The 288,358-nt window shown below is 37.9% G+C and overlaps 10 protein-coding genes, 2 long non-coding RNA genes and 1 pseudogene across 20 annotated transcripts; 8 read left to right on the top strand and 5 right to left on the bottom strand.

Moving 5' to 3' along the window:
• Positions 1-16,290: 16,290 nt before the first annotated feature.
• SPAG11B (sperm associated antigen 11B) lies at positions 16,291-42,687 on the bottom strand. Its single transcript, XM_077151712.1, has 3 exons — positions 42,630-42,687; positions 41,802-41,975; positions 16,291-16,481 (listed from the first exon to the last, which is right to left on the bottom strand). Exons 1-3 carry the CDS (start codon positions 42,685-42,687, stop codon positions 16,291-16,293), a joined length of 423 nt encoding a protein of 140 aa, XP_077007827.1.
• A 4,900-nt stretch (positions 42,688-47,587) lies between these two features.
• LOC143676014 (beta-defensin 104A-like) lies at positions 47,588-52,412 on the bottom strand. Of its 2 annotated transcripts, none has more exons than XM_077151860.1 (2): positions 52,355-52,412; positions 47,588-48,019 (listed from the first exon to the last, which is right to left on the bottom strand). In XM_077151860.1, the coding sequence occupies exons 1-2, from the start codon at positions 52,410-52,412 to the stop codon at positions 47,856-47,858; spliced, it is 222 nt and encodes a 73-aa protein (XP_077007975.1). In that variant the 3' UTR covers positions 47,588-47,855. The 2 variants fall into 2 exon arrangements, 1 of the variants encoding a protein (XP_077007975.1); XR_013171756.1 differs by lacking the exon at positions 52,355-52,412 and adding an exon at positions 51,890-51,961 and having other exon boundaries at positions 47,918-48,019.
• A 12,048-nt stretch (positions 52,413-64,460) lies between these two features.
• On the bottom strand, positions 64,461-66,986 carry LOC143675534 (beta-defensin 106A-like). Its single transcript, XM_077151711.1, has 2 exons — positions 66,938-66,986; positions 64,461-64,615 (listed from the first exon to the last, which is right to left on the bottom strand). Exons 1-2 carry the CDS (start codon positions 66,984-66,986, stop codon positions 64,461-64,463), a joined length of 204 nt encoding a protein of 67 aa, XP_077007826.1.
• A 3,499-nt stretch (positions 66,987-70,485) lies between these two features.
• On the top strand, positions 70,486-74,836 carry LOC143675533 (beta-defensin 105-like). Its single transcript, XM_077151710.1, has 3 exons — positions 70,486-70,555; positions 70,915-70,956; positions 74,709-74,836. The coding sequence occupies exons 1-3, from the start codon at positions 70,486-70,488 to the stop codon at positions 74,834-74,836; spliced, it is 240 nt and encodes a 79-aa protein (XP_077007825.1).
• A 16,869-nt stretch (positions 74,837-91,705) lies between these two features.
• LOC143675531 (beta-defensin 107A-like) lies at positions 91,706-97,115 on the top strand. Its single transcript, XM_077151709.1, has 2 exons — positions 91,706-91,775; positions 96,973-97,115. Exons 1-2 carry the CDS (start codon positions 91,706-91,708, stop codon positions 97,113-97,115), a joined length of 213 nt encoding a protein of 70 aa, XP_077007824.1.
• A 6,719-nt stretch (positions 97,116-103,834) lies between these two features.
• Positions 103,835-110,019, top strand: DEFB108B (defensin beta 108B). Its single transcript, XM_077151708.1, has 2 exons — positions 103,835-103,922; positions 109,862-110,019. The coding sequence occupies exons 1-2, from the start codon at positions 103,835-103,837 to the stop codon at positions 110,017-110,019; spliced, it is 246 nt and encodes an 81-aa protein (XP_077007823.1).
• An 11,098-nt stretch (positions 110,020-121,117) lies between these two features.
• LOC143677231 (beta-defensin 109-like) lies at positions 121,118-126,110 on the top strand. Its single transcript, XM_077152980.1, has 2 exons — positions 121,118-121,172; positions 125,905-126,110. Exons 1-2 carry the CDS (start codon positions 121,118-121,120, stop codon positions 126,108-126,110), a joined length of 261 nt encoding a protein of 86 aa, XP_077009095.1.
• Positions 125,604-195,201, bottom strand: LOC143677233 (uncharacterized). Of its 8 annotated transcripts, none has more exons than XR_013172458.1 (5): positions 195,091-195,201; positions 153,026-153,075; positions 151,501-152,080; positions 149,077-149,195; positions 125,604-126,096 (listed from the first exon to the last, which is right to left on the bottom strand). It is a non-coding gene; the product is annotated as an uncharacterized LOC143677233 (long non-coding RNA). The 8 variants fall into 8 exon arrangements; XR_013172460.1 differs by having other exon boundaries at positions 149,077-149,145; XR_013172459.1 differs by having other exon boundaries at positions 151,610-152,080.
• LOC143676708 (etoposide-induced protein 2.4 homolog pseudogene) lies at positions 129,746-130,600 on the top strand (annotated as a pseudogene).
• On the top strand, positions 142,789-149,850 carry DEFB130B (defensin beta 130B). Its single transcript, XM_077152982.1, has 2 exons — positions 142,789-142,846; positions 149,669-149,850. The coding sequence occupies exons 1-2, from the start codon at positions 142,789-142,791 to the stop codon at positions 149,848-149,850; spliced, it is 240 nt and encodes a 79-aa protein (XP_077009097.1).
• A 41-nt stretch (positions 195,202-195,242) lies between the features above and the next one.
• LOC143677234 (uncharacterized) lies at positions 195,243-283,720 on the top strand. Its single transcript, XR_013172466.1, has 4 exons — positions 195,243-195,431; positions 278,180-278,291; positions 280,340-280,412; positions 283,583-283,720. It is a non-coding gene; the product is annotated as an uncharacterized LOC143677234 (long non-coding RNA).
• DEFB134 (defensin beta 134) lies at positions 235,454-237,532 on the top strand. Its single transcript, XM_077151859.1, has 2 exons — positions 235,454-235,511; positions 237,354-237,532. Exons 1-2 carry the CDS (start codon positions 235,454-235,456, stop codon positions 237,494-237,496), a joined length of 201 nt encoding a protein of 66 aa, XP_077007974.1. The 3' UTR covers positions 237,497-237,532.
• On the bottom strand, positions 247,960-249,901 carry DEFB135 (defensin beta 135). Its single transcript, XM_077151858.1, has 2 exons — positions 249,844-249,901; positions 247,960-248,189 (listed from the first exon to the last, which is right to left on the bottom strand). Exons 1-2 carry the CDS (start codon positions 249,899-249,901, stop codon positions 248,020-248,022), a joined length of 228 nt encoding a protein of 75 aa, XP_077007973.1. The 3' UTR covers positions 247,960-248,019.
• Positions 283,721-288,358: the final 4,638 nt, after the last annotated feature.

Here is a 288,358-nt window from a genome sequence, read left to right as displayed (position 1 = left end):
GAAGGGACACATTGGAGGAAAAATAACTTCAGAGGCAAAATCATGGAGGCTGAGGTCTGAAGTCAAGAAGCCTCAGGCCAGGAGAGTGGACCCACCCAAGCCCATGGAGAGGGTGAGTTTGCCCCAAAGGCAGAGGATGGGCCTTCCGCCTCACTGTAGTGGAAGAGCTGTGCAGCCTCAGGCCTTGGAGAAGGTACAGCACACTCCTTGGGAGACTGGGGAGAGCCTGGCTGCCACCTCATGGAGGGGTTGAGCATGTGCCAGAAATGGCAGAGAGCCTAGGGGTGGCCCCGATGCCTGGAGAGAGTGGAGCTGAGAGAAAGGTGGTCTCCTCGATGTTCCCCGAGGTTGACTTGGAAAGAGGCGGGCCACTGCATAGGCCCTTGGAACAGGGTGGGACTGCCACTTTCTAAAGCTAAAGGATGAATGACTATCAGACTTTGAAATCCAATGGTGTTTGCCCTGCAGGTTTTATATTTGTGTTTCTTCCAATTTCTCCCTATGGAAATGAAAACTGTCCCTTCTTTGCATATTGGCACCAGACTTGTTTTGAGATTCATAGGTCCACAGCCAGAAGAGAATATATTTTGTGATGTGAATAGTTGCCAGGTTGACAAGGGGTGGACATGTGGTAGTTAGATTCAGTGGTCAACTTGGCCAGGTGAACGTGCCTAGTTCTGTTGCTGTGGACATGAACCACTGGTATGTGAACCTCATCTGTTGCTCATTACATCTGCAGTTGGCTTAAGAGGCGTGCCTGCTTTAATGAATGATGTTTGACTTAACTGGCTGGTGCTTAAATGAGAGAGTTCAACATAGCAAAGCCCAAGCAGCTCAGCATACCTCATCTCAGCATTCACAGCTCAGCCCAGGCCTTTGGAGATGCAGAAAGAAATCACCCCGGGGAAAGTTGTTGGAACCCCGAGGCCTGGAGAGAAGGCCAGCAGAGATCATCCTGTGCCTTTCCACATAAGAAAGAACCTCAGTGGAAAGTTAGCTGCCTTTCTTCTGAAGAGCTAACAAAATAAATCCCCTTTTATTAAAAGCCAATCCATCTCTGGTGTGTTGCATTCTGGCAGCTAGCAAACTAGAACAGGGCAAAACCATAAATTGCACACAACTGTTTTCTTTTTCTTCATTTCAGACTGTTCCGAGCTCTCTCCAACGTTTTCTCTCTAGTATCACCCTACTATCCTTAGCCCCATCTCTTACCCCTGTTTCTATTGCTCAAATTCAGTTCTCCTCTCTTGTCTTGCCCCAGTGTCTCTTTGCCTCTCTTTATCTCTGTTCCTGTATCCTTGTGTCTGTCATTATCTGTCTCTTCCTCTGCTCTCTGTTTCTGTCACTGTGCATGTGTGTGTGTACATATGCATCTTTTCTACCTACTGGTATCTTTGTGTCTGCCCTTGATGAGAATGCAATGGACTCTGGGTCTCTTCACATCAGAAGTCCCTTCTTGACAAGCTGCAGTGGTTCCAGATCTTAAGACCCTCATCAACTGAGCCAAGGGAATTTCCTGACAGGGAATCCTTCCTCTCTCTGGTCATGCAGGTGCCCCCCCAGGTTACTTGGGAGAGGATGAGTGGGACAAAGCTCTGCTTTTGTCAACAAATCTGGCCACAGGCTCCAGAGTGGCATATCAGTCAAAGGTTCATAGGAAATAAGGCTATCAAAATATGAATCATCCCCCATTTTCCATGGAGAGAAGGGAGTTCATATCTCATCTGAACTAACTATTCTCAAATAACCATGGGGCAGATGTAGGGCAGGTGAGAGTGTCTTCTTCCCATATGGGGAATTAAAAATAACTAGGAAATGATGAATTGGTCAAAGCAATGTTTAGGGAAGTTTATCCAAGTTTTTAAATAGTTGCTTTCTGGTCCATTATTTACAGCTACAGAATCTCAAGATTTAAAGGAATCTTCAAGGTCATATAATACAATATTAACATCGAATCCAGCTTCTTCTTAAACACTCCCAAAGGGATCTCATTCCACTTTCAGCTGTGTATTAGTAAGGGTTCTTGCTCTAGTTTTCTAGCTGCCGGAATGCAATATGCTTAGTGAGTTGCTAGCTTACAGTTCTAAGGCCAAGAAAATGTCCCAGTTAAAACAAATCTATAGAGATGTCCAATCAAAGGTATCCAGGAAAGGATATCTTGGTTCAAGAAGGCTGATGAAGTTCAGGGTTTCTCTCTCAAGTGAGACGGCACATGGCGAACACAGTCAGGGTTTCTCTCTCAGCTGGAAGGGCACGTGGCAAACACATTATTATCTGTTAGCTTCCTCTCCTTGTTTCCTATTTCATGAAGCTACCTGGGAGGCATTTTCTTTCTTCATCTCCAAAGGTCCCTGGCTGGTGGGCTCTCTGCTTCTTGTGGCTATGTCGTTCTGCTCTCTCAGAATCTCTCACATTCTCCAAAATGTTTCCTCTTTCATAGGATTCCAGTAAACTAATCAAGACCCACCCAAATAGGTGGAGACACACCTCTACCTAATCCAGTTTAACAACCACCCTTGATTAAAGCACATCTCCTGGGGGATGATCTAATTACAGTTTCAAACATACAATACTGAATAGGGATTAGAAGAAACAGCTGCCTTTACAAAATGGGATTAAGATTGAAACATGGCTTTTCTAGGGCACATGCATCATTTCAAACTGGCACAGCTTTTCAAAGAAATAAAACAAAATGAAATTATTCCAGGAATTGGCACATGTGACTGTGGGAATTGGCAAGACCAAGTTCCATTGGGCTGGCCACAACTTGGAAACCACAATGAAAGTGAAGTTGAATTCCAAGGCGAAGCTGCTAGCTGGCTAAAATATGAAGAGAAATTCTTTTTCACATCTGAAATTCTCAGTTGTGGCTTTTAAGACCTCCAGCTGATTGAATAAGAAGACCCTTTCATTGCTGAAGGCAATCTTCTTTGTTTGTTGTAGATGCAATCAGCCATAGATGCAATTAACTGACCATAGATACAAATCCATCTATGAAATACCCTTACAGTAAAAATCAGGGTAGAGTTTGCTTGACCAAACAACTGGACACCATCACCTAGCCAAGTTTATGCATGAAGTTAACCATCACAACCTGCAATGATTATTACTTTGCTTTGCTTCATATTGAACCAAAATTTGCATCCTTAAATCTTCTCATTGTTCCTCTCTTCATTCCTGGTGCTCAAAAAAATCCAGCTTAACTTCTATATCATGTGACAGTGCTTAAAATATTTGAAAACAATTATCAAGATGCCACACGTCTTTTTTCTTTCCTTCTTTTTTTTTCTTCCTTCCTTCCTTCCTTCCTTCCTTCCTTCCTTCCTTCCTTCCTTCCTTCCTTCCTCCCTCCCTCCCTCCCTCCCTCCCTCCCTTCCTTCCTTCCTTCCTTCCTCTTTCAACTTTGGACACAATTTTCAATTGTGGTTAGAGTGACAATGGCACAGAACCAGATTGCTCTGCCTATGGTGATATTGGGGAGGAGTGCTATCTTGGGGTCTCCTCCTTCTCTTTAGGAATATTCACTTTCAGCAGAGTATTTATTTTGAATACTGGTAAAAACCCTTTTTGTTTTCCTGAGATCTTCTGGGGAAGAATAGAAGCAAAAGCCAGTAATCAAGGCTTATGAGATATCTTAGGAAGATGGGAATGAACATTTGAGCAAACCCACCTGGGTTCATTTTCATTCCTGAAATACTTATACTTAAATAATGTTCTACCTATTTGTAGAGAATTAATTATCTAAAAGAGACTGTAAGGAGATATATTGGGCTGTCATTCCTGAGCTGGGTATTCTGTGACATGTTTCTATCAACTTGACTTAGGCCCCTGCTGTCCCTCTTCTAGCCTTCACAGAAACCATCAAATGTAGGATATACCTCTTTTAATGCCCTGATAAAAATGCCATTTAAACTATGAATAATGCCTTTTTAAATTTAATTTTATTTTTATTATAAAGTTGTGAGTTTATGTAACAATCATGCATAAAATACAGGATTCCCATATACCCACTTAACACCAGCACTTTGCATTGGTGTGGAACATTTGTTATAATTTATGATAGCACATTTTTTATATGTACAATATAAAATTAATGTACAATTTTATAATTGTACTATTAGTTAAAGTCCATAGTTTAACTTAGGGTTCTGATTTGTGTAGTGTAGTTCCATGGATTTTTTTTTATTATTCTGTTAGCATATATAAAATCTAACATTTCCCCAGAATAATGCCTTTTTATCACCTGGAGTTTTTGTTTTATATTTAATGAATGAGCCTCTGATGATTTATTAGACACAACTATTTATTACATTTAATGCTTTTGCAGAAGTGAAAACAAGAAATAAATTAAATAAAGCTTCCACATCAAGAGTATCGTTGTTGCAACATTTCTTAAAAGAAGGTTTCAGGGCGGGCCACGGTGGCTCAGCAGGCGAGAATGCTCGCCTGCCATGCCAGAGGACCTGGGTTCGATTCCCGGTGCCTGCCCATGTAAAAAAAAAAAAGAATGTTTCACTTGGATATCTTTCAAGGTCATTGACACCCATTATGCAAATTTTGATGTTGATGGTTTCTTAGTCTTCAAAGAAGGTGTAAACAGAATGTCTTCTACCAAAAGCTCCTTCCCCAAGTGGTCCTTATGCGGTTGGTTGAACGAAACATTGAAAAGCTGCTGTTTCCCAGACATGCCACCTGGAATAACAACCAGTCTGTAAGGCTAATCATCCCAGGAGATGACCACCATCATAACTGCTGTCCAACAGGGGAAGGATTTGCACGAGAGTGTGGTGGTACAGAGGGAAGTCCTGCAGGCTGCTGGGTGAGAACCAGTGTCAGGAGACTCCAGAGCCAATGGAGGCAGCACTTCCATGGTCTCTATTCTCTTCACAATGTTTGCCCCCTTTTATTTTGGCACCTGTTTTTCCAATCAGTGGAAAGAATATCACTTTTTTTTCCTTATAGTAGATATTGTATTTTCTGAAAAGGCAAACAAAGCTGCAAAGGCACGTTATATGGCATTTTATGTTCTTCAGTTGATTTCCAATATTGAAATAGAACATCTATTTATGGAAAATCCTGGGAACAGAAATTCTCTTTGCAGAGTAGAAAAATTAAGAAAATAAATGGCTATTTTACAGTGCTGAGGAGTTGAAATTCAAGAAAACCTGATTCATGTCTTTCTCTTCCTTGTTACCCTTGACTTCTTCCATGTTCTCTTCTAGAAATAGGTTTATGCCCAAAGCAAATTATTTTTATTTTTATTTGTAAACAGTGATAAACCTGATTCTCATCTTTGACAAGAATGTGTGCACATCATCACATGCCCAGAAAAAATATTAAATTTCTTATAATTAATGTAATCATTCTTCTAATTCTAAAGTTCAGATTTTGGAGTATATTGACCTCAAAACTGGGCACTTTCTTTTATGTCAAGCAATGGGTATCTCACACTGTTCTGTACAATAGCAAGACAAGAATTCATTTCAGTTTTTCTCCCAAAGATATTGGCTACCTTCTCATCTATATTTTTAGAGCTATAAAATCACAGGAGAGAAAATTATATCTCCCACTCTCCATCCTCTCAAGCTTTACCCATCTCTCACACAGGCATGGCCAAAGGGGTGCTTGTTGGCGTTTCTCCATCCTTTGTGTATGGCTTGTTATAAATGGAAAAATTCTTTTTTCTAATGTGAGATCTACTTTTGTTTCTTTATCGACTATTTAGTCAAATCAATACAAGAATGACTGTTTATTTTCCTGTCCCATGTTTCATCTGTTCTTCCTTGAAAGTCTCAAGCTCCTCTGCCTACCCTCCTCCTCTTCTCCAGGAAAACAAAATTATTTAACTGGATCCTAACCAAAAGAATCCAGCTTTGGCAACTCCTGGAATACAAAGAGAGGATGACAGTGTTCCTTAATAATCCCAGCAGGCATTAAGGGGGAGCGTGAAAGAAGGGGGGGGCAACATTGTTGAATCAAAAAGTTTCCAACTCTCAGAGAAGCGAGTCCTCTTAGTTATTAAAAAAAAAAATTCTTCCTTTAAAATGGATTATGTAAATGCACAGTTCTTATAACTTCATAACCTCTTTTAACCTCATGTCTGTCCTGAGATGAACAGATATGTGAGTTAAAAGGGTCAGTGGCTAAAATGTAAGCTTGCCTGTACTCACCTTTGTGAGCATGCATGAAGGAAGTCTGATGGGCTGTAGCCTCACCCATTATGGCCAAGGCTGCCTTGGAGCAGCTAAGTCCCTCCCTGCTTGATGGTCTCTGGCACTTGGGTATCACCAGACAGGCTCTGATTGTTCTGTTACTGCCATTTCTTGCTGCTTCAGCCTTAGAGTCTCACACTTGACTACATGAGTGAAAAGAAATGGTGGTCAATACAGTGAAATCCCTTACTGAGGATAGGAGTGGAGTTCCGCAAGAGTAGGCGCCAGGAAGAGCAACAGGGTAAATTGAAAGAGGAGGCAACCTGGGAGCAAGAGACTAAGGCTGGAGCTAGTAAGGAAAGACCATCTTCATAAAGGACTTGATCAAAGGGAATTTCCTTTTCGAATCTGGAGAAAGCACAAATTTGCCAGGCTTTAAATGTTTGCTTTTCTGTGATAAAATGTGGAGAAACATCAATAAAGTATTCTTTATATACCTGGTGTAGGAGCATTAGGAAGGCTGAAGGGACTCTCTGGTGGAGGTCAAGTTCAGCTTGATCTACTCCAACTCCTCTCTGGGTGCTTCTGGAAAGGGAACATTGCCTCTTTAATGAAGATGATGTGCTGGTTTGAAAGGATGTAGGGACCCTAGAAAAGCCATGTTTTAATCAAAATCCCACTTCATAAAGGCAGAATAATCCCTATTCGATACTGTACATTTAAATCTGTAATTAGATCATCTCCCTGGAGATGTAACCCAATCAAGAGTGGTTGTTAAGCTGGATTAGGGGAGATGTGTCTCTACCCATTTGGGTGGGTCTTGATTAGTTTCTGAAGTCCTATAAAAGAGGAAACATTTTGGAGAATGAAAGAGATTCAGAGAGAGTAGAATGACATAGCCAAGAGAAGCAGAGAGTCTATCAGCCAGCGACCTTTGAAAATGAAGAAGGAAAACACCTCCTGGGGAGCTTCATGAAGGGAAACCAAGAGAGAAGGCTAGCAGATGATGCTGTGTTCACCCCATGCCTTTCCAGATGAGAAAGAAATCCTGACCCTGTTCCCCATGTGCCTTCTCACTTGAGAGAGAAACTCTGAATATCATCGACCTTCTTGAACCAAGGTATCTTTCCTGGATGCCTTAGATTGGACATTTCTATAGACTCGTTTTAATTTGGACATTTTCTCGGCCTTAGAACTGTAAACTAGCAACTTATTAAATTCCCCTTTTTAAAAGCCATTCTGTTCCTGGTATGTTGCGTTCTGGCAGCTAGCAAACTAGAACAGAAGATAATAGCAGAAGGCCATGGGCCACAGAAAAGCTGCAGTGCTGGGGAAGACATGCAGGCTGAAAAGCAGCACACAGTTCAGGAAGGACCCTCAACCCTGTCCTTGAAATAGTGGTTCTCAACTCTGGATGCACGACAGTTTCACCTAGCTATATTGACAAAAATATCTAAAGCCCCACCCCACATAAGTAAATCAGAATTTCCCCAGGTGGGCCTTGGAAAATTACATAATATATGATTTTCAAAAGGTGATTCTGATGCCAGAAGGAACTGAGAAAGGCAGACTTAGAGGGAGATGACTTGTGAAGGGTGAGGGGCTCTGATCTGGCTTACAGACATAAGCCCTGCATGGTAGCTGGTCATTTAGACTGTCTGTGCACTTCAGAGAACCATCCCACATTGACAGGGTGACAGCAGTGAAGTGAAATGTGAGGCTGTTTTAGATCCTTTGGTTATGCTCACTTGTGACATGCACCACACCTAGCGTCAAACATTACACCTGAACATTCAGTTATGTGAGTCATCATGACTCTTGGCAATCAGCTGATCAGGCGGATGTGAATTCCAGGAAACTCTAGGCTGGCTTATTCCATGGTTTCTGTCTGCTGGGAAAGAACCAGGCCCCTGCTCAATGCATCCGTCTCATCCCTAGTACCTGGAGTTGCCCCACCACCTTTTCTCCCAGTCACACTGACATGTGCAGTCCTGTGCTCATTGGAGTAAGGACATTTGTGAGTCTTGTGAAAGGAATGGGATAGTGAGATAATCCCTCATCAGAGGAAGAAGGATGGAAAAGCACAGTGATGGCAGAAAGACTTACTTCCAAGATATCTTCAGCGCTAACAATTTCCACAGCTTCCAGGTTCTAACCCACATCCTGGGCCACCCTTTCGAGAGTCTAAATGTTTTGTCATTAGCCACTTCCCTTTTACATTTGCTTCTTTTCTACCCAGCTGTACAGCTGATGTCCCATTCATACGTGCCCCCAACTCTGTTCCAAGATCTGAAGCAACTGTGACTCAGGCAGGGAGGATATAATCTCTTTGGCCCTTCCCACATTCTGGCAGGGCCTGGTCTCAACCAACCTTCTAGATGCCAGCCACAGGGCTCATTCTTAACTTCTTCTGTCTTCCTCCTTCCCTCCCTTCCTCTCTCCCTCCTCCCTTAGTATTTTCCTCCTTCCCTCCTTCCCTCCTTTTCTTCCTCTTTCCACAACTATAAAGTACACATAGTGCTATATGTTCAAGAAGAATGGGGTACAAGAAGAATGGGGTACATGGTCCCTGGGTTATCAAGGAGTCTGGTGCAGATTACAGACAAGGAGACAGGGAAGTGCAGGGCAAGGTGAGGGCAGCTCCTGGTGTGTGCACATGTGTTCAGGAGCAGTACCAAGGGCACACATGAGGATTCAGCATCAGCTTCCCAGAAAAAGTAAAGCCTTAGCTAAGATGTAAAAGGACAAATGAAATGAATCTAAAGGTGAACAGTGTTCTAGGCATAAGGAACAGAATGTGCAAAATCCTGGAAATAAAATAATATAGTGAGTTGAGGAATTTAAAATAGTTCTGGTTGGTTGGAACGTTAAAGAGAAAAGAGTTGAGGCTGGGGAGTTTGTCAGGGGCTTTGTACATCTTAGAGGTCATTTAAGGGCTTTTGTTCTGATCATGAGAGCAATGAGCAGCCTCTGAAGAATTTTAAATAGTCAATGACTGTTAGAGTGGGTACCTGGTTCCCAGTGTGCATAGGATGCAGCAGTAGGAAATAACAAGTGAGAAAGACTGTGCACTCAGGTGAGCATAGGTAGGACTATACCGAGGAAAGCCAAGCCTCATTTGGCCAGGACCCAGAGACGATTCATCTTGTTATATTAAGTTAATATTTCCTTCATTTACCTTTCTGCACCCTGCAGACACATTCAGTGGCCAGGTCTACCTGGGCCCCTGCCAGGCCTGCTTTAGCAGATGTTTCTCAGGCTTGACCTTTCCCCTTCCCTCCCATCTATTAGCACTGGGGAGACTTATGCCTAAGGACTTCCAGGGTATGAAGAAGGCAACAATCCAACGCCTCAATACCTGGTTTAAGCTCTTGACAAGAGTTTGTGCATCTCCAATGCCTCCAAGGTTTTAAAGCAGAGAAATGCAACCAGCAGGATCAAATCTCCCCTTGGATGCTCAGATGGTAGAGGGTGAAGCCTGTTCATGCTCATATGAAACCAGAGGGGCAGGGGCTTTTAAATATATAATTTCTTCACCAGATGCTCATATCACCCACAGATCTAGCAGAAGTAAATCTTCCCTTAATGCAGAGCCATCTCAAAAGATTCCTGTCTGCTTTCTTTCTTCCAGGATAGGACAGGAGTCCATTGTATCTTTTTTAGTTTTGGGGTAAGCACTTAGATACTTATTTCCCAGGGGGCTGTAGTTGCGTAATGCCTGCCACTCCCTTCCTGTCTTGCCTAGAGCTAGGAATAAATGGGACTTGGCAGAAATCCCAAACTCCTTGCACATACTCCTCACAAAGGGTAATGGACATTAAACTGTGATAATGATTCTGGGTTCCACTAGCAAGCAGTCGGAGAGTTTTGCCTACATCCTCTTTGGAAGTGAGGTGCTGTGGCTTCTTGACATTTGATAACTGGGCAGGAAAGAAAAGGCTGACTCCAGCCCCTTCTGCCACTTCATTAGCTGTGTGGTCTTGGGCAGGTTGCTTAAATTGGGTAAAGTTTCTGTTTTCTGTTCTCTAAAATGTGAATAATGATGAGCACCCACTAGGTTGTTGAGCAGATCAAGTTGAGTAATATGAAAAGTAAGTCATCTTTCATAACCTTGTACTAAAAAACTGTTATGGGCACAATGATTCCCACAATCATTCTTTATTAAGAAAGAAAGAACTAGAAGTGACATTGTGAATGAATAATGCTTTAATATTTTATAGGATAGGGGAATGTGGTATAGGGGAAAGTGGGCTGAACTGGGAAATATTCTCAGCCCACCATTAACTTGTCACATGAACGCAGGCAAACCTCTTAATCCTTAAGATGGACATTAAAAAAGTCCTTGTTGACTCCCTGGAAGATCTGAACAGAACTTCCTCATTTAGACACTGTGTGGCTTCGGGTAAGAGCCTTCTCATCGCTGGGGTTTGGGTTTCGATTTGTATTATGGGCATAATGCTCCACCAATTAATGGTGATAAATACATGTAATATGCTTAACACAAAGGGTGGAAGAGTAAGCATTCATTGAGCATTAGGTAGCTGGTAGAGGTGGTATCACTAGTTATACCTTGGGAGCTTGCCCAGGCCCCTGAGAGTTCAGCACCAGGCAGACGGGGCTGGAACCTTGCATCTCCCCAGGTCCAGTGTGGATGCTCTTTGTACTATCCCAGAGACCTCCTTCAAGGTCACCATGGTGACCACCACCCCTCGTTGGCGTGTCTATGGGACACTTTTCTGTGTAAATGCTCAGATTTAGCCAGGAAGAGTACATGTTTCACTGCAGATGAAACATGTGACTAAATCTTCAGTGGAGTCGCCTGTGGCATGATCTATCATACACCTGAGCAACCAGGAAGGAGATGGAACCCCCAGATTCATCTGATAATCAGCCATCCGGAGGCCTAAATGAGGGTTTTAAAAACACTGTTCATGATCCTGTAAGTCTGGTGAGAGATTAATTCTCCCTAGTGTGAAGTAAGTAGCCATGTCCCATGGGTGGATTTCTTAATTTTCAGGGTTGATGGTTTTCTTGGAGGCTGAATCAATAACCATGTCAAACTAGACTTTCTCAAAGAAGATGAGGTTACTTTTGTTTTATGGAGGAAGATTCTGAAGGCAATTCCAAAAAATGAATCTTTATATTTTGAGCTATTGCAATGTCATTGTTAAAGCATATAGCCCATGACCTCCAGGGAGGTCAATTTCATTTCAAAGGATTTTTTTGGTTAACTTTTTGTTTGTTCGTTTGTTTGTTTAGAAACCCATGTCTTCATTTTACTATTACAATGCCCCAAATGATATTGTCATTTTGTATGGCAAATACTCACGGAGGGAGTGGTATGCTGCATGCTTATGTTCTGTCTGGAGCCACAGGGTTTGGCCTAGAAGAGTTGTCTATGAGATTTGCAGGGTCCACCTCTCCCAGCACAGTATTGTTATGGGGGTACTTGGTGGTAAAAATCACCTTCAGATGTAGGTGACAGGACAAGCATTTGTTTACTGTGCCTCACCTTTTTGTGCAGCTTATCTGTGTTGGAGGATTTCAAAGCTTGGGGGAGACAGGTATGATTGCTTTGGTCTGAAGAATCCAGATTACCTCTAAAAGATCATAGGCCCTTATGTGAGTTATGATTTATCTATGGATGATGTAAAAATTCATTTAGACTATGGGGAAGAACTTATCTAAGGGTATACATGTAGCATCTATTTATTGTGATCACTAAATTACTCCATCCTTAAGGTATTCAAATGAGATATGTATTATTTCTACATTGCAAAACACTCTCAGATCACTTTCGCTACTTATTTGAATCAAGAAGATTCAAACATTAGATCTTAAAATCAATCACCCGTATATTCACAATACTGTCCACAAAGAATTTCGTATGCAATTTGTCATTGGAAATCAACAAAAACAAAATTTATGACCAAGTTACACCTGAGGAGCCTGAGGCACAATGAAACCAATTAGGGACATAGGTTTAAGATTATAACTCAGGTGTTTTGATTCCTAGTTCAGAGCTCTTCCCATGACATCAGGCTGCCTATCAGAGAGGATGGTTTTGTTAAATACCCTCTAGTTTAAGATCCCATGACTAAGCCACAAGAGAGCATAGCATTTCATGCTGTCAGAGGTAAATGCTTCTTGGGGGATTCTGGATCCAGATGGGCTCTACATAGCTTCTCCAACCTTTGTCCTTTCAGTTCTGCTGGGAGTAAGCAGTCAAAACACTTGAAAATGAACGAACGAGCTGTTTGCTCAGTTGTGAGTCAGCATAGTAGAGGAAAAGAGATAAGGACCTCATCTCTGTTTCTGGCTGGATTTCAGAAGAGAAACCCTCAAGAGGAGGAGAGGAAGGGATGAGAGAGAAAAGATGGGAGTGAGGGCTGCTGTGCAATAGTCATAGAAGGATGCCCCGGGGTGTCCTGGTGCTCCTCACATTCACTCGGCCTTGGAGCTAAAAGGGAAGCAACAGTGCATGGAGAAGGCCTATGTTTGAGGCTTGGATAAATTTATTCCTTTCTATTTCATATTTATTATTCTTTACTGGTCACTAAAAATATACATGTGTACAAGACTCAACCTTGTCCTCGAGGCGTTAGGAGAAACAGCATGAAATAAACAATGGCAGTAAAGTAATAAATCTTATCGTAGTGATACACCAAAGGGTCTGAGGGGATGCAGAGATAGAGCAATTAATTCTGCTATGCTGTGGAGAGGGCCCAGGAAGGTTTAAGAGTGGAAATGGCATCTGAACTGTTTTGAGTTTACAGAGGAAGTGGCTCGCTCAACAGTCTACTGTGTAATCTCAGGAGAGGAAATTGAGTCTCTGAGAGGTATAGTGAGGACAATTATACTTATCGTGGAAAAAGGATCTATGAGAAGGGTATAAAGATTTGCAAAATAAAAAAATACTGGGACATCCATTAGATCTGGGCCACTTTGTCTCCCTCTGGCTGGCTGAGGCTCCAGACCACAGGCAGGAACACTCCAGCCCCCTCCTTGGGTCAGCGGGGGCTCATTCTCTGAGTACGTGACCCACCAAGAGAAGAGGCTTGTCTAAGTCCTGTGGCTCCAGGACTCACCTCTTCCTGGGTGCCTTGAGCATGTGCCTCAAAGCAAGGGCACGGCAGGTAAATCTCCACATTGAAAACAAATCTGGGGTCCAAGGACAGGATGGAATGAAGGCAATCACTGCTCTCTCTTTATTGAAATCTTTTCTGAGTCTGTGTGCATTTCTGGGTTGAGGCAGACAATAGAATTAGGGACTTACCAAAGTCATTCACCAATTAAATCTAGAACTAGGGTTAAACCCATGAATCCCACCCGAGCCCACTGGTCCTTTGCTGCCTGGAGCTGCCCCTTGGTGACCGAGTGTGCTCAGCACTGTGCCACTAGGAGAGTGACAGCTCCAGAGTGACCGGCAGCATCAGGAAGCAGGCCAGCTTTGCTTTCTTTATTCAGCACTTTTGTCTGAGCTCTGCTGCTGGCCCTGGGCCCTATTCCAGATAAGAAGAGATGCTCAGTGATGTTTTAATAATATCCTGATTGATAACAGTCCGATTTGAATTCAGTTCATCTTGGCAAACCCATAATGAATGGTTTGTCTGAGCAGGACAGATAGAAATAAGACATTCTAATGCCAAGAAATTCAGTCTAGAAATGTTGATGACTCAGGCTCCTCTTTTGGAGCTGCTCTGATCCCCAGCTGCTACTTTCCTTAGCCGATTGGACCAGCTTCAAAATACATCGTCAAAAATCTACACCGCGGTCCAAAATCAAGTTTCGGGACATCGGAGGTGGTAGTACTCCCTCTGGTGGTGAATGGTTAGTATCAACATGCTGCTTGCCTTGCCAACATGGAGACTGGCTTTGAAAAGTAAGTCAGTATTTTTCACATCATCTTAGAACCACACTAGGGCTTTTTAGATCCATATAGATGGTATGGTTCAATCAGGCCATTTTATAGATAAGTAAATGGATGCTATGGAGCTGAGTAACTTCTCCACTATCCCAAAGTGACAGAGTAAGAACCTGACCCCAGATGCTTGGAGTTCATTCAGGTCTCTGTGCTGATCCAGTGTGATTTATACCCCCACCCACCCCTTACCCCATGCTCGGGAAATCTTTATAGATTGCAGGATCAGACTGATCACCAAAGACATCCTGGAGAACGTTCCCCCCTGCCCCCACTTTCCCCAGTCTTCCTTACCTTCATTCATTACTACCCCAATAAACCTCATCGCACACTCATGAAGCTTTTGTGTGTCAGTCACTGAGGAGTTGGCTCCTTTCTACCATGTTTGACTAGGGTATGCAAACATTCCTTTAGGAGAAATCTCACATTTTCCACAGTGTAGGCCAGGACAGGCCCCGCCCCTCCCGGCTTCTACCTTAGAAAAACATTATCAGTAGGGTTTAGGGTACTGTGCTAGCCTGGAGGGGAAATCTACTGTGGGTTTCCCAACAGTCTCTCACTTGAATCTACCATTGGAGGAAGGAAACAGGATGTATTTTCTCTCCTCGCTTCACCTGATGGAAACTCCACATAGGATTACAGGGCTGATTCTAGAACCCCAGACAAGTAAACTGAAATGGGGTCTCAGAGAAACAAATCGACTCCCTCATTTTATTTTTGAGAACCAGAAGAAGGGACTCGCTGTCCAGCAGCACATGCCTAGTGGAAGAGCAGGAAGCAGACTCTGGCTCCCCAGTGTTCTCTGCACTGGCTCACGTCTTCATATTATTTTATATCTCTGGTGAGCAAATTAACTGGACATAGAGTAATGTTACTCCTAACAGATTTGTTCTGTCTATTCTGAGCCATGGAGATTTCTTGTGTTTCACTTAGGAACAAAGGCTAATTCTGGTGTGAATATCCTCCTAAAACAGGCCACACATACCAGGCATGGAATAGCTACTCAACCCCCCAACAGAACAAGAGAGGGCTCTGTAGAGACAGCTGTGTTCAAGAGAGGCTACTAGGCCATGCAATTCCTGTGGTCTGTCTTATCATATTTAGGGGATAAAAAACAGAAATAAGTTTAGAAGACACTGGGAGAGGCCAAAGACATTATGCAACTTGATCTAGGAATAAATACAGGAGCCCCAAAAGGTATATTTTCTAGGTGACTCTTAAAGTAAGTTCATCTTATTTCTGAGCAAACTGGATTCAGGCAGTGGACACAAAGATTGAAACCAAGTCATCTTACCAAGCTCTCTACTAGTCTGGGAAAAGGCTGGCCCTTGGTCTCTTAGACACCTGCATGTTTGATTTTGCTATTTTTTACATTTCTTACCTGTGATGAATTTTCACTACTCTTGAGATGACTGGCTCAAAGGGTAACAAATCATGAGTAGGATTCAAAGAAAGCAAAAGGGCAAAGCATTGTAAATGTTCAGGGATTTTCAAGAACAGAAGCCTTACTGTGCTTTCAATTGCCCACAAATATTCTCTTGAGAAACAACATAGAAGAATGAGCACTTGATTAATTAGACACACCAAGAATCTCATTTATGAATTATCGATCTGGAGCAATTTGTTTAACCTTCTGATTTTCCTTTTCCTTTCATCCCTAAGATGTGCTTACATCTGACTATGCACTCCATAAGATTGTTATGCAAATCAACTGAGATAAGCCCAGAGAAAATCTTTGAGAACAATAAAATCCTGTGTAAAAGTGACATCATTATTACCCGAGGAGGGGGAAGAAGACACAGCAATGGCAAGAGGACAAGTCTTGTTCCTAACAGGGTGAACAGTAGGAGAAAGCTGCACTTGGGTTTGATGAGAAGAAAGATGTCATAAGGTAGAAAAGATACCAGTATTTGGCTGCATTTTTGTCCTTCTGAATGTAAGTTTGGAACTTCGTTTCTAGCCTACCACCTTCTGGGGGTAGATAAAGGGTACTCCTTAGAATAGGGAAAAGAGGTGGAATATTATAAAATTCTGAGACTCTTCTAAAAATACAACAGAAGAAAGCAAAGGAGGCAAGCTTTTAGGAAAATTTGTTCATTAGAACCTCATCTTTGGTTCTGAATTTATTCAACAAATATTTATTAAACACCTACCATAAGCCACACATTCTTCTAAACCCTTGGCCTTGAAGATCCCTGCCTTCCAGAAAATTCCATTTTAAGTCCCAATCAATCTGCCATTTGTCTCTGGTTTCTCTTTTTTTACTTCCACAGTGTTTGGTATGCAGCACCTATTCCAAGGATCAGAGCAGATGTCACCCTTTTTCTCACCAGAATAGCAGAAAAAGAGTCTGCAGTTCCCGTGTTGTATAAGGCAGATGACGTTTCTAATTCCAGGAGGAATATCCCCTACAGATACAATAAGATACAGTTGACAGTTAATTCAAATGGTAGAGATAAAAGGATGACCAACAGCCCACCGCCCAGTTCCAAATGTTTACCATTTCTTCACTCTGACATTTACCAGCTAAGGTTCTTTGAAAAGTGCTACCTTATATAGAGCTTCAGCTCTTTAGCTTTAAAACAGGAACTTTAATACACACTTCAAAGTGTTGTTGGGTGCCTCATATGGTATATTGAATGAGACATCGCCTGGTCCATAGTAGGTCCTCAGTAACTACTAGCTATTCTACAGCATTCTCAAGCTTCCCGGTGATAGATATGATTTTATGCAATTGGGAGGAAGCAAAAGAAGTTTTGAAGAATAGTTCCGATTCTCAGCTTTAGCCCAGTGTTTAGTTTCATACCCTACATGAAAAGAAGAAAATAAAACCTTCCTCCTCACTGTGACATGTGGCTTGCAAATCAAGCACAACCACCCAAAGTTGTGATTAGGAAAGCCTTTTCTCTTTGGGAAGGAGGGGATATGGCAAGGTGCTTATATAAGAGCTGAAAATGCATGCAAAAATCATGACTAAAAAGAAAAAACATAGTGCACATATTCCAAATGAGGCTTGCTCTTTGGTCCTCTCATTTCAGTCCTGTCATGGCTTAGAAGGGAGAGCAAATTGAAGAGCTGGGTTTCATCCTTAACCGAAATAAACTAAAGGAACTTCCAGTCTAGGAGTGTGGAGACCTGGGTTCTAGTCTTATTTCTGCAGATAATTAATTATCCTTCTCTTTGGACAATTCATTTAATCTGTCAAGCCTTGGTTTTCTCATCTGTAAGACAGGATATCTGTGAAAAAGGGGGCAGGATAATAATAATAATATAAAATTATTATTATTATTTTAATCCATATTTAACTTTTTAAAAAGCCCCCATGGGGAGATCAAGATGACCTCAGAGCCAAGCCTCAGGGTGATCACCTACAACCACTACCAACGTATAGATTTACTCCATAAACATACCCCAGTCCACACACACACACAGACACCCCCCCACACACACACACTGACACACTCATACATGGAATTCCTGCTTGACTCTTCCAGTTCTCTCCCTTTGGATCTCTGCTGGTTGGGAACTGTCTTCTAACCTACCCGGGAGGCATTTACCTGAATTAGTTGGGACCAAACAAAAGAGAACAGCGGAAAGAAAGAGGACCTTCATGTTTTAAGGTTCCCTAGGATTCCCCAATCCTCCTGTGCAGGAAAACAAATCCAAGGAATGATTGAAGGGAAGTGGAGTAGAAGAAGTACAAAAAAAGAACATTTATAGGTTTTTGAGAACACTGAGCAGGAAGAGCATATTTCTCTGCTCTACTGAGTAAGGCAGTGGGCAGAAGGCACTGGGTGCTGTGTCCTGTAGCCTAAAAATAGACAGGCTTCCTGGCATCCAGAGAAGCAGGGCTTGACTGAAACATAGGCCTGTATGCACCAAGATGTGTGTACCAGAAGTAGCATTATTCGCTACAGTCATCAACAGAAAACAACCCACGTAGTGTATATCAGGCCATGGTAATAAATGATGTATTTCCACACAGCAATGAAAATGGAAAACAGTAAACCCAAACTACAGATGCTTACCACAACATGGATGATTCTTACAAACATAATGCTGAATGAAAAAAGAAAAAGATGATACAACATGTCAAAAAAGATGATATAACCTTTTGTAAAAAGGTAAAAAATTAAGCAAAAAAAAAATCTGTTTATTATGAGTTGGGATTTTGTCTACTTTGGGCAAAGAGGTTAAACTTCCTTTTTGTTATCTTCCTTCTGTGGTGCCAGTTAGTGTACTAAGCACTGGAGGTAAAGAAAGAAAAGACAGAGTCCCTTCCTTGAGGAGCTGGTGGTCCAGAGGTGGCCAGAGGCAGCAAGTGTGACCACAGTGTGGTCAGCCTGTGCTGGGAAGGGCTCTGCACTGGTCACCAGTGGCACAGAGCAGAGAAAAGGGATGTGCCTGACGGTGAGAGACATGAGTCAAGTCTTTAGAAGGAGCGTGTTATTAGAGCAGAGACCAGAGGCCCACTCTTTTGTGTAGGTGTGTATAATGAGTAATGCTAAAATAACTGGTTGATGCAACTAAACGATTTGCTTCTATTTATTTTTAATTACAGGATCACTTAGTTTTCGTTTTTTAATTCACTTATTAAAAGGTGAAAAACAATTCTTTCTGTCATCCTGTACCCTGGCCTTTATGACAGCCCTTAGTCATTTTTTAGGTAGATCCTGTTACAAACTTTCTATGCAAAGATAAACATGCATGAATGTATAGCCCTCTTTTTAAATAAATAATGCACTATACACATTATTCTGAACTTCTCTCTTTTTTTTACTTGATGTATCTTGGAAATCTTTTTAAGGAGCTTCATGGGGAGTGCTCTCATTTTTTATAATGGCTGTATGATATCTTTTGTACAGTTGTCTCCCGCTTTATCTAAGCCATCTGCAGCAAATACATTTACCATGAGTCTTAGCTAGAAAAGGGATATTGACATACGAATATCAGGTATAACCGCCTCAAACTTTTGGAGGTCAGCAAGGGCACTGCGAGCCACTTGGGCAGCGGAGGCTGAGCTCCAAAGGAGGTGAGCCCAGGGGTTCAGTTTGGAATTTCCAGATCCGAAAAGATTAAGCAAAGGCAGTGGGCTCTTGCAAAGGAAACACTGATTCCAAGGCCTCTATGTGTCTTGTAAAAATACCAATGAAAACAGGACTTTGGTGGCAACTTCATGGGCACTACAAACTGCTTTTCTCTCTCTGCCAAAATTGGTAACCATGAACTAAGAAATAAAAAAATAGATGTGAGGACATGCATACATACGTGAGGAGCAAACTCAGGAAATAACAAATGTATTAATATGTGAAGTTGTTTTTCTGTGGAGCTTTTGTTTGGACACGCTTCTCTGAAATTTTCCATTTTAAAAAAGGTATAAGCAGTTTCATTTGGCCCTTGGGAGAACTGACCTTCACACCATCATCAAACCCTAAATTTAAGAACTGCAATGAATAATTATAATTCTGATTATACTTCCCTAGATAGTCAAGGTGTAGCTAAAGATACAAAAATGGCTAAGATAAACCCTAGAGAGTACATATTCACTAAATATAACAATAGATGAGACAATAAAAGGCATATTTTTGTACTGCATGTTTATTCATTTTTTTCTTTTTGTATTGTACCTTATTTAGAAAGGATTTAAAGTTATGGTAGGTTTTTCTACCAGCACAGCCTCCTCTCAAAGAATTGTGAGATTATAGATTGGATATTCTTTTCTAATGCAGTTAAGAAACTATGCTGAAAAACCAGCTCATTAGAGCTTCAGTTCATCTGAGGGAGAGAGGAATTACTAGTACCAGGATTTATCAACCATCTTTTCCCCCAGACTTAAATCTATTTTTAAGTCACAGACATGGAACAATCACCAATAAAAGAGTTTCATAAATAGTTCTGGAGAATGAGTTGTAGCATTTCAAAGAAAGACTAGAAATAAGGTCCATTTTATATTCTCATTAATATATGTTAATAGATTTCTGTAATTGCAGGGTTGGAAGGAAGGATTTCAGTTTGTCTCAATACCCAAGATAATTATTTTGATGTGCATTACACTCATGAACAGAAAACAGTGTAAGGAGAGGAGTTGAAAGATGCCCTTGAGTTTGCAAAACATTTAATAGCAGAAACAAATTTTAAATAGTAAAAGAAATCTTGATGCATCTCAAGATTTATCAAAATCTGGACAAAAAGACACACAACCCAATTTTTAAAATGGGCAAAGGATATATATATATATATATATATATATATATATATATATATATATATATATGTGGCCAACAAGCACATGAAAATATGCCTCATTACTCACGGAAATGCAAATCAAGCCCACAGTGAATGGCCACTTTGCATCTATAAGGATGACCTTAATAAAAGTTAAAATGAAAATAAATGTTTGTGAGGATGTGGAGAAACTAGAACCTCATACATTGTTAGTGGCAGTGTAAAACAATGAAGCTGCTATGGAAAACAGTTTGACAGTATCACTAAACTATATATTTAAATTTTTAAAGTAGCAAGTTTTATGTTATGTGTATTTTACCATAATATAAAAAGAAAACTTTGAGGGTATTTGGAACCATACAATATTGATAAAGGAACCATTGGTGGCTGCTTTGTTAAAATCCCCCTTCATTTCAGAGGAAGTGGCTCACCTGAGGACATATGGATGGCTAATTTTAGTTCTAGCAACCAGAGTTCTTAACATGCCTCAGGTGTTCTTTCTTTTACCAATGTAATGAGTAGTGACGATAAATATACACTCAACTTTTCCTAGCCACCATCGTATAAAAAAGAATATACTCTGATTTTATTTGTGAACTCTAAAAGAAAGGCTCTACCTCTGTATCTTTATCTGGCAATGCATGATTCTTCCTGGATTCCTTGGCTCCCTGATACAATTGTTTTAAAATCAATAAAGAGAAAGGAACTGGATTCAGCCACAATATATTCAAACAAAATGAAAAACATTTCACCAATTTTATAGAATTGAGAATCTGTCACCACCAGTGTTATAGTCTCTAAAATCTTAATAAACTTTCACAGGTCTTGAGGGCTGACTCTTCATCTCCCCTAGAATGTCAACTCCTCCACTATAAAATGAAGCACTGTGATTTTAAGTCCCATGGTGTCTGAAAGTTATGCAATTCTTTGATTCTGTCTCTAAAACTCAACAACAATAACAAAAATAAATAATAATGAAAAGTGATCTATAAAACAGTAGGCAAAAAATCCCATTAATAAAACACCATCATAACAAAATCATATAGTGGACCCAGGGATGGGGTATATTTTAACAATATTTCTGCAGTTCTTATTTAGCCAAATGGGAAATAGGAGGCAACAGAACTTAGAAGTTCTGCTGATGAGCAAATAAAAAGTCTTCATATTTTATTTTATTGTTTTCATACATTTCTTATAATTAAAAACTAACTTTCAGAAGTTTGTCCCTCCTTCAGCAATTCCATAATCTAAGCAGAATAGTTATCATAATAGCAGTTTTAATAGCTAAGGAAACAGAAACACAGGGAAATACGAGACTACAAGAATTGTACAACTCTATGTCATTGTATGGGGTCCTCTGATTCCTGGTGCAATCCCCACCACCACCACACCACCACACACACACACACACACACCTTTTGGTCCTAATTTAAAATCTACGTGGTAGTTAGTCATTGCCATACCTTCATCACCTTATCCTGTTGTCCAACTCACAGAACCTCAGTACTGGCATTCAAGCATCCACAAATCCCTTAGCAAGGCAAGTCATTAGTTGGCTGATATCAGTATTCTATGATTTATCAAGGAAGTGACCCATATTCACTGTAATATATTATATAAGAGACAACCCTTTCCATCACCTCATTTTTTAACAATCTTGATCCAATTCCCTTTCTACTATTTTAGAGCACAGTAGGGAGAATTTCATTCATTAAAGAACTGAGCATTGATTTGAAATCAGAGAAAACTGGGACAAAATTCCATGTCATAAACTTTCTTTCTATGAGTTTTTGTACAATTTACTTTGCCTGGATTTATGTGCCTGGATCATAGGAATAAAAATAGTTACTTCAAAGGGTTGTTTGGAAATTACAAATCAGGTAAATAAAATTCCAAGCACCATGATTGCAATAAGGTGTGTTTATTAAATGATAAGCATCTACTGGAGACGGCTCTGTGAACCAGATCCCAACCCCAGTCTCCTGAAAGATGCTGTCAATCTTCTGTTAGACACATGTGCACTGGGGTTCTCAGGGTGCCAGAACTGGGTGGTATTTGGTGACAATGCAGAGAGGACATCTCTGGCCACTTTCCATTACTGTCTTCTGGAAGAATCCTAGAGTTGGTCTGCTGCTGCCCAAATGTTTTATATAGTTTTCATTTCTAATTTCAGTCTAACCAATTCCACTAAATGAATGACTGGATATGGTTGTAATTGGGCTGGGAACTGTTCACATCTACCTGCCATCCAGGTGATTCAGAGAAGAGGTTCCACTACTCCTAAATAAATTGTGTATAAGGCTAGTCATTCTTTCTCACTCATTTATCTCACTACAATGTAAGCTCATGGGCAGAGGTTTTTTATTTTTGCTTATGTTTTTAATATTTAATACCTAGACCAGTGCCTGGTATTTAGTAGGTGTTCAAGATATATCTGTTGAGTGAGGTCCCCTGTGACCATGTGGCATACTGTAGGTGCCCAATATTTATCTCTTGAGTTGATTCAAACTCAAGTCAACAAAGGATCAATGAAAAAGAGCATTAAAAATTAAAAGTAAAGAAATATTTGGAAGACTCAGCAAAAGGGCTGTCCTGTGAAAAAGATCCACTGAAAGAATCAGAAGACAAATTTATCTCATGCATTTAAGAAGATATAATATCTATTAATTAGAATGAAGTATTTATTAAAAACAATTACATTAAACAAGAAGCTAAGATGAAAAAGAAATCGGAAAAATAAAAAAAAAGATTGTGATGGCAAGGAAGAGTTGATAGTTGGAAAATGAATAAATGTGGTGAGGATCAAACTTGAGTTGGCATTCAAGACTGAGGAGGAAAAAGACACACACACATGAAAGCTATTAGAGAATGTGAGATGTGAAAGTCATAGGAAGGCAATTCAACCTAAAGACTTATAAATAGAAAAAAAATTTTAAATAGCAAAATGATTCTTAAAAATAAAACCTTTTAAAAATCAAAAAATGACCATAATAAGCCAGTTAATGGGAATTTCTAATTTCTAGGTAAAATCAACAAAATGAGAGCTGAAGTTAGACATGCTTTCATAAAACTTTTGAAATATAAACAAAATGAAAAAAAGAAACAAAAATCCAGCGTCTCATCAAAGAGGAAAACCAGACTTGCCTCTTCCCCTATACTAAATCCTAGATGAGACATGACATCTTGAAGAATATGAGAGGAAAATTGCGTTTCAAGAACTCAGTTCCATGTTGTTTACCTTTCATAGGTGAATGAGAAAATCATTCTCAAATATTCAAGGCAACAAGAAATATTTCTTCTAAGTGCCATTCTTGAAAATATTATAAATTTTACTTTCTTTCCTATTCTTCTTTTTGAGAAAAGGAATGCCAAATGTTAATTTCCTTCTCTAAACTTAGCCATGTTCAAGACCATTTCCAAGTTTCTTTCTTCATTACGAAGAGTACACATCATTCCAAGGACAGAAAGTATAATTATGCCCTTGAACTCTGAACCCCTATGGCTTTGATATTCTGTTGGTTCCTCGAGTCACATTATCAGTCAAAGCATATAGTGGTTGGCTAAATTCATCCTTCCCTCCTCAAAGTCTATCTCATACTTAATTTCTTCAGTCCAAATGGGCTTTTCACTTTTATTGAAGCTTTATTTTACCTCACCAGGTGTCTACTTCACTATGCATAATGTTTCCTGTCCTAGAGATAGAAACAGAATTTTCAGCTTTTGCTATCCCAATGGAATTATCTCACATTGTCCTAAAGACCATAAGACAGTATCTTGATTGCCTAGAATATGGATACTTTCTCTATTCACCAGATGCTTGCATCAAGTGCTTGGTTCCCAGCCATTTAATTACATCAACACAGCTCTTGGTTTAGACTAAGTGAAATAAATTGGGTGACCACCTTGACTCTTTGCTGGGGGCAGTTGTTCTTATGCTTTAGCTAATATCCTTACACAATATCCCCTTCCAATGATCTTCCCACTGACTTCTTCCCATCCCAGAATCCACATGAGTGCTTTCTCTTCTATTTCTTTTCTGTTTTTCTTCCTGTTTTTTTTTTATCAAGAGATATAAAATGACTAAACAACGTAATCAGCCTTCTTTCTTTCCAGCCCTAGAAACTCCTTAGGGGCTTTCTTTCCAATATCCTATGTCATCTCTTTAGTTACTTCTTACAGGCCTCCAAATTAGAGAGGGAGAAGATTGGGACAATTACTTATCATTTTCTCATGGTTCTACACCAAATTCTTGTCCTGTTCTTTCTCTTCCAGGATCAATGTGATATGGGCACAGGGGAGCCTGCCAAGCTCCCACATTCATCAGTTTCTTTTATATACTGGGCTATCCATACAACTTACTGAAATGGGTCCTGCAGACCTCTATTTAACTAACTACCATCTTCACCAGTTGTGGTCATGCTACCTGCTTCCCAGAATGCATTACTCATTCATATGAGTAATGAGAAATATGTCAATTTCTCTTCATTTGGATGCACCAATTTTTGTTTCTGTTCTTAAGGGAGATTACTAGGTTAATAAGGTAATTTCTTAAGATCCAAGAGACACAGCTAGGCCAAGTTAGAGTGGACCAGGCTTCCAGAGCTGTAGGGGCAATCACATGTGTGGACAGGAGCAAAAGATTGGGGATGGCCATTTGAAAGTCACAGGAAGTACAACATGATGCGTTTGAGTGAGCCTGCCTACACATCCCCCTCCCCGAATCAGCAGACCCTGGGCATTGAGAAGGAAATAGGGAGTCTCAAGGCATGAGTCAGAGGGATCAAAGCCCATCTAATCCTTCTAGGAGTGCAGTAAGAGGGAAGGACACGGTGTATGCACCGTGGGAGTGGAAAGCAGAATGGAAGGCAGTCAGGTGTATTAAGACTGGCTCTGTAATGACCTAAGCAAGATGCTGGCTTAAGATTCTCTTTCCACCAGTAGTACAACTGGTGTCCATAAAGCCTCCTCATTGCTTAGGGTCCTGCACTAAAAAGTCTTGCACTTTTCTGTGAAAAGAACAGAGTAAGAATAACTAATAGAGTTGCTGGTGCAGAACTGACCTGGAGAGGTTATTGTATTCACTCCATTGTTTCCTAGAAGAACTGCAAAAAAGACCACAGGATGGTAGAAAAAAAGCTTTTACCTGTTTATTATGAATCCCAAAGTAAGCACAAAAATATTGCTGGGTAAAATGCTTTAATGGTTTTAATGGTTTTAAACCATTAAAAGCCTGGAAGCCTGGTCCACTCTAACTTGGCCTAGCTGTGTCTCTTGGATCTTAAGAAATTACCTTATTGGCCTAGTAATCTCCCTTAATGCCCAGGAAATTCTATCTTATGTTAAATTTGTAACTCTCCTGCTGCAACTTAAGCCTACTATAGAATTTGTCTCTGAGAAAATTATCTTTGTTTATATATACATGTATATTTATCCTTAGGTCTATCAATTTTGTCTTTTAAGATGTATATTTAAAATTTGAAAGTAATACAATGACCTGACAATATTTTAAAAGAGAAAATCATTAAAAATCACCAATAATTTTAAATAGGAACGTAAGAACATTTATTGCTTTTGGACGTTTTCCCCACAATTATTTATACATAGAATATATGAAAATTTGTATTCTTTAATTTTAGAACAGAAAATTATCTCTTTATTGTGTCTGAAGTATAAATTATATGCCTTTAAGTGGATGTACCATAGTTTAAGATTTTGTTCTATTTGAGGCTGTTAAATTTGTTTCAAAAAGTTTCTCAAAATGTCTTTGTTATTTCCTTAGGTTATTTTCCAAGAAGCAGGATAACAGAGTCAAGGAGTAGGAGTGTTTTATGCCATATATTCATATTAACTTTTATCAAAGGTTATATAAATTGACAATGCTGCTGGTTTTGTATGTAAACACTGGTTTCATCATACCTTCACTATCACGAATATCAACATCATTTATGTGCGTGTGTGTACATGTGTGTGCATGTGCATATGTGAATTAAGTACGCAACACATTTATTCAGAAATAAGTTTGAAAAGCAGCATTCTCTAAAGGGTTCTGTTCACTTAGTTCCACTCTTTCTGAGCCTTGCAATCCTGATTGAAACCCATTTGCCTATAGGTAAAAACTTCTGAAAGGGTACTTGACTTGTGAGAGTTAAACAAAGACTAGAGGACAATGAACTCAAAGTTTTATAAAATGAATTATAAACAGTCTACTACTAGTTAACTCAAGTTTAAAAATAAGCACTTCTTGTGAGTTTTTCATTGCAAAGCCATGCTATCAGATCCTGCTGTTTTCTCAGTATGAATCTTTTTAAGATATATATCAAAATTAACTTGAGTGAAGATAGTCTACACAAAATTATAAAATAAACAACAGACGGGTTCTGTCTAAGGGACACAGTCATTACTACCCACCCCTCACTGGTTGACCCAGTTCTGCAAGAAGACTTCCCAGTTGGCCTGCTTAGGAAAGTAGGGATTAGCAGTCAGTATAAAACGAGCAGAAACTTAAGGGAATCAACATCTTCAAAAAGTGGGAGAGACTTAACTGAACTGGAATAAATCCATTTCAATACAGAAAGTGGAAAGAATTATTTTTTATAGTTAATGCGCATTGTTCTTAATGATATTTGATAGAATATCATGTAGTCAATAAAATGAAAACTGGATTCCATGAAAAAGGAACATTTTGAGAATGAAGAAAAACTATTTGGAAAAATAGGCATGTTTAAGATTATATAAAATTCTAATTCTGAAATTGAAAACCCCAAAATAGTGAAAAATAGAAAGGCACTGCTGAAAGAGGAATTGGTGCTCTACAAGAAAACATCTGATGTGGCCTCTCTCTCTAAGTCAACTTAGCAGGTGAACTCACTGCCTTCCTCGCTACATGGGACATGACTCCCAGGGGTGTAAATCTTCCTGACAACGTGGGACAGACCTCCCGGGATGAGTCAGGACTGACTTCATGGGATTGAGAAAATCTTCTTGACCAAAAGGGGGGAAGAGAGAAGTGAGACAAAGTAAAGTTTCAGTGGTTGAGAGATTTCAGAGTTGAGAAGATATCCTGGAGGTTATTTTTATGCATTACATAGATAGCCCCTTTTTAGTTTATGGTGAATTGGAGTGGCTGGAGGGAAATACCTGAAACTGTTCAGCTGTGTTCTAGTAACTTGATTCTTTAAGATGACTGTATAAAGATATAACTTTTACCATGTGATGTGATTGTGAAAACCTTGTGTCTAATGCTCCTTTTATCTAGGGTATAGACAGATGAGGAAAAAAATAAGGATAAAAAATAAAGAAAGAATGGAGGGGATAAAAGGTAAAAAAATTGGGTAGATTGAAATACTGGAGGTCAATGAGACGGAGGGGTTAGAGGCATGGGATGTATAAGTGTTTTTTAAATATCTTTTTCTGGAGTGTTGCAAATGTTCTAAAAATGGTCATGGTGATGAATACATAATTATGTGATGACAGTGTGAGCCTTTGGCTGTATAATATGGTTGGACTGTATGTGTGTGAAGGTTTCTCAATAAAAATATTTTTTAAAAAAAAGAAAACATCAGAGAAGTAGAAAGCAAAAAAGGAAAGAAAGGAAATTTGGGGAGAAAGATAATAGGTAAGGAGGATATTTCCAGAATAATTAGGGTTAAATACCAGGCATTCCAGAAAGATATACAGGAATTGATAGAGGAAAGAATATGTAAGGTTAAATATCCCAAATGTAAAAAGAGCTCATATACATAGAAATAATACACTGGGGGCCCACACCCCGCAGCAGCCGAGCCGCCCGGCCTCCTCCTCCGCTCTCTCTCTCCGCCGGCCCACCGCGCGGCGCCCACGCCCCGCAGCAGCCGAGCCGCCCGGCCTCCTCCTCCGCTCTCTCTCTCCGCCGGCCCGCCGCGCGGCGCCCACGCCCCGCAGCAGCCGAGCCGCCCGGCCTCCTCCTCCCCTCTCTCTTCCCCCTCCTGCTCCGGCTGCTCTCCAACCACCACGGTGCCCTCTTCCCCCGCCTTCACCGTGCTCCTCCGCCACCAGCCTCGACAGCCTTGCTGCCCTCACCTTTCCTCCTCCAGAACAGCTACTGGGGGAGTGGAGATAATACAGAGCAGCTCCCGGAGCCACGACGGAGATCAAAGGGACAGCGTACCCCATCCTGGAACGGCTGACTATCTGGGAGAACCAGCTCCGGTGAGATCACCAAGGGGCACGGACTTTCCTGGGTGGGACGGCAAGTGACCGGAGTCCCTCCCTTCCACCTTCCTGGGCCAGCTGGTAGAATTGGACAGGCGGTCCCCTTAGGCCGCGGCGGCTGGTGCCCCCACCACACGAGGCCCCCCGGAACAACTGAGATAGTTGGGTCGGAAATCCCCAGACTGCGGAGAACAGTGACCGGGGGATCCCTTCCAAACACGTGACTCCCCCGTCGGCTGGGAACAGTGTACTCTCCCGGGCTGCGACAGCTGGCGCCCTCCCGCCACGCTTGGTGCCCCGGGCCGACTGGCTAATTTGGCCGGACGCTCTCCTGTGCTGCGACGGCCGGCAACCCTCCCCGCGTTTGGAACCCCGGGCCGGCTGGCATTCTTCCAAGACGCTTCGGTTGCCGAACCTCCCCTACGGCGAGAGTTTTCCAGAGTTGAGGGACCCACAGCAACTTTCGCTGGTGGAACCCACAGACAGGCGTGTGCCACGAGCGCCACCTACTGGGCAGGATAGGAAGAACAGAACCCAGAGATTGCGCAGAAAAATCTTTCAAGCTGTGGGGTCGAACACCCGGGGAAATCTGACTAAATGCCCAGACGCCAGCAGAAGATAACGGATCACGCTCAGAAAATTGAACATATGGCCCAGTCAAACGAAGAAACCAATAGTTCAAATGAGATACAGGAGCTGAAACAACTAATGCTGAATATACGAACAGAAATGGAAAACCTCTTCAAAAATGAAATCGATAAATTGAGGGAGGACATGAAGAAGACATGGGCTGAACATAAAGAAGAAATAGAAAAACTGAAAAAACAAATCACAGAACTTATGGAAGTGAAAGATAAAGTAGAAAAGATGGAAAAAACAATGGATACCTACAATGACAGATTTAAAGAAACAGAAGATAGAATTAGTGATTTGGAGGATGAAACATCTCAATTCCAAAAAGAAACAGAAACTATCCGGAAAAGAATGGAAAAATTTGAACAAGGTATCAGGGAACTCAAGGACAATGTGAACCGTACAAATATACGTGTAGTGGGTATCCCAGAAGGAGAAGAGAAGGGAAAAGGAGGAGAAAAACTAATGGAAGAAATTATCACTGAAAATTTCCCAACTCTTATGAAAGACCTAAAATTACAGATCCAAGAAGTGCAGCGCACCCCAAAGAGATTAGACACAAATAGGCGTTCCCCATGACACTTACTAGTTAGAATGTCAGAGGTCAAAGAGAAAGAGAGGATCTTGAAGGCAGCGAGAGAAAAACAATCCGTCACATACAAGGGAAACCCAATAAGACTATGTGTAGATTTCTCAGCAGAAACCATGGAAGCTAGAAGACAGTGGGATGATATATTTAAGTTACTAAAAGAGAAAAACTGCCAGCCAAGACTCCTATATCCAGCAAAATTGTCCTTCAAAAATGAGGGAGAAATTAAAACATTCTCAGACAAAAAGTCACTAAGAGAATTTGTGACCAAGAGACCAGCTCTGCAAGAAATACTAAAGGAAGCACTAGAGTCAGATACAAAAAGACAGAAGAGAGAGACATGGAGAAAAGTGTAGAAAGAAGGAAAGTCAGATATGATATATATAATACAAAAGGCAAAATGGTAGAGGAAAATATTATCCAAACAGTAATAACTCTAAATGTCAATGGACTGAATTCCCCAATTAAAAGACATAGACTGGCAGAATGGATTAAAAAACAGGATCCTTCTATATGCTGTCTACAGGAAACACATCTTAGACCCAAAGATAAATATAGGTTGAAAGTGAAAGGTTGGGAAAAGATATTTCATGCAAACAACAACCAGAAAAGAGCAGGAGTGGCTATACTAATATCCAACAAATTAGACTTCAAATGTAAAACAGTTAAAAGAGACAAAGAAGGACACTATATACTATTAAAAGGAACAATTAAGCAAGAAGACATAACAATCATAAATATTTATGCACCGAACCAGAATGCCCCAAAATACGTGAGGAATACACTGCAAACAATGAAGAGGGAAATAGACACATATACCATAATAGTTGGAGACTTCAATTCACCACTCTCATCAATGGACAGAACATCTACACAGAGGATCAATAAAGAAATAGAGAACCTGAATATTACTATAAATGAACTTGACTTAACAGACATTTATAGGACATTACATCCCACAACAGCAGGATACACCTTTTTTTCAAGTGCTCATGGATCATTCTCAAAGATAGACCATATGCTGGGTCACAAAGCAAGTCTTAACAAATTTAAAAATATTGAAATCATACACAACACTTTCTCGGATCATAAAGGAATGAAGTTGGAAATCAATAATAGGCGGAGTGCCAGAAAATTCATAAATACATGGAGGCTCAACAACACACTCTTAAACAACAAGTGGGTCAAAGAAGAAATTGCAAGAGAAATTAGTAAATACCTAGAGGCAAATGAAAATGAAGACACAACATATCAAAACTTATGGGACGCAGCAAAGGCAGTGCTAAGAGGGAAATTTATTGCCCTAAATGCCTTTATCAGAAAAGAAGAAAAGGCAAAAATGCAGGAATTAACGGTCCACTTGGAAGAACTGGAGAAAGAACAGCAAACTAATCCCAAAGCAAGCAAAAGGAAAGAAATAACAAAGATTAGAGCAGAAATAAATGAAATTGAAAACATGAAAACAATAGAGAAAATCAATAAGACCAGAAGTTGGTTCTATGAGAAAATCAACAAGATTGATGGGCCCTTAGCAAGATTGACAAAAAGAAGAAGAGAGAGGATGCAAATAAATAAGATTAGAAATGAAAGAGGAGACATAACTACTGACCTCACAGAAATAAAGGAGGTAATAACAGGATACTATGAACAACTTTACGCTAATAAATACAACAATTTAGAAGAAATGGACAGGTTCCTGGAAAGACATGAACAACCAACTTTGACTCAAGAAGAAATAGACGACCTCAACAAACCAATCACAAGTAAAGAGATTGAATTAGTTATTCAAAAGCTCCCTAAAAAGAAAAGTCCAGGACCAGACGGCTTCACATGTGAATTCTATCAAACATTCCAGAAAGAATTAGTACCTACTCTCCTCAAACTCTTCAACATAATCGAAGTGGAGGGAAAACTACCTAATTCATTCTATGAAGCCAACATCACCCTCATACCAAAAACAGGCAAAGATATTACAAAAAAAGAAAACTACAGACCAATCTCTCTAATGAATACAGATGCAAAAATCCTCAATAAAATTCTAGCAAATCGTATCCAACAACACATTAAAAGAATTATACATCATGACCAAGTAGGATTCATCCCAGGTATGCAAGGATGGTTCAACATAAGAAAATCAATTAATGTAATACACCATATCAACAAATCAAAGCAGAAAAATCACATGATCATCTCAATTGATGCAGAGAAGGCATTTGACAAGATTCAACATCCTTTCCTGCTGAAAACACTTCAAAAGATAGGAATACAAGGGAACTTCCTTAAAATGATAGAGGGAATATATGAAAAACCCACAGCTAATATCATCCTCAATGGGGAAAAATTGAAAACTTTCCCCCTAAGATCAGGAACAAGACAAGGATGTCCACTATCACCACTATTATTCAACATTGTGTTGGAGGTTCTAGCCAGAGCAATTAGACAAGAAAAAGAAATACAAGGCATCAAAATTGGAAAGGAAGAAGTAAAACTATCACTGTTTGCAGACGATATGATACTATATATAGAAAACCCAGAAAAATCCACAACAAAATTACTAGAGCTAATAAATGAGTACAGCAAAGTAGCAGGCTACAAGATCAACATTCAAAAATCTGTAGCTTTTCTATACACTAGTAATGAACAAGCTGAGGCGGAAATCAAGAAACGAATCCCATTTACAATCGCAACTAAAAGAATAAAATACCTAGGAATAAATTTAACCAAAGAGACAAAAAACCTATATAAAGAAAACTACAAAAAACTGTTAAAAGAAATCACAGAAGACCTAAATAGATGGAAGGGCATACCGTGTTCATGGATTGGAAGACTAAATATAGTTAAGATGTCAATCCTACCTAAATTGATTTACAGATTCAATGCAATACCAATCAAAATCCCAACAACTTATTTTTCAGAAATAGAAAAACCAATAAGCAAATTTATCTGGAAGGGCAGGGTGCCCCGAATTGCTAAAAACATCTTGAGGAAAAAAAACGAAGCTGGAGGTCTCACGCTACCTGACTTTAAGGCATATTATGAAGCCACAGTGGTCAAAACAGCATGGTATTGGCATAAAGATAGATATATCGACCAATGGAATCGAATAGAGTGCTCAGATATAGACCCTCTCATCTATGGACATTTGATCTTTGATAAGGCAGTCAAGCCAACTCACCTGGGACAGAGCAGTCTCTTCAATAAATGGTGCCTAGAGAACTGGATATCCATATGCAAAAGAATGAAAAAAGACCCATCTCTCACACCCTATACAAAAGTTAACTCAAAATGGATCAAAGATCTAAACATTAGGTCTAAGACCATAAAACAGATAGAGGAAAATGTTGGGAGATATCTTATGGATCTTACAACTGGAGGTGGTTTTATGGACCTTAAACCTAAAGCAAGAACACTGAAGAAGGAAATAAATAAATGGGAGCTCCTCAAAATTAAACACTTTTGTGCATCAGAGAACTTCATCAAGAAAGTAGAAAGACAGCCTACACAATGGGAGACAATATTTGGAAACGACATATCAGATAAAGGTCTAGTATCCAGAATTTATAAAGAAATTATTCAACTCAACAACAAAAAGACAGCCAACCCAATTACAAAATGGGAAAAAGACTTAAACAGACACCTACCAGAAGAAGAGATACGGATGGCCAAGAGGCACATGAAGAGATGCTCAATGTCCCTGGCCATTAGAGAAATGCAAATCAAAACCACAATGAGATATCATCTCACACCCACCAGAATGGCCATTATCAACAAAACAGAAAATGACAAGTGCTGGAGAGGATGCGGAGAAAGAGGCACACTTATCCACTGTTGGTGGGAATGTCAAAGGGTGCAACCACTGTGGAAGGCAGTTTGGCGGTTCCTCAAAAAGCTGAATATAGAATTGCCATACGACCCAGCAATACCATTGCTAGGTATCTACTCAAAGGACTTAAGGGCAAAGACACAAACGGACATTTGCACACCAATGTTTATAGCAGCGTTATTTACAATTGCAAAGAGATGGAAACAGCCAAAATCTCCATCAACAGAAGAGTGGCTAAACAAACTGTGGTATATACATACGATGGAATATTATGCAGCTTTAAGACAAGATAAACTTATGAACCATGTAATTAAATGGATAGACCTAGAGAATATTATGCTGAGTGAATCCAGCCAAAAACTAAAGGACAAATATAGTATGGTCCCACTGATGTGAACGGACATTCGAGAATAAACTTGAAATATGTCATTGGTAACAGAGTTCAGCAGGAGTTAGAAACAGGGTAAGACAATGGGTAATTGAAGCTGAAGGGATACAGACTGTGCAACCGGACTAGATACAAAAACTCAAAAATGGACAGCACAATAATACCTAATTGTAAAGTAATCATGTTAAAATACTGAATGAAGCTGCATCTGAGCTATAGGGTTTTTTTTGTTTTTGTTTGCTTGTTGGTTTGTTTGTTGTTGTTGTTTTTTACTATTACTACTACTTTTATTTCTTTTCTTTATATTAACATTTTATATCTTTTTCTGTTGTGTTGCTAGTTCCTCTAAACCGATGCAAATGTACTAAGAAACAATGATCATGCATCTATGTGATGATGTTAAGAATTACTGAGTGCATATGTAGAATGGTATGATTTCTAAATGTTGTGTTAATTTCTTTTTTTTTTTCCGTTAATAAAAATAAAAAAAAAATAAAAAAAAATAATAATAATACACTGGGAGCCCAATAAAATTATTAAAGCTTACAGAAGAGAAAAAAAATAAATAAATCAATTAAATAGTATTCAACTATCCAGAAATCAAGGATATGCCTATTAAAGCAGTGAATTAGCATTTTTCACCCATCAGAGTGGAACAGGTTATTTAACTTTTGATAATATTAGGGAACAGCAAGTATGTGGAGAAATGGATACTTTAATTCACTGTTGATGAGAGTAAAACTAGATAGAGTTTCTTTAAAGAGAAATTTTTACCTATTAGGATTTTAAGCACACATGTTTCATAACATAATAATATCAACTCTCTGTATTTAACTAAAAAGCATTCTTATACATTTTCATAAAGATGATTGACAAAAATGCTTCCTGCATTATTGTTTTTATATTTTTAAAATGACAGCAGCCTCCACATCCACACTGGAGTGATAATATACACTGTATTTACTCCATACCATGAAATCTAATATGGGCATTAAAATAAAAAGGTAGAACCATATATTCTTGCATATAAAGATCTCAACGATATAATTTTAAGTGAAAAATGAAACTCATACTTACAAAAAGTCATTTTCCTGGTGACTGCTGTGCAGAATTTCCTTAAATTTTCCCTTTGCTCTTTGTAATATGTGCTATGGAGATGAAACGTGATGAAGTTTGGATAATGGAAGATTAAACTTCAATGAAGCAGAAAAAAACTACCAGTTGATATCTAACTTATTCTATCCCATTTGATGCCACCTCCTCTGTCCTATCTCTCATGGCTTAGAAAGCTCTGGAGAGCTGTTAAGGAAGGAATAGAAGGAAGATCACTCTCTTGAGATGTGGGACAGATAAGAGGTGACATTCACTGTCCTAGGCTCCCTTTCCTTGTTCTTCCATCAAAGAAACTCAATTCCAATAGAAGCGCAGCAGACTGCCCTTCCCAAAGCTCCAGAAGAGGAAGCTCTGTTCCACAGAATTCAGTGTAACTTCCCTTGGCAGAGCCAAGTTTGGCATCCCATCTTGCTCCTACCTCCTGCAGATTTTGCTCTCTTAACTGTGAGAAGTACAGCAGCAATATACTGCTGTTTATTTTTCATGCAAGTGTTCTTGGACATGGAAGCCATCCTGCCATTGACTCCTAGATTAAACTATTCTATAGAACAATAGGAGCCTGCTTGCCTGAAGATTTATTTTTATTGGTTCATTACCTTTGAAAATTAGATGTTGCTAGAGCTCTTCCCTAGCATATATAAAGGTAAATTTTTGTCCATAGGATGGGTGGAGAGAATAAAACCTTCATTGGCACCTTTTACTCCTAATGTGCTTGTGATGTTAGTACAGCCCTCCCAGCAGAGCCTCCCACTGCACCCACAGCCAGGACTCCTTTAAAAATAGGAAGGCAAAGCTTGGTACTGATGATTGGAAGAGGTAGAGTATGTTACTATGATGTTTATTTCTCTCTTGAGGAAAAAACTTCCAGTGGTCAGATTAGCCAAGGTAGGACCCCTTGTGAACACTATGAGATGGAAGTCAGCCAAGCCTATGGAAAGTATGAAAGGCCAGCCTTTTACTAGACTAAAAGCACTTTCATGAAGGCAATAGCTTGGGAAGGAATCATGGTTGAGTAACTTAGAGATAAAAAAGGGCCCAGTGATGGTGTTCCTCAAAATTTTTCTACCCCTTAATAACTCTACCATCTTCATTCCTTTATCCCTTTAGCAACTATTCATTGAGCAAATACCAAATATAAGGCCTATGCTAGGTGCTGCAAATATGGCAGTGAAGGGTATGATGTGGTCCCTGGACCTATGAAAGGTAACGTTTAGTATGGGAGTTGGACATTTAACAATTAATTCTGCCATTACTTACTTTTGCAAGTGCCAGTGAAGGCAAATAACAGGGTCTGAACTAATCTTGGATGTGGGGGCAGATGATCTGGGAACTCTTTCCAGAGGCAGGAACATTTACTTTCGCAGAGAAGGTGAGTAGAACCAAATAAAAGGGGTGATGGCAGTGGAGAACGATTTCAAAACAAAAGATCAGATTGTGCAGAGGAAGACCTAGAGAGGAGAGTCAGGTTTCATGGCTCCTATTTGCATGGAGTTTTAGGGTCTAAGGCGAGTCTCTAATAAAAAAGAAAAGAAAAGAAAAAAGAAAGAAAGAAACATATATTTGAATCATTCTTTTTTCTCTATTCTGCTAATCTGTGTCTTTTCATTGGGCATCTAATCCATTAATATTTACTGTGAATATTGATGTCAGGACTTACTTTAGCCATTTTTTCCTTTGTTTTTTAATATGTCATATCTTTCTTGTCTCTCTTTTCCATTATGGCAACCTCCATTTTTTTAGTGGTTCTTTTGTGATGCAACTGATTGAGTCCTTTCTCATTTCCATTTCTATATATTTTTCTTTGTGATTACCCTGGGGTTTATATTAACATAACCTAAGTCTATAATTTATTAGTTTGAAAAGATACCAACTTAACTTCAATAGCAACTTCTTTTATTCTCTATTCCTCTGTTTCACCCTTTTAAATTTTCTGCGTGTGTTCTTGTTTTTGTGGGGTGGTGAGGCAGGGGATGCATGGTCTGTCAATCAAACCCAGGTCTCCTACATGGAAGGCAAGCGTTCTACCACTGAACCCTTTTAAGCTGTTTTTATAACACATTTCCTCTTTATATTTCATGTGTTCTTTAAAAGGAAATATCATTATTTCTTACTCAATTGTATTTAAACTCTTATAGGAAATAAAGAGTAGAGTTACATACTACAGATACAATACTGTCAAGTATGGCATTTACTCACGTAGTTATCTTTTCTTAGTATGTTTGCTTCTTCGTAGTGTTCCAAGCCTCTCCTATCCTTTTCTTTCAATGTGATGAACTTCGTTTAGCATTCCTTATAGGGCAGGACTTTTGATGATGAACTCTCTCGGTTTTTATATATTCGTGAATGTTAAAACTCACTCTCATTTTGGAGGGACAGTTTTTCTGGCTAAAGAATTTGGGGCTGGCAGTTTTGCTCTTTCAATACCTTAGATAGGTCATAACACTGCCTTCTCACCTCTGTGGTTTCTGATGAGAACTCAGCACTTAGTCTCAATGAGGATCCCTTTTACGTGCTGGATCATGTTTCTCTTACTGCTTTCAGAATTCCATCTCTATTTTTGGCATTTGATTAGTATGTATTTTGGAATAGGTCTGTTAAGGTTTATTCTGTTTGGAGTACATTGTGCTCCTCTGGACATGTGTATTTATGTCTTTCATAAGAGTTGGGAAATTCTCTTCTATTATTCCTCAAATATTACTTCTGTTCCCTTATCTTCTCCTTCTGGGACTTCCATGATGTATATGTGTGTATCATGATTTCCCCCAGGTACTTTAGGCTCTGCTTACTTCTCTGTTATTTTCTCTACTGTTCTTCTGATTGCATGATTTCAATTGTCCTGTCTTCTAGTTTGCTGTTTCTTTTTTTTTTTGGCCTGTCAAAATGTACCACGGTATGACTCTGATCTATTTTTAATCTCCATTATTGTGTTTTCATCCCCATAGTTCCTGCTGTGTTTCTTTTTAAACTTTTTAATTCTTTTGTTCATACATTGTCTTCTTAATATCATTTAGCTCTATATCTATATTTAGAATTATTTCTATCCATATTTTCCTTCAACTCCTTGATTTGATTTAGGAGACTGGTTTGAACTTCTTTTATTAGTTGTTCTGATGTCTGTAGTTTCATCTGAGTTTTTTTATTTTTCCCTTGAATGAGTCATATTTTCCTGTTTCTTAGCATGACTTGGGATGTTTTGCTGATATCTGGGCATTTGATTATTTCGAAGGCTAACTCTGAAAGTCAGGTTCTCCCTCTTGCTTAGGGTTTTACTATTGATTGGCTGTGTGTTAAGGCTCTTCTTCAATGCTTGGTCCAGCTTATATTGCACTCTTAGAGCAGCCTGTGTTTAACTGTTCAGATTTTCTCAGGTCTTCTACACCTGTTTCTTGCCCTGAACATGTGGTGTAACTTTTAAAATTGCTCTATTATGTGCAACTGTTTCTTCTTTATCCTCTGTATTTTCTGTCCCCAAGCCTGTAAACTGTCTCTTTCATACCCCTCTTTTGTAGTCCTCTTCTTCAGTCCATTACATCTGCTTTGGTAATTGAATGGATCTTCTATTGCAATCATCTCTTACCTGATCTTCCTGCCTCAAGTCTCACACAATTCCTGCCCATCCCCCAATTCTCTGGTTAGAATGAAAATTTTAAACCGAAACACATAATTAAGTCATTCCTCTGAAATATCTGATAACCTTCTCTTAATCAGCAGTTCAAGGTCTCTAACATTATATCTACTTTGACGATCTTTCTTTGGCAATTTCACATTATCTTTATATACCAGCCTCATTTTCTATTTCTAATTAACACCTCTCTTTTCTGATTTTGCTTCATTTCTCTCCATTTACTTAACAAACCACTCTTTCCTGTCTCTCTGCCTTTGTGCAAACTGTAGCCTCTACCTGGAAGTCCTTGCCTCTCTTGTTCAACTTAAACTCTTGATCATGCTGCAAAACTCAGCTCAAATTTCCTCAGGAACTCCTTTTTAATTCTCCCATGCAGATCTAATGGCCCACATTTATCTGCTCCACATATTGCCATGGCTATGTCCACATGATAATGTGTGTAATATTTCATTTTATTGTGTTTATTTGTTTAGATGTTTATTTCCCCATATATCTTATTCCTGTTCCCAACTCATTCCATTTCTAAGGCTCAATACAAAATTCAGCATTCAAAAATATTTGTTAAATGAAAGAACAAATTTCTTGAATCCTTCTCTACGAAAATTTATTATTTCTATATCTATCAACATGAGTTGTGTGATTTTGAAGATTTTATACATCTCATCTCAAGCTAAGCTACTTTCTAAAAGATTATGACAATAAAATCATATGTAACTAGATTTAACCCTCTCCTTTCTACAGTGAAATGTTCACCTTGCCTGGCTCAAATGGCAATGCCTCTGCTCCTTCTTGTTCAGCCTCTTTTCCAGAAAACTTGCACCTGAACTGATAGCTTGGCCCAGGAAAATAGGCAGGTAGAAAAGTTTTGACTCCCATGTCAGAAACTTCAATTCCAGTGTGCACAGCAGGCATCTTTCTTTGTAGAACAGTAGCCCAATTGTGTTTCCATAAAATTACAATATTCTTGACAGAAGCCTTCACTTTTCTTGCAGTTGATAACTTTGAAATCTGGTTCAACATCTGTATAAATAAATGTCCACTATTAGCCTCCATAGACTGTCTCAAGAATCAAACCATGTTCATTTTAGCCATTAGGAATATGATAGGGGGTGTCCACAGATAGAAAACAGTTATGTATGGTTCCAGTCAAGTTCTAAACTATAAAATCAACTTCAGATATATAGCTCTGTTCCTCACAAGACAGAGATGTAATTACTCAGATGTATTATCTATTTAGTCCAAAGCCCAACACAATGCAGGATCAATTTCACTTGGCCACCTCTGGCAAATGAAACTAGAGTCATCTAAACACTGCTAAGAATTTTCAGATTTTTTCTAGCTTCCAGTACCAAAGTTGCAAAATAGTCATTGTTAGAAATCTCTTCCTTGTTTGGATGCAAAACTCCCTCTCTATGATTTTCATTCTCTTATTTTGTTAGATCCTCTGGACCTGTTTATCAGCTATATAGCAGCTCTTAAATATTTTAGAAGGATTGTGTCCCTCTAAGTATGCTAGTCTCATAACTAAATATATCACTTTCTTTTCAATCGATTTTCAAGTAGATTCTCATAGTTTTCTGTCTATCCTCATCTCGAAACTCTCCAGTAAGAAAGCAGAGACATACACCTTCCGGTAATAAGAGATGACCAATATTATTTTACCTACACACAGCCCAAACCAGTGTTTGCCCTCCAGCCCCTTTTCAATCTGTATCTTTAGTCAGCAAAACTAATTCTAAAATATGAATGAATTTGGTGCCCTGAATTGAAATGATAATATAGGCTTTAGAAAAGAAGATAGTTCTGAATTCACATAAATTTTCTCCCATTTAGGTGGCATGTGTCTTTGAGAATGTTACTGCTTCTCAAGGAGGTACGATTCTTTCATTAGTCAGGTAAGGATGATAATACTCATCCTCTAAGCTTGTATGAGGTCCAGCAAACTATCTGAACACAGTTGATGCTTATTAAATGTAAAAAATTATTGTAATAATTAAATTGGTGGAGGCACACTCTGTCCTAGGTGTCTCTGGTCTTAAAATCTCCTAACAAGTCAGCCAAGGCAAGCAGAGATGTACTCAGCCTTGTACATCAAGAAGAACTGCACACTCAGTATGGAAATAATAGTTACAAATAGGAAGATAAAAAAAAATTGAAGAGAGGGCATGATGGACCAATTGAGAAACTTAGGAAGAAAAAGAGATCATAGAATATTAGAGAGAAGAGAAAAACTCGTGTTTTTAAAAGGATTGGTCAGAGAAGGCTTCTGGGAAGATGCAAATTAGAAGACAACTAGATTCTTGAAGGATGAATTTTGGAGGCAGAGAAGATGGCTGAAATAGTTCTATGGAAAAGGTACCATATATCTTGGCAGTTGACTTTTCAATTCCATGCAACCAGACAACCAGGGTCATCTACTGTATTGGACAAATTATTTCAAATCTCCTCTGTGTTCTCACTACCAAATGGGAAGAACACTGTCTCTCAGATTTTCTCTTAGACTGGTTGGTGTGTGCCTAGTATTGTGCCTGATTTACCACTTGTTTTGCAAATCTGTAATTCTTTTTTCCTTTCCTTGGGGAACTCCTGTTCATCCAAGACGCCTGCCAACAGAGTCCATCTGCTGCCATTACAACCCCAGGGAGACGTCCTTGAATACCTTTTTAGTACCTGGCACTTAGCAGGTATTTAGGAGATTCCTGTAGAGTGAATGAATTTCAAGGCCAAGGAAGTAAGGGCACAGCCACCAACCATGGAAGGAGAAAAGCATTCTACTTCATGTCATTGCCTCTGGTTACTAAATTTGGGTAAATTCAGAGATTATAAAAGTGGGCTCAGATACTTCTCCCTCTTAACTCCTCAATGGCCCCAAGTTTCAACAGATACTCGGTGATCCATTCCAGGTCACTGGAAGACCCCAAAACCTTCTTCCTGACCCATCCTGACATGTGGGGCAGTCTGAGCCTGTCACACTGTGTCTTCCTGTGCGTCAGTGCATCCCTCGTCTGAACTACTGCTCAGCCTCTCCCTTACTAGCACTGTCACATTCATTTATTAAACATTTACTACACTTTCACAAAGCGTACTTTGTGATGTACACTTTGTGAAATGAACTTTTCACAAGTTTTCCTACATGACTTACCTCGAAAAGGAGGAGTGCGTGGTGGTAAGAATTTGTATTTTGCTGGATATATGCTGCGTTTTACTTGACGGGGAGCCAAGTAAGACTCGTTGGTCCTCTGTCTGGGAGATTCTTCCTTGGATTCTCTGGGAGTCTTAGCGCTTTGGTGGTTAACATACTTGGCTCTGCACAATCCTGCTTAAGAGCAAATACACAACAGAAGATTCTCAGCAGACCCATGAGGATGAAGAAAAGAATACTCATGAATACTCTAAGAAATGAGTGAAAGTTGGAGGATGGGATGGAGTGAGTTGGTACAAGCAGTTTCTGCGTGTGTTTGCACATCTGTGAACACGTGCATGCATGGGCAGAGGTGTGTGACAGTGAAAGGAAGGAAGGAAGATAGGAATGAAGGAAGAAAGAAAGAAGATATGTGAAAAGGGTGGGCAGTGGAACAGTGAGCCTGAGTTTCTCCTTAAAACCAAGCTGAGCATTCCCTAGGTAGGGTGGCACCCATATAGTAGTTGTGGAGACCCCTAAAATTTAAGGTTCTTCCTGAAACAGACTGTCCTTGACTATAAGGAGAAGGTAAATGTTAATAGAGTAAGAAAGTGGAGTCAGTTGAGCTACCCCTTCTCCTGAGGAGCCTTTTCAGGAGGCCGGTGCTGTCAGCATATTCCAAGTGTCAATTACAAACTGGGCTTAGAGACTCCTGCAGAAAAGCCCACCAAGAACATGTGCTCCTAGAGCTTAGTCTGTCACTGCCCAGCAAGGACCCCATCCCCCACCCCAGAAATGACCACTGCAGAGAATCTTGGCACCCAGGTCCAGCTCACATTTCTATTTTACCTGGAAACAACAGGAACACAAGGAGAAGGTTGGCAAATGGAGGGAGGAGGCACTTCATGGTCTGCTGAGGGGACTGCAAGCTGGGAAGTTCCTATGTGGGTGGGCAAGCAGCAAAGTTTCCTTTATAGAGCTGAGCTGGGTGAGTGGGCCTGGAACAGGGGAAGAGCTGCATTCCAGAATGATTTATCAGTCACACAGGAAAAAACAGAGATGCATTATTTTTGCCAGCAGAACAAACACTTGAACTATTTTCTCAGGAAGCATAATAATATGCCTGAATGCCTTGGGTAGGCTGGATGAGTAAGAAAGGAAAGGGAAAGAGAAGAGTAGCGGAAAGGCAAAAGAAACAGAGAAGCAAAATAAATGTTATTATCATAAAATCACCATTTTCCTCAAGTGCTTCTCAATAGCCCCTGCTATTCACTAAAATGGTGACCTAAATAAAACTGTCTTCTTGCTTCTATCCTGTCTCCTGAACATCATTCATTAGTGTAAATAAAAAAGCATGCAGAAGAAAATAAAACATCTCAAGTGTGGCCTAGTTTTTGAAACTGTCATTTCCAAAGTCATTCAAAATTCACTCCTGTTCTTTCTCCTCTGAATCTCTCTCTCTCTGTGTTTCCTTGCCTCCTCCACTGCCTCTTCCTCTCTTTTTAGCTTCTCTTTTTCTATTTTAATTTATGCAAGTCTTCTTCATTTTTCTTTCCCCGTTGTATTTTCCTCTCTCCTTCAGCAGCCAACTGCCGATTCTTTCTAATTCAATTCTGCTAAAAAAAATTAATAATTGAATCTGGGTTTTCTGTTCCGGTAATAACTAGTTAAAAGGCTCTTCTTTCCCTTTCCCTTCATTTTCTTGTTAGTAGGCATGGATTTTTATTTTTTCCATATAGTATCAGGCATAATCCAAGCAGGCCTTAAGTATAATAGAAAGGTTTCAATTCAAGAAATTTATAATCATATAACATCCAGTACGTCATCAGTGACGACAGGAAAGGATCGTGTTTATTCTGTATGTCTCATGCATATATGCATTTTGATCTGGATGGTGAGATTTAGGCTATGTGTGTGCATAAAAATTTTTATACTCTTTCTGGAGGAAGGTGAAAGTAGATGGAAAAAGAGGCAGCAGCAGCAACGACATCGGATACTTGGGCATTCAGGATAACAAAAAGGAGGTACAGAGGGTTTGGGGCTATGGGCAGATGTGCACAGATATGTTCCCAGCAGCCTAATGCAGCACTCACCCAATATAATGCTTAGTATGTCATCAACAAGTACAAGCAACATCTGCTGGGCTCTGCATCTTCAAACATCCATGTCTAAGCGTCTGCTCTCAGCACTCCAAGCATCTCCAAACATCTGCATCTCTGTCGGCTCTAAAGCAACCATGCTTTCTCTAAAATGTCTCCCCGTTTAAAGGACTCCAGTAAACTAATCAAGACCCACCTTGAATGGGTGGTCTCATATCTCCATTTAAGCAAAAGTTCACCCCCACATTTGGGTGTGTCACGTCCCCATGGAGAGAATCTAACCAAAGTTTCCACCTTAAACAATAGGTCTTCCCTACAAGATTGGGTTAGGAAAGAAAACACAGCTTTTCTGGGGTCTACAATTTCAAACCAACACAGATTACTTGGGCCTTATTTACATAAGCGCAGATGCCTCTCTAGGAAAAATAATTTAATATATACAAAAGATAGACATAGATTATAGTCCCCTTTGGAAAAAGAAGTCAGGAAGAATTACACAGTATGAGAGAAAGCTGCTTTTGAGTAGTGGTAAAATAATTGACTTAGCTAAAAATTAGGCAGAGGTCAGGACATTTGCTGCCAAGAACATTATTAGTTTTATTTTTTTTTTCCATACATGGTGTCATGATCAGGTTCATGTGTCAATTTGGCCAGGTGGTGGTGCCTGGTTGTCTGGTCAGGCAAGCGCTGGCCTGTCTGTTGCTATAATGACATTTCACAGAATTAAATCATAACCACGTCAGGGGCATCCACAGCTAAGGTGAGTGTCTTCTGTAATGAGTAATGCTTAATCTAATCACCAGAAGGCTTTTAAGGAGGATTGGAGGAGACAATCACTCATCCTGCTTCAGCCAGCCTCTCCTGAGAGTTCGTTGAGGACTTTCATTGGAGCTGCCAGCTCACAGTCTGCCCTACAGACCTTGGACTCTACATCCCCACAGTTATGTGAAACACTTTTATAAACTTTATATTTACAGTTAACTCCTGCTGATTCTGCTTCTCTAGTGAACCCTAGCTAATACACATGGGATCACAGAATGATTATTGATCTTAAGATCTGAACTTCAGCCTTCATATATGTGTCCAATAGGAGAAAGAAGATTATAGAGTTTCTGATTGTGTAAGTAACATCTCAAGTACAAAAACATTAAACATTTCCTGCCAAATCATTAAGCAATAAAATAGGGTAGTCTACCTTTGTTCTGTTTCTATTAAGCCATGAAAATAAAAGTTAGCGTGGTTTTATAATTCCCTTCAGGGCTGAGTGTAAGAGTTTATTAATATGCTGTGTGATTTATACCTATGGGACTATTCAAGATTCCTTAACTGCTCAAGCAAATGCCATGCAATGGGCTGGTTTAAATAACGGGCTCATGGTTCTGAAGGTGAAATGTCCTAATCAAGCCATCATCAAGGGAATGCTTTCTTCTGGAAGACTGTGGCATTTTGAGGTTGACACAGTGGTCCTTGGTCCTTGGAACCTCTTTCACATGGCAATGTACACAGTGGCCTCTCCCGGCCACACATTTCTTTTCCTGGTTCTGTTGAATTTCAGCTTCTGCCTCCCATGGCTTTTATCTCTCTTCCAAATTTCATTCTGCTTCCAAAGGACTCCAGGGATGGAATTAAGACCCATCCTTATCGAGGTGGGCCGCACCTTGACTCAAGCAACCTCACCAAAAGACCCTACTTACGGTGGGTTCACACCCACAGGACTGGATTAAATTTAAGAACATGGGGTTTTTTTCCTGCAGGGCATATCTCCGAACTACCACAGGCTATTTCAAAGCCCAGACCCCTTTGGAAATGAAAGGAGGAATTAATTACACAGGAAACCAGAACAAGTGAAAACCAGTTGTAAGCTCATTCCAGTTTTACCTGCAACATTTTTTCTCTCTGCTTATCATCACTCTGACCATTACTGCAGAAGGTGTTAATTGAAGTGTATAGAAGTTCCCTGCTTTGCTCAATTGTCTTATCGGGAAATACAACGTGGCCTCTCCCTTAGCAAAACATCTAACTGAAAATAAGAAAGGAGACAAAAAATAGTTTTGCAATGGGGCCAGAAGTTGTCTGTGGGCTTGTGTTTTTATGAGAATGGTCATACTACAGATGGAGAAATCAAGGTACAAATAGATTAAGTAACTTTCCCAAACTTACCCATCGGTTGATAAAGCCGGGATTCCAGGTTTCATGCATTTAGCTACTATGTTATGCCGTGGTACAAACTGAATTTGAGAAGTGGTGTTTTAGGGCTGGTCCTGCCAGTAAAATACAGACTAACTTTAGGAAAGCCACTTAACACTTTTATGCCTCAGTTTCCATACCTAAAAGGTGAGGATGAGGACACTTACCATGCCTACTCCAAAGCTTATTGTGAGAATCAAAAGATATTATATAAGTGAAAGTACTCTATAAAATAAAAGGATGAGAATAATGAAGTCAGACACCAACACAGCTTTAAAAAAAAAAAAAGCTTGAAATAAACATAATATTGTCCTATAGAATATTCTCTATCCTGGATTTGGCGTATCGCACCCTTGGGTGTTGTTTGGCAGGTTCTTCTACTTCCTGTTTGCTATGGTAAGGTCTAGAGGCTCTCCTAGATTCAGGTTTGGTTCTTGGGACAGTGTTTTTTTAGGTGGAACAGAAAGTATACCACACCATCTATAAAAGAGACTTTGCAGACATACAACCAAATGCAGTGTGTGGAATTTTGAGGATACAGATTCTAAAACTGTCCGAAAGGCACTTTTGAAGCAATCAGAGTTATTTGGACAATGATTGGCCAGTAAGTTGTATTAAAGAATAATTATCTATTTTTTTCCAGGTATCATAATGGTACAGTGGTGAAATTTTTTCAAAAGGTTCTTTGTTACTGAGAAATAGTTTCCAAAGTATTCACACATGAACTGAGTACTAAGTATTCTTTAAAATACTTTTGGGGAGGGGGGTGTACAATGGTTGAAGCTGGGTGATGGCTACATGAAGAATCATTAAACAGGTTTTGGTAAAAAGTATGCAACCCAGATAAACAGTTCATACATGGCATTGTGTTCATTTATTAAGAAAGACATTCTATCAGGTTGTCTTTCTTTTTTATTTTTAGGAAATAATGATATTTATCAACTAGATCATTATTTCGATAGGTATTGGCAAATTGATATTATTTTCATTCTTTCACTTTGTCCTCATTTTGAAAAGAGAAGTTTTTCTTCACAAACCATTTGGTTACCGCTAAAATACATTTTGGACAGGAAAGTCAGGCTAAATGTTTTGTTACAATAATAACAAAATGACCCCTTTCTTTACCAGTTTTGAGAATAATGAATTTGGGTGCAGTCCATTCAACATCTGGCTCAGAGCTGCTCTCGTGTGCCATCTGCTGGATATGACATGCTTTAGACACCCACGCAGATCACCTCTTAAGGTTATAATGGCATCCTTTTCATCACATACCTCTTTCGTTTCCTCCCCTGAGGTCTATATTTTGAGATACAGTGCATTCCAAACAAATTGTACTTAATATTGATTTTTTTTGGTTTTTAATGAACAAAATTGACAAAGAAAATTATAACTGCTAAGCAGACTTTCTGATCAGAAAAGAAAACCAATGTTATCAAGATAAATTAACATAATTCAAGGAAAAAATGTTTGAGACATTTAACTTATGCTGATGGCTGGTGTATAGATATATATTTTGTGTGTACATATGTATTTCAGCTTTTAAAGTGTCAAAACTAGAACTTTAACCTGCATTGCTACCCTCCCTTATGACAATGAGAGAAGACAATTCTCAGATGGCTTGGACGCCACCATTCTTACATTGGCTTTGCATGAGTGGATGCTCAGCAATTGCTGTTTAATATATGCGTCAAGGATTGAACTTGGGGATGCGCTAGTTATAAAAGCCTCAGGAAGGGAAGACACAGAGGTTTGGCTGTCAGCTATCGTAGGGACCAGGAGCCTTGCGGTGTTAGGATTTAACAGAAGGATTCAGTACATGGACATTCCATTTTTTCAAACAGCAAGAATATGTGTTGAAACATCTTCCAATTTTATGTTCTGCTTTGTTACATTTCTTCCGGCAGCGAGCAGTTCCATAGCCACATATCTTGTCCTCGCCAAAGAAGCTTCTCACTAGGTAGAAGAATGAGTCAATATAATTAATTGTGCCCTGGGACTTAGAGGCAAGACGCTGGCAGCAGGTTTTTTCAGGTGCATGACTAAAATTGATTGTAGAGAATTCTGGGCATTAGTAGTGGAGGATACACATGACAGTGATTTCCCCACTCTCCCTCACACTCACCCACCTCCCTGCCTGATTGGCTTGACCATCTGATTCTCATTCAGGGTGATTTTTCTTAATATTGTTTACATAAATTGGCCCAGGTCATTCTCCTTCTTAAAATCCCTACAACAGTTTGCTGTTATTTTGCTTTGTTTTGTTCAATTTTACTGTATTAAAATATATATAACATATACATATTTTTAACCATTTTAAGTGTGCAATTTATTGGCATAATAAAACTCACCATATTACTACTATCCATTACCAAAACTTTTCGATCACCCCAGAATGCTCTGCACCCATAAAGCAACAACTCTTCTAGTTACTTTTTAATTTAAGCCACTCAAACCCCTTACCATGTTCCCCAAAGCATGATTTTAATGATAAGGATCTGATCCTAGACCACCATTTTCAAACTCACTTTGTTCCACTGTGGCCCTCACTCTTTCCACTAAAACTACATGGGCCTCCTTTCAGTTCTTTGTACAATAGCTCTTTGCTGTCTCAGTGCCTTCCCTAGCACTGTTCCCTCTGCCGAGAATACTTTTTTTCTCCTCCCATGAATGACCTCTTTGGATCCTCAGTTCTCATCCCAAATGTCACAATGTCAGAGAAATCTCTCCCTGTCCTCCTTATCTGTTTAAGTACCCTAAAACTATTTCCTCTCCAGCAAATTTTTTATTCTTTTATAGTATTTGTCCCAATTTGTAATTGCATATTTAATTTTTAGTTTTTTGGTCTTCTTGATTGAATGGTAATTTTCCTAGGTGTAAAGATCATACTTATGTTGTTCATCTGCATATACTTCCTACCTAACACAGAACAGTGCTTAATAAATACTTGTCCAATAAATGATAGAATAGAATCCTGATCTCTTGGTCCTTGGGTTTAGCTATTCAAAGTCCCCAGGAGTGCTCTCCAAGGCCGAAAGCAGCTTTTTAAACCTACAACTAATTCCCATGCCAAGCTGGTAGCATCTTACAGTTGTACCAGGAGAGCAGAGAAGCAAGACTGATGGTACAGATGAAACCTACAAGCATGAAAATAGGCTTGGCTGTCAAGAAGAAGCTGGCTGAAGAGAAGCCAGCTTGAAATGGCTCTATAGAGGGATGCCTCCTGGCATTGGGCAGAGAATCAGATGTGGGAAAAGTGAAGAGGGGACCAGATGGTCTGATGTAGACAGCCAAGGCTACACATGACCCTATTGCTGAGATCAAGGCTCAAGGGTCCTTATTTCACTTAAACACTCTCCCTCCCTGTTAGGCAGAACGCCTTCCCCCATGATGTGACCAACCCCTAGCAAATATTCCAAGAAGCTTTTCCCCACCCATGATTTCCAGGAAATCCACTGAGCCCACCCCAGCCCCTGTCCTCTTGTCCTTCTGCCGCTGTAATCTTTGAGATAATCTCTCATTATCCCTGCATGACTACGGCAAAGTTTGAATCTTAGACCCCACTAATGAAGAGTTGCCAGCTCCCAATTTGGCCCCCAGCTTCCAAAACTAACCAATGGAGACCTACCAACTTGTCATTCCCAAGCTAAACAAAGAAAATCCACTGCCCCCCTTTTCCTACTTCCTGCAAACCCATCCTATGGAAGCTGTACCCCTTCCCCTGCTCCATGCTATTGCCATCTTAAGCATCACCCAACCTGCACATAGCCTCACAATAAAGCTCCTCTAATCTAATTTTGGACTTCTCCTCCCTCCTGGTCAAGAAATCTATCACTCCCCATCTGCCCATTTTCCGCAAAAGCAAAGTGGCAACATCACTCAAATTGCTCATCCTTGGGCCAGGGTTTTATTTTCTTCCTATGTCCTAAGAAAGAAAAGTCTCCAATTTTCAATGCCCATGTGTTAGAGTTCTCTGGTCAGGACAAAGGTGAAGGCTAAATAGCTGTTTTACAGGATGTGCTTAATCAAATATTGAAGAGGGTAATTGTTGGGATTTTCTCAATAGTGAATAAGGTGAAAAGTCTGTTTTAGCTGCAACCTTCATTCAAAAGCAAGCGCCTGTGATCTAAGTATAAGGCAATGAAGAAGGGAGTAAAGTGAGCTAAAATACTATGCAAAATTAGTATGTGGGAGTGAGCATCAAATAGAAGACTTCTCACATTTTTGGAGTCAACCACTTTACATCCTGCAGTTAGAGGAGAAATAAGAGGTCTGTATGTAAGCTCAGAGAAAATGAAGCTTAAAATTAGAGGAGAAGCAGAATAGACTGGAAATAGAGTATAGACCTTAAAATGTTAGCTTGTCAAATTCAAGCAAGCCTCATAAGCCTGACATCTTGTTTTAGAGATGGGAAATTAAGGTCCTGAGAAGGAAAGTGACTAACCGAAGGTCACACAACAACTCAGTGGCAAAGCTGGAATAAAAATCCAGTTTTTTGTCTTATCGTCTGAGCAAAAAATGCAAAAGGGAGAGTAGAGGCTCGTCATTCACATCCTAAGCAATGAATATTTTTTAGGCCAGATCAAATTATATTGGATCTCTTTCTTACATAATTGCTTGCTGTTCTATATACCTTATGGACATCAATGTGTGGGTACTTAAAGGGGCTGGAAGATTGTGAGTGCCAAAGTTACCAAAAAAGAGGCAGCAGGAGAATGAGGGGTGGGCAATGCTCCAAAGTTCACACACTACCACCTTCCCTTCTACTTTTCTCCCAAATCATCTTCTTCCTAAGACCTTTCTCACAATTAGGCTGTGGGAGTCAATCTGACACAGACCATAGCAACCAGTACAGGCGGTGGTGAACAGCGCTACATGAGCATTCCCCTTCTGGATGAACGCCTGCCTAGACTTTCTATCTCAACAGACTCTGGGTTTGGGGTCATAGGTTGAGGGGAATCTGTTTTTTGCTAAGTAAATTTCTATCCTATTACCAGAGAACCCAGAGGGAGACCTGAAATATGCTGACAGCAGAATTACAGAAAAGCGTCCCCAGGAAATGGCCAAACAAAGAAGAGTTAAGGTAGCCTGCACCCTCTGGCAAAAGGAATTAACCCATTTGAAGCACCGCAAAGACACAGCCTAGAAGGAAGTGATGGGCACGTTTGGCATCCTTTGGAGCTGCAAAAAAACTGCTGGGTATTTTGGTGAGAGAATCGGAAGGACGCTATGATTTAGACGATTAGTTTTAGTCCCAGCCCACCTAGGCTTGTTGAATGGCTCTGAGAAAGTTATCTTCCCTCACCGTTGTTCATTTAATTCAGCTTTTAATTATTATTATTATTTTTTTTTTTTTAAAGAGAGAGGGAGGAAAGGAAGGAAAGAAAGACAGAGAAGGAAGGAAGGATGGAAGGAAGGAAGGGAGGAAGAAAGGGAAACATTTTCTTATTTTATTATATTTTGTTTGTTTGTTTGTTTTTTACATGGGCTGGGGCCGGGAATCGAACCGGGGTCCTCCGGCATGGCAGGCAAGCACTCTTGCCCGCTGAGCCACCGCGGCCCGCCTAATTCAGCTTTTAAAAGGAGGGAGACCAGATGACCTCTTAGACCATTTCTAAATCTAACATTATAAAACTGTAAGCTTCTAGGTTCATGGGCTAACATAGTTCCAAGACACATCTCAATCTAGCTTTGACATTTCCTCAGCAGGAAATAATGGGGTCTAAAGGCACCCATTATTTGGTTAACAATAAATTTCCTTTTTGCTTACTACAATGATCTTATCTTAATCCTCTGCCTTGATATGAAAATGTATTGTAACATCACCCTGTTTCTGTGCAGAACGCTGCTGTTCAGAAGGAGGGAAGAAAGAGCTGTCTGTGGGAAAGGGAGAAGGCACCTCCCATCACACAATCAACAATGAACAATTGGAACTGCCCTATGGTGAAGTCATGCGGTCTGTGTCACCTGGGGAGTCCAAGAGGAACTCCACCATAAGTAGTGAGAAGCTGTCAGTGATACCTAAGATCCCTACCTTTAATTAATTAATTATTTTTGGCTCCTTGACATATTAAGTCTTGCTACTGGGAGGTATGTGAGGACTCCCTTTCACTCCATTTGTATGGGCTCCATTTCACTACATTTTGCTCTTAGCCTCAATGGGGCAAAAATGAGAATGACTGCGATTGAAGAAGGTTGCTGAATCCGGCAAGACGACTTCCCTAATTGTTTTTCTTTACCTCCCATCCTCTACAACTGCATGTTTTTGAAGCTGAGAGTTTCTTTTTTTACCTGAAGAATCTTGGTACAATAGAAGAAAAATGATTAAGAGAAGGAAGAGGGTCTTCATGGTGAAAGGATTGTCGGAGAGAAGCAGTGGCAGATCTGAGAACTTAACACCAGGCAGACAAAGAAGAGCTTTATTTATAGCCCATGTTCAGATTACTGAAGCTTATCAAAGGCCAACATTCACTGGTGCATGCTCTCCAAGAGACAGTGTTAGGCAGGAGGTATTAGGAACCTTAGAAATCTCAGGATGGCTGTGCTCAGAGGAGGGAAGGATGATGATTATAGGGAAGGGGCCTTCTCCTAGGAGGTATTTGTAACCTGGTGAAAATTATTAATTTATCTAGATTTCAGTTTCCCCAGCTGAAAGAAGATTTCTTTCAGTCTTCATAATCCATGATTTGGGTGAAAGGGCATTCAGTTGCTTTAGATAAACTGACATTGAGACAGTCCATATAAATTCTAGTCTGGTGCTTCTGTTGAATATAATAGACAAAGGGGGGTTAAAGTTCATCACTCCAAAGACCCTTATGAAACACACATATAGAAAGAAATTAATATATGGTGCCAAATAGAAGAATTGTGTTGGAGGTCATGAACGCCTGAAGGACTTCAACACATTTCTGGAAAACAAAGCCTGTGGGGTGAGGTTGACAGGTGGAAACATACACCTTAGGATGGGCCATTATTAAACTATAGGTAGTCTGGTCACAGAGCAGCCTACTGGCTTGTGACTGAGAGTGAAAGGGAGGGCAAGAGTGAGAAGAAATGTCAAAAAGGGGGTCAACACTTATTGAAATGCTCTATTTTTAACAACAACACAAAACAATGCTCCATCTCCTTACCTTTTACTCTTCTGGAAAGCATAAGCACTTGGAATTTGCCTACAGGCAAACACCAGGTAATATTTTTTCTCTAAGAAAACTGAATGAAACAGTTTAGAGAAAGTAAAAATGTGGACTGTGGAAGTTGACATCCTTGAATAAACTCTTCTCATTCTGGAACATAGGATATAAAAGCCTGATAGGCAGCCCTCTACCTGCATGCCAAAAGCAACACCTGGTAGTAAATGTCTTACCCAGAGTGCTTCCTCAGGAGAGCCCTGTGATGGAGAAACAGTCTTATTTATATAGTAGCAGAGTAGGCAATCAAGGATCACCAGGTGTCCAAATCTGGGTCCTCCAGGAAACAAATATTAAAATGAATTCAAAGTGAAACTTACTGGGAGAAATGCACATGAAGGATAAAGAGGTGAGGAAGTGGGAGTAGGCAGGGAAAATCTTTAGGCCACGCACAGGTTGGACACTTGCAAATATGTGTCAGAGGGTGGGCAGGGGAACAATGGGTAAGAAGAGACTCAAATCAGAGTATAGAAAATATCAACATTGCCAGTAGAGAAGCCCAGAACAAGTTTGTTCTTCAAAGGAGTCCTGCAGCAGGCAGAACTGGCCCAGCTCTAGGTCTGTGATGTACACTATTTCTTTCAACAAAGAAATGTTTCAGCAAAGGAGGGAACAAACTTAGAACCAGACTAAAAAATGTATGACTGAGAAATGTCAGCAGATAGTTCTCCATGGCTTTTCTACTTGCCTTGAGGTATCTTTTAAAAGATGTTTGCATAGCATACCTTCCTGGAAGCAAGCCTGGGAGAGCATGGGCTCAGCAGCAAAGCTGTGGCAGGTTGCACAAGTGTGGAGGATGTCAGATCACTCTTCTCTCAGCAAGCTGTCTCTTGAAGGAAGATCTAAAGAACCCACCTCCATGAGTTTTACCCCAAGCACAGGATGAAAAAGCAAAACAAAAACAAACAAACTAAAATGAAATAGGAAAATTATCCTAGAGGTAAGTCAGAAAATAACAGAAAAGGATTTTAAACACAAATTTTAGTCAATAAACTCAGAGAGAAGTAAGCTATTATATCATTGAACAAGCACTAGGTGCTCTAGAAAGAATAATTGCAAATTAAGAATGAGCTTTTAAAGAGTAACATTATTCTGCTGATTTTAAAATGTCGAGAAAAGGTCTAGAAATATATTTGAGGAAATCTCCAAAATGTACAGCAAAAAGGCATAGAAAAATATGAGAGAAAAAAGATTTTGGATGTAAGCAATTAATCTAGAAGACTCAATATCTAATTAAGATGAGTTTCAGACACAAAGAGCAGAGATACTGAAATGGGAGAAACTATAAAAGAAGTATAAAAGAAAAAGACCCAGAACTGAAGAAAGACATGAAAGGATCCATAAAGTGCTAGTTAAAGAGTGGAAATGATCCACACCCCAGCACATCATTGAGAAACCATAGTTATTCAAGGACAAAAAACAGCAATAACATCAGGCAAAGAAATAAAAGTAAGAAAGTTACCAGAATTCTCATGAGCAATATTAGATGATAAAAAACAATGCATTAATGACCTCAAAATTTCCAAGAGAAAATAGCTTTGTGCCTAGAATGTTCTGCTTGTCTGAAGCCTCAATAAAGACTGAAAACAAAATAAAGATATTTTTAGATATATAAGTAGTTGCACCATTTCTTTCAACAAGGAAGTACTTCAGCAAATGAGGGGACAAACTTAGAACAAGACAAAAAATATATGATTGATAAGTGTCAGGTGACAGTTCTCCATGGCTTTTCTACCTGTCTTGAGAAATCTTTTCAAAGATGTTTGCGTAGCATACATTCCTGGAAGCTGGAGATAATTTTCCCCTCCAGGTCAGAGTGCAGATATGTTGAAGATAAAAAATGCCCCCATCCCCCAGAAACATTCCAAAATATTAAGGTCTCCCTTCCTTCCTGGAGAAGGTTTGCTTTCCAGAGTAATGAGATAATGTCTTTCTGCTGGGGCAAAGGTTGGGCGCTTTGCTAGAATTATCTTGTATAGGATGGGGTTTTGCTAAGCTTGGTTTTCCTCAGTTGTGAACAGATCCACTTGCTGTGCTCAGCATCCACCTGGACACGTGGGGGACAAGGAGAACATGAGGCTCATGCTGCCTGCTCTGACATGAGGTTTAAGCTGTATAGATCCATTTGGGCTGATTGTTTCCTTACTAACTGAATTTATGGAAGTGTGACAACCCAGTTTAGCTACACTGTTGCTCAGGAACTGCTCGATTTCTTAATAAGAAACTAAAAATTGACAATAAAATAAAGGCACAGATTTCACACAAATCCATTAACATGGACAAGATTTTAAAGTACAGGAAGATTATGGTACCAAAGTGAAATGGACCTAAATTTAAACAATTGGTAGAGTTTAAGAAAGGAGCATCATTATCTTCCCATTTTTGGATAAGATGGTGAATATGCACAGGCTCCTGGCTCATTCCGTAAAACTCAACCCTGGAAAAACTATAGAAGTGAGAAGGAAGTTGATGGATTACAGGACCAAAGTACTTTGAGAAATGCTTGGAAGTACTTTGACAAATGCTTGGAAGTGGAAAGGAATTGTTTCATAATAGGTGGAAACAAATGATAGTCTGAAGAGGAAAAGGCAGGGGTAAAAATGGATTTCTTATAAAGATAAGAATGCTTAAGTTCAAAGCCCTTCACTTGCATGGGCCCCTTTCAAGGCCCTGGGAGTGGGATATATTAACTATTTATTCATGAATTGGTAAAATTTGAAAAAGTAAAATTTACTAACTTCAACCAGATGAGGCCACTGTCTCTTTTCTCTCTGATATTTCCTCCATCACATTTTCCTTGGCATTGAGTTACTTGCAGGTCCAGCTAAGAGAGGAGGCTGAGTTAAGGATATGTTCGTTTGGGTTTAAATGGATACAATTACATGGTTGTCAGTCACTTTTGACTATGCTAAAGTATATCTCAGAGTCCCAGCAAAGCAAGACTGGCTTTCAGGAATACTACTTCTCACCACTATTTCTTCTCACTTAGCATGATGACATGAAGATGCAGAACCAGAAGTTATATTGTATGTGCCCTATGGTAACCCAAACCAGAAATACATGAGTAGTGGAAAAGACACAGTATTGAAATATGTGAAGTCAGAAGCTAATCTGTGTAAATCTCTTCCAGTCATCAGACTTCTGAAGTTGTAAGTGAAGGTTTAGGTTCTTATTAATGCCTAGTCAAAATGGAAGGTTTCTCCTGTGTGAATATACCAGATAGTGCAGCACATCCCAAACATAAATGCATCAACAAATAACATTTTTCATATATTTTCACATGAAATTAGTAGAAATCATTAAATAAATTGCTAAAAGTATTTTCCAGATAATAAAAACAGTAATTCACTAAAAGAAAGAAATTTTAAATAGATGCTATGAACAAACTTTTGGATTGTATCATAATCCAATTACTAAAGATGTGAATCATATTAAGATGTTGGCAAAAGATGCATGCTTTTTCTGATTGAACACAGAATACAGAAATTGACAAAGATAAGACTCATAATATGTCATTGCACCAAAAGCTTTATGAATGTATTGTAATTTCCAGAAGTATTCTAGATATCAGTCACTACACAGAAAAAATTCAGCTCATATTAGAAAAATACTCAAAAATACTTTCTCCAGTTGACAAAAACCCTAAAAAAATGTATACTATATTATGATAACATTTGTGAAGTTGAAACTTCAATAAACAATTAAGAATAAAACGATTCAACCAAGTACACTAGAATGAAAACTGAATAATACATATATTTTCTTTATACAAAATGATGCAAAGTAATTGAGAAAAAAGTATTCAGTTGAATTGCCTGGCTACGACAAAGTAACAGACTAGTCCTCTCATGACAAGCAATAATAAAATTGGTAGAAATGTATGAGGAATTTGTTCAGGCATTTGAGAAAAGACAGCACAAGATACAATCCTTCAAGAGAATGTAAATTCATGAAGTGAACCAACACAAGGATTGTCCTGGTTATATTCCTGGGAGAGATTCACAACTGTGGCAAAGGGAGCTGGAGTCCAAACAGGGTATGGTTGTCCCATTAGCCTGAGAGCAGAAAACAAGTACTAAGACAGCTGAAGTGGAATCTTTGGGGAAGGACAACAGAAAAGAAAGAACTTTGCAAAAGGGAAAGTACAAGAAAATCAACATAAGGGTACTAAGAGTCCCTTGAGTTCTTAGCTAAAAGCTGGGGTGCACATCTGAGACTACCAGATGCTTACCAGTGACTAGCTTCTATGGCTTGACAACCCAACAGAGATACTAGAGGTTAGAGTAATGCTGGAGGAACAGACTGTACAAATGGAAAATAAATAGAGACTCTAGACTTAAATTCAATCATATCAATAGTTATATTAAATGTAAATGCTCTAAACACTCCAGTGAACTGGCAGAGATTGTCAGACCAGATGAAAAAGCAAGACTATCTTTATGTTGAATACAAGAGACATGTATAACATATACAGACACAGGTTGAAAGTGAAAGAATAGATGAGTATTGTTTTGGTTTGTTAAAACTGCCAGTATGGAATATACCAGAAATGGAACAGATTTCATAAAGGGAATTTATTAAGTTGCAAGTTTACAGTTGTAAGACCATAGAAATGTCCAAACTAAGGCATCCAGTGAAAGATACCTTAACTCCAAAGAAAGGCTGATGGGTCCAGAACAACTATGTCACCTGGGAAGGCATGTGGCTGACATCTGCTTGGGTCTTAGGGTTTTCATTTCAAACAGCTTCCCCAGTGAATTTTTTCTTCTGCATCTCCAAATGTCTGGGTTCTGTGTTCCCATTTCTATAAGGAGAAATTGGAAGTAACACAGGGGTCAAAGATCCCAAACAGTTCCTAAAACCAGCAGGGCAAACTCAATTAGATTTCAAAGTCTGAGAGTCAATTATCATCTGGGCTTTAGAAAGCAGCAGTCCCAAACCTACCAAGGGCCTTTACAGTAACCTTGTTCTCTCCCAAGGTGGGATGAGAATTGTAAGACTGGGGCTCATTGGGGTACTACCTTTTTCTTGGCTCCACCCTCTCTAAACATAGAGGCAGCACCTGGGCTCTCTGCCATCTCCAGGGCACATGCTCTTCCATCCAGAACAATGGGATGGCAGCTAGGCTCCCCCCTGAACTCCAGTTTATGCACTCTACTCTCTCTAAAACATAGGTGACACCACTCTTCCAGAACATCAATATGGAAGGTCTGCCCTCTGTCTTTGGGACAAACTTATCCTCTCAAAGTGCACGGGTGAGTCTACTCTCCTAGTCTGAGGTTTTTTGCTTCAGACCTTAATTTCCGTGGTTCTGCCTTTTAAATCATTTTTCCTTCAGTCTGTTTCTTTTCTGTCCTCTTTAGACAAGACTGGCATCCACTTATACATATCCCATAATGCTCTTGTTGGCTTTTTATATAGTATGCAGTGTTCATTACATCAGATGGTAAGGCTTTCTACAAATCCTTTCTGGATAGCTCCATTTCCAATTCTGGCTTTTCCTGAATTTGCTGACTGGTTCCATGTTTGGTTAAATCCTCACATGGAGCACTGTTCACTGGGGTGTCACTTTCTGGAAGCCCAGAATTTTCCAGACCATCAATTTCTGGTTTCTTTATACCCAAGAGTTCATTTCTCAACTTACCTCTTTCCTCTCACATCTTACTATAAGCTACACGGAGCAGCCAGACTGCATTTTCCACATTTAATTTGGAAATTTCCTCAACTAAGTATCTGCTCACACTAGAATGAAGCTGGAAATCAACAACCAACAAAGAACCAGAACTTTCATAAATATGTGGAGATTAAAAAAACATACTTTAAACAACCAGTGGGTTAAAGAAGAAATTGCTAGAGAAATATGTAACTATCTGGAGATGAATGAAAATAAGAATACAATATATCAGAACTTATGGGATGCAGTAAAGACAATGCTGAGGGGAAATTTATTGCCTAAATGCCTATCTTAAAAAAGAAAAAAATTGAAGGACTTCACTGCTCACCTCGAGGAACTAGAGAAAGAGCAACAAACTAACCCCAAAGCAAGTAGAAGAAGAGAAATCACAAAGATTAAAGTGGAAATAAATCAATTGGGAAACCAAAAAAAAAAAACCATTAAAACCAAAAGTTGGTTCTTTGAGATAATCAATAAAATTGATGGACTCTTAGCTAGGCTGAAAAGAAAAAAAGGGAGAATAGAAGGGATTACAAGGCTGGCAGATTTGGCATAGTGGGTTTTGACATAGTACACTGCGAAAGAGGAGTTGAAATATATTGTTTTTCCCTGGTACTGCTGGGAATGAAACTTTAGCAGTTAGTTTGGCAGCACCTTCTGTTACATTACAGGTTCTAGTTTTAAAGCAGGTAGAGCAATTAAGGATTTTGGTTTGACCAGGTTTTAACAGGGGATTTTGAATATCTAACTGTTGTGATGTAATTATTTTCAGTGATATTATGATTAGTTAGTTCAAAAAGTTGGCCTGAGCATGTTCCTAGCCTAAATATCAGGGTACTAATTATAGGGTTAGGTAATAGGAGTATATCCTCAGGATGTTGGGCTACAGAATTAAATAATTTGGTGTTCCAAAATAGAATACTAGTTTGATCAGTTAATATGGTGAAACGGTTTTCAGTGTTAGGCACCCATTTGAGAAAGGTTACATTAAATGTTAGGGTATAATTGCAAAAGGAAGTATTAAGATGCCCTATATCCATGGCTTGGGGACTGGAAGATTTATGGGAGAAGTATATATGGGGTCTGTCCATTAACTGGCATATTTTGTGGTTTGGGTGATGAAGTGAAATGGAAGGTTGCTCCTGTAGCCCCAAGGGGCTGGAAACTCAAACCTCAGTCTGATCTATGAATGGGGTCGACTGGAAGGTGGTCCCATAGCCCCGAAGTGCCAGAAAGCTAAGCTTCAGTCAAACCTTCTTCCCAGGTTTTGGCACCAGATGTTAAGCATGGAGCCATTACGGAATCCATGTATGACAGCAAGCCAAAGCAACACAATTTACTGAGCAGAAAGAGCAACAGAGTGAGAGCCAGTGCAAAGAAAAGAGGTGGTTCTGGCTCTCGTTCTGAGGGCCAGATTTTTTAAAGGCAAAAAGGGTTGGGGGTGATGGGTGGCTGCAGGCATTGCCAGGAGTTGTCAGGTCTGAGCAGATCATGACTTCATGCTCATGGTTATCTGGTCTTGCTTCTGGTCGGTGGGGCATTGGCACAACCACGCTCATCTATCCTGCTTACACATCAGGTCCTGTCAGAGAAGCTTCTGAAGGAGAGAAACTGAAGGGGTCCCCAGGCCACAGAATCCATTTTGTATGTCAAGTTTATTTTCTAAGATCTGACAATAGTAATGTCTCCAATTCTAATCTATTGCCACATGGATCGTTCCCCATTACAATATCAAATAATATAGTTCACTACCCTAACACATCCTCTATGCTGCACTTAGTCAATCCCTAGCCACCACTGATGTTTTTACATCTTCATAATTCCAGATTGTCATATGACTGAAAGGTGCAAAAGCAATTTAATGGAGAAAAGATAGCCTTTTCAGCAAATACTGCTGGAGCATTGAACATCCATGGGCAAAAAAAATGAACCTTGACTTTAGACAAAAATTCACTCAGAATGGTGCACAGATTTAAATGTAAAATAATAAAACTTTCAGAAAATAATAGGAGACGATCTCCAGCATCTAGAGCTAGGCAAAGAGTTCTTAGACTTAACATATTTTTTTAAAAAATGATTCATAAAAAGGTAATTGATAAATTGGACTGCATCAAAATTTTAAAATTTGGCAAAAGATCCAAGAGAATGAAAATTTATTCACACACCACGTATACAACAAGTGATAGATCAAGAATATATAAAGGACTCTCAAAGCTCAATAGTTATAAAACAAACACTCCAATTAGAGAATGGGCAAAAAGGGTTTGGACAGATGAGTTAAAAAGTAAGGCTAAAAAATTAAATAAATAAATAATTAAGTAAAAAATTGGGTAGATTGAAATACTGGTGATCAATGAGAGGGAAGGGTAAGGTGTATGGTATGTATGAGGTTTTTTTCTTTTATTTCTTTTTCTGGAGTGATGCAAATGTTCTAAAAATGATCATGGTGATGAATACACAACTATGTGATGATATTGAGAGCCATTGATTGTACACCATCTATAGACTGTATATGTGTGAAGATTTGTCAATAAAAATATTTTTTAAAAAAAGAAAAGAAAATGGGCAAAAGACATGAAACAGACATTTCATCAAAAGGGATATAAAGATGGCAGATAAACACATGAAAAAATGCCTAACATCATCAGTCTTTAGGAAAGGACAAATTATTATCATAAAATATCACTGCACACCTATTATAATGATTAAAATGAAAAAATAATGACAACACCAAATTCTGACAAGAATATGGAGAAACTAGATCACTCTTACATTGCTGATGGGAATGTAAAATGATGCAACCATTCAGGAAAATTACGGCATTTTCTTAAAAATTTTAAAATGTAGCTCTCATATGACGCAGCAATTGCTGAGCATTTATCTCAGAGTAATGGAAACATATGTTCACACAAAAACTTGTATATCTGAATGTTTATAGCAGATTTATTCATGATAATGTGAAATAAGAAACAATTTAGATGTCCTTCAATGGGTGAATGTTTAAACTGTGATATATCTGTACTGTGAATACTATGCAGCAATGAGAAAGAACAAACTATTGATGCATGCAACAACTGCGATTAATCTCCAAGAATTATCTGAGTGAGAAAGGACAATCTAAAAGGTTACATACTGTATGATTCTATTTATATAATATTCTTAAAATGATAAAATTATAGATATGGACAACAGATTAGTGGTACCAGGACTTAAGGATGGTTTGGCTCTAAAAGGGAGACGTGAGAGATCCTTGTAATGGTGGAAATGTTCTGCATCTTGACAATATCAATATCAATATACTGGTTTCCTAAAGGGAGAGATGTTTATTTGGTGCAAACTTTATATTTTGGGTAGTGCTTTTCCTAATTTAATTTGTATGGTCAGTTTAGTTGAACATCATAAGTACGTGGTATCTTGAATAAGGCATGAGATTTTGTTGATTTGTCAAGGTTAGTGTGCTGCCCCAGTAAATCCCAGAGTGATTTGGACAGTGAATAAAGAAGTATTTGCAAAGTCTCCTTGGGGAAATGGGGAGAAAGGAGGAAATATTCAACTTCCCTATTTGGAGAATTTCTGAAATTCTCACAAGCAGTGGGGACAACCAAATCAATAAGCTGAGCCCTCAATCTTGGAGTTCATCCCTATGAAACTTATTCCTGCAAAGGATAGGCTAAGCCTACTTAAAATTAGGCCTAAGAGTCACCCCCAGAAAACCTCTTTTGTTGCTCAGATGTGGTCTCTCTCTCTAAGCCAACTCAGCAGGTGAATTCACTGCCCTGCCTCCTATGTGGGACATGACTCCCAGAAATGTAAATTTCCCTGGCAATATAGGGCAGAAAGCCTGGGATAAGCCAGGACCCACCCAGCATTAAGAGATTGAGAAAGCCTTCTTGACCAAAAGGGAAGGAGAGAAATGAGAAAAATATAAAGTTGAAAAACGATTTCAAATGGAGTCTACAGGTTATCCTGGATGTTATTCTTATGCATTATATGGATATCCTTTTAAGTTTATGGTGTATTGGAGTGGCTAGAGGGAAATCCCTGAAACTGTTGGGCTGTGTTCCAGCTCCCCTGAGTCTTAAAGATGATTTAAAATTATACAATCTTAAAGACGATTGTATAAAGATATAACAGTTACAATGTGACTGTGTGATTGTGAAAACCTTATGTCTGATGCTACTTATATCCACTGTATGGATAGATGAGTGAAAAACATGGCTAAAAAATAAATGAATAAATAATAGTGGAGACAAAAGGTAAAATAAATTGGTTAGATGGAAACACTAGTGGTCAATGAAAGGAAGGGACAAGGTATATGGTATGTATGAGTTTTTTTCTTTTTTCTCTTTATTTCTTTTTCTGTAGTAATGCAATTGTTCTAAAAAGCAAGCATAGTAATGTATAAACAACTATGTGGTAATATTGTGAGCCATTGATTGTACACCATGTATAGAATGCATGTGTGTGAAGATTTCTCAATTAAAAAATATATGTTGGTTGTGATATTGCACTATAGTTTGCAAATGTTACTATTGGGGAAAACTGGGTAAAAGCCACATGAAATCACTCTGTATTAGGTTTTCCAACTTGCATGTGAACCTACAATTATCTGAAAACAAATAGGATAATTAAAAAGTATTTGTCATTTTAAAAAATGTCATTAATCCTAATAGGACTGAGTGCATCGACCTTAAGTAGAGGGAAGCAAGGGAAGATTTGGTTCCTAGCAGGGAACCAAAACTGAGTCTTAACTATACAGAACGTGACAGGGAGGCCTTCTGAAACTAGGTAATATTAGAGTCAGAAGGTAATTTGGAAGTAACCTATTTCTTAAGGAAATAGTAGAAAGTCAGTGTGAGATCAGTATCCAGATTACTGGAGCTACCAGCAATCACAGAGATATTCACAATCTTTTTGTCCATCAACAAATTTGATTCTGGATTAATGGGTAGAGGACAAATCCATAGGAAATATTTTACAGGCTCCAATTAGAAGACTGGAATCAAGATCATAAATTTAGACAGGTGTGAAACGCACTGGGATCCTTGACACATTAACTTAAAAGCACTTCACTTAACTGAATAATTTCATGGTTTATCTATCTATCCATCCATCCATTTAACATTAATATAACTATTCATCTAGCTACATGTTCATTTTTCTATCACTTACCTCTCCCTCCCTTCCTTCCTTCCTTTTTCTTTTACTCTCTCTCTTTCACCTCGTCAAACTAGGTAGAGCTAAATGCCTGAAAGCAAGGTGGACTAGGTTAATGGATTCATAATCTTTTCTAGTCCCCTTTTTAGAGAAATATCAAGTGGCTTTAGGACAATTTCCTTATCCCAAAATTATAGAAAAAAAAGGCCTAAAGAGAGGGACCATCACAGTAAGCGAGTCCTGCTCACCTTCTAAATGAAGAACTTGTCAATCGATAAAAGAAAGTCATTTATTTTTATTGAAGTATCTGCTTACAGAAAAGGTCAAAGCCCAGAGTAAAGCAAGAATAATCTCGGTTGTTCTTGTTGCTTCAGGAAGTTCAATCATTTTCCTCATTCTTCCCACATGGTTGGAGTGTTTTGCAGCACTTCAGAGTCTTTTGGCAGAGAGCAACAAGTTCTTCATTTTTCTGACAGGAATTCGCACATTTCCCTTTAAGGTTGTAGCATCTCTCATCAAAAAACTCATTCCTGGCTACACAAGGAAAGGAATCACCTGGATTATTTTTCTTCTAAAATGTATCTGTTTACCAGGTACAGTCATATAACTAGTTAATGAAGCTTTCTTTCCAAGCTGTCAGAGCAAAAAGGCAGCAGGAATCTATTTTTCTCCTAGCATTTGGATTAGGCTGGGGGGGGGGGGGGGGGGGGCGTGCTTTGGGAAATGAAGCTATTGTTCTTTTGTTAAAATCTGTTGAGGTGATTTTCAACTTAAGCCTATAAATACCTCCAGGATCAGTAACTTCGTCAAGGCACTTTCAAAACTGCTAGAAGGTGTTTATAGAGCAAGACCTGAGATGGAGGAGACAAACTACGACTGGTATAAAAAAATATATAAATGCACTAAAAAAAGGAAAAAAAATACCATAGTAAATAGAAGTAAAGAAATTGTTTATGAAGACTCAGTCTGCTTTCGCCTGCACATTCCAGCAAAATGAGAGCTGTGCAAGGGGTGTGTTCTAGAGCAGGAAGATAATAATGTCAGGAGTGGCTCTCCAAGACTGCATAGAATTCCAGTTCTGGCCTTTCAGTAGCAGTCATAAGAACTGCCGCCTTCAGTGCAAGATCAACAGCCCATCTGATCAGATTCAACATTTTAGACTTTCCTGATGTGGATAATATATATAATGTGTTATCTTATGAATAAAAAATTGCATTTAATGTCAATATATAAAGGTGGCCTAACTCACATGAATATGTAAAACTTAACAACCAGCATATGGAATTGTGCCAGCATGGACTAATCATATCTGGCACTAACATATAAGTTCATAAGTATAATATCCTGAAATTTCCAAGCTCAATGAACTCTTGCTCTCTGTCCTAGTAATGCTGTAAGGCTGTCCATCTTAAACTGGAAGTACTAGAACTCACTCTGACAAGAGTCCTTTTACCAGATCCAGTAAATACAGATGACTCAGGTAGCCTCTGCAAAAGGAAAGCATATCATTCCTACTAGGCTTCTAATGTCCATAACAGATACCCACCTAAAGATCATTGTAATTATATGTGTGTGTGCACACGTGGTGCATTTAACAGGCAGGTTTCATTTACATATAATAAGTAATTTCATATATTATCTTGCATTGTTTGACTACTTATATAATAAGTATGAATGATGAAAAAGATACCTCTGGTTAGTTTCTACATTTGCATCTAAACCAGTGTAATGAGTATAACATTATACCATGGTTCACAGTAGGTCTTAGGACCCCATAATTTTTGACACTAAGCTTATCACATAGGCTTAAAGATGTGCAAGGTGGTGTGAAAATTCTGAGCATCTCACAAGGGGTAATATAATACTAGCTTCTGGCATATGATGCATTTATTGTGGGTTCTGGGTGGCCTTTTCTTCAGCTCCCTATAACTTGGGGTGAGACTGGTCTCAGACCTTAATTTGGGGCAGGATCCAATTAGAACCACTGAAGTTTCCCAGGAGTGGGAAAAAAATGAAAAGAGTTCTGACATGGGAATGGCATCATAAACTCCTCTCACTGTGGCAAGGTGGAGTTGAGCTCAAATCATGACTTCAGTCCTTCCCTTCTATATGACTTTGAGCAAGTTATTTAGCCTGAGTCCCAGTTTCTGCATCTACAAAATGGGCCTTTCAACTCCTACCTTCACCCCCCAAAACAGATCTAAATGAGAAGTTGGATAAAGTTGCCTTTAAGAGTACTAGCTTCAGAGAATTAAATAAATAGTTTTCATTATGTGAAGTATTTTTCACAGTATCCAGCTTATATATATAGTATATGACTAAGGAATGTCAGTTGAATTTGCACTGTTTTACTTAATGCCATGACTGATCCATAGTAGGTGCCCATTTAATACATAGGTGTTTCTAAGTCCCATTCCTTTTTCCTTGATTTTCTTCATGTCTTTGTCTCTCTTGTCAGTCTTAATCTCCATCATAACTATTTTTAGAAGGTGTACAGACTGCTACCTGCTACCCTTGTTTTCATACCTGCTTTGCTTTTTTTGGGGGGGGGAGGTAAACGTGCATGAGACTGGGAACCAAAAGCCATTCTTCCTGGCATATCTTTATTTCTTCAAACCTGTGACAAGTCATATTCACAAAAGTAGTCCATCCTAGATATTAATGGGAAGAACACAGGATTTATAGAAAAAGCATTAGGGAGAGTTTGTCTCCTGCAGCATACGTCACCCTGCAGGGCCACCAGACCCTGGATGCCTTTGCATCCTAGGGTTGATCACTCCTGGGCACTCGTTCAGACAGAGGCTCTTTCTGGGCCACCACCTCTGAAAACCTTCCATGCAAAGATGCTCATTTTACCTGGGGCCAGAAAGAAGAGAACAGCGAGGAGAAAGAAGAAGGTCCTCATGTCAGGAGGGTCCTGAAAGACCAGCACAGCATCCATGAAAAAGGAGAGCAAGTACATGCCTTTATACTTTTCTTCAGACTAAATGACCACCTTGATCAGTGAAGCTTATCAGAAATGAAATCTCTCCATGCTCTGATGAGCAGAACCCATAAATCTTAGTGGCTTTCACTCCCCTTAGGATTTGTCATTTTTCTGATTCTGGATAAATCCCAAGATGGAAAATAGGGGATGAAGGAGGAGATTGTAACACATATATGACCAAGGATAGATGCATAAGGCAGAAGGAGTAATCTGGAGCCTGGCAGTTTGGATTTCAGTCTGGTCCTTTGAATTAAGGACCTCGTTCCTTAATAGTTTCAATTTATTCATATGTAGCATGAGGGTAATTATAGAATATCATAAAGTACTGATTAAGAGCTGGTACTCTTAATGAGAGTCAGACATAATTTAAATTTCATCTCCAATATTTGAACTGTGTAACTTGGCAAGTTGCTTATTCTAAGCCCATATTTCATTAATTTTAAAAGGTGAATCTTACTATAGCTGCACATTTTGTAACACATATCATCTCATTTAATCCTCAAACATTTCCCTGAATTCATGTGAGCTTACTGGACACTTGACTAAGATTATATATACATATATGTAATATATGTACACACATATATATAATGTATACATACATGTGTACATGCATATATGCATAATGTGTATTTACACATATGCATATTCATAAATGGGCATATATATGGTATTCTAATGTTAGCCTGAATAGGAATCTAAATATTTTTAGAAATCTAAACATGAACAGTGCCTTAAACTTTGTATGTGAGCCCCTCTCCCTTGGAAAAACATGGTCCAAAAGTTACAGGCTCCCACCAATTTGATTAAATCTTTCTTCTAATTCGTAATAAATCAATTAAGAGAGAAGGAGCTGAATTATCCATTTTAATACTTCCCCTTTGTGGGACAGGGAGTGAGATGTCCCTCTTTAAGAAAAGCATGAGATTTTGGAAATGAAGATCTGTCCTAGCCAACCCATTATTATTATTACTACCACTAAAGTTGGAATACCTTAATAGCATGTGTTAAAATAATCACAAGCCCTGGCAAACAACAAATGATTGTTGTGTTATTGAAAATACAGTTTTCATATGTGATTTGCATAAGGTCATCAGTTCTTTATGCATACTGTTATCAACAAATGATTAAATACATAAATAAATGTGAGAGAAGGGACAAATTTTTCTAACAGAAGAATTTCAAATAATATACATAGATACTCTCCCCTCCAGGAGTCAGAACTTAATTCCCCTGACCTTCAGTGGAAGCAACATGCCTCCAAAGAATAGAGTATGAAAGGGAGAAAATAGAAGAGAAACCTGACAAACATTACCATAACCAAGTGACCAAAGCTAAGTCACCAGGGATCAGTCAGACCCATATCACATCCACCCTGACATGACGGATGAAATGAAAAGGACACGCCACCTCTGCGGTATTCTTCCCCCAAACCCAGCAGCCCAGTCTAATGCTGAGTGAACATCAGACAAAACCAAATTCCATGGTTTAGTTAATAATAATGTACTAAAGTTAGTTTCTTAGTTTTGACCAATGTCTCATAGTAATGTCAGGTGTTGTTAACATTAGGAAAACTTGGGTGAGTAACTTAGAAAGTCCAGAATTCGCTGACCTTTCCTTATAAATTTTCTGCGTAAATTTAAAATTATTCCAGAATAAAATTTCATTTAAAAACTCTTAGGGAATATCCCATGCATTCTTACTCTTATAGAAAAACATTTTGGATAAATCACCTGACCTCAGAATCTACTTTCTTCATTGTTCTGTTTTCTTTTTTTGGAGGTGTGGGGTGTGGTGGTGCACAGTCGGGGACTCGAACCTGGGTCTTCCTCATGGAAGGCAAGCATTCTACCACCAAATCATAGTTTTATTTTATGTTTCAAAAACAAGAACAGAATATTTTATCAAAATGCGCAACCAGGTGGGAATAAGTACAACTTATTTGGGGAAGCAGTGATATAAACATTCTTTATAAGATCCAATTTCTTAATGATTAAAAGCATTATTTTTACTTCTAATTATAAAGCATAATTAGGACTTTGCTGTCTTAGGTGATATTGGTTACAGGCACAGAATTTCAGTGCTAACTTGGCAAAATGATTACTATCCCTTTCTCCTTTGACTTCATTTCTTTCTTTCTTTCTTTTTTTTTTTTAGTGAGATAATACTTTCCCTTTTGTATTTGGCCTATTTTACTCAATATGATGCCCTCAAGTTTCAATCATATTGCAGCATGCATCACAACTTCATTCCTTTCTATGGCTGAATACAATTGCATTGTTTGTTTATACCACATTTTGGTTATCCATTCATTTGTTGATGGACAACTTGGGTTGCTTCATCTTTTGGCAACTGTGAATAATGCCACTATGAACATAATTGTGCAGAAATAGCCACTTTTTACACAAAGAGTGTTTCAGACTAATCATATAGAAATGATCAGGCCCTTCCACAGGAAAAAAGGACCCAAAAACTCATATTGATATAAAAATGTCAATTACATTTTACTATAGTAGGTTATGCCTTTAAATTCTGTGACTGAAGCCAACAAGTAGTTATTTTACAATAATTATGAAATGTCAACTTGGTATTTTGATGTTTATTTGCAATAAAAATGTTTATTTTCATGATTATTATTTTAAGTTTGAGTTTTATTATACAATATAACTCTGATGGATAGAACAAGCTTAGATTTTACAAGCCATAAGTGGAAATAAATTCAACATCAGGTATTTGATGCTTCCTGATGCATCCATACATCCTGAACAGGTCTCACAGAAATATATGTAAATGAAAATTTTTCTTTAACATAGTGTATCTGTCTGGGTTCAGAGACAGATGATATGAGTAATTTGAACAGATAAAATTTAGTAAAAAGAATTGTAACTGAGAAGTTAAGATTTAAGGGATGATTTTACTGACTTTCATAGATGATAACAGTAAAAGCAAGGAGAATAATAGTCTGCATTTATTGAGCTCTTGCAGGTACCAGGCCTTCTTCTAAACATTTCCATATGTTTGAAATAATCATCCTAGGTTCCTACAACAACCTTGAGAGGCAAGCAGAATGTGTAGGTTGGTCCTTATTTGATAGATGAAAAAACAAAAGCTCAGAGGTGAGTAACTTGCTCCTAGTCCTTGGATCAATATGACAGGAGCCTGTTTTTCCAACTGCTGGCCTGGTGTTCTTCTCACTCTATCAGTCAGATTCCCCCCAAATATAAGGCATTATAGAGGCCAAGGGTAATTACCATTGACGTCAGTCCTTAATCCAGGGAAATGGAGCATGAAAACGTGCTTGTTTTAGTGATTCACTTCACTGACTAAGAACATGTGCCATTACTTTCGAATATAAATGAGCCCTTGCCCTCTCAAAGAGATCCCAAATCTCTGCTCTAAAGAGTGTCATCTCACTGGAATGGCTCCAGTTATAAAGATGTTTTATTTTATCTTTGCTTTTCTCTTCATTTTGACTCAACTTCCATCAGGTAAATGAAAATGGATGGAAATTTGGTGGAGCAGGTGATAAAGTTTGATGATTCTTTTATACCACCCTACAATTATAAGTAACAGTCAACATCCCCCTGTTTCTCATGGGAAATTCTTGAAACTGTAGAGCATTTTCTAAGAGAAAACTGCATAACCATTCCTTCCACCACCACCACCCCGTCTTGGTCTTACTGGATACCAGTAATCTTGGCCTTGAGAAATATTGTAAAGGCCCTATCTCTGTGGTCTGCTGTTCCTTAAGCAGATAGATATAAAATATGGGATTGGGACTATTACATTATACAGTGTAATTTCCTCCATTGATTTTAATTTCCAGTATGTTTTGTTTTGCGTTTAGTTTGTAAAGCAGGATTTGATTATCCCCAGCCATTACCAGGAGGTAAGTTAAAACTCTTATATATAATTTTCCTTTTCTCTTAGGAACTCTGGGCCTATCATCTATTTATGACTTCTGGGGACAACTGGGGGGGGATAGAGAGCAGTGAAAAAAAAATTTCTTAAAGTCCCAACCAACTAACTCTTTTTCTCTTCCTATTACCCCCAAAATCATATTTGAATTATCCATTTCACAGAGAAATGTCTTCATCACTGGACTGTAATTTTGGCCACAGAGATTTGAACCCAATGGCTATTTTGATTAGGTAGTGATGTTAACTAAACCAAGGTGATGGGTTCAATACTTGCACCAGCCAAATGACACTGTTTGGAGAACATACCGGCTCAACTCTTAGAGTCTCTGCTCCTAAATCTAGTAAAGTGTGTCACAGATATATACCATTGGTCTAGGGAAGATGACACAAAAGAGTAAGGGTGGTTTAGTAAAAACTCATCACCATTTCAGAACAGTTACTCAAAATAAAGAGCCTGCTGGTATTTTGTTGAGTCATGCCAGAAGAAAGCACATTGTAACCAGAACTGAGAGAAATATTCCTGAGTAATTGTGAACAAAATTTAAAATCGTTTAAACTTAGAATTTCAGAGTGAGAAATATTTAGGTTTCTAATAGTCATTAAGTGCCTGTTTTGCACCAGACAACCCTATTAACACCTTTATATGGTATGTCATTTAATCTTCAAAACATCTCCGACTTAGATACCTTAAAATCAGTATTTTTAAGATGACAAAGCTGAGAGGTAGATAAGAAGTTAAACAATTTTTCCAAGGTGATGCCAATAATAAGCAGTTAGCGAGGCTTCCAACTCAGAGTACCAGAGTCACAAGATTCAAATCTGTGATTCTTAATTTGATAAAATGACTCCTAGCAGAAGTGACATATAAAGCATTTAGCAAATTGTTCAGCACAGGCATTGAACAGTCCATACTCTGGTTCGATAAGAACAGATGCGCTCATAAACATTTGCCAGTGCAGTGAGCCCCATCTGAATAGAAGCCCTGAGTGTAAGCATATACGGAAAGATTTTATCAGGCTGAGTGGGTAGGAGACTGTGTTCTAATTGAGCAGCAAATGAGCATCTAGGGATAATCCCTGACATTCTAAATAACAGACCAGATTAGAATTACAACATAGTTCCATATCCTATCTAATTGTAAGGCTGAAAAATGCTGATTCTTCTCTGCTTCAGAAATGAAAGAATCAAAAAGTATATGAAAGAATCGAAAGTATAGATAAGCCCCCCCACCCCACCCCACCCCCATTTCTAGGTTTGTCACTTGGTGCGGTTTAATGCACTGAATGGGCTGAAGAGGAAAAGGAGGTTTATCTACACCGGTTGTGGCAGAGGAAACTTTCCAAATCTGCCTCCCCATTTTTCACTTGACTTTCATACACATTAGAGATAAGGAAACATCATCGTCTTGGGTAATAAGTATCAGGAGTCTGGAGAACTTCATCAGTTCCTTAGTCATGTCCTACCTCTGAGATACCTGGGCATGGTGCCCCAGGCTTGGAGGCTTATACAGATCTCGGTGCAGACTTTACATGCTGCTTCTCAAGGAGACTAAAACTCAAATTCACAACGTGCTTACAGTTTTAAGGTTACATTTTAAATGCTAACACTAGAGTAGCACAGACTGTGACACGAAAGCCCAGCTCTTAATAAATCCAGGTGAAGAGAGATGGTGTGTGTATGGGGTGCGGTAACAAGGTAGACACTAATGTAGAAGATCTTAGATGAAGAAGGAGATGGGTATTTAGGAGAAGAGAATTATAAAATTAGGAACTAGGAGTGACCAAGGAATTGAGAAGCTTGAGTTTTGGCTGTTGAGCTGAGGTGCCTTGCAGCCACAGCAGCATTCAGTAGGGTTCAAAGCAAGAAGGTGGAGAAAGAAGAGATGGGTCCTTCATTTATAAGTGTTATTAGGAAAATTTTGGTGTAATCTGCTGCTGGCAGAAGGGCATCTTCAGTAGAAGTTTAGATTATGTCTTCCCTCATCTCCAATAAAGTTACAATAAAAGTCACCAGGGACTTTATTTCAAAGTTGATGTGAATTCTCACCACAACATGTGATGAATGCATAGCAGTAAGGAGAAGAGGGAAGTGATGTTGGCCTCAGTTTACTGAATGAGAACAAAGATCCGAGGGAAGTGATTGGGCAACAACAGTGGACTTCATAGAAGCAAGGACAGTTAGCAAGAGCTAACACAAAGCAAGAAACAAGATGAGCACAAATGTCTTTGGATGAGTATTTAGAAGTGATATGTGGGCAGCTTCAGGAGCTGTGTCCCCTACACAGCAGTGTGAACTCGAGGAGAATGCAACAGGTCTAGCCCCAAGAAGGGATCAGCTGTAGCAAGGATGTTATTAAGCAGCAGTCTGAGAGTGAGGAGCAGGTGGTACAAGAGGGAACACAGAGCATGAAAATTTGAAATAACCACTGAGAATAGAAAAATAAGGTGTCTAGAAGCACAATGAATGACTGCACCATGATGAGCAACCAGCTAAGACTGAAAATCTCAAAGGAGTGTCATTAATTTGTGATGATCAATGTTCTGACACTAGGAAGATGGTGAGGAATAGGAAACAAAATGAGGCACTACACCGTAAATGTTGTTCCCAGAGAACCAGATCAGGAAATAAATGATTCTTGGATGCAAAGATAACACCTACCTGATCCATGCAAGTTTTCCTGAAAAATTCCTTGTGATTTTGTTTAGAATGTTCTATTGAAGTTAACAACAAAAATGGCTAATTGCATAAATAGTGTTTGTTAAAACAAATAAAGAATGTAGACATATTCCTAGAATTCCCATTTGACAAATGAGAAAATTGAGACACAAAGACATCAATTTATTGAGGATACTTGGCCATTTCTTTGGTCACATAAGAATTGAACCTGACTCTTAATACCACTTCTAGGGAATTTTTTTAAAACTACCAAAATATCCCTCACATTTTTGCCTAACAACCTTGTACAGTAGTATCAGGTATTTTTTTTGTAGTTCCATAATATATATGATATTCTGTCCACATGTGCTTACCTCTGATCCATGCAAGATTATAAACTCAGGGAGAGCAGGGATTGTGTCTGCTCCTTTCTTAAAAATCACCTATGCCCAACTGCATACTGCAAAAAGCAGGAGCTCTTTGAAAAGTCACAGCTGGTTCTTTTTTATTATTTTTAATGTAATTTTTTGAGATATATATCATCCATTCAATGTATACATTCATGGTTCACAGTATTATCACATAGTTATTCATTCATCACCATGATCATTTTTAGAAAATTTATATTACTCCAGTAAAAGAAATAAAAAGAAAATCCCAAACACCCCATACTTCTTAATCCACCCTCTTTTATTGACCTCTATTATTGGACTGTACTCAATTTTAAGACTTACAATCAAGGTAATTTAACTAATACAGTGTAGAATTGTCAGAGATTGATAAATATATCAGTGAAACAGAACAAAACATCCAGAACTAGATTCATACAAACATGAGCAACCAACTTTTTTTTTCAATATAGTTTTACAATCACTATAAAAGACCAGTGCTACTGGATTACAGTTCAACAACTTCAGGTATTTCCTTCTGGCTATACAGCTGGTTCTTGAAAGATACCTTTTATAATCATAAATGCAAACTCTCTTCCCTTCTGGTGGGTTTTGAGCAGTTCCCCATTTCCAGACAGTGCCAAGAAAGCCACATCAGCAGCTCTCTCTTGCTGCAGGTGAGTCGGCGGTGTGTGAGCCATGCAAACTTGGTCGGGGGAAATGCAGGAGGATATGCTTGGAGGATGAGAAGATTGTTGGAAATTGCAAGAGTAACTTTTACTGTTGCCGACGGAGGGTCATATAAAACAAACCAGCAGACTTCTGCCCTTAAATACAGGACTGGATGTTGAAGGAAAATCAAAAGAGGTTATGTGGCTTAACCAAGCCATACAGTGAATGAGATTCAGGGTCATTCTCATTTCTTTCTCTCTTTGCTTTTTGCTTTTGCTTATTTTGTTTGTTTTGCTTTTGCTTATTTTTGTAAGACAATGTTTACATAGCTAGCTGTCCATATTAGCTTCTTTCTACTGAACTACCTGGTATGGCAACCGTTTTCATGTCAGATCCTGACTGTATCCCATTTTTATGTTGGCTCAATTGTCATAATAACCTACCCCAGATCACCTTATATGTGACTGACTGTTCTCCAAAAGAGATCTGAAATGTAATCCTTGTAAAATCTAGAGGGTTTCTCTCCTTCCCACAGGATTTACCTCAAGGAAGTCATTCATGAAGAAAGTAGGGTATCTGGTCTTAGGAGTTAGAGCTGAGTAATCATCTGCTGGCTGATACTTTTCAATCTCAGAGTCCCAGAGTGAGGGAGCAACTGACAGCACATAGAGAATCATGAAACTGGGACACTCCCAGTTTCCAAGTACTGCATTGTTTGACTTCCCAAAATTGAAAAATGCTCTTGACCCAGTTGAAGTTTAAGCAGTTCCTTTAATAGAAGGATTCATGTGCATGTCTCAGATTCATACAGAATGGTGGATCATTATCAGCCAGTGTCAGTGGTTGCATCCTGATATTATCGTACTAATTCTCTTGTGTAACATTGAGTCTTATGCGTAAAACTGCAAGGGGAACCTTCTATGGTTGCTCATTTATTCGCTAATTGTTTCTGTCTCTCTTGCTCTCTCCTCTCTACTGCCCTTGACTCCATTTTAAAGTTTTTCCATCTAATGCCTCCCTTCTTTCCCAAGACACTGAGTCCTTCCTACTGAACAATAAGTCTCAACCCATATGAACTTCTCATTACTTGAAATCTAGCCCTTTCAGGTGTCAACTGGACACCAATGGCTTTCTCAGATCAGTTTCCATTTATTCCATAGGAATTTACAAGCCCTGGTCTCAGTTTCTGCTGGATCTGCTGAAAGAGTGAGCTCTCTTGTTTTTAAATGGTGGGCGGATCTGAGGGAATTGGTGAGGAAGAAGAGACACTGATGCCTAAAGTATCTCTACACTGTTTAATCTACCTGAGGGGTATATAGATCTCCTGTTGAGTATGGCTAACCACACTGCCCACTACCACATTACCCATTCCTCATTCTGGATTCCACTTCAAAGCTCCCTTGCAATTTCTGAAAGGAAATGAACTAATGCCTGTAGAGCAAGAATGATCAATTTGGACTGGATTTCCAAAAGACAAAGGACAAAACACAAACTATTATTAACTCCTACATTCCCAAGTGAGGTACTGGGAACAAGATAAGCAAAAAAAAAAAAAAAAAAAAAGAGAGAGAGAGAAATGTGTTTTGAAACCCTTAGCCTTGCACCTACTTGAAGGTACAAATGGATCAAGATAGATAAGCCAGGGTAAAAGATTTCTTTAGAAATGTGTTGTTCTTCTATAACTGTGAATTCACTCAGCTTCCTAGGGGGAAAGGGTGAGAAAGACATCACTCTCACACCAAGCTTTATGAGGTCGCCTTCAAGAAGGCTACTTGGAGAACTTGATGGGCTTCCCCTAGGATACTCAGGTATAACTCACACCTGAAAAGAATTACAGGCAAAAAGCACTGGCTGGCTGAGTTGCCCATGATCACAGGACAAAGCAAGGAGCATCAATGTTAGTTAGGCATGGCACAGGGTGCAAGTCCCATGGGCTGAAACTACCTTAAAGGGAAAAATTCCTGGGAACATGCCCTGTCAGGAAAAGTATTCAGCAGGAAATCATTTTGGGATATAGCATTGAGGGAAAAAATAACGAAGGAAAATTCATAGGTCAACCAGAAAGAATATTAACCATTCAGGAAACTATATGATGTCCTGTAAGAACCTCAAAAGAATATATATGTATCTCCCACAAAGAAGTTCACCTTGGAATACTGCTGTAGTCATTTTATTTTACTGGTTAACAATGTATCGCAAACATAGGTGTTTAAAACAGCACATATTTATTTTCTACACTTCTGGGCACAGTGTCACTGGGTTTTGTGTTCAGGGTCTCACAAGACTGAAATCACATTTTTGGTTGGGGCTGCTCTCTCATCTGAGACCGATGCCCCCTTCCTGGTGCAGAATTTAGGTATTCACAGTTGGAGGACTGAGGCGCCTGCTTCCTTGCAAACTACCAGCCAGGAGGCATTCTCATCAACTAAAGGTTTCCCGGCATTCTCTGTGGGTGACTCTCCCTAAAATGGCAGTTTGCTCCTTCAAATCCAACAGGAGATTTGAAAACTTCAAAACTCTCTGACTTCTTCTTGTTACCTGATTAGATCAGGCCCAACCAAGATAATCTCCCATTTGATTCAAGCTTGCTGACTAAGGACTTTAATTACATCTGCAAAATCCCTTCACCTTTGCATATAATACAGAGGGAAATCTACCACAAGCACAATTTTGTTCTCATTCAAGGAAAGAGGATTATACAGGGCATGTATACCACAAGGTGGGAATCTTGGGGGACTTAATAGAATTCTGCTAACCACAGCTGCTTAGCCCAGAGAGTAACAGTACCAGCTGAAAAATTGCCATTCAAGAAGATACATCCTGTTCCTTTCCTCTTTTTGGTCACAAATCATGGCTAGTAATGGGATTGAGTTAGGACGGTTCGAAAGGGATGGGCAGGGCAGGAAAAGAGCAAGATCCTAAGTTCTGTTTTCATGCTGAAGGCTTTTTTAGCATGGCACAGGGATGAACTGGAGCAGAAGAGAAACTTTAAATCAAAATTCAGAGCTATAATTTTTGGAACTAGATATTTCAATGCCTTAAATAACACTGTGCTTTGTGTGCTTTTGTTTTTGTTTGTTTGTTTGTTGCCAAAGCCAGTGGAGTACTGTTTAATATCTGAGCATGACAAAAAAATCACTGGGCCTCTTCTAGTTGTTGACGAAAGGCTGAGGAAAACTAGCCCCACAGCAAGTAGTGAATGTTGGAGGGTAAGAAAAAAATCTGTTTTCTCCTTATGCCTTATGGAGTTCTGGTCTTTCAAAACGAAAGTCACATATCTATTGCTTTTTAAATTGTAAACTTTTTTCCCTTGACTACTGAGGTACGGGACAGAGGAGCAGTAAGATGTTTCACTTTATCTGTCATAAGACAAACAATCAAAGCCTCACTTTCACTGGTTCATTCCTTCACAACCTTCTCTGACAGCCTTCATAACTATTTTCTTTTTTCCTCTGGATTCCTTCTTCTATCACCTCTCAACCTGATTTCTCCCTGAACATTGCCCCTTTGGTCAATGTTAACTTAACAAAGCTTTATCCATCATTTCATCAGTTCTTATTAATTGGTTTAGTAAAATGGATGAGAGAAAGAATCAAACAATTCACCATCAATTTTATGTTGAACTCCCCAGAATTCTAATCAATCCCATATTAGTGTGCAGCTTTATTTGTACTTAATAGGGAAATATGGAAGAGGCAGGAGGGGAGAGTGACATGATCTTTTGTATATCTTCTCTAGACGTGCAGACTTCAGGTCATCCTCAGATTTCCCATTATATGCCATACTAATCTCAATAGCATAAAGATACCGGACTTTGGGGCAGGCATAATAGAAGAAATTTTTGTTTGGCAGGACACAATGATAGAGCTAGATTTGATCAAATAGCACTTTAGATTCCTACAGTGGTGCTGAGTGAGGCATAGGAGAGAGGAATTATGGCATATCTACCTGAAGGGGCATATCAGGATGGCCCCTCTCCAGTAATCCATATATACCCATTTTCCTCCATCTGTCAGTGGGGATCACTCCTGCAATAAACTGCTGGGACTAATGCTAGGTTGCCACATCCCTCAGTAGGGTTTAGGAAGAGAAATACTACAAACTCTTAACTAAGAACACAACAGAATGCAAATACTGTATATCATAACTTATATGATGTAGTCAAAGCTGTATTTAAAGAAAGTGTCATAGCCTTCCATGCTATTTTTAAACATGGAAGATTGAAAAATCATGAATGAATTATTCAACTGAAAAATCTAATAATAATTATAAAATAAACTGAAGAAAAATAGGATGTAGAAATTTATAAAGTTAAAAAGAACGAGGAAAATAGGATTGGTAAATATATTCAAAGCACGATCTTTGGAAATACCAATGAAAAAAGTTAAGGACCTGACAAGAGTGCTGAAGGAAAGAAGAGCAAAAATCCTATAGTACAAGTTATAACCCTTTGCCTATTGGAGATTGGCTCTATTTATTGCTCACTCATATTTCACCCTCTTCTTTGCCAGGGTTCCACATTTTAGAATATGAAATTTAAAACCAGATAGTCAAAAGAGATTTGAAGAATCAACTTTGCTATAAAAAGTTTGTATTTGGAGAAAAAGTTGGGGCTTCCTACTTTCTCTAGAAACACTTAGGGCCCTGACTTAACATCTCATCCATTTACCGCATAAAGAAATTAAGTGCAAACACCAGCTGCTACTATAAACAGGCATTTTCATGACTGGGCCATGCATGAGCACAGACTTTCAGCAAATAAAACCATCCATTAAATCCACCTGTGGTAGATTGTATTATTGCTCTATAATTATTTATTCTCTTTTTCCATTTCCATCCCCACGCTGTATGTGAGAGTTAAACTTCCTTACCCCATTAAAGTCGGGCAAAGTCATTTGACTGCTTTTGGGGCAGTGGAATGACAGTGGACAGTATTTATGTTGCATTGAACAGAGGGTTTGTCTTGGCCTATCACAGCAAGTCTGGAATGAGATGCCAAGTGCTGGAGACAAAACCAACCTGCAGCTCAGAGAAGATACTGCAGACCACCAGAAGATCCTTCAGTGAAAAATAAACGTTTGTTGTTTTAAAGTAGAGACATTTTGGAGTTGTTTGTTATGTAACATTTTCATCACACAAGCTTAAACTGTGTTATATACATTGGAAAAACATCAGTTGAGATCCAACCCACCTAACAAACCAGATAAATCATCATTTGCCAATGAAGAAGAACAAGATTGGGAGGGAAAAAGCAAGTGTTTGTTTCCAGTATATCCATTGCTTCTCTGTGTATTAAGAAAAGAATGTATGAGACAGAGAAAATCCCTGAAATTTTGAAGATTATGAAAATATAGATGAAATGGGTTCTATTTAAGAAATATGAAAGTTAAAGAGCTGACTCCAGGATATGAAGAAAAGCAGATTATGTCAATAACTTGTCAGAAAATTTTAAAACACTGTCTACAGACAAAACTCCAATATCATATATTTCTTCTCCCTTTTGGAATATCCAGTGATTAGAAAAGAAATGAACTCTCTAATCTTGCCTAAACCTATGATCACAATCTCTTAATAATAACATAAAAAGTAAACCAGGGAATTCTGGGAAGATGGCCAACTAGAATAGTATGAGATTAGCCCTGCTCCATGGAAAAGTTAGAAAATGGACAGGAGGGCAACTGAGGTGGCAATTTGGGAGTGTGGCTGACCTGGGAGAGCCTTCTGCACCACATTTGGCAGCCCTGGTTGCAGAGGCCAAGGAACTGAGAGGCAGAAGGCTGGAGCCTGTTTCAGAGGCATGGAAGCTACAGAGCCTGCGGGAATGCACAGACGGGAACATGGAACTAGGAAGTAAACCAGGCTGTGTTCCTTGAGCACAAGGAACACACTACCCTCACCACTGCAGCCCTGTGACCAGTGACTCACCCCACACCCCACACACCTGAACCCCATCACGTACTCCCATGCCCCATGCTCCAGGCGCCCCCACCCCACCAGCCCCCAGAGTATGTACCTGCCCCACACCCCCACCCCAGGTGCAGCCCAACCCACCTCTCCTGCACACCTCCCAAGCACTACCTCCCCCTCCCTGTTCCCTGCTGGCTATTGCCAGCACATAAATGTTGCGTGCACTAACCTCCATATCTAGGCTACCCCTGCCCCCACCCCCTGCCCATAGTGTCACACAGCCTCATGCCCCCCCTCCCCCTGCCCTCCCTGACCCGACTGCATCCCTTTACGGCACTCTCAGACCCACACATGCACACAGCCTCCAATCACATCATTCAGCTCTGGGAACCGCACTTTACAGCAGTTCTAGAACCAAGCATGCGCACAGACAGGAGAGGGAGGTCTGGAGGAAGGCACAGACTTAAAGAGCACCACTAAGGTAATTTAAATAATACAGAGAGAGAGAGGGAAAAGAATATACAGATCTGACAAGTAAAATAGAAAAGATAAGATGGTAGAATCGAGAAACGCCTTTTCAGTAATAACTTTGAATGTTAACGGACTAAATTTACCAATTAAAAGATACAGATTTGAATCTTTTTTTGAACAATGAATAAAAAAAGTATTTGTAAAGTCCCCTTGGGTAGGAAAAAGATATAGATTGGCAAAGTGGATTAAGAAACATAATCCAGCTATATGCTGCTTGCAAGAGTCGCATCTTAGACACAAGGATACAAACAGATTGAAAGTGAAAGGAAGGAGAAAGATTTTCCACACAAGTTGTAACCAACAGAGTACAGGGGGAAAACCGCTATTGCATGTTATGAGCTATGTTCAAAAGTAAACCATCGGGCGGGCCATGGTGGCTCAGCAGGCAGAGTGCTCGCCTGCCATGCTGGAGACCCGGGCTCGATTTCCTGCACCTGCCCATGCAATTAAATAAAGAAAGAAAGAAAAAAGAAAAGGAAACCATCAGCACTACCACAGCAACAGCAGAGGTAAATAATGGGGGGAGGGGTAAGAGTTAAGAGGAGGTTTAGATTTTCTGTTTGGCAAGGGTGTGTTTATAGGTTTTCTGTCTCTTGGGAACAATGAAATTATCTAAACTTGAGAATGTTGATGGACTGTGGACTTTGGGCCGTCTACATGATGCCTGATGAATGCAGGTGTCTGAAGGATGCACTGAAGGAGAAGTGATTGGCAAACAATGGTGTATACTTATGAAGGAAGGTTGTGCTGCTACAAAAAGGAACATTGTCCTGAGGCATGCAACAATGTGAATGAACATGTGGGATATTTGGTGACGCAAAATAAGCCAGGAACAAATAAACAACAATCATACGGTCACCTTTAGAAAATGCTTATAAGAAAACAGGGGCATAGATTGCAAGCTTCTAGAGCAGACATATTCGGAGTAGTGATTATTATTTTTGAATTTTGAGAGGCTGTTTTATATATGTAACCTGATATTTAGAAATAAGAACAAAGTTAAACAGGTTGGGGTTAAAGTAATTTAAAGCATAAGGGTAAGGAAGACAGTGTCTGTATTTCAGAACCACACATACTCTTTGAGACCAATGGAAGAAAGTTTTATTTGATCTGGAACTGAAATTTTCTATAGTGCATGATCTAATTAAACCTATCTGTATGGCTCGTTTGAACAACTGAAACACAGGAAGCACAGAATAAGAAAGAGTCCCTTTAATCTTGTATATATTATTGTAATGACTGGAAACATCCTAGAATATATTAAGCAGATAATCAAAAAGTATTGGCAAAGTCCCCTGAGGAAGGGGAGAAAGAATATAGAACTATTAAACCTTACCATCAGGGAATCCTCTGATACTATGTCAGACTTTAGGGATATCCAAATCAATAGGCCATGCCCTCAATCATGAGGCTTACTCTTGTGAAGTTTATGTAGGTAGCGGAGAAACTAAGACTACCTATAAGCATGCCTGAGAGTTACTTCTGGAGGACCTCTGTTGTTGCTCAGATGTGGCCTCACTCTCTCTAAGCCCAACTCTGCAAGCGAAATCATTGCCCTCCAGGACATGACATTCAGGGGTGAAAGTCTCTTGGTGATGTGAGAGATGACTCCCAGGGATGAATCCAGACCTGGCACTGTGGAATCAACAATTACATCATGACCAAAAAGGGGGAAAAGAAGTATAATTAATAAAGTATCAATTGCAGAGTGAGTTCAGATAGAGTTGAGAGGCTACTCTGGAGGTTGCTCTTGTACAAGCTTCAGTTAGACCTTGCTGCTTATCATAACCTGCCAACCCCCAACCAGGACCATTCCAGCCAATCTTAAAGAACACTTAGGGCAATCTATAAGATTACACAAGGGTTCCAGTCACTAGAGTAACTTCCAGAAACCTACAACTTCCAGATGGGTCCCTGGTCCAGATAAGTCCTGAAACCTAGCCCAGCTTCTCCAGAACATTAGATAATTCCATCTCCCTTTCCCATATTAGTGGCAGACACTTCCAATATCAAAAATTTAGAATTGATGTAGCCCAAACACCCCTAAAGAGAAGTATGGGAAGATCAAAGGTGATGGTGGAATTACACATAGAAGACAGGACTTGACAAATGAATATGAATGCTGAATCATTAAATTGCTATCTCTTTTAGTCTCCAGTATTTTAGAGGAGCTAGAAGTAAAAACCTAAAATTGTGAAATTGTAACCCATGTCAAAGTCTGAATAATGTTCTACAACTAATTCTGATGCTGTGCTTTGAAATTTATAGCTTTTTTGTAAATATGTTATTGTTCACAAAAAAAAAGAAGGAAAGAAATCAATTGTGATGATAAAAAAGTATTTAAGCCCTCTAGCCTCCTACATTCCGGAGAAGTTAGAAGGAAGAATATGAGAGGATCATATGGTAGTCCATGACAAACTCTGGGATCTGTCCTGTAACCACTTACTGAAGAGTGCTTCAAAAACTCTTGTTTTTTTATTTCTTTGCTTTGTATATATGTTATACTATACAGTAAAAAAATAAAAATAAACCATACTGACCAATGTAAAGCATGAATAAAATGAAACTGGAAAAAAAGTTAAAATTATTAGAAAGAAAATAGGTATAAATTCTTTCAAGAATCCCTAGTGTCAAAACCAAACAAATTGAACAAAAATATATTTAGGGCGGGCCACGGTGGCTCAGCAGGCAAGAATGCTTGCCTGCCATGCCAGAGGACCCGGGTTCGATTCCCAGTGCCTGCCCATGTTAAAAAATATATATATATTTAAACATGTAATTCAAGAAAAAGTTCCTAAAATAAAATATTTTATTGTTCATGTTAAAGAGGTCAACATGAGATGAGAAATATCGACATGGAAAAGTCAATGTATTGTAATGACCTAGTAAATTTGGGGAACTTTAAAGATAAAGAATTTTTGGAAAGTCAAACAAATATAGCAAGTGACAAATAAGAAAATGTGGAATAATTTCCACAAAATACTCAGATAAGAAAGTGCAAGCCAAGATTTTATATCCAGCTAAGCTGTCCTTTAGGTTTTCAACAGCAAATAGTTTTGGACATGAACAATTTGGGGAAGTACTCTTCCCAAGAGTGCTTCTCAATTAATTTAAGCCAGCCAAGACAGTACTGGGGTTCTATGTCAAAAGGATTAACAATGAGGACTGAATATATTTAAGTGAGGATCAGGTGACCAACCAGATTTTTTTTTCTTGGGCAGGCACCAGGAATCAAACCCAGGTCTTCAGCATGGCCGGTGAGAACTCTACCTGCTGAGCCACCATGGCCCACCTGACCAACCAGATTTTAAATGCTTTTATAAAGTAAGCATTTTTTAAAAAGATTCCCCTAACAACCACAGCAGTAGCAACCCTGTGTGTCAGAGGGTTCCTAAGACCACACTCAAGTTTGATGATTCACTAGAAGACTCACAGGATTCAGCATGTAGTCATACTCACACTTATGATTTATTACAGCAAAAGAATACAAAATAAAATCAGTAAGGGGAAAAGCCACATGGAGCAGAGTCCAGAACAACCAAGGTATAGGCATCCAAGAGTCCACTACCAATGGAGTTATATAGCATGCACTTAATTCCCCTAGCAATGAGTTGTGATAACGCATGGGAAATGCTGCACCCCAGACTCCCAGAAGGAAAGCAGATGTTTAGCATAAACCAAATTGCTTGTGCAAACAGGTTAGGCTCAGTGAGCCATTCGTATCAGTTCTGAGTATAGTGGGCACACTCCTAAAATCCAAGTTCCTGGTGCAAGTCAAGGTCTAACCTTGCAGGCAGGCTTTTGTGAGGATAGCAAACTCCAGTCCAGCCTGTTACGTTAGCTCTTTTCTGCATACCCTGATTTTATTTGATGGGTAGAAATAAGAATCAAAATAATTTAACAGATTGATCCATCAGTAATAGCAGAGATCCAAAGAATATCACTGAAAGCTGAGAAATCAGAAGGCATGAGTATATGAATATTACCAGTATAAAGGTAAACATGAAGAAAGATTAATTCAATATTTAATATCAGGTGATTGAAAACAATTGAAGTAGGGAGAAAGGAAATGTGTTAATTTTATTTTAGCTTTTAGTTGGAATCTAATAGGTATTGTCTAAAGCATAGAAGACTATATTATCATTTGGAGTTATAACTGTAAAGATAACCACAAGAATAAAAACATAAACCATCCAAACAGAAGAGGGTCATACACACAACTTACCTCATAGTGAAAGACTAAAAATACACATCAAAACAGAAAACCTAACACAAAACAATGACAACTCAATCACCCCTATCATACCAAAAATGTAAATGAGCACAATCTTCTTACTGAGAAAAAAGTATATTTCAAATGTTGCATTAAAAAGGAAAATTCAACTGTAAGATTTATACCTAAACAAAATATTTAGACGTAAAACAAAATGAAACATAAAGGTTAAAAAGAAAAGCTAAGAAAAGTACACCAAGAAAATTTAAATAAAAAGTAATGGTCATGAATATCCATGCACTAAATAACACAAATGAAAACTTATGGAAATTTGTATAAAGCAGAAATTACAAAAGATATCAGGAGACATGAATGTATCACACTAGTATTAAAATATACCAATTCATTTCCTGCAGGCCATAACTAACAAAACTGGAAAAAAGTAATACTAAGATATAGAAAACTTAATATTATAATTTAAAAGATAGATTTGAGTGATAGATATTGAACTATGTACCTGCAATATAAAGCATACATTTCTTTCAAATGACAATAGAATGTTTCTGAAAATTGATCATTTATTAGACCCCCAAGAAAGCATCAACAAATTCTAAAAGGTAGAACTAGTAGAGAAAACAATGTCTGATCAAATACAACAAAATCTAATAACAAAACTGGAGGATAAAAGGCCCTAATACAAAAGGCCTTGAGATCTGATATATATACAGACTATTGATTACTGTATATATATCAAAGAAGATATATGGACAAAATATAATTTTAAGAAAAAAACAAATCAAAATTTACATTTTGAAACATATATGTTATATCTAAAATAGGGCCTAAAGAAAACTCTTAGCCTTTATTGTATCAATTTTGAATTTGTAATTTTTAAATTATATCAGTTTCAAAAGAATAAATTTAAAAATAAAAAATTGAGCCTTCACCTAAAAAGCAAGAAATGGAAAAGTCAAGTAAACTGAAGGAAAGTAACTGATAAAAATAAAAGCAGAATTTAATTGAAACTACAAAACAAAAACATATTAAAACTAATAAATTAAACAAAACTAGTTGCTTGAAAATAAAAGTAAACTAATTGTAACAAAAATCAAGTACCAAACAATAAAAATAACTGTGAATAAAAGGTACAATATGAAAAGAAATTAGGTAGAAAGAAGTAAAGCAAATTCGCAGAATCTCAGAAGGCTAATTTGCTCAATTCTATATGAAAATAAATTTGAATGCCTAAAAGAGATAGAATATTTTAAAAAATAAAAAATTATCAAAACTGACTCCAGACATGACAGAAAAATTTATAATACATCATTCCTCCCTTCCCCAAATAAGCAACAATCTCATAATGTTTAATGAAAACAATCTGGCAAATGTTTAAAAACTTAGAGAATGTTCTAGAGAATGAATATGAGGAAAACTTACAGAATTTTACTGCGAATTTTGTAAAATACCAAAACTTGATAGAGACCCCACACATGTACACCAGCACATGTAAACACACACATAACAGACTAATTGGATACGAATACTTTTTGAATTCCTAAATAAAATATTAGCAATAGAATCCAGCTCTGAATTAAGAGAAATGTACATCATGACCAGGAATGCTATAATTCATCATATTAGTAGCCATAAGGAGAAAATAACATAATGATCAAAACAGATGCTGAAAAGGCATTGGTTCAAAATATTGTGACCATTTTAATTTTTTCAAATGTAATTCAATATACATTAATAGATGGATACTTCCTTAACATCACATATACATGCACACACACACACACACACATACACACACACACACACACACACACACTCCCTGGTTCAAAGGTCATAGTCATGCTTTATAGAGATAAGAAGCGTTGTTGGGAAAATGAGGCAAAGAAAACAGTCATAATATTGGTTTATACTGGAAGTACTAATTACTCACTAATTAGTAAGGATTAATTAAACTAAACAAAGGAAAGAAATTCAAAATATAAAATATAAAAAGCATGGAGGAATATGAAAGCTTCTTAAAATTAAGAATCTTTGTTCTTTTCATTATGAATCTTAAGCACCTAATTAGATTATCGATAAATATTTATTGGAGTAAACGAACAAATGTAAAACTATCAATATTGGAAGATGATGATAAGATTATAAACCCAGGAAAAAGAGCAATTCTCAATTTGAAGAATTATTATAAACAATGAGCGAATTCAGGAAGGTGACAAAGTTGCAAAATTAAAATACAGAAATCAGCATCTTATATACAAAAAGCAAGTATTTGGGATATATGAAGAAATAAATTTTTTAAAGCTAGGAATAAATTTAGCAAAGAATGTGGAAGACTTCATACAGACAAACTTCAAATACCACTGAATCTAAAAGATGACTTGAACCAAAGAAAAGATGCTTTGTTTTAATTAGGGTTACCCTAGAGCCCAGCTCCATAAGCCAAGGATTCCCTCTTAGAGATGTGCAGTTTGCAGCTCTGATGCAATCAGACAAGTGGGTATGATAAGGATATCCATTCTCTTCAGATTATTTCATTAACCATCCCGATCCCATTAAAAATAATGAAAGCTTTCCTTTTTAGCCAAACAAATGGGCAACGCATTTCATATAGAACAACATGACTAGCCAAAAAAACTAACAAACTGTGAAACAAATCAATGACGGAAGAACTACCATATATTCAGACACAAAAATTAAAGCCATTTATTATAGTAAGAATGTAAAAGTGGGTAAGACCAACTTCTCCAAACCTGTGGAAACTAGCTGAAACTCTCAGTGGATAGGATGCCTCAAGCATGTAGTCATTTGCTGGAAAAAAAAACAACATTTTATGTGACTTTTTAGACACTGGCAGTTAATTTACTTTGATCCCAGGAAAGCCCCAAATTACAGTAATGAGGATATGGAAAAGCCATATAGAAGAGGGAAAGTTTTCTATTACCTTCTTGTAGTAGTAGAAGGTAAGCATAAATGTGGTAGGGGACAGTCCAAAGGCAGCCTGTGACCTTTCACTGTGTCCCGCAAATAAATACTGTGCTCAGGACAGGGTTAGCCTGGCTTCCAGGATGGAGTGATAAATGTGGGCTGACTCCCTACTGGACAGTGGCTTGAGGTAAAACACCTCTCCTAGCAGGCGGTGGACTGCTGGCCCCTTCCTTCCCCTCTGGCATACGTAGGCACTCACTGGAGATCACCTGACCAAGTTATGTTCCTGGTTGTATATCTGTTCCTGGCAAGGAGGAAGCACCATCATTCCATATGAAATAGGAGGCATGGACAGACCATCTCCCTGTGTCCTGGGGCACCAAGGCCCATTAGAGAAGCTGACCTCCCCTGGTCTCTTTTCTACGTAAGGAAACATTCTCTATACAGTGCCTGTGTGAGTAGCACTTTTGCTGGCGACCCCAACACGTGCAAACTGTGGAGTGGGTCAGCACCCTAGGACAGATTGGTTCCTGGTGGCAGGCATTCTTAAGCTCTTGCTACCCTCCAGGCGTGAGACCTATCCCTCTCATGTGGTCATAGGTATCTCTTTCTGGTTGAGACTTTAGCTCAGCAAGCAGGGTGCCGACACTACACACCGTAGAAATAGACATTCTGCAACACTGAACTAGGGAAAATATTGAGAAGGAACAATATTTTACATTGGCAAAGACCAAAGACACTTAGAGATGCCCTAATCATCCTGGGTTGTTCATAGCAAGCCAAATAGGATGCAATGGGAAATTAAAGAAATCTTATTTGATTTAAGTGATAAAAAGTGAGGCTAAGTCATTTGTACATATCCTGTATAAGACAGCAATAGCACATGGCACCTCACAATGAGTTACAATGAATCAAAATTGCCCTTGCACCCATTTCAGTCATAATCCTACACACAAAGATGTTCAATATTATTGCCAGAGGAATGTAAGGAATGGAAAGACATCCAAGACTGAGTTAAAAACCATGATGTATCTTGAGCGTTCCATCTACCATATGATTTCAGAGGGTTTCATTGTGAGCTGGAGTATACTGTAAAAAGATCAATAAACACCCCACAAGCCCATCTTAGCACACTAGGCTGTATATCTCACTGAAGTGTCTGACATGATCAGTCAACATGACTGAACCACTGAGGTACCCAACAAATAATATCTTATTGGTTACCAAAATGAATAGGCAGTCCGGAGGCTATGGTACACATGGCATCCTGGAACACTAACAAACCTTTTTTTTTTTTATATGACTTAACTGCTATTCTGGGGCATGACAGAATGAGATTGGAGCTGCCCCACATCTGAGCTCCATTCATCCCAATTCCATACTTCAAATGCCATAACCTTTAAAATTCATTTTCCTTCAGGATGATTTGTAAAACCAATTTTACAAATATTCATATTTGTATTTCTGTCCTAATACAAAAGGAATATTCAGTTCCTATGGCTGCTGTAAGAAACTACCATACACTTAAGGCCCTAAAACAACACAAATTGATGGTCTTACAAATCTGGAGGTTAGAAGTGGGAAATGGTTCTCACTAGACTAAAATCTAAGCGTTGACAGGATGGTGTTTTTTCTGGAGGATCTAGAAGTAGAATTGCTAGGTCATGTTTAACTTAACAAAATATTGTTAATCAGCATTTCAGTATGAAGGTATCACTTTATATTCTCACTGTTAGTTATGAGTCCAGTTTCTCCATGCCCTCAACAACATTTTACCCTGTCAGTCTTTTTCAGTTAAACCACTACAATGATAGGAGATAGCACATTGTGATAATGATATCACAATTCGCATTTCCCTGATAACTAGTGATATTGAGCACCTTTTCATGTGCTCAATTGCCATTTCTTTTTTTATTAAGTTTATGTTAAATTTTAGCTGGTTTAAAATCAGTTTGTCCTATTATTTTGGAGTTGTAAGTATCTTTTATGTATTTTGGAAATATACCTGTTGTCATATATATGTCATATATATATATAATAGATACATACATGGCAATGATATGTTTCCAAAATATATCATATCATATGAATTTTATGTAATTTATATGTCAGATATATAACACATATGAAATATTTTCCCCCATTTTTAACTTATTTCATTCCCCTAATGGTGTCTTATAAAGAGAAAAAGTATTTAATTTTAATAAAATCAGATTTATCATTTTTTTAAAATTTTATTATTTGTGACATATATATGACAATAGATATGCATCCAAGAACTCTCTGCCAACATCAAAATCATATGTGTAGTTTAAGGGTTAACCAGAGTTGTGAGCAGAGTTTATACACAGAACCTGGGCTCCTCTTCTCTGGCTTTTTTCCCTTTCCTGTGTTTTCCTCTTCCCTTATAGTGGCTATTGCTACCCTTGGTTCTGACCTCTGTGTCCAAAGCTTAAAAAGATGGTAGAGAAGGTTTGCTTTTCTGTTTGATTTTTCTGGACTGATAGCCTCTCCACACCAATTCCAACCACAGAAAACTCAGTCTGTGTCAGTCTTTTTTTCAAGTTTTGACTTTTCTCCAAAATCTGTCTACCTTTATTTCAACTTTCATATTCTTCAGATATTCCTCCTCTGACCCCAAGGATTTTACTTGTTATGAATGGGTATGTGAGGAGCTCACTTTACTTTACTAGAAATGGAACCAACCCTCTTCTTGATTTTTAAGCTTTCAGATAACTCCCCTATTTAAAACCCTTTAATGGCTTTCTTTTGATTTTAGGACAAAATCCAATTTTTTTTCATAACATATATTTGTGTAGAATGCCTTTAACTAGACAACTGCCAATGAATAAATCAAACAATATATTTTTTTAGGCTCTATCATTCAAATGTACTGTTGTACGAAGTGAATGGAAAGAAATGAATGAGAGGCATGTTGTTTTCCTCTATAGAATTTGCAGCCTAATTGGGAAGACATTTTTTTCATATAGTTCAATTTTTAAAACACAATTGTACCAGGCACCAATTAGTAACTGCTGTGTGAATCTTCTAAGAGAGTAAGTTTCATGTAAAATCTTAGATCAAGAATAAAAGGAATGACGATAATAGATCTTAAGGAAGTGGTGGCCCTTGAGATGGGCTTGAAGGCAGAGTAGGATAAATCTAGGCAGGGTCCAGAACAGAGTCTTCCAGTCTCTGCCTGACTCTCCCATAAATGTTATTTAGGTAAAACTCTGATCTTTAGGCCCACACATTAATCAGTGGAGCACGGAGAATTGTACATCCCTGATGAACATTACAAACCAAAGTTGACTTCCAGCACCTTCAGAGCATACAAAGTGCTGTAATAATTTTCCCTTGATAAAAGAGCTGGATTGTGGCTACCACCCATCCTTCTTCCATTCTCCACAGATGTCTGGAGTCATGAGAGTATTTTTCTTAATTTTCGCTGCCCTCATTCTTCTTGCTCACATTTTTTCAGGTAAGAGAGAAAACCTCATAGATGTAGGGGTGACAATCTGTTTAGTGTCTGTCTTTTGAGAAAAAGAGTTCAGTTTTTAGAAAAATACATGACTTACCCCTGTGTCCTAAAAATGTCCCAGGACAAACCAGTTACTTTGAATCCTACTCTGAGCTCAGACACAAATGGGGTCACTCTGATATAGACCATCTCCGACCAGAAAAGTCTGGTTAATTTCTGGGGTAGCACTGCCAAGGGGTTCTCTTTTCATTTAGATCTCTTTTCTCTATTTTAACTTCTCAACCCACCTTCAATATATGCCAAAGTGATTGCTTTAAAATGAGAAAAGCATGCAGAGGAAAACTCCAGTCACACTTATTAAATGAGAGAAGTACGGCTTTTGTAGGCTGAAGTAACTAAACTTAACATGCTCTCATTACTTGGTCCAAATATTCTATCCTCAGATTACTTAGGACTTTCTTGTGGGCCGTCACATCTTGAAAAAAAATTGTATCATTGAAGCCCCCAACATATTGATTAGTTTGCTTTTAAGTCTTTGAGCCCCTTGATTGGTCTCCGTTTGCTCAGTTCAGCCAAGCCTCCATCCATTGGCAATGTCTATGCCCATACCTCCTTAACTGTCCTTTATTCCTTCAGTTATGAAGTCTTTCTTAATGGGCTCCTGATATGCCATCAAGCAATCTGTCTGTTTCTTCTCCTGGATTTTCACATTTCTTTATTACAGTCTGGCCTCAATAGACCCGACAAACCAGTAAGTGTTGGATGTATGCTTACTATTTACAAGAAATCGTATTGGGCACTAGAATGGAGTTAAGTAAAATGAAGAGGTAAAAATTTAGAGCATGGTCCCTGCCCTCAATTTGCTTGAAATCTATTAATCTGTTATTTCTGTGTGAGTCAAAATTAGTTTGCCTGGAATAGTAAATAAGCATTCAATAAATTTAGAATAAATGAATGAGACAAGCAGGTGTACAAATAATTATAATACAAAACAACTTCTCCTAGGTGCCATAAAAGATACACAAAGTGCAAAGAGAAACAAAGCTTAACTTTAACCCAGGCAGAGCTTCCTAGGAGGTAACATTTCCATGGCATTTTTGAAAAGAGGCCCAGGATTAGAATTGAAGAACAGAGCCAAGGAAAAATTCTATTAAAGCATCATCATTTCTTAAGATAATAATAATAATATAGTTTTTCCCATAGATACTACAAACACGTGTGAATTTTGCTTTTGAGAAAGGAAAATTTCTCACCTACTGAGCTCTGCTGTGTGCAGAACTGTTCTAGGCATAAGAATATAATGGTAAACAAAGCAGACAAAATCCCTGCATTCAAGGAACTTGCAGTCTGGTTGGAGAAGACAGACAACAAACAAAACAAGTAAAATATCATGTCATTTTCCATATGGCAATGACAATGCAAACCAGAGAGGGGAGACAGGGAGTGTTGGAGGTAAGATTTGAAAGATCATCGAGGGCACTCCTGAGAAGGTAATATTTTAAGTATCTAAAAATAGAGTGAAAGAAGATAGAAGATTATTTCTTATATAAAAGTTCAAAATTAGGTAAGCTGACCAGAGTGGGTAGAAGACTCCTCTCTACCAAGTTGTGCTGGGAAGGGCTAAAGGTCAACCCCACCAATACTTAATAAGCATCCATTATAGAGATAAGTGTAGCCTGACCAGGAGCATGTTTATCTTTTGAGGTGATGGCAAAGCTTTCTTTGTAGAAATTAGCAAAGTTATCTCTGCAACTTCTAGGGGTCATGACATCATTAACTTCATAGGTCATCACAAATGAATTACTCAAGCCTTCCACTTTACATATTGGGAAACCAAGGTTCAGAGAAAGGATACTATTTGTCCAAAGTAGCAGAGCAAGGTAGAGTCAAAGAAGGGACCCCCTGCCTCCCCACAATCAGTGAATGTATCTAGAGTCAACTTGAAAATAGTAACATTAAAAACAAAATATGTAACTAAAAGACATTAGATCAACAAATAATACAGTAGTTGTCTGCCAAACACAGTTGGTTTTTATGCAACACTTTTAATTGCTGAGCTTAGGGTATAAGTGCAGGAACAATCAAATTCACTGAACAGGTCTAAGTAAAAGGCTGGCCTTTCTTTAAAATGGGAAACTTGATTTCTTCCATTTGTCTTCAGATCTGTTTGTCTATGGGTTCAGAGAACCCCCTACTTATACTCAGGGAATAGAAGCAAATGGGAGTCTCTAAGTCTCCATTTCAGCTGGGAGATTGCAAGCATTAAGGACTTATGCTTTCATCTGTAGCTCCAACACAACCTCAGAATCCAAAGGCTCTCTAATTAGTATTCCGTCTTCTCTGTGCTTTAGCAGTTGTAGGCCTATGAGTGCTTAACAGAGGCTAAATGCCATGAAGGGGGTGCAAGGGTAGTTCAGTGGTAGAATTATCACCTGCCATGCAGGAGACCCAGGTTCGATTCCCGGCCCATGCACTTCCCAGAACAAACAACCAAACAAGCAAACAAAATTCAACAAATGGTGCCGCAATAACAGGATACTCATATGGAAAAAGAATAAAATGTGACCCTGCCATACAGAATACTATATATATATATATATATATATATATATATATATATATATATATATATATATATATATATATATATATATATATATATATATATATATATGCCATGAAGGCTATGGGAATTTTCATAAAGTACTTACCTGATACCAAGTGAATGACAGAGAGCAGAGGGTGCCAGGAAAGAAATATCTGTATGCACTCTGTTATTTCAGAGTAGTGTAGAAATTTAGATTATTTGCTTGCCATATGATTGAAAATAAAATAAAGGCAGGTATCTTGTATGATATCATCAGATTAAGCAGACTTGCCACCATGGAAAGAATGCAGGTCCTCCAATCTTCTTACAAATCCATGCACTACTATTTCTATGAGTCTCTAGTGATATCTTCCACATATTACATGTCTTCTTCTCTGGCAAATCCTAGCTGATGTTAGCTATCTAAGAAGCTCTTTAAGGGTGAAGCTAGACACAACGAAGCCTTACAAGATAAAGCTAGCAATTTGGGGTGTCCCTCAAATTTTCCTGGAATCTTCATTTTGCTGAAGCCCCCTCCATATTCTGTGGCATATTTTGTCAACTGTGTACCAAATGCTCCCATGTTTTGATGTCTCACTTAGAAAGTCATTTCCTTTCCATCTTCATACAGTGTCTTTCCATAGAGGTTACACAGTGGAACAGCATGAGAGAAAGTATTTTAAATTGTCCTATTCCCTTTTCATCCAATTCCAATTCAAGCAAATTAACTTATAAAAGTAGATGCTTAAGAATTCCCTCTCCCCCAAACTCAGGCAAGATATGTTTGAACCCCAGCAATAAGCACAGTTTGGCCTCAAATAAGGACCATCACTATGGTCCACAAAATTTCAGAATTGGAAGTGAGCTTAATGATCATTGTAAAAGGGGTAATGAGCACATACCATGAAGCCAAGTTATGTGAGTTTGAATCTCCATTTTAATCCTCAAAAGGTGTATGAACTCTGTGTCTCAATTTTCTTTCTATAAATGAGAATACTAATAAGGTTGTTCTGAAGATAAAGAAACCTGTTACATTTTAGTTGGAGAATAGGCTAAATTGTTATAACAAAGAGACTTAAAAATAGAGTGATTAAAAAAAGCCTAGAAGTTTACCTCCTTCTCATGTTAAAGTCCCAAAAGAGGTAAATTGACTAAGGTAGTGAGAAAGCTTTTCTCTTTACTTCCTTCTCATGTTAAAGTCCCAAAAGTGGTAAATTGACTAGGGTAGTGAGAAAGCTTTTCTCCACTTAGTCCTGTTGGGACTAAGACTGATGGTCAACTTTGCCATTCTAAATATGTGGCTATTTTCTCTGGGCCCAAGGATGATCCAACAGAAATGGATGAAAAAGTAGAAAAGAGCATCATTAAAAAGATTACATGGAAGAAATTCACATCATTTCCATTTCTACCTCTTTGGTCCAAACGTATTAATAAGGCCATCCAAGTATGGGAAGCTGGGAAATAAAGACCTTGGCTAAGTGGCCATGTGCGCACCTAAAACTCAGAAGTTCTATTACTAAAAGTCAGAAGGGAAAAAATGCCTATTTGAGGTTAGTTTAGCAATCCCTCTATTTATATGAAGTAGATAAACTATGCTATGTTAGAGTTGCCTATTATTATTGTTGTTGTCATTCATTATTCTTATTCCTATTCATATTATCTTATTCTATGCCCCAATTCAATATTCTTATACTGTATTGATATTCCATACCAACTGATGTCCAGATGCCTGAAGAGTTTCAGGAAATCCATAACTCACAATGTCCTCAGATAGTCTATTTCATCTTTGGACTATTTGAAATCCCTTTCTCCCCTTATTTTGAGCAGAAATCTAAGTCCTCTGCAGACTTTTGTACTAAGAACAAGTCCCATCTTTCTTCACCATGGTAATATTTCAGCTATCTGACAGCAAGCATGCACACTTTTTTCCCCCAAAGTTGCCTCTTTCCAAGAATAAGGATTATTCCTTTTGAGAGAAACTGCCAGATCTTTGAATTATTACTCCTGAGACTATGGATCACTGGTTTGCTTTTGTTTGTTTCTTAACTATTTCTCTTCTGATGTATTTTTACCTTCCTCAGCTTAGTCTCTTTGTTCTGAATGAACACACAGTGCCTTTGCCTCTCTAAATTTGTTGGCCAGAGGTAACTACATTACTCCATTGGCATTCTGTTTTTATGTATCTTAGTAATTATATTGGCACAGGGAAAGCTTTTTCTGTTTTTACCAATTGAATATCTGGGATGGATCAGTCTGGTATATCTGAACATATATGGTAGATCTAGGAAATCTGATATGATGGAGGAAGTTGAAACCAGCAAAAAGTTTGGAAACTTTCCAGTATTCCTCCTATGATTCTTGTCACCCTCTTTCAGGGTAATGACAAACTGGGAGTTGTCTTTCCTTTAATTTGCCTAAACTTGGAATCCCAGCTTCCGAGCAGATCAAAGTGTATTTCATATTGTAATAGGGATCTGATACGAGAACTGATAGTAAGATTCATACCCCGTGTCTCTAGGAGATTTGATAGTGGGGAATACAGAAATTGCCCCCAGATGATGTAGATTTGCCTTCCAGAAACTAATTAGACTAATTGCTTTTTTCACTCAGCAAGGGCCTCATTTCCTAGACAACTGCACTGTCGTGAACTGAAAGGTCGCTGTGAAGCAGAATGCCTTAACTTCGAAGACAAGATTGGGGGCTGTAGAGCTGAACTAACACCATTTTGCTGCAAAAAACGGAAGAATAATTGAAAGCAAAGCAAGAGCTACAAGAATGCAAGTGGTGAAGATGATCTGGTTCTGACCTCAGGAAAGCAGGCCTCTCTGCATTGTCTCTCTTTGACCTCCAGTTTTAGATTCTCTCAAGCTGTGTCAGTCCTGTTTCTGCTGCTGCAAGGGAAATACCTTTTATGTATTGCGAGATTCTTGAAGGCAGGCACTATGTTTTGTTCAACTTTTATTCACACAGGGTTTTTGAGTTGACTAAGGGAGAGAGGTAGCAAATGAGAAAGCAGATCAATGAAGTAAGCATCATAAGATAATGAAAAAATTGGACAACTGGTGGGGAGATCTAAGTTCTACGGTTCCAGCTATGACTTTAATTGGATTTGTAGCCTCATAGAGGCCATGCAGCTTTTCTTCACCAAAGTCTCATTATCTGTAAAATGAGATTAGACTAAATAATGTCTGGAGTCCCTTCTAGAACAAACATTCTATGAACACACCTCAGTGAATCCACTGTCAAGTGTCCTTTCTCTTCTTGATACACAAAAGAATGTCTGTGTACCCTGCTCTAAGGACATCAAGCTCCATAAGAAAACAGATCCATGACAACATCCAGCTGTCTGGACTTCTAACAGCTTCTTCATTTTGGTCACTTTCCATAAAAATGCATGAAATCATTGACTATTAGAGCTTCAAGGTCCTTAGAGATCCCCTAACTTAACTCCCTGATTGACAGATGAAGAGATCTAGGCCCTTGAATGTGAAGTGACTTTACTTCATGTCATGTAGTTGGTCACTGTCATGCTTAAGCCTAGAACTAAGACCCTCTAGTTTTTGTAGGGTTTTTTCTTCATAGCATGTCCACCAAACAGAATGTGGGAGGAGGGCAAACCTCAAAAGCTAACTCTTAAGATGGAACATTTCCTTGTAGCTCAGGTGAATGGTTGGACGAAGGAAGTTGAAAACAGCTACTAAAAATTTGGAAATTCCTGTATGCCTTCTGTGATCCTCGGTACCCCATTTCAGGATGACAAACTGACAGTTGCTTTTGCCCTATTTGCCTAATTTTAAGATGCCAGCTTTCAGGCAGAGAAAAGGATACTTCATTGGCCATTTTCATCTTAAGAGGGGACGTAAAACATGTCTTCATAGAACAGAATAAACAAAATCCCTCAACAACATTTTAGAGAATTTCCCCTCCCCAATTTAGTTCACCACGCTACCTCCTATAACCACAACAAAAAAAATGAACAAAATTTCACAAATAAGGGGCACTTATAAATTTAAAAAATAACAGATAAAATCTTAATAAAGTGTTCTGTTATGCTACTTGTCTTTGTAATACTAAAAGCAATTTTCAAAATACACAAAAGGATAATTTGTAGCTTAAGCTATTTGTAAAAATTATTGCACCTCTATTTGTTATGTTCCTTTTTCTAGGAATTCCTTTTAACTATCCCAGATAAAACCACTGGAATATAGGAATCTCAATCTGCTTATATAGGCTCTTTCCCTGCTCCCTTTCTTTTTTTTAATCCCTTTTCACGTATATTTTCAAAGTTTTGAAATGCAGTATTATTTTCTATCTTCATAGTCTCATACACTTTCAAACCTCAGTGTATAGTAATACATCTCTGCCTCCATCATATCACTGAGATTGCTCTTAATAGGGTTATCAGTGACCTCCTCATAGTTACCTCTAATGATTTTGATTTAGTATTTATCTGTTTAGGGTTTTCATAAACATTTGACAATGTGACCACTTTCCTGACTCTTAAAGGCTTTCCTCCTTTGCCTTCAAGGATAAAAGTCTCTTGGTTCTTTCCCTGCCTCGCTCAACTTGTTCTCAGTCTCCTTTGGTGTCTCTTCCTGATTCTCTACTTGCTGCATGTAATTGTCCAATTGCAATTGTCCATGTTTTGTCCTTCTTCATTCATTCCCATTATTTTCACTCTTATCTATATATTAATGATGCTTTCCCAGTAATTACAATTTCTCCAAATTGGTAGAAGTGTGGCTCCAAGCTCACGCTTCTATACTTCCCGATAATAATGTGGAGGCTGAGGCTCTACAAACCGCATTTCCCAGACTTCCTTGCCAGCTGTTCCTGCTAGTGGCTCTAATGGTAGAAAAAACTAGATTGAAAGGTAGAAAGAAGAATAAAGAAGCTTTGTTCCTCTTTGTAATTCCTGTCAGCACTGCTTCAAAGGAGCAGATGACAATTGTTGAACCCAGCTTCACAGGATTCCCGTCAGGAACCAGCAGCATCAAGGCTGTATCCCCTTGGTATTCAAAGGACAAGCCAAGTTGTGCTTCCTCACCCGCTGAGCTGTGCCACTTGGGCCATCAAAAACCTGCTTGGCTACAACTGCTGCTTCACATCTGAAATCCTGCTGCAGCACTCCCAGCTCCTACGTCTGAGTGCCAACCATTAGGTGCTTCCTCCTCAAGTTGTCAGTGCACACAGAAATTGAAATGCAGAGTCAGAAGTGTGAGCCCCAGATGTGAAATGTCCCATTCTCAGAGATCTAAGCACCAGCTGCATAGATCACACTGCAGAGATTCAAGCACCAACTTCTTGGGACCTTTTTCTGGACTCCTGGGCTCCTAGGGTCTCCTCTTCCCTTTTGTTTTCCTAGGCCAAGTTAATAACGAAGCTATTAGTCTCTGTTCCTTTTAGTCTTCTAAAACCTATGTAATCAATTCCTCTTATTAAATTCCTTCTATTTGAAATATATTTTGTGGTTTCTCTTTTTTTTACTGGACCTTGACTGATAATGAATGCAAAACTATATCTCAGACCTTGAATTTTTGCTAGTGTTAGTCAATTGGTTATTTCTGATTTCTGACAGGCATTTTAAAAGCTACTAGTCTTTTTTTAAAGTTTATTACCTTATTTCCAAATGAGATTGTATTAGTTATATATTGCTGCATAAGATATTACCCTAAAATTTAGGGGGTTAATGTAATAATTATTTTTACATACAGTTTCTGTTGGTCAGGAAACTGTGAACTACTCGGTTGGGTGGTTTTGGCTTGAGGTGTTCATGAAGTTGCAGACAAGCTGTCAGTGACAGCCACCATCATCTAAGGGCTTGATTGAAACTGACAATTTGCTTCTAAGATGCTTCACTAACATGGCCATTGACAGAAGCCCTAAGTTCTTCACTAGCTGTTGGCAGAAGTTCTCAGTTTCTCACCACATGACATGGCCCTCCACATAGAACTACATGCGTATTCTCACTACATGTCAGCTGGCTTCCCCAGAGAAAGGGACCCAAGAGCACAACACAGAAACAGCAATGTCTTTTATAATCTAGCCCTGGAAGTCACCCTCTATTATTTTTATACATCCTAAGTTACAAAAGTCTGCCTGAAACAGTAAGGTTGGAGACTACAGAGATGTTTGAGCACCAGGAGGCTAGGCGTACTGAGAGGCTATCTTGGAGGCTCTTTCCCTGCCTGTCAATTATTCACATCCCTCCATCTGCAAACTGTGCTCATCCCTTCCCAAATTTCATCCTATTTCATCTCCAACCAAAAGTCCATGATCTCATTCCAAGTATGGATGAAGCTCTGCAGGTATGATCCCTTAAGTACAGTTCCTCAAGTACAGTCTCTCTTGTTTCAAAGACCTGTGAAAAAAAGAAGAGACAAGGCAAATATCCCCCACATGCAAGATATAAGAATAGGACAGGCATATAACTTCTAAAAAGCAGTCTTATATAAAAAGGAGACAAATAGGAGGCAAAGCACAGTCATTGATCCATAGTAGTTATGAAATCCAGCAAGGCAAATGATGTATGATTTTTAATTATAATTCAGTCCTATTCATGCCTGGGAATGATTCTCCAGGGTTCTTGGCTTCACCCTCCTGGCTGTAGAATCAGCCTTCCAAGTCATCTTTCCTTTGCCATCAAAGGTAACCTCTGCAGATGCTTTGCTTCTCAGTCCGACTCTCTTTCTTCTGGGAGATCCAAAAGTCTCTTATCATTTAGACCTCTCTCTGACTCTTTCTGTCCAGGCTTTGGTATTTCTTGCAATGTAATTATTTTAAAACTTTATTGGTACCCTGGGAATCTTACTGAGTTCACTCCATTAGATAAAAGTCACATCCACAAACCCTTCCAAATGAGTCCTTCTTTACCTTGGGCATTAGTTGCTATTGCTGAGGAATAAAACCCTTAACTTTTATGGAAACCCTGTTGTTTGTCTGGGAAGTTCTCTATGACACTATCTTAGATCATGCTGTCTTAAAGAACTTTGCAGCCATACATACAATCAGCTTTATCTTTAGACCAGTTTTTCTGGCAGTGCTCTGGATTTGATATTTCCATGGAAGCCAATTCTAATTTGAGCATCATTTGCCACCTGGAGGGGTTGAGAATTTTCAAAATCTGGTTCTTTCTTCTTTAACAGTACTTTCTTTATTTGTTGCCTCTCGCATTTTAGTATAAGAACAAGGAAGTCCGGAGATGCCTTAACCAGTTTGCCTGGAACTCTTCTTAGTTAGAATACCCAGTTCATTAAACAAGGTTTCTATTTTCCAGATTACTATAGGCATCAGTTTTGCTAAATTTCCACTATATAATAATGATCCCCCTCCTCCAGTTGTCAATAACATTCTCTTTACTCTCCTTTAAGCCCTCCCTGAAAGCCTACTCAAAGTCCATAGACATATTACCAGACACTCAAATACTTAAGCTTTCACCAATGTTCTGCTCAGTCCTTCCAGCTTCTATCCATACCTGAGTCCACAGCCATTCTCACATATTAGATTTTTGTTAAGGCAGTAGCCCATTTCCAGGTACCAAAATATTAATTATATGTTGCTTCATGGAAATTGCCCCAAAACTTAGTGGCTTAAAACAATAATTTGTATTTATTATCTCATGCATTTTCTGTGTATCAGGGATCTAAAGATACTTAGATGGATAGTTTGGATTGGACTCGCTTATGATGTTGTGGGAAAGTTGTCAGTTGGGACCACAGTCATCTGAGGGCTTAACTGGTTCTAGAGGCTCCACTTTTGAGAAGGCTCACTCACATGTGTGCTGTCAGGAAGCTTCAGTGCCTCACAATGTGGACATTTCTCTTAGTTCTCCTTGAGTATCTTCACGAAATGTATGATAGCTTCTCCCAGTGGGAGGGATCCAAGAACATAGGACTGAAGCTGTAATGTTTTCTACGACATAGCCTCAGAAACAATACTCTGTCATTTCTGTGACACCCTACAGATTACACAAATCAGCCTAATTCAGTATGGAAGGGGAAGGGACAAGGGCATGGACACCATGAAGTAGGATCATCAAGGGCCTTATCGGAGGCTGGATGCCAAATGAATTTCTTTTAATATTCAGAATCTTAGTAGATATTGGTACCATTTACCAGGACACTCAGGCTAAAAATATCTGGATTACCCCTGTATACCTACTTTCTCACATATTACATGTGTGTTTGTGTTTCTCTGATCATGCCCCTGTAAATTGTATCTCATATGCTTTCCCTTCCTTCTCATTCTAAACTGCTTGGTTCTTCATCAAGTTTAGTCTCTCTTATTATAATAGGCTCTTCCCAATAGGTTGCTCTGCCAATTTTGTTCATCTTCCTGACAATACCTGAGTCTTCTTTATAAAATTGGTATCTAAATTTGCACACATTGAAGAAAAGTTTCACCCTTCCATGCTGTACACATACACACAGGTACACACATGCAGACACATGCACCCTGGTGCTATCACTTGTAAAATTCAAACATGATATCTATACTAATATAACTGAGAGAACTTAGAATATTCAGATATTAGAACTAGGGGGAACCTTAAAGATGATTTAAGTTAATATTTTCAAGTGACTAGTCAAGAACCAAATTCATCATAATTACCCAGAAAACTTGTTAAAATACAGACTTCTAGGCCCCACTGCACACAAACTAAAATTTCCTTGAGTGGAGCTAAGTATCTGTATTTATAAAACAACTTTTTCTCAATTGAGAAATTCATACAATTTTCTCAATTTATACACAGCAATGATTGAGAGTCTCCAATATAGATTCAACAGAAGTGCTATTGAGAGTTAAGGACATTTAGAACTCAAATCTAGATCTCCAGCTTCCATGTTTAAGGGCGTTTCACTGTCTTGCACTGTTCCATGTGATAAAGAGGATTTGAGAGCAAATGACTATATGATTCAATTTTCCCTTCAACTCTGATGATTAAAGCATGGTCCTTGCAAGCAGGAAACCAACACATTAATGGAGGAGGCAAATATATGTTCATCAAACCAGCAATATAATGTGGTAAGGAATCTGCCATGAGCAGAGGGCTGGAAAATACAAATCAGGAGGGAATGGAGAGAGTAATTATTAGTAAGGCTAGTAGAGAGTGGGAAGGATTTGCTCACAGATGTTCAGTCACCAATAAAACCAACTGATTTCTCAACAGAGCCTAATTTTTATACAGTAGAGTTGGTTCTTTGTTTATAAACTTTCATCTGTTGCCAAAATGTTTGTAGCTGATGTTCCCATTTAATAAGGTGTTCTGCTCAAAACTGTGCACCCACATCCTTCAAATGAACTGAATGTCCAACAAAACAAGAACTCTCAGTCTTCCCATGAAGGCCATTCTGAATAAATAAGATACTTCTGTCCAAAAATACTTCTAATGAGGTACAGAAGGGCACTTATTAACCAAACAAAGACATTCTACTAGAGAGCCACAGACAGAAGTTTTCTCTGCCTCTTGGAAATGAAGCCAAGCTTTCTCTTCCCTTCAACCACGGAAATTGTTGTCCTCTTCCTTACCATTGTCTTCTTTATGAGCCAAGTTCTACCAGGTAACAAAATAAACTTTGCTGAAGGCTTAGTAAGAGTAGATAGCCTGAGAACTTGAGGGGATCCAATACTAAGAACAAAATTGCCATTATCTATATCCTGAGAAAAGGTTTCATAGGAAATTAGGACAGGCCATTGGAGGAGAGACCTGTAGCCAACTGACCCATTCATTAGTTCTACACAACTCTCAGTTAGATGAAATGAAACCAGGAGCATTTTAAGTGTCTGAAATTCTCTCTGCTCCATTACTAAAAGCGAGTTTAATTAAACAAGTTTCTTGGCAGTTTCAGATTCTGGGTAATAGGAAATGGGCCCAAAATGCCTTCATTTACTGTCAGCAAAAGTTAGTTTTCTTAAGTCATTGGCATAAGAGCTATGCCAAAGCTATAGTGGACCCAGGAAGAAGTTATTGTAGTCTCCTTAGGAGGATTGCTGTCAGTCTAAGAAACCTCTAATGCATTGTCTTCAATCTAGTTAGTCCTTTGGGTTTGATTCCATCCCTAAAATTTCCATTCCACCCCTGGCACTCCTTCTTGCCTTTCAACTCTTAGTCTTTTAAAGTAGAAATTAAACACAAGGATCAGAGATGACTCTGCAGTGGTGTGGGCTCTCCCGGGTATGTAGATCCAAGGATGAATATGCTACTTATTGCTCAACGCAAAGTGGGATATCTTCTCCTCTTTTACTGAGAACCAAGGACCTCAAAGGTTGGGAGGGAGTAGAAAATAGACAATTCTCTTGTATTTTAAGAAAGCATTGATTTCTCTACTTTATGCTGAGGAAGGCTTCCCTGAAAAAGAAGACATGTCCTAAAATTTCCAACAGGAAGTATATCAGGCCTGCTTATTCTTGGTAAATCCAGACTTTCCACTCTGAATCTGTGTTTGGACAGACTACATACTATTAACACATAGACAGCATTTCAGAGTTGGAGGGCAGATTGTAAGACAATTCCAACACTGTCTCAGGAGAGTTAATCTGGAGGCAGCACAGGGGAGAGATTGAAGTGAAGAAAAATTGGAAGTGGAAAGTCAGTCCAATTTAGTAGATATTGAACAGTCACTGTATTTGGGGTCTTATTTCAGGAAGCAGGCATACAAGGAATAAAAAATATGATGGCCTTTGTCTTCCAAGTGGTCACAGTTGATTGTTATAGTCCAGAAAACAGTCAACAGCGTCCCCCTTACCCCGCCCCAAATAGAATGTGGGCAGGAGGAAACAAAGCCTTCATAAGTCAAAGCCATGAGTGAAATAAATCATGGTGTCAAGAGAGAAAAAAGCCAAAAGCAGCACAAGTGGTGCAGTTCTGAGGCACTAAGCCTTAAGAGACCTGATTGCAGTAGTAGGCTTTGGAAGGAAAATCATGGGATTGGTTCAGTACTGAGAGTGTTGAGCTGAAGAAGGCTTTAATCTGTAAATTCTCCCTACTAATTTTCTCTTTGATGTGTGCTTGCATGTATGTTTCTGTGTTTTCATGAGTGTACATGTATCTCTTTACATGTGTGTGTTTGTGTGTATGTGTTTGCATATGTGTGTATGAAGAGTCTGAACAGGGTAAGAGGTACATAGAGAAGGAAGAAAAGAAGGAGCCTGAACAATTGAACTCTGTCCTCTGACTGCCTGCTATTGGTTATCTTCTACAGACTGAGAAAAAAATATTAACTGGGAAAGACAGTAATTTAAGGAGGATTGCATTTTCAGTCTAGCTTGGTTCATTTCAACAAATATTTATCAAATACAGCATACCTTAATAGCCAAAATATCACACTAGGTACTTTCAATCCTTGCCTCACTGTGCAACCAAAGGCAAGTATGCAGCCTCCTAACTCTATTTCCTTTTGTGTAAAATGTCATTAATAGCAACACCAATGTGTTAAATGATCATTAGGAAGGTCATATGAGATAACACACGTGAAATGCTTAGCAAAGTACCTGGAACTTAATAAGTGCCCAACTATGGCAGTAATTAGATAGGGGAAGACGAAGATGAGGATGATGATGATACTAGCAATGATTATCATCTGAACAGCATTGCAGGCATATAGCTTCCATTCTCAGGGAGTCTTTGAGTTTTCAAACAATTCTATAGAACTCACTCTTACATGTTCTCCATGTATCCCTTCAGTGAGCAAAGTAATTGGTTTTATTTCAAGTTATCAAAAAGGATAAAAGAATGAAAGCTAATATGTGAAAATTGTAAGAAATTATTTCCATACATTTAAAAAAAAAAAAACATTTGGAAAAAAAAAGCAGAGCTATGAAGAAACTGGACCTGACTGCTGAGAAAGGCCATCTATCAGCATCTTAGCCAACACATCCAGAGAAAGAAGTGGTGCATTGGGTGGGTGATTTTAGCCCAAGTGACCTGTAAAATCTCTCTGGCCCTCATACCCTATTTCTGCACTATATATCTATTGTGTTCAAGATAACCGAGAGAACAGTCTTAGGAAACTACAACCACTGAAGAAGCAGGGATTTGCGTTAGACCATCCAGGCAAGCACAAAGAGTATTCAAGGTGAAATGAGTCCTACTAGGTAGAGTGAACTCTATTCATGAAGGGATTTGAACATCTACATACCATTAAGGATTTTTATTTTAGTCATCTGAAAGTACTACTCAGTAAGAAATATTGATGGACCCCTTGTGAGCAAGCAAAAAAAGGAAAAACAGATAATAAATGTTAACTGAATATAAGTGAATGGGTCAATGAATGAACGAATGAATGAGCACAAGAAGGCCCTTCCAGATGGATGGGATGAGAAAGAGATAGATTAGTGAAGCGTACTTCCTTTACGTATACTGAACGCTCATCAATCCATACTTTTTTACATTTTTTTACATACTTTTTCTGTTTATCTGCATAACATACAGTCATCTCAAAGCTCACTTACAATTACCAAGCAGCTTTATAACCACTGAGAGACACAAGTGCTCTCAAAATCTGCTCTATTCCAGCATCCATCCAGCCATATGTGCCTGTGTGTGTGAAGTATGTCCTCTTCCCCAGACACATGGCAGGCTGGTCCAGAGCTCTACTGTTGGGGCTGTGATTACTGACCCCACCCCAGTCTGAAGAGCTGATGCGTAAGAGACCCATTGAACACTTTATGAATTGACTTGAAAATATTTTCCATTATACTAAGGTAAAAATAGGTATTTTTTTTTAACAAATGCCAAAAATAAAAGAACAGTTAGCTTTGATGGGATTAGCAAAGTGGCTAAATAGAGTGCACATACTGTGAAATCATTCAGTGATAAGATTGGAAAGGGTTGATTTAATCCATTTTTTTCTTATTTTATAAAGGAGAAAATCAAGAGCCGGAAAAGTGAAGTACTTCTCCTAAGGTGAAAAACTGAGCTAAATGTCAGAGTCAAGGGTTTGTCTTCACTTCCTGACTTTCACTCTTCATCTCACCTTCAGTTTCTATTGTGCTGCTCCCCTTGTATGACTCTAAAGAGTCCAGTAATGTTAACTCAGGTGCACATAAACCTGGTAACTTCAGCTTAGAAGATAATTGTCCTTATGGCAATACTAAAGATGTATTTGATTAGTACTTACTATGCATCATCCTCACAAAATATATAGGTTTGATAGAAGAAATCAATTGAAAATATTTTTAAATGTATGACCTGCAGCCATATCACTGAGACATGAATGCTTTTGATTAAGTTTTTAAACTTCCAAATTTTAAAAACTAATTCATTTTTTGTTTTTAATGTCATTCAGTTAAAATAAAGGAAAGTAGCATGAGGTTAGAAGAGCAGAGGCAATAGCATTGTTTATAGCCAAAATGGATTGCACCAAGACTAGAGAAGAAAATGCAGGATATTGCTAACAGCAGCTGGATCTGTGTGAAATTGGGGAAAGTCCTCACAAGCTGTCCTTAGACTGCCATTTGCAATAGATGCAAATTTTCTTTCGGAAGCCTGGGAGAGGAAAGGAGGAAACAGAGAGGGCAAGAGGGGCAAATTGAATGGAATTTAAGACACACAAACTTTAGTTCTGTCCCTGATCCCCTTGCTCTGTAGAAGGTGATCTTGGACAAATTACTTCCTCTCTTTGGGTCCCATTTCCTTATCTATAAAATAAAATGATTGGGTAAAATAATCTATGATGTTCAATATAACTCTAACTTAATATTTCTAAAAGCAAAAAGTTAGAAATGGCATATTGTGCTCACATCGGCAGTATAAAAGGCTCACTAGCAAGGAACGAATGAAACAACAAAGTAGGAAAAATGCCCTCACCTTATTCTTGAATTCTTATCAATGAGTAACCATATGTCATGTTTTACAAAGCTCTTTTGTGACTTGAAAATTCAATGCATTATGGGTCAATTGCAACCAAACGGCACACACAATTCCAGGACATGTGCACTAAGGGTGTTAAAAAAATTTCCACACAAACATGTTACAGGATGGAAAACAGATATAATTTAACCAATTGTTCCACAATTATTTACTGAAAACCTATTATATGCTGGGACCTAGACTGGGTTCTGGGAGATATACAGAGAAGGATAAAGCATGAAGACTTCTCTGGAGGAATTTACCACCCAATAGTGAGATCAGAAGCAGTCAGTAGGATACAAAAAACCCCACAAAGGATGCGCTAAGGTACAAGGGTGAGTTATCACATATCGCAAGATATGTCAGTGGTTCATATTCCATAATGTACCAATCTCAGGCAGTCCCTCGATACTGCCAATCAGAGGCAATATGCTAATTTTAGCCCAAGGGGTAAATGGGCCAATCAGCATATATTGCCACTGAACAGTTTACATATAAAAGGAAGAGATGTGAAGTCCAAGGGTCCAAAAACCAAGATTTCCACTGGTCTTACCTAGTGCTCAGCACTCAGATCATTGATTTTTTTTTAGTATAAACATGATGTATATTTGCTCTTAGGTCAATTAACTAATTGCATTATGAACATTGGTGAGTTAAACTCAATTTAATGTTTGGATTTCAGTTCAATTCATAAGCATTCATTGAAAGTATAATAAATATCATTATTGATTTGAAGCTATTCAAATATTGGTCTTGAGATCTTGCGGAATGATTGGAAAAAATGAAATTGCTGACTTTGGCACATATTTTACTGTCAGTAAAGGATTTAAGAAGTTGTCAAGAAAATGGTATACTTTGTTACATATGAAGACTACTCAGAATAAACCAGTTTTTAAACCTAGCAACCTCAATGTGTGTGACCCATCTCCAGAACTGTGATAACTTGGGACAATCATCACACACTATTCAAAGTTTTGAAGAAACATAGTTGATCCGCCCATAAAAAAATTTGCAAGCTTCACTATTGATGTGTGCAATGGTCTCTAGAGGTGCAACCTCGAAGACCTTCAGTGCCAGAGAGATCAGTAACGAGTGGCGTATCAGGATATTAAGAAATACCGGTACAGAATGTTTGTATATTCAATATGTGGGAATATTGTTCCCTTCCCCAGAAAATATCTGTTCTAACAACTTCCTTGAAAGGTGTTTCTTTTAAATTTGTATTTCAGTTCTACTATTAAAGAAATATGTATGAAGACATTTTTCTTTCATAAAAACTTCTTCTACGCTGTGAAAAATCAGCAATACAACACTGATATTAAATACAGGTGCCCCTTGCTATCATCGTTACAGTGTTTCCAGTGAGAAGGCTGGAATAAACTGGATTATGCACGCCCCTCCTAAAGGGGCAGGGCTACTCAGCTTTAGCCTTTTGTTACTAGGTGTGCTCTCAGTATTGCCAGTCTTTTCAAGAATGACAGAAATCCAAATTTGTGTGTGACATCAGATTTTTTAAGTATTGGTTTAAACAACGAACGGCAAACAAACAAAATAAACCACATAAAATTGTCTCCAGATCCCTCTCTCTCCTATGTATTGCAGTAAAGAATCAGAAACTAATAAATGGCAATAACCCTCTTATCTGTGCAGCCAGGGGCATGTTCAAGGAGATTTGTGAGCGTCCAAACGGCTCCTGTCGTCACTTTTGCATTGAAACAGAAATCCACGTGGGGAGATGTTTGGGTGGCCGAGCGTGCTGCCTGCCTGTGATTAGTATACCAAGAATCGAGAGAACGACTCCCAAGTGAAGACTTTCTTTGGGGGTGGGGGTGTTTTAATATTACCACTGTTCTTCTCTTCTCTCTTCTCCTCTTTCCCCTCCCCTCACCTCTCCTTCCCTCCTCTCCCCTCCCCTCCCCTCTCCTCTCCTCCCTGATCTTCTCTTCTCCCCCTCCCTCCCTCTTCTCTTTCTTTTTCCCTGATGAGGATTCTTACAGAGTACCAATTAAAAAACAAACAGCAAACACAAAATCTATTTGTTAAATTCATGTTGCATGTTATCTCTTGATGACTATTTGAATCCCAGTACATCCAATTTTTCTACTGGATCTAGATGAGTTTTGGTTGAAAATGACCTGAGGTGGGAGGAACTTTCACAAAATATCTATTGTTTTTGCCTGACATCACATCCCTTCACTCTTCTTCTGGAGGGACTGTTCCCAATTCCATTAGGACCTTTCAGGGTTGCACCCCAGGACAAAGGGTCAGCACAAAGGAACTCACACAATCAGATTACCCCACGTCAATCACACTTTACCAGAAATCTGAATCCTGGGGTGGGGAACCCATAGACAAAGGACAACCTCGTCCACACCCTTCTCCATCATTGCTCCAGGCCTGTCCCTGTACTCCTGGCTGAGCCTTGGGGTTCCTTAGTCCTCACCTTCCATTGAGCCTAATCATTCAGCTTTTCCTTCCATCTCCTAAACAACAGTACCTGTTTTGTATTGCCGCTATAACAAATTACTCACAACCTTTGTGTCGTAAAACAACACAAATTTATCATCTTGCAGTTCTGTTGGTTAGAAGTCTAACACCAGCCTTACTGGACTAAAACCCAGGTGTTGTCAGGTCTCTCCTGGAGGCTCCTCGGAAGGATCCATTGCGTTGCCTCTTCCAGCTTCTACAGACCACGTGCTTTGGCTCATGGACCCCTTCCTCCATCTTTAAAGCCAGCAATGGCGTGTTGTCTTGTTCACATTGCATCACTCAGTACTCCTCTTCTGCCTCCCTCTTCCATTTTTTTAGGATCCTTGCAATTACATTCTGCAAACCTAGATAATCCAGGATGCTCTCTCTATTCTAAGATCAGACAATGAGCCATCTTAATTCCACATGCAACCTCAATTCTTCTTTGCCATGTAAGGTAACATATTTACAGTTTCCAGGGACTAGAATATGTGGTGGGGGGAGGGGGGCAGAAGGGAGATGGGAAAGGCATTATTCTGCCTATCACTGCCACTGAATATTTTTCCCACACATTAATTTTTGCTCATCTTAGACAGTTTTGGTTGCTTTAAGTAAAGAGACATCATTGCTAACGTTTCATTTTGCATGAAAGCTTGTGAAAGCATCCGCAGGCCATTGGAATTGTGCAGAATCAAGATACTTAGAGATATATTAACTGGATTTTATTCTCCACTTATAATTATTTGGCCAAAAAGGGATGTTAAGTTGTGCTGCATGTGCTAATCAAAATCTCAGAGAGTTCAAAGCTTCAGATTCAAAATCTCAGAAATTTACACATAGCTCAACTAACTTTACTCTGTTGAGGTGCCAAGTTTTCCCAGTACTACTCTTGAAATAACATCACCAACTAAACCCATAATATGTTTCTTGCATTGCAAATTATTTATTCTTAGAGGTAAGTGCCTACCTGGAAGAAAAGGAGTTTAGACAAATATAATAAACCCATCACAATGAATTTCCCTTTATGTTGCAATCATACACCCACTTTCTAACTTCTATAATTAATTTTAAAACAGTTCTGCTATTACAGTAAGTTTTTCCTTTGATTTTTCTATCTTTTCACAATGTTTTTTTTGTTATTGCTTTGCTTTCAACTACAACTCTTTACCTCACTCTACACAAGAATTACTTCTCAAATTACTTATTTTTTGCATCTCTCTGACACTAATTATTAACCTATTCATTAATAGCAGATAATAATATTTTGATTTCTTAACCCATGTTTATTATTTTTCTTCTGCTCCTGCTCATATTTAAATATGAAACACATATTTACTTGAAACACATCAATCATTGTCTAAAGTGACAAGTAGCAGAGCAGAGGCTAAAAGCAATATGAGGGTCCTTCTGGCTTCTATTCTACAAAACCCAAGCTCTTGGGGTAATTTAACATTGCACAGAGGAAATGAAAAGGAGAATGTGATTTGCAAATTTAGACAAAATTTCCTAAGTAATAAGCAATTAAAGCGTACACTTCCCCCTATTCCCACCATCAACCAGAAAGAAACTCCCTCCTGTCTGGCAGTGAGAAGAGTCAGTAGCTCAGGAGTCCCATAGTGTGAGACCAAGACCAGGAATCCTGGAATTAGCACCAAGATATGTGATTGTATGGAATATCTAGGCATAGGGGACCACAGGAAGCCTCACAGAAAATCCTATGTTCAAGAGAAGAATAGCTATCTCTTACAAAATAATTAATATGTTTCAGGAAATGTTCTAAGATATTTACCTAAAACAAGTAATACAAATGTCACAAAACCTGTGAAATTAATACTGAACTATCCACATTAAACAGATAAGGGCACAGAGACACATACAGATCAAGCAACTTTCCGAAAGCAACATGTCTAGTAAGTGACAGATCTGGAATTTAAACTCAGTTAAACTTTCTCTTGGCCTTTACAATATGCAACTAATAGTTCAATTTGTATCAATTTGGATGGAAACAGAAGAGATAACACAGTAATTAAAGAGGGAAATTTTGTGCAAAGAATTATTATATATAATATATGTTACATATAATACACATACATAGGGAGTGAAATAATGAGGCATTAAAGAGAGATAAGTAAAGAGCACTCTTAAAAGTATTGGGTTAGCAGGTAGAGGGAGAAGGCATCGTCCGTAGAGCTACAATAGAACGTTCAAGGAAGAGCACTCATCATCCCCCCGAAAGGCAGGTGTTGTTGGAGAGAACACTGATGTGGCTCCCCAATGACGGAAAAGTTGCTGTGGTGCTGCACAGTGGAAACCCAAGAGCTTGGGTTTTGTAGAATAGAACTTGGTGGAGATCTGTTCCCTGCACAGAAATCTACCCTCTTGGGTACCAGGTTTGTGGGGAGGTATCCCATCCGAGGTAATCCACTACAGAATTGCCTGAGGTGAGTGCTGGGAAAAGCTGCTGGACCCTGGAGGCTGGAGACTGCCATATGCTGCAAGAGACAGGTCAGGCGCTAGAAATACTTCATGTGCTGCAGGATCCTGAAGCTGAACAGGTCTCTGGGATTTCGTGAGCCTAGTGCTGAAGAAGTTACATACGCTGTAGGAGCTGAGCACGGGAGAAGTTGCAAACTCAGCAGTAGCAGGAGAAGCCATACACACAGCAGGACTCTGGTTAGCAAGCACACCAGAACCAAGAAGCAAAATCTTTTTGCCTCCTACAAAGTGTCTCTAAATCCCTCCATTGACAGATTGACATGTGCCAGCTGGCAAAGGCAAAATCTTTAAAAGGCCCATGTCTGTTTTCACATGGCATGCAGAAACGGTGGGTTTGGAGCAGCAAGGCACAATCTACACAAACAAGTACTGTTTTGACTACCTAGTTTCCATACACACTTATCTACGCACATTTGAACTTTCATGTAGGAAAACAAACTATTTCTACTTAGTAGGATACCACCATTTTTCTTACTCTTTCCCCAAAAAGGAGGAGGCACACAGTCCTGAAAAATCATAATGATTGCTATAAAACTGCTGTTAATCAACATATTAATTATTCCTCAAATTTAGTCACAAGCCCCTTAACATTCTGTTACTAAAGACTAAATTTTATAGTTAATTCCCAGTAGCTTGTATACAAAATTAAAAAGGAAGGAGAAGAAAATGATTATCATATAGAAATAAAAACATCTATATCACAAGCAAATGGAAAACTTGCAAAGTTCCATTAGTCCCTGTGCTTGAAATTTAAACTGTAATTGAAACCTCTAAATGAACAGCTTTTCCTAGTACCCTAGTGCCCAGATTTCTGGACAGTTTCAGAGGGCCTATTTCCATTTTTCTATCTGTCGCTTCCTTCTTACACTACCTATTCCATATTTTTCTCACTCTCAGTCAGGACCTCAGCAGGTTGGGGTTCCTTACCTGATTATGTGATTTAGACCTTTATTTCCAAATGGTCATTGCCCTCAATCATCCAGCCTTTTGTCATTTGCACATTCAAATGTGATGTATGTTGCTTCCCAAACCCAAAAAGATCTCTCAAATGCAGTGCCTTATTATCTTGGTATGATGTACAGGAAGTTATTATCTCAGTTTGGAGGGGATAAATGGACAGGCTCAAGACCAGTGAACCCTCAGAAACGTCACAAAGATGGTGGGCTCCTGAATTTTTGTGAGGTCTCTCTCTCTCATCTGCTAGTTTACATGTGTTTTACTAAAGTATCTAAGGTGCTGCTACTTCCTGCTCAACAGAACCAATCAGCAAAAGTTGTCAATGTAGCAAAGCAGTGCAGTGTTTCATGGAATGGCAAAATGACCCAGATTTCTCTAGACTCTTTTATGGAGAAGTGCTGGAGAATTGACATGTCCTGAAGCAACACTGTGAAGGCACAATGTTAATCCTACCAGACAAAAACATACTGCTTCTGGTAGTCTTTACAAATTGTATGGAGAGAAAGGTGTTAGTCAAGTCAATAGCTGCATACCAATTTCCAGAGACTGTATTGATTTGTTCCAGTAAAGGTAATATACCTAGGGCTACCAAGAGCAATGAGTGTCTGCCAAAGATCTCTGTGAGACAAAGCATGCTGACTGCTTCACATATGCCTAGCTGTTTCTTACAGTAGAGGTCTTTGGCAGTTAAGTATTGTCACTCAGCCTCTGATACCCTGAAATCCCATATACCTGGGACAACAGCTACATTGAAGTCACTACCTGCTTAAGTTTACAATAGTACATATTCATTTTCCAAGATAAATCTAACTTCGGCACTGATCCAACCAATGAGTTAAACATTGATGTGATAGATATCTCCACCCCTGCTTATTTTAAGTCTGACAGTAATCTCTGAAATTCCTTCAAGGGTGCACTATTGTGTCCGATTTGGAAAAGAGTAGAAGTTCTAAGGATTTCAATTTAGCCCTTTCTACCATAATGACCCATGGGAATTCTGCCAGGTGCTCGGTATGTCCATTCCAAATATATGTTTAGGAACTGGGAAATAATCACAGTTATTCATGGGCCAACTGGGCCACTGTGGGCCAAATCTGCTAAGACTTCATCTGTCACCTGACTACTAAGCCCCCACTTTGGTTGGTCAAAATGGCATTTTGGGCCCCAGGAATTAACATCAATCATAGCCAGTGTCTAGTAATCTCTTAAGGGCCTGGGTATTTCCTTTTCCCCAGTGCACCATCGTTCTTGTAACCCCCTTAAGGGCAGGCTGGAAGGAAGAGTTATGCTTGAAGCACTTAAGGGCCTCTGCATCTGTGAATAGATTTAGGTCTGGAAACTGGGAAGTGGCCATGACTCTCCACTGTAGAGATTCAGATTGGATTTTTGGCCGCTAGACCGAAAGCTTTCCCTCTGTATGTATGTCAAGTAATATAGTCCAATAGACTGCTCTATTCCATTCCTAGTATCACCAAGAACAATTAGTCACTGTCAAAGATCTCTGTGAGACATGGCATGCTGACTGCCTGTATGCCTTGCTGTTTATTTTTTTACAGTAGCTGTGCCTATTTTGACACATTAAGTGCTGTCACTTGGCAGTTATTTGGCAGTTAAGTGCTTCCACTCGGCCTCTGATACTTTGAAATCCCATCATTTCCACTGAAAGTCAGGAGCCCATCTGAATTGTGACATTCCCAACACTTGAAGCTGGACTGCAAAGAAGAACAACCATACAGCTTTTAAGGAACACAGATGATACTCCACTAATCTATATCTCAACTCATTAGTTAAGGTAGTATCTTCTGGTCCTTCTTATGGAACATAGTTTGGTGGAAGGAGTGTGCAATTTACAATGATAAATCAAGCCCACCATTACTGTCTTCTTATGCCTTTGTATTCTCCTCTCCACATTGTATCACAGCAGCTCTGGCATCTCAACCTCACTGACTGCAGGATACTAATTAGTTCAAGTTTTAGTCAACCAATTAAGTAAGAGGTTAAAGCCACCTTAATACTGCATAAAATAGTACATTAGATCTGAAATTTCTAGTAAGTGACTCCATATAAATGAATTCAGTCTTATCTGATGTTATAGTCTTACCTCCTTGACCTAACATCCTTGTAATCTATTTCCACATGTTCCCACAGCTTTTTTCTAATATATATAAGCACAGTCTTGCAATTCTTTTGGTGTGTAAGTCTTTTAATCCTTGTCATAGAGTGTACTTGTCCCCAGGAGTGTGCTAAGACTTGACCTGGTTTATACATCTGGTGCCAACATGAAATGGTTGTGGTCAGTCTTGAGAAGATTTGGCATGCAGGCAAGGTTTTTACAAGGCTTTTCAAACAATGGAAGGCTAATCTCAGCCAATGAAGGAAAAGCAACTTCTACTGGTAAGAAAGGCTCAGAATACTTGAGTGTTCAAAATTGTTAGTTGTACCTTGTTCAACTTGATATCCCCATTCCAAATTTCAGGATCCCAATCTTTACCGATAACTAGCCTAACTTTCATATAAAAAACTTGTTGAGACTAAATTCAACTGCCTTTGTTGTTCAGCCACCCACACAATTATATTTATGTTTGATTATCAACAACATGAATTTTTTGGCCATAAAAAATACAACTTGAGACAGTAATATATTACTTATAATACCATTATAAGGAATGGTCATTAGCTTATAATTTTTAATATATTTAAATATATTGTGCTGGTTTGAAAGGATGTATGGACCCTAGAAAAGTCATATTTTAATCAAAATCCCATTTCGTAAAGGCAGAATAATCCATATTCAATACTGGATGTTTGAAACTGTAATCAGATCATCTCTCTGGAGATGTGATTTAATCAAGAGTGGTTGTTAACTGAATTAGGTGATGACATGTCTCCACCCATTTGGGCGAGTCATGATAAGTTTCTCAAGTCCTATAAAAGAGGAAACATTTTGGAGAATGAAGGAGATTCTGAGAGAGCAGAGAATGCTGCAGCACCATGAAGCAGAGAGTCCACGAGCCAGCGACCTTCGGAGATGAAGAAGGAAAATGCCTCCCAGGAGCTTCATGAAACCGGAAGCGAGGTGAGAAAGCTACCAGATGATGCCGTGTTTGCCATGTGCCCTTTCAGTTGAGAGAGAAGCCCTGACTGTGTTCACCATGTGCCTTCTCCCTTGAGAGAAACCCTGAACTTTATCGGCCTTCTTGAACCAAGGTATCTTTCTTTGGATACCTTAGATTGGACATTTCTAAAGACTTGTTTTAATTGGGACATTTTCTCGGTCTTAGAACTGTAAACTAGCAACTTATCAAATTTCCTTTTTAAAAGTCATTCTGTTTCTGATATAATGCATTCTGGCAGCTAGCAAACAAGAATAGATTTAATATAATTACTTAAATTATATTACTTATAATGCCAATAGGCATTAGCTTATAATTTTCCCTTTATAAGCAATCATGCACATTTAACCCATCCATTTCATAGTTACAGTCATGAATATGGCCATTAAATGGAAAAAAGCAGCAGCTAGTTAGGCTCTCAAGGCATGTGCTTTAGTTGACAACTGTAGTAGATGGAATTATGTACCATTTCAAAAGACATGTTCTTAATCTTAACCAACATTCCTGTGGATATGAATTTATTTGTAAATAGGACATTTTGAAGGTGGTATTTTTTAGTTAAATTGTGGCCCAAGTGAATCATGGTGGGTCTTAATCTATACTACTTTGGGCCTTATAAACAGAAGAAACCAGAAGTCAGTGGAAACTGGAGGCACAGACACGAGAGGAGAGAGATTGCCATGTGATGGAAGCAGAAATGCAAGCCAAGGAATCCCAAGGATTTTGGCAAGCCAGCATCAAAATGCTACAGACTTTAGAGGAAAAGAATGTCCTTGCCAATGCATTGAATTGGACTTCTAGCCTCTGAAATCATGAGTCAGTAAATGCTTATTATTAAGCCAACCCATTGTTTAGTAATTGTCATTGCAGCCTTACAAACTAAGACAGCAATATTTCAGTCAACTGCAGTTGGTAGTTTGAATGATTGTGATTCTATCATATGTAAACCAATCCGCAGATACCATTTCTACAAGACTGTTTTCTGTAGCTACTACTGCTGTAAATTCTTTAACAGTCTTTATCCAATAAAAAAAAGAAACCACAGAGATGTTTGCACAGGGAAAGTTTCATGTAAAGAATTATTAACTGTAATAAGGAATTTGAGCAGCAAGGGATTGGCTAGTAAGGAGTAAAGCTTACTGTAAAGAATATATTAATAGCAGATATAAGGAGCAGACACCTCCTATAAGGTTGAGATAGAAGGCCCAAGAAAGAACATTGTTGGAGAGGGCATAACCATTGATCACTAAATTCACTAGTTAGCAGAGGAGTCACCAAACTGTTGGTGGGTGAGTGGGTTGGATGGGGCATTACACTTCCAAGCTCACTTTTGTGATCAGCAGGCCTCAAGTTTTCACTGGCTGATGGCTGAAGTCATCAGTCCTTTGCCACAGGAGCTTCCACCTAAGCAACTCACAACATGGCAGCTGGCTTTCTACAGAGCAAGCAAGTAAGAGGGCAAGAGAGGGCAGCCAAGATGGAACACACAATCTTCTTGTAACCTAATCGTGGGAACAACATCCCATCCTCTCTGCAGCATTCTATTCATTAGCAGTACATCAGGAGTCCAGCCCACTCTAAGGAAAGGTGATCACATAGGGGCATGAGCATCAGGAAGTGGGGCTCATTGGGGACTATCATAGAAGCTGCCAACCCTAATATTCAATTGTGCAGAATTATATTCAGATAGTGCAATTCAGGCTAATTATTAAGTGAATATTCTGTAGAAGTAAGAAAAGGCCTATACTGAAAAAATATTCCAAAATCTTTAGCTATGACTGAAACAAGTAATTGATTTTTCTATTTTTCTGTGTTTCCTACATTTTCTGTAATGGAGGTGTGCCAGTTTGAAACAACTATGTAGCCTAGAAAAGACATGTTTTAATCCTTACCCAATCATGTGGGGTAGCCTGTATTTTTTCTTTTTCTTTTTTTTTTTTTTTAATTCATGGTCTGGGACTCAAACCCAGGTCTCCTGCACAGAAGGTGGGCATTCAAGCATTCTACTATTGAACCACCTGTGCACACTTTTTTTCAGCTGTTTCTTTTAATCCTGATCCAATATTGCAGGGTAGCAACTTCTGATTAGATTATTTCACAGGCTTGTGGTATGTCCACTTATGGGTGTGAACTTTTGATTAGATGGAGATGTGACTCCACATATTCAGGGTGGATCTTGAATAGTGTGTTAGTTAGATTCAGTTGTCAACTTGGCCAGGTGAGCATACCTAGTTCTGTTGCTGCGGACACAAACCAATGGCACGTGAATCTCATCTGTTGGTAATTACATCTGCAGTCGGCTAGGAGGCGTGTCTGCTACAATGAGTGACGTTTGACTTAATTGGCTGGTGCTTAAATGAGAGAACGCAGTGTAGCACAGCCTAGCAGCTCGGCATTCCTCATCTCAGCACTCGCAGCTCAGCCCAGGCCTTTGGAGATGCAGAAAGAAGTCACCCCAGGGAAAGTTGTTGGAACCCAGGGGCCTGGAGAGAAGACCAGCAGAGACCATCCTGTGCCTTCCATGTAAGAAAGAACCTCAGTGGAAAGTTAGCTGCCTTTCCTCTGAAGAACCAACAAAATAAATCCCCTTTTATTAAAAGCCAATCCGTCTCTGGTGTGTTGCATTCCGGCAGCTAGCAAACTAGAACAAATAGTTTGCTGGAGTCCTTTCAAGGATGAAACATTTTGGAGAGAGCTCAAAGCTGACAGATGCAGATGCTTGGAGAACAGCTGCTTCAGAGATGACAAAGATACTACAGAGGGAGCAAGAAGGTTATTGGAGCTAATAAGTGAGTAAGCAAAGTAGCAGTGTAAAATGTGCCTAGACATTGGCAGAGAGCCCAGCAGATATCACCATGTGCCATGAGATATCTCTCATGAGATCCTAAGCAATCCAGAACCCAGAGTTGTGTCCCAAAGGAGCTAAGTGAAGGCCCACTGATGCTTATAGAGGAAACCACTGGCATCAGAAGCTGGAAGCAACAGAATTGGGAACAAGCATCAGCAGATGCCAGCCAAATGCTTTCCCAGCTGACAGATGTGTCCCAGATGGCATCAGCCTTTCTTGAGTGTAAGTAACCTCTTATTAATGCCTTAATTTGGGCATTTTCCTGACCTTAGAATTGTAATTGTAATGTAATAAATTCCCTTTATAAAAGCCATTCCATGTCTGGTATTTGAATTCCAGCAGCTTGACAAACTAAAACACCAGGTTTTAATTAAATATAAACATTTCTTTCAAAAATAATAAGATCTTTAAAGCTACCAAATCTAAAAAGAGGCATAAAAATATCCTTTCTCTTTTGAAAAATATTTCATGTTATCTTTTTTTATGAAGCATTTCCTGACATCATCATTATTCCCTCCCAAATCTTAACCTCCAGGAGAAGATAAGCATTATATAATTCTTTGAGTTACTGTGTCATTTACATATGGCAATTGTCGCAAGCACCCATTTAGCGTCCCATCACCCATCACTGATTGTGAACTATTTGGTTTTGGAGATTAGTGTGCTCCTAGTTTCCAGCACATTGCCTGACACACAATAGGTGCACAAAGTATAAACAGTGATTGTTGCATGTGCATACAGACACTAGCAAAAAGAAAAGATAGCGGTGAGGAAGTCCTGAATCTGTGAGACAGGGAAAGCATTAACCTCCTGCCTTCTCATCCACTGAGTTATCACCACATTTGCGTACTTCTGTCTCTGGACAAGTCCTGTGGGAGCCTGAGTTATTTTCTTCTTGTTAGGCTCTACTAACCAAGAGCAAACCACAAGTCCAGAAATGACATAAAAGGCCCTGGACCAAACATGCTCAAAGGCCACAGACTCCAGCAGTTGATGCCTCTTCTCATGACTGGCCCTTCAACCATGAGACTCCATTGGCTTCTTTCCACACTCCTCTTTCTGACTTTCTTACCCACAGGTAAGGTGGTAGCTGATTATAGGGGGTCTGCAGTTTTAAGGGCTAACTGGCAAGTCAGACAACCTCTCAAAATCAGGAACTCAATATCAACAGCTACACTAGCATTACAATGGGACAGAAAAGGAAATGAGACCATGCTAATGGAATTCCTTTGCCATTACCCAAACTGCCTGTTGAGGTAAAATTCTATTTTAGCCTCACTTTGTATCTTGAGATGCCTTAGTTAAGCTTGGCAGTTTATAAGTAGGCAGGTAGAGCTGACAGGATTAAAGAACAGCAGCTTCTGTCATTATAGAAATGAACAGATTCTTATTATCAAGAATTATAAAAAACTATTGCTAAGTGAGCAAGACACAAGAATCCTCATCTAGGCACATGGTTACCAAAAGGACCCAGAGATTAGCACTGAGGAATGATACACAGCTCTCATTGTTGCAGAAGTATGTCCATAGTTGTAAAAGAAGAGTAAACACTTATTTTTTATTCAAATTAGATAGCTTTGGAAATGAAAGGGAGCACTATGATATATGCGTCAGGGGAGCAGACATAAACTGGAACTATCCAGGACAAATTGATAACAAGGCCACCCTGTATAAAGGACATATTGCCAAATGGGTATCAGAAACAAGGATCCAATCCCCAGGGAACGATTAACAAAAAAGTCAAGGGCTGGTCCACATTGTAGGAAGGGTTCTTATGTAAAATATCTGCCACCCAGCATAAGCACTAAAGCATAAATCTAGTCCCATAAAAAGAGGCTTGTAGGAGGAATACACATGCTAGAATACTAATACAGAAGTTCGAGAGGAAAAAAATTATTGGACTGGCAAGTGGAAACAATAACACAAAAGGTGATACCTTAGATCACTAATCATAATTGCTAAGAGGTCCATTAAAGGTTATCAGGTTCAAAATCATCATTTTCAGATTGAATAACTGGGGCTCATAAAAGGAGTTCACAATTCTATATTTAAGTGTAATGTACAACTGGAAAGCATACGGCAAAGTTGCTGGGGCTGCTAATCAATTATGTACAAAAAGAATTTAAATAGTTTGTGGGATGTTTAAGATTTACTGATATCAGCGAGAGCAAACATATTAGGACGATATATATTAGACAAAACAATCTCTATATAGCACCTGGAAATGTCTTCTTTTTGCATTAAACTGGTATTGTTTAGGATACACTGACTAGTAGGCATATTTTACCCTCTCGTCCTTTCTTGTCCAAGGGTCCTAACTCCTGTGCCTTTGCGTCTATGTCCTCACCTTTCACTTTGCCCCCTCATTCTGGACTCCCTGTGGGATATATTGCCATTTTGTAGCTTTCCCCCTAACTTCTCGTTTGCTTGACCCCAAGCAACCATTTAAAAATGTGTGTTTCTCCTGTTGTTTTGATTGACTAATTAAGTAATCAATCGGTCATCTTTCAGGTGAGAATATGTGACATTAGACATGTGGTCTGATATTCAGATGAGAAATTGCATCTGGATCATATCATCAATTGATGATCAATTTTTAAATCTGTAAGTGTAAATGAGAATGCCTAGGGAAAGAAAATTTTTATTCAACATATAAAATGTTCCAGGCTCTGTTCTAAGTATTATGTCTTAAAAAGAGTAGGACACATTACTACTACCCACAAGAGTCTGAAATTTTAATAGGAAGAGACAAACATGTAAAATTATGCTAATACCCAAATAAGTGGAAAGTAACAGCATGGTTGTTTGGCAACATGAGATTAGAGAGATAGATAACTAATTATTTTTTGCGAGCTGGGTCAAAGTATAAACAAATCAAACAACATAAAACGGGTTTATAAAACATGACTTGATTTGATATGATTATAACGGAAAGATGATTTTCAGAGTGAACCTGGGGACAGGAGACAATGGGGAAGTGCACTTCAAACAAATGAGATAGCATGAGCGAAAAGACTAGATGTCAGGACCATAGCATTGCAGGTTCACCGCACAGTGCCATGTAAGTGAAGTGATCATGTCTGCAGCTGGTGATGAGAATCAGAGGCAGTCAATGGAGGATCTTAAAGGCACACAGTAAAGCATGAAGAGAGCTCATCATGTATTGGTTGGGTTCTAATAGTGAAAATGGACAAGCTCATTTGAGTTTATAAGCATCTCCTTGGAAGCAATGACAAAGAATAACAGTAAGGGGTAACTTAAGGGGAATAATCATGTGTGCTACAATTGTTCTGTGGGCAAAGAGAAGGCAACACACCAAAGGAATATTTATAATATTTATAACTATAAATGAGGGAATGTAGTAGGAAAAAAAATGACTGCAGGAAGATTCAGAGAGATTAGAGAAGATTAGAGATTCAGAGAGAGAGATGGCCTGATATTCAGATAAGAAATTGCATCTAAAGTCATATCATAATTTGATAATCAATATTTAAATCTGTAAGGGTAAATAAGAATGCCTAGGGAAAGTAAATGACATAAGAAGAGAAAACAGAATAAAGGAAATAAGGGAAGACAAGGAAACAGAAAGAAGACAGGGGTATAGTTAAGAAGGAAGGAGGATAGGGGAGAGGGGAGGAAGGAAGGGGAAAGAAGTGAGGGAGAAGGGAAGGCAAGGCATGGGAAGGGGAAAGTAGAGAAGAGAAAAGAGAAGCAGTGATAGAATTCTGAAAATACCACATATATTAGATGAATGAAAATTAATTGCTAAGAATATATCAAAGAATTAAAAACATTTGTATTGATTAATATCAAATGCAGTCAGCAGCAGCAAGAATTTCAAGAAATTGCATGCAACCCAAAGATTGAGTAAAATGATAACTAAAATAACATCATCGGTATTATTTCTTTCCCTCTGATTTCAATGGGATTGAGACTACTATTGTACTATGATTGAATTATGTGGGTGGTTGTGTTGAGACACAACGTTAATCTAGTTAAGACAACATTCCTCTCCTCCTATTTTTCAGATAATATGCATCAGGCATCAATGCTGAATTTTTTTTAATTCTTCCCTTTTAAATGCATATTAAGATAACCTGATTCAATGGATATACTGCACATTTAATTCTGTTACAACAAACAAGAATACCAAACCTCTTTAAAAGGAGCAAGTCAGAAAGTTGATGCCAATTTAAACAACCATCAGCAAGTTTTAATCTGAAGATAGTCTTACCATTCCTAGTGAGGAATAATGTCAATAGGCAAATAAAAATAGAAGGTATGTGATGACACTGAAAACAAACTATCTCACTTTGATAGGGTTCAAGCAGTATTATATGGAACTTAAAGTACCTTGTGGATGATAGACGTTTAATCTGAAGTTGAGACCAAACTGAAGCTATTACCTGTTCCTTTCTTAACTCTTGTTTCAAGGGACTTACACTCAACAGTCATTTTATTTTGAGGATTGCATCCCTGTGTCACTATCAATAGAGTTTCTTATTGGATTAACTTTGCTAAAATATAGGTCTTCTGGTGAAAATAATGGTGTGGATGCAATAACAAATTTTCAACCCTCCAATACCCTTTGTTCTATTGGAAATAAAATTAAAAACAATCTTTTACAATGTCCATGAATTTACTTTTCTCTTCTGGCTGAGATACACTTAAGATACTGCTGACCATTGAGATAGGTAATCCGATCTAGGTGTGGAGAGAAAATAACTTTTGCGTCTTTCTGCGATGATTTATACATTGAGGAATTGAAAGATTCAAATATTAAGATACATCAGCAACCCAATTGAAACCTTTCCTTTATCCATTCTCTAAACAGAAAGGGAGAAAGAAAGAGGTGAAAAGGTGAAATACTAAACATTTTAAAAGAGGAATTACCATCTGGATCTTTAAATTAGCTGAAATAAAGCAACTGCAAGATTGGTTGTATGCATCTGCATGCTTATTATGGCCTACAAGCCATACATGATTTTGATCTTATTTACTTATCTCACTACGTTTTCTTATCGAGTTTATTCCTTTTCTCATTTGTTCCATTGACACCAGCTTCTTTCTGTTCTTCAAATAAATTGAGCAAGGGACCTTCTCTTGCTTTTCTATATACCTACAGTGTTTTCACCTGGATATTTGATTGCCTTTCCCAGTCTCATCATTCAGGTCTAAGTTCGAATACAACATCCTCATTAAGTCTTTATCTGTCCATCTTATCAACCCCATCCTCTAGACTGTATCTGGCCCTTTTGTTCTAACCACATAACATTTTATGAAAAGATCTTATTAATTTATTTTTCCATGGTAAGATTTTCTTCACTGAATGTAAGATCTATGAGGATGAGAAAAATGTCGTCCATTTTCACTGTTCTGTTACTAGTACAAAGAACAATTCCCAGTAAATAAAAGGCACTCAATAAATATTTGTTGGCTATACATATAAAGGAATAAATTAATGAAGAAATTCATATATTTAGGACATATATTTTGTCAATCCCCTTGTTGTTTCACTGTAAGTTTACCGAAGTTTCCCCCCCCCCCCTTTTTTGAAGTCTTCATTAATAAGGTCTAGAATTTATAAGAAAAGGAGGAAAGGGTTTAACACATAAGCTGTAGGGTAATGAGGAGAGGGAATCTGGGGATCAGAGTGACAGGGCAGTCGGAAAGTTCCTTTCTCCGGCTTGTTCGCTCAACCCCTTCCCCCAGAAATGCTCATATAAGAACCCTTCTGTTTTCCGCACTTAGAAGTGTTTATGGTTTTACATTTCATTTCTGTTCTCATTATCTCACTGACTCTTCTGCAGTAAGAAGTGGTGTTGCTGCTGCTGAAGGCCACTGCCTCAATCTCTCTGGCACTTGCAGAAGAGACACCTGTAGAACCGTAGAGGAAGAGCTCGGTAGCTGTCGGAGAAGGTGGAAATGCTGTAGAAGATGGTGGATTCTTTTACCAGTTCCAACCCCAGTGGTCATTTCAGATTATCAAGAGCCCCTTAAGCCTAAATTGAAATGAAACAAAGAAAAACATCAAAAGGAAAGTTCTTTTCATCTAGGAACATTAGAAGATATGCATTGAACACTACCAGCTTTGTAACAAAGTTCTATTCTCCCTTGTCAATGACACAATAAATATTAGTTTCAAATATATCCAAATGCTATTTCTTTGTGGCTGATTTGTAGATCCAAACAACACCTTTAGAAGTGAAGAAGTCCATTTATGAAAAAAGAATTTTTTATTCCCACAGAAAGACCAAAAGATTAACAAAGAGATCTTGCAAAGACAAATATATAATTATGCAAAACATTAGTAAACAGACACACAGAAAGGACAAGGAAATGGAAAGGCATAATACAGAGTAAATCCAGAAAATATCAGGAGGAGAGCTGTAGATGAGGAAAGGGGAGAAAATTCGCAGAATTTTCGCAGAAAAAGGGCAGAAGGAAATAATTTGGGATAATACATAAAGATTATAACCAAGTGGCAGATAGTTGGAAAGAGATGAAAATAAGAAATGGAAGAGAGAGGTTGAAGATGAAAGTAGCTCCTCTAATCAAGAGAAATTTGTTAAGTACTTTAAAAGTTAAAATTTCAACTACAATTACATTTTTGATGTTTTACTCCTATAAACAAAGCTTGTGATCCTTTAGAGCTCCTCAGTATTTGACTCCCTTAGTTAAAAAGAATTCACCTTCTGAGAACCTAAAGATTTTACTGTAAAAGTATCCTGACCTCTTCCAAGCACAGGCCATCAATACCCCTTTTCAAACAGGCATTTTGATGTTTAACAATTTTTAAATGCAAGGTCATCTTCCTCCTTAGTGTCACAAGGTCTCATCTTCTCTTCTGAATGGAAAACTTCTGCTCTGCTACAGACATCAAAGCAGTTCTTACAAGGAGTCTTAGTTTTCATTCACATATAAAGGAAAACCTGTCATTTTGACTATTAAGGAAATACAGATAGGTGGGGAGGGCTCCCTTTTTCCCTAAAATGAAATTCTCATGGACTCCTTACTTTTTAATGATCAGAGTATGGACATTTTCCACAGTAATAGTGTATAACCTTGACGACATTAGGGCAAATTTAACCTAAAAATAGTGGAGCATGCCAGACATCAAGGTCTAGGCGTGTGAATGGTGAAAGCTCCCAATGGCTTACTTTCATCTCTTTCTCTTCACCTCCTCTCCACTACCTGGGCATGATATGGATAAACGCCACACCTGAGCTGCTTTCAGTTTAGAAAGACCATGTCTTACTGGATATACATGCTAAACTGAGCCTCTCTAACTTTCTGTCAATCCAGCCTAATATGGCTCATCCACATTTTTTGTCCACCAAAATATTAGGTGTACAATTTTTGCTCCTCTGCTAAATAAACTTTTAATGAATACTCTTGAGTCTAAGGATTGAAAAGAAGGCCTCATTTTTTGTTTCATTCATTTAAAAAGAGTATGTTCACCATTGTCTGTATTTTGAAATTGGCATGCCAGAGATGAACCAAAACTACTTGCTTTATGTTTAATATAACTAAGAGAAAAAATTGAAAAGTGTTATCCTGATTAAATGGAATCATGACGATTGTGGGGGAAAAAAAAGAGGATTATAAGAGAAAGACAAAATCCTTGCAAAAACAAAAGAGAAGTTTCAAAATTTAAATGAGACGATCAAGGAAAACTATGTTAGAATATTTCTCATGTATTTGTAAAAATCTCACCAGAGGCCAGCCCTCTCAATTTAGAATGATTACATCACCCAAAACTTTCTTAGACAGTGTTAGAGAAATGTAATGATGATACAAATCCTGGCACTAGAAATATGAGTGCCAGCAGAAGCTGAAGCAACTTCCATAGGTTTCTCAGAAATCAAAGACCAGTAAAACAATCCTACAATTAGTCATCAAATTTACCTTCTATGAAGATTACAGGAATTCTATTAAATCTGCCTCAACATAAGGGTATGCTGTTGAGGCATTATCACCAAAGATTGTGACAATAAGAGAAATAATAGATTTAGAATTCCAAGAAAATTTCCTTGGCAGTCAAATGCCAATTTACTTTCAGTTCCCCCACTCTCCTCCCCAGCCTTACCACAAGAAAAGTCTTCTTCAGGGAGGTATTCCACTTGACTCAAATGTAAGTTTTCATTTCCTTGAACATATTTTATAACCCAAATATAAAACCTTAAACCTTAAATTTCAATGACATAATCTATACTATCCCCAAATTCTCTGGTAAATTGGGATACAAAACTGTGTTGTTTAATATGATTAAGTAAATACTGCAAGAAAACAAGAACTCAAAGTCTTCCTTTTATCTTAAGGAAATCTAGAACTTAGATCAAGTGAAATACTTTCAAGTTACTGTTGGAGCATTTCCCCTCTAGCATTGGAGAACATATTGCCATCTTGTTATCAAGGATGCACTTCTATAATGAGCTCTCTTTCAAAAATGAGGAAAAGTTTAAAATATTCACAAATAAACAGAAGCTAAGAATATTCATTAATAAGAGACTGGCCCTACAAGAACTAATGAGGGGAGTATAGTGGCTGAAAAGAAAAGACAGGAAAAGGATGTCTGGAGAAGGATACAGAATTGGAAATTATTAATAAGGGTAACCTAAAGGATAAAAAGAGAGAAAAGGATGGGCCATGGTGGCTCAACTGGCAGAGTTCTCGCCTGTCATGCCAGAGGCCTGGGTTCAATTCCCAGTGCTTGCCCATGTGAAAAAAAAAAGAGAGAGAGAGAGATATGACAAATAAAAATCAGATGATGAAATTATTGAATTCAGAACTGCCTTTACAAGTTCTGAATTTTGAATGTTAATGGATTAAGGTCCCCCATCAAAAGGTGTAGATTGACAAAATGGATTAAAATATATGATCCATCTATTTGATGTTTATAAGAAACTCATTGTAGACCCAAAGATACAAATAAATTGAGAGTGAAAGGATGGGAAAAGACATTCTATGCAACTAGTCACCCCCCTCTAAAAAAGCTGGGATAGCTATACTAATATCAGATAAAATAGACTTTAAATGCAAAAAAATTAAAAGACATAAAGAAAGAAAATACATATTAATAAAGGGGAAAATTCATGAAGAAGAAATAACAGTCATAAATATCTATGCTCATAATCAAGGAGCCCCAAAGAACAGAAGGCAGATACTGGCAAAACTGAAGGAAGTAAAAATTACTCTATCACAATAGTTGGAGATTTCAACACACCACTCTCTCCAATAGGTGGAGTATCAATATAAAAGATCATCAAAAAAAAAAAAACAGAGACCCTAAATAACATAATAAATGAACTAGACCTAACAGGCCTATATAGAACATTGAGTCCCAAAACAGCAGGATATACATTCTTCTCAAGTGCTTATGGAACATTCTACAGGATAGACTACATGTTGGGTCACAAAACAGGTCTCGATAAATCTTAAAAAAGTGAAATTGTACAAAGCACTTTCTCTGACCATAATGGAATGAAGCTGGAAATCAATAATCACCAAAGAAACAGAACTTTCATAAATATATGGAGGTTGAACTACACACTCTTCAACAGTGAGTCAAAGAAGAAATTGCAAGAGAAATCAGTAAGTATCTTGAGATAAGTGAAAATGAGAACACAACATATCAAAACTTATGGGATGATGCCCAATGTCGGTGCAGTGGCCCCGGCCCTGGGAGAGACCCAGAGGGAGCTGGTGGCTGGGTGCCTAGCAGAGCCATCAGTGGGCAAGGGGCTAGGCCTGGGCCAGAGCCCAGGCAGCAGAGCTGGTGAACCTTTCACAGTGAGGACTTGGGAGTGTTTCTCTCTTCTCTGTGTAGTTGGTAACTTGGGTGGTGAAGAGATGGCTGACAGTGTTAAAACCTTTCTCTGGGACCTTGGCAGGGGAATCAAAGACTCCCCAATCAACAACCGCGGCATTTGTGCCATATCAAAGGTAGGGATCTGGGAGGAAGTCTCATCCAATTCCTAGTGTGAGTGAAATAATTGCTGACACGCTCCTCAATCTTTTGCTGCAGACTCTTTCCCTCATCTAGGAGATGTTTGTGGGTCTCTTTCCTATCCATTTGGTTGGTCAGCTGGCCAGACTCCTGCATATGTCTCTTCTCTATTTTCTTTACCACTTTGAATATCACTGATGCAATTAAAAAATTGAAATGCACCAGCAGTTGTCAAATATAGAAAGGAACTGGCCTTACTACTTTGGATTTGGCTTGCCCCTAGCTTTTCTTACAGCAATGCACTCCTCATACACTATCATTGATTGCCTCTTCTCTATCTTCTTTTCTTTATTTGTTATCAGTGCCAATGAAACAATGACCCCTGGAAAGCATACATTTTCTAGTTGCACCTCTTCTCCTTAGTGGTTTTCTTAAGCAACAGACACTCCCACAATATGGTCTGTCTGCAGTCTGCCCTGAGTACCTCAGCCTCTGCAGAAAAGTTCTCTTCACCACATCCATCACTTGCCAAACCGAAGGCTAATGCAGGCCACTGAATCTTCTGCCATCTGAAAGGGGTGAGTGGGATAGGGAGAAGACTATGGTAGTTCTTTTCCTTGTTCACCTTCCCCTACTCAGGGGAGGCAAGACCCACTCTGCCAAGGGTCCTCCACATATTCCCTTCCCTCTGAGGAATTTTACATTTTGTCTCTGGTGCATGTAAGGCAAAATCTCCTGACACCAGTATGTGGATTTTTAATACCACCATGAGTCGGAAAGGACCACAATGTTTTCTGCAGCTATTTTCTAGCATTTGACACCCCTGTAGTGTCTAGACTGATTTGAATACTTTGTTTTTCTGTCTTTGCCATTTGCCCCCCTACCTACCCTTTCTGCATTCCACCACCCTTGGATGAATGGATTTTGCAAGTCCAGCTGTTTTAATTTGTGGATTTTTATTTTTTTTCCTGTGACTCACGTACCTCAGATGTGAGGGTAAAGAAATTGTTCCTGGTCACTCCCTTGATACCATCACTGTCTTGTTTCTTGTAACTCAGGTTAGGTTTTGGTCTCTTGCTTCACTGCAAGAAAGCAAACCTGAAGACTTGGGACAGAAAGAAAATTCTGTTGACCAGATCTGCTACATTTGAGAAGTGATTTTCTTTCTTCCTCTTGAAGGGAAAGAAGCTTCTTTCACTGGTACATTTAAAGTTCCCCAAGTGTAGGGGGCTACCAGTGCTGGACAAGTGTCACTGCAATACAGAATGATCAGAGAACCTAAACTTTTAAACTCAGAGAGGTCTGAAATTTTCTGTTAGCAATGCTATGTCTATCTGGTATTTCAAAAGAATATTGGATGCTGCAAATAGGAATTGATAGGGCAAACTTATTAGTCACATTGTACCTGTGAGTGTTTGGCTTTTTCCTGGTGTTTAAAACAGAGGCCAAATAGAATGGGCAGGATATCAAAGAATTGAGCAATTTTTAAATATCACAATTAAACATGAGTTGATTTTAATTCTTCTTGGAATGCTTGGTAAAATTTACCTGTGAAGTCATCCAGTCCTGGATTTTTCTTTGTTCATAGGTTTTTGATGACTAATTCAATCTCTTTACTTGCAATTGGCTTGTTGAGGTCTTCGATTTCTTCTAGAGTCAGTGCAGGTTGTGTGTTTATAGGAAGTTGTCCATTTCATCCAAGTTTGTGACATACAGTTGTTCATAGTAACGTCATATAATCTTTTTTATTACTTTGAGTTCCGTGGTAGTGTCCCCCTCTTGTTTCTAATTTTATTTATTTCCAGCTTCTTTCTTTTTGTTTTTGTCAGTCTAGCTAGGGATTTGTTTACTTTATTTTCTCAGAGAACCAACTTTTGGTATTATTTATTCTATTGTTTTTTTAATTCCCCATTTCATTAATTTCGGCTCTACTGTTTATTTCTTTCCTTCTGCTTGTTTTGGGATTAGTTCGCTGTTCTTTCTCCTGATGGATCATTTGCTTAATCATTTTTGTTAAAATATTTTTGGTCAAGTCACTTGTCAATTTTTAATAACTGTTCGTTTTCATATAATTGAGTTGTAAGAATTCTCAATATGAACTGCATACATGTAATTCACCAGATATGTGATTTGTAAATATGTTCTCTCAATTTGTTACTTGTCCTTAATTTCTCAACAAAGTCTTTAGAAAAGTAGGAGATATTTTCTTACTGGGTACTAAGAAATCTTTTTCCTAACCCAAAGCCAAGGCCATAAAGATTTTATTAAATGTCTTTCTACTAAAATTACATTTTTTAATTAGAGAATTTATAGATTTACAGAAAATTCACGTAGAAACTGCAACATTTCCATGTAATTTGCCCGCCATTATTAATACTTTGCCTTAGTGTAGTACATTTGTAGCAACTAATGAAAGAATATTATAATACTACTAATTATAGTCCAGAGATTACATTGGGATGTATATTTTCCCCTTGTACCTCCCTATTATTAACATCTTGCTTTAGTGTAGTACACTTGCTGTAATTCATGAAAGAACATGAATTGCACTATTAACCACAGTTGTTTACAGTGAAGTTCACTGTGTTGTACAGTCTTATGTTTTATCTTTAATTTTCATTCTACTAGCATCTATAAACCTAAAGTTTTCCCTTCTAACCACATTCACATATATAATTCAGTGCTGTTAGTCATACTCACAACGTTGTGCCACCATCACCACCACCCATTTCCAATCCAAATAAAAATTCTGTACAAATTAAGCATTAACTCCCCATTCCCTACTCCCAACCCAGAGTCTGATAAACTACATTCTAGATTCTAACACTATGAGCTTGCTTACTCTACTTATTTCAAATCAGTGAGATCACACTCTATTTGTCCCATTGTTTCTAGCTTATTTCAATCAACATATCCTCAAGAATCATCCACATTGTCATATGAGTCAGAACTTCATGCCTGTTTTAATAATGAATAATATTCCATTGAATGTATATGCCACTTTTGTTTATCCACTCATTGGTTGACTTGAGTTGTTTCCATCCTTTGGCAATTGTGAATAATGTCACTATGAACATCAGTATGTAAATATCTGTTAGAAGGCAGTGCAATGGTGGCTCAATGGCAGACTTTTCACCTGCCGTACTGGAGACCCGGGTTCGATTCCAGGAGCCTGCCCACGAAAAAAAAAAATCCTTATAATCTTATATCTGTTAGAGTCCCTGATTTCAATTCTTTGTGGTATATACTTAGTTGTGGGATTGCCAGGAGTGCTGGTTTGAAAGGATTTATGTACCCTAGAAAAGCCATATGTTAACCCTAATCAATCTTGTGGGAGAAACCATTTCTTTTAATCCCTAATTAAGTTGGAAATTTGATTAGGTTATCTCCACGGAGATGTGATTCACCCACTTGTGGGTATTAACCTTTCATTAGAGGGAGATGTGACTCCACCCATTCCAGGTGGGCCTTGATTAGTTTACTTGAGTCCTTTAAAAGAAGAAGCATTTTGGAGAAAGCGTGAGAATGATGGGAGAGCAACAGAGCAGAGTCACAAGAATGATGAGTGCCAGAGCCCATACAACCAGAGACCTCTGGAGATGAAGAAGTAATATGCCCCTTGTTCTAGTTTGCTAGCTACTGGAATGCAGTATACCAGAAACAGAATGGCTTTAAAAGGGGGAATTTAATAAGTCGCCAGTTTACAGTTCTAAGGCTGAGAAAATATCCCAATTAAAACAAGTCTATAGAAATGTCCAATCAAAGGCATCAATCCAGGGAAAGATACCTTGATTCAAGAAGGCCAATGAAGTTCAGAGTTTCTTTCTCAAGGGAGAAGGCACATGGAGAACACAGTCAGAGTTTCTCTCTCATCTGGAAGGGCACATGGCAAACACGGCATCATCTGCTAGCTTCTTCTCTTGGCTTCCTGTTTCATGAAGCTTCCCAGGAGACATTTTCCTTCTTCATCTCCAAAGGTCACTGGCTGTGGACTCTGCTTCTCGAGGCTATGTCATTCTGCTCTGCTCTCTCCGAATCTCCTTCATTATCCAAAATGTTTCCTCTTTTATAGGACTCCAGAAACTAATCAAGACCCACCCAAGTGGGTGGAGACATGCCGTCACCTAATCCAGTTTAACAACCACTCTAGACTAAATCACATCATCCATGGAGATGATCTGGTTACAGTTTCAAACATACAGTATTGAATAGGAAATGGGATTTTGATTAAAACATGCCTTTTCTAGGGGACTGTGGTAGTTAGATTCAGTTGTCAACTTGGCCAGGTGAACGTGCCTTGTTCTGTTGCTGTGGACATGAGCCAACGGTGCATGAACCTCATCTGTTGCTGATTACATCTGCAGTCAGCTAGGAAGCATGCCTGCTGCAATGAATGACGTTTGAGTTAATTGACTGATGCTTAAATAAGAGAGCTCAACATAGCACAACCCAAGCAGCTCAGCATACCTCATCTCAGCACTTGCAGCTCAGCCCAGGCCATTGGAGATGCAGAGAGAAATCACCCCAGGTAAAGTTGTTGGAACCCAGAGACCTGGAGAGAAGGTCAGCTGAGACGATCCTGTGCCTTCCCACATAAGCAAGAACCTCAGATGAAAGTTAGCTGCCTTTGCTCTGAAGAACTAATGAAATAAATCCCCTTTCATTAAAAGCCAATCCATCTCTGGTGTGTTGCATTCTGGCATCTATCAAACTAGAACAGGGACTTACATCCTTTCAAACCAGCACAACCCTGGAAGAGCTTCATTAAACAAGAAGCCAGGAGAGAAAGCTAGCACACATCACCATGTTTGCCATGTGACTTTTCAATTGAGAGAGAAACCCTGAAGGTCATTGGCCTTCTTGAACTAAGGTATCTTTCCCTGGATGCCTTAGATAGGACATTTCTATAGACTTGCTTTAATTTGGACATTTTCAGGACTTCATTCCTTTTTATGGCTGAATATATTTCATTGTAGTTATATATCATGTTTTATGTATTCATTCATCAGTTGATGGACACCTCAATTCCTTCCATGTTTTGGCATTGTGAATAATGCCACTATGAACATCAGTGTGAAAATATCTGTTTGAGCCCATGCTTTCAATTCTTCCGGGTATTTAGCTAATAATGGGATGGTTGGGTAATCTGGTATTTCTCTAGCTTTCTGAGGCGCCATTCAACTGTCGTAAACCATGGCTGCACCATTTTACATTCCCACCAGCAATGAATGAGTTACGTATTTCTCCACATCCTCTCCAATGCTTGTTATTTTCTTTTTTTTTAATAACAACCATTCTAATGGACATGAAATGATATCTCATTGTAGTTCTGATTTGCTTTACCCTAGTGGCTAATGATGAACATTTTTTCATGTGCTTCATATATCTTCTTTGGAGAAATATCTGTTCAAGTCTTTAACACATTTCTGAATTGAGTTGTCTGTCTTTTTATTGTTGAATGAGAGGATTTCTTTATATGTTTTGCATATTAAACCCTTATCATATATGTGATTTTCAAATATTTTCCCATATTGAGTAGATTGTCTTTTCACTTTCATGATAAAGTCGTTTGATGCACAAGTATTTTTAATTTTGATGTGGTCCCATTCATCTATTTTTATTTTGTTGCTTGTGCTTTGGGTGCAATGTCTAAGAAAACTTTGCCTAACACAAGATCTGAAAGATGCTTCTCTACATTTTCTTCTAGGATTTTTTAAGTCTTGGTTCTTTTCTTTGGGTATTTGTTCCATTTTGAATTCATTTTGGTATATGGTGTAATAGGGACTCCCTTCATTCTTTTGCATATAGACACCCAGTTCTCTTCTTAGCACCATTTTTTGAAGAGACCATTCTTTCCCAATTGAGTGGAATTGGCAGCCTTGTCAAAAATCAGTTAGCCATAGAGATGAGGGTCTATTTATGAACTCTCAAATAAATTCCATCAGTCTATCCTTGTGCTAGAATAATTTACCCTTATTGCTAGAATAATTTTTTAAAAACATAAGAACCTACAATACAAACAGTAAATAAGATATAAACTTTTTACTATAATTAATAGTATAATTATAATAAAACTGTTTCATTTATTGCATCAGGTAATGTAAGGAATTAATAATAGGGGGAACAATGTCCAGATTTCAACTATAAATTAAGGTGCATGAAAAGAAAGATGAAATTATAGCCAATTCACAGAAAAAAAAGAGAATAGCTTTTCAAAGTCCATTTATTAGGAAGCACAGCCACTGGACTTATTAAGTAGACTTAAAGTCAACTGTGTTAAATCCACTTAAGCTGCTAAAGGAAAACATGAACAGAAGAAGTAAAAATACCAGGAGAAATATGTATTGCCAAAAAGAAAATACCAAGAAAGTGATATAAATTATAGAAAGGAATCAAATAAAAATTCTGAATTTCAAAGTACAATTACTAAAATGAAAAATTCATTAGAAAGTTTCAACAGCAGATTTTTGCAAGCAAAAGAAAAAATAGGCAAACTTGAAGTTAGGTAAATTGAAATTATCCAGTCTGAAGACCAGAGAAAAATAATGAAGGAAAAAGGAGCACAGTCTAAGAGACCTGTGGGACACCATGAAGCATATCAACATACAAATAATGGAAGTCCCAGAAGAAGAAGAGAGAAAGGGACAAAAATTATATTTCAAGAAATAATGGCCAAAACATACCAAAGTTGATGGAAAATATGGGTTAGCATACTCAAAAAGTTCAACAAACTCCAACAAGGATAAACTCAAAGAGATCCATGACCAGACACGTTATCATCAAATTGTTAATGTCCAAAGACAAAGAGAGAATCCTGAAAGCAACAAGTAAGAAACAACTCATTTCATACAAGGGATCCTCAATAAGATTAGTAGCTGATTTGTAAGTAGAAATCCTGAAGGCCAGAAGGTCAGAAGACAGCTGAATAGCATATTTAAAGTGCTGACAGAGAAAAAAATTTTTGACCAAGAACTTTATATCCAGCAAAGAAATCCTTCAAGAATGAAGGAAAAATTAAGATATTCTCAGGTAAACAAAATCTGAGGGAGTTCATTGCTAGTAGACCTGCCCTACAGAAACGCTAAAGGGGGTCCTTCTGGATGAAATGAGAAGACACAAGGCAGTAACTCAAAAGTCATATAAAGAAATAAAGAACACCAATAAAAGTAACCAAAGTAAACACATAGGTCAATGTAAAAGTCAATATTGTATTTTTGGCTTGTAACTCCTTCTTTTTTCTGTAGTATTTAAAATACATATCATAAAACAATAATTATAAATCTTTATTAATGAGTACACATTATATGAAGAAGCAATTTGTAACAATAAAAACATAAGGCCAGAGTATAAGAGCAGAGTTTTGTATGTTATTGAAACCAAATTAGTTTTAATACAAAGTAGATTTTTATAAATTTAGGATTTTAATTGTAATCAACAAGAAAACCACTAAGAAATTTTAAATATACATAAAAAGAATTAGGAGGCAATCAAAATGATGTATTAGAAAAAATGCAATTAAACACAAAAAAGCAATAATGGAGAAACTGAAGATCAAAAAAAACATTTAAGACAGAAACCAAGAAACAAACCAGCAAATTATATGACTATAATTAGTCATTTCAAATGTATGTTAATTAAATTCTCCAATCAAACAGTAGATATTGGCAGAATGGATTAAGAAAAAAAATTTTAAAAAGCATGAGCCAGGTATATGCCATGCCATCTACAACAGATTTACTTTAGGTCCAAAGACACAAAAATGCAAAAAGCTAGGTCATACAAATAATAACCAAAAGAAAGTAGACTTTAAGACCAAAATTGCTGAAGCAGACAAAGAAGTCCATTATATAATGATAAAAGGGCCAATCTATCAAGAATATATAACAACTATAAGTATGTATGCGCCCCAAAATACATGAAGTAAAAACTGACAGACAAAACTGAAAGTACAGGGGGTGGAAGGGTAGGTCAGTGGTAGAATTCTTGCCTGCCATGTGGGAGACCAGGGTTCAATTCCTGGCCCATGCACTTCCCAAAACAAACAAAAATTCAACAAATGGTGATGCAGTAATGGGATATTCACATGGAAAAAGAATGAAATGTGACCCCACCATACAGCATACAAAAAAATAATAATAATAAACCTGAAGGGGCAAAGAGTTCAGCAATAATAGCTGGAAACTCCACATCTCACTCCTCACTCTCACTAATGGACAGAATTATATAAAGATGAGCAATGAAATGGAAGACTTGAACAGCACTATAAACTAAACCTGACATATATAAAACATTCCACTCAACAACAGAATATACATTCTTCTAAAGTGCACATGACACATCCTCCAGAATAAACCACGTTATGCCACAAAAGAAGTCGCAACAAATTTTAGAAGATTGAAATAAAGTATCCTCTACAACCATGATGGAATGAATTTAGAAATAAGTGACAAAAGGAAGTCTAGAAAAATCACAAATACATGGAAATTAAACAATGTATTCTTAACGAATGACTCAAAGAAGATATCACAAAGGCAATTAGAAAATACTTTGAAATTAATTAAAACAAAAACACAGTATACTAAATCTTAAGTGAAACAGTGTGAGGAGTGAATTTTAGAGTTGCAAATACTTTCATTAGAAAAGAAGGTGGAGTTCAAAGCAATACCCTGAACCTTCAACCTTAAGAAACTAGAAAATCATAGCAAGTAAACCCAAAGAAAAAAAAAAGATAACAAACATTAGAATGGAAATATATGAAATAGAGTATATGAAAACAATAGAGAAAATCAACTAAAACTGAAATTTGGCTCTTTGAAAAGATTAACAAGTTGACAAACATATATGTAGACTTAGCAAAAAAAGAAAAGAGAAGGCTCATATTATTAAAATTAGAATTAAAGCAAGAATATTACTACAAAACATACAGTAATAAAAAGGGTTGTAAGACAGTATTATGAACAAATGTATGCCAGCAAATTAGATAACCTAGATGAATTGTAAAAATTCTTAGAAACATGCAAAAATTACCAAAACTGACTCAAGAAGGAATTTTTAAAATCTGAACAGACCTATAGCAAAGAAAAAGAGTCAGTAAATTAAAAAAAAAAAAAAAAAAAAAAAACTTCCACAAAGAAAAACCCAGAACCAAGTGACTTCGCCGTGCATTGTACCAAACATTTGAAGAATTAGCACTAATCCTTCTCAAATTCTTCCAAAAATAGAAGAGGGAGCAGGCCACAGTGGCTCAGCAGGCAGAGTTCTAGCCTGTCATACTGGAGACCTGGGTTCGATTGCTGGTGCCTGCCCATGCAAAAAAAAAAAAAAAAATAGAAGAGGAAGGAACACTTTCTAACTCATTCTTTGAGACCAGGTTTACCCTGATACCAAAGCCAGATAAAGATATAACAAAAAAGAAAACTATAGACCAATACCCCTTATGAAAATAGACACAAAAATCTTCAACAAAATACTATGAAGCAGGAGAGCAGAAGGGAAACAAGAGAAGCCAAAGGAACCTACAGGCGCTGAGATAGCCATTTGAAACCAGAAGCTGGAAGAGGACAGCAGATGCCACCATTTACCTTCCCATGTGACAGAGAACCCTGGATACCAGCTGCCTTTCCTCTGAGAAGGAAAGATGGAGTGAGATGTCTTAGGACTCCACCCCCCACAAAAGCTTTGAACAATTAGCAAGAACTGACAGAAATATCTTTCTCAAAGTTCTAATTAATGTTAATTCTGCAATAACACAGTGAATGACACATTAAGAAAAGACTACTGAAGAGTTAGCTCCTAGTATTCGTGGATATTTCCTCATAACACTAACCTGATGCAAACTGAAGGAACAGAAGCTTCTGTTGTCATTCCAGTGATAACATATTAAATGTCAAAATGCCCAGGTTTCAACAAAAGGTTACAAATATACAAAGAAACAGGAAATGATGGCCCAGCAAAGGAGAAGAATACAGCCTTAGAAACCATCAGTGAAGAGGACCAAACCTGGAGCATACTAGTCAGTCTTTAAAATATTGATCCTAAATAGTTTCACAGAGCTAAAGAAAATGTGGGCTAAAAAAACTAAAGGAAATCAAGAAAATGATAGATGAACACAAAGAAAATCTCAAAAGAGATGTGGAAATTATGAAAAGGAACCAAACACAACTGAAGACCATAGTAACAAAAACTAAAACCTCCATAGAGGGGTTCAACAGCAGACTGGAGCTCTCAGAAGAAAGAATCAGAGATCTTGAAGATAAGGAAATTGAAATCATTCAGTCTGAGGAGCAGAAAGGAGAAAGAATGAGGAAAAGTGAACAGCTTCCTAAGGAACTTTAGGACACCAGCAAGCATACCAGTATTTGCACTTTTGGAGTCTAGGAAAGGAGAGAAAGAATGAGGCAGAGGGAATATTCAAGGAAATAATGGTTGAAAACCCCCCAAACTTAATAAAAGACATGAGCATACACATCCAAGATGCTCAACAAACACTTAACAGGGTAAACCAAAATAGATCATAACTACAGCATGCCATAGTCAAACTTTGGATACCAAAGATAGAGAATTCTGAAAGTTGCAAGATGGGAATAACGTGACGTACACAATAAGCCTCAATAAGATCAGGTACCAATTTCTCATTGGAAACCATGGAGACAAGAATACAGCGTAAGATGTACTTAAATTGTTGAAAGCAAAAAATTGCCAACCAAAAATTATATATCTGGCAAGACCATCTTTCAAAAATGAGAGAATAATTACGAAATACTCAGATGAATGAAAGCTAAAGGATTTCATTACCTCTAGACCTGTCCCACAAGAAATGATAATGAAAGTTCTTCGGTTTGAAAGGAAAGGACAATAGACAATAGATTGAAGCCACGTGAAGGAAAAAAGATCTCTGGTGTGGGTAAGGACATGGATAAATGTTAATGCCAGTATAATTTTATTTTTGGTTTTTATCACCAGTTTTTACTTCCTACAGAATCTGAAAGGCACATATATAAAATTTAATAATAAACCAGTGGGTTTGGACTTACAAAGTATAAACATAATTTGTGACAAGAACTACAAAGTAGAGTGATAGAGAGGTATAGGAACATGGTTTGTATATACCATTGGATTCAAATTTGTATTAGAGCAAATGAGATTATTTTAGATTTAAGAAATTAAATTTAAGCCCCTTATTAAGTATGAAGAAAATATTGGAGAATATGCAAGCTCATAGAGACGGAAAGTACAGGTTGCCAGGGGTGTCTGGCAGGGACAATGGGGAATTAATTCATATGGGTGTTGTGTTACTGATTGGGAGATGGAAAAGTTTTAGTAATGAAAAGTGATGAGAATAAAGCATTATTGTGAATGTAGTGAATCCCATTGAATGAAATGCTGAAGAGTGCCTGAGATGGGAAAGTTAATGCTGTATATATGTTCCCACAACTAAAAAAGAGAATAATGACATAGCAACTGAAAAGATAATGAGAATTAAATGTAACACAAGATCCTGGATGAGACCTAGCAACAGAGAAGAAAAGGCTCAAAGGGACATTATTGGGACATATGAAAAAATTGGAACATAGACTATGAGCTTTTTATCAATGCTAAATTTCTTAACTTTGATCATTGCACTTAAAGTGGCTAAATAAGTGAATATCCTTGTTCTTGGGAAATGTATATGGCAGTATTAAAGTGATCAAGGAGCATAATGTATATAACCTACATTCAAGTGTTCAGAAAATGGATTGATAGATAGATTGATAGATTGATGGGTAGGTAGATAAATTGATTGATTGATAGATTGATACTGCAAATGTGCCAAAATGTTTAAATTGGTGGATCTAGGTATTCTGGGGGAGGGGAATTGTTAGGTTTATGTTGGAGTTCTCTATATGGTGTTTGTATTATTTCTGTAACTGTCCTATAAGTTTGAAAGTACTTCAAAATAAAAATGTTTAAAAAAATACTATGAAACTGAATCCAAGATCACATTGAAAGGATTATATACCATGACCAAGTAGAACTTAACCACAGGTTGGCTCAACATAGAAAAAGTAATCAATATTATACAACTTATTAATATAATAAAGGATAAAATAAAAACATATCATAATCATAGATGACTACTGAGGAAATTGTGGTGCTCTTCACCCTGTCTTGAATTTTTTAGCTCTCTTGATCTCACAACCTTGCTGTAGGACAGTTGTGCAAAGGCTCAGTGACAGAAGAGAAAATGATATTTTGCAATTAAAACTAGTATATCCACCTATCAGATGCAATTAAGAACATTGCACATATGTGACATTCATTTCTATTTTAAGAAATGAAAAATTAAAACATGGCCTTTTGAAAAATTGGACTTAGGCAGTTCTCCTATCTTTACTGTGGCAAAGAGTGGATTCTAGAAGAGTTTGCTTATGTCGAATGACTTCTGATTTAAAAAAAAGGGGGGGGGCTTTCTATCCTCACATGATGTTACTTCTTGCCCCTCTCAAAAAGAGATTGTCTAAAGGTACTAATCTGTAGAGAAATTGAGAGTCCATAGAAAAAAGAAAATAGCCATCTGGTTTCCTATAATTTAGTTAATTTGTAACCAAATTTAGAACTCTAGGGCTTGGAAATATTCCAGCGGAAGCTGTTTTATTTTATTTGTTAAGCTTCACTGACCAAGAGGAACCTCAAGCCCCCACAAATAAATAAAAGACTTTGTGTTCCACTATCCCTGATCATTTACCTCTCCACTGGGTACTCAACCATGAGACTCCATTCCCTTCTTTCTATTCTCCTCCTCTTTGTGACTATAATTCCAAAAGGTAAGATGGTGAATGACTTTAGAAGGTTTCTCAGGTTTCTCAGGAGACCTACTGGGATGCTTATTTATACAGTGACCATGCCTATTCAGACCCTAATGCATAACCTCGGCAAGTCAAAGTCCAATATAACCATCTCCCTTAGAACTGATGAGGCTAAATTGAGCAGCAGGTCAAGGAGCCCTACCATCAGAAAACAGGATCAAGAAATTTATGATTAGAAAATGCAGCTCATTGGCAAGATATAGGTGGAGAAACTTTGACAGTAACTTAAGGCTTAGTACATAAAGCAAGTAGCTAACATTAGGGACTCCACTCTCCAAAAGAAGAGTAAAGATGAAAACCATTGGTTTAGAGTTGGATAGTGAATGGAGCTGATATTGAGCCTCTTAGAAGAGGATATGTGTGAAGGGTAGAAGTTAGGCAAAATAATAAAACAGAGCTCAACAACAACAAAAAAAACAGACCTGCATCAAGTTACGAAAGGCCAATATAAATTTGGGAGCAGGGGAATTCAGGAAAGCATAAACAATGGAATGAAACTTCAATGGCAAAATTTTAAGTAAAGGAAGAGAATGGGGGAAGTGTTTTAAGAATCTGAGTTACTTAGTGCCCATGATTCAGAAGTCTGAATACTAAAATGTAGAAATAAGTAAAAATGGAATGTAGTTATCTCCAGGCTGTTTCATCCAAATTCTGGCAATAGTTGATAAAATGCTTTTCTCCACAGTTAATGGAAGAATGTTCATAATCCTCAAATGGTATCTTTGTTCAATGAATGCAAATTAAGTTAGATAACCAACTCTTCTTTGGCTCATCTCAGATTCTTTTGAATATAATTAAAGCTACTTTCCTATTTAATCTTTGCTAATCCATGGATATCTTGGAATCTACCTGACATATAATTGCCTCCTCCAGAAGGAATTTATGTAACTGTTCTTTGGTTTTGAACTTATTTCAGAAAAAGACACAGCTGTGGTGAGACACAATTAGGGAGCCCCGAAACAAAATTGAATGATTGCAATGACTTAAAATTACAAGGCTCTTTAATGTTCACAACTTTCATTTTACATATAATAGAACTGATGTTCACCTAAAGAATATTATTTTAACAAGTTCACACAGTTACAATGCTGGAACTAGAATTACATGTCTTTATAGATGGGTCAATGCTGTTTCAATCAATCCATACATGTTTATGTGAACATAAAAATGGTAACCTTGATTCCTATTAGAATTTTTGCCTCAAAATCTCTTAAGTAGACATTGAGGAAAATAAGGAGATTTTCAAATTTCCCTTTTGGGAGAGATACAATATCTTTGGAACATCCTACTCCACTTACCTCCAATTGTTTTCCTTCAGCATTTCAGGTAAGCATGTCACATCAGACTAATGGTCTGTCAACATCATTGGTCCATTTAAGCTAACATTTAATCTGCATTCCTTGCAATCAGAATTCTCGGGTAGCTGAGCACTGTTAGTTTTGCATGGTTGATGTGTAAATACTATCTTTGTTCATGTTTGCTCTCCACCACTTAAGCTAAATTGAGCTCAACATATATGATTGTGTCTTCCAATGCCATAACCCGTATTATAAGTCTGGTTTTGAAAAAGCGGTCAAAGAGGGTTGGACCTCCTAGAAGTCAAGGTCTGGCCAAAATGCACCATGAGAGTGGGAAAAGGTATATGCAATGCTTCAATCCTAGTATGGGATGCAAATTGAGGAAAAGGATCACCTGCAGAAAATACGAGAAAGAACTTGTGGGAATATAGAAGCATATGGTATCTAGTACTAAGGTTTAGAAAAATTAACATAGTAATGACAAGACTGTACAGACACAGAAATAATAGTTCACCCAAGAGAAAGGATAGATAGTAAAAAAATGGGCTGAAGCCAAGGGTATCTACAAGGACTATGAGAAACAAAATTGGGTACAATGGACAAGAAATATGCTACAAGGAACTGTTTGTTTATATTTCCAGTCACTTCTTATACTGATTTTTACCCCCATGACATTAAAGGCCTCAAAATATCTTCTTGGAGTTCTCTTACATGTGAATATAAACATACACATACACACACCTGCCTGTAGGCATCCTTACTTCCAAGCTTGCCAAAGGAAGATTCTAGGACTAAGAGTCCTCCCTAAAGGAAAGTAACATCTTTATCCCACTTTCTCTTGAGTAGTTTATTTCTTGCTATTTCTACAAATTATTTACCAATTACTTGAGAGGAAGTTAAAATAACTGATATCCATTAAAATGAAAGCTCAAATTTCCCAACAAAGTGATCACAAAAGATAAAATATACTTGACCGTTTAGCATCCTGAAACTTTTTGCTACTGACTGGACCACATAGTTTTTTACCATCAATAACCAAGACCTTGCTCAGAGTCACTGAAACTCCAGGTCACTATTCACACTATACTCTCTATCCATGGAGCTCACTCTTCTACCCTGCACTGGACAGCCCCTTATCCCTCCATCTTCCTCATGCTTCTGTAGAGTCTTCCTGCCAAGACTCTGAGGTGCTGAATATCATGAGCTAATTTTTACTGTAAACTTCAGTTACCACCAGTTTCTGCCTCTTCCTATCTCCATTACTTTTGTAGAGCCTGTGACCTAAATCTTTTGGATCTTAGATCTTTTTGACACTGGAAAGTAGGGAGGACCATAAACAATTGTAGTGAGATGTAGAGAGAGGCCTGGGCCTTTCTGGAAAAATACTGAAAAGGATGAGCTAGAGAGGAGTGTACGGAGTATAGAAAAGTGTTCCTGATGGAGCCCATGATGTTCGACCCTTCAGAAAGAATGCCTTATGTATGTGTGTGAGTATGTGTGTGTGTGTGAGTGGGAGAAAGAGAGAGAGAGGGTGAGTGTGAATGTTGTTGGGGGGAGGGAGAAGAAAGAATGTGGTTGGTGTCAATGAATACTTAATGGTATTTAATAGTAGCAAATATTTATTGAATGCCATTATTTTACAGAGACTGTTCAATGGGAAACAAAATAAAACATCTAGAAGATAGACTTTAGTCAAATGATTATGCAAATGAATACATAATTATAAATTTTAATAAGTATAATGAAGAGAAGGAACACAGTTATTATGGAGTCATATCCTATTTGTAATGTCAGAAAGACTTCCTTAAGGCACAATTTTTTGTTTGAAAAATGTAAGATAAGTAGTAGTTAATGAATTCCTTGCAAAGACCACTCAGCATTTCTTGCAAAGCCAGCTGCATTGGCCCTAATGCAGAAGAGAACTTAGTGTGTTCAAGGGACTAGAAGAAGGTCACAATGGAAAGAGCATTAATTTGGTCTAGCAACTATGCCAAGTTTTCTTATGGAATTATGCCAAAGTAAAAATTACATAATATCAACGCTTAGGCCTATAGAGGAATACTTTAAGAATAAAGAGGCCAAAATAATCAAAATTTATTCTTTATCATGAGAACTAGAAATTACCGGTATCTAGATCACCCAGAGATTTCCAGTTTAACACAAAAACTAGCATTATCTGTGGGTTCTAGGTAGCCTGCAAGCCCCTATAGTGTCCTTGGCATATCTTTTCTCTTTGTCTTGCTACAGCCTCTATCCTTTCTTCAGTTTCCTTCTCCCTAGTCCCACCATAAACAAGGTTTCAAGTCTACAGCAACTTCCTTCTTTTCTTGCCCTCAGATAATCACTTCTTGAGTTAAACGCTTTTCAGAGACCACCACCAACTACATGAAAATAGAGAAAGGCATAATTAACAATCATGGGGAGTTAAGAAATCAAAACGTAATAACTTTTCAATCTGTTCTTTACTGTGATCTAAATAAAACTAAACCTGATCTTGCTTTTTGAGAATTCTCTGTCATATCTTGTTTTGATTTAAGAATGTGCACTGCCCCAAATCTCTCTGTGCCCCCATTTATACTTGAGCCTAGTCCTCTTCTTGCTAAGTTCCTATTTTCAGACACCAAGGTCCCAAATCTGTTAAGGCAGGATCCTGAAGTATAAGAAAAAAAAAACAACAAAGAAGGAGAAGAAAGTACATCATTGTAGGCACGAAGAACTTTGAATTTTCAGGCAGGAAACTTCACTAGGGTCTTTGAGGTGAAAATAGATGTGGGTCTGGTAGACCAAATGACACCAAACTGAGGTTCTTTAAACTTCAGCAAGCAGATCTAAATTTTCAATTGTTCTCACTGAGGTGTCCCTGTTATTATCCTGAGTACATAGTAAGTTCTCAGTAAGTAATTTTTTGGCATCAAACAGTGAAAAGAGAAAAAAAATGTTCATTGCTTACAAGGTTATTGCTATTATGATGCAGATTGCATGAGCATCTGATTTCATTGATTGCAGTTTATCTGCTCCCCCTGTCTAAGAATTCTTTGCAATGCCTTGGTATTTTGTATCTTCTGCTTTTGAACCAAATTCTATCAGGTTCTGCAGGCTGGAGATTTCTGACCCTCTCTGAAATTCAACACTTAGCAATCTCAACTTGAGGGGACTCATAATAGATTTATGCTCTGCATTGCCTAGAGAAAAGAGAATTATTGTTTCTTGATTTGACAAGTTCCCAGGAGGAGTTGTCTCTAGCCAAACTCTGTCTACCATCAGTACCACAAGATAGACGAGCTCATAATTTAATGAATTCTAATGCTGAGGAAAGTCATATCATTTTAAAAACAAAAATGAGTGTCTTTTCTTTGAGTGTGGTTCCAAGGTTTCCTTACTTCATCAACAGAAACTTATGCTGTAATGTAATATGAAGGGATCACTAACTTGTTTATGTTCCCAATAACAATTATTAAATATGTATCCTTTCTCTCACTGCCATTTGATGCAACCACTGTAACATGTTAATATCACCTGTCTACTGAAATCTATTAGACAACCGTTCTCTTCCATTGCTCTATATGTCCATTCTTAATACCAATAAATCTAAAAATAAATGTTAATATTTTGGCATAAATGCTCCTCTTCATAAACCATTACTATCATCTGCTCGACTTGAACTAGTGCCCTGGGCATGAGGAAATGCTACAGTCATTGTTGAAAGGGAAATTATAACTCTGGCTTCTATTCAGAGGATACTTCTTTAAGTGCCTCATACTTAGCCAGAGCCCAGCACTGCTAAGATGGATAGTTCTGCTCCTTTCTGATTCGAGTTAGAGGTATCTCCTAAGTAAACTGAATGGTACCATCGTAGGCCATACGCTGCATCAGGAAGCTCAATTTTACAGGATCGTGGGTGTGGAGTATCTACTCTGCTGGAGAGAAGCTAGCTGTCTTGGCTTTAACTACAGAGCCATATGCTCCACCTAAGTCTGCATGGGATACCTCTAAGTTCACACAGAGGCCACTTTGATAAATGACTTTGCCTCTCACTATGTCTTGTCTAGTACTAAAAACTTGATTTTAGCTTCATCAGAAATTCTGAAAATCTCACCAGATGTTGCACTGAGTGCATGAATGATATGATTAGGGGAGAGATAAAAGGCTGGCAACAGGATTCTACATGGCTGAGCATGAAGCCAGTGCTTTGTATAGACAAGGCAGCTGAGCCAGTGCCTTTCATAACTGAAATGAGCCTTCAGTTCTCTCCCTAGAAGACAACAACTCTCTTTTCTAGAAATGTCAGGGTATTATCCAGCTCCCCAATTATGCCGTTCTCTGTTGCTGCACAGGAACTCTGAGTTTATGAACTCAAGCCCAACTCCAAAGAGTAATACTGGGCTGCAAGAGATTGGCACTTTTAAGGACAGAAGGCTGTCTGATACAGACTCTAGGAAACTCAGTTCTAAAAAGCTACATTGGCTTATCCGCATAAGCAATATATTCTTCTGCATAGTGGAGAAGCAATAAAAGATTGTGATTTAAATATAAAAAAAAATTTTTTCAGACCCAGAACATTGATTAGTCAAGTTATAGGAATTAGGCAGCAAAAAAGCCAGTCAGGCAGGGTCAGTACATTACAAGATGATAAAGACAATACAGGCAGGTAAATTGGATGGTTCAGGAACTAACTTCTTATATTAATGGGCATAAACTGAAGTGTCTTTCTTACGTGACCATCCACTGTGATCATAGGGGTAGGAATGAAACATGGGTGTGCTAGAAAAGCCGGAGGAAGGATACTGAGACTAGAGGGAGCTACTGCATCAGAGCACAGTTATGTACTTCTCAGCAGCCAAGTGAAATAATAAAACATATGGATACGTTTAAGAAAAAAAAATATCCTACCTTTCTCCGCTGAGAGGAATTCTCTTCACTCCACTACACGTAAGGGGCACTGAACAAGGTAGAAACGTCCTGAAATGGTGAAATTAGGTGAGGACGCATCAGAAGGATTGATAGAATTTCTAAAACAGAAAATGGAGATGAGAATATGTCCCATATAATATGGATCATGTAGGGAGGTGGAAGGATGGATACTTTCTTTGAAACAGTGTTTCTCAGGGAAGACAATACTGGCATTTGTAGCAGTACAATTCATTAAGTGGGACTATCTCATGGATGGCAGAAAAATTAGTAACCCTATAAATACCCAGGACTTCTTCATAGTCATGGTGACAACAAATAGCTACCTACCTCTCCTACTTTCCCAGGTGACAATAATCTCTCTAAATGGTTCTAGAAATCAGCCTGCTCCCTCCAACATGTATATGGTCCCTCATTCTTTGTGAAAAAAAAACAGGCACTTATTTGACCTATGCATCTGATATTTTCGTTACCTATCACCTCTTCTATCTCAAAGCTATTCTTTGGAGGGTTGTTTTTTTATGCAATAATTTGATAGTAGATTAATGATGTCATCAAATCTCTTCCCATGCAGCAAGAACTGGCATCGTCCCAGGGAAAAAACAATGTGTCTTCTTGAAAGGGGTGTGCAAAGACGGAGGATGTACTTCCACAGAGGACACCATTGGTGTGTGTAATTTTGAAAAAAAATGCTGTCGGAAGTGGTGGATATTTGTGCCCTATCCAACACCAGTTCCCAAAGGAAAATCTCCTTAGATAGGAGCAAACTGAAAGCCCCTCAAATTCCAGAACCAGGGATAAATTTTGTGGACTATTGTTTAATGCAGCTATTTGTCTCCCTCAGCTGAAAATAAATGTTGATCTGATTCCACATGTCCTGATCCCTCAGGTATTTCTTCTTGAATCACATGCAAGCCTCTTAAGAACTATGAGAATAAATTGAATAATAGAAGAACACCCACATACCTTACATAGTTTATACAAAATAGTTTAAAAAAAAAAATAAAATTTTTAAATATGCAAAATAATAAGGGTATAAAATATTAGTAGACAGTTTGATTATCTGAAATAGGTACTAGATTATCTGGCTTTGAAAAAACAAGAAAATAAAAAATAATGATAGTTGGAGACAAAATATCAGTTTTATTACTATTAGAGACCTACTGACGGACATGGATTAAGGCCTATTCACCTAGTGTCCTTTCTAATATTGCACCTGCGAATTAGGCACACTACCCACATACTCCTGCAAACACTGAAGTAAGACAGTCCTTCCCTGTACAATGTTCCCTGCCCCTGGAAGAGTTGAATGGAATGCCTACTCACTCCTAGGAAGAAGAAAAGTGGAGGTGAGGATGGAGCCTGCCCAGTCAATTCTTCCCAAATTCACCATCAAATAATTCCACTTTCTGGAGCCAAGAAAATTAAAGGGGCAGGAAAAGGGCAGCAGAGTTGGGACAGAAAGTTAGGCTGCAAAGGCAGAAGGAATCTTCTCAACTGAGGACAAGATGCCTCACAAAAAAAAAAATTTCACAAACATCTTGTTCTCTTAACGGTAAAGCATGTGAGCAATCAAATGGGAGGGTGTGCTGTTCCCCCAAGCAAAGAGAGACCAGAAGTCTATTAAAATAATTCTCTTCCCACCTTCATTGAACCATTTCCTCAATAACCATGGTTCTTTCTAGTATGCTCTCAGAACCACTTATAAACAGCTTAGAATTTGGTCTCAGAATAATACATTAATTAAATCCTCTCCAAAGCCACACTATATTTGTAGTTGAAAATTTACATCTTATTTCTTTTCTCATCCCAAATTACGTGCCACCACATTCTCCAATATAACATGCCAGAAATTCCTCAATAATGACATAATACAAAGATATTTGAATTAAAATACATGCATTTTCTCCTATAATAAAATAAAGATATAAACTCCTCTCCTTATAAAATTTCTAAGCAGAAATTCATTTTCTAAGATTGACTCTCTATCAATTAAAGCTCAGAGACACTAGACTCCAAATGCATTACTACCTGAAATGAAATTATCCTCCCCTTATTAGTTAAAAGTCTAAAATACTTACATTGAATAAAAGCGAAAAAACCATCACCTATCTTTAGTCAAAGTTCCTTCAGGGACTTGAGAAGTTATATTAATTCAAATTCAAGTCTCCTTTTTTATAATTTCAAGACACTTTATTTTTAAACAAATCACACATGGAACTTTTGGCCCATTCTGCCATTACACAAGCTACAAATGCTTGCTCAGCAGCTGAGGGGCACCCTTTAGCAGCATGTTTGAAAATGAAAAAAGACACAGCAGACATCTGAGATCACCTGCTCACAGGTTTCAGGATAAGTAGAGCCACTTCCCACATGGAAGCTGACATCAATGACATCAATATTTACCTCTTTAGCCCATTGCAAAAGAAGCCTGCTGGTTTTGAGTGTGGCTCCCAATGTAACACTGAGGCAACAGACTGCTTTGCAGTCATCTGTGGCAATCGGCAAAACCCACCTAGACTTCAGAGGCTGCCTGGCCACTTTCATCAACTTGACCTCGCTGTCAAATGTCATCAGCTCAACTCCATCACTGGCTGCATACTTAATTTGGGCCACTTACATACAACGATGGTTTGCTTAGATTATGCTCAGGAAGCACCTGAGGCTGCAACCAACTGTATTTCAGTCTGGCTAGCACAGCCAAATCCTGTTCCGAAGGCAGGGAGGGTCTTCACTGTGGCTCCACCGTCATTACATTTGACTGCACAGAAGGGGGTGACATGAGGAAGAGTTTTTAACTATCTTAGATTTCTTAAGAATGTCCCCAAGGTCTGCAGCATAGAAGGCATCTTTATCATCTGAAGAAGACACTTCATTAGTTTTCTGATCCAGAATATCCTTGGCAGTGAAATCTTCATCAAGGAAATGGCAGACAGACTCTTCATTACTGAACTTATTCATGGTTTCTTGCTGTTCCTGTGGAAAACTGTGAGATGGAATGAAAAGAAATTATTTCCAGCTTTTCATGAAAGCAATTCTCCAGGAATTTCAAATCCCGCTAAACCCTAAGACTTATGCCCTTGGTGCAGCGGTAGAAACATTCTGCCAGTGCATGGGCCCAGCGGGCGGGACCCGACGGGATGCCACAGCTGGCACTGCTCCCTCCCATCACCTCCCAGAGACTGCCAGCTACAGGTGGCCCCAGAGCTGCTGGTAGAGGGCCGGCCAGTGATGACAGCTAGAAGGCCCTCATCCCAAGTCTCATTTTTTAAATCTTGTAGCAAAAAGGACAAACAGGTAAGGGAAAGGGGAAACTCAGGAAATCTATCATCGAATTCTGATTTGTTTTTGGCCACAAATAGACCTATGATGTTCCTAATTGTGTTTCATGGTATTGGCGTCAATCAACAAGAAAGTTCAGGTACAAGACAGTAACATACATAGTAGAGTGTGTTTTTTTAACCTTGGCACAATTGACATTTTGGGTAGGACTGTTATTTATCGTGGAGGGCTGTCCTGCATACACTTTAGGATGTTTAGCATCCTCCTTGGAGTCTACCATCTAGGTGCCCCCTCCCCATTTGTAACAACCAAAAATACCTCAAAATATTATCAAAAGTCACCTAAGGGCAAAATCGACCTCCATTGAAAACCACTATAGTAGGAAAAACATCAGTTAAAGATGGAACTAAATAGAAATATTCACCTAAACAGTGACTTTTCCTTATACATTTTGTAAAACTTTATAAAATATCAGGCCAGGAAAGTCTTCTGGTGGTCCAAGGATGAATTATGTCTTTTTATTTGAAAGATATAAATCCAAAGATAACTCCCTTGATTTTTTTTTTCTTTCGGCATGGGCAGTCTCAGGGAATCGAACCCAGGTCTCCAACTCCCTTGATCGTTAAAGCTGTGCTAGATGTTACATTACCTGATGTGATTCTACCCACTCTGGGTTGAGGGCTGCATTTCTCTGTCTCTCTGGAAAAGAACCAGAAATTGAATTTTAGGATCATTTAGGATGAAGTTGAAATGGCTTTTGCTGTCCATATCTGTTGATAATAAGACTGGGTGAATTATATACAATCTCTTGCAGTATTTATCTAAGTCTGCCTGTAAAAATCTATGCCTACTATATAAAATTATATGACTATATGCATGGAACACATTGTTACTAGTTCATAAGAGAAGGTTTGATGATCTCAGAAGGACTTTATTTCATTTTCATCAAAAAGCAAGGGCAGGACTTCCGGAGAAGATGGCAGCTTAGTAAGGTGCACGCGTCTTAGTTCCTCCTCCAGAACAACTACTAAATAACTAGAAACAGTACAGAACAGCTCCTGGAGCCACGACAGAGACCAGACACACAGTGTACCCCAATCTGGACTGGCTGGACCAGCTAAGAGACTCCGCTGCGGTGAGGTTCCCAAGCGGTGCGCGCTTCCCCGGGCCACTGCGGCTGGCAGCCGGCACCCCTCCCTCTCTCCTTCCGGTCCGGCTGAGAGACTCAGAGAGGCGAGTTCCCCAAGACACGGCGGCTGGCAGCCGGTGCCCCTCCCTCACGGGCGGCTTCCCAGGCTGGCTGGGAGCTTCGGATCAGCAGTTGTCCAAGCCGCAGTGGCTGGCAACCGGAGCCCCTCCCACACACGTGGTTTCCCGGGCCGGCTGGGAGCCTCGGAACAGTGGTTCCCCAAGCCGCAGCGGCTGGCGCCCCTCCCCCACAGGTGACTTCCTGAAGGGAAAGGAAAGAGTCTCCAACAGTAGTAGAGACTGAGTCCAACCTAACACCAATAGTGGCACTAATGAACAACTTCTGACTACTAAAAATAGGCCCTCAGCTCAGGCGAAACTAATCAAGGCGGAAGTCGCCTATTGGGCTAACTGAAAAAGAGGAAAGGGGGTGAAACAGAGCCTTCTGTGGCTGTTTCTATGGAGGCTTGGTTTCCTCTGGGCTCAGCGCTGGGATTACACAGGTTGCAACTGCCCCGAACGCAGAAACAGGCTGCTTTCAGGGCTCTCTACCACCTGAACCTTCCCCGTGTGAGGGGTGAAACGCATCTCAGGTGGAATCCCTCTCTCAAGGAATTCAGGTCCCAGGAATTCACAATTTGAAGCCATTAAAACCAACCTACAAACTTTCCTCTGTCTCCACCACACACCCAGCAGTGAGAGTCTTCCAAAGTTAAAGGAGCCACAACATCTTTTGCTGGTGGTACCCGCAGTCAGACAAGCACCACATACTGGGCAGGATAAGAAAAACAGAGCCTGGAGACTTCACAGGAAAGTCTTTCAACCTGCTGGGTCGCACACTCAGGGAAATCTGATTAAATGTCCAGACACCAGCAAAAAATAACAAATCACACCAGGAAAATTGAAGATATGGCCCAGTCAAAGGAATAAACCAATAGCTCAAATGAGATACAGGAGCTGAGACAACTAATTCTGAATATACAAACAGAAATGGAAAACCTCTTCAAAAAACAAATCAATAAATTGAGGGAGTACATGAAGAAGGCAAGGGATGAACAAAAAGAAGAAATGGAAAGTCTGAAAAAACAAATCACAGAACTTATGGGAATGAAAGATACAGTAGAAGAGATGAAAAAAACAATGGAAACCTACAATGGTAGATTTCAAGAGACAGAGGTTAGAGTTAGTGAACTGGAGGATGGACCATCTGAAATCCAAAAAGAAACAGAAACTATAGGGAAAAGAATGGAAATATTTGAGTAGGGGCTCAGGGAATTGAATGATAATATGAAGCGCACAAATGTACATGTTGTGGGTGTCCCAAAAGGAGAAGAGAAGAGAAAAGGAGGAGAAAAACTAATGGAAGAAATTATCACTGAAAATTTCCCAACTTTTATGAAAGACTTAAAATTACAGATCCAAGAAGTGCAGCGCACCCCAAAGAGAATAGATCCAAATAGGCGTTCTCCAAGACACTTACTAGTTAGAATGTCAGAGGTCAAAGAGAAAGAGAGGATCTTGAAAGCAGCAAGAGAAAAACAATCCATCACATACAAGGGAAACCCAATAAGACTATGTGTAGATTTCTCAGCAGAAACCATGGAGGCAAGAAGACAGTGGGATGATATATTTAAATTACTAAAAGAGAAAAACTGCCAACCAAGACTTCTATATTCAGCAAAATTGTACTTCAAAAATGAGGGAGAAATTAAAACATTTTCAGACAAAAAGTCACTGAGAGAATTTGTGACCAAGAGACCAGCTCTGCAAGAAATGCTAAAGGGAGGACTAGAGTCCAATATGAAAAGACAAAAGAGAGAGGTGTGGAGAAGAATGTAGAAAGAAGGAAATTAGATATGATATATATAATACAAAAGGCAAAATGGTAGAGGAAAGTATTACCCAAACAGTAATAGCACTAAATGTTAATGGACTGAATTCCCCAATCAAAAGACATAGACTGGCAGAATGGATTAAAAAACAGGATCCTTCTATATGCTGTCTACAGGAAACACATCTTAGACCCAAAGATAAACATAGGTTGAAAGTGAAAGGTTGGGAAAAGATATTTCATGCAAATAACAATCAGAAAAGAGCAGGAGTAGCTATACTAATATCCAATAAATTAGACTTCAAATGTAAAACAGTTAAAAGAGACAAAGAAGGATACTATCTACTAATAAAAAGAACAATTAAACAAGAAAACATAACAATCATAAATATTTATGCACCAAATCAGAATGCCCAAAAATACGTGAGGAATACACTACAAATACTGAAAAGGGAAATAGACATATCTACCATAATAGTTGGAGACTTCAATTCCCCACTCTCATCAATGGACAGAACATCTAGACAGAGGATCAATAAAGAAACAGGGAATTTGAATATTACAATAAATGAGCTAGACTTAACAGACATTTATAGGACATTACACCCCACAACAGCAGGATACACCTTTTTCTCAAGTGGTCATGGATCATTCTCAAAGATAGACCATATATTGGGTGACAAAGCAAGTCTCAACAAATTTAAAAAGATTGAAATCATACACAACACTTTCTCAGATCATAAAGGAATGAAGTTGGAAATCAATAATAGATAGAGTGCCAGAAAATTCACAAATACGTGGAGGCTTAACAACACACTCTTAAACAACCAGTTGGTCAAGGAAGAAATCACAAGAGAAATTAGTAAATATCTCGAGGTGAATGAAAATGAAACACAACATATCAAAACCTATGGGACGCAGCAAAGGCAGTGCTAAGAGGGAAATTTATTGCCCTAAATGCCTATATCAGAAAAGAAGAAAGGGCAAAAATTCGGGAATTAACTGTCCACTTGGAAGAACTGGAGAAAGAACAGCAAACTAACCCCAAAGCAAGCAAAAGGAAAGAAGTAACAAAGATTAGAGCAGAAATTAATGAAATTGAGAACATGAAAAAAAATAGAGAAAATCAATAAGACCAGAAGTTGGTTCTATGAGAAAATCAACAAGATTGATGGGCCCTTAGCAAGATTAACAAAAAGAAGAAGAGAGAGGACACAAATAAATAAGATCAGAAATGGAAGAGGAGACATAACCACTGACCTCACAGAAATAAAGGAGGTAAAACAATATACTATGAACAACTTTATGCTAATAAATACAACAATATAGATGAAATGGACAAGTTCCTAGAAAGGCATGAACAACAAACTTTGACTCAAGAAGAAATAGATGACCTCAACAAACCAATCACAAGTAAAGAAATTGAATCAGTCATTCAAAAGCTTCCCAAAAAGAAAAGTCCAGGATCAGACGGCTTCACATGTGAATTCTATCAAACATTCCAGAAAGAATTAGTACCAACTCTCCTCAAACTCTTCAAAAAAATCGAAGCAGAAGGAAAGCTACCTAATTCATTCTATGAAGCCAACATCACCCTCATACCAAAACCAGGCAAAGATATTACAAAAAAAGAAAACTACAGACCAATCTCTCCAATGAATATAGATGCAAAAATCCTCAACAAAATTCTAGCAAATCGAATCCAGCAACACATTAAAAGAATTATACATCATGACCAAGTAGGATTCATCCCAGGTATGCCAGGATGGTTCAACATAAGAAAATCAATTAATGTAATACACCATATCAACAAATCAAAGCAGAAAAATCACATGATCATCTCAATTGATGCAGAGAAGGCATTTGACAAGATTCAACATCCTTTCCTGTTGAAAACACTTCAAAAGATAGGAATACAAGGGAACTTCCTTGAAATGATAGAGGGAATATATGAAAAACCCACAGCTAATATCATCCTCAATGGGGAAAAATTGAAAACTTTCCCCCTAAGATCAGGAACAAGACAAGGATGTCCATTATCACCACTGTTATTCAACATTGTGTTGGAGGTTCTAGCCAGAGCAATTAGACAAGAAAAAGAAATACAAGGCATCAAAATTGGAAAGGAAGAAGTAAAACTATCACTGTTTGCAGACGATATGATACTATACGTCGAAAACCCTGAAAAATCCACAGCAAAGCTACTAGAGCTAATAAATGAGTACAGCAAAGTAGCAGGTTACAAGATCAACATTCAAAAATCTGTAGTGTTTCTATACACTAGCAATGAACAAGCTGAGGGGGAAATCAAGAAACGAATTCCATTTACAATTGCAACTAAAAGAATAAAATGCTTAGGAATAAATTTAACTAAAAAGACAAAAGACCTATACAAAGAAACCACAAAAAACTGTTAAAAGAAATCACAGAAGACCTAAATAGATGGAAGGGCATACCGTGTTCATGGATTGGAAGACTAAATATAGTTAAGATGTCAATCCTACCTAAATTGATTTACAGATTCAATGCAATACCAATCAAAATCCCAACAACTTATTTTTCAGAAATAGAAAACCAATAAGCAAATTTATCTGGAAGGGCAGGGTGCCCCGAATTGCTGAAAGTATCTTGAGGAAAAAAAACGAAGCTGGAGGTCTCACGCTGTCGGACTTTAAGGCATATTATGAAGCCACAGTGGTCAAAACAGCATGGTACTGGCATAAAGATAGATATATCAACCAATGGAATCAAATAGAGTGCTCAGATATAGACCCTCTCATCTATGGACATTTGATCTTTGATAAGGCAGTCAAGCCAACTCACCTGGGACAGAACAGTCTCTTCAATAAATGGTGCCTAGAGAACTGGATATCCATATGCAAAAGAATGAAAGAGGACCCATATCTCACACCTTATATAAAAGTTAACTCAAAATGGATCAAAGATCTAAACATTAGGTCTAAGACCATAAAACAGTTAGAGGAAAATGTAGGGAGATATCTTATGAATCTTACAATTGGAGGCGGTTTTATGGACCTTAAACCTAAAGCAAGAGCACTGAAGAAAGAAAGAAAGAAATGGGTGCTCCTCAAAATTAAACACTTTTGTGCATCAAAGAACTTCATCAAGAAAGTAGAAAGACAGCCTACACAATGGGAGACAATATTTGGAAACGACATATCAGATAAAGGTCTAGTATCCAGAATTTATAAAGAGATTGTTCAACTCAACAACAAAAAGACAGCCAACCCAATTACAAAATGGGAAAAAGACTTGAACAGACACCTCTCAGAAGAGGAAATACAAAGGCCAAAAGGCACATGAAGAGATGCTCAATGTCCCTGGCCGTTAGAGAAATGCAAATCAAAACCACAATGAGATATCATCTCACACCCACCAGAATGACCATTATCAACAAAACAAAAAATGACAAGTGCTGGAGAGGATGTGGAGAAAGAGGCACACTTATCCACTGTTGGTGGGAATGTCAAATGGTGCAACCACTGTGGAAGGCAGTTTGGCGGTTCCTCAGAAAGCTGAATATAGAATTGCCATACGACCCAGAAATACCATTGCTAGGTATCTACTCAGAGGACTTAAGGGCAAAGACACAAACGGACATTTGCACACCAATGTTTATAGCAGCATTATTTACAATTGCAAAGAGATGGAAACAGCCAAAATGTCCATCAACAGATGAGTGGCTAAACAAACTGTGGTATATACATACGATGGAGTATTATGCAGCTTTAAGACAGAATAAACTTATGAAGCATGTAATAACATGGATGGACCTAGAGAACATTATGCCGAGTGAGACTAGCCAAAAACTAAAGGACAGATACTGTATGGTCCCACTGATGTGAACTGACATTAGAGAATAAACTTGGAATATGTCATTGGTAACAGAGACCATCAGGAGTTAGAAATAGGGTAAGATAATGGGTAATTGGAGCTGAAGGGATACAGACTGTGCAACAGGACTGGATACAAAAACTCAAAAATGGACAGCCCAATACTACCTAATTGTAATGTAATTATGTTAAAACACTGAATGAAGCTGCATCTGAGCTATAGTTTTTTTTTTGGTTTTTTTAATATATTTTTTGTATTTTTTATTTTTATTTTTTTCTCTATATTATCATTTTATTTATTTTTCTGTTGTCTTGCTATTTCTTCTTCTAAATCGATGCAAATGTACTAAGAAATGACGATCATACATCTACGTGATGATATTAAGAATTACTGATTGCATATGTAGAATGGAATGATTTCTAAATGTTGTGTTAGTTAATTTTTTTTACTTAATAAAAAAAAAGCAAAGGCAATATTAGGTTTCTCATAGTTTCACAACTCCATTTCTTCATTCCACCTTCGATATGACAGAGACAATGGAATTTCTTAGTAAATAGGAATTCATACAAAGATATCTGAAACAATCCCAATAAAATGAGTTGCATTACTATTAGAAAAAGATTGCAATTACCCACATTGGAAATACAAAATAAAATATTTTATAGGTTAGAACCATAGCTCATTGGCAAAGAAAAGCTTCAATCTATCTCAAGACTAAGTAAACAATGACAAAATGCAGCATTCAAAACACACTGTAAGGTGTTCACCTGTTGAGACAGAATAAAAATGACCAGATTTACCTTCCTAACAGGCACAACTAAAATATTGACAAAATAGTTGCTCATCAGGCAACAATAACAGAAATTCCTGAGAAATAATGAGCAAATAAGTTGGGCCCTGTGATTACCCAAACTAACTGCCTGGAGAGTTTGTAAGTTGCAGTGCCAGAAAAGGAGTTTGGTAGTCTGTGATTTGAGGAGAAAGAGCTGGGAGTCTGGGAAGACCAAAATAAATATAATGTATAGGACATGCAAGCAACAATAAGAGAGAAGAACAAAGAGACAACTCTGGAAATTAGCAGAGGGACTCTCTCAAGTATTAAGCCAAGTGCTGATGAGTGCATGCTTGGAAAATAACTTGAGGCTGGGGAAGGAATCATGCAAAAGGATTACAGAGAAAATCTAGAGATCATACAAAGTGAGCAAAATTTCCTGTTCCATGAGCCAGATTATAAAATCTCAAAAATTATGGGGCATCAAGTAAAGTACTCAGAAAGGTTTTACTTCAGTAGAAGGGTAAATATGACCCAGACTAAATACTATGATAGAGCCTAAAAAAATATGAAACCAAGTCCCTAAACTATAGAAGTATTTCTAAGTAAATTAACTGCCTCAAAGAACAAAGCTCAGTAATATTTATAGGGATGCAAAAAGTTAAAGCACCAAAAAAGGTAATCAAAAATCAAAATTTCCAACAAAAAATTACGAAGTATTCATAGAATCAGGAAAATATGACCCTAAATTAGAAAAAAAATCAATAAATTGAAACTGACCAACAATACGTCATAAAATTAGGAGACAAAGGCATTAAAAGAAATTTTTAACTGAATCCCATATATTTCACATGCTAGAGATAAATTGAGCATGGTTGCAAAGACACAAAAAAATGGCAAATTTATAACAATTAAAATAGGAATGCATGAAATGAACAAAACACTAGATAGGAATAATAATAGAGTAAATATTGCAGAGGAAAAGTTTAGTGAGCCTTATTGTACCAATAGAAACTAACCAAAATGAATCAGAGTGAAAACACTGAAGAAAAAATTGCAAAGCATCAGTGAGCTCTGACTATACTTCAACACCCTGGAATATGAGTAATTGATGTCCTTTAAGGATGAGGGGAAGGGAAAAATATTTGAAGAAATAAAAGTCAGAAAGGAAAGTCTAGTGGTAATGAACTGTCTCAGCTTTTGTTTGTCCAAAAATATCTTAATTTCTCCCTCATTTTTTGAAGGACAACTTTGCTAATATATTAATCTCAAGTAACAGTTCTTTCCTTCAGCATTTTTTTTTTTTTGGCTTGGGCAGACACTGGGAATTGAACCCAGGTCTCTGGCATGGCAGGCAAGAACTCTGCCACTGAGTATTTTACCATGGCCTGCCCCCTTCAGTATTTTAAATATGTCCTCACACTGATTTCTGGCCTCCATGGTTTCTATACAGAAATCAGATGTTATTCTTATTAAAGATTATGCTACACATCACTTCTCTTTTGCTGTTTTTAAGAATCTCACTTTGTCCTTGGCATTGGATAATTTAATAATGATGTGTCTTAGTGTAGATCTGTTTGGGTTCATCCTGCTTAACATTCATTGAGCATCCTGGACTTGTACATTCATATTGTCTCAGTTTGCTAAAGATACTGAGATGCAATATACCAGACACAGGCTGGATTTTAACAATGGGAAATTATTAGTCTATAAGCTTCCTTGGGGCCATGAAAACGTCCAAATTAAGGCATCTTCAAGACAATGACTTCTTCCTGAAGAGACAAACTGAAAGTGATCCTGAACTCTGTCAGATGGCAAGACACATAGTGGCATCTGCTGGTCTCTCTTCTCTTCTGGTTTGTTGCTTCCAGTTTCTGGCTTCAGTGGACTCCTCTCAGTTTCTGTGGCTTTTTCTCTCCACTTCTGTGCTTATTTCTCCTGTCTTCTGGGTCTTTTGCTCCGTGTCTTTCTCTGAATTTTGTCCTCTAATAAAGGACTCAAGTAAGAAGATTAAGACCCACTTGAGGTATTGCTTCTACTAAAATAACCTAATCAAAAGATCCCACCCACAAAACGTTTACAACCAAAGGAATGGGTTAACTTTAAGAACATGATTTTCTGAGGTTCATTCAGCTTCAAACTACCACACATATCTTCCACCATATTTGAGAATTTTTCTGCCATAATTCCTTCAGATGATTTTTCTGACCCTTTGTGTCTCTCTCTCCTCCTTCTGGGACTCCTATGATTCATATATTAGTACACTTGGTGGTGTCCTCCAAGTTCTTTAGACTATTTTCATTATTTTTTCTTTCTTCTCCTCAACCTAGATGTGTCAATTGTTTTGCCTTCGAGTTTGCTGATTTTTTCTTCAACTTCTTCTGAACCCCTCTATTGACTATTTCACTTCAGTTATTGTAATTTTATGTTCCAGCATTTCATTTGGTTTTTCATTATCACTTTTATCTCATTATTAAAATTCTCATTTTGCTTATATATTTTCATGATTTCCTTTGGTTCTCTTTCCATGTTTTCCTTTCCTATTTATGAAGGTTGCTCTAAGATCTTTTATGTGTAATTCCAGAGACTGCATTGTATTTCTGGAATATTTTCTTTCAAATTCTTTTTTCCTATGACTGGGCCATAATTTCCTGCCTCCTTGTATATTTTGTAAATTGTTTTCATAAATGGACATTCTAAATATTATAGCATAGTCACCTTCCCCCTTCAGTCTACCAGACTAAGAACAAGAAGGAAAAAGGAAGAAAAGAATGAAAGGAGAGGGAACAGAGAAAAGTAGAAACAGACAAAAACATCTACAGGAGAAGCAGAACAAGGAACAAAGTAATAAAGTGCACTCCCTCTCCAAACATTTTATGGCCAAGTGGAAAGCCAGAAACTGCTGCTTTCTAGGATAAAATTACCTGGCATTTCTTCTCATCATTAATGGGCCAACCAGACCCAAAAATACAAAACTGTCTTTTTCTTTTGAAAAAGGCATTCACTGGCTCTTTGTGTCCCTGGAGATGCCAGTGTAAGTCCAGAAGACAATATTTCAAAGAGAAGTCATGGTTATCATCTTCACTGATACCTTAGAGATCCTCCATATGAAACAACATAATAAATAAAAAGAAGAAATGCAACCAATGAAGAAGTATCCTGGTTCTTTAAGTCCTTGTAGATGCTGGTGTTAGGCCTGAAGTTACTGCTAAAGGGTTGAAATCAATACCAGACTCTATGCTGCCTTCGGGGATCTGCCATGCCAGGAATCCCCCACAGATAAAAGAAATTAAGGCAAAGATGATGCACTGACTTTTTCTCTAAAATAGACCATACGTTATAGGTATAGGGCATAAGATAAATCTAAACAAATCTCAAAATATTGAAATCATAAAAAGTAACCTCTCCGACCATAATAAAATGAAACTAGAAATCAATGACAGAAGAAAACTGGAAATTTACAAATAGGTTGTAATTAGACACCACACTCATAAAAAAAAATAAAAAACAGTGGCTTAAAGAAGAGACTACTGACTTCTGGGGAAGATGTTGGGAAACTCTGGGACTCAATCCTTCCACCCAAACAGCTTTTGAATATGCAGGAACTATCTGAGACAACTATTTTGGGGTTCCAGAGGCAAGAATAACACTGTACAGCATCCAGGGAAGAGCAGGATAAAGAACGATAAAGTACTGTGGAAAACAGTGAGTTACTCTGTGAGGCAGCTGCTAGGGCTCACCTCCACTCCCACAGTGGGTCATCTTGAGTCCATTCAGTGCCTAGCTCTATGGAGTTAGAAAAGAATATAAAAATTCTCTTCTCCAAGAACAGGGGTGGGCGTGGCTGATCACTTACCATGGCTTTTGATTAGCAGAGATGGATCCACTGAGTTTTGTTGCTAAGCTACTGTTTCAACCCACCCCAAACAGAGGTGGTAGTAGTCATTGTTTCAATCCCACACTTCATAGGAGTGAAGGTGGAGGGAAATTAATGATGCCACATTTCCACTGAGCTGCAGGGAACAGTTAGCTGAAGGGCTACATTTGCTGGGCAGAACAGGAAGGCACAGATTTAGGAAGCCATCAAAAGAGGGTTTGGGCATCCTTCCTGACCCCCTCCCCAGGGCAATTTGGAACTGGTCTGTGACCCCCTCAAGGGTCTCTGACCCTGTTTGGCCTGGGAAATACTGACTTAGGAAAGTCCTCTATAGGGAGTCCATTCTCTAAGAATTTGCCCTCCAGGGAAAAATAGCTAGAGATAATGAAAGGAGTATAAAAAACTGTAGAGGCAAGAAAATAAACAATTAAACAAAGTGCAAACTCAAAAACTCTATGACATATCCAGGGCAAGAATTAAATGAAGAAGAGCTGAAAAAATCTGATCAGTTAAACACAGGCTATACTAAAGATCAAATAAGTTGAGTCAGTATCAAAGAAAAGCCTTAACACAAACCAATCAACAATAAAACTCTAGGCAAGAAAGAGAAACTAACCTTCAGAGTTAATTTATGAAGTGATCAGATTATCAAGATAACCTAGATATTAGCAAAAAATTATAAGCCATACTAAGAAACAGGAAGATATGGCCCAGTCAACCAACAATTAAAACTTCAGAGAAGACAAAGAATTCAGAATTAGCAATCAAAGATGTACAAACAACTTTTCTAGACACATACTAATCGGAATGCCAAATGCCAAAGTCAAAGAGAGAATTATGAAAGCAACAAGAGAAAAGTGATTCATCACATACAAGGACACCACAATAAGACAATGTGCCAATTTCTCATCAGAAACCATGGAGAAGAGAAGGCACTGGTGTGATCTGTTTAATGTATTGAAAGAGAGAAATCGCCAACCACAAAATTTAATCCAGAAAAACTGTTCATCAAAGATAAGGGAGATGGCAGTGCAACAGTGACTCAGTGGTAGAATTCTTAACTGCCATGCCGGAAACCAGGTTTCTTTCCTGGAGCCGGCCCATGCCAAAAAAAAAAAGAGTGTTGGAAGCAGCCCAAATGTCCATCAATAGACAAGCGGTTAAAGAAGTTGTGGTATATACATATGATGGAATATTATGCAGCTGTAAGACAGAATAAAGTCGTAAATCATCTGTGTCTTATTGCTGAGTAATATTACAGTGTATGGACTTTTTATTTATCCATTCATTTACTGTCACATCTGGTTGCTTAAATTTTGGCAATTATGAATAAAGCTGTTATAGTCACAGGCAAAAAAGGCAGCAGGAAGAGTTTAAAATATTTACAAACAGAAACTGAGAGAGTTCGTTAACAAGGCACTCACTTATCCTACAAGAAATGTTAATTGGAGTTCTGCAGGCCGAAAGTATAAGACGGGAGAGAGTGGATTGGAGTAGTGTGAAGAAATGAATATTGTCAGTAAGGGTAAAAGGGTTAAGAGAGATAAAAAAAATTATGACATACAAAAGGCAAGGGATAAATTGGCTGAAGTAAATACTGCCTTTACAGTGATAACATTGAATGTTACTGGATTAAAATCCTTTATCAAAAGACACAGATTGGTAGAATGGATAAAAAAGCAAGATCCAACTATATGTTATTTACAAGAGACTCACCTTTGACCCAAAAACATAAACAGTTTGAAAGTGAAAGGTTAGAAAAAGATGCTCCTTTCAAATAGCAACCATAAAGCAGCTGGGGTAGCCATATTAATATCAGACAAAATAGACTTTAAAAGTAAGATTATTATAAGAGATAAAGAAGGAAAATAAATAGTAATAAAAGGGTCAATCCACCCAGAAGAAATAAAATCATAAATATTTAGGCACCTAACCAAGTACCCAAAAATATGTGAGGCAAACACTGACAAAACCGAAGGGGGAAGTAGGCAACTCTACAATAATAGTTTGAGACTTCAATATACCACTCTCATCAATAGCTATAACATCTGGACAGGGGATCAATAAGGAATCAGAGAACTTGAATAATATGATAAATGAACTAACCTAACAGACATATATAGAAAATTCTACCCCAAAACAGCAGGATATACATTCTTTTCAAGTGTGCATGACCATTCTCCAGAATAGACTAAACGCTGGGTCACAAAACAAACCTCAATGAACTTTAAAAGACTGAAATTGTACAAAGCACTCTGACCTTAACAGAATGAAGCTGGAAATCAAAAACAGGCAAGAACTAGAAATTCACAAATATATGGAAGTTAAACAACATACTCTTAAACAAACAGTGAGTCAAAGAAGAAATTGAAAGGGAAATAAATATTTCACGATGAATGAAAATGAGAACACAATATATCAGAACTTATGCTATGCAGCTGAGGCAGTGCTCATAGGAAACTTTCTAGCCCTAAACATAGATTAAAAGAGAAGATTAAGATAATATCAGACTTAACTGCACCCCTGGAAGAACTAGAAAAAGAATAGCAAACTGTTTCCAAAGCAAGAAGAAGAAAAGAATTAGAACACAAGTAAATGAAATTGAGCATATAAAAACAGAGCATTAACAAAATCCACAATTGGTTTTTGAGATCAATAAAATGGGCAAAATCTTAGCTACAAAGCAAAAAAGAGAGAAGATGCAAATAAAAACAGAAATGAGAAGGGGGACTTTACTACTGATCCCAAAGAAATAAAAAGGATCATAAGAGGATACTGTGAGCATTGGACACAATCAAATTAGACAATTTAGATGAAATGCACAACTTCCTAGAAAGACATGAACAATTTACACTGACTAGAAGAAACGAAAAAAACATAACATACAAATTACAAGTAAACAGATTGAATCAGTAATCAAAACCTATCAACAAGGTGGTGCAATGGTGGTTCAGTGGCAGAATTCTTGCCTGCCATACCAGAGATTGGGGTTCAATCCCTGGACCCTGCCTGTGCCAAAAAAAATAAATAAATAAAATAAAACTACCATCAAAGAAGAGCCCAGGACTGGATGGCTTTACAGAAGAATTTTACCAAGCATTTCCATGAAGAATTAATACCATTCCTGCTCAAACTATCCCAAAACACTGAAGAGGAGGAAACACAGCCTAACTCATTCCATAAGGCTAATATCACCCTCATCCAAAGCCAGATAAAGATACCACAAGAAAAAAAATTACAGATCAATTTCTCTAATGAACATAGATGCAAAATCCTCAACAAAATACTAGAAAAGTGAATCTAACAGCACATTGATAGAAACATACACTGTGACCAAGTGGGTTTTATCTCAAGTATGCAAGCATTTTTCAACACAAGAAAAGCAATTAATGTAACACCACACATCAATAAATCTTAGGGGAAAAAAAAAACACGATCAGCTTGATTGATGCAAAAAAAAAAAGAAAGGAATTTAGGAAAATCCAGCACCTTCTTTATTAAAAACACCTCAAAAACCAAAATTGAAAGGAAATTTCCTCTGATAAAGGGCACATATGAAAAACCCATTGGTAACATCATACTCAATGGGGAAATACTCAAAGCTTTTCCTCTAACATCTGGAACAAGGCAGAGATGCCCATTGTCACCACTGTTATTCAACATTGTGCTACAAGTTCTAGCCAGAGCAATTAGGCAAGAATAAGAAACAAAATCCATTCAAATTGGAAAGGAAGAAGTAAAACTGTCACTATTTTCAGGTGGCAGGATCCTATATACAGGAAGTTCTGAAAAATCTACAACAAAGATATTGGAGCTAATAAAGAGTTCAGCAAAGTGACAAGATATAAGATCAACCCACAAAAATCAGTAGTGCTTTATATACTAGTAATGAACAATCCAAGGAGGATATCAAGAAAAAAAATCCGTTTACAATAGTAGCTGAAAGAATAAATATCTAAAAATCAATTTATCCAAGGATGTAAAGGGCTTGTACATAGAAAATGATAAAATATTGTTAAAAGAAATCAAAGAAGACCTAAGTAAATAGAAGGAATTCTGTGTTCCTATATTGAAAGACTTAATATTGTTAAGATGTCAGTTCTACCGAAATTGATTTACAGATTCACCACAATCCCAATCAAAATTCCAACAGCCTACTTTTCAGAAATAGAAAAGCCAATTACCAAGTTTATTTGAAAAGACAAGGAATCCCAAATAGTCAAAAACATCTTGAAAAAGGAGTGCAAAGTTGGATAGTCACACTTCCTGACTTTAAAGCATATTACAAAGCTACAGTGGTCAAAACAGCATGGCACTTGCAGAAGAATAGAATTATTAACCATTGGGATAGAACTGAGCATTCAAAAATAGACCCTCATAACTCTAGCCCATTGATATATGTCAAAGCTGCCAAGTCCACTCAACTGGGACAGAACAGTCTTTTCAATAAATGGTGCTAAGAGAACTGGATATCCATAAGCAAAAGAATGAAAGAGGACCCCTATCTCACACCTGATACAAAAATTAACTCAAAATGGCTCAAAGGCCTAAATATAAGAACCAAGACTATAAAACTCCTAGGAGAAAATGCAGGCAAGCATTTTCAAGATCTTGTGGTAGACAATGGTCGCTTATACTTTTCACCCAAAGCACAAGCAACAAAAGAAAAATAGGTGGGAATTCTTCAAAATTAGTAACTTTTGTACATCAAAGGAACTTATCACAAATGTGAATAAACAACCTTCTCAATGAGAGAAAATATTTGGAAACCACATATCTGATAAGGGTTTAAAATTCAGAATGTATAAAGAAATCCCACCATTCAACAGTAAAAAGACATGCAACCCAATTAAAAATGGGCAAAAAACTTAAATAGACATTTCTCCAAAGAGGAAATACAAATGACTGAAAAGCATATGAAAAGATGTGCAACATCACTAGTGACTAGGGAAATTCAAATCCAATACACAATGAAATGTCATTTCATACTCACTAGAATGACCACTATTTAAAAACCAGAAACTACAAGTGTTGGAGAGAATATGGAGATATAGGAACATTTATTCATTGCTGGTATGAATGTAAAATGGTGGAGCCACTGTGGACAGTTTGTAATTTCCTTGGGTAGCTAATCCAGAAATCTGCTACTAGGTATATACCAAGAAGAACTGAAAGCAAGGACTTACACAGATATTTGCATAGTGATGTTCATAGTGGCATTATTTACAATTGCCAAAAGAAGGAAGCAACCCAAGTATCCATCAACCGATGAATGGATAAACAAAATGTGGTATATTTATAGCTATGTATGCCTATATTAAAAAAAGAAGAAAGAGTTCAAATTAATAACCTAACTTTATATTATGAGGAACTAGAATAACAAGATGAAAATAAATTCAAAGTTAGCAGAAGGAAAAAAGATTAGAGCACAGATAAGTGAAAAAGAGAATAGAAAAACAATGGAGAGAATAAACAAAACAAAAACTTGGTTCTTTAAAAAAAATCAATGAAACTGACAAACTTCATCGATAAATAATTATTAATTCATTCCATGAATCCAGCATTACTCTGACACCAAAGCCTGATAAATACATCATGAAAAGATAAAATTACAGATGAATTTCCCTTGTAGATATAGATACAAAAATTCTTAACCTATAAAGACACATAGCATGCTTGGATTAGCATCATCCATTCAAAAAGAAAATTTCCTATTCTCCTATAATATCCAGTCACTGAGCCAGAAATAGGCTACAAAAATGAATAAAAAATAATTGCAGAATATGAGGGGCCCTTAAATGAATCAAATAGAATTACAAGTATACAGTTAATCACCACAAGATTTTGTAAGGTTGCAAGGTATCTTAGAGGAAGGAACAATTATTGCTGTTTCTGTGGGGGAAGTGAGGATAGGGAAGAGATGGGAAATTTTTGCTCTGGAGTTAACAACCTATGTCATGAGAGAATAAACAATTATGAGACAGACTATGTAATTAATTACATTCCATAAAAATGGAAGTGCATGGGAAAAAATAAATAAGCATAGACTTCAAAGTGATTTGGGGAAGTCACAAATGTGTTGTTTGACTAAAGTATAAGAAAAAAGAAATATTGTAGGTCATAATACAGATCTTGGACCTTTGAATTTCCCATGTAAGCAAAAGAGAAGGTATTAAAGGATTTCAAATAAGAATAACAAAGCTATATTTGAAATTTGGAAGTAATTTTGTACCAGTACGTAAGATGAAGTAGAAAATTATATTCAAGAAACCCCATTAAGGCATTATTGTAAACTAGAAACTTCTGGCTTTAGAGTGGAGAAATAGAGATGACATATGTTTCCTTGTCCTCTCAACAACTGCACAAAATTTTAAACTTCGTCATCTTCAAGACTAGTTGATAACTCTTATCCCAAAGTTGAATGCACAATATGTGCTGTCAAATTCACAGGTCATGTAGGGTATGGGAAGAAGACAAAGAAAAGTGCCTGTAACTGCAGTTCTCACGTAATGCATGGATCTGCAAAATCATCAGGGTCAGATGTGTAGTGGATGGTGGCTCATTTCCTAATCCAAACTGGCTGCAAATTTTAAGAAGCAGTAAAGGTGTGCTGAATGAATGCACAAGGTGCCTCTATTTTGGGGAAGCAGTCTGGTGACAAGGAAGCATTAAGGAGTAAAATCATGCATGATGCATCATTCCCATTACTACTTTTCATTAGCCAATAAGAGAATTTAGTCACACAAATAATCTTAATCATAGGGAGGACTGCTGGTAGCTTAGAACCCGAATCTGTTCACCTCCTGTTTCACCTACTGTTAAAATAATTACTTAAAAAATTAAATTAAATTAAAAAGAAGACACTACCAGGGAAATTAGAAAATACATAGGAACAAATGAAATCAAAGACACAGCATACCAAAACTTACGGGATGCAGTGAGACGGGACTCAGAGGAAAATTTACAGCTATGTATGCCTATATTTAAAAAAGAAGAAAGAGTTCAAATCTTTCTTTGAAAATCTCACCTATTCAAATATCAAATAGGAGCCACACAGAATCTATCCAAAGATACTGTGAAGAAACAGCGGCAGCAGCAGTACCACAGGTATTTTTGAACATGGAAGGACTCAAGGAACACAGCTCCAATGAGCCCTACTTGGAAAAGAGATGCTGGAGAACTAACTTCAGCCGATGTCAAGATGAATATACCACTGTAATAAAGTCATTGATAGTAATATTGAATTGATTTAATTGTAGAGCTAAAGAAATTAGCTCTACAGATGATTACAAATGCAGAAGCCAACATAAATGTAACAAACCATGAAAAAAAACAAACTCCTAACAATTGATGGGAAGGAAGAGAAAGTGAAGGTGGAGATAATGTTAAATGATGCTCTTTTCCTCAGCTTTTATATTTGGAATTCAAAAGAAAACTTTTAAACATGAGAAATCAGTAACATAGCTAAGAAAAAGAAAAGCGATATACTAAACCAAAACTGGGGAGTACAGAGGGAGGACAGAAGGGGTAAGGAAGTAAAGATTATAATTTTGTCATTGTTTATTACAGGGAGCCACTGCAGAAGCAGAAGGTCAAACTATTATTTTAAATTGAAGTGGGAAAATGACAAGATGTACAATATCAACAATAAGATAAAATATTCGGAACAATACTGAATGTATAAGATTTACAGGAGCAAAACTTCTAAAGCTTTTAAGACATAAAACAAAATTTTAAGAAATGCAATGGGATACCATGTTATCCATTGGGAAATACAATTTTTTTAGAATGATTTCTTTTATTGAGGTAAAATTCACATAACATAAAATTCACCATTTTAACCTGTAAAGTACAGTGACTTCCAGCACATTCTCAATGTTGTACAACCATCATTATCTACAGAACATTTTCATCACCCCTAAAAAGGAACCCCATGCCCATCAAGCAGTCAAGCCCACTTCCTCTTTCCCAGGCCCGTGACAGCGACTAATCTGCTTTCATTGACTATGGTTCTGCCTATTCTGGACAATTCATATAAATGGAATTCTACAACACATGGTCTTTTGTAGCTATTTTCCTTCACATAATGTGATGTTTTCAAGGTTCCATGCTGTAGAATGTAACTAGTAAATCATTCCTATTTATGGCTGAATAACATCCCTTTGGATGGATAGGCCATGTTTTATTTATTCATTCATTAGTTAATGGACATCTTGGTTGTTTCCACTCTCTGACTATTGTGAAAAATGCTGCTATAAATATTTTGTATACTTTCCAGTTGTCCTGAGTATATATTTCATATTGGAATTACTTAGTCATAGTATATAATAATCCTTTTAATTGCTGCTGGATTGAATTTCCTAGCATTTTGTGAAAGATTTTTCTAGGCGTACTTGTTGGGGACACTGGACTGTAGTTTTCCTTTCTGATGCTGCTTTTGGTATTAGGGTAATATGGACCTCATAGCAAAAGTTAGAAGCATTCCCATCTCCATCTTTTGGCAGAAGATTAATTTTTAAAAGTCAAATTCCCCTAATATATGCTTTTGAACATTAAGCCAGTAAAAAGGACAAACAGGACTTTTATTAAGTACAAATACTGATTTACTCAGAGTAAAGCTAAAATTGTTAGACAAAATTTTGTGGCCCACCAGGCCCTGTACTCTGTTACCCCTTTCCCATTCTGCCTTACATGCCACACTCTCAGCGTCCTAAGCTTTGTCTCCACCCCCCACCCTGGGACCTTCACATCCTCTGCCTGGGGAAAGCTCATCCCCAGGTATTTGCATGGCCTGTTCCTTCTCGCCTTCAGGTCTCAGCACAGTCTCCCCCTAAATCCATATGTACTTTATTGTAACTTGTAAAATGCTATATAATTTAGTCATCTATTTTTTTATTCCTGTCTCTCCCCTAGACATGGAGCTCTCATGGGGTATAAGGTCTACTCTTACAGGGTTTTAGTTTAAATTATCTGTTGTATCATCATTGCTTGGAAGAGTACTTGAACTGTAGGATAAATTCAATAAATATTTCAGGAATTAATATGTTATTCCTTCTTCCTTAATTTATCAACAGGATTAGCTGGTTGTTTGGCTTATGGTTAATTTATTGACTGTGTGTTTGTTTCTCAGTAATAAAAAATATCTCATAAACATTATTTTTAAACATTTCAGACCCAAACTTCTGGGGCTCAGAGTCATGTCATGGCTGCCAAACAATAGATCCCCAAAAGATATCCACATCAAATCCTTGCAACCTATAAATGTTACCGTATATGGAAAAAGGGATTTGCACATGTGATTAAGTTAAGGATCTCAACATGTAGAGATAATTCCATATTATCCACTTGAGCCTTAAATAACATTACACGTTCCCTTATAAGAGAGAAGCAGAGGGAGATTTGAAACAGAGGAGAAGGTGGTATGAAAACAGAGATCGGAGTGTTATGGTCACAAGCAAGGAAGGCCTGTGATTACCAGAGGCTGGAAAAGGAAAGGAAGGGATTCTACCCTAGAGCCTGCAGAGGGAGTGTGATTTGGGGATTTCTAGCCTCTAGAACTGTGAAGGAATAAATGTGTGTTGTTTTAAGCCACACAGTTTCTGATATTTTGGAACAGCAAGCACAGAAAACTAAGACCATGCCAAACCAGCCTTACTGATGAAACCTCGGGTTGTTCTCACTGGGTCTGGTTCTCCATCTTGGAATTGGGGCCTTTTTTTACAATTGTTAGCTCATCTTTGGTATATTGACCCCCAGACCCAAATACCAGCTCGGTAACTAGGTCCTGTTATGTACTCTCTGTTAGAAAACCCAAATACCGACTGCCTGGATTTCAGAACTCTAGGTTTTCCTGAATTCCCCAAGGCTCAAATTCTGGCAGGGATGGAATCCTCATTCTGTCACCTCCAGCTGGATCCACTGAGGTTATGAGAAGAGCCAAGTCCTCCTGCCTAAGGAAGGAGGCAAGATATTTCTTCTGACATTCTCTCTGCAAATACTAATTCTGTATATTAGCTTATCAACTTTTAGCTGCAATGCTGTGAAGCTGGAGGATAACCCAGAGAGAAAGCGAAGTAGGTGCATATGGCAAGAGACCCTAGCCTTATCACAACCCTAACTGTCTCCTCCCCCACGCCCATCAGACATTCCCCTAGGCTTGTAATGATTAATTTTCCCCTTCAAGTGCACCAACAACATGCCCTTGTTCAAGACCTCATTTGGGTACACTAGGCCAATCCCTTGATCTTGAGGTTTGCTCTTGTGAAGTTTATGTATGTAGCGGAGAAACTTAGCCTACCTATAGGTATACCGAAGAGTTACTTTCAGATGACCTCTTTTGTTGCTCACATGTGGCCTCACTCTCTCTAAAGCCCAACTCTGCAAGTGAAACCACTGACCTCCCCACTATGTGAGATGTGGCATACAGGGGTGAAACTCTCCCTGGTGGCATGGGATGACACCCAGGGATAAGTCTGGCCCTGGCACCATGGGATCAACAATGCCATCCTGATCAAAAGGGGGGAAAGAAGTATAACAAATAAGGTATCAGTGGCTGAGAGAGTTCAAATAGAGTCAAAAGGCTACTCAGGAGGTCACTCTTATGCAAACTTCAATTAGACATTGCTACCCATCAAAGCTTGCCAAAACCATTCCAGCCAATCCTAAAGAACACCTGGGGTGATATATAAGATTCTACAAAGGTTCCATGTATTAGGGTAACTTTCCAGAAACCTACAACCTCCACAGGGGTCCCTGGACTAGATAAGTCCTAAAATGCAGAGGGGCCAGCCTCTCCAGAACATCAACTAGTTCCATCTCCCTATCCCATATTATCAATAGCCTCTTCCAACATGAAAAAGTTAGAATGGCCATAACCTAAATACCCCTATGAATGGGATAAAGATCAAAGGTGACAGTGGAGTTATATAGAGAAGGTAGCATTTAACAAATGAGTATGATTGCTAAACCATTATATTGATATTTCCTCTAGTCTCCAGTATCTTAGAGCAGCTAGAAGTTAACACCTAAAATTGTGGAATTGTAACCCACACTAAACTCTGAAATCTGTTCTACAACTAATTGTTATGATGTGCTTTGAAATGTATTGCTCTTTTGTGTATATGCTATTTTTCACAAAAAAGAAAAAAAAAGTCAATTGTGATAATCAAAAAAAATATTCCTTCTGGCTTCCAGTGTTCTGGAGCAACTAGAAGGAAAAATTTGAGATGATGGAATGGTAGTCCACGACAAACTCGAGCATCTGTTCTGTAACTGATTATTAAAGAGTGCTTGAAAATTATTGTTTTTTCCTTTCTTTGCTTTGTATTTATGTAATATTAGACAATTTAAAAAGTTGAAGAAAAGGAATCATTTTGGAAGGCAAAGGAATAGAATAAAGAGAAGAAAAAGTAAAAAAGAAAAGACTTTATTTGGGTAAATATGCTGAGAGTGGGTGAGAAGGATCCTGTCCCCTTTGCGTTCCTGTGCTGCTCTGGCAGGATTCTAGGTCCTCTCTGCCTTCCCCAGGCTTTTCCTGGGAGCCTTTGATCCACACCTTCAAAGGGTAGGGGAGAGCTTTTTAATCCTTCCATTTCTGTTTCCTCTGAGGCCAGGCCTGTATGGAGAGAGGTTCTCTTCCCATTCAGGAGACCGTATGGGGCATTTCTAGGTCCTCTGGAGATCCGAAAGTGAGAAGGAACTCAACAAGTTCTTCTTGGAGAAGGCCAAACTTTTCTAGAACACAGATTTATTTGTAAAAATTAAACTAAATTAAAAAGGACTATCATTAAAAAAACAACACCGGGTGGGCCACGGTGGCTCTGCAGGCAGAGTTCCTACCTGCCATGCTAGAGACCCGGATTCGATTCCCGGTGCCTGCCCATGCAAAAAAAAAAAAGAACATCAGCAATGTCAGCCATTAGCTAAAGGTAGTATTGGTAGTATGAATGAGAAGTAGGAATTCATACTGTGAGTATGAATGAGAAGTGGAATAAGGGAGATTTTCTCTTGGTCTCAGTCAAAGGTAGGCCATCATGTGTTGCAAACAGGAGGGAAATTCTGGTTTCTTGGAGTTAGAGGATCTATCCTGGAGAAAAGCTTGTGCTAAAAAACAACAAAAGGAAACAAAAATAGAAACAAGGTGACCAAAACCAAATTAGCTTAAATGACAAATTGCTCAGAAGTTAATACCTAGTATTAACTAGTATTATCACATTTTATAACTTTTTGTTTTTAATGTTTCTTTTTTCTTTCTCCTCCTCAGCCGGATTCATTTCAAGTGTCTTATCTTCAAGCTCACTGACTGCTTCTTCTGCCATTCCAATGTGTTCTTGAAACTCTCCTGGGAATTTTTCATTTCAGCTATTGTGGTCTTCAATTTCAGTAACTCTGTTTGGTTCTTCTTAAAACTTTCTATCTCTTTACTTAAACTCTCACGTTGTTCATGTAATTCTTTCTCTGTACTTTCCTTCATCTCCTTATGCATTTTTAAGATCTTCTTTTTTTTTTTAGGTGCATGGTCTGGAAAAGGATCATTTTTTTAAAGGCTTTGTGATGTCAATGGTGTTATCTTCTTCATTGGTGTTTTCTGTATTTTTATTGCCTTCCTTTGGATGGGTTTTCATTCCCAGCATTTTTGTTTGTCTCGTATTCTTTTACTGCAGACTGCACACTTTTAATATTTAAAATGTTAACTCGGGGACATATTCCCTGAGATTTCTTTTTCTAACTGGTGATAAGACAGAGATTTCCTTGAGTTTCAACCCTTCTCTTTCTTGTCCTGGGCTTTAGCTTTTTAGGGATTTGTAGTTTCCCTTGCGACATGAGTTTGGTTGTCCCCTCTGTTTCCCAGGAGAAAGACCTTCCTCTCCTCAGTATCTGAAGTCACAGGCCTTTGTCCCAGACGGTCTGCCTCTATAGTTTTTTACATCCCTTTCATTGTCTCACACTGCTTTTCCCTGGTGGCAAATTCTGGGAGGAGGGTCACCCCAAGAAGGACTTTCACCATTTAGTCTTTTCCAGCCAAAACAGTGTCAGGGAACCCTGAAGGGAGCAAAGACCAGCTCCAGTGTGCCCTGTGGAGGATGTCAGGGAGGTCTCCCAAAATGTCCCCATTGGCTCCTAAAAGCTGAGTTTTTCTGCCTGCCCAGCAAATGCAGCCCTTCAGCTAACCTTTCCCTGCAGGCATGAGGAACCTCTGTCTTTAAATCTTTATCAACTTGGCCCCTGTTCAGGGAGGGTTGAAACAATAGCTACCCTCAGAGCCAGGATCCAGGAATCCAAGTTCACTAATTGAAAGCCGTAATCAGCCATGCACACCTCTACTCTAAGGGAAGAGGATTTTTATGTCCCTTTCTGTCAGTGGCAGGTAGCCAGGGACTGGACCCCCTGGCAACCTACTGCAAGAGTGGTGGATGGGTGCCAGTGGTGGCTGTGCAGTGAGAGCAATTTACAATTCTTTACAGTAATTTATCAGCCTATCTCTCTCCTGCTCTTCCTTGGAAGCTGTACAGTGTTCTTTTGACCTCCAGAGTTTCACAATAGTTGTTTCAGATAGTTCTGAAGTTCCCAATTCCACCATCTTTCCTAGAAGTTACTCACAATATATTCTTTCTCTAATGTATCATTCTTAGTGTAACTCAGACCCCTGGTATTATATTAAAGAGTAGTTGAAGTTATATGAATTATATTGAATACCCTAAGCCTCAAGTCAGTATCTCGAATCCAAGTCTTCCTTCCCATCACTTGTGGTAAAATTATAGTGTATAACAACAAGTAAATGAGTTATTAACATAATACAAACCATCAGCATCAGCCCCAGCCAGTCGCATTTCCTATAGACGGTACGTCACACTGTACATCTCCAGAAACTCCTGCCTTTAGGTGTTAGTTCAGCCCTTCTGCACAGGTGGCAGTGAGCAGGGTGGTACACATTAAAGCACTAACCTACAGTCAGAAGGCTTTGACAGTTGCTTTGAAATGTTAACTAGCACTCCATGCTGCCACGTGTGTGTCAGGAACCATGCTAAGAATTTCATTGCCATTACCTCTTTTCATCTTCAAACAATCCTCTGAAATAAGTACTGTTATCGTTTAACAAGTATTAGCATCATTCCTTTTTTAAGAATTTGGAAACTGAGGCCCAGGGAGGTAAAGTATCTTATCCAGGGTCACAACAAAGGTAGTATTTGACAGAGCTAGAATTGATATAAGGCATTACTGATTCTTTACCACATCATCCACATGCCTCACTTCCTGGAGAACGGGACCCTGGCAGGTCAGCCCCCTGCTCTGTGCCTCCCAGCCCAAGACACTTCTATGGAATAATTCCTGAGGTTCCCCAAAGACGCCGGAGAGAGGGTTTATACATTGCTCAGTCAACTTGCCACAGAGACCCAGACCCAGGTCACAAGACCAGCATGGAACCTAAGGTAACAAGAAGCCAGGGAGGGCTGGGAGTGAGGGAGCATGGAGAGTACCTGCCTGCCAATAGGCTTCCCTTGTCCAGCTTGAGAACAAGGCAGTGATAGCTGGATAGATTGAAAAATACTTGACATAATCTTTTAGCTAAACATGCCTTGTGCAGTCTTCAGTAGCTAAAAAAAAATATTTATGATCACTTCACTCAAGCAGCCTTGAAGTTATTTTAAGTTAAAGAGCCCTTGTTTAAATAGTTTGGTGTTGGTTTAATCTCAAAAAAACTTACTGTCTTTTCCCAGGAACTCTCTCTTGCTCTGCTTGCAGGAAAGAAACATAATATAAACTAAATATCAGCACCTTCCTCCCCTTTTGACAAGATCAAAAGCCAAAATAGTCAACAACAATAAAGGCCTACGAGATAACAGGACATGTTGATGAAGCAGCTTTTCCTCTTCTATTTTTTTTCCCTCTTCTGCTTTCTTCTGGATCCCGGTCACTTCTTTGTCTGTTTTGGGGTTATATGAGCCCAGACCATCTGTTTTGATTTCCCAGTGCTACTGGAACGCAATATAACAGAGATAGAACAACTTTTATAAAGGTCATTTATTAAGTTACAAGTTCACAGGTCTAAGTTCATTAAAATGTCCAACTAAGGCATCCAGGGAAAGATACCTTGATTCAAGAAAGGCTGATGAGTCCAGAGCAGCTCTGTCGTCTGGGAAGACACATTGTTGGTGCTTGCTGATCTTTTGGCTTCTGGTTTCAACAGCTTCCCTGAGGGCTTTTCTTTCTGCACCCCCAAATACCCCTGTCTGTGTCAGCTCTGAAGCAACTGTTCTCCAAACATCTGCAACTGAGTTTCTCCAAACTGAGTCCTTTTAAAGGACTCTAGTAAACTAATCAAAACCCACCTTGAATGGGTGGGCTCACACCTCCATCTAATCAAAAGGCCGCACCCACAATTGAGTGTGTCATTCTCCATGGAAATAATCAAAGTTTCCATCCTAAATAATAAGTCTGGACTCACAAGAATGGATCAAGATTAAGATATGGCTGTTCTGTAGTACATAATAGTTTCTAACTGGCACATTCTACCCTCTAGACCCCAAAAAGACATATTCTTTCCATATGCACAATATATTCAGGTCTGTCACAATATCACAAAAGCCTTAAACCTTTTCTGTAATAATACAAATGCACTGCAAAGTCAGAAACCATACAAAATTTCATCATGGTCTGTTCTAAGGCAAAAAATTCTCCTCTACCTGTGGACCTGTGAAACTCAGAACAAATTATCTGCTGCTGATATACAAAAGAAGGGCAGTCATAGGATACATGTTTCCATTGCCATAGGGAGAAATCAAAAGGAAAACAGGGGTCACTGGACCAAAACAGTTCCAAAAACCTGCAGGACAAACTCCATTGGATTTCAAAAGCAGAGAGCCGTTTGTCATCAGGGCTTTAGAAAGTGGCAGTTCCACACTGTCCAAGGGCCTCTGCAGTGGCCCTGGTTTCTTCAAGCACTGGGGTGAGGATTGTAACGATGGGCCACATCGAGGGGGAAAGAAGGGAACAAACAAGAAGACATTGCGTGTTCCTTGGGGATTGCTGGTAGCCAGTTTTCAGGGAGAAAGCATCACATATTGATGCCTTGATTTGGACATTTTCATGACCTCAGAAATGTAAGCTTGTACGTTAATAAATCTGCATTGTAAAAGACAGCCCATTTCTGGTATATTGCATTTCCACAACTTTAGCAAACTAAAACAGTACACAAAGGACAACCACTCTTTTCCAGATCTTCAAGGTGAATCTTGCACTGTTTTGGGTCTCAATTAACAAAGCTCAGTGACGCCAAAGCTATAGGGAACAGTTATTGAAAGTAAGGGGCCAGAGTGATGTTCAGAGCCATTGCCTCACCAGGGTTTGCAACAGCGGGTGGATCTGTCCCGCAGGCCTGAGGGAAGAAGGGACGTGGAGGGCACAGTACTGGGCTAGAGGGGGACGTGGAGGGCACAGTACTGGGCTAGAGGGAGGGGAGCATGGAAGGGGTCATGGGAATGGAGCAGCCCAGACAGGGGAAGTGCCTGCTAACAGGACATATTTGCCACAGTTATTATTAAAGAAGAAAAAACAAATCGTAATGTACCACATGCTAGTCACTCAGGATCTGAGCTATTCTCTCATTTTTGTTTGTCATTTGTTTCATGTACTATCCCACACACTCAGAGACCATATACATGTGTATATGTGTGCACACATGCACATACTACAACCTACCTTACCAACACACCTCTCCATACACCCTTAAATACACAAAAACAGAAACATGCAAACATCCATATGGGCACACACTCAGACACGGACACAAGCACACTTGAAGCACAGACCCCATTTATGATCAAGCTCCTTTATGAGACCTGGTTTCATATCTGAGCTGAAGTGGGTGAGTTTCACATGCACAGACCATGAAACCAATTCCTGTGGTACACAAAGGGCTCCTGGAGAGCCTCTAATCCAACATTCTCAGTTTACAGATGAAAAAAATAGATGCTGTAAGAGGTCAAGTCATTTGCTAATGATTTCACGACTTGTTTGTAGTTCAGCTGGGTCTGGAATTCCCTACCACACATTCTGACCTGAAACAGCTTGAGCTGAGTTTAATCCTTGCAAAGGAGATGGCCATATTGTGATCCTCTGTCCCACATTCTTTCTGAGAGGCTCAGCCTGGGCTGTAGGGCAAGTGGGAGAATGGCGGTGAAGAGGGTGAGGGTCCTGTGGCTGTGGGGCACCTAGAAGTCAGCATCCTGGGTGGGAGAGCAGGAATCTGAGCACCAAAGGAGAAGGGAAAAGACACCAGCTCTGTGTTTATCCAAGTCTGAGTGGAGTAGGATTGGAGGGTAATAAACTAGGTGGGAAGGGTCTACCCTAAAATATGTTTGATGTGTGTGTATTTCTGAGGGTGAAGGAGGCCTTCTGGGATTTCATGGTTCAAACATTCAATGATTCTCTGATCTAGTGACTGCATTGAAACACCTGCTCTCTGTATTTGACAAAGGCCCATAAACTCACTGTTTCCCATCTGCCTGACCATTAACTTCAATGACAAGGGGCACATCCAAGCATTGTTTGTTTCCTGGAATAGCCTGGAGTGCAAAACTTCTTCTCTAAAACCACATTCTGTTGCTGTCTAAGGTTTCCTTTTACAATACTTCCCTTTCACCATACTATTTAGCACAGTCACACTCATTTTCTTCTTAAGTTCTTAAGTCACAGGCCATGGGAATTCATGCCGTCTGTAATTAGACTTCCATATGGTTGTTGGGTATGCCCTTTCTGTCCTGGCCCTTAGAATAGGAGAGGCAAGATCAGTCTTAATGTGGAGGACAAGAAGAGAGTTTCTTCAAGCTATATCTTAAATGGCAACAGGCTTGAAGTCAAGAACACAATAATCAATGGATGCCTGTACAGTCCAAAAATTAAAAAAAAGAAAAGAAAAAATATTTTATTCTTTATTATTATTTATAAGCACTTCTTAAAACCTAAAAGCATTTTCTACAATGTCACTAGAGATTTCTAGTAAAATTTCTTCCAGAAAGAAGCCAAGGACAAGGATGTCCAGTGGCAGGACTGTGTTTAAGGCTGGACAGTGAACTGAGAGAGAGTGATCTGTTGCCAAATAAATAAATGCGTTCATAGCTTCTTCTGGTTAGTGGATAATGTTAATTTCTACCTGTTAAAACTGAGATTTCGCTATTCTGGGAAGAGGGTGGACTAGGATAGTTCAAGTACACCCTTACTCCAAGGAACAGCTAGAGAAGGGACCGGAGGGTGACTGAGATGGCGATTCCAGGTGTAACCTGGGAGAGTCTTCTGCACCACATAGGGAGGCCCTGGTGGCAAAAGCTGAGGAACTGAGAAGCAGAGAACCAGAGATTGTCCAGCTGGTACAAACAGCCTAACACAGAAGCCCAGAGCCCTCAGGAGTGCACAGATGTGGAGACAGGGACTAGGAAATAAGCCAAGCCACATTCCTTGAACACACTACCCTCACCAGCTCAGCCACATGACCTGTGATCCACCCCACACACCTGAACCCCATTATCCGCCCCCTCTCCCCATGCTCCAAAGCCCCTGCCCTGCTAACCCCCACACGTGTACTCACCCCACACCTCCAATCCAAGTATGTGCATACCTTCCTCAACCCAACCCATCTCTCCTGTGCAAGTGCAGTTTCAACCCACCCCTCCTGAGCCCTACCTCCCCATCCCTGCCCCTACAGGCAGTCACCAGTACATAAACGCTATAGGCACATACCCCCATACCCAGGCTATACCCATCCCTGAGCCCATACAATCATGCAACACCTCCCACCCTCCCCCAGCTCTGTGCACATGTATATCAGTTTGCGGTCTTCCCAGATCTGCACATGCGCACGGCCCCCAGCCACATGCAGGGAAAAGATGGACAAAACAAAGCACACGAATGTAAAAATCACTGGTGTCCCAGAAGGAGAAGAGTAAAGGGCTAGGATGACTAGTTGAGGATAATATGGAGGAAAACTTCCAAACCCTTATAAAGGACATAAATAACCAAGTCAAAGAAACTCAACAAACTCCATGTAGAATAATACATTCCCCAAGACACATGCTAGTCACTCTGTCAAATGTTGAAGAGAAGCAGAAAATCCTGAAAGCAGCAAGAGAAAAACAATCTACTACATATAAGGGTAACCACATAAGACTGAATTCAGACTACTCAACTGGCATTATGTAGGCAAGAAGGCAATGGTATGATATATTTAAGATCCTGAAAGAGAAAGACTTCCAACCAAGAATTCCGAACCCAGCCAAATTGTCCTTCAAAACTGGGGGAGAGATCAAAATTTTCACAGACAAACAAATCCTGAAAGAATTTTTCAACAAGAGACTGGCCCTACAAGAAGTACTAAAGGGAGTTCTTCCAGTTGTAAAAAAAAAAAGACAGGTCTGGAGGAGAGCACAGAATTGAAGAATACCAGTAAGGGTAACTTAAAAGATAAAAAAAGAAAGAGGGAAAGGAATATATAGATCTGACACTAAAATCCAAAAACATAAGATGGTGGATTCAAGAAACGCCTTTTCAGTAATAACTTTGAATGTTTATAGACTATATTTACCAATAAAAAGATATATATTGGAAAAATGGATTAAGAAATATAATCCAGCTATATGCTGCTTACAAGAGACTCATTTTAGACACAAAGATACAAGTAAATTGAAAATGAAAGGATGGAAAAAGATGCTCCATACAAGTTGTAACTAAAAGAAAGCATGAGGGCAGGCCACGGTGGCTCAGCAGGTAAGAGTGCTTGCCTGCCATGCCTGAGGGCCTGGGTTCGATTCCCAGTGCCTGCCCATGTTTAATTAATTAATTAATTAATTAATTAATTAAAGAAAGCAGGAGTAGCTATACTAATATCATAAAATAGACTTTAAACATGAAGTCATCATAACAGACAAAGAAGGAGATATATATTAATAAAAATAACAATTACCCAATAACAAATAACAATCATAAATGTTTATGCTCCAATCAAGGAGCTGCAAAGTACATGAGACAGACATTGGCAAAATTGAAGGGAGTTATAGATGCTTCAACAATAATAGTAGGAGACTTCAATACACCAGTCTCCTCTATAGATAGAACAACCAGGCAGAAGATCAACAAAGAAACAACATTAAACAACTTGATAAATGAATTAGACCTAACAGACATATATAAGCCATTACACCCCAAAACACTAGACTGTACATTCTTCTCCAGTGCTCATGGAACTTACTCCAGGAGAGACCATATGCTGAGGCATAAAACAGGTCCCTAAAAATTTAAAAACAGTGAAATTATTCAAAGCACTTTATCTGATCACATTGAAATGAAGCTGGATCTCAATAACCAGCAAAAAATGAGAACTTTAACAAATATATGGAGATTAAATAACACACTCTTAAACAACCAGTGGGTCAAAAGAAAAAATTACTAGAAAAACCAGTAGCTATCTGGGAATGAATGAAAATGAGAATACAACATATCAGAACTTATGGAATGTGGCAAAGGCTGTGCTGAGAGGGAAATTCATTGCCCTAAATGCCTATATTAAAAAAGAAGAAAGAGAAAATATCAAGCACTTAACTGTTCACATGCAGGAACTTGAAAAAGAATGGCAAACTAACCCCAAAGCATATAGAAGAGAAATAACAAAGATTAAAGCAGAATTAAATGAATGGGAGGACAAAAGAAAATAGTCAGTAAAACCAAAAGTTGGTTTTTTTTGAGATAATCAATAAAATTGATGGGCCACTAGCAAGAACGACAAAGAAAATAAAAGAGAGGATGCAAATAAACAAAATCAGAAATGAGAAGGGATGTGTTATTACTGACCCTGAAGAAATAAAAGAAATCAAAAGAGGATACTAAGAACAACTACATGCCAACAAACTAGACAACTTAGATGAAATGGACAAATTCCTAGAAACACACAAGTCAGCAACATTGACTCAGGAAGAAACAGAATATCTCAACAACCCAATCACAAGTAAAGAGATTCAATCAGTCATCAAAAATCTTCCTACAAAGAAAAGCCCAGGGCCAGATGTTTTCACAGGAGAATTTTATCAAACATTCCAAAAGAGTTAACACCAATCCTGCTCAAACTTTTCCAAAAAATTGAGGGAAAAGGAACACTACCAAACTCATTTTATGAATCTAATATCATTTTTATACCAAAACCGGGTAAATGTGGTATAAGAAAGGAAAACCACAGTTCAATCTTCCTAATGAACATAGATGCAAACATTCCAAAAAAAAAATTAGCAAATTGAATCCAACGATACATTAAAAGAATTATACACCATGACCAAGTGGGGTTTATACCAGGGATGTAAGGATGGTTCAACACAAGAAAATCAGTTAATGTAGTACAGCACATTAACAAATTGAAAGGGAAAAGTCACATGATTATCCCAATCGATGCTGAAAAAGAATTTGACAAAATTCAACATCCTTTTCTAATAAAAATACTTCAAAAGACAGGAATCAAAGGTAACTTCCTCAATATGATAAAGTCCATATATGAAAAGCCAGTAGCCAGCATCATACTCAATGGAGAGAGGCTGTGCTGGTTTGAAAGGATGCATGTCCCCTAGAAAAGCCATGTTTTAATCTAAATCCCATTTCATAAAGGCAGAATAATCTTTATTCAATACTGTATGTGTGAAACTGTAATCAGATCATCTCCCTGGAGATGTGATTTAATCAAGAGTGGTTGTCAAACTGGATTAGGTGACGACATGTCTCTACCCATTTGGGTGGGTCTTGATAAGTTTCGGAAGTCCTGTAAAAGAGGTAACATTTTGGAGAATGAGAGAGATTCAGAGAGAGAAGTGAATGCTGCAGCACCATGAAGCAGAGTCCACAAGCCAGTGACCTTTGGAGATGAAGGAAGAAAACACCTCCTGGGAGCTTCATGAAACTGGAAGCCAGGAGAGAAAGCTAGCAGATGATGCTGCGTTTGCCATGTGCCCTTCCAGCTGAAAGAGAAGCCCTGACTGTGTTTGCATTGTGCCTTCTCACTTGAGAAAGAAACCCTGAACTTCATCGGCCTTCTTGAACCAAGGTATCTTTTCCTGGATGGATGCCTTTGATTGGACATTTCTATAGACTTATTTTAATTGGGACATTTTCTCCGCATTAGAAATGTAAACTTGAAACTTATTAAATTCCCCTTTTTAAAAGACATTCTGTTTCTGGTATATTGCATTCTGGCAACTAGCAAACTAGAACAGAGGCTAGCAATCAGGCAGGACAAAGAAATAAAAGGTATCCAAATTGGAAAGGAAGAAGTAAAACTTTCATTATTTGCAGATAATATGATCCTATACTTGGAAAATCCCGGGAAATCTACAACAAAGTTACTTGAGCTAATAAACAAATTCAGCAAGGTGGCTGGATATAAAATTAATGCAAAAACCAGCATTTCTATACACAAACAATGACCTAACTGAGGAGTCACTTAAGGAAAAAATTCCATTCAAAATAGCAACAGAAAGATCAAGTACTTAGGTCTGAATTAACTGGGGATGTAAAGGACTTGTACACAGAAAACTCCACAACAGTGCTAAAAGAAATCAAAGAAGATCTAAATAGGTGGGAAGACATTCCATGCTCATGGACAGAAAGGTTAAATATAGTTAAGATGTCAATTCTACCCAAATTGATCTACAGATTCAAACCAGTGCCAATCAAAATTCCAACAACCTACTTTGAAAACTTGGAAAAGCCAGTTACCAAGTTCACCTGAATAGCTAAAAGCATCCTAAAAAAGAAGAACGAAGTGGGAGGTTTGACTCCCCTGACTTTTAAACATTTTATAAAGCCACAGTGGTCAAAACAGCATACTGGAACAAAGAAGTATCAACCAATGAAATCGAATTAAGAGCACAGAAATAGACCACCAAATCTATGGTCAACTGATTTTTGACAACATCTCCAAACCCACTGAACTGGGACAAAATCGTCTTTTCAATAAATGGGCATGTAAGAACTGGATGTCAACAGCTAAAAAAAATGAAGCAGGACCCTTACTTTATAATCTATACAAAAATTAACTCAAAATGGATCAAACACCTAAATATAAGAACTAGCACCATAGGTTTCTAGAAAAAAATTTAGGGAAACATTTTCAAGAACTAGTAATAGGAGGTAGCTTCCTAAACTTTACACCAAAGCACAAACAACAAAAGAAAAAATAGATAAATGGGAACTCCTCTGTGCTGGGTTGAAAGGAAGTATGCCCCCTAGAAAAGTCATGTTTTGGTCAAAATCCCATTTCATAAGGGTAGAATGGTCTCTGTTCAATATGTATGTTTGAAACTGTGATCAGATCATTTCCCTGGATGATGTGATTTAGTCAAGAGTGGTTGTTAAACTGGATTAAGGGACGACACGTCTCCACCCATTTGGGTGGGTCTTGATTGGTTTATTGGAGTCCTATAAAAGAGGAAATATTTTGGAGAATGAGAGATTCAGAGAGAGCAGAACGATGTAGCCATGAGATGCAGAGAGTCCACGAGCCAGCAACCTTTGGAGATGAAGAAGGAAAACGCCTTCCGGGGAGCTTCATGAAACCAGAAGCTCCCCGGGAGAAAAACTAGCAGATGACAATGCTATGTTCGCCATGTGCGCTTCCCACTGAGAGAGAAGCCCTGACTGTGTTTGCCACATACTTCTCACTTGAGAGAGAAACTCTGAACTTCATCGACCTTCTTGAATCAAGGTATCTTTCCCTGGATGCCTGTGACTCAACATTTCTATAGACTTGTTGTAATTGGGACATTTTCTCAGCCTTAGAACTGTAAACTTGCAACTCATTAAATTCTCCCTTTTAAAAGCCATTCTGTTTCTGGTATATTGCATTCCAGCAGCTAGCAAACTAGAACATCCTCAAAATCAAATGTTTCTGCACTCAAAAGACTTTGTCCAAAAGGTGAAGAGGGAGCAAACTCAGTGGGAGGAAATATTTGGAAATCATACATCGGACAAAAGTTCGATGTCCTATGTACATAAAGAAATATACAACTCAACAACAAAAGAACAAACAGCCCAATTATAAAATGGACTAAACATCTGAATAGGCATTTTTCTGAAGAGCAAATGCAAATGGCTCAAAAGCACATGAAGAGATGCTCATTTTCATTAGCTATAAGGGAAATACAGACCAAGACTACAATAAGATAACACCTCATACCTATAAGAATGGCTGCTATTAAACAAACAAGAAACTACAAATGTCTGAGAGGATGTGGAGAAATTGGGACAATTATGCACTGCTGATGGGAATGTATAATGGTACAGCTGCTATGGAAGACAGTTTGGCAATTCCTTAGGAAACTAAACAACACTACTTGGTATATACCCAGAAGAGCTGGAGGTAGTGACACAAACAGACATTTGCACACAGATGTTCATAGCAACATCATTCACAATTGCCAAAAGATGGAAACAACCCAAATGCCCATCAACAGGCGAGTGGATTAACAAATGTGGTATATACATATGATGGAATATTATGCAGCACTAAGACAAACGATATCCTGAAACACATGACAAGATGGATGAGCCTTAAGGACATAAAGCTGAGTGAAATAAGCCAGACACAAAAGGATAGATGCTGCATGATTTCATTTTTATGACCATGATAAAGGTAAAATCAGAGTCTTATAATACAGAATATAGGGGACTTGGAGATACATAGAAGCTAGATATGGGTTAATGGTTAGCTAATGAGGTTGAATTCCAATGTAAGGGAATAGATAGAAATGAAAGTGGTTTTGTGGTGGGTCTATAATTAATATTACCGTATTGAAGGTGAACATGATTGGAAGGAGATGTATAGACCTAAGTGTCTCACTGATTAATACTAGAAATATAAATAAGTCCTTGCATGAACTAATTCAAAGGTATGAACCTTGTACAAAGACTGTATAGATTCAGGGTATGGAGGAAAGCTGCTATTGCATGCTATGGGCTATGGTTAGCAGGAAAACATTATCAGTATCACAGCAACAGCAAGGGTAAATAATGGAAGATGGGACCAGAAGTTAAAAGGAGGTTTAGTTTTTCTGTTTGGTGACTGTGTGTTTATTGGTTACCTTTCTCTTGAGGAGAATGAAATTATCTAAAATTAATAGTGCTACTAGACTGTGGACTTTCGGTATTATACATGTTGCCTAATGAATGCAAGTGGCTGAAGAATGCACTGATTGAGAATTAGATTGGTGAATGATAGTATATACACATAATCGAATATTGTGTGGCTACGAAAAGGAACAAAGTCGTGATCACGCAATGACATGAATGAACCTGTGGCATATTTGGTGAGGCAAAATAAATCTAAAATGAAAGAGCAATTATTGTATGGTCTCCTTTAGAAAACGCTTTTAAGAAAACAGTGTCCTAGATTGTACGCTCTTATACCAGTCACATTTAGCCTGCAGTGGTAATTCTTATTTCTGGATTTTGAGAGGATGTTTATGTATCTATAACCTGGTATTTAGAGATAAGAGCAGAGCCGATCAGGTCAGGATAAGGTTACACAGAATACTGTGTACGGAAGACATTGTCTAAATCTTAGAAGTGTACCTACTCTTTGGAACCGAAGGAAGAAAGGTTTAATTTGTCCAGAACGTAAATTTTTTGTAGCACATAATCTAACTCAACCTGTATGTCTAGATCATTTAAACAATTCAAACACAGGGAGCCCAGAATAAGAATGAGAGCCTTTAATCCTGTACAGCTTAATGTAATGCCTGGCTACATCTCAGAGTATATTAAGCAAATAATCAAAAAGTATTAGCGACTGGGTGGTTCCAAGATGTTGGCTTAGTGAAGTGTGGAATTTAATTCATCCTCCAGAGCAGCTAGTAAATGGCCAGGAACGGTATGTAACAACTGCTGGGGCCACATCAGTGACCAGACAACACAGCGTACACCAGCCTGGAAAAGCTGGACTGACTGCAAACCCACACAGAACTGTAAGTCCGCCAAGCCATGGAGGATGACATGCCTCCCCCACAGGCATGGCAGCCTGGTTCCTGGAGGGGAAAGAAAAGAGACTTTATAGCAGCAGGGACTTAGCTCAACCAAGCTATGATTGTGGAATTAACATATTCTGACTACTAAAAATAGGCTCCCAGTTCAGATAAACCTTGAATAGGAGTTAAAGATACTAGGAATTTTTGCCCTGGCACAGAGTGGGAAGGGTTGATGGGAAGAAAAAAAAACAGTGGTTTCTTGGATTAAACAGCACAAATTACTTGAAAAGGGCTGGAGCCTAAAAGAAGGTGGGAGGTGGGGCACATAGAACCTGAAGACACATAGAGCAACATACCAACTTAAGCTCTTGATAAACAAACCTGAAGAATGGGGGTTCTGCTCTGAAAATGATTTTTTTTTTGCTTTGTTTCTACTCCTTAACTGCACATTAGATGAACTGCAAAGCTTCTCAGGCTCCAACTGCCCCAGACAAGGGTGGAGTTAAACTTCTCTGAGAGACAAAGAGGCTGCTCAGGTGAAAGGAATTAATTTCCTGGAGGCTGTGCCTTCCTCAAGAGAGGATGGGGCCCAGCTAACATATAATCCCTCCCTCAAGGAATGCAGGCCCCAGGGACTGGAAAACAAGCTATTAAAGCCAGCCTATAACCTCATCTCTGTCTCAACTGTGCCACCAGCAGGGAGACTCTGCTGAAGTTAAAGGCACCACATCACTTTATACTGGTGGGAAACCATAGGCAGACAAGTGCCACATATTGGGCAGCACAGGAAAAGCACAGAGTCTAGAGGCTTCAAAGGAAAGTCTGTCAACCTGGTGCATCTCACCTTCAGGGAAAACTGAAGCTGGTCACTCTATCCTCCTGAGAGGAGGCAATTCTGGTCAGGGAAAATCTGACTGGGGTCTATAATATCTAAGTAGACCCTCATAAGGGAAAAAAATAGGCTATGTATAGGAAGAGCAAGGAACAAGAAAACAAGAACTGAAAATTTCTGCTCCATTAAACAAAACCTGTGGTAGAGGTCTCTGATAAGCTGAAGTGAATATCAAAGAACAGGTAGAGAACAAAACCAGCAAGAAAATCCTAGGTAAAAAAGTGAAAAAAAAATCTTCAGAATAAACTAATTAAGGAAATCAAATGCCAAGGAGCCAGCAAAAAATAAAAGTCATATAGGAAAATTGAAGATTTGGCCCAGTCAAAGGAATAAACCAACAATTCAAATGGGATACAGGAGTTGAAAGAACTAATTCAGGATGTTCGAACAGACATGGAAAATCTCATCAAAAATTAAATCAACAAATTGAGGGGGGATATAAAGAAGGCAATGGGTGAACAGAAAGAAGAAATCAAAAGTCTGAAAAAACAAATCACAGAACTTAAGGGAATGAAAGGCACAGTAAAAGAGATGAAAAAAAAACAATGGAAACCTACAAAATTAGATTTGAAGAGGCTGAAGAAAGAATTAGTGAACTGCAGGGTGGGACATCTGAAATCCAACAAGCAAAAGAAAATATAGGGAAAAGAATGGGAAAATATGAATAGGGACTCAGGGAATTGAATGTTAACACGAAGTGCATGAACAAATGTGTCGTGGGTATCCCAGAAGGAGAAGAGAAGAGAAAAGGAAGAGAAAGATTAATGGAGGAAATTATCACTAAAAATTTCCCATCTCTTATGAAAGAAATAAAATTACAAATCCAAGAAGTGCAGCATACCCCAAACAGAATAGATCCAAATAGACATACTCCAAGACACTTACTAAACAGAATGTCAGATGTCAAAGAGAAAGATAGAATTTTGAAAGCAGCAAGAGAAAAGCAATCCATCACATACAAGGGAAGCCCAATAAGACATTGTGCAGATTTTTCAGCAGAAACCATGGAGGCAAGAAGACAGTAGTATGATATATTTAAGATACTAAAAGAGAAAAACTGCCAACCAAGAATTCTATATCCAGCAAAATTGTCCTTCAAAAATGAGGAGGAGATTAAAACATTTTCAGGAAAAAAAATCACAGAATTTGTGACAAAGAGATCTGCTCTGCAAGAAATACTAAAGGGAATACTAGAGGCAGATAAGAAAAGACAGGAGAGAGAGGTATTGGAGCAGAGTATAGAAATGAAAACTATCAGCAAAGGTAAAAAGAGAAAAAAAATAGATATGACATATAAATTCCAAAAACCAAAATGGTAGAAGAATCTACTAAATGTTAATGAATTAAACTCCCCAATCAAAACATATAGACTGGCAGAATGGATTAAAAACAGGACCCATTTATATGCTGTCTACAGGAGATGCATTTTAGACCCAAGGACAAACACAGGTTTAAAGTGAAAGGTTGGGAAAGGATATTTCATGTAAACAACAATTAGAAAACAGCAGGAGTAGCCATAATAATAGCCAACAAATTAGACTTCAGATGTAAAACAATTAAAAGAGACAAAGAAGGACACTATGCATTAATAAAAGGAACAGTGTAATAAGACATAATAAAAAATATTTATGCACTGAACCAGAGTGCTCCAAAATTCATGAGGCAAACACTTAAAATGCTGAAAAGAGAAATAGACACATCTACCATAATAATTGGAAACCTCAATACTCCACTATCACCAATAGATATAATATTTAGACAGAGGATCAATAAAGAAACAGAGAATTTGAATAATACAATAAATGAACTAGACCTAACAGACATTTATAGAACATTACAACCTCCAACAGCAGGATACACCTTTTTCTCAAGTGTTCATGGATCATTCTCAAAGACAGACCATATGCTGGATGACAAAACAGTTGTCAATAAATTTAAAAAGATCAAAATCATACAAAACACTTTCTCAGATCATAAAAGCATGAAGTTGGAAATCAAAAACAGGCAGAGGACTAGAAAATTCACAAATATATGGAGGCCCACTGGTTGTGGGACAAGGAACAAATTACAAGAGAAGTCAGTAAATATCTCAAGGCAAATGAAAATGAAAATACAACATACCAAAATTTATGGGATGCAGCAAAAGCAGTGCTAAGAGGAAAATGTATTGCCTTAAATGCCTATATCACAAAAGAAGAAAGAGCAAAACTCAAGGAATTAACTGTTCACTTAGAAGAACTAGAGAAAAAACAGAAAACTAACCCCAAAGCAAGCAAAAGGAAAGAAATAATGAAGATTAGAGCAGAAATAAATGAAATTGAGAACATTAAAACAAAAGAATTAACAAAACCAGAGTTTGGTTCCATGCCCAGTGTTAACCATAAATGGACAATCTTCATAACCACAGCCTAATAAGGACACAGTAATCAGGCTCAGAGGCCCAAAAGTTTCACTCTCTCCACGTAGATTATGTGCAACTAGGAACTCCAACAGCCCCTTGGGTGAGGAAACTTAGCTAGAAATTAGTTTGAAGATGACAGAAAATCTCCTTGAGACAATCTCATAACATTTAAATAGTGAAAGACACACATAGAACAACTCCCAACAATAAAAGGATTATTGAATACATTATAGGATAATCCATAAAATGAATTTTATGTCATTATTAAAATTATGTTTTTAGAACATTCTAAAATGACACCAAAGGTATTCATAAAATAGTACATGTAAAAGAAAAAAGCTACAGATGATCCATGAGACAAAGAAAAATAGGAGAGAGAGATTTTTAACTGAAGAGAAATAACCCAAATATTAATAATTTTAGTACTGGAATAATGCCTTATGTTTATATTTATTTTATATGTATATAATAATGTATGTTTAGTATATTGTTACATAATATGAATATACTTATATTATTTATATACTGTAGACATACATTTTTTATCTTGATAATTTTATGGATTTTACTTTGTAAAATAAAAGTTATCGGGAAATCAGAGTAAAATGTAAGACATACATATTGTATACAGGCATGTGTGTACATATTACATATATATGGATGGATGGAAGATAAGGAATTGGAAACAGAGCCCATGGACTATTATTGTCCAAAGAAGAAAGGAAGAAATTTAAGATTTTACATAAAAAAGTAAACTAAAGGAATGTAATTTGGCATTTTGTTTTCGAAGTAGGCAGAACTTGAGTATGTTTATAGACTAAAGGTAAGGAAGCAATGATTTCAGAAAGATTGCTGCAGGTGGACCATGGTGGCTTAGCAGGCAGAGTTCTTGCTTGCCATACCGGAGACCTGGGTTCAATTCCCAGTGCCTTCCCATGCAAAAAAAAAAAGAATGTGAACGATTGCTGCAACAAGAGGAAAAAGAAATAACTGATTCCACAAGGACTCCAAAACCTTTAACAATGCTGAGTACAAGGAAGGACCATGGTTAATAATATTTGATTATCAGTTATTGAAATCTAGTACCTTTCTGGTAGAATTACACTTGAAGACAAAACTAAACATTCCTAGGTCTGATTTATTCTCGGATGGTATTAACTTCCTTCTCCTTCTGCTGTGACAATTTGTACTTTGACAGCTTGGTAGCTATCTGGTTTTCTTGCCTGTGTCCTTTTGGAGAAAAGCATTCATCAAAGCTCCTTCTCTTAACCTACGCCCTGCACAATCTGGTGATAAGCAACCTCCACTCACTCACCTGATGCCCACCAGTCCCCTTCTGGAATGCAATGACCCTACCCCTTCCTTTGATGTCCCTGATTACCCATGGATTACACAATGTTCTTGCATTTCCTAGGCAGTCTTCCAAGCTCACCTCCTGGCTCCAAATCTATCTGGCTGGGAAACAGACGATTGCAGGAAATATCAAAGAATCACTGAAAATTCTGTCCATAGTGTTCCAGAAAGGAACTTAATGATATGTACTCATAAATTTGATCACTTTGCAATTCAAACTGTACTTCTTGAGCTTTTCCTCATGAGCAAGAAAGAAGCCAAGAGCTCTCAGATACATGAGAAAAATCAGTAAATTCTAGATTCACTATGAGAGATGCTAAAGATCCCAGGTCAGTCTGGTTTCAGTAAAGGGAGCAGTCATCAGTAACCTGCACATACCACAATGACCCCGAGATTCCCCTTTGAGTTTCTCAGGTCCTAACAGAGGCTTGTGTACAGACGCTGCTGTTCATGAGACCTCAGAGGAGAAAGACCTGAATCTACACTTAGAGGAAGTCATTCTCAGAAATTTCAGACTCTTCATTGGCCGTCCTTAAGCTAAGGTTTGTGAGATTTACCTCTTACAAGACGTCCAATAATGGAATCACAAGCCCCCACAAATCATCCATGCTTGAGTCAGCTCAAGTGGTCATTTTTTAAACAATCTCAATAGTCAGGCCTACCTAAATGATGTAGTTCCATGTTCCATTCACTGACACTCCGAAGTAGAAGGAGAATCCAGAGGAAGCCATGTCACAAAGAGAGCTTCCTGCTTGATAGTGAGAAAAGTCACTTGGCCTGGTCTGAGACCACAGTTCAGTGTCAAGTTTCCCTGGGGATGAGACTCAGCAGGGTTCCAGTCTTTCCTCTGAAGCCCCTTAATTCTTGGCTTTTCTATCCTGCCCAGCAGATGACACTGGTCCCACAACTCCTCACAGTAAAGTTACTGTACCTTTAATTTTCAGCTGATTCAGTCACTGTCAGGGGCATAGGTGAGACCGAGGCTGAGGCTGAACTCCAGGGCTTTAATTGTTTCTTTTTCCAGTTCCTGGTGTTTTGAAGTCTCAAAATAAGTCACCACCTGTGCTGGGCCTTCCCCTCCCCTTCAGCCCCCTATTCCCTGCAGGCTGGAAGAGTTACCTCTCATTCAGGCCCCCTTGTCCCCTGCCAGAAGTGTGTTTGAGACAGGCCAGATTCCACTGATATCCCAGCCCCTGGGGTCTAAATTCTCTGTATGAAAACCACCACTTGCGCTGGGCCCTGCCCCTATCTTTTCTGGGGGAAGATCAACCCTTTAGGAAAATATCCTCACCTGATCAGTTACTTTGTCTCTCACAGTCATTCCTTAATTCCAGCCTTGCCTGAAGCAGGACTGAAAACTTAGAATGCCTGCTGCTTTCTGTAATGGGCTGAGAGAGAGAGTGAGAGAGAGATGGTCCCCAGCCCCCAGGTTGGCCAATTAAGAACTGGAGTTGGCACCCAGATTTATTTGCCCCTTTTCTCGTGGCACAACCCTTTTCCAATATTCTGAGCTACAACTCAGAAAGCTCTGTGGGGTGGGGCGAGATGTTATTTTTTTTTCATCAGCCTGGACTCTTCCCTACGGGGGGGCAAAGCTAATACATGTCTCTCGGTTTCCTTCTTCTTTGCTTGTTTGCTTGTACATGTGTCTATACGTGAAGCTAGTATTCAGCGGTCTGAATTTGTTAATCAAATCCACAGTTGGAACTTGGTTGAGCTCCCCTTCCCTTGCTCTTAGTAGAGACACAAGTCTCTCCCACTGAAGAGAGACTCAAGTCAGCCTGCTGTGCCAGCTGGGGAGGAGCACCAGGATGGAAGAATTTACTTACTGTTCTGTGCTATGATTTATCAATATTGGCCCTTCTACTGTCTTCAGGCTTCTGTACAATGTGCATCTGGTCACAGAAGTCCCCCACAGTTGTTCCAGACTGTTCCTGATTATTTACTAGAGGATACACTAAATCCCACACATCCCTATGCCACCCTCTTGCCCCACCTCAATCCAGAGTGTCTGAATAGCAAGTCTTAATTTTAGTAAAGTGAAATTAATTAATCTTTTCTTTAGAGTTAATGCTTTTTGTGTCTTTTTTCACAGCATCTTTACCCCAAAGTCTACAGAATATTTATTTATATTTTCTACTAAAGCTTTTTAAGTTTTGCACTTGGTATATAAGTCCTTGATCCTTATGACCTAATTCTGCATATAGTGTGAGGTAGGGATCCAATTTATACTAATAAGCATGCAGCATTTGCTAAATCTACAATTTACAAACTCTGATCAATGATCCCTGCATTTAAGTATGCACAGGTCAATTCTGGACTTACTTTCATCTTCATTATTATTAATATCATTATCATCACAACCACCCTCATCACAATTACTACTATATTATGTATTACTAAGGTAATTTATCATGCTTTCCATTTTTGTTGTGAAAAATAATGTGTATATATATATATATATGCAATAAATTTTAAAACACACTGCAACATTTAGTCATAGAACAGATTTCAGAATTTTGTATGGGTTATAGTTCCAGCAGTCATACTCATTTGTTAAATCCTATCTTCTCTGTTATAACTTCTCCTTCTCCTCTGATCTTTCTCCCAATCTTTAGTAATATTTGGGCTACACCCATTCTAACTTTTTTGCATTGGAAAGGAGTGTCGATAATATGGGATAGGGGAATGGATCTAGCTGATGCTCTGTAGAGGCTGGACCCTCTGGGTTTCAGGACTTATCTGGCCTAAGGACCCATATGGAGGTTTTAGGTCTCTGGAAAGTAATCATAGCACATGGAAACTTTGGAGAATCTCACAAAAAGCCTTAGACGTTCTTTAGTCTTGGCAAAAATGGTTTTGGTTGAGGTTTGGCCAACTATGATAAATAGAAATATCTAGCTAAAGCTAGCATAAAAGGAGTCTCCAGGGTAACCACTCAACTCTATTTGAACTCTCTCAGCCACTGATACTTTGTTATAATTCTTTTCCTCCTTTTGATCAAGAAGACATTCTCAATCCCATAGTGCTAGGGCCAGGCTCATCCCTGGGAGTCATATCCCATGTTATCAGAGAGACTTCCCCCCAGGATGTCATGTCCCATGTAGGGGGGAGTGTAATGATTTTCCTTGCATAGTTGGGCTTAAAGAAAGAGAGGCCACATCTGAGCAACAAAAGAGGTCCTGTGGAAATAACTCTTGGGCATAATTATAAGTTGGCTTTTCTTCTCTCTACGTAAATAAGCTTCACAAGAGCAAGCCTATCAAGGGCTTGGCCTATTGACTTGGAAGTCCCTAATGTCTGAGACAGTTTCAGGGATTTCCCCTATGGTAAAATTTAATAGTTCCATACTTTTTCTCCCATCGCTCAAGGAGCTTTACCAATACTTTTTAGTTATCTTCTCAACATTCTCTGTGATGTATCCAGGGATTATATTAAGCTATGCAGAATTACAAGCCCTCATTCCCATTCTGGGCTCCTTATCATGCTTTCCTTTTTGGTTCAATTTATTAAAGATATCACTATGAATGACTGAAATAGAGTAATACTTTCCAGGTTCTTTATTCTGTCCTGCTCTACTAATTCTGAACTGATATTTTTTTGTTAATATGGCTTGTAATACATCTTAATATCTGACAGTCAGTCCATAATCTTATAATCTGTATTATTTGACTTAACATAATACAATGTAATTATATCATTAATTTTTTTCTAAACATTTATAACTTTGTCACTATGTGAGTGGAATATTTCCTATTTTTAATTCTAACTGGATGTTAGAAGTATAAAACAAAAAATCCCTTAGTTTTGTGTAGTCTAGTAACCAGACAATAGAATCAAATTGTATCAGTTCTTACAGATTTTTACTTAATATTTAAATCTGGCTACTTAATTGTATCAGTTTCAAATAATATTTTATCTTCTTCTCCAATATTTGCAATTTTTATTTTACTGTTTCTGAACCATTGCTGTAACTAAATGTCAAAAAAACAGTGATGTCTGAAGTAATAATCTCCATTTCAAAGGACTAGTCGATTCCTGATTTCATGGGGTATTTTTACTATTATTAAAGTTTTTAATACAAAATTTTTTCAGTTGTTCTTCAAGACTCCCCTTTGTGATCTTAAGGAAATTTTCTTCTATTCCAACTTTCCTTAGAATTTTTCATCAGAAAAGATTGATTAATTTAATAGCAGTCTTTTCTCAATACACTGACTTAATCATATGAGTTGTTTCCTTGACTTTTGTCCATAGTTTTTCTAATTTGAATCATCTTACATTCCTTAGACATTACTTCTTGATAGTGTTAGCCTTATTTTGACTTCTTGAGCTATCTTTAGCAGTTTATTTTCCTCTAACATTATACTACCTTCAAAAAATAAATTGGGAATGTTTCCATTATGTTTTGTGCTCTGTGGCAATTTACATAAAAAAATTGTGTTCCTTTAAAATTGAGTAAATTTTTTATGGTTTTATTTACTCTATCTGTAAATTACTTTTTTTATATTGAGAGTTAAGATTCCACCATAATGTTTAACCAAATAATTCATCATTATTATTAATGTATTTATTGAATAAAAGGTCTAGTGTCCCAAATTGTTTTTAAATTTTGCAATACTATAAAATAAATATATATTTATTTAGATCTTTGTGTCTAAAACTTGAATTTATGCTATCCCTTGACTTATTTATCTTTCCTGACACAGTTCTACCTTAATTTTAACACCCAGTAATTCAATATTTCCCTTGTTGCTGTTCATTTTTAAATATTTTTATTTGGATTTAACTGGCATACCATATAAATCACCCCTTCAAAATTTCAATGTTTTAGTATCTTTGTAGTGCCATGCAACCTTAGCCACTATCTAATCCTGAAATATTTTTATCACTCCAAAAAGAAACCTCACACCTACAAGCAGTAATTTTCCCATTTCCCACTTCCCCAGAACCCAGTCACTGTTAATTTACTTTGTCTTTATGGATTTGCTTCTTCTGGACATTTCATACAAATGAAATCATACAACATGTCTTTTGTCAGGCTTCTTTCACTTTCATGATGTTTTCAAGGTTCTACCATATTGTAGCATGAATTAGTACTCCATTCCTTTCTTTATTTTTTTGGCATGGGCAGGCACTGGGAAACGAACCCGGGTTCCTGGTATGGCAGGTGAGAAAAACTCTGCCTGCTGATCCACCATGGCCCAGTACTCCATTCCTTTTAATGTCTAAAAACATTCCATTTTATGTATAGACGACATTTTGTTTACCCATTCATCTGTTGATAAATACTTGGATTGTTCCTACCTTTTGACTACTGTGGAAAATGCCCCTATGAACATTAATGTGCAAATATCTATTTGAGTCCCTGTTTTCAATTCTTTGAGGTATAAACCTAGGAGTGGAATTAATGGGTCAGATGGTAATTCTATGTTTAACATTTGAAGAACTTCCAAACTGTTTCCACACTGGGTGTACCATTTTACATTCCCACTAGCAATGCATGATGGTTCCAATTTCTCCAAACCTTCACCAACACTTGTTATTGTCCATTTTTTTTACAATAACTATCACAAAGTATGTATAGTGATTTTGATTTGGATTTCCCTAATGACTAATGATGTTGATCATCATTTCATGGGCTTATTGGTCATTTGCATATCTTCTTTAGAATAATGTCCATTCAATCATTTCACCATTTCTAACTGAGTTTTCTTTTTATTGATAAGTTGTAAAATTGCTTTATATATTCTGAATAGTAGACCCGCATATATTTTCTCCCATTCTGAGGGTTACTGCTCTTCTTTATAAATATTTTATTGGACATTCTTGCTATACCGCTGTCTTAGTTTTACAGGTCTGCTATGATAAATACTACAAACTGTTTTCTTACATAACAGAAATTTATTGTCTCATGGTTTTGGAGGCTAGAAGTCCAACATTAAAATATCATCAGGCCAGACTTTCTCACAGAGTCTGTGCATTTGGTGATAGCTTTCTAGCAATCCTCCATCAAGCAATGGTCTGTCTCCTAGTGTGTCCTCCTCTGGTTTCCACTAACTGACTGTGTCAAAATTTCCTCTGCTTATAAGAACATCATCCATATTGGATCAAGGGCCACCCCAATTCCAATTTGACCTTACCCAAACAGGATCTTCAAAGATTCTATTTATGAATGAGTTCACATCCATAGAACCAAGGGTTGGGAATTGAACATGTCTTTGTGGGACCTTATTCAATCCTCTACAACTATTGAATATATTTCGAAGTTCAAGTTACAGACAACTCAAACTCAATTACCTCAAAAAATGCAAAAAATGTTTTTACACATAACAAATCCCAAGGTTCAACAGTTCTGAAATTATTTAATTTGGCAGATCACTAACATCATCAAGTGTCATAAGAATATCAGATTTGTCCTTAACTAGGTCTTCTCTGAAGATACTGTTTATCCAACTTAGAAACCCCCTTCTGTTTTTAGTTGGTTAGGGGTTTCATCAGAAATATATTTAAATTTTAGTAAATGCTTTTTCATCCTTTTAAATGATTATATTGTTTTTCACCTTCTTTCTCTTAGAGTTGTGAGTTAAATTGAGTGATTTTTGGTTGTTAAATATTCCTTATATTTCTGGAATAAAGCCCAGTATGTCATGATGTGTTATCCATTTTATATAATTCTGGATTTGATTTTCTAATATTTCCTTTAAAACACCACATCTACATGCATAAGGAATTGTGGCCTGTAAGTTTCCTTTCTTGTAATGTTCTTATTGAGTTTTCACAACAATATTGCGTCATCATGGAAGACAAGTTGGGAACTGTTATTTCTCTTCCAGTTGTCTGAAAGGGGCAATGCATTACTGGCATAATTTTTTACTTTGAAATTTGTAGAATCTGCCACTAAAGCAATTCTGGGCCTGAAGTTTTCATCATAGGAAAGACCTTAAGGTCTTTAATTAAATTACTTTAATAGTTGTAAGGCTTTCTACTTACATTTGTAATAGTATTGATATATATGATATCATATATACGTGATATTTGGCTACAATATCAGTTAGTGATGTCTGCATTTATGGAAATCCATTCTTGCCATTGGGTTTTTGTTTTCCCTCTTTTTGCCTTAATCAGTCTTACCATAGGTTTATCAATTTTATAGGCTTTCGAAATCCACTTTTGCTTTAAAAAATACTCTTCATTATGGTTTATGCTTTATTTCATTAATTTCAGCAATTATCTGTGTTATTCTGTTCTTACTACATTTTTGCCTATTTTACCTGATGGTCAATTTCTAAATTGGGAAGTTAATATTTAGTTCACTAATTTTGGCATTTGTTTCTTTGTTAATATATATATTTAAGGTTCTAAATTTCTCTAACCACCACTTTAGCTGTATCCCACAAGTTTTTGATGTGCAATATTTGCATTATCATTCAGTTTAAAATATTTTCTAAATTCTATTTCTATTTTTCCATCAACCCATGGAATTTAGGAAAATATTTAATTTCCAATCATATACAGAGTTTTAAATATCCTTTTATATTGATTTCCAGCTTAATGGCCTTATGGTTAAAAAACATTCTCAATGAATCCAATCCTCTAAAATTCATTGTCAGTGTACGGCAAATTTTTATAAATGTTTTATCTGTGCTCAAAAAGTATATGCACTGCTCTGTTATCAACTGCAGTGTCTTCTACATGTCCATTAAACTAAGTTTGTGAATTGTGTTGGTGAAATCTTCAGTATATTTCTTGAGAGAGATATTAAAATATATACTAAGATCATGTATTTGTCTAATTATTCTGTAGTACCATCATTATCTTTTTTTAAGTTTTGGGAAATGTTATTAAATATCTCCAATTTAGAATTCTGATAGCTCCTTCTGAGTTGATACATTTAACTTAACAATGTTTTATACCATTAAAACATTTTTGTTCTTTATTAACATAGAACAGCAGATATCTTTTATTTTGACCTGTCTAAACCATTTGCTTCTTCTGATGAAGAATTCCATCAGTCTTAAATATAGAATATAGAATTCTAGGTTTCCAGTTACTTTCTTTCAGAACATTGAACATATTATTACTCTATCTTCTTACTTCCATGAGTTTTAATGAGAAATAAACTATCTCTCAGTGTTGCTCCTTTGAAAGCAAACCCCTTTTTATCTGACACTGCTTTTAAGATTCATCTTTACCTCAATTGTTATCACTTTTACTATAATATTCCTGGATATATATTTTTTTATTTGTCCTCATGAAATTTGTAGGTCTTCTAGAATCTGTGTCTGATGTATTTTCTTAGTTTTGGAAAATACTGAGCCATTATTTTCTCAAATATTTTTCTGCCCCATTCTTTCTGTTTCTCATTCTTTTCTTTTCTTCTCCAATAACTCCCACCTTTTCCCTGTTCTTCTTCCAGCCTTTCCAACTCCTGTGTTTTAAATACATTTTATTGAAGTACTTAGGGTATCATCTGTATACTAGATTACCTCTTACTGGATACTTATGTTAACACATAATTACTTAAAAAATAATATATAATTATTATGGCAACAAAAGTTGAAAAGAATGGGACACTTCCTAACTCATTCTATGAAACCAGCATTATCCTATTATCAAAGCCAGATAAAGAAAAAAGTTACAGACCAATACCCCTTATGAATATAATGCAAAACTCTCAATGAAATACTCGCAAACTGAATCCAAAAGCACATTAAAAGGATTATACACCATGCCTATTTAGGATTTATCCCAGGAATGTAAGGGTGGTTCAACATAAGAAAATCAATCAATATATTACACTATATTAATAGAACGAAATAAAATAACTAAATGATCATTTCAATTAGCACAGAAAAGGTGCTTAACAAAATCTATACCATTTCATGATAAAAATACTCAGTAAACTAAGAACAGATGGCAACTTCCTCAACATGATAAAAAGCATATATGAAAAACTCAAAGCTAATATCTTACTCAATTCTGAAAGATTTAATGCTTTTGCCCTAATATCAAAAACAAGACAAGGATGCTCACTTTCAACATTGCTATTCATCATTATATTGAAAATTCTTAACAGAGCAGTAAGGTAAGAAAAAGAAATAAAAAGTACCAAATTGGAAAGGAAGTAGTAAAACTCTCTCTATTCTCAGATTATCTCATGATAATATATATAGAAAATCCCACAGAATCCACAGAAAAGCCACAAGGGTTAATAAACAAATTCAGCAAATTCATGCAAAAGCCAGTTGTATTTTTATACAACAGCAAAGAACAATCCAAAAAGGAGATCAATGGAACAATTCAATTTATAATAACATGCAAAGAATAAAATATCTAAGAATAAGTTTACCTAAGAAGGTGAAATGCTTGTAACTGAAAATCACAAAACATTGCTGAAATAAATTAAAGATCTAAATAAATGGGAAGACACTCATTTTCATGGATTGAAAGACTAAATATTGTTAAGATGTCAATACTACTGAAAGTAATCTACAGATTCAATTAAATCCCCATCAGAATCCAGCAGCCTTTTGACAAAAATGGTAAATTCAATTCTCATGTTCATATGGAAATGCAAGTTACTCCAAACAGCCTAAAACAATCTTGGAAAAGAAGAACAAAGCTTGTGTACTCACACTTTCAGATTTCAGGCTTACTTTAAAGCTATAGTGATCAAAACAGTGTGATGATGGCATAGAATGGATATAAAGACCAATGGAATAAAATTGAGAACCCAGAAATAATCCTTGATGCTTATGACCAATAGATTTTTGACAAAGATGCCAAGTCCTTTGATGGGGAAAGAACAGTCTCTTCAACAAATCATGCTTGAAAAATTGGATTTCCACTTGGCAAGCAATAAAGTTGGGCCTCTACCTCACACCACAGGCAAAAAACTAACTCAAAATGATCTATGACCTAAATATAAGAGCTCGAATGATAAAACTCTTAGAAGAAAATATAGGGTAAAATCTTCATGGACTTGGATCTAGAATTCAATTCTTAGATATGTCAGTATAAGCAACAAAAGAAAAAATAAATAAACTGAACTTTATCAAAGGAAAAACTTTTATGCATCAAAGGACATTATCAAGAAAGTGAAAGCATACCTATATAAAGAAAAGAGGTTTAAAGCACATATCTGATAAGGGTTTAATATCCAGAACATATAAAGGAGTCTTGAAACTCAACAATAAAAAGATAAACAACCTAATTTTAAAACCAACAAATCACTTAGACATTTCTCTAAAGCAGATATACAAATAGCCAACAAGTATATGAAAAGATGCTCAACATCATTAACCATTAAGAAATGCAAGTTAAAACTACAATGAGATATCACTTCTATTATCAAAAAATGGAAAATAACAAGTGTGGTAGGTTATGGAAACACTGGCACTCTCATGAGTCACGGTAGTAATGTAACATGGTATAACTGCTATGAGAAAACAGGTTGGCAGTTCCTGAAATGTTAAACATAGAGTTATCATACAACCCAAAAAATCCATTCCTAGGTGTAAACCCAAAATACTGAACCAGATATTCATACATCAATATTTACAGAAGAATTTTCACAATAGTGAAAATAATTCAAGTGTCCATCAACAGATGAATGAATAAGTAAAATGTGGTATATGAATACAATGTAAATTTTGACCATTTTTCAGACATAAAAAGGAATGAATTTCAGATGCATACTACAATATCGATGAGACTTGAAAATACCATACTAAGGAAGATAAGGAGAAACAAAATGACAAATATTTCATCATTCCACTTACATAAAATATCAAGGTTAACAAATAGAGAAAAAGTAGAGTTGATGTTACCCAGGGCACAAAGGAGTGGATGAAGTGGGGAGTTTTTACTTAGTGGATATAGTGACCATTGGGGTGATGAAAAGCTATGGAAATGGATGGCCATGATGGTAGCCCAACATGGTAAATATAACTAATAGTCCTGATATGTGCAATTAAAAATGGTAATCTACATTATATATTACCAAAATAAAATATATATATTTAAAGAACTCTTGAAACTCAGCAATAGGGGGGTGACATCATCAACATGGCAATGTAGACAGCTGTTGAAAATCTTTCCTCAGAAAGTCAGCATTAAAAAGAAAAATACTGAATTGTTCAGAAATCTAGAGGAGGATATGGACTGGAGAGGGACCCTACAAATCCAGAATTGAAGTAGTAGAAGAATATCAGCAGGAAATTTCTGTCCCAGACCAGCCAGTTCTCTCCTCTCCACCTCACTCAGTCTCACAGCCCAGGACAGCCAGAGACATGGCAGCAGGGACCCCTGCCTACAGGGACACAGAATATGTATTCTCTCACAGCAATGGGACTGACCTTCAGCTCTGGGAGGCTTAGGGAGCACAGGAGAGTATTTCAAGGCCCAGGTCAGTGAGAGACAGAGAGTCAGAGAAAACATGGACAACAGCTGTGTTTCCAGCCCTGAGTCTGAAAGTCCTACCCCACGCCTTTGAGAAAGGCCAGCAAGAAATCTGGTACCTGTCTGGGGGGAAGCTAAAGACTGGAATAGTTGGGGGTGTACTCCAGCACAAGTAAAGTGGGGGACACAAACAAATATTGAGCCAGATTTTGGTGAGTGAAGAGAGGAAATAGGAACTCTACAACCTGTTCTGGTGAGGAGCAGCCTGTCCTCTGAAGGTGCACCCAGCTCTGATGGGGATTAAGTTATCACACAGTGCTATCTCCTGTGAATAACACAATGTGCAAGAGAATTGAAGAGCTTTTTCAGAGACTGCCCAGAAAATTATTTCAGGTCAACTGGAGCAGGTCTAGATACCCAACAGGGGAACTGGCTCCAGTTTGGGCTGAAAAATAAAGATGACCCAACTGTTAAAGCAATGCCATTAAATAAACCCAAATCTTGCAGGAGGGTGAAAAATAGTGCAAACAGACATTGCTGTGGTGCTCAGTTCCTAGCCTATCCTTGAGTCAGGCCACTGTAGGTGCCTGGTTTGGGGGGAAGAATAGGAGGGAAAAACAAATATGACAACTGGCAGGTGAGACAGACAAACATATAGAGAATAAATCCAACCAAAAGGAAAACCCTAAGCAAAAGAAATAAAATGACCTCTAGAATAAACTAAGCAAGAAAATCAGATGCCTCAACACCAGCAAAAAATCATGACTCATACCAGGAAGAACAAAGATATGAACCAACCAAAAGAACTAACTAACACATCAACTGAGCTGCAGAAATTGAAACAACTAATTAAAGATGTTAAAATAGATGCTATAAATCAATTCAATAAGCTGAAGGAAAATATGGGATAAGATATGAAAGATATAAAGAAGATACAGGGTGTCCATAAAGAAGAACTTGAAGACAGGAAAAAAATAAATGGCAGAACTTAGGGGAATGAAGTCAGAATGGAAGAGATGAAAAAATTTAGAAAGAGACAACAGCATATCTGAAGAAACAGAAGAAAGGATTAGAAAACTAGAAGGTAGGACATCTGAAATTCTACATGAAAAATAAAATATGGGAAAAAATAGAAATTTCTGAGCAGGGTCTCAGGGGACTGAATGACAATATGAAGTGTATGAATATATGGGATAGGCTGTCCCAGAAGGAGAAGAAAAGGGAAAGGGGGCAGAAAGAATAATGGAGGAAATAATCAATGAAAATTCCCAAATCTTGTGAAAGACAAAACTATGGGTCCAGGCGGCACAACATACCCTAAACAAAATATATCCAAATAGACCTACACCAAGATCCTCAGTAATCAGATTGTCAAATGTCAAAGTCAAAGGGAGAATTCAGAAAGCAGCAAGAGAAAAGTAATTCATCACATACAAGAGAAGCTTGATAAGATTAAGTTCAGATCTCTCAGCAGAAACCATGAAGGTGAGAAGGCAGTGGAAAGATGTATCTTTAAGATACTGAAATAGAAAATATGCCAACCAAGATTATTATATCCAGAAAAAAAACTGTTTTTCAAAAATGAGGGAGAGTTTAAAATGTTTACAGATAAACAGATACTGAGAGATTTTATTCACAAGAAACCTGATCAGCAAGAAATATAGGGAGCATTATAGGCAGATAGGAAAAGTAAGGAGAGAGATTTTTAGAGAAGAGTGTAGAAATGAAGATTAATAGGAAGGAAAATTAATAGAGTTAAAAGAGAGGGAAAATAAGGTATGATAGATATAATCTAAAACAAAAAAAAATGGTTGAAGAAAGCACAGTCTTTATGATAATAACATTAAATGTTAATGAATTAAACTCCCCAATCAAAAGGTGTAGATTGGCAGAATGGATTTCAAAACTGGAACCATCTTTATGCTGCCTACAAGAGAGTTACTTAAGACCCAAGGACAAAAACAATTTGAAAGTGAAAGGTAGGAAAATGATATTTCTTGAAAACAAAAACCAGAAAGGAGCAAGGGTAGCTACACAAATTAGACTGCAAATATAAAACTATTTTAAAAGACAAAAATAAATAGATAAATAAATAGTAGAATTGCAGTTCAAGCAGAGTGACTGGAATGGAGAGAACAGGCTTTTAATAGACCTCAAAGTAGAATTACACCCCCTACATGAGATCTGGGCCTTGGTTTGGAGGGAAACTATAGAAAAACCAAGTGCAAAAGGGAACCTTCAATGCAAACCCAAGTAAATAAAAAACTTTAGAACAGTAAATGAAACTAACTTGTAAAATAACCAAGTGCCCTGAATGCAAGAGAAAATCATAAAGCATGTGAAGATCCAGGCAAGTCAAAACACCAAAGAGGACACAATATGGGACTATTACTCAAGGATATTTATAAATAAATAAAGGATATAGAGAATGCACCAGAAGAGCATAAAGAAGAATTTAAAAGATTAAATTAAAAAATAGCAGGTCTCAGAGAGATAAAAGACACTGTAGACAGAATTAGAAATAAAATAGACACACAATAGCAGAATCAAAGAAGTGGAAAGAAGAATAAATGAGCTGGAAGACAGAACTATTGAATTAGAGCACAAAAAAGAACAAATGGCAAGAAAGATGGGGAAACATGGAACTGAATCTCAGGGAAATGATGGATAACAAATAGTGGACAAATACAACAATCACTGGAGTCCCAGAGGAGAAGAGAAGAGTAAAGGGCTGGGAAAGTTAGAAGAAGGGATAACCAAGGAAACTTTGCCAACCCTTAGAAAAGACATAAATATGCGAATCAAAGAGGCTCAGCATACCACAAATAGCATAAATTCGAAAAGGTCTACTCCACAACACATACTAATTAGACTTTCAAATACTGAATATAAGCAGAAAGTCCTGAAATCAAGGACTTAACTGGCAATGGAATCAAATGGAAAGTGTGGAAATAAACCAACAAATCTATTGTCAACTGATCTTTGACAAGATCCCCAAATCTGCTGAACTGGACAGAATAGTCTTTTCAATAAATGGGCATGGGAAAACTAGATATCAATAGCCAAATGAATAAAGTGGACCCCTAACTTATACCCTATCAAAAATTAACTCAAAGTGGATCAAAGACCTAAATATAAGAATCAGCACCATAAAACTCCTATAAGAAAATATAGGGAAACTTCTTCAAGACCTGATAATAGAAGGTACCTTCCTAAACTTTGCATCCAAAGCAGAAGCAATGAAATAAAAAATTGATTAAAAAATGATTTTGACTCCTCAAAATCAAATGCTTCTGTGCCCAAAAGACTTTGCTATAAATGTGGAAAGGAAGCCAACTCAACTGGAGAAAATATTTGGAAATCACATATCCAATAAAGGTTTCATAACCTGCATGCATAAAGAAATCACATAATTCAACAACAAAAAAACAAACTAATTATAAAATTGGCTAAAGATACATATAGACATTTTTCCAAAGAGCAAATGCAAATAGGTTAAAAAAACACATGAAGATATGCTCATTTCTAACTAGCTATAAGGGAAATGTAGACCAAAATTACATGAGCTATAACCTTACACATATAAGAATGGCTGCTATTAAACAGGAAAGTACAAATGTGGGAGAGGATGTAGAGATATTGGGACACTTATGTATTCCTGGTGGGACTGTATAATGGCATAGCCACTGTGGAAGACAGTTTGATGGCTCCTTAGAAAACTAAATATCAAGTTGCCCTACGAATTGGTAATACCACTACTTGGTATATGCCCAGAAGAGTTGAAAATAGTGACACAAACAGACATTGCACACCAACAGCATTAGTCCACCCGCCAAAAGATGGAAACAATCCAAAAGCCCATCAAAATATAAACGTATAAACAAAATGTTGTATATGCATATGATGAAATATCATGCAGCAGTGAGACAAAATGAGGTCCTGAAGCACATGACAAGATGGATGAACCTTGAGAACATAATGCTGAGTGAAATAAGCCAGACACAAAAGGATAGATACTATATGATTTCATTATTGGGCCCTGGTAAAGGTAAACTTGGAGGCCTATAAAATAGAATATAGGGGACCTAGAGGTACACAGAAGCTAGAGATGGGTAAACAGTTAGCTAAGGAGGTTGATCTTAGATGTAAGTGAATGGGATAGAAGTGAAGGCAGTTCATTAGTGGGTTTATAAGTAGTATTGCCATTTTGAAGGTAAACAGGAAAGGGGTGTATAGAGCCATGTATCCCACAGATTAACATATAAATGCAAATAAGTTCCTGCATGAACTACCTCAAAGGTATGGGTCTTGTAAACAGAATCAATAATAGAGAAGCATGGGGGAAAACTACTATTGTATGCTCTGGTCTATATTTAACAGGAAGACATGAACAGTACCAGAGCAATACTAGGAGTAAATTATTGTGGGGGAAGGACAAGAATTAAGAGGTGGTTTTCTATTTGGTATGGATGTGTTTGTCAGTTATTTTTCTCTTTACAACCATGAAAATGCTCTAGAATTGAGTCTTAATAGTTGTATAACTAATGTGAGACATGGAATGTTGAATTTGGACATTACACATCATGCCCAATGGATGAAGGTGGCTGAAGAATACATTGACTGAAAAGTAGAATGGTGAACTTGTTGTACTCATATGATGGAAGATTGTGTGGCTATAGAAGGGAAAGAAATCATGAGGTGTGCAATGAGGTGCATGAATCTTGGGGACATTGTGAGGTACAAAATAAGCTAAACAAAAGAACATATATTGTATGGTCTCTTTTAGAAAATATTTATGATAAAATTGGGGCCTAGAGCATAAGCTCTTATAGAAGTCACATTTAGTCTGGAAGCTGTAAATGTTATTTCTAGATTTTGAGAGGTTGTGCTATATAAGTATAACCTGGTATTTCCCTGAAACTTTGCAACCAGTGTGACACCTGAAACTCAGAGTTGGATTTCTGTAGCTCTGAAAGTTAGCATCCCTACATATAATGACTATTAAAGATACTGAAAAAGAGATCAGGCTTCAATTAGAGATGAGAACAAAGTCAATCAGGTTAGGACTAAGGTATATCAGGATACAGAGGTAAGGAGGACATTTTTCACCTACTGCATGAGATGAAAGGAGGAGAGGACTATTTTGTCCAAAACCTAAATTTTCCATAGCACATAATCTAACTCAACCTATCTGGATAACTCATTTAAACAACCCAAACACATGGAACCCAGAATGGGAATGAGGGTTTATAATTCTGTATGGCTTAATATAATGCCCAACTACATCCCAGAGTATGTTGGGCAGATAATCAAAAAGTATTGGCAAAGTCCCTTGAGGAATGGGAGAAAAATACTGAACTATTAAGCTTTACCACCAGGGAAACCTCTATTACTATCTTAAGCATTAGATACTACCGAGTCAATAAGTAAAGCCCCTGATCTTGGAGATTGCTTTTGTGAAGCTTATGTACATAGTATGGAAGCTAAGTCTACCTACACTTATGCCTAACAGTTACTTCCAGAAGATATCTCTTTTGCTCAGATGTAGCCTCTCTCTCTCTAAGCCCAACTATGCAAGAAAAATCATGACCCTCTCTCCTACATGGGACATGACATCCAGGGGTGAAAATCTCACTGGCATTGTGGGGCATGACTCCCAGGGATGAACTTGGCCCCAGCACCATGGGTTCAACAACCTCCTTGTAAACAAAAAGGGGAAAATAAATTAAATAAAATAAGGTATCAGTGGCTAAGAGAGTTCAAATGGAATTGGGAGGCTACTCTTATACAACCTTCAGCTAGATATTGCTAATTATCATGGTGTGCCAACCCCCAAACAAAACCATTTCTGTTAATCCTTAAGAAAACCAGGGCTCTATCTGAGATTCTACAAAAGTGTCACATACTAAGATTACTTTCCATAAACCACCAACCTCCAGATGTGTTACTAAGCCCAATAAGTCCTGAAACCCAGAGGAGTCAGCTTCACCAAGAATATTAACTAGTTTCAGCCCCCATCCCACATTATAAACACCCCTTTCCAACTTGAAAATGTTAGAATGGACCTAACCAAAATACCTCTAAAGATTGGGAAAAAGATCAAAAGAGAAAGAGGAGTTATTACAGAGAGCATAGGATTTAACATTAAATCACTGTTATGGCTACTGAAACATTATATTGATATTTCTTTCAGGCTCCAGTGTGTTGGAGCAGCTAGAAGGAAAAACCTGAAATTGTAATCTATACCAAACTCTGAAGTTTGTTCTATAACTACTTGCTACAATGTACTTTGAAATATGTTGCTTTTTTGTATATTTGTTATATTTCATGATAAGCAATGTTTAATAAAGAAAAACAAAGGATTAGATGGTAGATTTAAGATGTGCTTTAACAGTAATAACTTTGAACTTTAATGGGCTTAACTAATCAATTAAAAGATGAAGACCAGAAGAATGGATTAAGAAATATGATCCATCTACCTGCTGTTTACAAGAAAGGCATCTTATACCCAGGGATACAAATAGATTGAGAGTGAAAGAGTGGAAAAAGAATTTCTGTGTAAGTAGTAACCAAAAGAAAGCAGGAGTAGCTATATTAACATCAGATAAAATAGACTTTAAATGTAAACACATCATTAGATTCAACGAAGAACACTACATATTAATGAAAGGGACAATTCACCAAGAAGAAATAACAATCATAAATGTTTATTGCCCCCATCAAGGAGCTCCAAAGTCCATATGGCAAACATTAGCAAAACTGGAGGGAGCTGTAGACTTTCAGTAATAATAGTTGGAGAATATCAACAGATCGCTCTCCTCAATAGGTAGAACAACCAGGCAAAGGATCACTAAGGAAATAGATAATTTAAACAATTTGATGAATGAATTCGACCTAACAAGATATATAGAAACAATGAAGATTAGAGCAGAAAGAAATGAAATTGAGAATATCAAACAGTAAAGAAAACCAGAAGTTGGTTCTTTGAAAAAAATCAATGAAATCCATGGATCCTTACTAGGCTGACAAAAAAAAGAGAGTGAATGCAAATAAATAAAATCAGAAATGGGAAAGGGGGCAAAACAACATTGCCAGAAAGCAATGAGGTAATGAGAGAATGCTATGAGTAACTATAGGCTAATAAAGTAGACAACATGGATGAAATGAACAACTTATTAAAAGCACGACTAAGCAACATTGACTTGAGAAGAAATAGACAATGTCAGCAAACCAAATACAAGTAAAATGATGGAATCAGTCATCAAGAAGCTCTACCCCCCAAAAAAGTCCAAAACCAGATGACTTCACATGTGAATTCTACCAAGCATTCAAGAAAGAATTAGTACTAATCCTGCACAAACTCTTCGAAAAAAAATTAATAAGGAGATAAAGCTACTGAACTCATTCCTCATTCTCAGAAGTTGGCATCACCCTAATACCAAATCCAGACAAAGATACTACAAGGAAAGAAAAAGTTTGGACCAATCTCTTTAGTGAACATAGATGCAAAAATCCTCAAAAAAAGAAAGAGATATATAGAATGTTACAACCAAAACACTATTATATACATTCTTCTCCAGTGCTCATGGAACATTCTTTAGAGTAGGTCATGTGCTGTGACACAAAACAGATTTTTATAAATTTAATAAGATTGAAATTACCAAAAACACTTTCTTGGACCACAACAGAATGAAACTGGAAATTAACAACAACCAAAGAAAAAGAGCTTTCACAAATATATGGAGGTTAAACCACACACTCTTAAATAATCAATGGGTCAAAGAAGAAATTGCTAGAGAAATCAGTAAATGTCTGATGATGAATGAAAATGAGGATACAGATACCAGGCAGAACTTATGGCATGTGGTAAAGGCAGTGTGGAGAGGAAAATTTATTGCCCTAAATGCCTATATTTTAAAAAGGAGAAAGAGCAAATGTCAAGGACGTTACTGTTAAAATGAGAGAAAGAGCAGCAATCTAAACCCCAAAGCAAATAGAAGAAGAGAAATTAAAGCAGATATAAATGAACTGATGAAAAAATAGAAAGAATTTAAGAAGTTGGTTCTTTGAGGAAATCAAGAAAATTTATGTACACTTAGCTAGGCTGATAAAGACAAAAAAGAGAGGGGATGCAAATAAACAAAATCAGAAACAAGATGGGGGTCATTACCATGGATCCTGAAGGAATTAAAAAAAATGATTCTGTGAACAACTATATGCCAACAAACTGAAATGGGCAAATTCCTAGAAACATATGAACTACCTACACTGACTCAAGAAGAAATAGAAGGAAAAAAAAAGCTAATACCTGAGGGGGCCAAGATGGCAGCTTAGTAAGGTATACGCATCTTAGTTCCTCCTCCAGAGCAACTACTAGGTGACCAGAAACTGTGAAGAACAGTTCCCGGGGCCACGGCAGGAAATGGACACACAGCATACCCCAGTCTGGACTGGCTAGACCGCCTGCGAGACTCCACTGCGGAGAGCTCCCCGAGTGGCGAGCGCTTCCCCAGGCCATGGCGGCTGGCGGCCGGTGCCCCTCCCTCCCTCCTTCCAGGACCAGCTGAGAGTCTCAGAGAGGCAACTTTCCCAAGCATGGCAGCCGACGTCCCTCTTTCGAGGGCGGCTTCCCAGACCGGCTATGAGTCTCAGATCAGCGGGCTCCCCAAGAGGCAGCGGCTGGTGACCGGTGCCCCTCCCCCACAGGTGGCTTCCCGGTACGGTGGCAAGTTCCTGGTCCGTGGCGGCCGGCGACCTGGGCCTCTCCCCCACAGGTGGCTTCCCGGAGGGAGAGGAGGGAGTTTCCGACAGTGGCAGGGACTGAGTCCAACCAAACACCAATAGTGGCATTAATAAAGGAGCCACAACATCTTTTGCTGGTGGGACCCGCAGACAGACAAGTGCCACCTACTGGGCAGGATAAAAAAGAAACAGAGTCCAGAGACTTCACAGGAAAATCTTTCAACCTGCTGGGTCTCACACTCAGGGAAATCTGATTAAATGTCCAGACACCAGCAAAAAATAACAAATCACACCAGGAAAATTGAAGATATGGCCCAGTCAAAGGAACAAACCAATAACTCAAATGAGATACAGGAACTGAGAATACTAATTCTGAATATACGAACAGAAATGGAAAACCTCTTCAAAAAACAAATCAATAAATTGAGGGAGGACATGAAGAAGGCAAGGGATGAACAAAAAGAAGAAATGGAAAGTCTGAAAAAACAAATCACAGAACTTATGGGAATGAAAGATACAGTAGAAGAGATGAAAAAAACAATGGAAACCTACAATGGTAGATTTCAAGAGACAGAGGTTAGAATTAGTGAACTGGAGAATGGAACATCTGAAATCCAAAAAGAAACAGAAACTATGGGGAAAAGAATGGAAAAATTTGAGCAGGGGCTCAGGGAATTGAATGATAATATGAAGCACACAAATATATGTGTTGTGAGTGTCCCAGAAGGAGAAGAGAAGGGAAAAGGAGGAGAAAAACTAATGGAAGAAATTATCACTGAAAATTTCCCAACTCTTATGAAAGACCTAAAATTACAGATCCAAGAAGTGCAGCACACCCCAAAGGGAATAGATCCAAATAGGCATTCTCCAAGACACTTACTAGTTAGAATGTCAGAGGTCAAAGAGAAAGAGAGGATCTTGAAAGCAGCAAGAGAAAAACAATCCATCACATACAAGGGAAACCCAATAAGACTATGTGTAGATTTCTCAGCAGAAACCATGGAGGCAAGAAGACAGTGGGATGATATATTTAAATTGCTAAAAGAGAAAAACTGCCAACCAAGACTTCTATATCCAGCAAAATTGTCCTTCAAAAATGAGGGAGAAACTAAAATATTTTCAGACAAAAAGTCACTGAGAGAATTTGTGACCAAGAGACCAGCTCTGCAAGAAATACTAAAGGGAGCACTAGAGTCAAATATGAAAAGACAGAAGAGAGAGGTGTGGAGAAGAGTGTAGAAAGAAGAAAATTAGATATGATATATATAATACAAAAGGCAAAATGGTAGAGGAAAGTATTACCCAAACAGTAATAGCACTAAACGTTAATGGACTGAATACCCCAATCAAAAGACATAGACTGGCAGAATGGATTAAAAAACAGGATCCTTCTATATGCTGTCTACAGGAAACACATCTTAGACCCAAAGATAAACATAGGCTGAAAGTGAAAGGTTGGGAAAAGATATTTCATGCAAATAATAATCAGAAAAGAGCAGGAGTAGCTATACTAATATCCAATAAATTAGACTTCAAATGTAAAACAGTTAAAAGAGACAAAGAAGGATACTATCTACTAATAAAAGGAACAATTAAACAAGAAAACATAACAATCATAAATATTTATGCACCAAATCAGAATGCCCCAAAATACGTGAGGAATACACTACAAATACTGAAAAGGGAAATAGACATATCTACCATAATAGTTGGAGACTTCAATTCCCCACTCTCATCAATGGACAGAACATCTAGACAGAGGATCAATAAAGAAACAGGGAATTTGAATATTAAAATAAATGAGCTAGACTTAACAGACATTTATAGGGCATTACACCCCACAACAGTAGGATACACCTTTTTCTCAAGTGATCATGGATCATTCTCAAAGATAGACCATATGCTGGGTCACAAAGCAAGTCTCAACAAATTTAAAAAGATTGAAATCATACACAACACTTTCTCAGATCAAAAAGGAATAAAGTTGGAAATCAATAATAGGTAGAGTGCCAGAAAATTCACAAATACGTGGAGGCTCAACAACACACTCTTAAACAACGAGTGGGTCAAGGGAGAAATTAGTAAATATCTCGAGGTGAATGAAAATGAAAACACAACATATCAAAACCTATGGGACGCAGCAAAGGCAGTGCTAAGAGGAAAATTTATTGCCCTAAATGCCTATATCAAAAAAGAAGAAAGGGCAAAAATTCGGGAATTACCTGTCCACTTGGAAGAACTGGAGAAAGAGCAGCAAACTAACCCCAAAGCAAGCAAAAGGAAAGAAATAACAAAGATTAGAGCAGAAATAAATGAAATTGAGAACATGAAAACAATAGAGAAAATCAATAAGACCAGAAGTTGGTTCTATGAGAAAATCAACAAGATTGATGGGCTTTTAGCAAGATTGACAAAAAGAAGAGAGAGAGGACGCAAATAAATAGGATCAGAAATGGAATAGGATACATAACCACTGACCTCACAGAAATAAAGGAGGTAATAACAGGATACTATGAACAACTCTATGCTAATAAATACAACAATATAGATGAAATGGACAAGTTCCTAGAAAGGCATGAACAACCAACTTTGACTCAAGAAGAAATAGATGACCTCAACAAACCAATCACAAGTAAAGAAATTGAATCAGTCATTCAAAAGCTTCCCAAAAAGAAAAGTTCAGGACCAGATGGCTTCACATGTGAATTCTACCAAACATTTCAGAAAGAATTAGTACCAACCCTGCTCAAACTCTTCAAAAAAATTGAAGTGGAGGGAAAGCTACCTAATTCATTCCATGAAGCCAACATCACCCTCATACCAAAACCAGGCAATGATATTACAAAAAAAGAAAACTACAGACCAATCTCTCTAATGAATATAGATGCAAAAATCCTCAACAAAATTCTAGCAAATCGAATCCAGCAACACATTAAAAGAATTATACATCATGACCAAGTAGGATTCATCCCAGGTATGCCAGGATGGTTCAACATAAGAAAATCAATTAATGTAATACACCATATCAACAAATCAAAGCAGAAAAATCACATGATCATCTCAATTGATGCAGAGAAGGCATTTGACAAGATTCAACATTCTTTCCTGTTGAAAACACTTCAAAGGATAGGAATACAAGGGAACCTCCTTAAAATGATAGAGGGAATATATGAAAAACCCACAGCTAATATCATCCTCAACGGGGAAAAATTGAAAACTTTCCCCCTAAGATCAGGAACAAGACAAGGATGTCCATTATCACCACTGTTATTTAACATTGTGTTGGAGTTTCTAGCCAGAGCAATTAGACAAGAAAAAGAAATACAAGGTATCAAAATTGGAAAGGAAGAAGTAAAACTATTACTGTTTGCAGACGATATGATACTATATGTCGAAAACCCTGAAAAATCCACAGCAAAGCTACTAGAGCTAATAAATGAGTACAGCAAAGTAGCAGGTTACAAGATCAACATTCAAAAATCTGTAGTGTTTCTATACACTAGCAATGAACAAGCTGAGGGGGAAATCAAGAAATGAATTCCATTTACAATTGCAACTAAAAGAATAAAATACTTAGGGATAAATTTAACTAAAAAGACAAAAGACCTATACAAAGAAAACCACAAAAAACTGTTAAAAGAAATCACAGAAGACCTAAATAGATGGAAGGGTATACCATGTTCATGGATTGGAAGACTAAGTATAGTTAAGATGTCAATCCTACCTGAATTGATTTACAGATTCAACGCAATACCAATCAAAATCCCAACAACTTATTTTTCAGAAATAGAAAAACCAATAAGCAACTTTATCTGGAAGGGCAGGGTGCCCTGAACTGCTAAAAGTTTCTTGAGGAAAAAAAACAAAGCTGGAGGTCTCACGCTGCCTGACTTTAAGGCATATTATGAAGCCACAGTGGTCAAAACAGCATGGTACTGGCATAAAGATAGATATATCGACCAATGGAATCAAATAGAGTGCTCAGATATAGACCCTCTCATCTATGGACATTTGATCTTTGATAAGGCAGTCAAGCCAACTCACCTGGGACAGAACAGTCTCTTCAATAAATGGTGCCTAGAGAACTGGATATCCATATGCAAAAGAATGAAAGAGGACCCGTATCTCACACCCTATACAAAAGTTAACTCAAAATGGATCAAAGATCTAAACATTAGGTCTAAGACCATAAAACAGTTAGAAGAAAATGTAGGGAGATATCTTATGAATCTTATAATTGGAGGCGGTTTTATGGACCTTACACCTAAAGCAAGATCACTGAAAAAAGAAAGAAAGAAATGGGAGCTCCTCAAAATTAAACACTTTTGTGCATCAAAGAACTTCATCAAGAAAGTAAAAAGACAGCCTACACAATGGGAGACAATATTTGGAAATGACATATCAGATAAAGGTCTAGTATCCAGAATTTATAAAGAGATTGTTCAACTCAACAACAAAAAGACAGCCAACCCAATTACAAAATGGGAAAAAGACTTGAACAGACACCTCTCAGAAGAGGAAATACAAATGGCCAAAAGGCACATGAAGAAATGCTCAATGTCCCTGGCCATTAGAGAAATGCAAATCAAAACCACAATGAGGTATCATCTCACACCCACCAGAATGGCCATTATCAACAAAACAGAAAATGACAAGTGCTGGAGAGGACGTGGAGAAAGAGGCACACTTATCCACTGTTGGTGGGAATGTCAAATGGTGCAACCACTGTGGAAGGCAGTTTGACGGTTCCTCAAAAAGCTGAATATAGAATTGCCACATGACCCAGCAATACCATTGCTAGGTATCTACTCAGAGGACTTAAGGGCAAAGATACAAACAGACATTTGCACACCAATGTTTATAGCAGCATTATTTACAATTGCAAAGAGATGGAAACAGCCAAAATGTCCATCAACAGACGAGTGGCTAAACAAACTGTGGTATATACATATGATGGAATATTATGCAGCTTTAGACAGAATAAACTTATGAAGCATGTAATAACATGGATGGACCTAAAGAACATTATACTGAGTGAGACTAGCCAAAAACTAAAGGACAAATACTCTATGGTCCCACTGACGTGAACCGACATTAGAGAATAAACTTTAATATGTCATTGGTAACAGAGACCATCAGGAGATAGAAATAGGGTAAGATAATGAGTAATTGGAGCTGAAGGGATACAGACTGTGCAACAAGACTGGATACAATAACTCAGAAATGGACAGCACAATACTACCTAATTGTAATGTAATCATGTTAAAACACTTAATGAAGCTGCATCTGAGGTATAGTTTTTTTTTCTTCTTTTTTTATTTTTTTATTTTTATTTTTTCTCTCTATTATTGTTTTATTTCTTTGTCTGTTGTCTTTCTATTTCTTTTTTAAATCAATGTAAATGTACTAAGAAACGATGAATATGCATTTATGTGATGATTTAAGAATTACTGGTTGTAAAAAAAAAAGAAGAAGAAGAAATAGAAGATTTCAACAAACCAGTTACAAGTCAAGAGATTCAATCAGTCATCACAAAGCTCCCTACAAAGAAAAGCCTAGGACTAGACAACTTCCCAGGAGAATTTTATCAAACATTCCAAAAAGAACTATGTCCAATCATCTCAAATGCACCCAAAAACTTGAGGAAAAAGGAAGGTTAACTCATTTTATGGAGCTAGCACTCTAACACCAAAACTGAATAAAGACACTACAAGGAAGGAATACTATGAACATAGATGCAAAAACTCTCAACAAAATACAAGCAAATCAAATCCAATGACACTTTAAAAGAATTTTACATCATGACCAAGTAGGGTTTATATGAGGAATGCAAGGATGGTTCAAACATAAGAAAATTAACCAATGTAATTATCCACATTAACCAACTGAAAGGGAAAAATCACATGATCATCTCAAGTGAGATGAAAAAGCATTCAACAAAACTCAGCATCCTATTCTGATAAAAACATTTTAAAATGTAGGAATTTCTCATATATGGCTTTTATGATATTGACGACTCAATATCAATATCATAAAAGCATATACGAAAAACCAAGAGTTAACATCATGCTTAATAGTGAGAGATTAAAAGCACTTCCCCTAAGGTCAAGAACAAGTCAGAGGATGCCCTCTGTCACCACTATTATTCAACATTGAACTAGAAGCCCTAGCTAGAGTGATTTGTCAGGAGAAAGAAATAAAAGTCATCCAATTTAGGAAAAGAGCAAGTAAAATTTTCATTATTTGCAGATGACATGATCTCATACACAGAAAACCCTGAGAAATCTGCAACAAAGCTCCTTGAGCCAATAAACAAATTCACCAAAGTGGTGGGATATAAATTTAATATACAAAAAATCAGTTATGTTTCTATACACAGGTAGTAACCTAACTGAGGAGAAAATTAAGGGGAAAATTTTATTCAAAATTGCAACTAAAAGAATCAAATACCTAGGAATAAGCTTAACTAGGGATGCAAAGGATCTGTACACAGAAAACTACATAACAATGCTAAAAGAAAGTAAAGGCCTAAATAGATGGAAAGACATTCCATGTTCATGGATAGGAATATCCAATGTCATTAAAAATATCAATTCTACCCAAGTTGATCTACAGATTCAATGCAATTCCAATCAAAATTCCAACAATTTACTTTGAAATTCTTCCCTGGAGAAGATTTTCTTTGTGGTAAGGCCAGGGATGGGAGTGGAGAAACTAAAAGTAAATTGGCATTTGACTGCCAAGGAAGTTCTCTTGGATTTCTAAATCTATTATTCCTGTTCTGTCTCATTGCACAATCTTTGGCGATAATGTCTCAATGGCATATCCTAATGTTGAGGCAGATTAATAGAATTCTTAGAGATAAGAACGAAATTGCTCAAGTTGGGGTTAAAATAATTCAGAATACAGGGGTAAGGAAGACAATGTGTATATTTTAGAACCACACATACTCTTTGAGATCAAAGAAAGTAAGGTTTGTTTGGTCTGGAACTGAAATTTTCTGTAGCACACAATCTAACTCAACTTATCTGTATAGCTCATTTGAACTATTGAAACACAGGGAACCCAGAATAAGAAAGAGGCCCTTTAATCCTGTGTAGCCTGATATAATGCCTAGATACATCCGAGTATATTAAGCAGATAATCAAAAAGTATTGGCAAAGTGCCTTGAGTGATGGAAGAAAAAATATGTAACTACTAAACTTTGACATCAGGAAATGGCATCAGGAAATCCCCTGATACTGTCAACTTTAGAGACACCCAAATCAATAGGTCATGCCCTCGATCCTGAGTCTTACTCTTGTGAAGCTTATGTAGGTAGCAGAGAAGCTTAGCCTACCTATAGGTATACCTAAGCATTACTTCTGGAGGACCTCTTTTGTTGCTTAGATGTGTCCTCACTCTCTCTAAACCCAACTCTGCAAGTGAAATCATTGTCCTCTCCACTAAATGGTACATGAAAGTCTCCCTGGCAACATGGGCGATGACCCAGAGGGATGAATCCGGCCCTGGCAAAATAGAATCAACAACTCCATCTTGACCAAAAGGGGGGAAATAAGTGTAAACTAATAAAGTATCAGTGGCAAAGATAGTTCAAATAGAATAGAGAGGCTACTCTGGAGGTTGTTCTTAAGCAAGCTTCAGTTAGACCTTGCTACCTGTCATAATCTGCCAAACCCCAACCATGACCATTCCCGCCAATCCTAAAGAACACCTAGGGTAGTACATAAGATTCCACAAGGGTTCCATGCACTAGTGTAACTTTCCAGAAACCTACAACCTCCAGATGGGTCCCTGGCCCAGATAAATCCTGAAAGCTAGGGGAATCAGCCTCTCCAGAACATCAGCTAGTTCCATCTCCCTACCCCATGCTATTGACAGACCCACCCAATAGGAAAAAATTAGAATGGCCATAGCCCAAATACCCCTAAAGAGAGGGAGAGAAAGATCAAAGGTGATGGTAGAGTTATACATAGAAGACATAATTTAAAAAAATGAATATGATTGCTGAATCATTAAATTGATGAATCTTTTAGTCTCCAGTATCTTAGAACAGCTAGAAATAAAAACCTAAAATTGTGGAATTTTAACCCATGTCAAATTCTGAAATATGTTCTACAGCTAATTGTGGTGCTGTGCTTTGAAATGTATTGCTTTTTGTATACATGTTATTTTTTCACAAAGAAAAAAAGAAATAAAAAAGTTGATTGTGGTAATAAAAAATAGTTTAAGCCTTCTAACCTCCTATATTCTGGAGCAGCTAGAAGGAAAAATCTGAGAGGAGAGTATGGTAGCCCATGACAAACTCTGGGATGTCCTGTAAGTACTTGTTGAAGAATGCTCTGAAAACTATTGCTTTTTGTATTTCTCTGCTTTATATATATGCTATACTATACAATAAAGAAGTTTAAAAAATTAACTCAAATGGATCACGTTCTAAATATAAGATCCAGTACTATAAAACTCTAGAAGAAAATGTAGGGAAGCATTTTCAGGACTTATGTTAGGCAATGGATTCTTAGCTTTTACACCCAAAGCACAAGCACTGAAAGGAAAAATAGATAAATGGGATCTCTTCAAATTTAAAATTTTTTTACATCAAAAGACTTTATCACAAAAGTGAAAAGACAACCTACTCAATGGAGTAAAATGTTTAGAAACTACATATCTGATAAGGGTTTAGTATCCAGACTATATAAAGAAATCCTACAACTCAACAATATATAACCTAATGAACACTATTGTAAATGATTCACTATAGTTAATAGTACAGGTATAAAAATGTTCTTTCATGAATTATAACAAGTGTACCACACTAGTACAAGGTGTTAAAAATAGGGTGGGATATTGGGGAAAATACACCTAATGTAAACTATGGACTATGTTTAAAGTACAATTTTAATATCCATTCATCAGTTGTAGCAAAGGTGCCACACTAATGCAAAGTATCAACAATGAGGTAAATATGGGCATGCTGTATTCTTCACACAAATTTTCTATAAATCTAAAGTCTCTCTAAAAAAAATTTTTAGGAAAAAAACATACGAAAAGATAATCACCATTCCTGGCTATTAAGTAGATGCAGATCAAAACTACAATAACATATCTACTCACACCTATTAAAATGGCCATTATTAAAAAAGCAGAAAGTGATAAGTGCTGGAGATGATGTGGAGAAAGAGGCACACGTATTCACTGTTGGCTGGAGTGTAGAATAGTGCAATTGCTCTGGAAGGTAGTTTGGCAGTTTGGCTGTTTGGCAGTTCCTCAAGAAGCTTAATATAGAATTGCCGATATTATCCAGCAATCTCATTACTAGATATGTATTCAAAGGAAATGAAGGCAAGGAAACAAATGGGCATTTACACACTGATGTTTATAGCAGCATTATTCACAATTGCCAAGAGATGGAAACAACCCAAATGTCCATCAATGAGCGAGTGGCTAAACAAATTGTGATATATATATATACATGAAGGAATATTACACAGCTCTAAGACAGAATAAAGTCATAAAGCATGTAACAACATGGATGAGCCTTGAGGATATTATGCTGAGTGAAATCAGCCAGAAGAAAAGGAAAAATATTGTGTGGTCTCACTAATATGAGCTAATATTGAGTGAACTTTGAGAGCTAAAGTTGAGAACACGGGTCATCAGGAAATGAAAGAGGGTAGAGATTGGGCATTAGATGCTGAAAGAGTTCAAAATGTTCCATAAGACTGACTGTATAGACCCACAAATGGATAGCACAATACTATTTGATGGTAGCACGATATTATAAGTATACTTAATGAGGCTGAGTATGAGTACAGTTGAGGGAAGAGGTCTAGGGGCATATATGACACCAAAAAGAGTATGAAAACTGGGATTGTATAATTTAGTGATGCCTAGAGTGAAGTGATGATGATATATGCACAAACATAGGAATCTTTTTTGCACCAGGGAGAACAAATGAATGTCAACATCGCTAGGTGTTGAAAATGGGATGGTATTACTTGGGGAAAAAAAATCAACACATACTAGGGTCTATAATTAACAGTAACATTGTAATACACTTCCACTGAATGTATCAAAGGCAATATGCCAAAGCTAAATGCCAATGAGTGAGGGATATAGGGGAGAGGTTTGGGATTCTTTGCAGAAGAAATGGAAATGTCCTCTTATAGATGTGGTGGTGAAGGCAAGAATATGTGATTATACTGAGAACCATTGATGTTTTATTTAAGTTGGATTGTATCATGTGTGAATAAAACTGTTTAAAAATGAACAAAAATATACAAGTGCTGGAGAAAATGTGGAGAGAGAGATGGACCTATTCACTGTTTGTTGGGAAATAGAGAGGTACAACCCTCTGGAGGGCAGTGTGGTGGCTCCACAGGAGGCTAGGGGTGGGGTTGCCACTTGCAACCCTGTAGTTAGGTATATACTTGGAGGAACTGAGAATGGGGACACGAATGGACATTTGCACACTGGTGGTTATGGTAGCAGTGTTCATGATTTGCAAAGGATGGAGGTGATCTAAGTGTTCATCAACTAAAGAGTGGAAGAGGAAACAGTGGTTTATGCATACAACGGACTATTGAGTGGCTGCAAGAAGGAATAAAGTTGTGAAGCATGTAACTAGTTGAATGAACCTTGGAGACAGTATGCTGAATGAAATAGGCCAGAAATGAAAAGGTAAATATTATTATGCCTCATTAATATGGACTAAAAATAATGTGTAAACCATGAGAATTGAACTCAAGAGCACAGGTTGTCAGGTGAAGGCCTATTATAAAGGTTACTAGATTGTAAATTCTTACAGCTTACATGTATTCTGAAACTGGAACTGTTATTTCTAAATTCATCTAAAGATGCTGAGCTCTTTGTGGATAACCTGGGTCATTCCCTGGAGCTCAGAGTATTTGTGTTACACCTCAAACTCAGAGCTAGAATTCTTCAGCTATGAAAGTCAGCATTACCTCATACAGCAACTGTTAAAAACATTGAAAAAGTGGTCAGAATTCAATTAGAGATATGAATGAAGCTGATCCGGGTAGGACAAAGGTGAAGTAGACTAAAGGATAAAGTTCCGTATGAGACAAAAGAAAGAGATGTTTATTTGACACAAAATTTATATTTTTGGCAGCACACAATAGAATGTAACTTGTATGGTCAGCTTATTCAAACACCATAATTACATGGAACCTTGAGTAATGAATGAGGAGAAGCTAAGTCAATTTATGATTATGCCTAGGAGTCACCCCCAGAGAACCTCTTTTGTTGTTTAGACATGGCCTCTCTCAAAGCCAACTCCACAGGTGAACTCACTCCCTCTCCCTTACATGGGACATCACTCCCAAAGGTGTAATCTCCCTTGTCCTCTGGAGTCAAACCTGGCCCTGACTTCCTGGGAGTAAAAAAGCTTTCTTGACCAAAAGGGGGAAGAGAAATGAAACAAAATTGCAGTGGCTGAGAGTTCAAACAGAGTCATGAGGTCATTCTGGGGTTATTCTTACGTAGTATATAGATATCTCCTTTAAGTTTTTGATGTATTGTAGTAGCTAGAGGGAAATACCTGAAACTTTTGAGCTGTAATCCAATAGCCTTGATTCTAGAAGATGACTGAATAACTATAAATCTTTGAAGGTGTAACTGTGTGATTGTGAAAACCTTGTGACTGACACTCCTTTTATCTAGTATATGGACAGCCGAGTAAGAAAAAAGACAAAAACAAATAATAGGGGGAGGGGGTGTAATAGGTTCAGGTGTCAACTTGATGAGGTGATGGTGCCCAGTTGTTTTGCTGCTATGGACTTAAATCATCAGCATGTGAATCCCATTTATGGCTAATTGCATCTGAAGTCAGCTAAGGGGAGCGTCTTCTGCAACAAGTGGTGTTTAATGTAGTCAGCTTGAAGCTTAAAAGAAGTGAGAAGAGAGAGAAGAAGCTCAGCACAGCTCAGCTCAGTGATCAGAGCCAACATAGGCCCAGACGTTTTAAGATTCAGAGAGGCAATGCCCATAGAAAATCACTTGAACCCAGAAGCTGGGAGAGAAGGCCAGCAAATGTTGCCATGTCCCTTTCCATGTGGCAGAGGAAAACAGATGAAAATCAGCTGCCTTTCCTCTGAGGAACTGTAAATTTGTAACTAAATAATTCCCCTTTATAAAAGCCAATCCCTTTCTGGTGTATTGCATTCAGCAGCTTTAGCAAACTAAAACAGGATATTTGGGGATGTATAGGATGTTGTGGGCATTCTTTTTCGCTTTTATTTTTACTTTTATTCTTATTTTTATGTTTTTTTGAGTAATGAAATTGTTCAAAATCAACTGTGATGATGAATGCACAGCTATATGATGAAATTGGGAACCACTGATTGTACAATTTGGATGATTATATGGTATGTGACTATATACTATAGCTCAATAAAATTGCATTTAATAAAACTCAACAATGACAAATAATCCAATATTAAACTGGGCAAAACGCATGAACAGATAACTCACCAAAGAATATAAACAGATGGCAAATAAGCATATGAAAAGATGCTCATCATCATTTGTTGATAAGGAATTTACACTAAGATACTACTACACGCCTGTTAGAATGGCTAAAATAAAAAAAAAATTTTAAAGACACTACTATGTGCCAATGTGGATGTGCAGCAATAGGAGCTCACATTCATTGTTGGTGGAAATGCAAAATAATAAGGCCACTTCGCAAGACAGTATGGCAGTTTCTTACAAAGCTAAAACTAATCTTACCATATAATACAGCTATTGTGCTCTAAATTATTGATCCAGATGAGTTAAAAACTTATTTCAACCAAAAAACCACACATCAATGTTTTTAGCACCTTTATTCATAATTGCAAAAACCAGGAAATAATATGATGTTCTTCATAGGTGAACAGATAAACTGTGGCACATCCATACAATGAAATATTATCAGTGATAGAAAGAAGTGAGCTATTAAACCATGAAAAGACATGGAAGAACCTTAAATGCATTTTCTAAGTGGAAAAAAAGCCAATCTGAAAAAGCTATACCTTGTATGAGTCCCACTATATGGCATTCTGGAAAAGGTAAATCTATAGAGATGGTAAAATTAGTGGTTGCCAGGAATTCGGGGAAAAGGAGGAAGGATGAGTAAGTGAACACCAAAAGCATGAGCCATAAAATTAAAAAACTGATAAATTGGACTTCAAAGCTAAAGACTTCTGCTCTGTGAAAGACCTTTTTAAAATGATCAAAAGAGGGTGCACAAGTGGTTCAGTGATAGAATGCTCACCTTTCATGCTGGAGACCCAGGTTCAATTTTCAGACCAAGCAACCCCCCCCCAAAAAAAAAACAAGATTAAAAGAGAAAGATGGCAGAGTAGGATAGGCTGAATCACCCCTCCTCAAAGGAACAGCTAGAGAAGTAACAGAAACAATGACTGGGACAGTGATTCCAGAGTGCAAATAACCTGAGAGCATCTTCTACACTATATAGGGAGGTCCTGGATGAAAAACTTGAGGACTTGAGACAGAGAACCAGATGAGTGGGGTCCATTGGGACCCCACTAGGCACAAGAGGCTGTGCCCAGGAAAGTGCCTTCCACTGCAACTAGCTTGGGACATCAGCCCCCTCAGCTCTGCACCCTGGACTGCCTTTGGGGAACCTGGAAGACAATAAATGAGATTTCCTGCTCATTGAGACCATCCACTGAGGTAGCACTGAGCCTACCATGCTCCTTTCCAAATGGAGACCCAGATCCATCAGAAGTACATGGACAGGGAGGTGGGGATGAGGGAGCAAGCCAAGCCATGCTCCTTGACTGCCACACACACATGCGCCCACATGCACTGCCCCCCTGCAACCTGTGCCCTGAACCCCACATGCTGTCCCCTGCTCTAAACCCTAAACCCTGCACTTGAACCCCATGCATATGCAAATCTGCACCCTGCACATATGTGCACCTGTGCCCCACCTCCCAACACCCACTCACTGCCCCCCAGCTCCCTGCTCCTCACATCCTGACCCCTGACCCCATGCCCACTCTCTGCCCCTGCTACCCATCCCCCCATGCACCAACACCCTGCCCCCCCACATCACATGCACCCACAAAGGTTCTGAGATCTGCTTCCAGTAGATTTGAAGATTTGAAGAGGCTGAAGAAAGAATAAGTGAACTAGAGGACATAACAAATGACATTGAATGCACAAAATAACAAATGGCAAAAAAAAAAAGATGGAAAAATTTAATTAGATCTCATGGAAATGATGGACAACATGAAGCACACAAATATAAGAATCATCAGTGTCCCAGAAGGACCGGACAAGGAGGAAAGGAGAATAAAGGGCTAGGAGGATTAGTGGAGGACACAATAGGGGGAAATTTCCCAATTCTTATAAAAGAAATATGCAAATCAAAGAAGTCTAACAAACCCCAACTAGAATGAATCCAAACAGGTCTACTCCAAGACACATACTAATCAGTCCGTCAAATGTTGAAGAGAAGCATAAAATTCAGAAAGTGGGAAGGGAAAAGCGACTCACCACGTACAAGGGAAACCACAAAAGACTGAGTTCAGACTACTCAGCAGGCACCATGGAGATGAGAAAGCAGTGGTACGACATAGTTAAGAACCTGAAAGAAAGGCTTCCAGTGAAGAATTCTGTATCCAGCCAAGTTGTCCTTCAAAAGTGAGAGAGAGATTAAAATTTTCACAGAGAGACAAAGGCTGAGAGAATTTGTCAACAATCAACCAGCCCTACAAGAAATACCAGAATGGTAAGGCAGGCCTGGATTTATTTATAACATAAATCCAGGAGTTATAACTGTTACTTATAAATTCTGAGATACTGAGCTGTTTGTATATGGTCATTCCCAGAAACCTCAGGTATTTATGTGACATCTGAGATTCAGAGTTAGAGCTCTGAAGTTATGAAATTCAGCCACTTTCAGGTGGCTCAGCAGGCAGAGTTCTCGCCTGCCATGCTAGAGACCTGGGTTCGATTCCCTGTGCCTGCCCATGTTAAAAAAAAAAAAAGCTATATAAAAATAAAAGAAATACCAGAATAGAGTTCTGTCAGTTGAAAAAAAAAAAAGGCAGGAGAGGAAAGTCTGGAAGAGGGAACAGAATTGAAGAGTACCAGTAAGGGTAACTTAAAGGATAAAAAGAAGAAGAGGGAAAAGAATATATAGATCTGACAAATAAAATCCAATCACTTAACTGAGGCTCCATTTCTAAGAGGAGAAACTCGGGCAGAGATTGACCAACTTCCTGAGTTGAGGAGAAGGAGCAGAAAGTAAAGAGAGACAAATGTGGCTAGAGTTCACAGAATATACTATTGGAAAGGAAGAGCTACACAGAGAGAATTTCAGAGACCTGAAAATAGTTCCTCTAGGGAAGGAGTTGGCAAGATTTCTATACAAAGGGCCAGGTAGCAAATAATTTAAACTTTTCAGGCTGCTAGGATTACTGTCACTCTTCTTTGTATATGATTATAACCCTTAAAAAAAAATTAAAGAGCATTCTCAGCTTATAAATCATAAAAAAATGCACATATGAAACCAGAAGGAAAGTAGATGATAAAGGCTGAGACAGTATAACTTAGGAATGCCCATAGTGGACAATGATGTGAGCAAATGTACAAATAAGAATATATATATATATATATATCTTTTGCGTAAGGGGGAACAAATGAATGTCAACACTGCAAGGTGTTGAAAATGAATGATATAAAGGGAAAAGTGCAATCAATACAACCTAGAGTCTATAGCCAACAGTAACATTGTAACAGGCTTCCATTGACTATAACAAAGGCATTATTCCAAAACTAAAAGTCAACAGGCAGAGGGTGTGGGGAAGGGGTATGGATTCTTTGTGGAAGAAAAGGAAGTATCTTCATATAGATTATTGTGGCAAAGGCATGTCTATATACTTAGGTTGAATTGTTTGATGTGTGAATAAAACTGTTTAAAAATGAACAGAGAGAAACACGTGCTAGAGAAAATGTGGAGAAAGAGATGTACCTATTCACCACCCGTAGGGAAACTGAGAGGTGCAGCCCCTTGGAGGGCAGGATGGTGGTTCCACAAGAGGGTAGGGGTGGGGTCACCATATGATCCTGAAACTCCATTGCTCAGGATACACCTGGAAGAACTGAGTGTGGGGACATGAATGGACATTTGCACACTGGTGTTTATGGTGGTAGTGTTCACGATTCAGAAGGGATGTAGGTGAACTAAGAGTACAATGATTGAAGAATGGAAGAGGGAAATATGGTATACACATGCAATGGACTACTGAGCAGCCACAAGAAGGAATGAAGTTGTGAGGCATGCAACTAGGTGAATAAAACTTAAGGACTGTAAGTTGAATGAAATGTCAGAAACAAAAAGACAAATATTATTATGCCTCACTCATATGGACCAACTAAAGTATAAAAACTCAGTGAACTGAAGTCAAGAAGTTAGGGCCTATTGTAAAGGGTCCTAGATTGTAAACTCTCGCAGTAGCCACATAAATCCAGGAGTTATAACTGTTACTTATAAATTCTGAGATACTGAGCTGTTTGTATATGGTTTCATTCCCAGAAACCTCAGGTATTTATGTGACATCTGAGATTCAGAGTTAGAGCTCTGAAGTTATGAAATTCAGCACTACCTCATATAGGAACTGTTTAAAAGTTGAAAAAGGGATCAGACTTTGACTAGAGATATGAAAAAAGCTGCTCTGGATCAATTAAGGTAGATTAGAATACAGGGTAAAGGATGACATTGTCAAATTTTAAAATGTAAACTTCTATGTGAGACCAAAAGGAGAGATGTTTATTTGGCACAAAATTCTTGTTTTGGGTACTGCATTGCCTAATTTAGCTTGTATGGTCATTTTAGTTGAACACCATAAATACATAGAATCTTGAATATGGCATGCAATTTTATTGGTTTGTCCAGATTAGTGTGATGCCCTGATATATCCCAGAGTAATTTGTGCAGTAAATAAAGAAGCATTTGCAAGTCCCATGGGGGATTGGGGAGAAAGGAGGAAATATTCAATTTCCCCATTTGGAGAATTTCTCATATTATTGCAAGCAGTGAGGATAACCAAATCAATAGGCCAAGCCCTCGATCTTGGGGTTCATCCCTATGAAACTTAATCCTGCAAAGGATAGCCTAAGCCTACTTAAAATTAGGCCTAAGAGTGACCCCCAGAGAACTTCTTTTGTTGCTCAGATATGGCCTCTCTCTCTAAACCAGCTCAGCAGATGAACTCTCTGCCCACTCCCCTACATGTGGGACATGACACCCAGAGGTATAAATCTCCCTGGCAATGTGGGACAGAACTCCTGGGATGAGCCAGGACCCAGCATTTAGAGATTGAGAAAGCCTTCTTAACCAAAAGAGGGAAGAGAGAAATGAGACAAAAGAAAAATTCAGTGGCTGAGAGATTTCATGGTCAAAAGGTTATCCTGGAGGTTATTCTTATACATATATACATGACCCATTTTGGTTTATGGTGTATTGGAGTAGTTGGAGGGAAGTACCTGAAACTGTTGAGCTGTGTTTCAATAGCAATTGTATAAAGATATAATTTTTACAATGTGACTGTGTGATTGTGAAAACCTTCTTTCTGATGCTCTTTTTATCCAGGGCATGGACAGATAAGTAAAAATATATGCATAAATAAATACTGGGGGTGATAAGGGGTAAAATTAATTGGGTAGTTGGAAATACTGGTGGTCAACGAGAGGGAGGGGTAATGGGTATGGGATTATGAGTTATTAAATACACAGTATGCAAAAAAAGATTACATGTCAAAGAAGAAATAGTAAATGATGGCCCATCCAAAGGGAGAGGGAAAAAATTCAAAACACACCAGTGAAGAAGACCAGAATGTGGAATACCGAAAAGAAGAGCAGGAGGAAGAGGCTGATAAATTACAGTTAAGACCAGTAAATTGATCTCTCCAGCTGCAGCTACCTGCACCCATTCCCCACTCTCATGGCAGGCTCCCGTGGAGACCAGTTCCTGGCTAGCTCACTGAAAGAAAGATATGAAAATCCTCTTCCCCAAGATTCATGGTGATCACAGCTTTTTTTTTTCTTTCTTTCTTTTTTTTTTTTTTTGTGCGTGGGCAGGCTCTAGAAATCAAACCCAGGTTTCTGGCATGGCAGGTAATAATTCTGCCACTGAGCCACCATTGCACCACTCTGATCACAGCTTTTGATTAGTGCCTGTGGAAAGCTGGGGATCTGCTCTGAGAGACCATTATTCTAACCCATCTGGACAAAGGTGACTGAGAAGAGTTAAAGACACCATACTCCCTTGTGGCTGTCAGGGACAGTTGAATGGCTGCATTGGCCACACAATTCAAGAAAGTATAGCTTTGGGGGAGTCATAGAAGAAGCTTCTGAAACCCTACCTGATCCCCTGCCCAGGGCATTTTGGAGCTGTTCTATGTTGTTTTGCCTGGGAAAGACTGACTTGGGAAATTCCTATCTGGGGTGCTCCCCTCCCAGAATTTGCCCTCTAGTTGAAGGAAGCTTGAAACAATAAAAGGAGCATAAGAAACCTATGGAGGTGGATAGCCTGGGGCAAAGTCTTAGCTGCTTTAAACACCCATGAGAGGGAGGTCTTTCTCTGGGGAAAGAGAAAGGGCATCCAAACTCCTGTAAACAGGGGAACTCCAAAGATCAGCTAACAAGCACAAACTCAGGACAAGAGAGGTCCAGAAAAGACAGGGAGGACCCTGTACTTTGCATTCACCTTAGATGGACCTTGCTTATAAGAAGGCTAATGCTCAAGAAAATATGCCCTGTCACTAACTTGTTACACAATCGAGCAGATATCTCAGGGAATAAATCTCAAATAACGTTTAAAATATTAAAATGAACAGTGTGCATCAAAAGAGTATAAGATAAAGAATTAGGAAATAATGGCCTATCCAAAGAAAGAGGATAAAAATAGAGAAAACACCAGTAAAGAAGACCAAAATGTGGATGTAACAAATAAAGCCTTTAAGTAAATGATCTTAAAAATGTTCAAGAGAATGAACTAAATTTCAAGGATATCAGCAGGCCAACAGATGAGCAATATGAGGATATCAGTGAAGGTAGAAATTTTGGAAAGGAACTAAACAGAACTATTGGAGTTGAAGACCACAATAACTGAAATAAAAAATGACCGGGAAGGTCTCAAGAGCAGATGTGGTGCTGGCAGAAGAGAGAATCTGCAAACTCAGTTGAAATGAGTCAGGCCGAAGAGCAGAAAGAATAAGAATTATAAAACAATGAAAATAGCCTAAAAGACTCCTGCAAAACCATCAAGCATGCCAATACACACATTATAGGGGTCCCAGAGGAGAAGAGAGAAAGGAGCAGTGCAAATATTCAAATTGGCTTTTGGGATGTCATGATGGAATTAATGTATTTTGCATGTAGGAAGAACATGTCTTTTGGGGGTCCAGAAGGTAGACTGTTGGGGATTGAATCAAGTCCTCTACAAAAGGAATGGGCATTTTCCAAACCCTGGTCATGTGGGTCTGAACCCATTTGTAAATGGGACCGTTGGAGATGTTATTAGTTAAGGTGTGCCCAAACTGAATAAAGGATGGAACCTAATCCAATATGACTGAAGTATTTACATGAAAAGAAAATTGGCAATGGAAGAAGAAGTCATGGAAGAAAGCTAGAAGTCAGAAGTTCAGTGGAACCCAGAAAAGAAAAAAAAAAAAAATACGATATCACCATGTGATAGAAAAGCCAAGTGTTTTGGTTTGTTAAAGTTGTTGGAATGCAATATACCAGAAATGGGTGGGCTTTTATAATGGGGATTTATTAGCTTACAAATGTTCAGTTCTAAGTACATGAAAATGTCCAAATTAAGGCATTAACAGGACCATACCTTCTCTGAAGAAAGGTCGCCAGCAGCTGGATCCTTCTGTCAGATAGCAAGGCACATGACCACTGTGTGCTGGCCCTTAGCTCCTGGGTTTCATTCTTTCAGCTGCTGGCTTCAGTAGCTTCCTCTCTCAGCTCCTCTAGGGACTTTTTTTTACGTCCTATGGGTCCTCTCTAACTTCTCCAGGACTTTTCTTTATGAACTTTCTGTGCTTTTTCTCAATCCTTTATCCTCTCATAAAGGACTCCAGTAAAAGGATTAAGACCCATTTTGAATGGGATGGGTCACATCTCAATTGAACCTAACCAAAAGGTCCCACCTACAACGGTTCTGCACCCACAATAATGGATTAAAAGAACATGGCCTTTTCTAGGGAATATAACAGCTTCAAACTACCACACCAAGGAACCCCAAAGATTAGCAGCCAGCCAGAATATACTGACTCCAAGGGAATGCAAGCCTTGTAGCCTCTTAAACCATGAGCCAATAAGTTCCCATTTTTTTGAGTCAATGCATCATATGGTATTTAACAGCCAGGAAACATACACTATAAACTAAAAACAATAAAAAATAAATTTTATTCATTAAAAAGAGAAAGAGCCTATAGTTTTCTACCTTCCATTAGTGCCTTTGGAAAACCCAAGCAGGGTAACAGTAGCTTTGACAATGGAAAAAGTGGTCAAACAAGAAAGGTCTGTCAGTTCTGTCCTCAGACGAATGTTGCTAAGTCAGCTGCATCCAGGTGTTCAGTGTGGCATATCTTCTTGGAGCAGGACATATCCCAGATCCAAGATGTTTGTATGGGAGGGAGTGCTGGCAGGGCTTAGCCTCATCATTCTCTCTGTTCTCTAAGAGCCAGTGTCAGACCCTGCCACCAGCCTCCTGAACAGAAGCTCCCAACAATGAAGACTCTCCTCACTGTGTTTGTCTTTCTCTATTTTTGGGAACCAGTACTGGCAGGTAAAATGAGAATCTTCTTGGGGATATTTCTTCTAGAAGGGCAATTCCACTAAGAAGCCTCATCGTTGTATTCCCATCATGGGTCCTTTAATTTTCAAGTGGAAAAAGCAGCAACCAGCATTGATATCAGCAAGATCTGGGTTTTAATCTTGACTCCCAACTTGTTAGCTACATAGCTTTGGGCAAAGTTTTGAGCTACTCTGAGCCTTAGTATCTTCATTTGCAAAATGAAAATAATAATACTTACCTCAGACTTCAGAATCTTACAAGAATCAAAGGAGATAATGAATATAATCTGAAAATTGTCTAGCACATGAGAGTTATCATTACATTTTAATCAATAATGTCCCATCTTTTTGCTGCTGTTGTTTCATTTTTAATTCAATTTATTTTCAATTCAAGGACATATATCTACAGGTAATAGAAAAATAGTCATAATACAATTTTTAAAGATTTCTGGTATAGTTTATATCTAATTTATCATTTGGATTCCTTAGGTATATGGACACTTCTCCTGAAACTGCTTATTTCTAGAGAATTAATGGTCTTTCTGCAAAAAGGAAATGTATGATGAGAATGCAAGAGCAGCTAGGGAGACATGAAGGAGACCACAAACTGGCCTCATACATAGCTTGACCATATCCATTTCATCTTGAACATTCTATTCACTCAGTACTGCTGAATCAGTCCAAATCCATATGTTGCCAGCTCTCATTTAATTTCTCAACTTCCTAAAATATTCTCTAAGTAGACGAAACAGGATTTCAGGTCATTTGACTTAACATGCTGGATTTAAGAACCCACAGAATCCAGGCTTCTTGAAGCTATTGATGGGACTGATTCCACTATAGTTTATGGCAGTGAATTCTTGGCCTCTAAATAGTCAGCAACTCCCTCTAGTCTGCAATGCTCCCTTTAGTGGACCTTGCACATTCCCAGAGATGAACCTTTTCGTTGGAACTTCTCATCTCTTTACAAAAACCATTCCAATTTACCTCCTCAAAAGTGCTACAGATTATCCTCTTGGGCTTCCCTCCTGACAAGTGAGTAAAACTGATGGCATTTTTTCATTTAGGAGGCTAATTCACCAGGGCATGATGACTCTAATAGAGTATGTGTTGTTTAAACATTCTTACAAACAGTATGAAAAATCATACTCTTTTTCTCTTAACATCATCTTACATATGAAAACAGAGAAACATTCATATTTGATGGTTCTAAGGAGTTGTACCTCTACAAAATTGCAAGTCCAGCTCGTGTGCTTTGAGCTCTAGTAGGGCTCCCCAAATTTTCCTTGTTAAAATTGATTTCACCGTCCTCTGAATTCACATTACTATTTCATATTGCAAATATCTCACTGCTCTTATCATATGTATCCTCTCTCAAAGACATTCTACGTTTCTTCTCTTTTTGTCCATACTGAAAACTCTTTAAGGGTAAGGTCTATATTATACTCAGATTTGTCTCCCACAGTACCTTGTTGACGGGACTTATAAATTCTGGTTTTGGTATAAATTAAAAAGTAGATAGATAAATAGTTACATAGATGTAGATATAGATTATATAGATACAGATGATATATATATATAGAGAGAGAGAGAGAGATAAAAAATATAGATAAAGGTATAGATAAGTGAATGACTATGTGCATAGCTAGCTTGATTTGAATATATTAATCAACCAATTTTGGTAAACTTCCAACTTCTACTTAATTATTTTTTCAATTAAAGAACTAATTATTCTAACCGAGACTCCTTAGTTTGATGAAAATGGAGGACTAATCCATTCTACGGAACAAAAAAAACCTGTGGTGAATTAACTTTCGATTCATTTTCTTTTCAGGCATGAGTCCACTGACATCAGAAATGCACAAAAAGTGCTATGGAAGTGGTATCTGCAGATTTGAATGCTATGAAAGTGAAATGTTAGTCGCTTACTGTATGTTTCAACTGGAGTGCTGCAAAAAAGGAGACCCTGGGCCCTGAAATGAGAAACCAGTGAATGCCAAACATTCACCCTGAATTTAGATTAAATGTGATGGTGCCCAAGGCTGTTGGTTTTGGGCATTATTTTAAAACAAGCAACACCTTGTTCCTTGGATTTGAAGAGCTGAGCTGCAGCCTTCTTTAAAATAGCTAAACTTCTCATAGAAACAACTTAGAACATATTTTCTCACTTCAAAATTCTATCCACACTCTCTTCAGTACCTATTTCTCAATCTAGTCATAAAAAGGAAATCTTGATTTGAGAGGTTTCAAATTATGAAAACAACTTCTTACTCCAAGCTCTACTCTATGGTTCTTTTGACCCCCACTGACCATTTTTATGAACTGCCCATCTTTAGAGAAACAGATCTGCCCTGGTACCCTGATAATTTTACACATCTCTCACGTAAGATCACATTGACAAGGCTTACCTAATCTGACCTGAGTTTTGACTGGGTCTGACCCCACTGTTCTTTCTGAAACAAGGAGATAGGTTATTTTGTAAGAGGCTGCTGCCAGGCAGTTTCTCATCCACTTCCCCACTTTTCCTTGAGCATAGGACTTTCCACTTCCCCATCCCTCAGGGTTCATAAAACCATTTGGCTGTGGTTTAGAATTGCCTCCTTAGCAGCAGACTGTCCCACTGCCCACACTGCCTGTTCTAGTTTGCTAGCTGCTGGAATGCAATATACCAGAAATGGAATGGCTTTTAAAAAGGGGGATTTAATAAGTTGCAAGATGACAGTTCTAAGGCCAATTAAAGAAAGTCTATAGAAATGTCCAATCTAAGGCATCCAGGAAAAGATACCTTGGTTCAAGAAGGCCGATGAAGTTCAAGGTTTCTCTCTCAGCTGAAAGGGCACATGGCAAAGTCTGCTAGCTTTCTCTTCTGGCTTCTTGTTTCATGAAGCTCCCCTGGGAGTTGTTTTCCTTCTTCATCTCCAAAGGTCTCTGGCTGGTGGACTCTGTGGTTCTCTTGCTATTCTGTTTGGTTCTGCTGCTTCTAGTTCCTTGTTCTCACAAGAAACTCTCCCCAAAATGTATAGGAGTCCAGTAAACTAATCAAGACCATGTAGAATGGATGGAGACACGTCTCCATCTAATCAAGTTTAATACCCACAATTCATTGAGTCACATCTTCACGGAGGTAAATTTCCAGCCTATAGTACTGAATAGGGATTAGAAGAAACCATTGCTTTCCAAGACTGATTAGGATTAAAACATGGCTTTTCTAGGGTGCATAAATCCCTTCAAACCAGCATGCTGCCCCACACCTGTCCCTCTGGTTTGATGTCATTCTTGGACTAGGGACACAGAGAGCGAATACCATGCCAATCTTAATTTTGTATCTGTGCAAGCACACATTTTCTTACTGGCTGACCATATGCAGCTGTGGTCGGCACACCTAGCAGCTTCTGACTTGGTGCTGGCGGCCTTGCTGGCTGCAAACAGCAGCTTCAGGCTGACCTGCCTCTCAGCCTGTCCACCCACAGACAGGCAGAGCATGAGAGCTCTGCACACACTGCTCAGGACCAGGGCTGGTGCACATGCTGGTTGTGGAAGAGTTTCCTTCAGTTCCTGTGCTGACCAGGGGGGTCCAGATGCCAATAGCCAATTGCTGATCTGGTACAGGGCTGAGGAACAGTCTGGTACAGTTCCAGGGAAAAGAGGATGAGGGGCTGTGAGGACTACTGTACCCCTAAATACTGTCAAACCTTTGAGCAAATCCAGTGCTGTTAACTCTGGGAAGGAAGACACTAAAAGTCTCTTGAAGGCCCAAACTCTTCTGTGCAGAGTGTAAGGGAGCTGGGTTAAAATGTAATGAGATCAGAGATAGCCGAGAATGGTAGCCAAGTCTTAAGTACACAGAGTAAGGAGTACATCCAGTCAGTGCAGGAAAATTAACAGAATTTGAGAGTCACTGGGAACCTTCTCTGAAGAGCACTGAATGTTCTGGTACAGTGGCCCACAAAACATCCCAGGAAGCCCTAGGCTTACTTCTCATTTTGCTCTTCCTTTTGGACGTAAATTCTCCATACCTCCAGATAAACAAAATCTGAAAACAATTGAGCCTGCTTCCACATTAGATGAGCCAACTTTGTTAGAGACCCATGAGAGAGCCCAGCACAAAAGCCAGGTACAGAGCCTGAGTTCCCTCTGCTGGAATAATCAGAAATTCTCTGGAATCTATTTAAATCCTACACGGGCAGAACTTTCCACTGCGACAATAAGCCAATATAGAGTGTATAACTCATCCCTTTCCTGTCCCTACCTTACTTTTCCACCAACCAAACCTCTACATTCATATAATATCAGGAAATGAATTCATTCACCAGGGCTGTTATATCAAGGCAGCTACAAATTGCTTTAACTTTTTTACCTAAAGCACGTATGTTACATGATCACCCTCTAGCTCTGCCAGGCTTGTTTAATTATATAATTAATTAAATTGATTAACTGGAACAGTCTCAGTACTTTGACATATCCAAACTCAAACCCAAGATCCAGAAGCCTTTTAAAAATTAAGTATTTACTAAATCTTTCAACAAAATGGAGAAGACTTTTTTTCATAATGATATAGGGAAATTTCCTTAAAATTCTTTCTGGACATCTCTCCCTGGTTCCTCACTCATCCAGCAACTATTCAGTGAATGCATCAGTGAATGTGTCAGTACAGCAGTGAAAATGCAAAGCCTAAAAGCCTTTTAGTGAATTTTCCAAATTCTTCCCAATATAATTCAGCTCAGATGACCAAGGGACTGGCACCAACAAGACTTTCGATAAGTTAAAAGAGCCTCATTTGGGTCAATAAGTGCCTATTTTTTTTTATGTAACCAAAAGAGGCCATTCACCAGCTAAAAGCATAACTGCTTTTCTGACTCATCCTTTTCCCAAGTCCTAATCACACTTTCCCAAAATGTAGCACATTTTGCTCCTCCCTTAGGAGTCAGGACGGTGCAGGTCGGAATCTCCTCCTGCTGCTGACTTTCCACTGCTGCCCAGTTCCTGCCATTTTTCCCACCACCCAAAATGTGGGTATCCATTTCCATCCATTCTCTGCTCAGGCTTTGAGGGTCTCATATGTCCCCACTGCTTCATCAGCCACCTCAATACAATGACCAAACCTAATCACCTGCCCTTGTTGTCACCCTGAGTTCCAGATCCAGATATCCAGCTTGCAAAAGGCAGCCTCACCTTAGTATTCTCAGTTCTTCAAAGTAAAGTTGCCCAAAAGTTCATCTTTTTTCTCTTCATGAGAACTCCAGATGTTTCTCCTAACTTTCCATTTTCTACAAAGGATATCTATATTTTCCTGGTTAAAACTGTAGATGACTACTGCTTTTTTCTTTATTTGTTTGTATATATGTTATATTATATAATTTTAAAAACTGTAGATGAAATTGTGCAGCATTTCTGTTTGACATGATGAAAAAATTAGGTAAGGGAGGTTGTTGATGGTAGCACAATACTGTAAATGTAAATAAGGTAATTGTACGCTTGAAAGTGGGCAAAATGAGAAATTTCAAGTTGTATGCCACTACAAAAAATAGTCAAAAACAAACAAACAAAAATGTAGCACAGAAACTCAGAGCATCTTGTTTCCCATCCAATACTGATAATTTGATGTTTGATCTGGTTTACCCATTTCTACACTTTAATCCATTGCATAAATTTCTGTACACAGTTTTGTGCATATGCACATATTTTAACTAAGAAAATAATTACAACAAAATGGAACTACTATGGCTAAGAGATTTCAAATGGAGTTGTGAGGCCATTCAGGATTTACTTTTATGCATGTCTCAGCCAGATGTCACACTGCCAAGGTATGCAAAACCAAAAGCAGCGATGTTTTTAAGGACGTCTGGACATCGTGAACCAACCCAAGATCAAGAAACCAGTAAATTGTCTGACTTGAAATATATCTGGAACTCCCCAAATATCCACAAATCAGAATTACAAACAACTTATGTAATCTTCTTTTTCTTTAAAAACCGTTATTTGGAAGCCCCAAGATGGCACACAGTTTGGTTGCTACCCGAATCCATGCTCTCTGGATTGCAATTCTAAGACCCCAAATAAATGTTATTGTTGCCTTGCAGCAAAATCTGTAATTTCTTCATCAACAAAACTTATCCTCAGAGTAAGTCCATTTCTTTTGCCTGAAATAGGAATATGGTGAGAAAACAATGCTTAATTGTGGTTGGAATGAAGAAAGCATCTAATAGCGGATAAGTAACGATAAAAAACTTCAACAATAAGGTTTACTGAATACTCACTATGTGGCAGGCACTGTTCCAAGAGTTATGCATATTTTATTTAATACATACAGCAGGCCTACAACTTGAGTATTTTTATTATAACCATTTTTATAGATGCAGAAACTGAGACAAGTGGCTAATTGGCTCACTCTGTTGAGAGATTAGGGCAGGTAGTTAATTGTCAGCATTTGTTCCATCCTCCTGGTGGGCTTTCCTGTACTGCAAAGGCTGAGATATAAGAACTACCTCTTGCAGCTAGGACCCCATCTGCGCCTTAGGAAGGGTGCTGTATGCAGTGATTAAACATATATACGCTGCAGCTACACAGCCTGTATCCAAACCCTGCTCCACCACTACCTATTGCTTTGAGGGTTAAATGAGTTAACCGCAAGGTACAGAGTTTCATTCTTTTTGTGAGTCTCCTTGCCTCAGATGCAGTCACTGGGGATTCATGAGGGGCTAAATTTAGGAGCTGAGTCAAGTAGGAGGAGAGAAGTGGTAGCATGCAGGGCCTCATTTAGCTGATGCAGATATCAGGTATGCTTTATCTCCAAAGACAATAGTTTGGGCAGTGGCCTCTTGTTCCCCAGGTCATGGCTGAGATGAGGTTTTCCTGAGGTTTAGCAGTGAGCCCAGGACTTCCCGATTGCCCAGACTGCTGACTGCAGTGAAACATTTGTTCTCTTGACCAACCAATTCCACACGATTGTTCTGGGAGTCGTTCCTGAAGATCAGCCTAGAGCCCACTCCCAATCCTTCCAGTGTTTAGTAAGCATTTAATTCACTCTATAAAATCCCTTTCTGCCTCAAAAGACCATTCCATTCCCATATGTGCAACTGAACCCTGATGGGTTTAGAAAATAAAACAAAAAGATGAAGTAACTTAATTGGGGTGAAATCAAGGAGAGCTCAGTCAGTCTCCCTGTGAAACCTTCATGCTTAATTGCTGTGATGGGGCTCACCTTCTTGTGTTGTTTTAATCATTCATTTACAATGACAAAGTAGTATGAAAAGGCATGAAAACAAAATAAAAAGCTCATAGATTGAACAAAAAGAAGTAAAACTGCCTGTGTTCCCAGATGTCATGATTGTCCACGTAGAAAATCTTAAAGAATCTACAAAAATAGATTACCAGAACTAATAAATGAGTTTAACAAAGTCGTAAGATACAATAGCCCAAAGAAACATAAAATACCTAGGTATAAAATGCAAAAAAAAAATTTATAAGATAAGATCTGTATGCTGAAAACTACAAAACACTAATGAAAATATCTAAAGAATTCCAAAATGGAGAGACATTCAGTGTTCATTAATTGAAAAACTAAATGCATTAAAAACATCAACTCTTCCCAAAATGTTATGTAAATTTCACAAATTTCCAATCAAAAATGCCAATAGGATGATTTTTCTAGGAATTGACAAACTGATTCAAAAATTTGTGAGGAAAAGCACAGGAACTAGAATAGCCAAAAGAATTTTGAAAGAAACACACTCAGTAGCCTTATATGACCTGATTTTAAGCTACTACGAAGCTACAGTAATGAAGACAATATGTTAAAGATAGACAAATATATCAAAGGAACAAATAGAAACTACTGAAATAGACCCAGACATATATCTTCAAAGAATATTCAGCAGAAGTGCAAATGCAATTCAGTGGAGAAAGGACAGTCTTTTCAACAAATGATGCCTGAACAATTAGATATTCACATTTAAATAAATTAACTTTACTCATGACTCATGTCATAAGACACACTGCACAAGTAGAGGAACTGGTCTTTTATAGGAGCAGACAGTTCATACAATGTATCTACCAGCAGGGAATATGAGTGTTCCTCAAGTGAATTTGTATATTAGTTGGTGGGAAAATCTACAAGTACAAAAATCATACAACATATCTTCTCCAACCACAGTGGAATGATGCTAGAAATCAATAACAGAGGGAGAACTGGAAAATTCACAAATATGTGGAAATTAAGTAACAAACTTTAAAAAATAATAATAGGTTAAAGAAGAAATGAAAAAGGAAAATAGGAAATATCTTGATGTGAAAGAAAATGAAAACACAACTTGCCAAAACTTAAGGGATGCAAAAAAGACAGTGCTGAAAGGGAAATGTGTAGTTTTAAATGTTTGCATTAAAAAAAAAAGAAAAGCTGTCAAATCAAAGACCTAACCTCACAACTGGAAGATTCAATATAGGAAGAACAAACTAACCCCAGCACAAACAGAAGGAAGGAAATACAAAGAGTAAAGCGGTGGTAAATGAAAAAGAGAATATAAAAAGCAACGGAAAGAATAAATGAAACCAAAAATGGTACTATAAAAAGATTGATAAGTTTGAAAAACCTTTAGCTAAAATGACAAAGAAAAATGAGAGGACGCAAATAACTGAAAGCAGAAATGAAAGGGGGACCATTACTCCAAACCCACAGAAATATAAAGAACTATAAGAGGATATGATGAACAACTGTATACTAACAAATTAGATAACCCAGATGAAATGGACAAATTTCCAAAATGCCCTGATTCAAAAAAAACCTAGAAGAAGATCTCAACAAACTAATAATAAGTACAGAGATCGTACCAGTAATAAAAAACATCCCCCCAAAAAAATCCCAGGACCACGTCTTCACTGGTAAATTTTACCAAACATTCTGAGAAGAATTAATATCAATCCTGTTCAAACTCTTCCAAAAAGTTGAAGAGATGTAAACATCCCTAATTTATTCTGTGAGGCCAACATCGTCATAATACCGGAGCCAGATAATATCACACGCGAAAAAAAGAAAATTACAGACCATATCCCTTATGAATATACATGCAAAAATCCAGCAGAATAAGAGCAAAATGAATCCAACAGCACATTAAAAGAATTATACACCATGATTAAGTGGGATTTATGCCAAGTATGCAAGGGTGATTCAACAGAAGAAAATTAACACAATGGAATATTATTTGCATGTAAATAGGAATGAAATTCTGATAAATGCAACAATATGGTTGAATCTTGAAGATGTCTTGTTGAGTGAAATAAGCTATACACAAAAGGACAATCTATGATCTCAATGACATGAAATAATTAGAATAAGTAAATTCAAAGAGTCAGAAACTAGAGTACAGTTTACCAGCAGCCAGAATGCAGTAGGGAATGGGGAGTTTCTATTCAGGGTGATGGAAATGTTCTGGTAATGAATAGTGGTGATGGTAGCATGACATTGTAAATGTTATATATCTGAATGTGATTAAAAGGGGAATGTCAGGTTGTACATATGTTACTAGAATAAAGATATTTTTTTAAAAACAGTGGGACTGTACAATACAATGAACCTTAATTTAAACTATGGGCTATAGTTAATATTAACAGTATAATTATAATAATATTGCTTTAATTGTAACAAAAGTTCCACACTAATGTAAAGTATCAATAATAAGGGAAACTGGGTGTGTGAGGGAGATATATGTGAACTCTGTATTTTCTGCATGATTTTTGTGTACTTACGACTTCAAAAGTAGATAAATGATTTTATTTTAAAAGTAGATAAATAAATAAGGGACTCTGTGAAGCCTGAGGCTACCAACAGCATTGCACTGATGCTCTGGGGAATTAAAAATGCAGACCAAGGGCCTTTTCCCAATCTCAGAATGGATAAGAGAGTGCTGGCTCAGTAAAGATGGCAGGAGATGTGGCATCTTCTTAGCCCCCAAAGAACATTGGAAAATATCAGTGTGAACAGCCTGCACCAACATCAGAGGCTGCTACAGAGGGAAGGCAGCCCGTTTTCAATCAAATTTCATTAGCAGAAGGACCCAAACCAGAAAATCATAAGAGAACTTTTAATAAGGTCACATGAGACACATTTGAGTTCTTTCCAGAATAACTGAGTGTTGAGGTGGACAAGATGAGGGAGCACAAGCTAATACAATTGCAATTCCATTTCTATTCCAAGGCGTGATCAAATTTACATATCACAAGTGGCTACTAAGTTAGAAAAATTAAATATGGCTTATTGCAATCCACTCTATTATATCCACATATGGGTGGACCAAATGAGTCCACAAGAGTAGACCTTTAAAAGAAGAAGACAAGGAAGGGCCTTGTTAATTGGTTGCAGTAGATAAGGAATGAATTGCCTGTATCACCTATTCTTACATCCTGAGGAGGACACACTGAGGACAATTGTGGTTGGTGACAGAAGTGGAATTAACCACTTCTCCTGAAACATGACTTGGCTATATAAACCATCACCTTTGCCTCTACCTTGGAAGAGTCCAAACAGTAGAGTTTGCTCTCAGGATATAATCTGTACAGGATGGATGTTTCATCCATCACAGCAGCAAGAGTTTGTCTAAAGCTCCAGACCTTGAGAGGGACCCTCCAGCCCACTCATCCCCGCCCCCCACCCAGGCATTTGCCCATCCAAAGCAAAATTATTCTTCTACCCCTTGTTCTCCCTGCTGCATTGGAAGCAGTGCTTCTCTCTCTTTGGCTTAATTCCTCCTAAAATCTATTCAGAGAAGAAGAGGGCTTAATTGTTAGAAACATGACTATTTTTACTATGTTCATGATGAGAAAATTTCATAATATGTAAAAAGTGAAATATTTTTATGGCCTGGTCTTACCAAACAGTTCAAAATATCTCTAGCTATGAATTCTAAAGTACAGCATCCTCAATATTTAAACCCAAGTGTTCTCAATATGATTTTTATTTTATTATTTCCAGTATCAAATAATGACAGTGTTACTCAGTAGTTTCCCAAGCAAAAAGAGCTTAACAATCCAATAGAAAAACTGGTGAGTTTTGAACAGGAATATCACAAATAAGGATGTCTAAATGGCCAATAAACAGGTGAAGAGGTGCTCAGCTTCATTAGCTTTTAGCATATGCAAATTAAAACACAAAATGATATCAAAGTTGTCTTAGTTTCCTAGGACAGCAGTAACAGATCACCACAAACAACTGAAATGTATGGTTTCACAGTTCTAGAGGCTGAACTCCAAAATCAAAGCAGAGGGCTGTGCTCCCTCTGAGTCTGTAGGGAAGAATCTCTTCCAGGTGTTCTGGCTTCTGGGGGGTTGCTGGCAATCGGTGGCAACCTCCCCCCAGCCTGTGTCTCCTTGTCTCTTCTTATAAAGACACTAGACACACTGGATTAAGGGCTTACTGCCACTATGGCTTCATTTTAACTTGCCTAATTCCATTTCTGATTACTTTATTTCAAATTAGCACATTCTGATGTACCAAGGACTAGGACTTCAACATATATTGGGGGACACAATTCCGCCCATAACAGTATACACCCCAGAGTGGCAAAAATGAAAAGGACGGAAAATTCCAGGTGTGAACAAAGATTTAAAGCAACCAGAACTCTCAGACCCTGTGGTTGGGAGTATAAACTGGTACAACCAATTTGGAAGATAGTTTGGCATTATCTATTAAAATTTGACATATACATGGCCTATAACCTAAGAATTTCACTCCTAGGTATATACCCACAGAAGTGCCTACTACATATATGGATCAAAAAACATGTACAAGAATGTTCATTGGATCAAAAAACACATTAAAGAATGAATGTTCATTGGATCAAAAAACACATACAAAAATGTTCATTGCAGCACTCTTTATAAAACTCAAAAACTGAAAACTAACAAATAACTATCTACGGTGAAGTACCCAAATAAATTTTGGTGTATCCTACAATGTAATTCCATACACCATTGAGAATGTGTAAACTATAACCACATCAACAATATGAGTAAGTTTCAGAAAGATAATGTTGAGTAAAGGAAGCCAGACACAAAAGAATACCTACAGTATGATTCCATTAATATAAAGTTCAACAACAGTTACCATGAACTTATGCAATAGGAAATCAGGCTAGTGGTTCCTTGGTGTAGTGACTGGTAGTGACTGAAGTTATGTTGCTTTTTTCTTGATCCGGGAGCAAGTTACATGAGTGGGTTCAATTTGGGAAATTCTTCAAGCTGTTTATGTATGATTTGTGCAACTTACTGATTGCATATTATGCTTCAAAAACGTTTTAGGAAACTTTTAGAAGAAACAAATTAAGTAATAAAAGAAAAAATACTGAAGACAAGGAATTTATATTATTTCCATATGAGAGACAAGACAATGTCTAAATAAAGAGGAACACAACACAAAAAAACTAATAAGAAGACATCATTTTAATGGGATAGTGAATATCAGAAGCATCTGGGTTCCCAGAGGAAATGTTCAAGTCTTCAGGTCCTCACAACTATTTCCCAACCTGTATAGGTAAATGTTTTTTTTGGTTGCAGCACAGAAATGTAGTATCACAGAAAATGTGAAATTCTTCACCTTTTATACATTTTTTCCTGCAAATACCTTTTGTTCGCCAGCATGTAGAAAAGACTCTTCTTATATAAATATTTGGTCCACTTCTAACTGCCAACAGAAACAAATATCAATGCATACTACCCTGAAGTGTTGTATTGGCATGGATAAATTAAATTGAAGGATAGTTAAAAATTTTGCAATAATAAATTGGACAGAATCAAAGATATCCCAGATACTTTATGTTCCTTTTCCAGCTACTCTTACTTTTATTTTCCCTTATTATAGGCTGTTAGTTTCCATGGTCTCCTCATACATGAGTTCAATCAACTATCTGAAGGTAACACAACCCAAAAAATTAAATTTGGAATGATTTGCTATGAAAAAAAAAAACCATTCAGGCCTCAAAGTGGTGCCAGAAGTCTGCAGAGGTCCCCTTCCAGGAGTCATGCAGAGTCTGAGACAGATACTCAAGGCAGTTTGTGATTATCAAAGCCTTAGCTTTAAGTATCAAAATGCCAACTAAACTAGGATTTTAGAAACCCACAGTTCTAGCCCTGCACTCCCAATAACATTCTGTATGACTCTTTGCAAGTGTTTTATTACCTGTCTTGGCTTAATTTCAGAATAATTGAAAGCATCCATGAGAAAACGAGTGTGAAATGGTTTGCAATATCTGAAACACATACCTGAATCTATTAATTTGTTCTTAATCTTGAGACCTGGGTGCCTCTAGAAACTGGAGGGTGGTGAAGGAATGGTAAGAAGGCAGTTTAAGAGGGTAAGAGTGGTCCTGAATCACCCTAATAAATTATTTAACTTGCAAGCTAAACCTTATCAGTCTCTGTTGGGAACAGGAATTAGGCACTGACAAGCAAATGTGTTTGTCTTGTACCAACTAACCCTGGGGTACCTCTCTGAAAACAGAAGGATCCAGTGGAGACAAAATGCAAAGTATCCAGAGATACTGCCATCTAAGGCATCAGCAGCAATCTCAACTCTATCCTCATTAGTGCCTGAGAAGGTCATCCTGGGTCTTTTGAATACCTCATACTTGACCCTTAAGTGATACTTTTTGAATATGAAGGTTCAGAACAGGTGATGTGAGCTCTCTGCAGACCCCAGCAAAACAATTTTGAAGACCTCTTTAGTGATTTAAATGGACTCCTCTCTGTATTACCAGTTGCTGGCTTCCAGAGAACATAAACTTATGTTCTAGAGAAGATAAATTCTAACCCCTCAAATTGATATTCCATAAGATTCCATCATCCTGTATGTTCATTTAATACATTTTGACAACCAGCTCTGTTTAACATCTAATTTGCCTTGGCTTCTACATGTGTGCAAGAGAGCACGGGAAGCTGACGGGGGGGGGGGGGGGGTCAAATTATAACAACAATTAAAGGAATGGCCTCCTTTCCACCCCCAAGTCCTACTTCCCCTCCAAAGGTTTCATCTTCTCACTTCCTTTTGCTCTGGCCCAGTTCTGCCAATACTAGCAGTTCGACCTTCCCTTTCAAACTTCACAGACTCCACAGGCCAAAATCCAGAATCAGTTTCTGTTCTGAAGAGAACCATCTCCCTCTATGTGTCCTTAGCATCTTCTCTCCATTCTCTGGAGCAACGAAGAGCATGAGTCCCAACTCACCACCCTCCGGGTTCAACTTCTTTTGTCCAAGTCCAGCTTTTTTCTCACTTTTGTGGAAGCTGGCATGCCCTTTCCCTTCACTCTACATGATTCCTCAAGGAGGGGTTTCCATTTTACCTGGTGGAACATAGGAGAGCAAAACAAGGACCACAAGAACCAAAGGTAAGCTCCTCATGGTCGAACCAATCAGCAGAGGCAGGTGGAAAGCAAGAAAGAGTCACTGTATATGTAGTTCTGGAGAGATGGGGAGCTGCATGGCTAGTGAACCTTTCAGGAACAAGAACATCTTGGACTCCACTGAGCAGTCCAATGAATTAAAATGTCTGACTTTGAACATGATGTCTCACTGTTAAAGCACGCTTAACTGGCTGCCACATGTGTGGCACACCCTGTAAATTGCCCTACTCTAGGCCCCGGTAGGATACTGTGTAAGGTCTTTGTATTTTCATTGTTTATCTATTTAACAAATGCCCATTGCATGCATAGTATTGTTATGCCACCTTATATATTTAAAATGCTTTCAATCTCAAAAACAAAACCCAAGCAGAGAGTACTCTCCCCATTTTAAAATCAAGGAGCATGACGCTCAGGAAAGATAAACAACATTTTCAAGTTCACACGTATCACAAGTGGCAGCAAAGGAATTTATACACAGGATTAAAGGACACCCAGTCCTAGTGCTGTCGCAGTCTATTTACAAAAGTAAGCACTTCCCACAGAGCACGAGCAAATCTCCATAACACTGCCATTTTTTTAATACCTGTTTTCCTTTTATTTTTATCTGTGCTCCCCTTCCCCCTTTTTACAATTTTTCTGTGGAAGAACTTAGTACATATGACATGCTGAGTTGTCCACTGTCTGGAGTTTGTTGTTTGCATACTCACAGCACCATTTAACTTATTCCTCTGCCCTCATTTTCCCTGAAAATTGGCAACTGGTTCCAGAGGCTTGATAAGACTCAGGTTCAATTCCTTTAGCAGGACTATAGGTTTTCTCATCTTTTCATGAGGAAGCTCACAATGTCTGTTTTTTATGTGTGTGTGATGTCATTAGACATCGTTGCTCAGTGCCTAGATCCATTAATTCATTGAGGGTTGCAAATGATGACATTCTAACTCTTATTATTTTATTTGCATTTATTACTTGAAATATGTTTATATAGAGATACTTCCCCTCATTAGGATGTCAGGATAAATGCCTACATTTTTCCCTTTAATTACTACTTTTCCAAATAACGAATTGGCTTCCTATCTTTCTCCAAATGTTTCCTATTAGATTTTTAGTATCATTGTGAAATCAGGTATTTAAATGTTTTGATCTTTTCTGTCCATTGCAGTTATCCTTATTGAAGTCCAATGTGCCCCATCTTTGACCAGTGGGAGGTTCTTCAAATTGATACCTAGTATTCTTTTGTAATTAGCTTGATATGTGACATAAAATATTCCAGGTATATTTTATATATTTCCTACCCCAAATTTGGAATTAACTATTTCTCAAGAAAGTCCTGATTTCTTTTAGTGAGAAAAGGTAATTCAAGACCACAGTCTGGGCACTAAGATATCCTTGGCCACTGGGGTGCTTATTGCTTTGGTGGGCAGAATGAGGAATTATATGCATATGTACTTGAACTGAAAGTATGAACTGATATGTTTGTGAATGATAAAAATTCCTCATGAGTTCATACTACTTCCAATACAAATTCAAGATTCCAGGACTTTTGCTTAACTATTTCTCTATTGCATTGTTATCTCCCTTCTACACCAAGAACACTGAATCACAAGCACGCAGGGGATGGCAGAATTATAATATCCCAAAATTAATAATTTGCTTTATTTCACATTATACCGAACAGTCTTAAAATAATACTATCACCACCACCAACAGATTACTGAAAAGAGTTAAAAAAAAAAAAAAAAAAACCTTTAGGATGCCTTCTCCCCATTCTCTCTCCATTTTTTTAATAGTTGTACCTTATCCACACAAGCATGGCACATACTTGATATACACTACACTCTCTCCATTTTTACCCTCATTGCGCCTAAGCATTGCAACCACCACAGAGATCACTGTCTCTCTTTAAGTATTTTGGTTGTTTGATGTTTGGACTATAGGAGATTCCTCAGGATATACTTGTATTTAGATAAATGTCAGTTTTGCTGGATATAAATCCTTGACTCACTGAGAGAGTTTAAATAGAGTGGAAAGGCTACTCTGGAAGTCACACTCATGCAAGCTTCAATTAGACATTGCTACTATCATAACTTCCCAAACCCCAGCGAAAACCATTCCAGCCAATCCTAAAGAACACTTGGCCAATATACAAGATTCTACAAAGGTTCCAAAAGCTAGGGTAACTTTCTAGAAACCTACAACCTCCAGAGGGTGCCTGGACAACTTAGAGGGGCCATCCTCTTCAGAACATCAGCTAGATCTATCTCCCTGCCCCATATTATAGACAGACCCTTCCAACGTGAAAAAGTTACATTGTCCATAGCCCAAAAACCCCCAAAGAGTAGGAGAAAGATCAAAGGTGATGGTGGAGTTATACAGAGAACGTAGGGTTTAACAAATGGGTATGACTGCTGAATCATTATATTAGTATTTCTTTTAGTCTCCAGTATCTGAGACCAACTAGAAGTAAAAACCTAAAACTGTGGAATTGTAACCCATACCAATCTCTGAAATCTGTTCTACAACTAATGTGGCAATGTGCTTTGAAATTATTGCTTGCTTGTATATACATTATTTTTCACAAAAATAAAAAGTCTATTGTGATGATAAAAAATAATAATTTATTCCTTCTAGCCTCCTATATTCTGGAGTAGCTGGAAGGAAAAATCTGACATAATGGTATGGTAGCCCATGACAAACTCTGGTATCTGTTCTGTAACTACTTGTTGAAGAGTGCTTTGAAAACTAGTGCTTTTTTCTTTTTTTGTTTTGTACATATGTTATATTATACAATAAAATTTTTTTAATTAAAAAAACAGGAAACCATCCACAATTATCTCAAAAGACTATTAAAATACAATTCCCTTTTCCAACTAAGTATCTGTGTGAGACCTGATTGCTTCCTATATTTCTATCAAAATCTATTGCCCAGGTGGATCAGTGGTAGAATGCTCGCCTTTCATGCAGGAGACCTGGGTTTGATTCCCAGACCATGCACCCAAAAAAAAAAAAAAAAAATCCATTGCAACAGACTGATCACAGAAGCAGAGATGAGAATCTTTGTTGTCTTCTATAAAGCCAAATATTAAGGAGGTTTGCAAAAAGTTAAAACAATGCCACTTTTCTCACTAAAGTTTTTCATTTTTATATTTCATCTAATATGTGATCATGTTAATTTGTAATGAGTTTATTATTGTTATTATTAAAAGAATAAATACGTTTTAAAATTCCTTGGCTCACGTTTTCTTTTCTTGAGCAATCTTAAGTGATTGCTCCATTTTATTCTGGCATAAAGCACTGTTGTTGAAAATCATGATAATTTACTTCTCTTTCTTTTATGAGTCACATGCTGTTTTTTGCCTACATGTCCAAAGGATTTTTTTCCTTCTTTAAAATTCACCACATCTTGCTCTTGGTCATTGTTCTAGTTTGCTAGATGCCAGAATGCAACACACCAGAGATGGATTGGCTTTTAATAAAAAGGGATTTATTTCATTAAAAACGTATTGTTCTTTAGAGGAAAGGCAGCTAACTTTCAACTGAAGTTCTTTCTTACGCTGAAGGCACTGGGTGATCTCTGCTGGCCTTCTCTCCAGGCCTCTGGGTTCCAACAATTTTCCCCAGGGTGATTCCTTTCTGTATCTCCAAAGGCCTGGGCTGAGCGGCAAGTGCTGAGATGAGGTATGCTGAGCTGTTTGGGCTGTGCTACGTTGCGCTCTCTCATTTAAGCACCAGTCAATTAAGTCAAACATCATTCCTTGCAGCAGGCACACCTCCTAGCCGACTGCAGATGTAATCAGCAACAGATGAGGTTCACATGCCAATGGCTCATGTCCACAGCAACAGAACTAGGCACCTTCACCTGGCCAGGTTGACACCTGAACCTAACTACCACAGTCATTCTGAGTCCATTTTTACAAGCATGCAAGTGCACTCTTTCTATATGCAATTTCAAACCTTTCTATGCTTAGAAAGTACTTAGATCATAGATTTTCTAACTTGCTTAGGTTTTTTCCTTAGGAAACATATGTGTATGTTGGACTTTATATTTTTATCTTCAATGTTTGTCCTTTTCTCTCTAATTCATTTTATCTATTTCTTCATTTCTATTTATTTAAGAATGTTTTCTCTTCTTCACCTTCAATTGCTCTTAATGGATTTTTGTTCTATTTATTTGTTTTTATGTCCTATTTTAGAGTGCTTTCTAAATCATGTTTTTTATTTCCTAATTCTTTCTTGAATTCTGTTACTTTATTGTAGTTTTCGATACTGACTTATGCTTTTCTTCCATGTCCCATATCTTCTGAATGTCTTCTATCCTGTTTTGAAATAGTATATCACAGTTAGATGTGTTTGATGGGCATAGATCTCTGGCATAATGGATATTATTTGCTTTGTATTCACTTCTCTCTTTTCTTATAAAACTACATGTGGGATTTGACCTCAAACTATTTTATTGCTCATTTTGATATGAAATCAGTTTTCCTGAACATTTAGAAAGTACACCAACTTCTGAATAGCTTTTCTAACTTCATAGCACTCCTTCTTTTGTTTTTTGTTTTTTTATACAAAAGTATGGCCTTTTGATTACTGAGATTTCCTGGATATGTTTTCTTTTCTCACTTTTACTTAGACCTTCAACTTTCTTTGTCTTCATCTCCATGTATGTATCCTACTAAATTTTTATTCCACTCCCACAGTTTCTCTTCAGTAAGGGGCCCTGTCCTGGAGTTAGGCCTTGGCTGGGCATTTACAAAAGTCATAGGTGCTAATGTGACTCTGTGAATGTGAAAACCTTGTGTCTGATGCTCCTTTTATCTACCATATCAACAAAAGAGTAGAACATATGGAATAAAAATAAATAATAGGGAGAATAAATGTTGAAATAAATGTGGTTTGAAATGCTAGTGGTAAATGAAAGCGAGGGGTAAAGGGTATGGTATGTATAACTTTTTTCTCTGTTATCGTTTTATTTCTTTTTCTGTTGTCTTTTTATTTCTTTTTCTAAATCGATGCAAATGTTCTAAGAAATGATGAATATGCAACTATGTGATGATATTAAGAATTACGGATTACATATGTAGAATGGAATGATATCTTATTGTTTTGTTTGTTGTTAATTTTTTTTAATTAATAAGAAAATCAAAAAAACAAAAAAAGTCATAGGTGCTAGACTCCTTCTAAAGCCCCTTCAGAGCTCACCACAGGGACTTGGCACTACCTGCTGTTGATTTAGGCAAAAAACCCTCCCATTTTTAGCTGCTATTTGCAATATGGGCCACCATGCTCTCTAGTATATACCTGCTTACTATTTGGGGTTTCTCCTGGTTTCTGATCTTTTAGAGACCTTATTATTTCTCTCTGCTTCCTCCCACACAGTGACTGGAACCAAACTATTGCTACTTTGATTCCACCTGCTGGTATTTGGGGTGTTGGAGCATAAATTGTCACCAGGTTTTGTTGAAATGTTGCCCAACCCTTCATACTCTCTCTGCCCTCTTTGTCAAAACCTTTGGTATCTAGTTGTTCAATTGGTTTTTACTTAGGCATTCAAGGAAGTTTTTTTAATATGTCATCACTGATATGACTTTCTCCCAAAATTCTCCACTTCCACTTATTTTATATCTTCAAACTCATTTTTTTAAACTTGCATCAACATCTGCATATAGTTTTTCAAAACTCTCCTATCAAAACAGAAGAAAACCCTGATTTCTTCTTACAGAGCTCCTAGCTACTTCTCGTTCTCTCACTATACCATCATTCAAATTTTCCATACTCGTGGGCCCAAATTTCTACCATCCTGTTCACTCAGCAACCCTCAGTCTGTTTTCTTACTTCATCACTTCCCTAAAATTTCTCTTATTTGAGGTCTGTAACAAGTCCCTTGTAACCAAATACACTGGACATTTTCTGTCCCTATCTGAATTGACCTGTTCTAGCATTCTCTCCCATTATTTGCTTCTTAAAACTGTGTTGTTGGCCTAGGACAATATATAAGATTCCACAAGGGTTCTATGCACTAGAGTAACTTTCCAAAACCTACAACCTCCAGATGGGTCCCTGGACCAGATAAGTCCTGAAACCTAAAGGGCCCAGCCTCTCCAGAACATCAGACAGTTCCCTCTCCCTACCCCATATTAGTGACAAACATTTCCAACATGAAAAAGTTAGAATGGCCATAGCCCAAACATTCCTAAAGAGAGGAATGGAAAGATCAAAGGTGATGGTGGAGTTATACAGAGAAGATAGGATTTAATAAATGAATATGAATGATGAATCATTAAATTGATATCTCTTTTAGTCTCCAGTATCTTAGAGCAGCTAGAAGTAAAAACCAAAAATTATGGAATTGTAATCCATGTTAAACTTTGAAATACGTTCTACAACTAATTGTGGTGCTATGCTTTGAAATTCATTGGGTTTTTTTTGTATATATGTTATTTTTCATAATATATATAGCAAAAAAGAGAGAAAGAAAAGACAATTGTGATGATTAAAAAATATGTATTTAAACCTTCTAGCCCCCCATGTTCTGGAGCAGCTAGAAGGTAAAAATCTAAGAGGATGATATGGTAGCCCATGACAAACTCTGGGATCTGTCCTGTTACAACTTGTTGAAGAGTGCTTTGAAACCTATTGCTTTTTTTATTTCTTCACTTTGTATCATGTTATACTATACAATATAAAAGTTAAAAAAAAAAAAAAAAAAAAACTATGTGCTTGGGCTGCATGATAACACTCTTCCTGGATCTCCTCCTACCTTTCAGGCAGCATCTTCAGAGTCTTTTTCACCACTCTGCCATCCCTCGGTGTCTTCATAAATGTTGATGAAAGGTATGTTCTTCAATCCTCTTTTCTTCTCATTCTTTTGAATCTCTCTTGTTGAACTCACCCGCTTTTGGCTCAGCTACCTTTTAGCTATTGATTCTAAATTCACAGGTGCATTCTCAATTTTCTGCTCAAGGTCTCAAATGTCTACTGGCTACTCTACCTCAACACCTTGTTGAAACTCAAACTCAGCCTATCCAAAACAATATTAACTTTCTTCTCCTTACAGCCTTCTCCCAAAACCTTTGGTGTTCCCAGTGAATTTTACCACTCTCAACCTAAAAACTTAAAACCAGAAACCTGGAAATTATTCTAAATATCTTCCCCTTCTGAACTTCCTACATATGATCAAATATCAAGAATTTTTCATTTTATTTCTTCACTGCTCTTGAAATTTTTCCCTCATCTTCATCAGCACTGTCAATGCCTCTACCTTATTTTTCACTTAAATAACAGCCTTGAAATAGATCAGTCTCCCTGACTCTGGTTTTCTGTACATCCTAAACCCATATTTTAAATTACAGCGAATGAAGGCTTGACTTCTCCAGTATAAAAGTCTTCAGAGTGTCCCAATACCCTACAGTATAAAGTCCAACTCCTGATCTCAGCATTAAAATACCCTCAGTGGTCTGGTTCATCTTTCACATATACCCCTTGCTACATGCTTATCAGCCTACTACTAACTCTCCAGATTGTGGCCAGATATGTGATTCCCTGTAGCAACTTTTTTGTCCAAATGGAAAACTTCTCTCCTTTTAAAACTGAACTCCAGAATAACTTTCTCCCTCACCTCTTACTATCCTTAGGCCTTCATTTCTGTTCCCAGAGCACAGTACATGCATGTTGGTTACAGTATGTATTGCATTGTTTTGTTAACTATCTATGTTAATAGTGATTTTAACTGTATCATTCAATGAATTTAACAAATGCATATATCTCTGTAACCCACACCCTATCAAGCTATAGAATATAACCATCACTCCAGAAAGTTCCCTTAGCCTCATCCCCAGTCAACCATCTCACCAAGAGGCATCCACTTTCTGACTCCTATCATCACCAAAGATACATTTTGCCTTTTCATGGACTTCATAAAATGGAATCATAAAGTATGTATTCTTTTGAGTCTGACTTCTTTTGCTCAAAATAATTTCTGTGAGATTCATTCCTGTTCATTCTTTTTTATTGTTGAAAGTGGATCTTCAGTTCCCTTCCATTGATTTATTTCTCTATCCTAATAGAGAAGACCAATACATACCACCTTAATTATTGTACCTTTATAGTAAGCCTTGAAATAAGGTAAGAGTCTTACGATTTTGCCCATCATTTTCAAAATTATTTTGACTATTCCAAGTCATTTGCAATTCCATTCAAATTTGCATTACTCAATTTCTACCAAATAAGAAATAAAGGCCCCACTGGGATTTTGAATAAAATTGTGAAATCTATAGATCATTTGGGAAGGACTGGCATCTTCTTACGATCACTGTACCATTGTATGAATATGGTATGTACTCAATTTAACTAGGTCTCTTTAATTTCTCTTAGTAACATTTTGTAGAGTTTTCAATATGGAATTATTTGATCTTTCTTTTAAATATTCCTCTTTTATGTTTTTAATATTATTATAAATGATTCTGATTTTTATTCTCACTTTCAAATTATTCAATGCCAGTGTGTGTGTGTGTGTGTGTGTGTGTGTATGTATATATATATATATGATCAATATTTGTACACTGACCATGTGTCTTATAACCTTGCTAATTCACTTAACAGTTCTAGCAGCGTTTTAGGGTTTTTTTTAACATCTTTTGAATTTTCTATATACAAATCATGATGTCTACTAATATAATTTTATTTCCTCCTTTCCAACTTTTATAACTTTTTTATTGCACTCAGATCTCCAGAATAAGAAGGAATAGAAAGTGTAAGAGTAAATATGCTTGCCTTCTTTCTTCTCTTAGGGAAAAACATTCGGTATTTTAATATAAAGTATGAGATTGGCTAAATGTTTGTGTCAGGATGAGAAAGTTTCCTTCTAATTTTCTCTTCTGAGAGTTTTTACCTTGAGTGAGTGTTAAATTATGTCAAATGCCAAATGCTTTTTCTAGATCTACTAAGATGATCAAATGCTATTTTATTCTTAGTCTATTAATGAGGTAAAGTACATTGATTTTTTATTGTTGAAGAAATCTCGATAAAACCTGTTCTACAACTAATTGTTGCAATGTGCTTTGAAATTTGTTTTTTTTTGTATACATGTTATTTTTCACAAAAAAGAAAAAAAAACAGCCAATTGTGGAGATAAATGCAAAAAAAGTTCCTGAAATTCCAGAACACACTCCATGTGATAATGATATATTATCCCTTTTCTGTTTTCCTGAATGATTTGCAAATACTTTGTTATAGATTGCACATCCATGTTCATCAGAGATACTGCTCTAGGTTTTCTTTTCTTACACTGTCCTTTCCAGTTTGTGTCAAGATTATGCTGGCCTCATAAAATTAGTTGAAAAGTATTCCCTCCTCCTCTATTTTCTGAAAGAGTTTGTGTAATGTTGGTATTATTTCCTTAATTCCCTATTAGAATTCCTTAGTGAAGCAATCTTAGCCTGGTATGGGGAGAAGAGGGGTTAATTACAAATGTAACTTCTTATTTGATATAGAGTTATATCTTCTTGTGTCTATTTTGATATGTTGTGTTTTTTCAAAGAATTTGTCTTAAATTGTCGAATTTATTGGCATAACATTCTCCTATTATACTTTGAATTTATGTAGGATCATTGATGATGTCTCTTTTCATTCCTGATATTAGTAATTTATGATTTCTTTCTCTTCTTTCTGATCAGTCTTATTGAGGTTTATCAAATTTATTAATATTTTCAAAGAATCAACTTCTAACTTGGTTGATTTCTATTGTTTCTGTTTTCTATTTCATTGAATTCCATTCTCACGTTTTCATAATTTCCTCTTCTTTTTCTAGTATCCAAGAGTGGAAGCTAATGTCATTGATTATACACCTTTCTTCCTTTTTAATATAATCACTTAAAGCTATACATTTCCCTCTTTGCACTGCTTTAGCTGCATCCCAGAAATTTTAATATGCTGTACATTCATTATAGTTTTCAGTATTATTTAGTTTAAAACATTTCCTTGTGACTTTTTCTTTCACTTATGAGTTATTTAGAAGCATATTAGTTAATTTCCAACTATTTGGGGGTTTTTTCAGTTATCACTTTGAATGATTTTTAATTTAATATCCTTGTGGTCTGTGAACAAACTCTGTATTATTTAAAACTTTTGAAGTTTACTGAGGCTTGATTTAAATCCAAGCATATTGTCTATCTTGGAAAATATTTCCTGTGCACATGTAAAGAATGTGTACTCTGTAACTGCTGAGTGAGTAGTTCTATAAATGTCAATTAGGTTGCGTTGGCTGTTAGCATTGTTCAATTTTTTTACATCCTTACTGACTTTTTCCTTATTTACTATTATAGCTGAAAGAAGAATGTTAAAATCTCCATCTATAATTTAGGGCTCTGTACAATTTGCATTCATATTTGGCATTTTGATATATTTTTATGAATTTATTCTTTTATCATTAAGAACTAATAGTTTTGCCTTACAGTCTATTTTTTCTGTTAATAATATATCAGACAAAAGAAGCCTTCCTCTGTAAGGAAGCCAATCTTCCTTACAGAGATTGAATAGTAAATTTTTTCCATCCTTTTAATTTTAACTTCTGCATCTTTGGAAAAAGCGTTTAGTGTGTGCTGAGTTTTAGCCAGTGTGACAAATTCTGCCTTTTAATTGCAGTAGTTAACTTATTAGATTTAATGAAATAATTGGTTGGATGTTAAGTCTATCATTTTCTTATTTGTTTTCTAGCATCTTGTTCATTCTTTGTTCCTTTATTCCTCCTCTCTTTTTTAATCAAATATTTTTATTATTTCATTTATCTCCTCTACTGACTTTTTATATCTACTTCTCTCTGTTATTTTTTTAGTAGTTACTTTATGGGTTACCACATGTGTACTCACGCTATCAGAGTCTCCCTTAAATTAATAGCATACCACTCCATGTAAAATGTAAAATATTTATAACATTAGATAGTTTCCTCTCCCATCATTTGTGCTGTGCTTGCCCTGCTTTTTATTTCTGCATATATTATAAACACCATAATACATTGTCATTCTTTTTATTGCAGTAGTTAATATTTTCATGACATAAGAAAAAAATTTTAATTTACCTACAGTTTTATAATTTCCATAGTTCTTTATCCCTCCCTATGAATTCAAGTTTATGTTGTAAGAACATCCTTTAAAATCTCCAGTACAGATTTTCTCAGATTTCACTTATTTGAAATATCCTCATTCTGTTTTCATTTTTGAGGGACAGTTTTTCCTGCTTACAGAATTCTAGATTAACAGGGTTTTTGTTTTTTGTTTTTTGTTTTAGCACTTTAAAGATGGTTTTCAAATATCTTCTTTCTTTCATTTATATTATGGTGAAAGCTCAATAATCACTCTTATTACTGATCCCCTATATATAATATGTCTGGGTGCCTTTAAACAGCTGAAATTGCTGTTTCATGGTTCTGGGGGCTGGAAGTCCAGATAAAGGTGTCAGCAGGGCCAGGCTTCCTCTGAAGTCGGTAGGGTCCTAGCTGTGGCTTGCTAGCAATCCATGCCATTCTTTGGCTTGTGGCATAACTTGATCTCTCCCTCTGTCGCCAGCCATTTTCTCTATCTGTGTCCAAATATCCTTTCCTTATAAGGGTGCCAGGCATGCTGGTGTAGGACCCAACCTAATCCAGTTTGTTCTTATCTTAAGTAAAGAACTTCTTTACAGATCCTAATTCCACTTAGGATCACATCTACAAGACTAGGGGTTAGAACTTCAACATATCTTTTGAGGTGTCACAATTCAATCTATAACAGGACCAGAGAAGGGAAAAAGCACTTATTAGAAGAACCCTAGGAATGTTTGGGAATTGTCCCTCCTTTCATACATAGGACCTAAAAGTAAAGGGGAGTCTCATGCATCCTTCACCATTCTGCTCTTAGATGAGAGAGAAAAGTATGCAAGCACACACCCACACACACGCACTTTTTTATACACATACGAACTCTAAAATCTCTTAAACTATCAATTAGAAAATGCAAATAAAATCTGGGAGGGGTATGGTTTGTTAAATGCCTGAGAAATTTGGCAAATCAGAATTTCTGAGTGCATACCAGCTTACTTAGAAAGAACTGGAGGACCGTAATGGCCCTCAGCTGTTTAGAAGCAAGCAATCCTCTAGGATGCAGTTAGAAGGACACCAACTTCAGAATCATGCAGACCTGTATCCAAATTCAATCTCTACCACTTACCAGCTGGAAAAATATAAAACAAGTTCAATGAAGTCCTTAAACTCAATTGCCTCATCAACATAACGATGAAATCACTACTTACACATAAAGGTTTTGCATTTTTTGAGAAAAATGCAAAATAACCCAGCAAATACTGGGCACACAGTAGGTTCTCAGCACTTGCTAGTACTTATGCTTTCTCTCTCTGCCCTACAACCAATCCCTGTCAGTGCTAGACAAGACTGTCATCACCTGGTGCAATGGGATCTTGTAGAAATAATATTAAACTCTAGTAACAGAGAGACAAGTCTGCCATTAAACGCTCTCAGAGTAAGCATATTTTAAATCAGGTTTGGAGAACAGTGAAGTCTCTGGCTGTGTGCTTGGAAGAAAAGCAGAAAGGTCTAATGGGTGGGAAATAGGCATATTCATAAATAAGCATATAGACACATATATATATACTCATTCTATCAGAGCTAAGAGATAATTGAGAGAGAACACCAGAGTCTAACCTCCTTCTTTTACAAATGAAGAATTTGAGATCAAGGGAAGTCAAGAGACTACCTTAGGACACACAGAAAACTAATACAATAGTTTGGCCAAGAGTCTAGGTCTCTTGACACCCAACCCAGTGTCCATTTTCAGACATACTACAGTCAGAGCTTAAGCTCTCAATTATAGCACTGAAGTACTGGAAGTCTCTCTTCTTTCTCCAGCCCCCACCAAAAATTGAGTAATCTAAAAGAAAAAGAGGACAAGACTGGCAATCATTAATAAGCCCTCACCATCATTATTCTCACACAACTTCCCATTCCTTTTCTAATCCTAATTCCCTGAAGGAGAAAGGAGAAAGAGGTCAGAAGGAAAACTAGCTCCTTCTTCTTACAAAGCAAAGGAAGAGGCATATAAAAGGGCTGCTGGTGACAAGGTTGTTTTGTGTTCATCCCGTAAACACTACCCTCTGTCAGACAAAACCAGTTTTATCTCCTAATACCTCAGGCTACCAAATTAAATCACTCATCAGTGACTCCAACTGGATCAGGAAGAACTTACTAAAGAACTGACTGCCTGTGTCTAAATTAGTAATGGTCACTGTGTATCCCAAGACAGTACTAGATCAAACACCAGCTTGATTTCCCTCCTATTGTTCTCCCTAAACCATTGGGGTGGGGGGTTACATGATTGCCAGTGCTTAAACCAAGATTACCTTTATTCTCCTTCCATGTTTCCTCTATCTCACGTACACAATTCTTGTTCCCTTCTCTAGATCTAAGCAATAGCCTTAATAACCAACCTTGCTGAGAGGAGTCAGAGAATTTGATTCAAAGAATGTAGGAGTGAAAGATGACCTTTATGATCCTCCTGCCAAGTTCCTCTATTTTAGACTCCAGATCGAAAACAAAAGAGATTAAGGGACCTGCAAGGGCACACAGTTGGACATGGGAGAAATGGATCTAGAGTTCAGGTCTCTAAACTCCCAGAGCTGTTATCCTTTACATTCTATTTGCCCTCAGTTCTTAAAATTGTCTCCATCGTATCTACGTCATGATATGATGATATATTCACACACACATGCACTGGCAATCTCTGCATCATGAGGTTTCACAGGATGATTTGTTCAAATATTGACACTAAAGGCAGAAGAAATGGGTGTAGGGAGGAGATGTGGATGCTTTGTTTCTAAGAAGAGCCTACTCATCCCCAAAATTTGAGACACCCTTGAGAGATATTTAATGTCTTCACTGCATAAGAAAATCTTAGGTGTACAAAATAATTCCTAACTTTAATCACTATCACTTTATAAAATTTTTCCCTAAAAGTAAAATAATTACCGTGTTTCTTCTTAGTCTTTAAAGCTCCTCTTCTTTTATTCATTCTTTATATGGTAAGGTACCCAGGTTCTATCCTCAGCCTTTTCCTTTATTTTTTTTTCCAGACTCCTTGCAGGTGATTCTATGTGTACTCAGCTTGAAATCCAATGATGAATCTACTAGATGGATGTAATCACTGAGGCACAAGAATTGAACTGCTAGGTACTCCCAGAGGAAAACTACTTAATAAAGTAGATTAACACCCCTGTCAAGTCAGGAAAGTGCCCAAAGCTGCCTGACAATTCTGCTTTCCTAGTCTGCACTATCAACCAAACTCATCCATAACTATTTCAAAATCCTACACTGTCCTCAGAATTTGGGTTTCCCCATCTCCATTCTCCCTCTCAGCTGGGAACAGGGCCTTCTAGATCCTGACATGTGGGGAATCCCTCAACATCCTAACATCAAATCTACACACCTATGTTAGTCTGCACCCTTAGTTTCCTACTTCCTTCTGCTTACAATGGAAAAGGTATTCCATCTATCTAACTTGGGTTTAGGGCAACAGTTTCGAACTAGCACATGCATATCCCTAGGGGCTAATAAGATCTTTCCAAGGGGTTCAAAGACAGAAGTAAAGAACTCCATTTTCTCAACATCCATATTTACTCTGTTTTGTATTGACCTTCCTGGAAATATTTCTGCAGTTGAGCCAAAAAGCTCTACGTTCCTTTGTGTCTCTGATAACCCCAGGAAATGATGCCCAGCTCACCATGAGAGGAGACTCTTTGCTTCTCATAGCAGTGAATGACCAGAAAATGTTTGGACATGGTAAGGAGCGCTCTGTCTTTAAGGATGTTGAAATATAAGGTATGGAAATGTACCCCATCAATCAAATAAACCTCAAAATTAATAGTATTTCAATTATGTGAAGGCATATATTGGGACACAAATCAAGGAAGATCATTATTCTCTGGTCAAACTCTCATCCATGTAGTTGTAAGAACAGAACGTCTCCAAATGTGTCTATCACAAGTCTCTTTGCTGCAAGCCAGCTGACATAAGAACATGACAATCCCCATGATGGCTATTACTCATCACATAATTAATATATTGTGATTTTTGTTTTATAGATCAATCATGAGCCTGTGCTCTAGTTTGCTAGCTGCCAGAATGCAATACACCATAAATGGAATGACTTTTTAAAAGGGGAATTTAATAAGTTGCTAGTTTACAGTGCTAAGGCCATGGAAATGTCCAAAACCAAATCTATAGAAATGTCTGATCTAAGTCATCCAGGGAAAGATACCTTGGTTCAAGAAGGCAGATGAAGTTCAGGGTTACTCTCTCCGCTGGAAAGGCATGTGGTGAACTGGGCAACATCTACTAGCTTCCTGTTCAGGCCTCTTGCTTCATGAAGCTCCCCAGCAGCCTTCTCCTTCTTCATCTCCAAAGGTCGCTGGCTGGAGGCTGGCTGGACTCTGTGGTTCTCTCCTCATTCTGTAGTGGTTCTGGGGCTCTCTCCTCATTCTCAAAAGGAACTCTCTCTAGAATGTCTCCTCTTTCATTGGATTCCAGTAAACTAATCAAGACCCAGGTGGAATCAAACTTAACACCCACAATTGATTGAATCACATCTCCTTGGAGATGACCTAATCAAGTTTCAACCTATAGTACTAAACAGGGATCAAAAGAAACTGTTGTTCTCACAAGGTTAATTAGGATTAAAACATGGTTCTTCTAGGGTACAAAAATCTTTTCAAACCAGCACAGCCTGTTTATGTGAATCGGACCCTGAGAGATGCATAGGTTTGTGGGGAGCAGAAAACCAAAACATAGACCCTGGACTATGGTAAATACACAAGTTTATTAGGACCCTAGAGTCAGACCACTCTTCTCCAGATGTCCACATTATCCTCCACAATTTCTGCAGAGGCTTTCTTGCACAATACCACTTTTCTTATTAATAATTCTATACTGCGTGCTATCTGCTTGAGTCATGCTTCAGCACAAGAAATAAGCCAACAGATGCTTCTTCAAGAGCTGGACTGACTGCTTGGGCAGAGCCTCACAGAAAGTTTCTTCCTCGGTGCAGTTCTCAAAGACCAGAGTCTGGCCCTCAGTTTTTACAGGCTCAGAAAATTGATGGTTTCATGGCTCCAAAGGAGTCGTATTTTGTTCACATTAGCCAAACTCTAAGGCTGAAGAATAAATTGGATAAAACAGCCAAGGACGATAATCAATCAAGGAGGCCAAAACGCTTGCCCTATCTGATGAGTTTATGTTTTCCCAATGCTAATTTATTAACTTGCAATGAAAAATGCAAGATAAAGCAGGACAAAATATTCATGTTAATTGGATAGAGAAATACCTGTCTATTAGGTACTGTCTCAGCAAGGGTGCCTGCATGGCTTGTTAACCACGTCTAGAATTGAATGGATGAGACTAGAAACCGGTTTCCAGAGCCTAGAGTAGAGAGTTGTGTAGAGAGGGCCATCTAAAGGAGCCGTGATGTTCAGTCAGTGTAGCCTGACCACCATGATCCTGAAGAGAGGAAGCAAAGAAAATAAATACCCCACCTCACCCTCCTTCCCTCTAATCTTCTGAAGTCAGAGGGCAACTCATACAGGAAGACAGAGCAGAAAGAAGGGAAGAGTATAGATTTGGAGGAACATAAGGAGGTTAACGCAGTCCACACACCTAGAGAGAAAACCAAAATTTGCCATTAAGTTGCTTGGGGCACCTGGGAATAAGAACACAGCTATTAATTGTATGATTCCATCAGCTTAAAGCTTTGGGTTCTGTTAACTGATGTATCCATCTGCCCAATTGAGACAGGCCCACCTGTGATGCTGCCTGGTCTGGGCTCCACCCCTCCCCTGATCTTGGAAGAACTTTGCCAAATCTAAACTGCCTGGTTCCAATCAACCACTTTCTTAAGTGGGTAAAAGGGCACGTTCCTTCTTAGATATGTTAATACCATTGATCATACTATAAGTCAAAATCTGTTCTTTCTGGTTCTTGCCCTAGCAGACCCCATGTCATTTAAATCTGTCTTAAAAGGCATCTGCTTTTATCCATTATGTACATACATTCCCAAACTGACCTTTGCAATTCTATAAAAGCCTCACCATCACTGGAAGTACTAACCAAAATCAGTATCCAAAACTTCTTAATATTTTTCAGAGTAGTGGTTTTCCCCCTCTACAGAATGGGAGGGATATGTACGAAGGGCAGGAAGATAATACTGAAGTAGCACTTGTGATCTGCAGTGACTACTTTGCAGTTTACCTACCTTTCTGTGGGAACTTGGACAAGCCGCATGTCCTCTCTGTACCCCATGTGTAAGATGAGAAGGATGGGCAAAATCCAAAGTTCTTCCAGTTCTGGCATTTGACAAGTAGACAGACTGTCCTGATCTGGAATCTAAGTGCTGTGTGTGTTTATTACGTCTTCAATAAGATTCAATTTCATGAGGGCAATAACCAAATCTAAAGCTTATTTAAAATCCAGTCCTGATGGTTGCACAACTTTGTGAATATGCTAAAAATGATTGAATTGTATACTTTTAAAAGGGTGATATTTATAGTATGTGAATAATGTTGCAATTTTTTTAAATGTTGAAAACAAAAAAGCCAATAGTAAAGCACTAAGCAACCTGCTTAAAGGATGTGATTTCAGTTACACCAAGCTGCTTTTAGTTCCCAAAAAGTCACACACATGCACCTGCTAAAATGAAGGAAAACTCTCTTAATGAGCACAAAGTTTAAAGTTTTTACTCCCTCCTTAAATGGTAAGGTTACTCCTGATTCCCATTTGATAATTTACTGATTAAAGTCACTGAAGTCCTTTTATTTGAAACAGAGGTCAAATGAAAAAGGACCAAGGGACCCAGGAGTTTGAGAGTAGAGAATGCACTCATGCATAAGTTGGCCTCCCAAATTTAAAAGTCTGCAATATTGAATGCCGATGAAGATGTGCAATTTAAAACTAATGATGTTTGCATAAACTGACACAACCTATTTGGCTTACCTAATAATTTTGAAAATGTACATATCCTGTTATAATCTCTATCCCCCTTGTCCCAAAAGACCTATTCAATAATATTCATAGAAAGAGTGTTAAAATAGCAAATAACTGGGCCATGGTGGCTCAGCAGGCACGAATGCTCGCCTGCCATGCCAGAGGACCCGGGTTCGATTCCCGGTGCCTGCCCATGTAAAAATAAATAAATAAATAAATAAAAATTTTTTTAAAAAAATAGCAAATAACTGAAAACAACCCACAAATCCAATAGAAAGGTGGGGGGGGGGGGAATCACAGCATATTCATGCAATGGAAATCAAATAATAGTGAAAATTAGAGCTGCAAGTGAGAGTGACAGAGATTGCTAATTGCCTCTCAAAATCCCATTTCCCCTCCATCCAATTCTGAGTAGGGCTCATTATCACATAAATTAAGGTTATATTTCCTTGTCTTGCATCTAAGTATGATGGCCTATAATTGTGACCCAGTGAGATATAATCTGAAGTGTGACTTCTGGGAAGAATCCTTAGAAGGAAGAGGGCAGCTATGGTTTCACCTCCCTCATTCCGCCTGCTGCCAGTTTAGAATGTGACTCTGCAAGCTGGAGCTAAAGTAGCCAATTTGAACCATGAGGTTAAACTAACTCATTAAAAGATGTCAACCTAAACATTACAGAGCAGAAAGAAAGGGGACTGACTGCATTCTTGACCAACCCTTGACTGTCAACTCTCAGTTTCTTTTAAATTTAGAGAGAAATGAACTCCATCTTTTCAAATCTATTTTTATTTAGGATTTGTTTTCACACAGTATCTCTGGATGAATCGCACAACCATACTATCAACTGAACTAGTAAAATAAACTTTCTAACTGACTTCAACTCTGTTTAGTCCCTTAAATCCACCCTCCACAAAGTTTCTCAGTGATAAATCAGGTTTTATCAGTTTCTTGCATAAAACACTTCACTAGAATTTATTTAAGGATTTTGTTTACTTTTGTCAAAATTTCACTCACAGCCATTTGTGACTTGGCTAAACCTCCCCCTCCAGCCTCCTCTATAACCACACTCCACGTTCTAGTGATGTATAAATATGTGTACATACCTACACACACCATCTATGCCCTTGGGAGCATACCTTATAGATTATTAAATATTCCTGGGACCCCCTTTTCTGACTTTCTGGATATCTACTACTTAACCTTAAATATTCTTCTCTTGGCATCATCTCCAGGAGTTCCTGCCTGATTGCTCCAAAACTCAGTTTGCTGTTCCAAGCTACTATTGCACCCTGTACATAGTACTACTACAGCCCTTACCTCATTATATTAAAATTACAGCCTTATGACTCTCTCCCCTATGTGACTATGAGCCAAGAACTTTCTCTTATTCTCTGCATCCCTGGAACCCAGCACAGTGCCAACACATGTTGGCCACACTGAACTGAACTATACCTCCTTCCCCTTCCCCTGCTCTCTGAAGCCCTCTATTTCCATGCCCCAGCTGGATTTCTCCTCCATACCCACAGTGATTCTGACTCATGCAAATTCTACCATCGTGTCTATGCCTCACTTAATGCATTTGGGAGTCTAATTAAAGGAAGGGCGGGCTCAGGATCTGCTACCAGGTCCAAGCAAGACTCAATGTTTGTCACAGGCCAGATTCATGACCAGCATTTCAGAACCCCCTTTCTCTGCTGCCCCTCAATCATTCCCAGGAATCCATGGAGATAAGCACAGCCCAGTTTGTTACAATTGCACTAAGAAATTTGAAGAGGGAAAAGAGACTGAAATGCCCAAAGGAAAGAATGATTTTATGTAGGCAATTTGGCAGAAGCTAAGGAAAAATGTAGCCCTGGGGGCTTCTGGGCACTGGTCCCAGTGCCAAGGGGGCATCCAATCTTGAAAGCAAGCACTGAGGCCTTTCATGCCTTGTGTGACCAGGAACCAGTCTCAAGCCAATCTCTCCTCACACACTGTCCTAATATCCTGAATATAACTGAATGATCAAATTGATCACACAGCCCCTTCCAGATAGGTGTGTCTCTTGATCGCTTGGAACAACCAGATCTCTGCTCTCTTTAAGAAATTCTCCAAGCGCAGAGATTTATTTATTGCCCTCATGTACAAGCAGCTGTTACTTAGCATCAGCTATATTCCTTTCTGCTTGGGTTTGACCTTGGGGTTTGGTCTGATGTCATTTCTCAAAGCTTGTGGGCTCTGAGAGAGACTGAAGCTATAATCTTCACCCTAACTCTAAGTCCTGTCCCTAATACACAGTTAGAAAAAAAACATGGTTACAAAAAAAAAAAAAAAGAAGGATTCTGGACTGGGCATTAGAATTTAGGTAAAGAGTAGTCAATAACCATAAGAGTTGCTGTGCTCAGGCCCTTCATGCTTCTGAGCCAAAATGTGCCCAGTTTGTAAAGGAGTGGGTAGTATAGACAAGGCCCTTTTTTCTCTAATACTCTAAACTTCCTTAAGTATGCCTCTAGGAAGAGAGCAGTCTACCTTGCTCTCCTCTGCTCTGTTGTGTGGCTTGAGGCAAGTGGTGTGATCCTAGAGCACTAACCCTCTCAATTCCCAGTCTCCTAAAATTTCTAATCCCCAAAGATTAACCAGCGAAACCAAAGGGTAGGAGTTCAGCATGCACGCTGATGTCTTCTGGGATTAATGGGAATCAACTTCTCAACAATGATGGGAGACAGTTGCTGGGAATTTCCATAAGCCTCTAGAAATTAGAGCCTAGTGTTTTTTTTTTTACATGGGCAGGCACCGGGAATCAAACCCGGGTCCTCTGGCATGGCAGGCGAGCATTCTTGCCTGCTGAGCCACCGTGGTCCACCCTAGAGCCTAATTTTATTTGGGGTTAAGTGTACATTCCAGCATGAATATACTGAGCTCTCCACAGGACATGAAGGCAAGTTGACATTTTTACAACTTTTCTATGCCTAGCATCCTTCTGCTCCTGGTCATTTCTGATATTAATTATGAGTAAAACATGTGAATTTGATGCATAGAAAGATTTGATGGAGAAGGAAGAACTGTTGCTGGTCTCTGAAATATAAGGAAAGGAGGCAGGGCATAAAGATATGGAGTGGAAATACTAACTCTGTCCCTGATTAAACTAAGGTTGCCTGTCTAAAACTAAGGGTACACGTTGGAAGCAGTGGAAGTTTGTTATAAGAGAATCTAACTAGACACACATTCAACAGATATTTATTTAGCCCGTATTCTGTACCTATGAACACTAGGAGAGCAATAACTGGCCCCTGATTATCCGTTCACTGTCTGAAGAGCAGAGCTCTTCCAGATTCTTTGTAGAGAATATCAGTAACAGCAATATTAGTAGCAGTATCTATGATGCCTTATCTTTTACAAAGATTTCATTTGAACTTCACAATAACCCCAAATGGTAGAAAACACAGTATTGTTTAAATACTTCAATAGGAACCTCTGCTTCTACCACATCATGGACCAATTAGTCCAAAACATTATCCATAAAATAAAATTCAGATGCTAAATAAATTACACACAAAAAAAAATTTTAATGCACTGCTATCCTCACAACGAAATAAGGGAAATTGCCAAGGAAAAATAAAATCAAAGAAAATTGAGTACATCAAAACCAGAGTGGTGAACAAAGAAGCTGAGACTACCTTAGCAACAAATGCCAGTACCAGAAGCCTCAAGCTTTGGGGATGGATGTTGGTCAGGAGGACGGGAGACTAGGCTTCAGTAGAGTGGTCTGAGCAGAGTGGGGGAACTGATGCTGAGACCCTTAATAAAGTTGAAACATGCCAAGAGTGTATACCTTCAGTGAAGGACAAGTATGGGGGGAAAGTCCATCTGACAGTAAAGGCAGCCAATGAAACATTTGTCTTTCTTACCAGTTCCTCCCTGGGAAATTAAAACCATAGGCCTGATTCTCAGCCAATGTGCACCTTATTTGTTAAAATGTTGAAATAGTTCCATATCAGCTGACAAATAGCTGCTGTCTTGAACCACCCATCATGCAACCTCCTCCCCTCTTCCAGAACCCTTATTACACAATCTAGCATAAATCATTTAGAAGTTCGTGTTTTTAGTGTTAAATAGTTTTCAGCACAGGAAGTGATTCCTTTAGATAAAGCTTTAACCAACCATGGTATTTGTTCTACTTTTAAAATTTATGCTAACCAATGGTGGTCATAGGTTGTCCTTTACTAAATTGTGTTTGCTTATGCTGGCTTGAAAGGATTTATGTACCCTAGAAAAGCCATGTTTAATCAAATGTTGTGGGAGCAACTGTTTGTTAATCCCTATTCAATAATGTAGGTTGGAATATTTTTATTAGATTATCTCCATGGAGATGTGATGCACCCAATTGTGGGTATTGACTTGATTAGAAGGAGATGTGACTATACCCATTCCAGGTGGGTCTTGATTAGTTTACTGGAATCCTTTAAAACAGGAAGCATTTTGGAGAGGGTCCCTTTTAGAGCCACGAGAGAACCACAAGAGCCCATGCAACAAAAGAGCTTTGGAGATGAAGAAGGAATATGTCCCCTGGAGAGTTTCACGAAACAAGAAGCCTGGAGAGAAAGCTAGTGGACATTGTCATGTTTACCATGTGCCTTCCCAGTTGAGAGAAACCCTGAACTCTAAAGAGAGTTCTATATGCTGAAAGGAAAATATGGGATGGAGAGGCTTGGAAAAGAGTGTAGTAATGAAGATCATCAGTAAGGATAACTATATGGGTAAAAAGAAAGTTAAAAATAAGATATGACATATAAAAGTTAAAGGATAAAATGGTTGAAGTAAGTAATGTCTTTACAGTAATAACATTAAATGGATTAAATTCCCCAATCAAAAGACACAGATTGGCAGAAAGGATTTTAAAAATATGATTCATCTATATGCTGTCTACAAGAGACTCACCTTAGAGCCAAAGACACAAATAAGTTGAAAATGAAAGGTTGGAAAAAGATATTTCATGCAAACAACAACCAGAAAAAAGTGAGGGTAGCTTATATTAATATTAGAAAAATTAGACTTCAAATATGAAACACTTAAAAGAGACAAAGAACACTGTATATTAATAAAAGGAACAATCCATCAAGAAGACACAACAATCATAAATATTTATGCACCAAGCCAGAGTGCCCCAAAATACATGAAGTAAACACTGACAACACTAAAGGGAGAAGTAAACACCTTTACAATAATACTTGGAGACTTCAATACACCACTCTCATCAATGGATAGAACATCTAGATAGAGGATTAATAAGGAACCTTGAATACGGAATGAGATTTTGTTATTTTGTGCAGGTTAATATACTACTCTGATACATCCCAGAGTAATTTGAGCAGAAAATAGAAACAATTTTCTGAGGGACTGAAGAAAATGTGGAAATATTAAATTTCCCCACTTAAGGAATTCCTAATATTCTCGCAAACATTAGGGCCTCCCAATTTAATAAACTAAGCCTTTAATCTTAGGGCTTGCCCCGATGGAACTTATTCCAGTAATGATGATGCTAAGCCTACTTAAAATTATGCCTAAGAGTCACCCCCAGATGACCTCTTTTGGTGCTCAGATGTGGTCTCTCTAAGACAATTCTGCAAATAAACTCACTACTCTCCCTGCTACATGGAATAAGACTCACAGGAGTATAAATCTCCCTGGCAATGTGGGACAAGAGTCCAGTACTGTGATTCTTGTAGATCACTGTATAACCATATAGCTGTCACAGTGTGACCATGTGATTGTGAAAACCTTGTGACTGGCACTGCCTTTCTCCAATGGATGGGCATATGAGTACGAAATAAAGACAAAAAAATAAATAAATAATAGGGGGTGATAAGGGATATGGGATGTTGTCAGTGTTCTTTTCTATTTTTATTTTTGTACTTTGAAGTAATGAAAATGTTCTAAAATTGACTGTGGTGATGAATACACAACTGTATGATGATATTGTGAGCCACTGATTGTAAACTTTGGATGATTACATGGTTTGTGAATATATCTCAATAAAATTAAATATAGAAAATCATCCACAGATAGTAAAACTAAGTTTGATGAGAAGTAGGAAATTTACGTAGTCTCAAATATCTACCAACAAAAAAAATAGAGAAAAAATGAGAAATAAAGTAAAACAAAAACTTCCTAAAAAATACTAATTACAAAGAAAAAGATAGTTGTTTTAATCAAGTAATCAAAGTTAACATCACTGAGAGCAGAGCAAATAGAAATAATGTACCTATTGATACGGTACACTGAGAAGTATACAACATCACTTCCGTGAAATTCTTGCAAAATAATTCACAAACTAAATTAACCATAAGAAAATATCAAACAGATACAAAAGAAGAGACATCCTAGAAAATAAATGACCTTCAAAACTGTCAAGTAAGACTAAAGGACTGTTCCAGATCAAAGGAAACCAAATGCAATGCGAAATCCTAGGTTGAATTCAGTAAGAGGAAAAAAAAAGAATTAAAACGTTGGGTTTTTTTTGTTTTGTTTTTTTATTTTTTATTTTTTTATTAACGGAAAGAAAAAAAAAGAAATTAACACAACATTTAGAAATCATACCGTTCTACATATGCACTCAGTAATTCTTAACATCATCACATAGATGCATGATCATCGTTTCTTAGTACATTTGCATCGGTTTAGAGGAACTAGCAACACAACAGAAAAAGATATAAAATGTTAATATAAAGAAAAGAAATAAAAGTAGTAATAATAGTAAAAAACAACAACAACAAACAAACAAACAAGCAAACAAAAACAAAAAAAAACCTATAGCTCAGATGCAGCTTCATTCAGTGTTTTAACATGATTACTTTACAATTAGGTATTATTGTGCTGTCCATTTTTGAGTTTTTGTATCTAGTCCTGTTGCACAGTCTGTATCCCTTCAGCTTCAATTACCCATTGTCTTACCCTGTTTCTAACTCCTGCTGAACTCTGTTACCAATGACATATTTCAAGTTTATTCTCGAATGTCCGTTCACATCAGTGGGACCATACAGTATTTGTCCTTTAGTTTTTGGCTGGATTCACTCAGCATAATATTCTCTAGGTCCATCCATGTTATTACATGGTTCATAAGTTTATCTTGTCTTAAAGCTGCATAATATTCCATCGTATGTATATACCACAGTTTGTTTAGCCACTCTTCTGTTGATGAAATTTTTGGCTGTTTCCATCTCTTTGCAATTGTAAATAACGCTGCTATAAACATTGGTGTGCAAATGCCCGTTTGTGTCTTTGCCCTTAAGTCCTTTGAGTAGATACCTAGCAATGGTATTGCTGGGTCGTATGGCAATTCTATATTCAGCTTTTTGAGGAACCGCCAAACTGCCTTCCACAGTGGTTGCACCATTTGACATTCCCACCAACAGTGGATAAGTGTGCCTCTTTCTCCACATCCTCAGAAACGAATCCCATTTACAATCGCAACTAAAAGAATAAAATACCTAGGAATAAATTTAACCAAAGAGACAAAAAACCTATATAAAGAAAACTACAAAAAACTGCTAAAAGAAATCACAGAAGACCTAAATAGATGGAAGGGCATACCGTGTTCATGGACTGGAAGACTAAATATAATTAAGATGTCAATCCTACCTAAACTCATCTACAGATTCAATGCAATACCAATCAAAATCCCAACAACTTATTTTTCAGAATTAGAAAAACCAATAAGCAAATTTATCTGGAAGGGCAGGTTGCCCCGAATTGCTAAAAACATCTTGAGGAAAAAAAACGAAGCTGGAGGTCTAGCGATGCCGGACTTTAAGGCATATTATAAAAGGTTGTTTTTTATAATTCACTATCAAGGACATAGTAGGACAATTGGAGAAATTTGAACAAAATCTGGAAATTAAAGAATAAAATTACATTAATGTCAATATGTTTATTTTAATAATTGTACTGTGATTATTACATTTATTTAAATATAGTCACTCTTCCATATACGTTTATTTCTTGACTTGCTATTCTGTTTTTGTACTCTATTTCTATACAAGAACTTTACAATATTAATATTTGTCATTTTGTAGTAGTACATATATTTCTTCCTCCACTCCCCAGTTCAGGGTTTCTTTGTCTTTTGCCTAGATTACTGCAACAGGTTGCAAACCAGGCTAGCTCCATGTTCTGTCCCTTACAACCTTCTCCAAGCTGCTATCAGAGTCACAAAACTCGTTATGTGATGGGGCTGTGTTCATGTCTCTATTATTTTTTGTTGTTGTTTTCGTGTATCAGCTCAAAAGCAGCACAGACAGGTTGCTTTGAGTCTGTCATCATCAAGGTGGGGAAGAAGAGGTGGAGGTGAAGGCAGAAAATCGAGGTTCAGTTCTGAAGACCATTGGTTCTCTAGACAAGCTCAGCCCAGCCCCATCCCCACAGTCCTAAGTTTCACTCACATCCCAGGGACAGGAGAGCTGAAAGTTAGGAGGCACAGGCTCAATTAAACTTTAGATATTGATAAATCTAGGAATATACATTGTAATATCTAGGATAATCAAAGCAAAAATAGAAAGGAGGTTAAGATAAACCATGATACGAAAATTTAGCAATACAAGAAAGGAAAATTACAAATCAATATTATTCGTGAACATAGATGAGAAAATTACCAAGTACCTTAGAGTCAATCAGGCAAAAAATGTTCACTTCCTCTATGAAAAAAACCATAGGAATGTATGAAGTAAAATTAAAGAAAACGTAAACATTTAGAGACATAAATAACCTGTGCATGGCCTGGAAAACTCAATAACGTAAAAACACTGATTGTCCCAAAATTAATCCTTATTATACTCAGTGCAATTGAAATCCAAATCCCAACATCTTCTTTCTAGAAATTAACAAATTGATTCTAAAGGTTACATAGAAATACAAAGACCAAAGATAATCAAGACACACAAAAAAGGCAGGCAAGGTGGAAGGATTTGCTCTACTGAGTGAATATATATATGCACACACACATCCACACACATATATATCCTATTTGAAAGCTTATAGCTTATTAACACTTATTATAAAACTATTAAACTATAGTAACCAAGACAATGTGGTATTACCGCAATTATGTATAAACAGAACAGAACTGTTTAGAAATCCCAGAAGCAGATTCACACATACATGGAAACTTGATTTGAGACAAAGGTGATCCAGCAGTACAGTAGAGAAAGTAGTCTTTTTAACAAACGGTGATGGAACATTAGGGTTTCCATACAGAAAAATATTATATTGGACTCCAATATTAATATACATATACAAAAAATCTATCACAGATAGAGAGTTGAAAGACAAAAAATATTAATAAGTAATAAATAAAGATAATATAGAAAACAGCTTCATGACCTTAGAGTGAGGAAGGATTTCAAAAGCAAGACTCAGAAAATTAAGCAATTTATGTTTAATGAAAAATACTGCATTAGTTTTCTATTGCTGCTGTAACAAATCACCACAAATTTAATGGTTTAAAAGAACATAAATTTATTTTCTTATAGTTCTAGAAGATGGAAATATAAAAATGGGTTGGCAAAGCTGGGTTCCTCCCGGAGGCTTGAAGGAGAATCTATTTCCTAAACTTTTTCCAGTTTCTCAAGGATGTCTGCATTCCTTGGCTCATGACTCCTTCTTCTTCAATGCCATCAGTGTAAACGCATCATCCCTCACCCTCTCCGTCTCAACACCATCCCCCTGTCCACCTCCATTATCCAGGATCATCTCCCATCTCAAGATCATTGGCTTAATCATGTCTACAAAGTCTCTTTTGCCATCTGAGGTAACATATTCACAGGTTTCAGGATTAGGACATGGACATCTTTGGAGGACTATTAAGAGAGACCATTAAGGAAGTGAAACAGCAAGTCACAGAGTGTTTCAAGATATTTGCTGCACACATAACCAGCAAAGGGCATGTATAAGGAAAATGAAAAAAACTTTTACAAATTCATTTTAATGGACAAATCAACAGAAAAATGAACCAAAAACTTGAATATACCCTGATCAAAAAAGGAAATCCAAACTGCCAATAAACATGAAATTTTAATCCATCTTATTTGTAATCAGGGAAATAACCAAATTAGTCTGTAATAAGATACCACTAGGTAACCATCGAGTTGACTAAAGTTTAAAAGCTATAGCAAGGATGTGGAGTAATCAAGAATTCTTACATTTATTGCTGATAGTAAAAGCACTTGGTAAACAGTTTGGCATGACCTACATAAGGTAAAGCTAAGCATATCCCATGACTTAGTTATTTCTCTACAGGGAATATATTCTGCAGAACCCAAGCCTCTGTGTGCAGGATCTAAAGAGCAACACTGTCCATAGCAGCATTGCTTGTCCCTGCTGGAAACAACCCAAAGGCTTATCAACAGTAGTAAGTAAATTAAGTAGTAACTGTATGTTCTAGTTTGCTAGCTGCCAGAATGCAATATACCAGAAACGGAATGGCTTTTAAAATGGGGAATTTAATGAGTTGCCAGTTTACGGTTCTAAGGCCGAGAAAATGTCCCAATTAAAACAAGTCTATAGAAATGTCCAATCAAAGGCATCCAGGGAAAGATACCTTGATTCAAGAAGGCCGATGAAGTTCAGGGTTTCTCTCTCAAGTGAGACGGCACATGGCAAACACAGTCAGGGCTTCTCTCTTGGCTGGAAGGGCACGTGTTGAATACGGCATCACCTGCTAGCTTTCTCTCCTGGCTTCCTGTTTCATGAAGCTCCCCGGGAGGCATTTTCCTTCTTCATCTCCAAAGGCTGCTGGCTGGTGGACTCTCTGTTTTGTAGTGTTGCTCTCTCTGAATCTCTCATTCTCCAAAATGTTTCCTCTTTTATAGGACTTCAGAAACTAATCAAGACCCACTCAAATGGGTGGAGACATGTCATCCCCTAATCCAGTTGAACAACCATTCTTAACTAAATCACATCATCCAGGGAGATGATCTCATTACAGTTTCAGACGCACAGCATTGAATAGAGATTATTCTACCTTTATGAAATGGGATTTATATTAAAACATGGCTTTTCTTAGGGGGCATACTTCCTTTCAAACCAGCACACTATGAGATAAAACTAACATCACACAAAAAAACAGATAAATATTATGTAATATAATATTTATTTATATTATGTAATATAAATAAATATTATATATTATATAATATTTAATATAAATATTAATTAATTATATAAATATTATCTATAATAAAGAAAATACAGCCATAAGTAATACATTAAGATGCCATTTATACAAAGAATAAAAAAGGTAAAATTTAACCATAAATTTACAGATGCATATTTGAAAGGTAAAACTATAATGCAAAGCAAGAAAGGGATTAGTATCAAAGTCAGAACCACGGTTCCCCTGCGGAGGAGAGAGCAGCTGTGGTTACTAACAGGCACACGGGAGACCTTCAGCGGTACTGAGAATTCTGTTTTCTTGACTCTGTGATGACTCTGTATTGGTTTGCTTTACAGTAAGTCACTAAGCTATAGATATAATTCATTTATTTTACGTGCACTAAATTACACATTTTAGCAATAATTTTTTTATGCTGTCGATTTGCAAAGTGCTACACCATTTATCTTACCAGAAGACAATTTAGATTTCAGGTCTCTGGCCCTTCAAAATCTCAGTTTGGGAAACAATGTGTTCAGCCGTACGTTTTCATTTGAACAACGTACAATTAGGTTCCAAACCAAATTAAGTGCTTACCTCTTACGGCCACATCAAATGTTCTGTTTTACAAGCATTTCCAAATTGGCAGTGAGCAAAGAGAAATAGAGTTATTAAGCATGCAATTAAATAGTGATATCAATTGTCCCATATAAGTTTCCAGTTAAACATCTCTCTGTACCCCAGCTGCATGGGAGGAAAAAGCAGATTTGGCCCACGATCTATTTTATTTTTTTAACCTTTTTCCTCTATTGTGAAATATAACATACAGACAAAAAAAAACAATAAATTTCCAAGCACATTCCAACAACAGCTACAGAACAAACTCCAAAGTTTGACATGGGCTAAAGTCCCATAACGCCTCGTCCTTTCCTCCAGCTGCTCCTAAACACTGGAGACCAACAGAAACATCAACACAATGACTCAGCAGTCCTACCCATCTGTCATACCCCATCCTCTCTGCCACACTCCTCTTTCTCCTTAAATAACATATATACATGAAAGCAACAAATTTCAAAGTACATCACAACAATTAGCTGTAGTACAGACTTCAGAGTCCAGCATGGTTTACAATTCCATACAGATTTATTTTTAAAGTTCAGAAACAAAAGCCAGGCACACTTGCATATGGAAAGTGTTTAAAAAGTAGTTATCAGAGTATAATGAGAAAGGAAAACAGGAGGATAATCTTCAACAAGGTAATCAATTAGTGCAATATCTGATTTATACTGTATGTTTTTTTCTTGAAGGCAGATATGATAAAAGAGCACAAAGTTCTAGGAAACTGAAGATAAAGGAAGAAGATAAATGAAAGAAAATGAAGTAGGTTTTGTTTCTCTTGCAGCTTTTCCCAACAAGTCCTCAGGCAAGAGTTAGGAACATTCAGCACAATCAGGAGAAGTTCTTGCCAAAAAGTTGGGTCAGTGTTTCATTAATGTAGACCTGGTGCGTGGGAAGGAAGGGGGTCTATCCTGAATGCATACAGATCTCCAGAAGTATTTCCAATCTGGTTTTCCAGAATTATGTACAGGAAGGGGCTCCAATGTATTTACAAAATATTAAGTTAATGTTTCCCACATTCCCTAAGATGATTGAACAACTTAAATACACAGAAAAGGACAAAGTTCTGGACTGGGATCAAGAGACCTGAATACATGACCCAGCATGGCCCATAGCTTGTTTCCTTTCTTTATGTAAGCCCATTCACTTCTCCAAGGTTTTCTTTCTCCATCTCTGAAAGAATGTTGTGGCACGAACGAGTCCTGCGCCATGTCTAGGGTAGCCACACCTAGGCTGTCAGGATAAGGCCTGAGCTCTACGCCTGAGTCACATGTCCAGCATAGAGTCTGCTGGGAACTTTCCATAGGGTCATACAAGGGAATCCTCAGCCCCGACTGAACACTGACCACTTTCCGACTTCCAATCCAGCATTCCATCTTCTCTCCCCCTCCCCTGTTCCCTCACACAACAGTGTTCTCAACTCTGTAAACAGAATTGGAATACAGAATAAAACTCTCTCGGCAATATCTTGCATCCATTAAGAAGGCACTTGCAATCCTGAAGAACACCTAAGGCAGTATATAAGATTCTACAACAGTTCCATGAACTAGGGTAACTTTCCAGAAACCTACAACCTCCAGATGGGTCCCTGGACCAGATAAGTCCTAAAACCTAGAGAGGCCAGCCTCTCCAGAACATCACTTAGTTCCATCTCCCTATCTCATATTGACAGTCCCTTCCAACATGAGAAAGTTAAAATGGCCACAGCCCAAATATCCCTAAAGAGTGGGATAGAAAGATCAAAGGTGATGGTGGAGTTTTACAGAGAAGGCAGGGTTTAACACATGAATGTGAAATTGTTTAATCATTAAATTGATATCTCTTTTAGTCTCCAGTATCTTAGAGCAGCTAGAAGTAAAAACCTAAAGTCGTGGAACTGTAACCCATACCAAACTCTGAAATGTGCTCTACAACTAATTGTTGTGCTGTACTTTGAAATTTATTGGTTTTTTGTGTCGTTATTTTTCACAAAAAAGAAAAAATAAGTTGATTGTGATGACAAAAATATATATTTAAGCCTTCTAGCCTCCCATATTCTGGAGCAGCTAGAAGGAAAAAATTGGGGATGATGGCATGGTAGCCCATGACAAACTCTGGGATCTGTACTATAACTGTTTGTTGAAGAGTGCTTTGAAAACTATTGCTTTTTTCTTTCTTTGTTTTGTATATATGCTATATTATATAATAAAAAAAGTTAAAAAGAAGGCACTTAGAGAGGAGCTGCAAAAGAGACAGAAATACAGCTATAGTGTTGAAATTTAATAATACTAATGAGCACTTATATATGCCGAAATTAGTGCATAGCAACTTCAAACTGACCCTCTTGCAATGCCCTTTTTGAGACGAGGAAGCTGGAGCTCACAGATGCTACATAATATATCCAGGGCCAGGTGACTGCAAAGCAGTGCATAACTACTAAAACTATGCTCGGGTGCCGCATTACAGCCTCAGAACCTCATGCTCGTGGGCTACTTGGGTATAAGTCTGCCTCGAAGGATAGAATAAAACCAAAGTTAGTGTCTTTTCCACCACTAACCCATGCGGAGCAGGCCTAATGACCCTTCCCCAGAACCGTCTCCCGTAGCTCCCCGGGGAAGTGTTGTTCAGCTCCACTGACATGGGGGCATCCAACCTTGAATGTAGCTCTGGTCTGGCTCTTCTTAGAAAAGACCAGGAATCAGATCCAACTCATCTGCCCCAAAAAAAGAAACTCTCCCAGAACCCTCTAAGTTCCCAAAATCCTGATCACGTTTCACACTGGCCATTTGGGAAGCCAGTCAGTGAACTTTTCTGGGGAAATCATTCCCTGCAGTATCTATCTTCAGCCAAGTGAATGTGTCACTGCCCACCTCCCACTCCAGGAGAAGCTACCACTTTTCCATTATTTCTGAACACTTGCCTACTCTTGGTCCAATGAACAGTTGATACCTTGAGAGCTTTTGCTTCTTGGACCACTTCAAGATGTTCTCACTTATATCCTATTGAAACCTACTCAGCCTTAAATTAAGTCTGTGCCTTATAAATCAGTTTCTCTGGGCTCCTGTGCTTTCAGTGGAACTCCAAAGAAAAGAAAAACAAGGTGGACTCTTTCCCTGCCATTTTTATGTGAATCTGTATTTAAAGTATCAGGCAAAGTGCTCTGGCTTGAGAGTGAGGATACCTGGTCTGCTGCTAGTCTACCAATGGGAAAGTTTTCAGCTTGGCCAAGTCCCTTCATCTTCCACAGTTTGTAAACGAAGAGGCAGCACCGGATAATACTCAATCACTCTTTTTCTTCTAATTCTGTGGAATTTTGTGACCTGTCTTCCCTTCCAAACAAAGTGAAGCTATTGTCCAGCCCCACCCATCCTAGGTCAGCTCTATAAAGAGCCTTGCTGACAGCCAACCCAGGGAAGTTCACAGCTCCATGCTTCCTCAGTGATGAGGCTCTTTCACTCTGGGTTAGCACTCCTCCTCCTGGTAATCTGGTTGCCTTCAGGTAAGATGGTGGACACAGGTACAAACCTGAAAGTGGTGGTGGTGGTGGGGTCTCCTGAGGACCAAAGCCCATAAAATCTCTCTGGGTATAAGCCCAGCAAGGAGGCACCAATACCAAATGGGCCACCATACTGTGGATGGAATGTGGTTGAGCTGTCTTCAGTTCCTGCTGCTCCTCCACTGCTGCACCCCAAAGTCTGAATTATCTGGCAAAGCTTAAAATATGGAGCTAATTTTATGACACGCATATCACTGTTATGTCATATAAATTACTATTTCTCAGATTAACTTTAGACTCAGCCTCTCTTCATGATGAGGTAGGAGGTGAGAGTGTGGGGTACAAAAGGTAAAGCATAAAATAATAAGCGATTCACCAAGAAGAGAGGACAGGTTTAGGATCTTTCCCAGCCTCTCAAATATTGATTTTTCTTTTCCACGTTTTTTTTTTCTTTCAGAGGATGCTTTATTTGGAAACGACGGAGTAGAAATGCACAGCTGTAGTAGTATTGGGGGCAAATGTTTCTTTGGTTGTAAATCCGGATGGAGATGGGTTGCATTCTGTCATAATGTATTATCTTGTTGTACAGAATTGAAAATTCATAAACCTGCCCAAAGCAAAGAGATATGACCCTCATTTTGTGGGTCAAATTAAAAGGATATATAAATGACTAAAAGGACAAGATTCCCAGCATGTTTGTAAAGATCTGAGAATTCAATAATGAGCCACGGATGTGAATGGGGGCCAGATTTCACTAAGTTACTGGCAGAATTCCAGGAGTATTTTGGGAAAAGAGCACTGTGGTGAAATGCATCTCCAGTTCTTTCTTCTGCCCTCCCATCTCCAACTATGAATTCTTATTTCAGATTCAAACTCAAATGATTAATACAGAGCCACAGACCCAAGGGTATAGCATATTCCAACCATATTAACAACAGCTTACTAAGTGCCAGTCACCCTTTTTCAGTAGTTTACATACATAAAATCATTTAATCCTCACAACGAATCTACTATTTCTCCCACTTTGAGGATGAATAAACTTTCCCAAGGTCATGCAGCTACTAAGGCTTCGTTAACACATATTGGGTTTGAAACTTACCAGTATTGATCCAGAGTCTTTACTGTTAAACTATACTACCTATCAATTATTAAGTGTGGAAATCTAACTGTAATGATTATAGTAAAGTATCCAACCAGATCCCTGGAACTCTGCTCTAGCTTAAAGCTATAAATGCTCCAGGTTGTTCAGTCACATTTGTGACTCTACCCAACAGTTCTAATGAGTCAGGACCAGAATCGCCCTAAAATTCCACACACCAACTTTTTGGGTTTGCTAAAGCTGCTGGAATGCAATATACCAGAAAAGGGTTAGCTTTACAATGAGAATTTATTAGTTTGTAAATTTACAGTTCTGAGGCAATGAAGATGCTCCAATTAGAGTATCAACAGGATGATACCTTCTCTGAAGAAAGGCTGATGGCAACTGGGGTTCCTCCGTCACATGGGAGAGTACACAGCCAGCGTCTGCTGATCTTTCTCTCACGGGTTTTGCTGCTTTCAGGTTCTGGCTCTTTAAGTTTCTGTGGATCCTTGCTTGCTGCTCCCCGGGCTTTCCTTTCCAAGCTCTCATAAAGGACTCCAGTAAGGGATTAAGACCCACCTTGAATTGAGTGGGTCACATCTCAGTTGAAACAGTCTCACAAAAAGGTCCCATCCACAATAGGCCTACACCCACAAGAATGGATTAAAATAGCATGGCCTTTCCTTGGGTACATAACAGTTTCAAACCAGCACACCAACCACACTACTCTCACCATGGTGGTGGAAGCAGCACCCAAACTTCCAGATCTCTGCTCATCAGCATTGTTCCACTGACACTTCCTCACCATCCACTCCAGTCCTACCACCCAGGGACAGAATTCACCGATCTTCCTCATGACCCTTTCATTATCTGCTAAGAAAAGAAAACAGCAGCTAAGGTTTAGGATTTCCTTACTCCAGGTACGTATCTGAAGGAATCACCCTGAACAACTGCACTGGAATGCTAGGCAGGAACCCACTTTCCCTGATAACCTGCATTCTCAGACCCCTGTACCTCAAATCCCAAAATAATCCAATATCCCAGCACAAAAGAAAAGAAATCCCTTTTCCTGATTTCCGAAAGCATCACTAGTCCACAGGGCTAGCCTCCAAGGACATCTTATCTTTTAGCTAGTCTCTTTGGTTATGTCTATAGAGGTTCTGGATGATTGGACTACCCATACTTGCTAATTTAAACCCAGCCTCTTACCAAAAAAAAGCTCACGAAAAAGTACATAAATTCAATGAAATTAACATTAAAAATTAAAAGAGAAAACTGGGTGAAGGAAGAAAGTAAGCATTTCAAGCAAGATTCATTACTATTGCTGTGTTTGTAAATAAAATGTAGTCCAGAGCTCTCATCTACAAAACTAAGAGGAAAACTGTTGAAATTGCATATTCTGTGTCTGAGGAGAGAGAAAATGCTAGTTCCTTAAGACAATCAAGGTTTTTTTTTTTTTGCTCAAAAGCTAATAGACATTTTTTTATAAGGGGCAGAGTACATGGCCCATCAAATTTTAGATGGAAAATATCCTCAAATAATGGCTTCTCTAAAATGCTGTAAAAGAACTAATATAGCTGTTTCTTCTAGCAACTCTTGATAGCAATTAAAATCATAACACTGAAGTACCTGGAGCCTGAGGTAGGATGTGAGCATGGAAAGAATCAGAGAGGATGTAGGCATGAAAATCTTAACATTCTTTTATTTAAGAAACATTTTGCCCAGCACTGTTCAGGATTTGGGGTGATTAGCAAATATTTTATAGGGGCTTACTGTCTTAAAAGAGTGGAATTATAGAAGTTAAGATTTATAAGGAAGCTTTGAAGAGGAGATTTCCATTTATAGATTATCCACAAGAACTGCACTGAGCACTTTTCATATGTTAATTTAGAACTCACTCTAGTCCAAACCTCCCAATAGAACAAGCTCATCCCACTCATTAGAGGCAGGGAAGAAAACAAGGCAAGAATAAAGATCTCCAGATTCTCAGCCCAGAACTTTTTCGGTAAATTGGTATCAATTATTGACAACTTTTAATTCCAAGATAAATGAAGAAAATATGTCAAGGAAGGAAGACTTGGGAAAGTCATGTTGCATTATCCATTTTTATGTGTATAAGACACTGAGGTGGACACTTCCAGTTATCCTTTCTTCCAGGGTATGAGCTAGTTTGTTTCCCATTATCCCTTGTATTAGGTGTGGCCATGTAATTTAGGTCTCTCCAATGAAATATGAGCAGAAATGACAGGTACTTCAAGGCCTTCCAGGCCTGGCCAATATATGCTTCTGTGTGCTCCATCATAGAAAAGCCACCATCAACCTCAGTCCCCTGAATCACACTGTGCAAGGGAAATATCCCCCACAAACCTGGAAAGTTTCTGGACACTGTATGAGCAAAAGCAAAGTGTTTTGTTGAGCCATTCCACATTTGGGTATTTTGGTTACCACAGCCTAATCTACCCTAATGTGCAAACTGAAAAATGAAGAATTGTGCCACAAAATGCTGTGTGGGGTCACTCCAGCAAGAAGAATGATGAGAGTGGGAAAAGTTGGAACCAATGAGACCACTCAGGTATTTCTTTGCTTCTTACTCAGAGAACAATGACATCGACTCAACTATCTAAATTTAGCTGCTCATTTCCTCTGCCCTCAACATCGTTCCTACCACATGATGGTCACCTAGGATTAATTCATCATCAGAAGAGCCCCATATTCCAAGTCAGGGAATTCACTTCAATTTATCATCCTTTTATTTGGAAGCAAATATATCCTCCATTAGATGCCAAAATCATAGTACCAATTCATTATAATCACCAACCTGAGAAAGACCAGCTTCAGAGCACCTTCTTGCATTATCAAGGAGAAGGGAAAAAGAAGGAAAAGTCAGGACTTTATATAATGAAGAGCCTTCTAAGAGTTCTGGATCAGTGAAGGAGGGAAGAATTCAGTGAAAACATTACCTTTTTTTTTTTTTTTGGTATTTTCCTGGGACCCAAGAGGAATCTGAGTGAGCTCTCTATATTTTACCAGTATTAAAGATGGTGAGCAGGACCACAGAGCATCATAGCTTATTTCAGTAGGTGCCAGTTTCTTTGAGACAGTCTAACCTAGTCTCCCCACTTAGAGTTCTACATATTCACCTCTAAAAGAAGAATAGAAGGGAGAAAAGCCAAACAGAAAACAGACAAATACTTTCACTAGTTATCTGCCCTCAAGTTGTAAGTAAAATATGTGTTTATTTTTCTGTGACTCGATCTCATATTTCTCATCAAAAAAAAATGACACCTTGCCATGAAAATAAAACCCAGAATAGAAGTGAAGGTGGTTCACTAGTAGGTCCATAAGTAATATTAGCATATTGAGAAAAATAAATAAAATCAAGGTTGATACTCTAAGAAGACTCTCAAAGTAAAGAGGAAGACTGGACCTTATGGACCTGATTTAGCGAATGAGATTCACTTTCCCCATTAAAAAGCACTCAACTGCATCCTATATACCCTAAGGATTCCATTGCTAACCTTCAGTGGGTCGCCGAAATTGGTATGCCTGTGTATACATGCACGTGATAATATTTGGGAGGGGAATTCTTTCATCAGACTCTCAAAAGGATCCACAATCCAAAACAGGTTAAAAATCACTATCCATTTCTTGCTCTTAGAACACTTTTTGCCAGCATGGTTTTTGGTGCTCTTGAGTCAGAATTGGCTAGTGAAAAAAACAACAGGAAAACTCAGGGAAGTTAATCTAGAAATGATGGATAAGGAGAGAGAAAGTTCTGTTCATTGGACTGGTGAAATTGGTAGCACAAGAAATGGAAGAGGTCAACCTAAGCTTCAGGAGGTGGGATCAGGCTTGAAAAGCACAAATTAGGACCTCGGGAGAAATCAACTTCTCAAATAGGATCACAAGGCAGGGATACTCAAGCTCATAGATTGAGACTGAAAGAACCTTACAATTTTAATCCTAGTACAAGAATTTCCCTTCACAATATCCAGGGCAGGTGATTTCCCAGCTCCTGCTCAAAACTCCCCAGCATTAAGCTGGGCACCACACTTCCCCCTCAGGCTCATAAGCTAGACAAGAGAGGATCTGAGACAAAAGAGAAGTAGAAGAAACTGAAGCTGAATTTTAGGCTATTCCCAAAAGTATAAA

This window comes from Tamandua tetradactyla, chromosome 3 (genome assembly GCF_023851605.1).
Source record: "Tamandua tetradactyla isolate mTamTet1 chromosome 3, mTamTet1.pri, whole genome shotgun sequence".
NCBI classification, from domain to species: Eukaryota; Metazoa; Chordata; class Mammalia; order Pilosa; family Myrmecophagidae; genus Tamandua; species Tamandua tetradactyla.
Note: the sequence above shows the minus strand (reverse complement) of the source record. Positions and strands in the feature narration are given on the sequence as shown.

Coding starts and splice junctions, on each gene's coding strand:
- LOC143675534 (XM_077151711.1), bottom strand. CDS start 66,986: ATGAGGACCTTCTTCTTTCTCCTCGCTGTTCTCTTCTTTCTGGCCCCA. Junction 64,616..66,937: donor TCTCTTCTTTCTGGCCCCAG/GTAAAATGAGCA, acceptor TTCCTTGTGTAG/CCAGGAATGAGTTTTTTGAT.
- LOC143677231 (XM_077152980.1), top strand. CDS start 121,118: ATGAGACTCCATTGGCTTCTTTCCACACTCCTCTTTCTGACTTTCTTA. Junction 121,173..125,904: donor TCTGACTTTCTTACCCACAG/GTAAGGTGGTAG, acceptor ACTCTTCTGCAG/TAAGAAGTGGTGTTGCTGCT.
- DEFB135 (XM_077151858.1), bottom strand. CDS start 249,901: ATGAGGAGCTTACCTTTGGTTCTTGTGGTCCTTGTTTTGCTCTCCTAT. Junction 248,190..249,843: donor GCTCTCCTATGTTCCACCAG/GTAAAATGGAAA, acceptor TTCTGTTGGCAG/TTAGAAGTGGACCAAATATT.
- LOC143676014 (XM_077151860.1), bottom strand. CDS start 52,412: ATGAAGACCCTCTTCCTTCTCTTAATCATTTTTCTTCTATTGTACCAA. Junction 48,020..52,354: donor ATTGTACCAAGATTCTTCAG/GTAAAAAAAGAA, acceptor TCTTCTACCTAG/TGAGAAGCTTCTTTGGCGAG.
- DEFB130B (XM_077152982.1), top strand. CDS start 142,789: ATGAGACTCCATTCCCTTCTTTCTATTCTCCTCCTCTTTGTGACTATA. Junction 142,847..149,668: donor TGTGACTATAATTCCAAAAG/GTAAGATGGTGA, acceptor CTTCCCATGCAG/CAAGAACTGGCATCGTCCCA.
- LOC143675533 (XM_077151710.1), top strand. CDS start 70,486: ATGGCTCCAGTTATAAAGATGTTTTATTTTATCTTTGCTTTTCTCTTC. Junction 70,556..70,914: donor TTTGACTCAACTTCCATCAG/GTAAATGAAAAT, acceptor TTTTGCGTTTAG/TTTGTAAAGCAGGATTTGAT. Junction 70,957..74,708: donor TCCCCAGCCATTACCAGGAG/GTAAGTTAAAAC, acceptor CTCTTGCTGCAG/GTGAGTCGGCGGTGTGTGAG.
- DEFB108B (XM_077151708.1), top strand. CDS start 103,835: ATGAAGCCAAGCTTTCTCTTCCCTTCAACCACGGAAATTGTTGTCCTC. Junction 103,923..109,861: donor TATGAGCCAAGTTCTACCAG/GTAACAAAATAA, acceptor TTATCTGTGCAG/CCAGGGGCATGTTCAAGGAG.
- DEFB134 (XM_077151859.1), top strand. CDS start 235,454: ATGAAGACTCTCCTCACTGTGTTTGTCTTTCTCTATTTTTGGGAACCA. Junction 235,512..237,353: donor TTGGGAACCAGTACTGGCAG/GTAAAATGAGAA, acceptor TTTTCTTTTCAG/GCATGAGTCCACTGACATCA.
- SPAG11B (XM_077151712.1), bottom strand. CDS start 42,687: ATGAAGTGCCTCCTCCCTCCATTTGCCAACCTTCTCCTTGTGTTCCTG. Junction 41,976..42,629: donor TGTGTTCCTGTTGTTTCCAG/GTAAAATAGAAA, acceptor GCTCTTAAGCAG/GATTGTGCAGAGCCAAGTAT. Junction 16,482..41,801: donor ACGCACTCCTCCTTTTCGAG/GTAAGTCATGTA, acceptor TTGTATCTGTAG/GGGATATTCCTCCTGGAATT.
- LOC143675531 (XM_077151709.1), top strand. CDS start 91,706: ATGTCTGGAGTCATGAGAGTATTTTTCTTAATTTTCGCTGCCCTCATT. Junction 91,776..96,972: donor TCTTGCTCACATTTTTTCAG/GTAAGAGAGAAA, acceptor TTTTTCACTCAG/CAAGGGCCTCATTTCCTAGA.